This window comes from Thalassophryne amazonica, chromosome 16, assembly GCF_902500255.1.
Source record: "Thalassophryne amazonica chromosome 16, fThaAma1.1, whole genome shotgun sequence".
NCBI classification, from domain to species: domain Eukaryota; kingdom Metazoa; phylum Chordata; class Actinopteri; order Batrachoidiformes; family Batrachoididae; genus Thalassophryne; species Thalassophryne amazonica.
The window spans coordinates 39052622-39317671 of NC_047118.1; the positions used below are offsets into that span (position 1 = coordinate 39052622).

At 40.6% G+C, this 265050-nt stretch overlaps 10 protein-coding genes and 1 non-coding gene across 19 annotated transcripts; 5 read left to right on the top strand and 6 right to left on the bottom strand.

Moving 5' to 3' along the window:
* The first annotated feature begins 2282 nt into the window (after positions 1 to 2282).
* LOC117528565 (heme-binding protein 1-like) lies at positions 2283 to 25024 on the top strand. The gene is given in 5 exon segments (XM_034191201.1): positions 2283 to 2360; positions 17678 to 17816; positions 23332 to 23388; positions 23391 to 23511; positions 24550 to 25024. Coding segments are annotated over 5 exon segments (570 nt in total). The 3' UTR covers positions 24725 to 25024.
* A 1565-nt stretch (positions 25025 to 26589) lies between these two features.
* wbp2nl (WBP2 N-terminal like) lies at positions 26590 to 43547 on the bottom strand. Of its 2 annotated transcripts, none has more exons than XM_034190053.1 (8): positions 43392 to 43547; positions 38661 to 38769; positions 37439 to 37577; positions 35721 to 35813; positions 35212 to 35412; positions 30632 to 30754; positions 27851 to 27930; positions 26590 to 27762 (listed from the first exon to the last, which is right to left on the bottom strand). In XM_034190053.1, exons 1-8 carry the CDS (start codon positions 43448 to 43450, stop codon positions 27706 to 27708), a joined length of 861 nt encoding a protein of 286 aa, XP_034045944.1. In that variant the 5' UTR covers positions 43451 to 43547; the 3' UTR covers positions 26590 to 27705. The 2 variants fall into 2 exon arrangements, with proteins under 2 accessions (XP_034045944.1, XP_034045943.1); XM_034190052.1 differs by having other exon boundaries at positions 30632 to 30757.
* A 478-nt stretch (positions 43548 to 44025) lies between these two features.
* On the top strand, positions 44026 to 62510 carry LOC117528345 (zona pellucida sperm-binding protein 4-like). Its single transcript, XM_034190974.1, has 12 exons — positions 44026 to 44232; positions 44309 to 44433; positions 48696 to 48819; positions 49786 to 49920; positions 50013 to 50185; positions 52486 to 52565; positions 53689 to 53822; positions 54179 to 54362; positions 54473 to 54617; positions 61752 to 61821; positions 61885 to 62016; positions 62119 to 62510. Exons 1-12 carry the CDS (start codon positions 44055 to 44057, stop codon positions 62253 to 62255), a joined length of 1617 nt encoding a protein of 538 aa, XP_034046865.1. The 5' UTR covers positions 44026 to 44054; the 3' UTR covers positions 62256 to 62510.
* On the bottom strand, positions 62495 to 66547 carry rrp7a (ribosomal RNA processing 7 homolog A). The gene is made up of 7 exons (XM_034190973.1): positions 66473 to 66547; positions 66192 to 66334; positions 64772 to 64897; positions 63549 to 63672; positions 63250 to 63347; positions 62958 to 63165; positions 62495 to 62732 (listed from the first exon to the last, which is right to left on the bottom strand). The coding sequence occupies exons 1-7, from the start codon at positions 66537 to 66539 to the stop codon at positions 62647 to 62649; spliced, it is 852 nt and encodes a 283-aa protein (XP_034046864.1). The 5' UTR covers positions 66540 to 66547; the 3' UTR covers positions 62495 to 62646.
* A 2276-nt stretch (positions 66548 to 68823) lies between these two features.
* On the bottom strand, positions 68824 to 85678 carry poldip3 (polymerase (DNA-directed), delta interacting protein 3). Its single transcript, XM_034190214.1, has 10 exons — positions 85542 to 85678; positions 78968 to 79077; positions 76131 to 76558; positions 75903 to 75947; positions 75664 to 75741; positions 75301 to 75525; positions 74736 to 74813; positions 74489 to 74618; positions 70212 to 70278; positions 68824 to 69430 (listed from the first exon to the last, which is right to left on the bottom strand). The coding sequence occupies exons 1-10, from the start codon at positions 85607 to 85609 to the stop codon at positions 69205 to 69207; spliced, it is 1455 nt and encodes a 484-aa protein (XP_034046105.1). The 5' UTR covers positions 85610 to 85678; the 3' UTR covers positions 68824 to 69204.
* A 397-nt stretch (positions 85679 to 86075) lies between these two features.
* LOC117528816 lies at positions 86076 to 86229 on the top strand. The gene has a single exon (XR_004565876.1). It is a non-coding gene; the product is annotated as a U12 minor spliceosomal RNA (small nuclear RNA).
* Positions 86230 to 95531: 9302 nt separating this feature from the next.
* fam234b (family with sequence similarity 234 member B) lies at positions 95532 to 147035 on the top strand. Its single transcript, XM_034190156.1, has 13 exons — positions 95532 to 95648; positions 109395 to 109922; positions 110487 to 110612; positions 114207 to 114374; positions 114672 to 114787; positions 115644 to 115794; positions 117387 to 117522; positions 142170 to 142367; positions 142807 to 142885; positions 143012 to 143179; positions 144524 to 144644; positions 145110 to 145336; positions 146640 to 147035. Exons 1-13 carry the CDS (start codon positions 95612 to 95614, stop codon positions 146640 to 146642), a joined length of 2058 nt encoding a protein of 685 aa, XP_034046047.1. The 5' UTR covers positions 95532 to 95611; the 3' UTR covers positions 146643 to 147035.
* Positions 147036 to 157989: 10954 nt separating this feature from the next.
* Positions 157990 to 163618, top strand: LOC117528230 (essential MCU regulator, mitochondrial-like). 3 transcript variants are annotated; one of them, XM_034190827.1, is made up of 3 exons: positions 157990 to 158203; positions 158281 to 158470; positions 163275 to 163618. In XM_034190827.1, exons 1-2 carry the CDS (start codon positions 158057 to 158059, stop codon positions 158419 to 158421), a joined length of 288 nt encoding a protein of 95 aa, XP_034046718.1. In that variant the 5' UTR covers positions 157990 to 158056; the 3' UTR covers positions 158422 to 158470; positions 163275 to 163618. The 3 variants fall into 3 exon arrangements, with proteins under 3 accessions (XP_034046718.1, XP_034046719.1, XP_034046720.1); XM_034190828.1 differs by having other exon boundaries at positions 158281 to 158442; positions 163277 to 163618; XM_034190829.1 differs by having other exon boundaries at positions 157992 to 158203; positions 158284 to 158470.
* ndufa6 (NADH:ubiquinone oxidoreductase subunit A6) lies at positions 163591 to 175073 on the bottom strand. Its single transcript, XM_034190830.1, has 3 exons — positions 174897 to 175073; positions 165788 to 165903; positions 163591 to 163809 (listed from the first exon to the last, which is right to left on the bottom strand). The coding sequence occupies exons 1-3, from the start codon at positions 175033 to 175035 to the stop codon at positions 163678 to 163680; spliced, it is 387 nt and encodes a 128-aa protein (XP_034046721.1). The 5' UTR covers positions 175036 to 175073; the 3' UTR covers positions 163591 to 163677.
* Positions 175074 to 192122: 17049 nt separating this feature from the next.
* Positions 192123 to 245498, bottom strand: LOC117527479 (TRIO and F-actin-binding protein-like). Of its 6 annotated transcripts, none has more exons than XM_034189843.1 (18): positions 244609 to 245498; positions 237013 to 237152; positions 236581 to 236753; positions 234032 to 236147; positions 232791 to 232902; positions 230875 to 230946; positions 209920 to 209952; positions 209568 to 209636; positions 206215 to 206304; positions 205863 to 205972; positions 204019 to 204469; positions 202166 to 202391; positions 197634 to 197745; positions 195706 to 195865; positions 195252 to 195353; positions 194995 to 195081; positions 193977 to 194169; positions 192129 to 193079 (listed from the first exon to the last, which is right to left on the bottom strand). In XM_034189843.1, the coding sequence occupies exons 1-17, from the start codon at positions 244879 to 244881 to the stop codon at positions 194008 to 194010; spliced, it is 4488 nt and encodes a 1495-aa protein (XP_034045734.1). In that variant the 5' UTR covers positions 244882 to 245498; the 3' UTR covers positions 192129 to 193079; positions 193977 to 194007. The 6 variants fall into 6 exon arrangements, 5 of the variants coding, with proteins under 5 accessions (XP_034045736.1, XP_034045734.1, XP_034045732.1 ...); XM_034189841.1 differs by having other exon boundaries at positions 209920 to 209976; XM_034189842.1 differs by lacking the exon at positions 192129 to 193079 and adding an exon at positions 193137 to 193526 and having other exon boundaries at positions 209920 to 209976.
* Positions 245499 to 245635: 137 nt separating this feature from the next.
* Positions 245636 to 256798, bottom strand: nol12 (nucleolar protein 12). The gene is made up of 6 exons (XM_034189846.1): positions 256644 to 256798; positions 249578 to 249683; positions 249437 to 249485; positions 249039 to 249175; positions 248835 to 248938; positions 245636 to 246364 (listed from the first exon to the last, which is right to left on the bottom strand). The coding sequence occupies exons 1-6, from the start codon at positions 256751 to 256753 to the stop codon at positions 246169 to 246171; spliced, it is 702 nt and encodes a 233-aa protein (XP_034045737.1). The 5' UTR covers positions 256754 to 256798; the 3' UTR covers positions 245636 to 246168.
* Positions 256799 to 265050: the final 8252 nt, after the last annotated feature.

The window sequence follows — 265050 nt, forward strand, 5'->3', positions numbered from 1 at the left end:
AGGGAAATTGATGATACCCCATCAGCTTCCAGCTCTGTCTCTACTACAGAGGGTGCTCCAGTCTGATGCAGGCATTCCTGAAAGTACTCCTTCTAGCGCCCGATTACCTCCTCAGTTGAGGTCAACAAAGTCCCATCCTTACTGTATACTGCCTGGATGGTTCCCTGTTTTCCCTGTTTTCTTCTGAGGTGCCTCACAGTCCCTCCAGAAGCACCTTGGTGCCCACTGAAAGTCCTCCATGGTTGCTCTGAACCTCAGCCACTCTACCATACAGGCCTGATTGGTGGATTGCTGCAGAGATGGTTGTCCTTCTGGAAAGTTCTAATCTCTCCACAGAGGAATGCTGGAGCTCTGACAGAGTAACCATCGGGTTCTTGGTCACCTCCCTGACTAAGGCCCTTCTCCACTGATCACTCAGTTTAGACGGGCGGCCAGCTCTTGGAAGAGTCCTGGTGGATCTGAACTCCTTCCATTTACAGACGATGGAGGCCACTGTGTTCATTGGGACCTTCAAAGCAGCATAAATGTTTCTGTACCCTTCCCCAGATTTGTGCCTCCAGACATCCTCTCTCAGAGGTCTACAGACAATTCCTTTGACTTCATTCTTTCTGGATGCACTGTATATAGTGCCCCCTTTTTTTCTTTTTCTTTTTTTTTTTTTTTGCCCTTAAGTAACTGAACAATAATTGATTCATTTCATCTTCATTGAGGTACAGAGGGAAAATTGCAAACCAAAACCTTACATGAATAGAATAATAAAAATAAACAAATCTTCAATATATTCAGTGAAAACAGACATCTATGCAGGAGACCCTTACCAGCATCCATTTGAGGAATTAAAAACAAAAAAATACTCAAGTGTTTCTAGTTTATTCTTAACAGCTGACAGCAGTTGAAGAGCATCAGAAATGCTGCAAAAAGTGCTACAAAGGTGATCATGACATGTTCCTATTTCAAGAGTTTCAAATATCAAAAATATTCACACAAATAAAACTTAAATTCCAGCATGTTGAGTTCAGAGGTGTCTGAAGCTTGGTGAAGATTGCTATTTTTTTTTTTTTTTTTTTTTAAAGCAGGATATTTAAACAACTCTGTCAGGCTTTGTCCCCCTCCATTTTCATCAGTTTTTCCTTAAGAAAAAAATGAACCTCAATGAATTTTTTTTGTGTAAACAGTTTTCTACTGATCTCCAATAAGAAAAGCTAAATGAAGCAGAATACTGTTGTTTAATCCAAATGCATTTACTTTTTATTGACTGATTTCTTCATATTGAGATAACGTGTGTGAGTGAGAGAGAGAGAGAGAGAGAAGTAAAAAAAAAAGACTATCACATTGGATTTGTACTCCCAGCGGTCACCTGTAGGGGGCGCCTCCACTGTTTTACAGTCTAAAGTCAAGCTGATGGGGCTGTTTGCACGTTGGCGCATGAATGCGTTTTACTGAGTGTCCCTCTGGTTGTATCGGCCCCTCAGTGAGCTCCACAGCTTTGTGAGTTCTCCATGAGTCCGTGCAGCAGCAGCAGCATTATTTATCGCTGCACTTATTTCATTAAGTCTGCTGTTGTGCTTCCTGTGTGCTGACTAACGCTGCCTTCAGTGTGAATTTAAACAGACGAGCCCTGAAGCGCAGCCGCGCACAGTGACAGTCAGCCGTGGGTCCAAACAAGCTCACACAAAGCTCCAGGGAAAAAAAAAAACCCTCCACGAAACAGGCTTATGTCATGATTTTTTTTAAACAAGCTGAATATAAATTCATAAATTCTCTTCAAAGCAGCCAGCTGATTTAAACCTTTATGACGCATTAAATCCCTTTAATTTTTTATGCTGGTTGGGACTTTTGGACGAGGTTAGAGGAGAAGAGAGTTTCTTCAGAGCGCGTTCAGCGCATTAGTTATTCAAGACGATGCATTTTTAATGTGAGTGTAACCGGAGCTCACCTGGAGGCACCAAATTAGCGCCGCGCCGTCGACCTGACGCTGCGCTTTAACGTTTCTCCACCGAACGCCGGTGAGGGGGGGGCAGCCCGCCTCATCTGGATCTGCAGCAGCCGGAGTCAGCGCCTCCGATCACGACTAAAGTTCCGTGCGCACTGCACCAATCTTCTCCGGAGGTATATTTTTGGAGTATCTGGATACTCCGACAAGTCACGGCGCGGAGTTCTTTTTTTCTTTCTTTCTTTTTTTGGAAGTGTTCACCACCAGCTGTCAGCCGACAGAACTCGAGGTAACAAGTGAGCAAAGAGTGCTCCAGACGAGAGGGCAAAGGTCACCTGGCCGGAGCGACATGTTTGGCATGTTAAAGAACTCTCTCTTCGGAAACACCGAGGAGACGGAATATAAACTGCTGAGCAGCGAGACAAAGGTAGGAAGCACGTGGACATCTGGAGACAACCTGCGCGCTGTCCGCGGGGCTGAACGCGCGCGCGTCTGTCATTACGCACAGCTTACAATCAATCAATCAATCAATCAATCAATTTTTTTTATATAGCGCCAAATCACAACAAACAGTTGCCCCAAGGCGCTTTATATTGTAAGGCAAGGCCATACAATAATTATGTAAAACCCCAACGGTCAAAACGACCCCCTGTGAGCAAGCACTTGGCTACAGTGGGAAGGAAAAACTCCCTTTTAACAGGAAGAAACCTCCAGCAGAACCAGGCTCAGGGAGGGGCAGTCTTCTGCTGGGACTGGTTGGGGCTGAGGGAGAGAACCAGGAAAAAGACATGCTGTGGAGGGGAGCAGAGATCGATCACTAATGATTAAATGCAGAGTGGTGCATACAGAGCAAAAAGAAAAAGAAACAGTGCATCATGGGAACCCCCCAGCAGTCTACGTCTATAGCAGCATAACTAAGGGATGGTTCAGGGTCACCTGATCCAGCCCTAACTATAAGCTTTAGCAAAAAGGAAAGTTTTAAGCCTAATCTTAAAAGTAGAGAGGGTGTCTGTCTCCCTGATCTGAATTGGGAGCTGGTTCCACAGGAGAGGAGCCTGAAAGCTGAAGGCTCTGCCTCCCATTCTACTCTTACAAACCCTAGGAACTACAAGTAAGCCTGCAGTCTGAGAGCGAAGCGCTCTATTGGGGTAATATGGTACTACGAGGTCCCTAAGATAAGATGGGACCTGATTATTCAAAACCTTATAAGTAAGAAGAAGAATTTTAAATTCTATTCTAGAATTAACAGGAAGCCAATGAAGAGAGGCCAATATGGGTGAGATATGCTCTCTCCTTCTAGTCCCCGTCAGTACTCTAGCTGCAGCATTTTGAATTAACTGAAGGCTTTTTAGGGAACTTTTAGGACAACCTGATAATAATGAATTACAATAGTCCAGCCTAGAGGAAATAAATGCATGAATTAGTTTTTCAGCATCACTCTGAGACAAGACCTTTCTGATTTTAGAGATATTGCGTAAATGCAAAAAAGCAGTCCTACATATTTGTTTAATATGCACTTTGAATGACATATCCTGATCAAAAATGACTCCAAGATTTCTCACAGTATTACTAGAGGTCAGGGTAATGCCATCCAGAGTAAGGATCTGGTTAGACACCATGTTTCTAAGATTTGTGGGGCCAAGTACAATAACTTCAGTTTTATCTGAGTTTAAAAGCAGGAAATTAGAGGTCATCCATGTCTTTATGTCTGTAAGACAATCCTGCAGTTTAGCTAATTGGTGTGTGTCCTCTGGCTTCATGGATAGATAAAGCTGGGTATCATCTGCGTAACAATGAAAATTTAAGCAATACCGTCTAATAATACTGCCTAAGGGAAGCATGTATAAAGTGAATAAAATTGGTCCTAGCACAGAACCTTGTGGAACTCCATAATTAACTTTAGTCTGTGAAGAAGATTCCCCATTTACATGAACAAATTGTAATCTATTAGACAAATATGATTCAAACCACCGCAGCGCAGTGCCTTTAATACCTATGGCATGCTCTAATCTCTGTAATAAAATTTTATGGTCAACAGTATCAAAAGCAGCACTGAGATCTAACAGAACAAGCACAGAGATGAGTCCACTGTCCGAGGCCATAAGAAGATCATTTGTAACCAATAAATAAATAAAAATAAAAATAAATGTCCACAATAAAAATTATGTCCATTTAACGGTTGATGTAAACTTGTTATGGACTTTATTTGTCCCTCATTTTATATATATATATATATATATATATATTTTTTTTTTTTTTTTTTTTTTTTTTGCCTTATGAGCACAACATAAGGAACCCCCCAAAAATAAGTCGATTTTTACTGGTCATTAATATAATTATTTATTAATTTTTGATTTTTCAGATAGCATCTTACAATATACATTAAATGTCAGGACAAATATATCATTGTTTCTTTTGCTGTTACATTTTTATATAATGATCAGAGGGCTGACATACCCTGCACGTTCTGCACACAGATATATATATATATATATATATATATATATATATATATATATAGGTGTTTTGGTCTGTATGACTTCATCATATACCTTTTGTGTATCCTCATTATGAGGTCATTTACAAATATTTTGCTGATCAGTACATATTTTAGATCTTGCAGCTATGCTTCTTGCTTTTTTAATACAAAAAATGCCGTTTTCCTTGACCTTCGACCAAACTACTGCAAGATCTAATCACTTCTAGATATCTATCAAAGTAATATTCCCATTAAGTTCTATCCATTGAGGCTTCGTGGTTGCTGAGGTATACAAAACAGAGTTTTTCTGACCATGTTTTCCTTGACCTTTGACCAAATTACTCCAAAATCTAATCAACTCTACATATCTATCAAATTAATATTCCCACCAAGTTTTAAACAAATCCATGAAGCTGTTTTTGAGTTATTTTGTCCACACAGACACACACACCAGTAAAAACAATACTGCTCACTGCTATAATGATGCACAGGGTACTAAATAAATTTTCAACTGGGTCAATTAATTTCTTTTTATTTCTATGTTTCCAAATTACAACATAAGTTATGCCAAGGTGCTTGCCAAAGCTATGGTCTGACCTTACCCACCCCTGAGGATGCGCAGGCATTTTTGGATTGTAGGAAGAAACTTCAAGCATACCTCAAAAGGGGTGAACATCTGCTCCGGTCGTACTACTATAAACAACAAAAGTACAACAAAGAACTGTGAAAAATGCAAGGCAATAAAAGTTACAGCTAAGCACACAGTTACTCATGAAGTTTGCTGGTCGTATTTGCCAAACATCTAAACAGTCAAGCAGTAAAGAAGTTATTTACATAAGACATCCACAAAATCTGGCTGTATGAGCTTTACATATGTGAACAACATAACCCTGAGTTTAATTACATTTTTCTTAAGATGGGGAGGAAAAAGTAATCCGTTCCATAGCATCGTAATTTTTTTTTTTTTTTTTTGCGGAGGGGGGGTGTTCAGGAAGCAACCAACATGCTATTTCTGCAAGCAGATATCTGGATGCCAGACATGCATTCATCAGAATATCTTGCCTGAAAATCTGTGTGCATGTGCCACAGGCTGGCATTGTTCATGCCATTGTGTATTTTTGTGCACATGCATGCATGTCCTTTACTGTGCATGACCTTGCGCATATAAACACACCAGATCAAGAATGATACCAGAATTGGGTGTGTGCACACATCCACTGCAATTACCCAAAAATATTTTTAACTCAAGAAAATTGACTTATTTTTAGGGTTTCTTAGTTTTGTGCTCATCGGATAAAAGGATGTCAGGGAGGAACAAAAATTAAAGTCTACAAGTAGTTCACATCAGGCATTAAATAGACATAAGTTTATTCTAAGATGGAAAAAGCTGTGTGTGTGTGTGTGTGTGTGTGTGTGTGTGTGTGTGTGTGTGTGTGTGTGTGTGTGTGTGTGTGTGTGTGTGTGTGTGTGTGTGTGTGTGTGTGTAATCATAGCTGCACAAGCAGGATCACTCGAACCCCTTTCTTACAGGAACGTGGAGGTCAGAGCCTTCACGGTGAAATCACGTGCATCCTGAGACACTGACCAGCACTGACGTCACGGGTGTTAACAACACCGTGCTGCCCCTGCCCCTTATGTTTATTGTATGGGAAATGTAGTGCAAAAACGAAAAAAGAATCATTAGATTGTTGAAGTCATTTAAATGTCAAGCTTTCACCTGCTTAGACGTGAGGAACTGCTGCTTTGGTCTGTTTTATATCATTATGAATTAAACATCATTGCATTTTTGACTCTGGATTACACAAAGTGAGGAATTTGATATGGGAATTTTCTGCTATTTCAAAGGTTAATGATACAAATATTTGCTATTTGCAGCTGTGACTGATTCCAGATTGTCACTGATAGCTTAGACATTTCCAGGTTCTTCTCTCCCCTGTTTCTGCAGCCTGAATGTTCATGCAGGCATATAATGTCAGGTTTGTAAGTCAAGTAACAGTTGGACAGTGAGACAAAAGCAGACAGACATGAGAGAAAGACAGCTTCCAGGACAGCTGACCCGACAGTTGTACAATCAGATGACCCACACTGACACATTTACCCACATAGACACAGCACACTGAGTCCTGCAGTCTGAAGCACAGATCATATGACTCGCCTGTCTATATTTACAATTAAAGCTTTGATTATGGAGGTATTTTACTGCAGATCTTAGATTAACGAAAATATAATGTACCTGTTATCTACCGTTTATTTTCAAAGAGGTACGTCACGTACGTCACAGAAGCCCGTAACTCCTTCTTGCTCTGTGAGACACTCCCACTAAGCCAGTCTGTACTTTCTGCAATGCACTCACACAGTTTGTGGGAGAGGGGCAATAGATCATTTCCCTACAAGAAGAGGAAGGGGTGTGGCCATCACCACATCCTTTCCATTTAAAGCAACAGGGACAGAAACAGGTCCCTTGGTAGAGATATGAAAATAGCATTTTTCAGATGCATCAACTCAGTGTCTATGGACTTATTTTTGGAGACAACCCCAATATCTATTTAAATGACTGAGCCTAGGGTGCTGATAGAGGCCATAGTACTTCCAAATGAAGGCAACACTAGTAAATGCAAATACAAATGGAAAAAAACACACAAATACAAAAATAAATAACACATGCATCAATTCAACAACAGATAGTTGCATCAAAAATGTCTTAAAAAAACAACCAAAGTATTAACAACACGATTGAAGGATCTTAATTGATGGACTGTTCCACTCTTTATCTGTAACTGGTCAGCACAACTGAGTAATCTATCTATCTATCTATCTATACTGATGGTTTGACTCTTACACTAGCTATATTTTTATGTTTTATTAGTTTATTTGCACTGCACTGAACAGCGGACGTTAGACAAAGTCCTGTGGGCGGAAACCTTTTGTGTTGTTCGTACTTCTGTTGTGTTGTGGAGCTTTGCAAATCCTTTTGGGTTTGTGGAGACGTCTGAATTTGCAGCAGATAATGAATTTATGAGCCCGTTCACACTATGGCGTGAAGTGGCTGATACTGGCCGATGTAACAGATACTCAAAAATCTCTGCGAAACACCGGAGAAGGCTTGCTCCATTCACACTGTGACGATTCTCCTGGCATTTGCCAATGGAGAGTGAAAAATTGATTAACATCAACGAGCGCAGGAGTCTGCCAAACTCAAATAAGCTAAATCGGCATCAGTCAGGCAACGCTGATGTCTGGCAGGCCAGCGAAGGCGAACGGAGCAGTAATGGTGTACTAGCGGAGGTGACATAGTCGTCCAAATTGCCATAATCATCACAATGTGAGTGCACCCTTAATTGCTCCATGTGCTGCCATTCATATTTGTATTGTCTGTGCAGCATGTGTATATTTTTCCAATTTGCAAGACATTTTTTGATGCAACTAAATATTGTTGAGTTGATGAAGAGTTTTTGTTGTTGTTGCTGTTTTGTTTTTTAGGAAATGTTTAATGCATTTGCAAGTGTTGTCTTAATTTGGGCATGTTGTGGTCCCGCTCAGCCACCGTACCTATCAACTTGTATTTTCTTGCTACAAATGTGTAAAATGTGGCCCTTTAAAGTAAAGCGCTAATTGAGATGTATTAAAAAATATGGGATCATAGGTAGGAATAACCCTGTATATAACCAAACCCCAAGGGAAACTATTCTTTCCAGTCTTTCTCTTTGACAAGGTCGGAGGTCACGGTGAGTTGCAGCAGCCAAGCAGCAATTTTCAAGCCCATCAAATCTCTAAAAGCTGTCTGTAGGTATTGAAACTGAAGCTTGTCACCCAATCTGTGCAGTAGCCGCCTGACTGACACTCTACACTCTTAATTAAAGATGCCACAGAATGCAGAGGATCGGCCTCACAAACACGTGCATGCGCAATAAACAGGCAGAATAAATTTAGCCCAAGTTTGCTGCTCACTAATTATTTAAAAGGAGAATGAAATGACAGAACACTCACAGCACGTGATGGTGATAATACCTTGTAATAATTAACACTGGCTTCAGACTGCAGTTAAACCCACATGTGATCACAGCTGCATGACAGATGTTAATTGTACTGTTTAACCAAACTCTGCTTGCTTAATATGTCACCCACACACAGTATTAACGGTGATGCCACTGACAAGTTACACAGGATAAAAACACTTATAATTGCTATGTAGGAGCCTGGGGCCTGTCACAAGCGAAAGCTTCATACTAACGTAGCGTTATCTCGTACATGTGGGTGTGATTCCACAACCACCTCCCACAGTTTCAGATCCTACATAAGCACAAGAATGTGCAGTAAAAGCTGGTGTCATGCAGAAAAAATACAGAATATGCAAAAAAAAATAATGGACTGGATGTCGTGCAAGAGCAGCAGTAAACGTCTTTCTGATTGTTAAGAAAGTTTAATATAACTGTGTCGTATAAACGTTTCCCCGACGATTTAGATTAAGGGACTGTAAGGTGTCAGATGCACATGAAAATATATTTTAAGGCAAAGTTTTTACATTATATCTTTATTGATTGGAGAAAAAAGGTGTGTTCAGCTATTTATCTCTATAGAGTTGGTTGAATTCAGCCACACTGGAAGGTTATTAATCCTGAACTCGCAGCATCTCAGTGTGTTTCTCCTCATAAATTTGGCAAAGGCACCATAAAAAAGTTTAAAACTTCAAATCATGGACTGTTGACCTGAGATTCTGCTACAGAATTTTATGGTAGAGATCATAATTCTGATAATTGATTAGTGTCTGTGAGTTGTTTGTTCCAGCTGATTGATTTAAAATAGAATATAATAAAATAGAATAGTCTTTATTGTCATTGTATTGGGGGAGGGGAGGTGTACAACAAAATTAGGGGTGCTCCCGCAGAGCTACTGTACATCACAAAAAAGAAGAACAAGACATCTTATACACCACAAAAAATGTTTAAATATTAAATATGTACTGTGTATGTATGTGTGTGTGTGTATATAGTGTATATATGTATATATATATATATATATATATATATATATATATATATATATATATATATATACACGAGGTCTGTTAGAAAAGTATCTGACCTTTTTATTTTTTTCAAAAACCTGATGGATTTGAATCACGTGTGCTTGCATGAGCAAACCTTGAACCTTCTTGCGCATGCGTGATTTTTTTTCGGTTGCGTCATTTGCTTGTAAGCAGCCTTTGTGTGAGGATGGGTGTAGTCTCTTGTTTTTTCTTTGCAAGGAAATGGCAGAACGACTGGAGCAGCGCGACTGCATCAAATTTTGTTAGAAACTGTGCCACAGCCAGGTGGAAACCATTCGAATTATTCAGACGGCTTTCGGTGATGATTCTCTCAGCATCACACAGATTAAGGAGTGGTACAACCGGTTTAAAGACGGCCGCACAACGGTGGAGAGCGTGCCGTGCTCCGGTCGCCCATCAACATGCTGAAATGACCGGATCATTTCCAAAGTGAACGTTGTGGTGATGTGGGACTGTCGTGTGATTATCCAAGAAATTGTGGAAGAGGTGGACATCAGCACTTTTTCAGCACATTCCACTGTGAAAGAAGATTTTGCCATGAAAAGAGCGGCGGCGAAATTCATCGGCACGACGCTGGTGGCGCAGCAAAAGCAGCTCCGTGTTGAAGTCTCACAGGACATGCCCTGATATGCCCAGATCTTGCACCATTCGGAAGATTCAGAAGGCTTTCGGTGGCTTTTCAGTCGTGTGACTATCCGAGAAATTGTGGAGGAGGTGGACATGCCACAACATGTCCTGTGAGGCTTCATCACGGAGGCGCTGTTGCTGCACCATCAGCTTCGTGCCGATGAATTTCGCCGTCGCTCTTTTCATGGCAAAATCTTCTTTCACAGTGGAATATGCCGAAAAAGTGCTGATGTCCACCTCTTCCACAATTTCTCGGATAATCACACGACGGTCCCACATCACCACAACATTCACTTTGGAAATGATCCGGTCGTTTCAGTGTGTTGATGCCGCCCGGAGCATGGCGCGCTCTCCACCGTTGTGCGGCCGTCTTTAAAACGGTTGTACCGCTCCTTAATCTGTGTGATGCCGAGAGGATCGTCACCGAAAGCCGTCTGAATAATCCGAATGGTTTCCACCTGGCTGTGGCCCAGTTTCTAACAAAATTTGATGCAGTCGCGCTGCTCCAGTCGTTCTGCCATTTCCTTGCAAAGAAAAAACGATGAGAGACTACACCCATCCTCACACAAAGGCTGCTTACAAGCAAATGACGCAACCGACAGGCGTGAAAAAAATCACGCATGCAGACAAAGGTTCAAGGTTTGCTCATGCAAGCACACATGATTCAAATCCATCAGGTTTTTGAAAAAAATAAAAAGGTCCGATACTTTTCTAACAGATCTCGTACATATATATATATATATATATATATATATATATACACAACCCCTGGCAAAATTTATGGAATCACTGGCCTCGGAGGATGTTCATTCAGTTGTTTAATTTTGTAGAAAAAAAAGCATATCACAGACATGACACAAAACTAAAGTCATTTCAAATGGCAACTTTCTGGCTTTAAGAATCTCTATAAGAAATCAAGAAAAAAAGATTGTGGCAGTCAGTAACGGTTACTTTTTTAGACCAAGCAGAGGAAAAAAATATGGACTCACTCAATTCTGAGGAATAAATTATGGAATCACCCTGTAAATTTTCATCCCCAAAACTAACACCTGCATCAAATCACATCTGCTTGTTAGTCTGCATCTAAAAAGGAGTGATCACACCTCGGAGAGCTGTTGCACCAAGTGGACTGACATGAATCATGGCTCCAACACGAGAGATGTCAATTGAAACAAAGGAGAGGATTATCAAACTCTGAAAAGAGGGTAAATCATCATGCAATGTTGCAAAAGATGTTGGTTGTTCACAGTCAGCTGTGTCTAAACTCTGGACCAAATACAAACAACATGGGAAGGTTGTTAAAGGCAAACATACTGGTAGACCAAGGAAGACATCAAAGCGTCAAGACAGAAAACTTAAAGCAATATGTCTCAAAATCGAAAATGCACAACAAAACAAATGAGGAACGAATGGGAGGAAACTGGAGTCAACGTCTGTGACCGAACTGTAAGAAACCGCCTAAAGGAAATGGGATTTACATACAGAAAAGCTAAACGAAAGCCATCATTAACACCTAAACAGAAAAAAACAAGGTTACAATGGCTAAAGAAAAGCAATCGTGGACTGTGGATGACTGGATGAAAGTCATATTCAGTGATGAATCTCGAATCTGCATTGGGCAAGGTGATGATGCTGGAACTTTTGTTTGGTGCCGTTCCAATGAGATTTATAAAGATGACTGCCTGAAGAGAACATGTAAATTTCCACAGTCATTGATGATATGGGGCTGCATGTCAGGTAAAGGCACTGGGGAGATGGCTGTTATTACATCATCAATAAATGCACAAGTTTATGTTGATATTTTGGACAATTGAAAGGATGTTTGGGGATGATGAAATCATTTTTCAAGATGATAATGCATCTTGCCATAGAGCAAAAACTGCAAAAACATTCCTTGCAAAAAGACACATAGGGTCAATGTCATGGCATAGGGTCAATGTCAATGAGCAGATCTGATTTGATGCAGATGTTAATTTGGGGGATGAAAATTTACAGGGTGATTCCATCATTTTTTCCTCAGAATTGAGTGATTCCATATTTTTTTCCCTCTGCTTGGTCTAAAAAAGTAACTGTTACTGACTGCCACAATCTTTTTTTCTTGATTTCTTATAGTGTTTCTTAAAGCCAGAAAGTTGCCATTTGAAATGAGTTTAGTTTTGTGTCATGTCTGTGATCTGCTTTTTTTTCTACAAAATTAAACAACTGAATGAACATCCTCTGAGGCCGGTGATTCCATAATTTTTGCCAGGGGTTGTAGTCACCCTTTCTTGACTTCAATGAAAATAAATACTTGTTTTATAAAAAGTAAAATAAAGACCTCTTTCTTGACCTCATATTTAACTGTTGACAGCACTGTAACAGTAAAACGTGCAATTTCTAACCTACATTGTTTATAAATGTAACTATTAAATTCATTCTAACATTTAAATTCTCTCTAAACATTTTACTTGTCAAAATTATTATTATTTTAAGTAGTATTAGTAGTTGTAGTAAAAAAACAACTTCAAAACTGGACCTTTAATCTAGGGGTGTTGTGGGGGGGCACATCCCTGCCCCACGCCCCCATTCTATCTGGATTCGTCCCTGCATTGGCATTTGAGCACAAAGAATAGATAACATTTATTTATGCAGAAAACATGACCAGATTTACAGGTAAGAAAGTTTTATTGTGTTTTCACATCATGTGGTCCTCAGAAAGAGAGTTTAGGTGCATTTGAGTGGAAAATAATGTTAGTTGTTGACACGTCGCGGAGGATCAGCTGTTTTTAGCGAGCAGATACGGAGCAGCTCAGCTTAGAATTCTAAATAAAGGGGAAAATAAAGCATAAAAATGTGTTTGTAAAGCTCAGTGCATGTGTGCTGTTGTCACCGTGCTTTAAGAGGTGAGGATGAGTTGTAGCTGCTGCAAAAAAACACAGATGAAAAGCTCACAGTTCGCTTCAAGTGGACAGTTCAGTTGAACCCCGACCTCCTGCCCACGGACCAAGTTTAATGCTGCTATCGACCCACAATGTAAAAATAATAGTAATGCACAGTGACTTGGAGAAGTAACTTTAATCTGATTACTTATTTGGAAAGATTAATGCGTTAGATTACTCGTTACTAAAAAAAAGTGGTTAGATTAGAGTAATGCGTTACCGGCATCACTGGATATGATTAATAGCAGTTGTTTTAACATAAACATAAGAATATTGTAGAAATACTTAAAATTAAGACCAATCGTGCTTGCAGGTACTTCAGAACTTAATAAGTGCTTTTTGAACAAAAACAAACACCAAAAATAACTGAAAATGTCACAGTGCCCTGTCCAGAGAATGACTTTACTGCAGCTTCAGCAATAGCTTCATTTGTCCTCTTGTAGCTGTCCAGCTCATGCAGTACCTGCAGATCAATTTTGTGGAGCAGATGATGCACACGTGCATATGATCCAACCCTTGAGGTAGACATTTATCACAAATGTGTTGAAATGGCCAAGACACGAGAGTTCACGTGCAGAACTGGGAATGAAAAATGTATATCTTTAGAATCCATATGAGCATTGCCGTCATCTAGCTCGATGGAATGCCCCAGGGGCCTGAATGTGTAAATCACCATTGAAGTCAGCTCCGAGAAACAACAGTGATAAGTGCAGGAGCCCACGGTCATCATCTCTGGGATAGAGCTCTGTTAATGTTGCCGAATGAAGTGAATGATATCAGCCTTAACTGGCTCAACAGCTGACACTATGAACTGTACAGCTAGTCCACTTTCATAGCCTGATAGTACATGAGCCAGTCATGAATTTTGACCTAATCCATACCACTTAAGGGATAAAAAAAACAACACTTAGAATCCAGCCTCAGTGTATTATGGCCTACACAAAAATGTATGATAGGCATCCCAGGGTGGTAGATGTAACCAGGTAGGAGTCAATGAAGAATTACACAGAGGTCAAACTTTACAAATGCTCCAATCATGTTGAAAACTATATCATATTATTTGTCTGATTATAACAATTCCAAAAAGGTATAGTTTGGACTATCTATGATGGAATGTTCTGGAGTTATGGAGTAAAAACAGCAAAAATGGTGACAAAGGTCATTTTCAGTTTGTACAGGGGTCAAAAATTAAAGTTGCTCCAATTTCAGCAAAAAAAATGATGCACATTATTGGTTGAAATAAAAGGATCAATAAATGGAATAGTTTTGACTGTTGAATGATTTGTCTCCAAAGTAAAGGTCAAACAAGGTCAACATCCATTGAATTCTAAGACATGTGACATATGTTACCCTGTAACATGATAACTAAGCATGGCAGATGGTGCAAACTATTCCTTTTTAGAACCCTATTAACCCAAACAATAATTTGCATAATTTCTTTACTGAACAACTTTAATATTTGACCCTTGTACAAACTGAAATTGACCTTTGTCACCATTTTTTGCTGTTTTGACCCCATAACTCCAGAACATTCCGTCATAGATAGTCCAAACTATACCTTTTTGGAATCGCTATGATCAGACAAGTAATGTGATATAGTTTTCGACATGACTGGGGCATTTTTAAAGTTTGCCCTCTGTGTAATTCTTCATTGATTCCTACCTGGCTACAGCTACCACCCTGGGATGGCTATCATACATTTTTGTGTAGGCCATGATACACTGAGGCTGGATTCTACATGTCGTTTTTTCCCCTTAAGTGGTACCGAAAACCTGCTTGGCCCATGGACTAAGACTGGCCAATTATATAGGAAACACTAAAGTTCATTGAGCTACCAGTAAATATCCATACATGTGAATGAAACTTGTAGCAGTTAAAATGCTTCATAAAAGGAAAAAAAATAGGGGGTGGGACCTGGAAAAAGTTGAAAAAGATTTTGGGCCATATATATCCCAAAGACTGCTTTCAGTGATGCCGGTATTTGGTTAGACTCTTTCTCTCCGATTGTTCTGTCTGAGTTATTTTCATTAGTTACTTCATCCAAACCATCAACATGTCTGTTAGACCCCATTCCTACCAGGCTGCTCAAGGAAGTCCTACCATTATTTAATGCTTCGATCTTAAATATGATCAATCTATCTTTGTTAGTTGGCTATGTACCACAGGCTTTTAAGGTGGCAGTAATTAAACCATTACTTAAAAAGCCATCACTTGACCCAGCTACCTTAGCTAATTATAGGCCAATCTCCAACCTTCCTTTTCTCTCAAAAATTCTTGAAAGGGTAGTTGTAAAACAGCTAACTGATCATCTGCAGAGGAATGGTCTATTTGAAGAGTTTCAGTCAGGTTTTAGAATTCATCATAGTACAGAAACAGCATTAGTGAAGGTTACAAATGATCTTCTTATGGCCTCGGACAGTGGACTCATCTCTGTGCTTGTTCTGTTAGACCTCAGTGCTGCTTTTGATACTGTTGACCATAAAATTTTATTACAGAGATTAGAGCATGCCATAGGTATTAAAGGCACTGTGCTGCGGTGGTTTGAATCATATTTGTCTAATAGATTACAATTTGTTCATGTAAATGGGGAATCTTCTTCACAGACTAAGGTTAATTATGGAGTTCCACAAGGTTCTGTGCTAGGACCAATTTTATTCACTTTATACATGCTTCCCTTAGGCAGTATTATTAGATGGTAGTGCTTAAATTTTCATTGTTACGCAGATGATACCCAGCTTTATCTATCCATGAAGCCAGAGGACACACACCAATTAGCTAAACTGCAGGATTGTCTTACAGACATAAAGACATGGATGACCTCTAATTTCCTGCTTTTAAACTCAGATAAAACTGAAATTGTACTTGGCCCCACAAATCTAGAAACATGGTATCTAACCAGATCCTTACTCTGGATGGCATTACCCTGACCTCTAGTAATACTGTGAGAAATCTTGGAGTCATTTTGATCAGGATATGTCATTCAAAGCGCATATTAAACAAATATGTAGGACTGCTTTTTTGCATTTACGCAATATCTCTAAAATTAGAAAGGTCTTGTCTCAGAGTGATGCTGAAAAACTAATTCATGCATTTATTTCCTCTAGGCTGGACTATTGTAATTCATTATTATCAGGTTTGTCCTAAAAGTTCCCTAAAAAGCCTTCAGTAATTCAAAATGCTGCAGCTAGAGTACTAACGGGGACTAGAAGGAGAGAGCATATCTCACCCATATTGCCTCTCTTCATTGGCTTCCTGTTAATTCTAGAATAGAATTTAAAATTCTTCTTCTTACTTATAAGGTTTTGAATAATCATGTCCCATCTTATCTTAGGGACCTCGTAGTACCATATCACCCCAATAGAGCGCTTCGCTCTCAGACTGCAGGCTTACTTGTAGTTCCTATGGTTTGTAAGAGTAGAATGGGAGGCAGAGCCTTCAGCTTTCAGGCTCCTCGCCTGGGTAACCAGCTCCCAATTCAGATCAGGGAGACAGACACCCTCTCTACTTTTAAGATTAGGCTTAAAACTTTCCTTTTTGCTAAAGCTTATAGTTAGGGCTGGATCAGGTGACCCTGAACCATCCCTTAGTTATGCTGCTATAGACGTAGACTGCTGGGGGGTTCCCATGATGCACTGTTTTCTTTCTCTTTTTGCTCTGTATGCACCACTCTGCATTTAATCATTAGTGATCGATCTCTGCTCCCCTCCACAGCATGTCTTTTTCCTGGTTCTCTCCCTCAGCCCCAACCAGTCCCAGCAGAAGACTGCCCCTCCCTGAGCCTGGTTCTGCTGGAGGTTTCTTCCTGTTAAAAGGGAGTTTTTCCTTCCCACTGTAGCCAAGTGCTTGCTCACAGGGGGTCGTTTTGACCGTTGGGGTTTTACATAATTATTGTATGGCCTTGCCTTACAATATAAGCGCCTTGGGGCAACTGTTTGTTGTGATTTGGCGCTATATAAAAATTGATTGATTGATTGATTGATTGATTGAATATTGAGTGGCACCCTCGTAAACACTGTAGTGAATGGTGGAGATGCATTTGAAACATGCACTTCTGTCTCTGTTGTGACCAGATTCCTTAAAAAGAAAAGTATATATTAAAGTTACGGCTCAGCAGCCTTGAACGTACTTAATTATGCCACGAGTGTGTGTTGTGTGTGAGATTTCCCTGCCTGTGTTGTTATGTAAGAGCATGCCTCTCTTGCTCATTATTCTCTGTAGGCTGACTGAGCCCTGCAGAGCAGAAGAAATGAAATGAGTTTAAAAATGTTTCATCTGCATCTTGCTATCTGACTGCCCACTCTGGTTTCAAGCACGTGTTCCAGTCGTACACACTCAAACACTGAACCATCAGAGTGTAAACTTCAACACTCGGAGGCTTTCATCCTCCGGAGCAGAGAGTCCACGTCAGTGGCGTGTGTGCGTCAGAGGTGAATCATACGTTACCTCTGAGTTTAACCTAATCTTTCAACCCCAGGGAGAGAGAGAGAGTGTGTGTGTGTGTGTGTGTGTGTGTGTGTGTGTGTGTGTGTGTGTGTGTGTGTGTGTGTGTGTGTGTGTGGTGTGTGTGGTGTGTGTGTTTATACAAAAGCAATTGCATTTGTGCATGCTTCTATGTGCAGCTGTGCTTGCAATGCTGATGCCAAAAGTACCTCCTGTCTGCCTTTCTTTCCCAGGACGGAGTCAGCTTTGAGGTGCGGCGATACGATGCAGGTAGATACGCTGCTGTCTCCTCTGAGGGCCGAACATTTGACCAAGTGACGGGAGAACTGATAAGGAAGCTGCTCATGTACAACGGTGGCAGCAATGAACCAGGTAAAAGCCATTTACCTGCATATACACTGCTGTACAAAAATCTTAGTAATGTCTTATTTTAAAAATATTTGATTATATATACAGTGAGGAAAATAAGTATTTGAACACACCCTGCAATTTTGCAAGTTCTCCACTTAGAAATCATGGAGGGGTCTGAAATTTTCATCTTAGGTGCATGTCCACTGTGAGAGACATAATCTAAAAAAAAAAAAAAAAAAAAAAAAAATACCAGAAATCACAATGTATGCTTTTTTTATATAATTTATTTGTATGTTACTACTGGAAATAAGTATTTGAACACCTGTGAAAATCAATGTTAATATTTGGTACAGTAGCCTTTGTTTGCAATTACAGAGGTCAAACGTTTCCTGTAGTTTTTCACCAGGTTTGCACACACTGCAGCAGGGATTTTGGTCCACTCCTCCATACAGATTTCAGGTTTGGAGTTTCAGCTCCCTCCATAGATTTTTCTATTGAGTTCAGATCTGGAGACTGGCCAGGCCACTCCAAGACCTTGAAATACTTCTTACAGAGCCCCTCCTTAGTTGCCCTGGCTGTGTCTTTGGGGTCATTGTCATGCCGGAAGACCCAGCCATGATCCATCTTCAATGCTCTTACTGAGGGAAGGAGGTTGTTTGCCAAAATCTCTTAATACATGACCCCATCCATCCTCCCTTCAATACGGTGCAGTCGTCCTGTCCCCTATGCAGAAGAGCACCCCCAGAGTATGATGTTTCCACCCCATGCTTCGTGGTTGGGATGGTTTTCTTGGGGTTGTTCTCATCCTCTAAACATGGTAAGTGGAGTTGTTTCCAAAAAGCTCTATTCTGGTCTCATCTGACCACATGACCTTCTCCCATGCCTCCTTTGGATCATCCAGATGGTCAGTGGTGAACTTCAAACGGGCCTGGACATGTGCTGGCTTGAGCAGGGGGACCTTGCTGGCCTGCAGGATTTTAAACCATGACAGCATCATGTGTTACTAATGTAATCTTTGTGACTGTGGTCCCAGCTCTCTTCAGGTCATTGACCAGGTCCTTCTGTGTAGTTCTGAGCTTTCTCAGAATCATCCTTACCCCACAAAGTGAGATTTTGCATGGAATCCCAGACCGAGGGAGATTGACAGTCTCTTTGTGTGTAGAAAGTTCACTGTGGGTATGAGTCAGTGATCACGCAAGGTTTACCATTACTGTAATTTAATCCAACTGAAAATATGGCTGGCGCCAGATACATATAACAGAACAGAGCTGGGAGAGGAGCATTCCGATTGGGCCACGTAATAAAGTACGGTGGCCAATGGTAAACAAACAATGCATAGAATAATTTATGAAATGATCTACATTGTGTTTCTTCCACTTTCTAATAAATAATCATTACAGTTGTTGTCTTCTACCAAGCTGCTTACCTGTTGTCCTGTAGTCCATCCCAGCCTTGTGCAAGTCTGCAGCTTTGTCCCTGGTGTCCTTAGACAGCTCTTTGGTCTTGGCTATGGTGGACAGGTTGGAGTGTGATTGACAGGTGTCTTTTATACAGGAAACAAGTTCAAACAGGTGCAATTAATACAGGTAAAGAGTGCAGAATAAGAGGGCTTCTTAAAGAAAAATTAACAGGTCTGTGTGAGCCAGATTCTTGCTGGTTGGTAGGGGATCAAATACTTATTTGCAGCAGTAACATACAAATAATTATTAAAAAATCATACATTGTGATTTCCAGATTTTTTTTTTTTTTTTTAGATTACGAGGTTCTATTAGAAAAGAAACCGACCTTTTATTTTTTAAAAAAACTATAATGGATTTGAATCACGTGTGAGTACGTCAGACAAGCTTGAACCCTCGTGCACATCGTGAGTTTTTTCACGCCTGTCAGTTGCGTCAGTCGCCTGTGGGCAGGCTTTGAGTGAGCACTGGTCCAAATTGATCAACGATCAAAATTTTTTCAGAAACTGAGAGACACATCCAAGTGGACAACCATTTGAGAAATTCCAGACGGTTTTCGGTGAAAATTGTAACGCTGATGAGAGATTATGGAGTGTTACTGTCGCTTTAAGGACTGCCCACGGAGCTGGATGGCGCCCGCACCCCGAGCCGCCGTCGTCAGCCTGTTTCAAGCTGAAACTTCCAATTTAATGCCTCTGTTGACCCAGGACGTCCGTGAAGAACAGAGAAGTTTCAGAAGAGCTCGGATCAGCAGTTTATCCGGACATTCCACTGTTAAAGGAGATCTTGTAATGAAAGATGTGCGGACGGATTCGCGCGTCGGCACCCAGCCGCTCATGGCGCCACAGCAAAACACCTCCATGTTGATAACCATTCGTAAGATTCAGGCGGTTTTCGATGGCTTTCAGTCGAGTGAGTATCCGAGAAATTGTTTAACAGCTGGGCATGTGCAAACTTGTCCTGTAATGCTTCCAACGGAGGTGTTTTGCTGTGGCGCCGCGCCATGAGCGGCTGGGTTATAAGAGGTTATAAAGATAAGTCCTTCAGAGAGCAAAATTAAGAGGTTACACAGGTTTTATACAGAACAGAGGAGGAGTAAATTACCTGTATTTCTTTAAGTCTGAGCATCTTCATGTTATAGCTCATGAATCAACAGCTGCCTACTCATTTAAAATCACTGGGGAAACACATATACAGTAGTGTTCAGAATAATAGTAGTACTATGTGACTAGAAAGATTAATCCAGGTTTTGAGTATATTTCTTATTGTTACATGGGAAACGAGGTACCAGTAGATTCAGTAGATTCTCACAAATCCAACAAGACCAAGCATTCATGATATGCACGCTCTTAAGGCTATGAAATTGGGCTATTAGTAAAAAAAAGTAGAAAAGGGGGTGTTCACAATAATAGTAGCATCTGCTGTTGACGCTACAAACTCAAAACTATTATGTACAAACTGCTTTTTTAGCAATCCTGTGAATCACTAAACAAGTATTTAGTTGTACAGTATAACCACAGTTTTTCATGATTTCTTCACATCTGCAAGGCACGGAGTAAACCAACTTGTGGCACCTTTCAGCTGTTATTCCACTCCAAGATTCTTTAACAACATTCCACAATTCATTCACATTTCTTGGTTTTGCTTCAGAAACAGCTTTTTTTATGTCACCCCACAAGTTCTCAATTGGATTTAGGTCCAGGGATTGGGCAGGCCACTTCAAAACATTAATTTTGTTGGTTTGGAACCAAGATTTTGCTCATTTACTAGTGTGCTTGGCGTCATTGTCTTGTTGAAACACCATTTCAAGGGCATGTCCTCTTCAGCATAAGGCAACATGACCTCTTCAAGTATTTTGACATATCCAAACTGATCCATGATACCTGGTATGCGATATATAGGCCCAACACCATAGTAGAAGAAACATGCCCATATCATGATGCTTTCACCACCATGCTTCACTGTCTTCACTGTGAACTGTGGCTTGAACTCAGAGTTTGGGGGTCGTCTCATAAACTGTCTGCGGTCCTTGGACCCAAAAGAACAATTTTACTCTCATCAGTCCACAAAATATTCCTCCATTTCTCTTTAGGCCAGTTGATGTGTTTTTTGGCTAATTGTAACCTCTTCTGCACATGTCTTTTATTTAACAGAGGGGACTTTGCGGGGGATTTTTGCAAATAAATTAGCTTCACGCAGGCGTCTTTTAACTGTCACAGGTATCTCCAGACTGTCTTTGATCATCCTGGAGCTGATCAATGGGTGAGCCTTTACCATTCTGGTTATTCTTCTATCCATTTTGATGGTTTTCCGTTTTCTTCCATGCGTCTGTTTTTTTTTTTTTTTTTTTTGGCCATTTTAAAGCATTGGAGATCATTGTAGATGAACAGCCTATAATGTTTTGCACCTGCACATGAGTTTTCCCCTCTCCAATCAACTTTTAATCAAACTACACTGTTCTTCTGAACAGTGTCTTGAATGTCCCATTTTCCTCAGGCTTTCAAAGAGAAAAGCATGTTCAACAGGTGCTGTTTCATCCTTACATAGGGGACACCTGATTCACACCTGTTTGTTCCACAAAATTGATGAACTCACTGACTGAATGCAACACTACTATTATTGTGAACACCCCCCTTTTCTACTTTTTTTACTAATAGCCCAATTTCATAGCATTAAGAGTGTGCATATCATGTATGCTTGGTCTTGTTGGATTTGTGAGAATCTACTGAATCTACTAGTACCTAGTTTCCCATGTAACAATAAGAAATATACTCAAAACCTGGATTAATCTTTTTAGTCACATAGCACTACTATTATTCTGAACACTACTGTATAATCCCTCACATTCACCCCAATGTGAGGGTGTTGTCATGCAAGGCGCTCAATATACACTTGGGAGCAACTAGGGATTAAGGACCTTGCCCAAGGGCCCTTAGTGATTTTCCGGTCAGGCTGGGATTTGAACAGATGCCAGAACATGTCCCGTGAGGCTTCATCACAGCGTTGCTTTGCGCCATGCGGCACCGCCGCAACGCGCGGAATTCCTCCGCACGTCTGTCTCAAGGTGCCGAAAAAGTGCTGATGTCCACGTCTTTTCACAATTCCTGTGCTAGTCAGACGACGTCCTGGATAAAACACAGCGTCCAGTTTGGAAATGAACGGCACATTCCACTGTTACACGAGTTTTTTTTTCATGGAAAGAGGAGCGGAGGCTTCGCGCGTCGCGGCGGTGCCGCATGGCGCAAAGCAACGCCGTGATGAAGCCTCATGGGACATGTTCTGGCATGCCCAGGCACATCCACAATTTCTCGGATAATCACTCGATGGAAAAACCACCGACACCTGTCTGAACGCCATCTCAAAGCCGTCCTGTGAGACCAAAACGGAGGTGTTCCTTTGTCTCGCTCCAGTAGTGAATCCATCATGACGCGCGAAGCCTCCGCTCCGCTTTCCACGACAAAATCTCTTGTTAAAAGTGAAATCTGCCGGAAAATGGTTGATGTCCAGCTCTTGTGATAACCAGAGAAAGTGCACATGACGGTCCGGCTCCACAGAGCCATCCGTTTAGAAATGATCGATGGCGGCACGGAGTGCGGCGCGCTGAGCGTCCTTAAAGCCGTCCTTAAAGCTGTAGTAACAGTCCTTATTCTCTGTGAAGCCCGTAAAATTTTCACCGAAAGCCAGATAAATTTTTCGAATGGTTTCCAGCTGCCAGTCTAACAGTTTCTGAAAAAATTCTGATGGAAAAAAAGCCCAAATCATTCCGCCATTTCCTGACAATGAAAATCCGCCGAGGGGGCTGGACCACTCCTCACTCAAAGCCTGCTCACAGGAGAATGACGCAACCGACAGGCGTGGAAAAACTCACGCATGCGCACAAGGGTTCAGGCTTGTCTGACGCAATCACACGTGATTCACATCCATATGGTTTTTTGAAAAAAATAATAAGATCGGATACTTTTCTAATAGACCTCGTGTGTGTATATATATTATATATATATATATATATATATTATAAATCACAGTTTGTCTGCTTTGTCTTCTTTTTTCAAACTCTTTATTGTATACTTGTTCTGAAGATGAGGCTATGGGCACAGCAGCACCCATCATCATCACGGTGTACCCACGCAATGATGGTGTTTGACTCGCCGCTTGGTTGTTGGAATCCGCATCCCCACCATGTATCAGCAAAGCCCACCTGTTCCCACTGACAGTGCCATCAGGATCGAAGAGCGGCCCGGCATGACCGTCTACGCACTGTGAGTGCTTTGTCTTACATACAATTGAGAAAGTCTCTCCAGGAAGTTGATATTTCAGGATTTCAACAATTAGTTCAACAAATAACCAGTATATCTATATAGATGTATATTATTATCACATATCAATGAAATATAAACAGTGTGGGACTGTATCTTAAATCTGTCTGGAGGAGGCAGTTCTCAAAAACTGAGTGACTGTGCAAGAAGGAGACTAGTGAGGAAAGCCACCAAGACATCCAGACAACCCTCTATCAGTTTTCGGTATCTGTGGCAACAATTGAAAAAACTATGCAGTGCAACTTTTAACCATTGCATCACCAGTTACACAGCTTCTTGATGGACTGGCACAGAAGGATTTTCTTTTATACACACACTTAAATATTGTATATATAAAAGTATATAAGTTCCATACTGTGCGTAGAAGTGTTCATACACACAGTTTAAACACAAATCCATGTGTATGAATGATTAATACATGAGGTTCCAGCTGCTTCCTGTCTTACTGTATGGTCGTGGTACTTGGCTATCACTAGAATGACTTTGTGTGGTTACTTCAGGAGACTAAGATGAGTAACACGTGCGTTGTGCGGAAGTGTCAGGTGTGATATTTTGGTTGCATTTCTCTATGGACAATCCCGCACATTGGTGCCTCCGTGTTGAGGATCCCGGTGTCTGGAGAAGACCAAGAGGACACCCATGTTTCACCCACTGCAGCAGATAGATAGTTGTAGATGGATGCAGCAAAGCACAGCTCTAGTGCATGCTCCCAGACCTGACCTGATGATTCTCCACACGTGTTGCTTATTAAAGTAACTTGAATTTTCCTGCCTATTTTGAATTCTTATTACGTCCGCCAGGATGTAATAAATCATCAGTGTTTATTTGTTTGTCTGTTAGCAGGATTACACCAAAACTACTGCACAGATTTTTAACAGAATTCACCACCGATAGATATTAGGGCATGAAGACCACTGAATTTTGGAGGTGATCCAGATTGGTGGACAACAGAATTCTCGGTTTGCTCTTCTTTGTCTGCAGGCAGTTTGGTGGGTTTGCTGGGGAGAGCGAGTACCGAGCAGCGGCCTTGCGTTTGACACGCACCCTGGGTGAGACGGCTCCTTTTCAGCGCAAACAGTACTTCTGCTGCAGCTTTGACCCACTCAAGCCTTATGGACGCCGTAATGAGGTGTGGTTCCTCCAGGAGGAGCCATAGGCTGAATTATTCCAGCAGGTCCAATGAGTTCAACCTAAAATGCCCTGAAACCACTGACAGTCTTGTAGTTCTATCAGTATTCGATTAGTAAGAGCAATGAGGATGTATAGATGGGTCACATTGCCTTTACTAGTGTAGTCTCAGCTTCTCTGGATAGTCAGAAAACTTTCCATCAGCTCTACTGAAGTAATAACAGCTGGTCATGAGTCTATGAGCCACTTTCCGCAAACTTACAATTTGTCTTTATTGCATGTGGATGGTAGCAGATGTTTGTCAGGATTTGATGTAAAATTATATAAACCAAGTAAAATATGGTGTGAAAGTGTCTGCAGGGTGGACAACGAGACAACATGAAAAAAAAAGATATTTTGGAAAAATTACCCTCACATGTTTGGATTACAACTGCTTCTCGCTGGTAACAAACTCAAAATAATTAAAAAGCAAATTGTATTCAAAACCACCTTTCACTCCTGGTAGAATTACAGGTAGATTTATAAAGTGTACAGAGAGCTCAAAACTATTAAAAAAATGAAAGTTGGACTTTTACACATTTTCATCTCTCTGTAGTTAGGACTGCAAATATATTTATAGAATTAGCTGCACATTAAGCAAAGCACTTTCTTTCTACTAAGAACTGGAAATAAAAAGGATTTGAGCCATAAAGTATAGTTCATGATTTAATGGTTGGAAAGCTGTGATTGGATTCTACTTATCTGTTGATATATACGTAGTTGTAATTATAAACATTGTGTTGATCCAAAAGCATGTGCGTGTGGTGAATACTTTGTGATTTAGTGTGTTACAATGCCATCTGTATTTGGAGAGACTCCTGATAACTGTTACAGAATATATCATTGTGAAATAAATGTGTATGATAACATACAGTACTGTTCTGGTTTCATAACGTAATAAATGTCGTACAGTTAGAGTGTGAATAGTAATATTTTTATGCTGTCGAATGATAAGTATGAATAAAAACAGTTAAAACTGTAAAAGTTATTTCCTTGTAATATTCATATTTGAGTGTGATACTAGGATTTGGCAAAGCCTAGACATGTATCCTCTAAAATGCAATGAGTGAATAGATAGATAAGCAACCCCACATTCCCTCCAGGTTAACAAAAAAAAATCGGGTGGTATCAATGCAAAAAAACAAAAAAAAAACACTTTGCTTGTGTAATATCACAGACGTGTCTACCACCTAGTGGGTGGTTAGTGGATGCTTGATTGATGATGGATTAGGAGCAGGTGTGGTTGTATGTGAAAAGACAAGACTGCTTTCACAAAGAAATGTACTACATCAAAGATGTAAACTTACTTTCTCAGTGTTTCCTCAGCAGTTACATTCTAAAACTCAACTTTAACAGACCGCCGCATTACACTGCTGAGAGGATTTTATATGAATTTAGCAACAAATGAAAAGGAGCAAAGGAGATGACTGAGCAACAGCAGGTGTGGTTGTCAGTAAGACAGACCTTTTATGCACAAAAAAGTTACTAAATCAGAAAAATAAGTGATTACTTTTGTTTTAGTGGTTACATTTTGAAATGCAAATAGTCACATATCCACATAACCCTGCAGAAAGGATTTTGTATGAAATTTCAATGTGTGTGGTTTTGAAGCTACATGTAGCTTGAGTTTCTTTATTTTCAAAGCAGAAGCAATATATAGGATTTTAAAATGTGATTAAAATTACTGCAATAAGAGCAAAGGTGAATATCTCAATGAACAAATAATTGCAGACAAAATACAACCCTAAAATATTAGAACCACATTAGTGTAAGAACTGATTAATCACATAAAATTAAACAATTAGAATTTATAATACAACCTAGGAAAATGATACATTGGCTCAACACAAAAATTAATCAATTCCACATTTATTAGAATTTTTAAATTGACAGACACAAGGAATAAGAATTGCAAATTAGATATTAATATACACACATCTGATTAATTTAGGCAAACGAAAACACAGCCCACCCTTAAAAAAAAAAAACTGTCTACTTATGTGCAAGTGCTCTCTTACAGGTTTTATCTGATGCATGTGGCGGAATTTACAATTAGTTGTGCTGTTTGCTTCATTTTAATATAATTAGGTAAATGTTTGCAACAGCAGGCAAAACACTGACGGGCCTCAAGGTGTGTCCCTGTATCCACACACTAGTGTAATTACACAAAGTTGTGGTTTCAGCTTGGCTTTACATACATGGATACAGCAGAAGCAAGAGCAGAGAGGAAGGTTGCTCAGGTTGCAGCCTTGTTATTGCACGTTATTCTGTTACACAGGAACTATTTGATCCCGTTTCTCAAACACCGTGACTCAGAAAAGTAAAACTGTAACATGTAGATTGATTATTTTCATGTGTGTCCTACAGTGAATTAAATAACTCAGCGGACTTCGTGTGGTTTGGATTGCAATGGTCAATGAATAAAGAAAAAGAAAAAATACAAAAGCTCCACATTTTCCTAATGAGGCTGTGATAATATGTTAGACTAGTTAACCTAGTTTAATATTATGTTGTGGACAACAGTCCCTCAATGTAAAAACGCAGAGAACCACAGCGCTTTTCGGTGACGGTGCAAAAATATTGTTTATATAAGAAGTTGGTATTGTTACAAACTGCATGAACTGCAAACAATGCATTGCTAGAAAATGTTTTGGTAATAAATGCATTTTTTAAAAAATACATTCACTACATTCTTCTTCGTGGAATGCTTAACTGGTATAAAGATTATGCTCTTACTGAAGCACCACAAATTCAAACAGGTGTGTTGTCTGTTTATGACAAAAAAAAAAAAAAGAAAACTGTATATAACAAGTGGTTGATTTATAAGACATTTCACTATCCAAAGTATTAATTTATCCTCTATGAGTTATACATTTCTGTATTCCATGACTAAATAGTTATTCATGAGCAATACTCTTGCGTAGAATACGTATCAGATGGAGAAAAGTGTGACATCTTGGTGCCTGAGCCTCAGTTGTTTTTCTTATCAGTGGAATCTGGATGAGGTGCATACGGTGGAGGCCGCTCCTATATGAGAATGGAAAAAAACAAAAACAAATATTGTTTGGGTGCAAAGACCACTGTACCTGGTTAGAACACAAACAAAGCAGCTTACCATGGGCATGTAGATGTTGTGTGGATTGCTGGGATTGTAATACGCACTGCTGGCTGCTTCGGCTGCTTTGGCATTACCTCCTGTACACAGGGAAATGTGTGAGAGAAGGCTGTTATGAAAATCGCAACTGACGTGAGAGACATCGTACTGATGATATGAAGCACAACAATAAGCGCCAAATTCAGCGGCACATTTGAAAGATGCACAGAGTGGGGAAAACAGATTTACCACAAAAGAATCAAAAGAATCCAAGCAGTGCAATAATCTCACCCCAAGTGCCTGGAAAGGTTCAAATTCCAGCCTGACCGGAAAAATCACTAAGGGCCCTTAGGCAAGATCCTTAATCCCTTAGTTGCTCCCGGTGTGTAGTGAGCACCTTGTATGGCAGCAACCTGACATCAGGGTGAATGTGAGGCTTATTGTAAAGCGCTTTGAGCGTCTGATGCAGATGGAAAATGCAGACCATTTACCATATGATAAGACAGCAAGAGCACTTTCAGAGGAAACGTAGCTTTCAGAGCTAACCATAGATCTCGGTGTTCTTTGTGTAGGATCACCAGAGTTGGGACAAAGTCACTGTCAAGTCATTTTCAAGTCATCAATCTGCAAGTCCCAAGTCAAGTCTCAAGTCAGCTGTCAAACACTTGGTGGTCATTATGACTTGAGACTTCCTGATTCATGACTTGAAAGTGACTTGATGGTGACTTACGCCCACCTCTGAGGATCACCCAAACAGAACTTCTGCATTTTTGAGTTCTGATTCCTCTTCTATGCATTATTTGTAATGCTAATTTTGTTTAGCTTCATTCGTGATTTATCTCGGGGTGTAACGAATAACCATGACAAATTTAACATCAATAGTCAAGTCATCAATATTAGACTCTCATCCGCTTCGTTACACAATCCAGAAATTATCACTAGCACCAATGGTTCTCAGGACTTACAGCTGTGTTCAAAATAATAGCAGCATGTTTTAAAAAAGTGGATGAAGCTCAAAGTCCTTATAACAGCTTTTATTTCCATACATGGAAATGCATTGGGAACACCGCACATTCTATTCCAAATCAAGACATGAAGAAAAACATCAAATTTGTTATTACATTACAGAAAGTTGAAAAAAGTAATTAGGTTGTTCAAAAAATAGCAGTGTCTGCATTTTTCTTGACAAACAAACATTTACTCTATAAACTGAAATGTGCTTGAAGATTTATCTTTCCTGTGAAGCACTGAACTAAGTTGTATAACCACTGTTTCTGAGAACTGCTTCACATCTGTGTTGCATGGAGTCGACCAACTTCTGGCACCTGTGAACAGGTATTCCAGCCCAGAAAAATTGGACTACATTCCACAGTTCCTCTGCATTTCTTGGTTTTGCCTCAAACAGCATTTTTGATGTCACCCTACATGTTTTCTATTGGATTAAGGTCAACTCGGACAAGACCGAAATAATGGTTCTTGGTCCAGTGAGACATTGGTATCAGTTTGACCAGCTAACTCTTAACCTAGTTTTGTGTGTCATACATCAACACTGACAAATTGAGGAACCTTGGGGTGATTTTTGATCCCACGCTGTCTTCTGACCTACACATTAGAGATATTACGAGGACTGCTTTCTTCCACCTGCAAAACATAGCGGAGATTTGTCCCATCCTGTCTATGGCTGATGCTGAGACCCTGATCCATGCATTTGTCTCTTGTAGATTGGACTACTGCAATGTTTTATTTTCTGGTTTACCACAGTCCAGCATTAGGTGTCTCCAACTGGTTCAAAATGCTGCTGCCAGACTCTTGACTGGAAGAAGAAAGTTCAACCACATTACACCCATTTGGGTGTCTCTTCACTGGCTTCCTGTCTCTGTGAGGTTGGATTTTAAGGTTCTGCTATTAAGCTATAAAATTATTCACGAACTAGCACCTCCCTACTTAGCTGACTTAATTAAACCCTACATACCAGCCCGGGCTCTGCGTTCTCAGGGTGCAGGACTACTTTGTATCCCTAAGGTGAATAAAAAGTCTGTGGGTGACAGTCTGATTCTGTACAAACATTAAAGTCCAGACTTAATACGCATTTATTCTCCCTTTCGTATGGCTAGCATACTGGCATAGTATAGAACTATGCTTCCTATCCTTTTAAATTCATTTTATTAGCAAAAAAACAGGTCTCGGTCTCAACTTTATCTAAATTCTGAGTTTGTTAGTGAAGCTTAGGGCCAGCGGCCACGGAAACTAAACATCTACATAAAACAAAGAATTGTATCCGATTGCACAAAATCAAATCAAATCTCAAAAGAAATCACTCCATAGTAAAATTATCATTCCTGAATCCATTTCATGAGGGAGCATTGCCGACCCCCTACTATTTATGTTTCTATCCAAATATGAGCATATTCATGGAAAAATTACCAGTAAGTTACTTGTGGTCTTGTACCCATCACCTACATGAACGGGAATGAAACAAGTCCTTCCCTAAAAACTGTACTACTGGTGAAGTGAAAACCGGTTCAGTGGTTGGCCTGTCTTTGTTTTTATTTAAGCCTTATAAAGCAGCCTGGCACCTTATGACTGTATTCAATGAAACCCAGACAGGGTTACAAATAAGAGTGGACTGTGTTTATTTTCTAATTATGACGTGTAGCAGATGAGACAGCAGCACCATGTTTTTTGATGGAGTGCTTCAAAGTGATTCACTTTCGGATCGACAGATCAGATCTGATAAGTGCAGTGACAGAGACACTCAGCTTAAAAAAACAAACAAACAAACAAACAAACAAACAAACAAACCTGGGGCTGCTGGTGGGGCTGTTGCTGCTGCTGTCCAATTCTGAGGAGGTGAGGGCCAATTTGGGGGTGGCCCAGGGTAAGGTGGAGGTGGGGCCATGTAGTCAAAACCAGCAGGGTACATTCCTGGAACATAAATGACGTACAGAAAAGAAAGAGATGATGCTTCAAGGGAAAAGGGGGTTACAATGAGTGAATAAAAACACAGACTGCATACACGCACAGACAGACAGACACAGAGACACACACACACACCCAGAAAACAGCATAAAGGTAAGAAGCAATGACTATACACCAGAGATTAGATGCTAATATTTTTGAGCACTTGTCCCACATGGAATTTTACACAAATTCCTTCTTTGCTTAAATGTGACATTTCTACAAATGAAAAGTCATTAATCGAGTGAAAACTTGTAATACGTTTCAACTAACGATAATTCAAATATTTAAAAACACATATCTCAGTCTTCAAATTCAGTATTATAGTAGAACTGTGGTTATGTTTTCAAAACACACTGGCAGAATGACCATATTTACATTTTTTTTTAAAAGTTATTTAAAGTGAATTGTGAAGTGCAGCCACTCTGCTTTGTGTACACCAGATCTTGTCAGATAGCACAAGCTAAGCAGAGTAGGAAAACACATAGGAAGTAGGCATGTGGAAATTAATTTAATCGGTATCTAGATACAAACGTGATGCGAGTGCATCGATTCATTCAGTGTGCATCGATGCAATCGACGGGTTGAATCGTGTTGCATCGCTCGTTGCCTGCTTGCATCAATTTTTTCCGAGGCACACTGAATACACCGCAGACGGTTCGGGACACTGGAGCAGCCGTTGTTTATCGAGAAAATGATTATTTCTCTATGTTGACTGCAGACTGCAGCGGGTCTGTTTGAAGCTTGAAGCAACGAAGTAACGCTTCGGCCCACTGTTTGCTGGTTTTCAGAAGCGGCAAGTCCACTGACGTGAGCACCAGCCGGTGTGTAAACTGAAGTTGCCCACCTGGTAAAGGAAATAATAATAACAGTAATATCCTCTGTTTTGTAGGACTAAGTGCGCAGCTCCAAAGAGCCGTGAGATTTAGGTCGGAATGAATAACTTCAGAGCGAATCACTGTTTTAAATCAGATGACACCTCTCTACAAATGTTATAATACAATCAATAGACTACATCTGACCAAAACAATTTTTTTCCCAAGATGAGACATCCTGCGTTTTTTATGAATTACATCCTGACGTGTAGCAGCTGGCTGAAGAGCTCAGCTCAGGGTCTATGGAGTTACATTTATACTATTAATATCTGAAAGGAAATGCTTTTGACAAAAACCACAGATTGTTTATTTCTATTTACGAGGTCTATTAGAAAAGTATCCGACCTTATTATTTTTTTCAAAAACCATATGGATTTGAATCACATGTGATTACATCAGACATGCTTGAACCCTCGTGGGCATGCGAGAGTTTTTTCACGCCTGTCGGTTACGTCATTCGCCTGTGGGCAGTCTTTGAGTGAGGAGTCGTCCACCCGCTCGTCGATTTTTTTCATTGTTTAGGAATGGCTCAGAGACTGTTGCTTTGTTTGATAAAATTTTTTTCAAAACTGTAAGGCACAACTGAGTGGACACCATTCAATAAATTCAGCTGGTTTTCGGTAAAAATTTTAACGGCTGATGAGAGATTTTGGTCTGGTAGTGTCGCTTTAAGGACGGTCCACGGCGCCTGACGGCGATCTGCGCTTCGAGGCGGCAGCGTCTCGCCGTTTCAAGTTGAAAACTTCCACATTTCAGGCTCTGTTGATGCAGTAAGTCGTCAGAGAACAGAGAACTTTCAGAAGAAGTCGGCATGAGGAGTTTATTCGGACATTCCATTGTTAACGGTCATTTTGTAATGAAAGAACGTGCGGGCAGAGTCGCATGTCGGGCTGGACCCGACCGCGGGGGGTCGCGGCAGGAAAAACACCTCCGTTGGAAATCTTAACGGGCAAGTTGGAACATGCCCAAGCTGTTAAACAATTTCTCAGTTACTCACTTGTTGAAAGCCATTAAAAGCCGCCTGAATTCTACAAATGGTTTTCAACACGGAGGTGTTTTTCCTGTCGCGGCGCACACAGATTTGCCGAGTCGTCACGGAAACGACTCGGCGAATTTGCGCGTACGTCTTTCATTAAAAAAATGTCCTTAAACAGTGGAATGTCCGCATAAATTCCTCATGCCGGCCTCTTCTGAATCTTCTCTGTTCTCTCACGATGTCCTGGGTGAATTAAGCCTTAAATTAGGATGTTTTCAGCTCGAAACAGGCCGACGACGGCGCCTGGAAGCGCTGCAGGATGTCCCGCTCCGTGGGAAGTCCTTACACCGACAGAAACACCCCATAATCTCTCATCAGCCGTTAAACTTTTCACAGAAAACCAGCTTAATTTCTCGAATAGTGTCCACTCGGATATTCCTCACAGGTCCAGAAAAAATTTTGATAAAGCAACGCGCGCCGTCTCGAGCAGCGTGTGAAACAAAGGAATTCAGCCGAGAGGGCGGGACCACATCTCACTCAAGGCCTGCCCACAGGGAAATGACGTCACCGACACGTGTGAAAAAACTCACGCATGCGCACGAGGGTTCAAGCATGATTGGTGTAATCGCATGTCATTCAAATCCATATAGTAAAAAAAAAAAAATAAAAGGGTCGGTTTATTATCTAAGAGACCTCGTATGTCCAGAAATCAAGGATCCATCATATACATCAAGGATCCAGTGACCATGTACAGATTTTATTGATTTTTACTTATGTCCAGAGATCAATGATCCAGTATGTTTCTTTTTTTTTCTTTTCCTCATTTATATAGCACCAAATCACAACATAGTTGCCTCAAGGTGCTTCACACAAATAAGGTCTAACTTTACCAACCCACAGAGCAAGCACACAGGTGACGGTGGTCAGGAAAAAGTCCCTCTGATGACTTGAGGAAGAAACCTCAAGCAGACCAGACTCAAAGGGGTGACCCTCTGCTTGGACCATGCTATCGACACAATTTACAAAACTATTTACAGGAAATTTTGTCGGTGCACAGGAAAGAAGGGTTGCAGAAACAAACACCACACCCATCTCTGGATGGAGCCACACCTCAAACAGAGAGAAAATAATTAGCCAGCATTAAGCAACAAGAAAAAGAGAAGAAATACTAAGGTGACTGCCAGCCACGAGCCCTAAGCTTCACTAAAAGACCCAGAATTTAAATCAAGTTGAGGCCGCGGCCTGCTCCGTTTCCTAATAAAATGAATTTAAAAGAATAAAAAGCATAGTAACATACTATGCCAGTATACTAGCCATACGAAAGGGAAAATAAGTGCATCTTAAGTCTGGACTTGAAAGTTTCTACAGAATCTGACTGTTTAATTGATGTAGGGAGATCATTCCACAGAACAGGGGCACGATAAGAGAAAGCTCTGTGAGCTGCAGTCTTCTTGTTCACCCTAGGGACACAAAGTAGCCCTGCACCCTGAGAACGCAGAGCCTAGGCCGGTACGTAGGGTTTAATTAGGTCAGCTAAGTAGGGAGGTGTCAGTCCGTGAACAATTTTATAGGTTAGTTGTTGACATAGAAAAGCTGTAAAGCCTACTTTTAGTACACAGAAAATCCACAAGCAGCACTGATAAGTGAATCAATAAAGAATTGGCACGATAAGCGGAATTGATAGATAAAATCTTATCAATACCTATCATTAATCGTATTGCACCAAATCACATCCCAATGGGAGGAACTGAATCGCCATCAAATACATATCAACACGGGAACGGGGTGAATTGTATCACATCATCAGTATCGTCATGTATTGCTATATGTATCATATCGCTGGTAGTGTATCAAGGCACATATGGAATCGTTGTCATTGATGAGATTTGCGTCTAGTCGGAAGACATGGGGCTATGTGTGTTTCATCAGGTAAACTTGAAGTTGTGTCAGGATGGGCATCCAGCATAAAACTTATGCCAAATCCTGATACAGATTTGCTGTGGTGACGCTGAACTATTGGGGGCAGGCAAAAGCTAAGTGAACGGTGAAGAAAGTCCTTTGTAAACATGACAGATTCTCTCACGGTCTTTATCTCCCTCCTCCACCCCCAGCCTCACACACACAGTTTATTTTTACCTCTGTGTTAGCAGGTATGCAGTTTGAGAAGGCTTGGTAGACCTACTCTTAAGAACCCATATCTACTATAACTCCTCGATAGACGGTGACAAGTACTGAGCTCACACAGATTTGTTTACTAGCAGTAACGTGATTGTGTTGTTCAGTGTAGCAATCGGGATGTTTGTGTATCGTTAAGGGATGCAGCATTTGTGAAGGCTTGTAGCATGGTTGCCAAAAAGGTATTAATAAGGGATATTTGGGATATTTCTTAACCAAAGAGTACAACTTTTGTGGCTACAGGCCATTGCTAATGTCAAACCTTGCTCTATGCACACCATACAAGATACAGTGACTTGCTATAATCAATTTTTTTGACCATTCTAAAGGCACTACATCTCACTTCATGGGTATCTTCAGTGGAATATAACAATATTACAAACTGCTGATTCCTGTACCTGCAGCAGTCGGATAGGGGTAACCCATGTTGCCAGCAGCAGAAGGAGGAGGAGGACCTTGGTAGAATCCATTCTGCTGAGGAGGAGGTGCATAGGGGTAACCATGCGGAGCAGGTGGAGGAGGACCGTAACCATTCATCATTCCAGGTGAAGGATAGCCATAAGAAGTTGCTCCATTATGGGCAGGAGCAGCTCGGGAAGCTGGAATATGGCAAGAGAAAACTGTCTTTCAACAGATGAACTGAAATGAACGGAAGTGTCAACCCCCTCCAACAGCCACTGTCTCTCTTACACAAATTAATGAGGCAGCTCTATACAAGTTGACATTTGAGCTTTTGTATACGTCACTGCTCATACTTTAGTTTTGAATGCTAGAATTTTTATTTTGTACAGTTTTTAACCATTATACACTGATGAAGGTTTGAACAGATTTCAGCAGTTTCATATGCTGATGCTGAAATCAATATTTAACATAATATGTAGGACACTCTAGAAGCTAACATACAAACCATTTGTAGCCAGTTTGAAAAGATACTGTCCCAGCTCTATGGCGCCCCCACTAGGGAATGACATCTTGAAGTCGGCCTTTCCCTCCCAGCCACCTAATAAAAGAGCAAACTACATTCAGAACGGAAAGCTACATCTGAATTTTAAAAGCAAAGGCCAACAGAAGAAGGAGAAGAAAAAAAAAAAAAAAAAAAAACACTGGCTAAAATGTACTCATTTGATTCTGAAAATGTACTACATTTATAAACCTCAACAGTGACCACCTTTTTCAGGGCTACGGTTCTGGAAGTAAAAATCCCATTCACTTTCTCCACTGACATTTCAGAAAATCCTCATATAAAGCATTTTAGCCCTTGAACCAAGCCAATCAGTTACAAGATGAATCCTAATCATAAAAAGATTGGATTTGGACTTTTTTTTTTTAAGGGCAAAGGTACAAGACTGTATACATAATTATCTCTAATTGAAGAAACAATTCATTACCATAATGCATTGGAAATCAAACCTTCTCGATCTCCTTCTCAAACTTCTAATCCAGGGGTGGCCAAGTTCGGTCCTCGAGAGCCACCTTCCTGACACTCTTAGTTGTCTCCCTGCTCCAACACACCTGAATCCAATCCAATCTCGAGGACCGAACTTGGCCACCCCTGTAATCCTTTTCATTACCTTAGTGTTTATATCTCAACTTCAACTCAACTTTATTTATAAAGCATTTTCAAATGGCCAAAACTGAAACAAAGTGATGTACATGATGGTCATAAAAACAACAAAGCACCCCAACAAAAAAATAAGCAAAACAACTAAAACAGACCAAGTCTCATATTGTGTTAAAAGCCAGTGAATAAAAGTGGGTTTTATATGGCTAACAATTGTACATAATAATAGTTTTGTATACATTTTGTAGTTTATACGAGTATTGTGGCTATAGTAAAATATAGCCTAGTTATCATAGAGTACTTCATTCCTGACTGCAATCACAATTTGCGTTTACCTCACAGCAGCAACATCTGTCACCTGATTTGTCACGCACTCACAAACCAGTCGCAAATGCATTTCTGGTCATTGCAAAGTTACACACCACATCTCCTATGGCAAATATGATCATTTAGTGAGCAGTAAATTACAGCCACCCATGACAAAAGATGTCAAAACCAACAAACAGGAAAAAAAATCATTCCTGTCGAGCTGGATTTGAACTCAGCACAGAAAAGGATTTGCACGCACACCAAGTGCGCTACTCTGTAGGACGAGCCACGACACTGCTCACTTTGGCAGCATTTCCCACGTCATATTAACTGAAACATTTACCTGGCAAAAACAAAGTCCATAAATCAGTGACATCGCCATTAGGATTGTGGGTACTGTAGTTCTTTTCGGTGATGTAAATAAAAAATGTTTTTGTTAAAATCATGTTATTATCATGCAAACTTGTGGCTTGACATCGTTACACAATGTCACAGCTCTTAGCGAGTCTCTTCTGAATAGGTTCAACATTTTCACCAATATTCTAAATCTCTGGAGAATGAATGAATGAATGGACTTTTGCTTAAGCTCTATTACATTACGTTTTAAAGTGAATCCCAGCTACCATGTATGAAACACAGACCATATCTATTGATATAGACACAAAAGTCAAACAAAAATACAACAACATTGAAGAGTTGTTTTCTTCATTACATAAGCCAAGTCTACAATGGCAAATATAAAAGCTGTCACCTACCGCCAGGCTCTGCTGACACTGTCCCTTTAATGTAGTTAGCTCCAAAAACTGGCTGTTCAATGCTGCAGCCCTTCATCAGATAATAGGGGAACATGACTGAACCCAAACAGTCCTTGGTATTACTGGACACAAACACCAACTGAGACAGAAAGAAAGTGTGGACAGAGTTACAAGGTGTATAAGTAAAGGTTTCCAGTCAGATTCAGGACATCTCAGCCAGTGATGTATGGAACAGCCTTATTGTTATTTTTCATTATTATTTTTTTGTGATTACTAAAATAACTCCCCAGTCAAGAAAATATCAGAAAATTGGTAATAAAAAAAGGCCTTTTTATATTCTTACAGAAAAAATGACATCTTTGAATTATTTGTTTTAATGCACCCAACAGTGCCAACAAAACCAAATGTGTTCAATTTAAAAAGATTAAGGGTGCCAAGGGTTGACGAGAACTCAAAATAAAAGATATGTAATTCACATTGTGACGCGGACTTTACCTGGATCCGGATTCCACAACACAATGCAATAATTGCATACTGATCCAGAATGGTCCGACTGCTCAATATGTTGAAATCTGATATTTAATTCACAAACTAAAACAAAATAGTGTCTTTCTGATCTTGGTTGTACATCATGATGTTGTATGTTTCTGCTGCAGAACCTGCATATTGATCTGGATCACTCCCAACATCTAACACTAACAGGGTCTTCCTTTGTACAACAGCCACATGTAATTTAAATTTTTCCAAGACCCATCAAGCAGATTTGAGATGATCCTCGAAATGGTGAAATTTTAAGAAATTAAAATCAGGAACTTGATACCGATCCACTCCCAAATTTAATGGAGTCTTCTATGCCCTAATGTTTGTCTGTGGTGATAATTTGGTGAGAATTTGTGAAGTACTTTTGACTTAATCCTTCAAAGCAAATATAAAGTGAAATCTTGATCCAGAATCCGGATCCAGATCACCTCCGAAATTGAAAATTTCTTCAAAATCCATGCAGTAGTTTTGATGTAATCCTGCTAACACACAGACAAATAAAGAAATAAACGCTGATGATTTTATTATGTCCTTGGCAGACGTAATAAAAAAATTTTATTTTAGAAGCTATAACCTGTCCATTTACCTTGTATTCTTGTTGTAGGACATAATTAGATTTTTTCCCCCCAGAACAACTAATCAATTAATCATTTCAGTTCTATGAGAAGTATTTAGGCAGTACCCTGTATGGTGTGAGGTAAATAGTGCCCTTCTTGGTCCCCTTCAGCAAGTCTGTCTTGCAGCTGACATCACTGAATGAAAGCTCCACATTCTTACATTCCTTTACGATGCTAAAAAACAAAAACAGGTCAAAATAAAACATGTTTTATTAGCTATATGATAGATGCTATAAGTCAATTTGATTTATACAGGAAATAAAATTACAAAGTGCATGTAAAATAATATTTCCAAGATAATTTGTTTACAATATGGAATAAAAAAAACAGAAAAGAATTACAGTAATATATAAATAGAAACAATCACTGGCAAACAAAAATAAACAGACTAGAAACAATTTAAAAAGAAACACTGATTGTGGCAAAAATATACAAATATATGCTGTACAAAATGCATAATATTTCTTATAAACTTAAAATGCATCATACAACAAGATGACTAAAATTTGGAAAGTAAAATATCTCATCATAAAAGATGACATGTGATGGTGATGATGTGCAGCATCAGAGCTGTAAATTATACGCTCGAGCTAACTTGCTGGCGTGTAAAATTAATATGTGTACAGATTATTTTAAAATTGCTCTTTTCACAGCCTACTGCACTTCACTTTGTACAGACCAGTGGTGCAGGTACACTAATGTGAAGATGAAAAAAAAAACTTCAGGTGGTATATAATAATGCATTTAGAATCTGGCTTAAGCACCAACAATGGACAAGTGCAAGTCATGTTTGTTAGTAGCTCTCTTCCCATTTTCCTTGCTGTGCTGAGGAATTTGATGTATACATCTGGCGAATGATTGACTCAAAAAAAATGAAATTATTAGACTTTTACTTGATCCTACACTTAGTGACATAAGATATTGTTCTGGACTTTGAAAGCATTGGAGAAAATGTCTGTACATGTCCTGATCCTTGTGGATCTTGGTGTCATGACAGCTATGTCTTTATATATCTATAATGTCTACTTTTATTGTGCTGTATCTTGTTTGTTTGTTTTTATGATATGGACTCTGCCTTAAATAAACAATGAAGTAAAGTAAAAGACATCATCCGGTTGTTAAGCTCTGATGTAACGCATCACTTGATAAATCTGTTTCCGGGTCCAAAGACCTGCAAGTTTACAATTAAAGTTATGTCTGTATGATCCTTTTAAGGATCTACAGTTTAAGTTTAGTTTACAGTGTACGCAAACCTCTGTCCCTCCCTTCTCCTCCTCCGTTAACCGCATTCGTCTGTTTCTAAGGTAAGAACACTTAAAAAAAACTTTTTTCTTTTACTTATATATTTTATTACGCACAGGTAAAATATACATGTCTGTTTGTTACTAAATTTTTTTTTTACAATTTAGAGTGATTTGGGGATGTTTTACAAGGCTGGAACAGATTAAAATTATTTTAGTTATTTTTCAATGGGGGAAATTCGTTTGAAATGAGCAGATTGGCTTAGGAGCTTGGTCACAGAACAAATTTAAACTCGTAAATTAAGGTTCCACTGTACTACTAAAATCTAATTTTTTATGCTTTTCATCACATTAATAAGAGACCGCATCCATGAGACCCTGAAAACTTGCTAAAACAAATATTACCAATGATCCGTGTCTGCTACATTTAACCTGCATAGAATTTAATAAACGCAAACTGAATTTCAGACATCTTATATATATTACTCTGGAACAAAGAGGACAAAAAGTGTTGTAAAGGACAATAAACAGGACGTTAAAGTGCAAACTTCACTTTCCCTCCAAACGATTGCAGCTCACAGCAACTCTCATTGAAAAGAACGGAGAAACTACCTAAGCTTCTGGCATTTATACATAAAACAAATGCAATAACAATGTCTAAAAACCCAGTTAATATATCCAGGAGAGTTTTAAGCACAATATAGAAAGAGTTTTATGTTGCGATGTTAATGTTGTTGTCCATGTGCAACAGTTTAAGTGCAGCTTGATCAGAGCGTCTGAGTGCAGTTCTCCATGTTAATGACAGTGCACCTTTTTTGGTTGGACCCGGAAGTTGAAAATCACATGATGCGTTACATCACACTTAACCAGATATATAAAATTAACTTTACCATTTATTAAACGATGTGTATATTTTGCCGGTTACGGCAAACACGCACCTAGCGATATTTGACCGGATCTCCTCGCTGATTGGCTAGTTCAAATGATGTAATCCTAGAGTGTATGTTTTTCAATGTAAAATATGCCAATTTTCAATAATGAAAATCACTAATATTGAGCTACTATGAATGTGAAATAAGATCTTAAACTCCAATCGCCTTTAAGTTCCTGCCCGACCGCTCCATTCCGTCGTAAAAAAATTTAGACGGCCGGCAAAACAGTGCAACCCGCCATTTGCCGGTGCCGCGTACGGCGAAATATCATCCAGTTCAACTTTGCCGAGGGTGTTGTGTGGGCCGCTGAAGAGGAGGTACTGCTGGCCCACCACCACTAGAGGGCGCCCTGCCTGGAGTGCGGGCTCCAGGCACCGGAGGGCGCTGCCGCCTTACGGGAGCAGCCAGGATGACAGCTGTCATCTATCACTGGAGACAGCTGATCCCAATCACTGAGGAGGTATATCAGCAGAACGGCATCTCCACCTCATTTGCTGAGATATCGCTCTACCAAGGAGGTAACGAACTCAGCCAGCCCTTCATCATTTGTGAAAGGAACGTATTTGATAAGTATCCTAGTTACTAGACAGTGTTGTTTTCTGATTAGAGGTGGAGGTGGTGTTTTCCACCCCACGTGTTGTTGGGTGCAGCCGCACCCACGTCTGACTGTGTCTGTTCCTCGCCAGCAGTACCGGATCCGACGAGCGGAGGCAGAGACCACCTGGGAGTTCGGGACTTGCCGGTTCCGGTATTCCCGGGGTTTGGTGGCAGAGGAAATCGGGTGGTTCCGGTTCGTCTTGGACAGACGTCTCCTATCGTCGAGCCTGCCCACACGACACCATTGGAATTTAACTTGAGACCGAAATTGTGATTTGTTGTATTTGTTGTGCGTGTTCACAACAGTAAAGCCTTGTTATTTGACTTTCTTCATTGTCCGTTCATTTGCGCCCCCTGTTGTGGGTCCGTGTACTGACACTTTCCCAACAGAGGGCGCTGCCATGTTGAAATAAACTCTACGATAGAGGTGGGTGGATCGATCCTAATATCGATAATATCGATACCAACGCTGGTATTGATATTGAACAATCCTCGAATAAAAAGATCGATACTCAAGCTTTTTTCCCTCTCCCACACGCACTGACTGCTGCGCACGCAGATTCATCAAAGTCTACTCTCTGCAAAAGTAGCGCTGCGCTGTGTCACAAAAGACGGAGCAGCGCACCCTCCCCCCTCTGGTCTTTTGCTGTTGCGCCATCACATGGCTCAGTGGCGCCAGCCAACAGCCATGCAGGTATGCTCAGCCTGGCCTGCCCACTCAGCGCTCTCCTCGAGTCAACATGTGACACTGTGAACATGATACTGTTAAATAAAAACCTCTAATCCTTTGTTCTCAACAGGGGGACAGGGCCCAGTGTAGCTGTGGGCCCCTAATGTATTCTTTCTTTATTTATACTTTCTCTATTTAATTTTCACTTATTGTTTTTATTTTGTTTAAAGCCAGAAGTGCACTGATGGGAGGAAATTCCTTATTATTTGTATTATTTTCTTGTATTATTTGACTTGAAAAAAAGAACAAGTTTGAAACTGTTTACAATATTTGTTGTGGTGTGTTAGTTTTTCTCTATTGTGGTTTGTCAGCTCTCTAACCTCAGAAGATTGTTTTAATTTGCTTTAAGTTCTATTTTTTTTTTTTACACTCTTTATTTAAGAAACAACATAGAGTGAAGGGAAGAAATTCCTTATTTTTTGTATGCTTTTATTGTATTGTTCGACTTGAAAAACAGAATAAGTCTGAAACTGTTTACAGTATTTGCTGTGGTGTGTTAATTTTTTGCACTGTGGTTTGTCAGCCCTCTACCTCAGGAGAGTTTAAGTTGTGTTGAGAGATATTTTTTTAAACAAAAATGTTGACTGTGATAATAAAGTATTTTGTTGTCACGTACAATGTTTGGCGAAATTCTATCCTAGGTCTTTTGGATCCTTTGGATCTATGAAGCTTAATATGAAAAGTATCTGTATCAATATTGGCGATACTGGGCCTGTATTTATTTGGTATCATCAAAACCAAAATTCCAAGTATCGCCCACCTCTACTCTACGATGATGTCATTTGAACTAGCCAATCAGCGAGGAGATCCGGTCAAATATCACTAGGTGCGTGTTTGCTGTATCCAAATATAACCTCCCTTTATTAAAATCAAGCTTTTTTCCAAGGCTGCTAATGTTATCCATCATATGTCTATAGTATAGTCATTCAGTGTAGATACACACTATGATGAAACTGTGGCGTTACTAAGACGTCAACATCCTAAATATTACTACTGCTTCCTGTTTTGACAGTGAAGCTAACATTAGCCACAAGTTTGCCAACCTGCTTTGACAAAATGTCAACATACGCGGAAGCCATAAACTCTTCATTTAATATCAAAGTACTCCTAGCATGAAACAATAAATACTATGTAACATTTAAACTGTCCCCGTACGTATATAACATAGTTGCGGCCAGCTAGCGTCTAACACAGCTAAAGCTAACTACGCACTGAAAAACAGGTAAACAAGCCTACAAGTGGAGTGACGCCAAGCTAGCTCATAAAATAACTCCCTGCATGCTAATCTTCACATACCTTTCTCCATTATTTATCAAAACGCCACCGTTTTGGGAATGATTTCGATTCAAAGCCATGTTTAGGAGGCGTCTTGTGCTCTGCTGTTGTCAGTCTGTCAGGAATGTCCCGCAAACGTCACACGCGTTACATCACAAACCTGAAAACTCGTGATTTACGACACCGGGGCGACCGTAAACACAACACAACAATCACTCTTAATAATATGCGTTTAAACTTCTAAAATCAACACAAGGTGCCTTGTTTTCAATTCCTTATTTTTGTTATTTATGATATTTCAAAATACTGCTTATATCGACTCCTTTATGACGTTTTATTCACACTCTGTAGAGTAAGCTGAAGTTATTTTTTGTTTTTGAAATATTTGCATCTTTGAAAAATAAGGAAATAAGCTTCCATATTTTCAATATTTACATTATAGATAAGCACTTTTCACCTTTGAAATACTCCAGCAAGGTTACAAATTTGTAACAGAATTGGAGGGTTGAAAGGCCTTTGTGATGTCATTAATTAAAACACTCAAACAAGAATATTTGTGCATCCATCTGCTCGCACTGCTTCAAACTAATTAACGATAATTAATAAAGTCACGTGACCCACTGGGCGAGATTTGAATGTTAGAGTTGCACCACATCAGTCAGATCATTTGAATGTAAAAACGAAATGAGCGATCCCCGTGTGAAGCTGTGTTTGATTTCTGTCGTGTTGGTCTTCATGGTTCGGTTCTGTTGCGTACCGGCCGAACACGGGACGCGGCTGGTTCTGCCCGCTGTCATCTGCTCTGTCAGACGAATCCGCGCACGATTCGGCCCTCAGGTTAAAAGTAACATCCGTGTTAAAGGTAAGACTGAGTAATCCTCGCAGTGAGATGGAAACTACATCCTGCTGTTCTGATTGTGGTTTTCTCGCGGTGTCAGACTCGTCAGGGGTGTCGGTTCCCGTCCCGCAGTCTGAGGGGCCCTGCGGGGTCCGAAAGAGCAGAGATAAGAACCACAGCCTTTCTTTTATCAGCAGATATGACAGTTGCTTTGCTTATATTAAGGTAAATGTAGGTTTCAGAAGGAACAATGCAAACATACAGACGGATTCATACTGGGAAAATATTTTGTGTGCATTTTACAATGAAATAAAAAATATCCTCAACATCCCACAGTAATCTGTCAAAGTAGAAACTGTTCTGCTACCAGCTAAATTTAGACTTCCATGACATATGCCACAGAAGTCCTACTCCTATTTATCTCACATAATGTCATTGTAGTGCAAACTTGGACTGTTTGTTGGTCTCCCATATCTGACATTTAGAGTGCGGCACACTATCCACTATGCTTCACAGGAGTAAGGTCTAACCTTACGAAACCCCTGCCGAGCAAGCACGCAGGTGACAGTGGTAAGGAAAAACTACCTCTGAGGTTATTGAGGAAGAAACCTCAAGCAGACCAGACTCAGAGAGGTGATCCAATGCTTAGGTCGTTCTAACAGTTACAAGGTTTTTTTTGTTTTGTTTTTTTTTTTTATCAAATTTTTTTACAACCAGAAGACCAACAAAAACCGAGTCTGTTATTTAGATAGAACAGAGTCCATCGGTGCTTAGTCTCTGTCTCCAGGTCTTGAATAGGTGTGGCTTCCTGAGATCAGTCCGGCGTCCCAGGTTGCAGGGCCAGCGTTCACTAAAGGTCTCGTCTGTACCTTGGATAGAGAGAAACAGAGCAGAACCAGCAGTATATCAACAGGGAAGCAAAGAGATTGATTTATTTTTTTTATTTAGTTTCAGTTTTTCAGTTTATTTTCATTTATATAGTACTAAATCACAACAAAGTTGCCTCAAGGCGCTTCACACAAGTAAGGTATAACCTTACCAAACCCCAGAGCAAGGACACAGGTGACAGTGGTAAGGAAAAATTCCCTCTGATGATTTGAGGAAGAAACCTGAAGCAGACCAGACTCAAAGGGGTGACCCTCTGCTTGGGCCATGCTGCTGACACAATTTACAAAATAATTCACATGAATATACAGGAAATGTTGGTGCACAGGACAGGAGGACGTTTAATTTGTTTTGGTTTTTATTGTTGAGTTGTTTTATGTGAAGTGCCTTGAGACGGCGCTGTCGTGATTTGGTGCTCTATAAGTTGAATAAATTGAATTGAAAATTGAAATTGAATTGAGATTACTAAAGTGGTCAATAGGAGCTAGCCTTGTGCATCACTAACAGACCCAAAATTTAGATCACAGTCAGTGTCTTTATGAGTCTCCCTAAGGTGAAATTTGTCTTGGGCAGAGGGGTCTGGTCTACAAACAACACATACCACCCATGAAAATTCAGTCAGGTATGATCCATGCATCAAAAACAATTACATAATAAATAAAAATACAAATACATAATCAACAAACCATCTTAGTGCAAATTCAGCAACATATGACCTTAAACTATCTTTCCTGGCCACCCTAAGCTCATTCATGAGCTTCACTGACAACAGGATAAAGGAGTGTTTATATCGGTTATATTTACAGAGGAGCTCTGTACCTCCTTCCTGAGTTACGTAAAATATTTTCAGAGTGCACATGAGATGCATCCAATAAAATATTGTCTGCAAGTCTGAGGATTGTTTGTTCAAACAAATCTTGGGGAGTTACAGGTACCACCATACCAATGATTTTGCCAGCCATTTTCGTCAGATGTAGTATTTGAGTTTTTGATTTAACCGTTAGATTACCAAACCAGCTGATAATACCATACTGTAACACAGACTCAACAGCTGCTCTGTAGAAAGTCAACATAATATTCCTACATACACCAAGCAATCAGAGTCTATGGAGAAAGTGGATGCGCTGGTGGATTTGGGCATAAACGCGTGACACCTGCGTGTACCTGTTTAAGTTGTTATCAATGTAAACCACCAAATATTTGTATAAATCCACCTGCTCAATGTTACATCCATGTATGACTACTAAACCACGGTCCCCAATAGACCTGTGGTCCACCAACATCTCCACTGTTTTATTCATAATAATCTGCAATTGGTGGGCCTCACATATAGTCAGTCATATAGTCAACCTGTTTCGATGTTAAAAATATGAATTAAAAGAAGAGGAAACCTAATTCCACACTACACCAGTATGCTAGCCATATGAGAGGGAGAATAGATGCATCCATGCAAATTATTTTGTCTTAAATGGTTTTTGGTTAGATTCAGAATGAGGGTTAGGGTCTAATTGTTTGTGAAATACATCAAAACTGTGGAAATTTGAGCAATGGTTCTGATTCTGGACTGCAGCTTTGCACATTTCCAAGAGCCTTGTGCAGTAGCAGAATTCCAGTATGATCTAGGTCCGATTCCAGAATATTCGCAATTCACATGCTGTGTTGAGCACATGGCAAGGAGTGATATTTTGAACACTTACACTCTACCTTCCAAGTTTATGGGGATAAATTGGCATACATCTATGTCTTAGTCCCACTTGATCTCCTATATTGATTTTATCACAGGCAGAAACATGGCCAGAAATTTCAGACTTGGGTTTCCTCATCTTTTCATTCAAAACTTGCACAGACAGACAAAAATGAAGGCATATCAAGTTTCATAATCTCATGGAAAATCTTTTTATATCTTGCTTACCTTTCCACTTACATGCCTAGCCATGTTAACTTGGCAGGAATATTCATATCCAGTCTATACTGGAATGGTTGGGTCCAGAGGAACTCTGTTTGCTGGTTGGTGGAGCATCATGGGAAAAGATCAGTCCATCTGCTCTGGCGTAGGCTGTAAGGAATCTCCTACCTCAGTGAGTGATCTGGCATCAATACAGTCACAGACTCATCTGATCTGTTTCACTGGCGGCTATACCAAAATACCAAATGGACGAAATGTAACAAAATGGGAACTAAAAGTTACAAAATGGGTGTAAATAATCACAAAATGGGGACAATGAATGTTAATTTCATGAAATACATACCTTAATAGCCCACCCAATGCAAAATCGGATCAAATGTGTTGTCACCTTGTGACAATCACCAATAATCAGTGAAATGGGATGAAGTGTTGTTGGTATTGGCTTCTGAGATGGATTTTGGTTTCAATTATAAGTGAATCATATTTTATTATCTGAGTAAGCTAATGATATGAAGTTCATTATGTCAAAATTGAGTGCATGTAATGCAATGTACTCTAAATTTAGGCCCCATTTTGTTACATTTCATGTTTTAGTATGGTCCTTTCACTGGGACTTGAACCTACACAATCATATATATGGTTGTTTAACTATAAAGGTGCCCTTACACTTGCACGCACTTTGTTGTGAAGATCCCACCTGCTGTGTTCCCAGCTGGATCCCGTGCTTTGTTCCACTGGATGCCCCGCATTGTGTGCTGGATGCTGCATATATAAAATAATTATTTGGTAGCGGATTAATCGTTTTCTCTGAGTTAGCTGTTGAAAACGTCTCTAATTGCTTCTGGAATCATAGAGAACTGCTCCAGCTGCTGCTTTTCTCTCTCTCTCTCTCTGTCTCTCTCTTGTGCGCACTTAATGAGGTGGAGGACGCATTTGAAACAGTCTATAATGGTAATTATTTGTAATGTTTGTATTGTAATAGCTTGGTAAAACAGTTGCATGTTCTTTCCTTCTTGTGTGCAGCTGTAAAAGTATGTTTATGATAGATTTAACATCTCATTATAATCGTTCAGACAAGCTGCGCTGTGAAGCGGTGCACTGATGCAATCACTCACACGCAGTGTTTATGAATTGTTTCCAAAATGTTCACTTGAAGTTCACGTAATTAATGCATGATGGAGATTTTGAACATTTAAAAAAAAATTTGCGCATGTGCACAAAGCCACGCACAGTTTACAATATGTTTACAATGAGTTTTACTCTCCTGCACACCAGAGTGCGTGCAAGTGTCAGTGCACCTTAACGCTTCTGTCTGTGCATGTTCTCTCAATCTCATATCGCCTTTTCTTTTGTCTTGTTTGAATGGCCGTAGCAGATGGGCCTCCCGCTGAGTCTAGTCTGCTGGAGGTTTCTTTCTGTAAAATCCAAAAATCAGCTGATGATGTTTTTCTTTACTACTGTCACCCATGTGCATGGTCATAGGGTGGGTAAGGTCTTGACATTGCTCCTGTATAGTGCCTTGAGGTGACATTTGATCTAATTTGGTGCTGTATCATTTCATTTATTCATTCACTCGATGCATTTTATAGGGTACATGCTAATGTTTTAGAAAATACAGACCTGCAATATCAATGTTTTCAAGTAAAGAGTATGCACTTATTGATCACTCAATGCATGTGATGACTGTGATTCTCAGGACAGCACAGTGGTCATCCCTCTGCAGGTCCAGCTGAAAGGAGAGGATAGATGGTTTAGGGTTAATATCAGCTGTCCTCTTATAAAGAGATACAGCGAGAGAAGAACTCAGCATGTCTCCACACGTGAGTGACAGGTCTTGTTCATTTTTGCAGTGCTTCTTCTTCATTGGTTACTTGTCAACAGCAGAACCCTGTGATTAGCAGCTGGACTTCACCAGCAACTTGATAGTCCTCACCTGTATCTACCAGGACCCAAAATTTAACAGCTAAATATGCAGAAGTTCTGAAGGAAATTTTGTCAACCCATTGACTGACTCCATATAACATCTGCAGGAAACTCCTGTGGATGTTCTACCAGTCTGTAGTAGCCAGTGTCCTCTTTTACACCGTGGTGTGCTGGGGGGCAGGCAGCACATCCAAGAAGGACACATCCAGACTGGACAAACTGATCAAGCAGGCTGGCTCCATGGTTGGCATGAAGCTGGACTCTCTGGTGATGGGGGCAGAAGAGAGAACACTTGACAAACTGCTGGGCATTGTGGACGATGTCAGTCACCCTCTGCACACCGTCATCAGCAACCAGAGGAGCCTCTTCATCCACATACTGCTCCTTCCCAAGTGCAGGACCAACAGACTGAAAAACTCCTTTGTCCCTCAGGCCATCAGTCTGTACAACTCCTCACTCAGGGGGAGGAGGAGTAACAGGAAGACAGAGGTTGGGAATGAGAATGAGAGGAACAGTAGTAGCCAGTAAAGCCGCATTGATCAGTATGTCTGGTATTTATATTGCACATTCATATTTGCAAACTGGTTTTCTTTTTTTTTCCACTTGTAATACTCTGTGCTTCTTACCCTGTGTGCTGCTATACAATGTTACTGGAACCTCTATTTCCCTGAGGGAGTCTTCCCAAGGCATCAATAAAGTTCTATCTAATCTAATCACATGGCAAAATCAGTCCTGTAAGAGACTGAAATCTTAGAAGTAAATGTTGTGTAGGATCATGTTAAATATCATCTAAAATGATAAAAAAAATTAGGGAGACTTACACAGTGCAATTGCTTAGTTATTTTGTTGTTGTTTTCCTCCAGCATTCCCTGGGCCTTGTGGCACTGAAAGAGCTCTGCGATTGGTTTGTGGCCACCAAAGCATTTCTGCTGATGCTTGCTACAAACTGGGATGTTGCTATGATAATCAGGATTTAACCTGTTATTATAGACTCAATGGTAAAGTTAGTATTGTTTTTATCTTATACACGTAATGGGTTCATGTGAAAATGGCTGATTTATTTATTTTCTGTCTGCTGGCCATCCATCAGCCTGCTCCCTGGATGGACACTTTGTGTTCTTGGTACAAGCCACAGACACAGATCCGCCTCTCCGTCCCAGCAGCCTCACAGTCAAGGATCATCCACAGTGTTTACCTGTGATTGCTACCCGAGACAGTGCTGTCTTTAAGATTGGACTCAAAGACTGTGGTGCTAACATGAAGGTACTAATTAATTTTGACCGTAGGACCTTTGTGGTGAGATCGAACCCCAGACTACTCGCACTAAAGACCAGAACACTACCAGGTCAGACAAAGGGGAATTCCCCGTCAGCCAAGCTAGCGGGAACATCTTTTCAATCTAGATTTCATCTTCCTGCATATCTCCCCACTATTTTTGACTTAGTCCAGAAGTCACAGGTGCATTTAAGCATGTTCTGTGACTACCCACATCCTGCCGACAACACCAATTGTGACCGTAGGACCTTTGTGGCCAGGACGGCGGTGGGATCGAACTCCGGACTGCTCGCACTAAAGACCAGATCTCTACCAGGTCAGCCAAAGTGGAATTTCCCTTTGACTGACCTGGTAGAGTTCAGGTCAGCCAAAGGGGAATTCCCTGTTAGCTAAGATAGCGGGAACATCTTTTCAATCCGGACTTCATCTTGCTACATAATGAACAAGACTATTTTGCTTGGATCAAAACGTTTGGTAATGTTGCCAATTGGATACATTATAAATGATTACATCAAGGGTACTGCAAGGCTCTGTTCTAAATCCAAGTTTTTTTTTATCTTTGTTAACCTCTACAGATTAAATGTAGCCATTGGATTAACAGTCACTTGTTATGCTGACGATATTTAGCTTTCTGTCTGTCTATCTGAGGAGTTCAGATGCAAAACCCAGTCAGTCATTTTTTTAAATTGGGGGGGGGGGATTGCAGTTTTAAATGGGGAATTTACATTGATGCATTTAGAAAATGCAGATTTCCAAGAATGAAAATAGACTATTCACAGCGCTTCCCCTTTACCACATTTTATATTACAGCCTTATTTCAAAATGGAGTAAATTTAATTTATTCCCTCAAAAAATTCTACTCTCAACACTCCATAATGACAACATGAAGTTTTTATTTTTGCAAATGTATTAAAAAAAAAAAACTAAGAAATCACATGTACATAAGTATTTACACCTTTTGCTCAATACTTTGTTGATGCACTTTTAGCAGCAATTACAGCCTCAAGTCTTCTTGAATATGACACCAAGTTTGGCACAGGTCTGGGCTCTGGCTGGGCCACTCAAGGACATTCACAGAGTTGTCCTGAAACCACTCCTTTGATATCTCGCTGTGTGCTTAGGATCATTGTCCTGCTGAAAGATGAACTGTCGCCCTAGTCTGAGGTCAAGAGCGCTCTGGAGCAGGTTTTCATCCAGGATGTCTCTGTGTATTGCTGCATTCATCTTTCCCTCAATCCTGACTAGTCTCCCAGTTCCTACCGCTGAAAAACATCCCCACAGCATGATGCTGCCACCACCATGCTTCAGGGATGGTGCCTGGAATTCATACCAAAGAGTTCATTCGTTCTCATTAGACCAGAGAATGCTTTTTCTCATGGTCTGAGAGTCCTTCAGGTGCCTTTTGACAAACTCCAGGTGGGCTGCCATGTGCATTTTACTAAGGAGTGGCTTCTGTCTGGTCACTCTACCATACAGGCCTTATTGGTGGATTACTGCAGAAATGGCTGTCCTAGAAGGTTCTCTTCTCTCCACAAGGCAATGCTGGAGCTCTGACAGAGAGACCATCGTGTTCTTGGTCAGCTCTATGACTAAGGCCCTTCTCCTCCGATTGTTCAATTTAGACAGCCAGCTCTTGGAGGAGTCCTGGTGCAGCCAAACTTTTTCTATTTACAGATGATGGCGTCCACTGTGCTTATTGGGACCTTCAAAGCAGCACAAATGTTTCTGTACCCTTCACCAGATTTGTGCCTCAAGACAATCCTGTCTGAGATCTACAGACAATTCCTTTGACTTCATGCTTGGTTTGTGCTCTGACATGCACTGTCAACCTTGTATGTAGACAGGTGTGTGCCTTTACAAATCATGTTCGATCAACTGAACTGACCCAAGGTAGACTCCAATTAAGCTGTAGAAATACATCAAGGATGATCAGTGGAAACAGAATGCACCTGAGCTCAATTTTGAGCTTCATGGCAAAGGCTGTGAATACTTAGGTACACGTGATTTTCTTAGTATTTTTAATAATTTTGCAAAAAATAAACAAATTTCACATTGTCATTATGGGGTGTAGTGTGTGTGTGTGTGGAAAAAGCTGCAACATAACATAAAAATAAAGCACTGCAAATACTTTGAGCACCAGCGGGACTTACTTCAACATAAACAGTAGGAGTGGAGCTGTCTCACTGAAATGTTCCATAATTCCACCATTAATCATTTCATGCTTTGTTATAGCTTTCTAGGCTCAGTCTTTAAGTTATTTAGTTTGACTCTACTTGTTTGCTCTTTAGGTGGCTGGTGATGTGGTGATCTATGAGGTGGAGGTGGAGGAGCTAGACAGTAAAACTACTGCTGGACATTCTCCATTTAGGTAAATTATCACTTAAAAATTAAGTTTTAATATATTTTGTCCTGGATTTGCTAGGTGACAGTTTAGACGAGGGGTCTTGAAGGCTGGGAGCCAGATTGTTGCTCATTTTTTGCTTTTAACCAAATATGTGTTGTTTGAACAATGATTCTGTTGCTGTGAGCAAACTTTACATCTGAAACACACAACATTGTGCCTGAGGTGTGGAGGAATGGCTGTTATTAACAAATGAAGTTGACCACACAAAACATGAAATATCTTGGGTTTATACTCTCTGCAATGAAACTGAAGTCAAAGCAAATGTAAATTTAAAAAAAATTGGACAGACTGCAGTTTTTGTGTGGTATTTTCCATACAATTCTAGCCTTTTCTGATTTGATGTTATGTATATGTGTGTGTGTGTGTATGTATGTGTATATATATATATATATATATATATATATATATATATACTCACCTTCAGATTTTCTTTTGTTAGATTTTTTTTTTTATTTTTTATAATCCTGATCCTGTGTGTCATGGAGCTCTTTGACTTTGGCCGAGGAGCGTTCGAAAACGTGATGAACTGACTGTCACTTCTTATAACTGGACAGCAGTCATGTGACTGCAATGGATTTTTTTTTCCAAGTTATATTTATTGTTCATGTCTGACTTTTTTCCTCCATAGAAGCTGCAGTTAAAGATATTGATTTAATGTCACATCCCTTAGTTTTTGAGAACTGCTTGCTCCACACAGATTGACCATAGACTGTTTCTTCATAACTGATGTACTGAATAAAGTCCAAGACATAATTGCTGCCTTGTAAATGTTCATGTAGCCATCCCCTGACTTGTCTAAAGAAAACTGGATGTAAAAGTGATGGTTTATATCTGTTATACTAAAGGGCACACATACTTATTCACACCATCAATTTGGCTTTTAGATTTTTATTTCTTTTAATTTGATTACTTCTCACTGTGAATTTAAAGGGCACCGTTTTAGAAATTTTAAGATTAAAAAGCCAAATTTTTGTTTTGATGTTTTTTAATATCAAGCATGTAAAAGCTCAAGTGTGCACGAACGTGTTCACAGCACTGTATATGGTTGACAGCAATATAAATACTCTGTACTTTTGTTTCCTTCCAGCCTTCAGGTACAATGTGAATTTCAGGCAACAGATTTACTGCACACAGCAGATCTGCGAACCTTCTCTTCTATCGCAAACCCACCACCTGTTGTTGGACTTGGCAACATCAAAGTACAGATGAGAATTGCCACAGGTACAACTAGAACAACACTTGACAGACTACGACAATAATCCACTCTTCTGTTATGCACATTTAGTGTCCAACGTGCTACCACACAGTGTAAAAGTATTCCCACTAAAAAAAAAAACAAAAAACCTTTGTTTCACTCCATGTGAAACTATCTGGACTCACATTAAAGCCTCTATATTCAAAAATGCAACCCTACAGTACAATCCAGAATCCTACTAAAAGTCAAGCAAACTAACAAAAACACTATGGCCTTAGTAGCAGTGTTTTTATTTTTTAACTGTTATCACTTGAGTGTTCTGTACATCAGCTTTTTGGAAAAACTCCTTAATGACTGGAGGTCTGATCTTTGTTCTTTTTAGATGCATCCTTCTCATCCTTCTTTTCCAAGGACCAGCTTCCGGTGACCATACCCTTGCGTGAAGCTGCTTACGTTGAAGTTTCTCTTACTCAGCCATCCCCGGATCCTGCACTTACCCTGCGTGTACGGGACTGCTTTGCATACCCAGCATCCAGACACTCTGTGTGGACGCTTCTGTATGACGGGTTAGACAAGATCATGACAGCAGCATCCAAAGACGATACTGACATTGTTTAGAATATTATTTTGTGCAATGAGGAACTCTTGTCTTCTCTCCGTGTGTTGGTCCTGACAGGTGTCCCAACCCTCTGGACAATATGAAGAGTTCCGTCCCCGTGGACCACCAGGGTCAGACCACTTCCCACTCACGGGTCAGAAGGTTTGATGTCAAAGTCTTTGCCTTCATGGACCCTCGCATAGGCCAACCGAGCACAGAGGAAGTAAGATTTTAATAATCAGAACTTTACAATGAGGTAAAGGAACACCTTTACCCTTCAAACTGTGCAGCTTCTTGAGAACTCGGAAGGTTCATAGACAGCTTTTTATATAGTTACCAGGGCGTCATTTATAAAACTGTGTATATGCACAAAAGCAGAAATATACACATGCAAAGCTGCATGTACATATGGTTTTCAAAAATCTCACTGGTGGTCATGTAAGTGGCCATACGTGCTCCTGCACCTGAATGGACATATAGGCACCCCCACAAACTCATTTGCATATACAGCAAATATCCATCTGTCACACAAAAAGCAGATTTGCTCTATCACACAACATGGAAAAGAAAAACGTGCAGAAGAAGCAGGGGAGGTGACGGTCTAGTGGTTAAGCTTTGGGCTTGAGACCAGAGGATCCTCTGTTCAAATCCCAGCCTGACCGGAAAATCACTAAGGGCCCTTGGGCAAGGTCCTTAATCCCTAGTTGCTCCCAGTGTATATTGAGCGCCTTGCATGACAACACCCTCACATTGGGGTGAATGTGAGGGATTATACAGTAGTGTTCAGAATAATAGTAGTGCTATGTGACTAAAAAGATTAATCCAGGTTTTGAGTATATTTCTTATTGTTACATGGGAAACAAGGTAGCAGTAGATTCAGTAGATTCTCACAAACCCAACAAGACCAAGCATTCATGATATGCACACTCTTAATGCTATGAAATTGGGCTATTAGTAAAAAAAGTAGAAAAGGGGGTGTTCACAATAATAGTAGTGCAGCATTCAGTCAGTGAGTTCGTCAATTTTGTGGAACAAACAGGTGTGAATCAGGTGTCCCCTATGTAAGGATGAAACAGCACCTGTTGAACATGCTTTTCTGTTTGAAAGCCTGAGGAAAATGGGACATTCAAGACATTGTTTAGAAGAACAGTGTAGTTTGATTAAAAAGTTGATTGGAGAGGGGAAAACTCATGTGCAGGTGCAAAACATTATAGGCTGTTCATCTACAATGATCTTCAATGCTTTAAAATGGCCACAAAAAAAAAAAAAGACGCATGGAAGAAAACGGAAAACAACCATCAAAATGGATAGAAGACTCACCCATTGATCAGCTCCAGGATGATCAAAGACAGTCTGGAGTTACCTGTGACAGTTAAGACACCTGTGTAAAGCTAATTTATTTGCAAAAATCCCCCGCAAAGTCCCCTCTGTTAAACAAGACGTGCAGAAGAGGTTACAATTTGCCAAAGAACACATCAACTGGCCTAAAGAGAAATGGAGGAATAGTTTGTGGACTGATAAGAGTAAAACTGTTCCATTTGGGTCCAAGGGCTGCAGACAGTTTGTGAGACGACCCCCAAACTCTGAATTCAAGCTACAGTTCACAGTGAAGACAGTGAAGCATGGTGGTGCAAGCATCATGATATGGGCATGTTTCTCCTACTATGGTGTTGGGCCTATATATCGCATACCAGGTATCATGAATCAGTTTGGATATGTCAAAATACTTGAAGAGGTCATACCCTTGAAATAGGTGTTTCAACAAGACAATGACCCCAAGCACACTAGTAAAGGAGTAAAATCTTGGTTCCAAACCAACAAAATTAATGCCTCGCAGATGTGAAGAAATCATGAAAAACTCTGGTTATACAACTAAATACTAGTTTAGTGATTCACAGGATTGCTAAAAAAGCAGTTTGAACATAATAGTTTTGAGTTTGTAGCGTCAACAGCAGATGCAGATACAGCAGATACTATTATTGTGAACACCCCCTTTTCTACTTTTTTTTTTTTTACTAATAGCCCAATTTCATTGCCTTAAGAGTGTGCATATCATGAATGCTTGGTCTTGTTGGATTTGTGAGAATCTACTTAATCTACTGGTACCTTGTTTCCCATGTAACAATAAGAAATATACTCAAAACCTGGATGAATCTTTTTAGTCACATAGCACTACTATTCTGAACACTACTGTATGTAAAGCGCTGTGAGCATCTGATGCAGATGGAAAAGCACTATAAATGACAAATGATTTACCATTTAGGAAGCACGACACTGAATGTCAAATCAAACTATCCACAGAGAGGTGGAGAAAGTAAATGCATTTCATTGGGTGGTCTCAGTTCTGGAACCAGAAATGCAGGAAAAAAAATTAGTAAAACCGCACAGGTGCTCAGCTCGTGCATAGTGCCTGATTTATAAAAAAAAAAAAAAAAAAAAAAAAGTCAAGTAAAAAAATAAATCATGGGGTTAGTAACTTAGGAGACACCGTTATTTACATTGCAGTTTGAGAATGGTGAATAATATTATTGTACATGAACAAATATTTTAAGAAATGTAACTGACATTGGCTGCAAGTTAACTTGCAATTTTTTTTCTTTTCTTCATCAGGTTTGACTTGCTCAAAAAAATGACTGGTGTCTGTGTGAGTTGCATATTCTAACTGCACAACCTTCTTTTTTTACATTCCAATTCATGCACGAGGGGGAGGCATAGACAGTTTATAAATAAGGCATCTTAAAAAATTTGTAGCCAAAAACACTAAATGGACTGCATTTATATAGCGCTTTTCCATCTGCATCAGACGATCAAAGAGCTTTACACATCAATGCCTCACATTCACCCCAATGTCAGGCTGCTGCCATACAGGATGCCCACTACACACTGGGAGCAACTAGGGATTAAGGACCTTGCCCAAAGGCCCTTAGTGATTTTCTGGTCAGGCTGGGATTTAAACTGAGGATCCTCTGGTCTGAAGCCCAACACTTAACCACTAGACCATCATCTCCTCTATTGGCAAATGGAGGCAAGATTACAAAATTATTATTATTTTTTTTTAAACATTCACTTGGATCAGCTGCTCTAATTAGTATGACAGGCCTAACTGTATAATGAGGGAGAGAGTGGTTGACCAAAGGTTGGAGGCAAACATGTGAAAGACATCTCAGTTTTCCTCCTGACATAGAAACGTTAACTTAAATGAGTTTGTGGATGGAAAAAGTGCACATGGAAAAATAAATCAACATTTACAATTATTTTGTTTAAGGTGAATTAAGGAGTTTTTTCAGGAACATCTAGCGGTGAGGGCTCAGACTGTAACCAAACCCGACCCCTCCCTTTCCAAGTGTGTACGTGCGTGCACACACTCACGACCAAGTATTCCGTCTTTGCTGAAACATGCAATATACAAAAGACAAGGCTGACCAACCTATCTGTATGACATAATGTAAAGAAAACACAAGAGATAAAAGCTTGTCTATGGGAGCAGATTGGACAGACTCTAAATGTTGTTAGCAAGCGTTGTGCTATTATCAGTGTACTGTTGTAAGACTATTGTGTAATGTGATCGAAACAAAACTTGTTTTTTTATGAAAGCAGGCCCATGCTTTTCTGCCATGGAGAGGAAAAAAGGAAATCTACTAAAAATATAATTAAAAGCTATTTAGAGATGGATGCATTCGCTAGCAAGTAACACTGACATTAATAAGTATAGATCTTTAAGAAAGAACTGCTGTCTGTACTTATTTCTTTAAATTTGTGAGACTTTCAACAAAATGTTTGAAACCCCCCCCCCCCCCCCCCAAAAAAAAACCCTATAGTAATGTATCCATAAATAGTTGTTTTTTAAAATTTCTACTTAGCTGATGCTCAGCACTCCTTTTCCGAGCTGGCTTGTCAACAAATAAACATTATATGGCTACGATGGTATGCGTGCTCTGATTGGCTGATTTTTGGTCTGATATTTTCCCATCTCAGACCGTTACCATGACAGTTGGTCTGGATCGCATATCAGATTTGCAACTTTGACTTTTTCCCTCTCATTGAATTGGAGGAATTAACAGTGAACGAGCTCGAAGTGGGCATACAAAATGAAGCCCAACAAGATGAAAACAGCTCCTAACAGTCAAGAAAAGATTGAAAACTTTATTACAAACCAGAAAGCTAAAAACAATATTAGAAAAACCAAGTCGGACATGAAAATATTCCATAAATATCCAATTTTGTCGATGCAGCTAAAAAACAGCCATATAATAAACAATTTATTAACCTCACTTGTTCGTTTAATAATCCATTATTATTCTGTAATGTGCAGAGTTTACATGTTCAAGTATTTGAGATTGTGGAAGGAAGCACTGGTCAGGTTTGGTGCAAAGAACAACAATCTGCAAGAATTTATTAGCAAGAAAATATCATTTACACATCAGGAGTGTTGCACTTCAGCCTTCTGTGTTGATCTCCCCCTCCCCCCGGGTATGTGGACATTTTTCAATTTTAAGAAAATGGGGATGCAATTCAAAACTGACATAAAAAATCAACTCTTTTTTGCATCAAAATATTCAATGATAGCCTAGAAATGTTAATTTTTGTAGTATTTCAAAGGTTTAGGATTACTAAACGTGTAAAGGAACACAGCTTTTGGTGTATCAATCAATCAATCAATCAATCAATTTTTTTATATAGCGCCAAATCACAACAAACAGTTGCCCCAAGGCGCTTTATATTGTAAGGCAAGGCCATACAATAATTATGTAAAACCCCAACGGTCAAAACGACCCCCTGTGAGCAAGCACTTGGCTACAGTGGGAAGGAAAAACTCCCTTTTAACAGGAAGAAACCTCCAGCAGAACCAGGCTCAGGGAGGGGCAGTCTTCTGCTGGGACTGGTTGGGGCTGAGGGAGAGAACCAAGAAAAAGACATGCTGTGGAGGGGAGCAGAGATCGATCACTAATGATTAAATGCAGAGTGGTGCATACAGAGCAAAAAGAGAAAGAAACAGTGCATCATGGGAACCCCCCAGCAGTCTACGTCTATAGCAGCATAACTAAGGGATGGTTCAGGGTCACCTGATCCAGCCCTAACTATAAGCTTTAGCAAAAAGGAAAGTTTTAAGCCTAATCTTAAAAGTAGAGAGGGTGTCTGTCTCCCTGATCTGAATTGGGAGCTGGTTCCACAGGAGAGGAGCCTGAAAGCTGAAGGCTCTGCCTCCCATTCTACTCTTACAAACCCTAGGAACTACAAGTAAGCCTGCAGTCTGAGAGCGAAGCGCTCTATTGGGGTGATATGGTACTACGAGGTCCCTAAGATAAGATGGGACCTGATTATTCAAAACCTTATAAGTAAGAAGAAGAATTTTAAATTCTATTCTAGAATTAACAGGAAGCCAATGAAGAGAGGCCAATATGGGTGAGATATGCTCTCTCCTTCTAGTCCCCGTCAGTACTCTAGCTGCAGCATTTTGAATTAACTGAAGGCTTTTTAGGGAACTTTTAGGACAACCTGATAATAATGAATTACAATAGTCCAGCCTAGAGGAAATAAATGCATGAATTAGTTTTTCAGCATCACTCTGAGACAAGACCTTTCTGATTTTAGAGATATTGCGTAAATGCAAAAAAGCAGTCCTACATATTTGTTTAATATGCGCTTTGAATGACATATCCTGATCAAAAATGACTCCAAGATTTCTCACAGTATTACTAGAGGTCAGGGTAATGCCATCCAGAGTAAGGATCTGGTTAGACACCATGTTTCTAAGATTTGTGGGGCCAAGTACAATAACTTCAGTTTTATCTGAGTTTAAAAGCAGGAAATTAGAGGTCATCCATGTCTTTGTCTGTAAGACAATCCTGCAGTTTAGCTAATTGGTGTGTGTCCTCTGGCTTCATGGATAGATAAAGCTGGGTATCATCTGCGTAACAATGAAAATTTAAGCAATACCGTCTAATAATACTGCCTAAGGGAAGCATGTATAAAGTAAATAAAATTGGTCCTAGCACAGAACCTTGTGGAACTCCATAATTAACTTTAGTCTGTGAAGAAGATTCCCCATTTACATGAACAAATTGTAATCTATTAGACAAATATGATTCAAACCACCGCAGCGCAGTGCCTTTAATACCTATGGCATGCTCTAATCTCTGTAATAAAATTTTATGGTCAACAGTATCAAAAGCAGCACTGAGGTCTAACAGAACAAGCACAGAGATGAGTCCACTGTCCGAGGCCATAAGATCATTTGTAACCTTCACTAATGCTGTTTCTGTACTATGATGAATTCTAAAACCTGACTGAAACTCTTCAAATAGACCATTCCTCTGCAGATGATCAGTTAGCTGTTTTACAACTACCCTTTCAAGAATTTTTGAGAGAAAAGGAAGGTTGGAGATTGGCCTATAATTAGCTAAGATAGCTGGGTCAAGTGATGGCTTTTTAAGTAATGGTTTAATTACTGCCACCTTAAAAGCCTGTGGTACATAGCCAACTAACAAAGATAGATTGATCATATTTAAGATCGAAGCATTAAATAATGGTAGGGCTTCCTTGAGCAGCCTGGTAGGAATGGGGTCTAATAAACATGTTGATGGTTTGGATGAAGTAACTAATGAGAATAACTCAGACAGAACAATCGGAGAGAAAGAGTCTAACCAAATACCGGCATCACTGAAAGCAGCCAAAGATAACGATACGTCTTTGGGATGGTTATGAGTAATTTTTTCTCTAATAGTTAAAATTAGGCATTAATGGTCTCTGACTGATCCTAAAACTGTCATTTCTCTTTCCAGCATCATTCCCAGTATATCACTGCCTTTACTTTTAAAAATGACTGAAATGCTTTTGAATTCAGATGTGACTTGTCCCCACACTCCCATCACATTTCTTTCAGTAGTCTCATACTTTGCTTTAACAAGCACCTATTATTTTTTTTTCCACTTGTCACGCTGTTTAAATCCATAAATGACTAAACTTCAGTGTGACAGATTGCTGTTGAAATCAGCTGTTTTAACAAATGGAAGCAATGCATTGCTACGGTTTAATTTCTTTTCGATGCCTACTGAAATATTTAAAATCTTAAGTCACTAATGCTTTTAGTGGTCACAGCTACTGCAGTTCTGTCAGCGATTTGGTGACATGATTGATCTGTACATACAGAGGCAGTTGGCAAACACTTTAATTTATTGCAAAGATGCCTTTATTTTTGCATAAATTTGAAACTGAATATTCATGCTCAGTTGACTTTATTTTACACTAAACAAAAAAGAGAAAAAAAAAAGACATTTAACATAAAGCAACTGTCATTGAAACTGTTGACTGAAATGATAGATTCTACACCTTCAACCCCCCATAAACTCTTACACAGATGTACTTTTACTGCTGGGTGGAAATATGCACCAGAGATATGGACTGTGCTCAACGCTGCTCCATCATTTGTAAGTACACACTTAATTTTGTTACTTGTGCTCACTTCAGATCTAAGCAGTCTCTTCCCACAGCATCTGAAGGTGAGCGACAGAGAAGAAATGCCCCGTCTGACTCTAAGGTCCAGCTCATCTCTGTAGGACCTCTGCTGCTGGGACAGAACCTAACTGACCTGGAGGACAGTCCATATGTGAAACAGAACACAGGTGAGCTCTGCTCATCGCAAAACTACAGCCACCGCAATGTAATGGTGACCTTTCATATTGGATTTTAGAAGGGCACATATGTTTTGTTTGTTTGTTCCTCAGTGTTTCAGGTGATACTATATGTACTCTGTGGCATTGGAGCTGTTCTGCTGCTGATCCTGCCATTTACCGTCTGGTCAATCTGCAGGAAACGTCGTGAAGAAGCTGAACCAGCCTGTGACGCATGCCCCAAGAACTAACACTCAAAATGTTTATTTTGTAGTGATATGGATTTTTTTTTTATAGATTCTTGAAATTATATAATTTCAGATGAATTTTTATTTATACCTTTTTTTGTTTAAAATTATTTCACATTTGGTTAGAAGTTTCATGATGGTACTGATCAATGGGGATATCTGCACAGTCTGTGCTGAAAAGCTCTCTAAAAAAAAATAATAAAAAAAATCCTAAAAAGCAAAGTTTCTATCAGTTGTAGCTGCAATTAGTTACATTTACTGCTATACAAAAAAGGTGCTATCGTAATGAGTAAGAATTATGAGTTACATTTTTAATCATTTTCATATGGAAACATGTACCATCCATATGAACCATACAAAATAACTGATGTTGAGCTGAGAAAAAGTGGATCACTCAGTAAGGTCTGAACTTTCGCTGGGCCCTCAGCAAAGCTATTCTCTGTTTATCCTCCTCAAACTTTTTCCTTAGTTGAGCAATATCTGAGGGGGAAAACAAAGAAGCCAATTAAACTACAAGCACAGCAGCATTACTTTAAAGCAGTGTTCCACAATCCTGGTCCTCAGGACCCAACTAACTGCACATTTTTCCATTTATCCCTGAAGTAATCACATCAGCTCAGCCAGGTGTGCTCAGCTAAACAACAGTACATTGGGTCCAGAGGGTCAGGATTGGGGAAACACTGCTTTATTATATTGCTAACTTACGTTCTTTCTGTGTGTTTCTGTGCTGCCAGGTGTAGAAATTCATGAGCTCCTTCCTCTTCTTCTTCCTCATCTCTTTCTGTAGCGTCCTCTGGTTGGCTGCCTCGCTGTGGGGGCGGGCCTTGGTGCCTTTGTGTCCTCTCGTGACTTTGACCCAACCCTCTCCGTCCTCTTGTTGCTGCTCTGCCTCCTCCTTCTGCCGTTCTGCTTCCTGTGGCAAACATGAAAAACCTGAGTTAAGCTGTGTGATCGAAGCTGGCTGGGAACACAGCAGGAAGAGCTTCAGAGTTCTCACCTCCTCTTTGCGCTTGTCATAGTCGTTCATGAAGGAGTCGACTAACTGCTGGAGTTTTTCTGGCTGAATAAAAGATCTTTTGTACTGTTGGATCCACTCTGGTATAAGAAAACAACTTTTAGTCACCTTTTCTTTGGCTATATGCATCATAATCAGCCAAAGCTACATATCACAATCATAAAAACTAATTCATTCTGTCTGGCTATCAAACACACTGAAGCTCATATTTGATTTAACCTGGATGTATTCAGCTCTTGAAGAGAATACTTGTATTACTACTTTTTTTTTATTAAACTTACTCTGGACACCCGTCTTCACTGGTCGCTCCTCTGTGCAAACCATCAAAGGCACATTTTGAGGATGTGACTTAGCTGCTGTTATACTTGAGGGCTTTTTGAACACAATGTAGCCTACTTTGAACCCCTGTGAAAAAGAAATGTTATTTATAGATAACTTTTCATGATGTTTTAAAAGTAATTTCCATTACAGAGAGAGCACTGCATATCATAAGGCACTGGTTGGTTGACCACTGGTTTCAAAGTTGTCAAACTGCTAATGAGCCTAGATGTGGCTGGCTCATACAATCTGGGAGGCACACACCCAAGTGCAAAGTGGGCACTTTGAAAAAATGCCAAGTTTGGGGTAGGAGTTCTTCCTGCATTCTCTGGCACTGTTGAGTTGCACCTTGTAAGCTTCTTTGAAGTTCATGCAGGAGCTTTGAGTGGTTGCTCGCAAGCCAGTTTTCACTCACTCATCTTCAACCACTTACTCCAATTAAAGGTCACGGGGCAAGTCAAGTTTCCCTGAGCATAATTCAAGGTGAAATTATTTCATTTATTCCATCTCACAGAGATGGAATAATACCTCAAGTTGTCCTTAACAGTTTTGGATGATTTCTTGGGGCTTCTGGTCTGCCCATGACCTTGAGTATCATGTTTGTTTTTTAAATATTTCCTTTTTTTTTTTTCTTCCTGCACACTTGAGTGTTTTTTATGGATTTTCCTTTCTGAGCGCTTGGTGTTTTATGGATTTTGGGCCTCTGACAATGAAAGCCACCTTATGTTTTCCTGTCAAGCACTGTTTTGTATCAGGTGACTCATCTTCTGTGGTCTAGTGACACTCAACCTGCTTACAGAGGAATCAAAGTGCTTAATTTCTCAAAATGCTCAATAGCAAGGGAGCTGGACTGCCAATATACTAACCTGGGTAAGATTCCCAGCCATGCTACCTGTCTATCTATTGTCCTAGTCCACTCAGGTGTAAATGAGTACCAGCGTTGGCTGAGGAAGTAACCTATAATGAACTAGCATCCTGCCCTGAGTGCCTGCATCAGAGGATCATTTTTTAGCTATAACCAAGCTGTGCCATTTCCCATCATACCAAGTCTAGTACGCATACTATAATAGTACACGAGAATGCAAGCACCCCTTGGCTTAAACAGACACCAAAGAGAAAATAATGACCAGGGTAGACATTAAAAGTAGAAGGATGTTTTGATTATAGTGGTACAATGAACACTCACCTTTTTTTCAGCAGGTTTGAAGATCCAAGCCAGCTTGGGTCCAGAGTGTTGAAAGGAGCCTGGGTGGTCTCTCAGCTCCACTGACTCAATGGTACCAAACAGTGAGAACAAGTCTTTCATAACATTCTGAAAGCAGGTTAAACATAAACAGGTCACCCTGAAGATGAAGATCCACCATTTATTTTGTTGCAGAGACCCATAAAGGAAATAGAGATCATATCAAGAAATTATGCATACTTAATGTTTAACAATGTGTCATGCAGTCCTTTATCATGAGAAATCTTTTTGGTCAGTGTTACAAAATAAGAAACTATACCATATGTACCTTCCGTGTAAATATCTAAAGTGCTGGTGCTGGCAACTGCTGGTAAGAACTAAATTTGATTCATTTAAGTTATGCCACTTTTTCCATATATTTAAAATTGTATTTACTGTAATGTTTTAGATGCCAAAAAATGTAATTTAACATATACACCATACATTTTGAAAAAGTTATAATTTACTTAAATGTCAAAGGTCTGGACTAACACGTGTCAACTATTCTACTGGTTGTACATGAACAGTGGATCCAAAATGGGTCTGGACCTCCATCACAGAGTGGCCAGTCTTGCAGCACTTTGAGGACCAGATATGTGCTATTCTTCCAGCACTAACTGACAGCCCGCCCTAATAGTGACTCCCAAATACAGCTTAAACCTAGAAACACACAGGCAAAGAGCTACCTGGACAGATGGATGTCACAATTGTCATTACAATACAATGTTATGTTTAATCCTTTTACAACAATGCAATATTTCCAAGCATCACAAAGTCTGGTATGGTTCAATTCAAATTTGGGACCTGATATGAGGTGATGTCATATGTTCATATGCTGCCTGATGCTGAGTAGCACTGTTGGAATGGTCACAAATGATGATAGATGAGCATGGGAATTTCAAAATTAAGGCATAATGATATGGATCACTGCTTTTATGTTGCAACAATAACATTGGATCTTTGAATGTTGAATTGATTTACCATTCTGTCAATGTGGATACTTTCCTAATAGACACTTTGAAAATAAACTAAAAATGGTCTGCACAGGGTGCCTCTACCTAAAACACAAATTGTTGACTTTGACTCATTGCACTGACATTATTGGTAGTATGTCCAAAGCAGATGGTCACCTGCCTGTGTCTGGTCTGCTTGTGGTTTCGTCGTACAACCAACAAATGACAGAGTTGGGTAAGGTTAGACGTTTGCCCGGTGAAGCGCCTTGGGGCAACTTGTGATTTGGTAATAGTTTGTACAGTTACAAGTTCAAAGTGATCAAAACGAACTGCAAGCATCTGCTCTCTGAATCTTAAAAGTTCATGCTTACCTAAATGTAATTAATTGACAACTAATGATGAAATGATTGTAGACATGTCAGGCGGAGTACCTCTGAGCAATACGAAGGAACGTTGAGGACAAATAAAGTCCTGTCCAGAGGTCTGTGGGAACTCTTCTCTGCCCGCACTCTGTGCTCTTTGACATACAGTTTATGCCGTGACACGCTGTCAGAATTAAACTGTAGGGATAACTCTGCCAGGAGACAAAACACAACACCAATCTGAAGGCACACGTCGAGGCTAAACGTAAAGCTAACCATTCGGTCCACGTAAAATGACAACAACAGCTACAACGCACACAAACTGCGGTTGTCTGTATCGTCTTGTATACCTGTAAAACCTCCGGGAATAACACACGCCTGCTGACTCCCAGCGTGTTTCTTTTTGGGCGGCGCCATCTTGTATGACCGAGAAACCGGAAGTAAAACCAAAATAACTTCTTCTTCGGCGTTTACCGGCAGCCTTACTGATGCATTGCTGCCACCTGCTGTATCAGTCCATTATAGTTGTACTAAATCCTCTTGAGTCCAGTGCACTGAACTCTACAGTGGTCCAGTGTCTTTCAAGTATTTAAAAAAACACGACTTCCCCCTCCCACTTAAAAGAAACTCTGTCCAAACCTATCCTCCTAAATTCTGACAGAAGCTCTTGCCTTTCCCTGGAATATTTCTCACAATACATGAGGAAATGATACTACACTGTCTCCATCCAAATAAATAAATACAAAACGATCCCCACTGCAAAAAAAGAAAAGAAAAATACATAACCGAAACGGCTTATAAATAAAAATTATGTGTTAACTGACAACATCAAATCTCTTAAAATAAAATAGACACTATTCCTACATTATTTTCCATTTAAAACCATTATTTCACGTGTTTTCTTTATGACAAAACTATCCCCACTGCTTCTATTTTAAATAATACAAATATTTGTAATTATATATCAGCATGGTGGCTAAGTAGTTAGTCCGCTTGTTTCCACAGCAGAAGGTACCAGGTTCAAGACCCCCTGCCCTGCCTCCATGTAATGTGTAGCTTTGCCAGTGTCAGGGCATCCGGTGTAAAACTTGTGCCTAATCAACTACTGATCTGCTATGACAACTTCAAGAGGGGAAAACGGAAGCCAAAAGGACTTAAAGAGATAATCGTAATTTTACAGTATTTAGCCTACATTCATTATCATCTGTATTTATACCTGCAACATTTGTATTAACTTACAGATTTTGTGTATGTTATGCACTGCAGACTACCAGCTCTGGATATTCAGGTTCAAATAAGAACCTCTGTCCTGTACTGTGCTTATACTTGAAAACCAAAACAACCCATGAAACCAATATTTGCAAAAGGATATTTACATACATATTCGAAATACATTTTGCTTAGTGTACATGTTGGATTTTTTTTATCCCCTATTTGTAACATTTAAATATTTAAAATAAGCATAACTTACTGTATTTTAGTGTAATTGCTTTACAGTTTATAATGTTACAGTTCACTTAGATGCTGAATTGTAGTTAAAACATTTGAATCCCAAAGACCTTAGTGTGGGACTGACTTGAAGTTGAGTCAAAAAAGAAAACCTGGTTGGCCCATCTTTCACCTCTCACCCACACTGGTGCAGTGACTATAATGTGGCTATCATAGTGAATAATATACTGTAAAATATGCAAAACTGGATAAATAATAGCTATCGCTAGACAGACATGAAAGAAAACCACAGACGTGTGCAAATGCTAAATGTTTAATTGGATCATTTCAGACTTCTCACCTCTCTGTTTTCTTGCCAAGAATACAAAGAAAGCAACAAAGGAATTTACAAAATAACACACTAAAATAGCTTGAACACAAAACTGCACCCCCACCCCCCAAATGTCACCAAGATAGCACAGAAAAATAACCCCCCCCCCCCAAAAAAAAAAAAAAAAAATTGCATGAAATTTAACTGAAATTACATTTGCATTTCTTTCCTGCCCTGATTCATGTACACATAGATTTTGACTGAAACCTCTTTTTATAATGATGATGTGCTCGTGTTGCTCAAGACTGGCTAAAAAAAAACAAAAACAAAACACACGTCAAAGTTAGAAAAATACAACCCACTAAACTGGCCTATAAGGGGAACCTCCTAGAAGTCAAACTATGTTCTAGTAATGGGCTGTAGCACAACATTTACTCCATGTACACTAAAGATAAACTGTTCGTTAAAAATCCAATACATATTTATCCAGATAATACTGTACTTTGCATTAATGGGTACCAGCTTTGCCTGGGAAAGTAACCTGTGTGGGACTGGCATCCCATCCAGGGGGTCAGACTCGCATCTGCGTTATGCGCCAAATTCAGGCATAAGCATCAATGAGATCCAGGGTGTATGTAGTATGTATTTCTATTTCTAACCATAACTTCAAACATCAGCTGCTGTGGTCAAAAATGATACTTAACAGAAATCAGTGTTTTTTTTTTTGTTTGGTTTTTTTTTTGGGGGGGGGGGGGGTAAAAATCAGCATTCTAATTTATTTCTTACAGAGGACTATTTCTGATAACTGTAAGGAATAGCCTATGTTCTTAGACTGTGTGCTCATTTCTGTACTGTCTAAATTTCTATTTATACCCACTTTCTGCACAAACACACAATTATGAAAAAAGGTCCAGCCAACTTAACAGAACACAGGTGTGCTTTTGGGTGGAGCAGCTTTATTTTGGGGTAAATAATACAAGATAGAAAAAGCTCGACACATTCAATGAGACGTCATTGAAATAATGGGGGGGATAGGATGATATCAGCATCATGTATAAGCTTACATTTTCAGTCTGGCACACTTCATTAAAACACTTCCCCTCAAATCAGCCCCACTCAAGACTACAGGACTAACAATAACACAAAACCTCAAACAGGATGTTTATCATTATTTGGACAGTTAGTCATGTATCAAATGAGTATAAATCAGTTTCATACACAAGAAGGTGGGTTGTCAGATTGATAACCACAGTTTGTGTGCCAACACTAAGAATGCAGTAATATGGTAGTGAAATTACAATGAGTGTTTACACTGGACTTGTGCTAAATCTTGATACGAAAAGCAGTAGCCTGTGAGCTGGGGGGTTCAGCAGTGGTGGTGGTGGTGGAGGACTGTGTAGTGGACTTGAACAAAGCTTTCAGAATGGTCTGGGGGTCCACCTCTGGAGTGGGCTGAGATGAGGCTCGCTGACCAGTGGGACGAGACAGGGAAGCGGGCAGACCATCTTTCTTTCCGCCACTGCCTGCGCCTGGAGTGTCACTGAGCCTCCTGTTAGTCCATAGAGGGGAAAAAAGGGGTTTCAACATTTCCTTAACATGCCAGAGTACTTATGTAACTGTACATGCACATTTAATAAACAACAACAAAAACTTCTGGTCATGTTGCTTAATTCACATCCTCAGACTTTAGTACACAAACAAGCCCCAATTTTCTTCCCCAATGCAGAGCTTTCAACAGGTCCCTTGACAGCAGCCCAAGACTGTCACCCTAACTGACAGACTGTTCCAGGGCCTGTGCACATGAGCTGCCACACATTTGATCCTCTATGCCATTCTGCAGTGAAGAACCCCTCAGCACCACACTAGTCACCCCCCACCCCCAAGACAAAATTATTGATGCGATCTGGTGGTTTCTTCTTTAACAGGGATGATGACCTATATGGCTGTGCCCCTCCCCCTTCATAACATGTGCAGTCCTCTGTGGAAAGGGAACAGCAGAGTTTCTCCTGTGGAATGCAGAAACATAAACAAACCAACCCTTTTAGAGCATCAGCCTCTACAAAGGTTTGTGTGATGGCTGGAATGCCAATGCTGCCACCAACTCTGCAAGCTGGAGGACCACCTATAAGTCCTGGATGCAGTTTAATGTTGTGATCAGGACAAATCCGACTACATTAGACCGCGAGAATGAAAAAACCTGGACTGTAAGGCACCAAATAATTTTTAGCTAATGTGTAAACACTGGATTGCAAATACACACAACAACAAAGTATGAAACCAGTTATTTGCAGATAAAAATATCTGAAATAAAGCCCTGCACGATTACTTACAACAGAATGGGCTGATCAGAAGTGATGACATTTCCCTGAATATGAAGGTTACACTTCATGGGCTGGCCTAAGAGAGAACGAGGAGAAAAAGAAAAATATTTCAAAACAAAAGATTAACAGAAACAGTCCTGCTAATTGCTGATTACACTGGAAACAAGTGTTAGCATTTTCAGGTATTACCCACGATTCAAGAGAGTACATTTATATACTATTTTGTCTGTTTATTTTGTATATGACATCGGTCCTACCGTCAATTGAAATAAATTAAATTAAACTTGTGGCCTGAGTGATCCTGTGTAAATCTACTAGGGCTCTCTAACCAGGTTGTGTTTTTTGCACCTGATCAGACGCATTTCATATAGAGTGTCAGTCCATGGTATATGTTTGTCACTAACAGCTCTGCCATGCACAAAAAAAAAAAAAAAAAAAAAAAAAAACCCTCCAAAAACATTAAATCTAAGCTGCTTCTTAAGGCTTATATTCATTTATTTATTTAAGTAAGATTTTTTTACATCTCTTATCAATTCCACTTAGTGCAGAACTATAGTAGTAAAAATAGGAAACTCAGTGTAATGGTGACTGAATGACATTTTAGCTGTTGAAAATAAATTCATAATTATTGCTGTATGTTAAAAAAAAAGTGTCTGGCTATGCACCTGTGTAATGTCCCTGTAAACAGGAGTTAAACGTAGGAGGATGAGTAAAAACTAAATGTTGAGAATCGCGGCCTGATTGGGTGGGAAGATGGCCAACTGCATATAGGAAAGGGGGGGTAGATAAAAATACTCCCGGGTTCATCAGAACGGCAACGGCATTATGCAAATATAAACTTTATGGAACGCTCGCTTAGCAGTGTCTGGCTAATGTTCTTTATTGTTTCATTATTTTTAGTGTTTATTACTCTTACTTTCATATGTGTAAGCTCAAATTCTGTCTTTGTGAACGACCATGAAAATTTCAGGAAGATGGTCCCACAGCTGAAATTTTTTTTTTGGTAAATGAGGTGGGCAGTGACGTTTGTGGAGAAAGCCGCACAAGTTTATCCAATTTTGGAGAAGTGCAACTACAAAGAATCAGAGAGAAAATGATGGCGGGTGCAAATGGCAGACAGCTGCGTTCATGATCTCAACAGGAGAGCTGTGATGTGGACAGAATTTGACCGCACAGACAAATGAAAGTCTCTAGCAACACAATGTGACGGTGGCTATCGGATGTTTACTGAACGTCATGTAGAACTCGTAGAACTTGAAAGTATTAAAGGGTACAATAACTTTGTTTACATACGGAGCCATGTGAAACCGGTGTAGCGCCAGGCAGCAGAATGATATTCTACATAGCTGCTGTGTGCTAATATAGGCGGAGTAAAATCAGTGGGATGCGGGTGTGTTTCAGGGTATGAATTTATTACTACTTTGTTCGTGCTTATCCAATCTTAATTAGATGTACTTCATGTTTCTTTGTTTAAGAACAGCCAAAAACAAGAAATGGTATTTGCTGAAAAACATGAAATACATCTCACCGCTTAAGTTTTGTTCTTGTTGTCGGACATAAAACATAATCATATAACCACTACAGGGAAGCCTCACAAAAGTAAACCACAGCACTTACTGCCAAAAAATAAATGAATAAAAAAGAAAGAACTATAATGTCACCGTAAATGCAAAAATAAGCCAAAAGCATGTTTCATTACCTCAGTGCTAGCTTTCTTTTTTCAAACCAAGGGTTACAAAGGAGGCAGAGCCGGAAATGCATTTACCCGCAAACCTTGTAAAATTCAAGCAAAAATAAGACAAGCAGTAGATAACTATCTATATGTGGTTGGCCGAATTGCCACCCATCAGAAACAGAGGAGCTGTGTGTTTGAAGCAATGTCAAATGAGCATTTGAAACTCTCACCACAGCAGCTCTGAGTGCTGCCTGTTTTATCGCATTGCACTTATCAAACGGAGGGAGAGTGACACACCCTGCTGATCCCTGTGAATAAAAAAGCCTTGTTGCATATTTAAAGAGAGTATTAAACTGCTTTTAAAATGTGCACCATGGCTCTGTCAGGAAGCAGCAGCCAGGAGTCTGGTTGAAGCACAGACAGAGCTTCTAAAGCAAACTAGAGCACCAAGGGCCCTGTGGGTTATCGGTTCAATTAAATCCCAAGGCCAAATGGCCTCAAAAACAGGCCTGTGATACCAGAGATGATTCATAAAATAAGGATCACAGGTGAAACCAAGATCAAAGCCAGAGAAAACAACAACAAATATGAAAGCAATTGTCCACATCCACACTCAGTTATGGCATCAATAGACTTCCTAAAAAATTATCCTTTGTCATATTTTCAATGTTCAATGTTGCAGAAAACAGACACTTGTTGCCCCTGATGATGCCATTCCCGGCATCAAGCAGCAGTTGGGTGACATGGGCTCGTCAGTTAAGACAAGTCTGCGGAATCTCTGAGTCATGTTTGATGAAGTAATGTCTCTTTCTGAGCATTGTAATAAATTAATTAGAAATTGTTTTTTTCACTGGCGGAATATCGCCAAGCTGCGACTTGTGGTATCTTGCCATGAGCTGGAGACAATTATCCACGCCTTTATCTCCTCACGATTGGACTACTGTAACAGCCTGTTTACCTGCCTTAGTAGAAAAGACCTTAACCGGCTACAGTATGTCCAAAACTCTGCTGCGAGGCTGTTGACTAGTATAAATAGGAGAGCTCATATTATCCCTGTCCTAAAGTCTCTCCATTGGCTCCCAGTTGAGTCTAGACTCACTTTCAAAATGTTGGTCCTGACGTTCTGAGCCCTTCATGGTCAGGCTCCCGGATATATTAAAGATCTGATTCAGCCTTATACCTCTGCCAGTAGTCTCAGGTCTTCAGGTCAGAACCTGCTGATGGTTCCAAGAACCTGCTTTAAAACCCGAGGTGACAGATCTTTTAAAGCCACAGCTCCTCATCTCTGGAACAAATTGCCACTTTTCCTGCGTTCCCTGGAATGTGCTGAGACTTTTAAGAAGCATTTAAAGACTCTTCTCTTTAATAAGGCTTTTCAGAACTGACCAACTGTTAACCTTGTCCTTTGTTTTATGTATGTTTTATTTTTTATGGTATTTTAACCTGTGAAGCGCTTTGTGACCTATGTCTGTGAAAGGCGCTATATAAATAAAATTTACTTACTTACTTACATACGATCGTGTATAACAAAGTCATTGGACACACTGGGGGGGGAATATGTTCATTGACAGAATGTTCGTAAAACTGAAAAGGCTCCTGTTCGGTTAAAATGCTCTTGTAGGTTACTGGTGAAAACTTGACACAAACAAATCTATGCATTTCACCTATGGGTGGGGGCAATGTCATTGTACGGCCACGTCAAATTAAGAGAAAAATTATTTGATAGTGTTTGAGAAAACTGCCCTAAGATGCTCAAAATGGCTATTTTTGGCGAAAAAATTGGCACCATTTCTAAACAAATTAATCGATACAAATAATTTTGGGACAGGAACAATGTTAATGACAAGTATTGTATCCTTGTTAAATTAAAAGAAAAATTACCAGACAGTTTTTGAAAAAAATTGGGTCCAAATACCCACGTTGGCTGTTTTTGGCATAAAATAGCCGCCATTTCCAAACGAACAAATCTATGACTATAATTTTTTGACGTGAAGTATGTCAACAACCCATATTACGCCCTTGACAAATTAGAAAAAAATTAACAGACTGTTTTTGAGAACATTGCTTTTAAGTGCTCAAAATGGCTATTTCTGGCAAAAATAAATGGAATTCATTTCCAAAGAAAGGAATCTACGAATATGATTTTTAGACAGAAACAATGTAAATGACCCATAATATGCCCTTGCAAAATTAAAAAAAGAGTTAGTTTTTGAGATATTGTAATAAACAACGACGAATACTATGCCAGACGCCGCACGATGACATAAGGTTAGCAGCCTATAAGTCGGTAACACAAAAAGACAAAAAAAAAAAAAAGTTTCATCAGGTTTAATTAAAACAATACTGATCAATCAAAAAAAAAAAATGCCTTGATTGGGCAGATAACGATCAGATCCAATAAGACTGGGACATCACAAATTCACCATTACCTGAAATAAAAGAAACGCAATTTTTTTTATTATTATTATTATTAAGCAAACTTTGAGAAGTGCCCCACCCAGCAAAGAAAGTCATCACTGAATAATGTAGTGAGTGACCTGAATCAAAACCACAACCCAGAACTCATTTCACATAGCACAGTACAATGTGTGAGCTTGTCATGAGCTCTTACCATCCAGGCAACGATTATTGTACTTCCTGTAAGCACTGACAGCATCCTCTTTACGGACAAACACCACTTCAGCCACGCCCACCTTCACCAGCCGAGCACGTTTCAAAGCACCACAGACGCAGAACAGCTCCTAAGGACAAAGTCATACAAACCAAATGACTCATTGCCGGTAGAAGAGCATATGCTTATGACCTGAATCTTCATAGCAGAAACACAAGGACGTGAGCAAACGGAGACTATTACTCACTACGATGTCTTCCTCTGTGACACGGGGGTGCAGGTTGTTCACTGTAATTTTTGTCCCCTCCAATGGACTGAAAGCCGGCTATAAAATTGTAACACCATCACAAAAATCAAACATCTCCACTAAAACCACTGTGCATAAAAAAACTAAGGATAAATAAGAGACAATCAGCCCAAAAAGCAGAAGAGCAACTTGAACCCAACTTCAATACAATTCTACAAGCACACAGTAAATGCATGATTAAAACTTGATTTTTAAACTTACTTGTTATTTCAATTTAGAAATCAGCTAATAAGCAAATTTCAGTAACACTTCCAATAATGGCTATTTTAAAAACATACATCAACATTAAATGAAGTCCTGATTATTGTGCTTAAAAGTACTGAGAGTAAACATAAGGGTTTGCAAAACCAATCAATTACTTCTTGACTGGTTTCGCCCACTGAACCTTTACAAATATAGCATTAATTAAAAAACCGTACCTCATTGACCAATTCAAAATAAAGGCAAAAATTTACTATAAAAGAGGAAAGTAGTGCATATTGAACTGAAAATCCACACGGCTCACCTGAGGGGGATTAGGAGGTGGGGCTGTGCTCATTTCTGCCGTGCTTTGCTGCAGAGTCCTGGAGACTGGCTGTAAGGCTCCGACTGCAGGCCGAGAGGCAGCCATGCTGGTGTTTGGCCTGGTGGGGGCCACAGGGACAGAAGAACGTGGGGCTGTGTAAGCATCATTCTTAACCACCTTGGTGATTGGGGCCGACATTGAGAAAGGCGAGCCCCCCATACCAGACTGTAACAAATAAAGGAATGGAAATTAGGAATTTAATTTTGTGATGGCAGACAGACATGGCACTGCTGAAACATTTATGTCTGTGTTGAGTCCTACAGTAATATCAAATAATCCCAACATCAAGAAGCTCAGTCTTACCCGTGTTTGCAGAACATTGTTCGTAGTAGTGATCTTCATTTGTTTACTGAGGGTGCCATCATGTTCATCCAAGTCAGGCTAATAGATAAAATAGTCAATTTAGCACAAAACTTTCAAATTTTATGACCTTTTAGAAAATGAAAAGGACATTTTATGCTCTGATGTCCAAAATATTTTCCTCTACACCACAACTACTCAAAATTAGACATGTTAAATATGCTGAGGGGCAATAGTGTTACCTGTGTTGATGCATGTAATCCACTTGACATACCTAACGGATGTTGCTGTAAAAAGAAGTGTTATAAATCAGAGCACAGTCAGTCACATTTCTTAATGCTACCCACCCCACCATGATTTTTAAATAATTTTTATTGCATTAAATCATTTATCCAGACAAAACTCCATACTGTTAATGAAGACATTGCCACTGACATACTAATTACAGATTAAACATCTTTAAAACTCACCTGGATGGTTTTGGTTATTTTAAATGGTGCAGCAGCAGCAGTCTGTGTCCCCGCAATGCTCCTCTTGAGGCTCAAACGATCACGAGCGTCCATTACTCTGTTAATGTTACTCAGCTGTGCCGTTGTGCTGCCCCTCACATTCAGTCCTTGCACATTGGGGGTAAACTGTCTCATGTTCACACTAGAAAGACTACTGTTTTTGTTGTTAACTTGTATCTGGGGTACAACTGTCTGGTTCTGTAACTGCTGAGTAACAACTGTCTTCAGTGAGGTCTGTGAAGGGACATTAAACTGGATCTGCCCCTGTTTACGTGAGTTGATCATCTGACGTGCATCCTGCACCACTCCTCCTGCTCCTCCTCTGCCACGTATTTTAAAGCGAGCATCTTTCTGGACCAGTTTTTCTCTTGCATCTTTCATTTGAAAACCTGAGGGAAGAGAGAAAGAATAATGACAACTTCATTGGAATTAATTCCCCAAACTTTCGTTACAGGAAACCCCAAAGAAAGAAAAAAATTGTGTTCCTGCAAGTGTACTGAGCCCAGAGTTTACCACAAACTAGAACTGACACCGGCATGCTGTCCTCGCAAGGAATTCAATTAAAACACATATTGCTTCAGCTGACTGCTGCACCAGCGCATTGCAATACTGGCAAATATCATGCCATGCAGGAAATCACCCCACAGGACGCCCCCACGTTTTGTCAGTTATTACGCTTTTTTCACCATAATTAAAGATTTCTTTGTCTACATCATCTACTTTCTCTTTTTTTAAAATACGTTTATCTCCTTGTTGATTTTAGGCATTTTACGCTCATATGATAGGACAGCGATGGGAGTGCAGTGGTAAGGTTTCCGTCTGTTAATCAGAGCTTTTGTAAATTGCAGGTTGGAATCCCGCAGGTGGCATGTATTTTTTATTTCTCCATAGCAGCACACGATGTGGTTCCACACTTACCAGCTGGTTTTTTATGTTTTACTTTTTCCACAGCAGCTGTGCGATGTGGTTCCACATGCTCCAGATGCTTGCAGACAGACATGGCATTGCTGAAACATTTATTTCTGTGTTGAGTCCTACAGTAATATCAAATAATCCCATCATTAAGAAGCTCAGTCTTACCCGTGTTTGCAGAATATTGTTCGTAGTAGTGATCTTCATTTGTTTACTGGGGGTGCCATCATGTTCATCCAAGTCAGGCTAATAGATAAAATAATCAATTTAGCACAATTTAGTCCTCGCACGGAAGTCAATTAAAACACATATTGCTTCAGCTGACTGCTGCACCAGCGCATCGCAACGCTGCAAATATCGTGCCATGCAGGAAATCACCCCACGAGACGCACCCACATTTTGTCAGTTATTACGCTTTTTTCACCATAAGTAAAGATTTCTTGGTCTACATCGTCTACTTTCTTTTTTAAAATACATTTATCTCCTTGTTAATTTTAGGCATTTTACACTCATATGATAGGACAGCGATGGGAGTGCAGTGGTAAGGTTTCCGTCTGTTAATCAGAGCTTTTGTAAATTGCAGGTTGGAATCCCGCGGGTGGCATGTATTTTTTATTTTTTGTTTCTCCATAGCACGATGTGGTTCCACACGTACAAGCTTTTTTTTTATGTTTTACTTCTTCCACAGCAGCTGTGCGATGTGGTTCCACATGCTCCAGATGCTTGCACTGTGTTTGCGTACAAAACCCGTCGCTGGTGTGTCATGCACGCCTGTGAGACTGTGCGTCATGACAGCAGGTAGAATGTTTCATGGTTCCCCATTTCGTGTTTGGTTTGTGGATTTTCTTCTGGTTTCTGCGTCTTTCGTGCTATGTGTGAAGGGGCCCTAACCAAAAATTATTTTTTTACTTATACAGCAACTACATGAACGTCCATACTGCATATGCCCCTAATATACTGTCGTCCATTGTGCAGGAAAAGGACAGAGCTTCAGCACATGACGAGTTCATCAGACACCTCAATTTTGAAGGAGAGCAATCTGAGATTTCTGATGTCCGCCAATCCGGATCTGGATAATCTCCAAAATTCAATGGAGTCTTCCTTGCCCTAATATCTATCAGTGGTGCAAATCTGGTGAGAATCCATGAACAAGTGTTTGCTTTTTCTTTTTTTTTTACGTAATCCTTCAAAGCCTATATAAAGTGAAATTTTCATCCAGAATCTGGATCACCTCCAAAATTGAGTGGCGTGTTCCATGGCTTAATATCTATCTGTGGTGAAAATTTAGTCAAAATCCATGAAGTAGTTTTAATTTAATCCTGCTAACAGACTGAGAAATAAATGCAGATTTTATTACATCCTTGGCAGACGTAATAAAGAATTCCTCGTCTGTTAATATTCAAATGGAAGTATATAACTGAGGATTAAAAACTAAAAGTACTGATGAAAGTTCTTTTTATCTGCAGAGCAACACAACTGAGGCCACGTGTAACAGTCATGTAATTTTCTGTAGCAATATAAAATACCAAACAGTCTTTATTGAAATATCCAGCATAAATCTCCAGTGCAATATTAACAAAACTGTTGGGGAGTTGATGGACAAAACATTGAAACAGAGGAATCAAGACCACAGGATCCTTGGTTCAAATCCGTCACTCAGGGGAGGAAAAATAAATTAATCAGTAAGAACCCTTGGGGAAGGTCCTTAATCCCCAAATTGTTCCCGGTGTGCAGCACAGAGCCTTAAATACTTAAATGGCAGTACAATGACAGTGTGTGTGAGTGAATGGATGAATGTGAGACATAATTGTAAAGCACCTTCTCTTTACTGCTCTGTTTCAGATGGAAAACTGCTACAGATATACAGTCCATTTAATTGTTCTTACCTGTCCCTCCTCCAAGCCGTTGCCTGATATCACTGACCCCTATCTTCTGTCGAGCATCAAAGCCCCTCACTGCCGTCACTGCCGTTCCTGCAGCCCGTCCAAACGTAGGCCTAGGGGGGAAATAATCAGAAAGGAAAACATTAACAGGAGATTATCAGATGTGCTCCAAATCAGACAGCAAATGAGTCGAAGGAATGATTTTAAGTGCCTAATTTTCTTTCCAGCCTAGCACCCAAGGTAACTTTTATCATTATTGTAGACACTAGAAGAAGAAAACACCCTGATGTTCTATTAAGTTTTTTACTTTGTACTTTTCAATGACACTGCATAGCAAACTGTTCATACAGCTGAAAAAACAAAACAGGGGTTCTCTTACATTCGCAGACACTTGTACAAACAACTGCAACTGTAGGTGGTGCCACATACCTGTGAGATGAGTGTGCCCCTCAGGACAATATGAATATATTGACATGCTCATAAAGTAGCTCCTGTTGTCCCTCCACAATTTTGATTTCAGCAATGGTCCTACATTATTCTATTTTCACTGCCAAACTGCATTAGGAGAGATATTAATTTAATACAAAAAGCAACAGAATCACACCACATCGTGCACTTTATTACTTCAGCCTTTCTCCACCTGAGACCAGACTCTTTTCATCACAATACACCATCGCTTGAGCAATGTCGACTTCAAGAGTGGCAAACGGTGGAAATGAACCCTTCTACCTTCTGCTTTACTTTTGTAAAAGCCATTTGTGTAGCCCGGGGTGATACAACAAACACCCCAATTGCTTGCCTTCTGTTTGTGTAGCAAAGTTTTGCTTGCCATGTGGAATCTCGCCTGCATTCATCCCCAGCAGAGGAGATTCCAACCAGTGACGTCAACCGGAAGTGCCCTCCACTGACGATTTACATGTGAATTTAGCGGCAAATTTGATTTAAATAATATTATCTACACTGCGCTCATTCTACAAGTGTATGAATAACAATTTTTTACAAAGGAATGCACAAACAAATTCTCAAAAAGCATTTCTGTTCAACTTTAAGCTTCTGGTTTTAAGCAGAGCAATGTTTCCAGACTGGGCGATTTTGAATTTTACATTGCAGACCAAAGGCGGCTTTAGAATAGCCTTTGGACTGGAAATAATAAGATGTATCTGGCAACATTCCCGTGTTACATGATCTCTTGTTAGCGGTCTCTACCGCTGTCAAATAAAAGCCTAAATTAGCTGAGTTGCCTGCACAACACACTCACCAAACTGTATTTGATCAAAGTAATATTTGCGATTAATATCTCTGATGTTGTTACTTTAATACTTAAGATTTAAGGAAATAAATAAGAGCCACTTTCCTTAAACATTGTGCCTGTTAATGTCATTAGTAAGCAACAATTAATGCCTACTAGCACTAAGACTTAACAACCCAGTTTTGAAGACTATTGTCTAATTGTCATTATCATCAGTCACGCACCCAATTCTTCAGATTTTAAATCCAGACACCCTCTTAAGCAGAGGTCTCAAACTGAATCCAGAAAGTGCCAAAAGGGTGCAGGTTTTCTTTGCAACCACCCATTCCACCAGGTGATTTCACTGATTAGCATCACTCTGAGTAGAAGGAATCATTTAATCAGTGAAATAACCCACTCTTAAGCATGTCCACACCAAGTAAGACCTGGCCAAATGTGGCCCACAAATTAGCTGCCCACATTCATGCATGACACAACAGATTTTCCACTGCCATTAATAAAATATTTCTGGCCTGGTGGGGGATCTCATTGGTCTGGCACCCACCTGTAGGGGAAACACTGAAACTTGTGTTCATGAAAAAAAAAAAAAAAAATACACAAAAGTAACTTTATACCATTTCTTTCTTGCCTCAATTCTTAGCATTATGAGTAAGATTGGCAAGCCCACGAGCCCACCATAAGTGCAGTAGTCACACAAAAGTGCTAACAGTAACAATAACTGCAACCCCTGGCAAAAATTATGGAATCACCAGCCTCGGAGGATGTTCATTCAGTTGTTTAATTTTGTAGAAAAAAAAAGCAGATCACAGACATGACACAAAGCTAAAGTCATTTCAAATGGCAACTTTCTGGCTTTAAGAAACACTATAAGAAATCAGGAAAAAAAAATTGTGGCAGTCAGTAACGGTTACTTTTTTAGACCAAGCAGAGGGAAAAAAATATGGAATCACTCAATTCTGAGGAAAAAATTATGGAATCATGAAAAACAAAAGAGCGCTCCAACACATCACTAGTATTTTGTTGCACCACCTCTGGCTTTTATAACAGCTTGCAGTCTCTGAGGCATGGACTTAATGAGTGACAAACAGTACTCTTCATCAATCTGGCTCCAACTTTCTCTGATTGCTGTTAGCAGATCAGCTTTGCAGGTTGGAGCCTTGTCATGGACCATTTTCTTCAACTTCCACCAAAGATTTTCAATTGGATTAAGATCCGGACTATTTGCAGGCCATGACATTGACCCTATCTATTCTTTCTGCAAGGAATGTTTTCACAGTTTTTGCTCTATGGCAAGATGCATTATCATCTTGAAAAATGATTTCATCATCCCCAAACATCCTTTCAATTGATGGGATAAGAAAAGTGTCCAAAATATCAACGTACACTTGTGCATTTATTGATGATGTAATGACAGTCATCTCCCCAGTGCCTTTACCTGACATGCAGCTCCATATCATCAATGACTGTGGAAATTTACATGTTCTCTTCCGGCAGTCATCTTTATAAATCTCATTGGAACGGCACCAAACAAAAGTTCCAGCATCATCACCTTGCCCAATGCAGATTCGAGATTCATCACTGAATATGACTTTCATCCAGTCATCCACAGTCCACGATTGCTTTTCCTTAGCCCACTGTAACCTTGTTTTTTCTGTTTAGGTGTTAATGATGGCTTTCGTTTAGCTTTTCTGTATGTAAATCCCATTTCCTTTAGGCAGTTTCTTACAGTTCGGTCACAGACGTTGACTCCAGTTTCCTCCCATTCGTTCCTCATTTGTTTTGTTGTGCATTTTCGATTTTTGAGACACATTGCTTTAAGTTTTCTGTCTTGACGCTTTGATGTCTTCCTTGGTCTACCAGTATGTTTGCCTTTAACAACCTTCCCATGTTGTTTGTATTTGGTCCAGAGTTTAGACATAGCTGACTGAACAACCAACATCTTTTGCAACATTGCATGAACTACTCTTTTAAGAGTTTGATAATCCTCTTTGTTTCAATTGACATCTCTCGTGTTGGAGCCATGATTCATGTCAGTCCACTTGGTGCAACAGCTCTCCAAGGTGTGATCACTCCTTTTTAGATGCAGACTAACGAGCAGATCTGATTTGATACAGGTGTTAGTTTTGGGGATGAAAATTTACAGGGTGATTCCATAATTTTTTCCTCAGAATTGAGTGAGTCCATATTTTTTTCCCTCTGCTTGGTCTAAAAAAGTAACTGTTACTGACTGCCAAAATTTTTTTTCCTGATTTCTTATAGTGTTTCTTAAAGCCAGAAAGTTGCCATTTTAAATGACTTTAGTTTTGTGTCATGTCTGTGATCTGCTTTCTTTCTACAAAATTAAACAACTGGATGAACATCCTCCGAGGCCAGTGATTCCATAATTATAGCCAGGGGTTGTACTGTTTTCTGTTTTTATAGCATTTTGAACTAAAACACATGCATGTCTTTGCAAGTGTAGGACCTGGAATGTCTGTCTAACTTAAGCAAGGCTGTGTATGTGTACTATTACTGTAACCTACATTACAACAGATGTCAATGTTAACAGCTGTGGGTCAGATATACCATCTCTCCAAACTCAACCATCTATTTCACTTTACAGCAGCCATTTGAGATCAGCATAAGGTTGCAAAATTAGGATAGATAGCATCAAATCACAAAATTGCTGTTTGGAGGTATAAAAAGAACATTATGTATTCAGTTGCTGCAGGGGGCAAAATCTGACTAGTAATTTCCAACTAATTTGAATAGGCGCTCCATGATGGAACTAGGATGGTCTTTTCCTCATAGCAAAAAGGTCATGGGATCGATTCCCACCTGTGGTCTTTTTGTGTGGAGTTCTCCCCGTGTTTGCGTGGGCTTCCTCCGGGTGTTATGGTTGGCAAAAGCTATGTACACCACTGTCATGTAAATTAAGATTAATGAGGTTTTAGCTGAACATAATATTCTTGATAAATTCCAGTCTGGGTTCCGCCACTTGCACTCTACAGAAACTGCCCTTCTCAGAGTTTCAAATGATATTTTAATGCGCAGAGATGCAGGGGAATATTCTGTGCTTGTCCTTTTGGATCTCTCTGCAGCTTTTGACACGGTGGATCATGGAGTCTTAGTTGAGAGACTAAGGACTTGGGTGGGCATTTCTGGGTCTGCTCTGGACTGGTTTTTGTCTTATCTTTCACACAGGACTTTCGCTGTTGCTGCTGGTAAATTTATGTCCTCCTCTGCCATGCTATCCTGTGGTGTGCCTCAGGGTTCTGTTCTGGGACCTATATTGTTTGCTCTATATTTGCTGCCACTTGGTCATGTCTTGAGTAGTTTTAAAGATGTCTCCTACCACTGTTATGAGGATGACATCCAGCTGTACATCTCATTCACTCCTCAAACGGTCTCTAGGGTATCTGCTCTTCAGAACTGTGTTGAGGTTATTGGTGACTGGATGGCGGCCAACTATTTGTCCTTAAATATAGCAAAGACTGAGGTCCTTGTTTGTGCCCCTGACGAGTTTGTTCCCACTGTGGTTGGGAATCTTGGTTCTCTGGCCCCTTTTGTTCGCTCAGCAGTGAGGAACTTGGGTGTTACGTTCGATCACTCCCTCAATTTTGACGTGTATGTTACCCGCCTGGCACAGTCTTGTTTTTTCCATTTGCGCAATATTGCCCGTCTGCGCAGCATTGTGTCTCGGGCGGAGATGGAGATGATCATTCATGCATTTGTGTCATCACGTTTGGATTACTGTAACTCTCTATTTTTTAGCCTTAGCAAGTCCTCTTTGGACCGCTTACAAATGGTTCAGAATGCGGCTACGAGGCTGCTGACGAGGTCATCAAAGAGGTCACATATAACCCCAATCCTTTCCTCCTTGCACTGGCTCCCCATCCATTTCAGACTCCAATTTAAAATTCTAGTACTGACTTTTAGAGCTCTGCATGGTCAAATGCCATCTCATATCACCGAGCTATTACATCCATATGTGACAAGTAGGTCTCTGAGGTCTTCGGACCTGGGCCTATTGGTTGTGCCTAGGACAAAACTGAAGACCAGGGGAGACTGTGCTTTCGAGGTGGTGGCACCTAAAATGTGGAATGCATTGCCTTTGGACCTACGCTCCGTGGACTCTGTTGAAACATTTAAAGTGAAGCTAAAGACCCTTTTGTATAGGCTGGCTTTTACCTAGTTTTTATGGTTTTATGTTTCTGCTGTTTTTAATTTCTCTGTTCTTATGTGAAGCACTTTGTGATTTCTATCTTGAAAGGTGCTATATAAAGAAACCTTACTTACTTACTAAATGCAAGATGGCTTCCTCTACTCTTCCCAGGTCAAACTCGAAAAGCCTTCTGATAAAGTCAGACTTCACTGCTACATATCTGAGCCAAACTAGCAATATTTTGAAGTTTCCTACCACATAAACTGTCCACACCATCCCAAAATGCAATATGGCTGCCTCGGGTAGTGCACACTGCGCAATACGGATGAGTAATATACACCAGGTGGTGCAAATTACGCATTTGTATCGGGCAGTATGGTGTATATAGCCAGTCCGGTTACGGTTTCCTCCAACATTTAAAGACATGCAGGTTACTTGAACTGGAGACTTTATAATTGCCTAGGTCTCCCTTACAAAATAGCACTGGTTAAATAAAGGCTAAAACTAAATTAAATAAATAAAAAAAACTGATATTGAATACACAAAAGCACAATTTCTCAAGTGCAGCAGACAAAAAGATAAGAACTACGCTTCATCGAATCAAAATGTTAACCTAACTAAACTTATCATAATGCGAATGACATTTTGCTGTAAAACAAAATTTTGATCGATTGGTTCAGGCAATGAAATTGCAAGATCAAACATGCACAAAACTTACTTCCATTGTCGTCCGTAAAAAAAAAATAAAGACAAAAGGACTAATAGGACAACTGCCGACATTGGCAAACGCAAATACAGACGCATAACAACAAACTGAACATTGAACCAGAGAAGAAGCCTTCAGACAAAAACACTACAAAAATTAAGCTAAAAAATGAACGCGGCGTTTCCGGGTTTTGCTAAACTTCGTTTTCGAAAAGTGTGTTCAATTAAAAATAACAAGAGCAACTTGAAAAGGGGTGAGTAGACTAACATTTCACGGTACTTTCTCTACAGCCGACGAAGACACGTAAAGGCCTGTAGCTAACACTTGCTAGCAGGCTAATGTTAGCATTGCTGCGGATAGCACGAAGCCAGGCAACTGCAAATACTTCACATTTATCGCTGTACTTTCAGGAAAATGACTACAAGTCACCACGTACATAAGGAATACATATACCCAAGTAACATAATGGGCGTAATACCTTTTAATCACAGTTTTGGTGCCAATACCGCGTTGCCGTATCACCTCGTCCAAAGAAACGTCTGCCATTTTCTCAGACTACCTCAGTGCGCATGCGTGCAGAACAACTTCTAGCTACTACGACTCCCCAGTCATACCAAAAGACATAATAGCACGTGGGCAACATGATCGAACTGCATACTTTTGCCTAATATAGGTTCGAGAAACCATGCTCATGTTACAACTACAGCTCCAGTATATGAATGAGCACGCTCCTTTTACAACATTCAACATTTGTAATCGACTTTTTGCAAATGATATCCTGTAGTCTTACCCATAAGCCACTGCGCCTCTGTGTCACTTGACGTGCTCTGTTTAGAACGGTTTAAAATGGATTTTCAATTGATAATCAGTCAATTAACTATTTCCAATGCATGCTCTTATTGTATGGTGCTAAATCGGTAGATATTAACCGATAAGGGTAACTCGCTCTCAGTACCATAACAGTAAACAGCTAGACGCTGTCTCTTGAATGATCGTGAGGCGGAGCGATGTTATGCCTTAAACTGATGAGTAAGGAAAATAACGACGCGGGGTGACGCCCGTGTCCTCGTTTATATTGCGAGAAGAATTTTTGAAAGGGTACAGGTCTGCCTGCTGAGGTGACTCACCTACTTTGTGAGATGCCTCGTAGAACAAGGATCTGCCCTCCCCCCTGTTTTGTCAAGTAATAACTATCGATATGGTTGATGTTGTGCTGAAACACGTGTTTACAGACATAAACGACTTAAAATTATGCTACAGCTGGCTGACACCCCATACCAGAAGTAACATTCTTGATTGTTATTTTTGAAATATTTTGCCATTATATTGTGATGCAAGCAAAACAAGCACTCCGTGATCCTGGTGTGAATTCTCATTTCACAATTTAAAAAAAAAAAAAAATGGTTATATTAGTGAAAAATAACCAACGTGTAAAATAAAACACAAATGGGGTTCTGAATTATTATACAAATAACGAATGTTTATGAGTTCAATTGTATGGATATTTCATGATTGTGGAACATTTTGACATTGGAACAAATTGAACATTTGTGTGTTCCACACACACACACACACACACACACACACACACACACACACACACACACACACACACACACACACACACACACACACACACACACACACACACACACACACACAAACAAATCCACTACGCCATATTCATTACATTGAAAGAATGAAAAACATTAATTATTTATTTTATATAACAGCTAAAATAGATCCTTGTCATTTGATATTTAGTAATTTAATATGTATATGTCGCAGACCAGACAAGCGAAGCTCTTCAGCATGTCACCATGTCCTTCAGACTTTTTTTTTTTTTTTGAGTAAATGCTTCGGTGGAGCATGAACATGTCTAAAACCTTTCAGCTTCGCCCCCCAGACCGCCGTTTTAAGCATTTTTCTCTTTTTTTTTTGCCTACAATATGGCCAAATTATCATATCTCAATGTTGTCATATCAATATGACATACGATGTGACTATGATTTCACACAGTGCAGCAACAATAAAAAATTAAACATTCTTAAACAAAACAGTATAATACCACACTCATTTTGCACTCATCATAAGCTTAGGATACAGTGCCCTCCAAAAGTACTGGAACACTTGGTATTTCACACATATTATGTTAGAAAGATTAAAAAAGAAAATAAGATTATAAAATCAAACCTCTTGTGCCTTGTGATAGAATCACTACGATCACCGCTCCAAGATGGCGGCCGCATTTCTTGCGCCTCAGCAACTAATGCGTTGTCTACGCATTAGTATAAACCAGCAATGGCAGCATATTTGGAATACTGAAAACAAGGGAAGACACCTTCACCCACTATTGTTTCAACAATAGAGCAGGGTAATATATCACCACTGGGTGTCTCAGGACACGATGATTGTGAAGTTGGCAAGGCTTAGGCTGGCTCACTGTGGGTTAAACAGTGGGCTGTATGTGCAAGGGAAACATCAGTTGCTGTCATTTTTGCAGCGTCTCTGTATCTGTTCTTCATGTGTTCTTACAATGCCCTTTGTATGCAGACGATAGAAGGGTCATGTTTAGTGGATTGACAGATTTGGGTTATAGTACCTTTTCCTTGAGGACAATACTAGGGCGTGGAGCTTCCCCAAAGGAGAGAGCGAATTTGGTGGTCAGTTTTTTTGTGTGTGTGTGTGTGTGTTTTTTTTTTTTTTTGTGGCTTATATCGGAAAATACTCGTATAGGAGTGCTGTCTCTATCTCAATAAAGTTTAATAGGTGTTATATGTCTTATGACCTGAGGGGGGCAGCAATGCACTGAACGTGCCTAGCCTATCCAAGAAGAAGAAGGACGCGGCGTCTCCCCCCCCCCCCATCTTTTTTTTTTTTTACATTTTTTTTTTTTTTTTATTGATTGAAACGTTGCACAACACATACAGTGCATTTACATAACTGAACAAAAATTTGCCAGGGGGTAACAATAATCAAAATAAAATAAAATAAAATGACAAATTAGGTACAGTTCATACAGTGTGTCCATGCTGATAATGTTTTTACAGCCTTTGTATTTGTACAAGGTTCAGTACTGTTCATATAAATCTCAGATTCCTTATAAAAGATAGAGAATATGTTTTTGAGAATGTGTTTTTTTGAGAATTTACATTTGTGTCTGTAAAACTTTGCCATAATAATGAGTAGATTAATAATATAAACTTCATTTTCTATTGTATTGTCTTTTGCCAAAAAAAAAAAAAACGAAAATAATATGTTCATTAACCATTCTATAGTTTTAATAGAAGTGGGTTGTTATGAAATGGGTAATGTCCTTCCAAAAGTTCTTGGTAAATGAGTAATGCCAAAAAACATGCGTTGCAGTTTCTGGGAGAGAGGGGAACAAAACGAAATGCTTTGCAGGGTAGAATTTGTGAATAATTTTTAAAGAATTTTCTTTAGTTTTGTTTGTTATGAAATATTTATGAGGTAATGCCAAAAAATTTTCCAATTAACATTACAAGCAAATTGACTCCAGTAGGAAATGACATCAGGTTTCACAACAATTTTACGTTGAAAAAGAGATTGTATAGCTTATATATATAGTTATTTTTATATGTAGAAGAAAAAACATATTTTTCCACAGGACGTTTCACTTAATTTTGGGGGGGAAACCAGACTTTGATAGAAGAACCTCTGCATAGCATGTTAACACCATGAGGTGAATGCGGAAACTAGAAATGTCAAATCAAATCAAATCAATTTTATTTATGGGTGATTCTTAGACTACGGGCACTTATTATGTCCTTTGATCATATTGTATGAAAAACAGAAAAAAGGGGAAATTTCACACTTTTATAGTTATCTTTACAATGAAAGTGTGTTAAGAAATTTGTTCTAGTAGTCTATGATGACTTTTTCACCTTTTTTCAGCATCATTATATGCAAATATTGCCGTTTTGTGCTTGTCCTACACCCAGACTTTTGATCTTCAATGATAAAAATGAATGGTAAAGAAAGGTTTTTTGTAATGTTTTAAAATATCTCTGAATAAAATATCAGTAAAATAATCAAAACATAATTGGGGTATTCAATGTCATACAACTGTTGTGATTTTTTTAAACAAAATGTAGTTGTCCCACACTATTGCCATAATTTCCACCACAACACTGTAATGTCCCTTTAAACAGTTTGTATGAAAGATTGTTTGGGTAGTTTCTATGGAGATAAACAGTGACATCAGAGCACATGTATATAGCGCCAAATCACAACAAACAGTTGCCCCAAGGCGCTTTATATTCTAAAGCAATGGTGTGGTGGAAATTACATTTACGAGGCCAATAGTGCCCGTAGTTAAAGAATCACCCTTATATAGTGCCAAATCACAACAAACAGTTGCCCCAAGGCGCTTTATATTGTAAGGCAAAAGCCATACAATAATTACAGAAAAACCCCAACGGTCAAAATGACCCCCTGTGAGCAAGCACTTGGCGACAGTGGGAAGGAAAAACTCCCTTTTAACAGGAAGAAACCTCCAGCAGAACCTGGCTCAGGGAGGGGCAGTCTTCTGCTGGGACTGGTTGGGGCTGAGGGGAGAGAATCAGGAAAAAGACATGCAGTGGAAGAGAGCAGAGATCAATCACTAATGATTAAATGCAGAGTGGTGCATACAGAGCAAAAAGAGAAAGAAACACTCAGTGCATCATGGGAACCCCCCAGCAGTCTAAGTCTATAGCAGCATAACTAAGGGATGGTTCAGGGTCACCTGATCCAGCCCTAACTATAAGCTTTAGCAAAAAGGAAAGTTTTAAGACTAATCTTAAAAGTAGAGAGGGTGTCTGTCTCCCTGATCCGAATTGGGAGCTGGTTCCACAGGAGAGGAGCCTGAAAGCTGAAGGCTCTGCCTCCCATTCTACTCTTAAAAACCCTAGGAACTACAAGTAAGCCTGCAGTCTGAGAGCAAAGCGCTCTATTGGGGTGATATGGTACTATGAGGTCCCTAAGATAAGATAAGATAAGTAAGCTCCAGGACAAGCTTTCTCTGCTCCACGTGCCCAACTCCACCTGCAGGTGGATCACAGACTTCCTGACGGACCGGAGTCAGCGTGTGAGGCTGGGAAAAAATGTCTCGAACACTCGGACTCTCAGCACAGGATCTCCACAGGGCTGTGTCCTTTCCCCTCTGCTTTTCTCCCTCTACACTAACTGCTGCACCTCCAGCCACGACTCTGTAAAGCTCATCAAGTTTGCGGACGACACCACCCTCATCGGACTCATTTCGGATGGGGATGAGTCTGCCTACAGGAGGGAGGTGGACCGGCTGGTGACCTGGTGCAGCAGCAACAACTTGGAGCTCAACGCCCAGAAAACAGTGGAGATGATTGTGGACTTCAGGAAAGCCACAGCTCCCCCGCCCTCCCTCGCCCTCACCAACAGCCCCATCACCACTGTGGTCTGTCACCGCTTCCTCGGCACCACCATCACCCAGGACCTCAAGTGGGAGTCAACCATCAGCTCCCTCATCAAGAAGGCCCAGCAGAGGATGTACTTCCTGCGGCAGCTGAAGAAGGCCAAGCTGCCTGTCCAGCTGATGGTGCAGTTCTACACGGCCATCATCGAGTCCATCCTCTGCTCCTCCATCATGGTGTGGTACGTCGGGGCCACAGCCAGGGACAGACACAGACTGCAGCGCATTGTGGCCTCTGCTGAGAAGGTGATCGGCTGTAGCCTTCCATCTCTCCACGACCTGCACGTCTCCAGGACTCTGGGCCGAGCAGGTCGGATCACAGCTGACCCTTCTCACCCTGCCCACGGTCTATTCAAACCACTGCCCTCGGGCAGGAGGCTACGGTCCATCCGGACCAGAACCTCCCGCCATAAGAACAGTTTCTTCCCCTCTGCCGTTAGACTCATGAACACCTCATAACTCAGTCACCTTAAACTTAACTCTGTCACTTATCACGGGTCACTTTAGACAATGTACTTTGGTTTTTAATTGCACTCCTCCCACTGCAGTTTTTTCTGTTTCTCTGTTTTTCTGTTGCACACAACCTTTCATATTTCATATTTCTTTTTTTTTTATCTTATATTTTATCTTATTTTGACATATATGTTATATTTTATCTTAGCATTTTATGTCTTCTTAATGTTGCACCATTGTACTGAAGCAAATTCCAAGTCTGTGAATCCTGTTCACTGGCAATGGCAATAAACTTCTTCTGATTCTGATTCTGATATCCTGATCAAAAATGACTCCAAGATTTCTCACAGTATTACTAGAGGTCAGGGTAATGCCATCCAGAGTAAGGATCTGGTTAGACACCATGTTTCTAAGATTTGTGGGGCCAAGTACAATAACGTCAGTTTTATCTGAATTTAAAAGCAGGAAATCAGAGGTCATCCATGTCTTTATGTCTGTAAGACATTCCTGCAGTTTAACTAATTGGTGTGTGTCCTCTGGCTTCATGGATAGATAAAGCTGGGTATCATCTGCGTAACAATGAAAATTTAAGCAATGCTTTCTAATAATACTGCCTAAGGGAAGCATGTATAAAGTGAATAAAATTGGTCCTAGCACAGAACCTTGTGGAACTCCATAATTAACCTTAGTCTGTGAAGAAGACTCCCCATTTACATGAACAAATTGTAATCTGTTAGATAAATATGATTCAAACCACCGCAGCGCAGTGCCTTTAATACCTATGGCATGCTCTAATCTCTGTAATAAAATTTTATGGTCAACAGTATCAAAAGCAGCACTGAGGTCTAACAGGACAAGCACAGAGATGAGTCCACTGTCTGAGGCCATAAGAAGATCATTTGTAACCTTCACTAATGCTGTTTCTGTACTATGATGAATTCTGAAACCTGACTGAAACTCTTCAAATAGACCATTCCTCTGCAGATGATCAGTTAGCTGTTTTACAACTACTCTTTCAAGAATTTTTGAGAGAAAAGGAAGGTTGGAGATTGGCCTATAATTAGCTAAAATAGCTGGGTCAAGTGATGGCTTTTTAAGTAATAGTTTAATTACTGCCACCTTAAAAGCCTGTGATACATAGCCAACTAATAAAGATAGATTGATCATATTTAAGATCAAAGCATTAATTAATGGTAGGGCTTCCTTGAGCAGCCTGGTAGGAATGGGGTCTAATAGTCATGTTGATGGTTTGGAGGAAGTAACTAATGAAAATAACTCAGACAGAACAATCGGAGAGAAAGAGTCTAACCAAATACCAGCATTACTGAAAGCAGCCAAAGATAACAATATGTCTTTGGGATGGTTATGAGTAATTTTTTCTCTAATAGTTAAAATTTTATTAGCAAAGAAAGTCATGAAGTCATTACTAGTTAAAGTTAAAGTAATACTCGGCTCAGTAGAGCTCTGACTCTTTGTCAGCCTGGCTACAGTGCTGTAAAGAAACCTGGGGTTGTTCTTATTTTCTTCAATTAGTGATGAGTAGTAAGATGTCCTAGCTTTATGGAGGGCTTTTTTATAGAGCAACAGACTCTTTTTCCAGGCTAAGTGAAGATCTTCTAAATTAGTGAGACGCCATTTCCTCTCCAACTTACAGGTTATCTGCTTTAAGCTGCGAGTATGAGAGTTATACCACGGAGTCAGGCACTTCTGATTTAAGGCTCTCTTTTTCAGAGGAGCTACAGCATCCAAAGTTGTGCTCAATGAGGATGTAAAACTATTGACGAGATAATTTATCTCACTCACAGAGTTTAGGTAGCTACTCTGCACTGTGTTGGTATATGGCACTGGAGAACATAACAAAGAAGGAATCATATCCTTAAACCTAGTTACAGCGCTTTCCGAAAGACTTCTACTGTAATGAAACTTATTCCCCACTGCTGGGTAGTCCATTAAAGTAAATGTAAATGTTATTAAGAAATGATCAGACAGAAGGGGGTTTTCAGGGAATACTGTTAGGTCTTCAATTTCCATACCATAAGTCAGAATAAGATCTGAAGTATGGTTAAAGTGGTGGGTGGACTCATTTACATTTTGACCGAAATGTGAAACTAGAATGCAGCGTTTTGTCCGGTTTGTGGCTTTTCTCTGTGGACATTATATACGTTGACGCCCCATAACTTGCTGCAACATGCAACGTAATCCGGCGCCGCCGCCATATTGGCTGGGTCTCTTCACAATAGGCTCGCACCAGAGGCAATCGGAGACAATGGAGAGTGAACAAATATGTTGGTATTTTGTGCTGCTTACGGTTGCAATAACTGGCGAAACCAGATCATGTAGGATTACCTCTCACAAATAAGACTGACAATAATTTTGGTTATTTTACCATTTGTAATAATATGTCATTGTAACAAACAGTACTTATGTGTAACGCAGCTGGGTTTCCATCCAACAGTATCGCAACTCGGAAGAGTGCATTTGTGCACATTTCCATCCAATTGTTATGCGCTTTGTTTCACAATTCTTTGGAATTGAGAACCATCATTTCATGCTTTAGTCATTTGTGGTGTCTATATTTCACAAAGTAAGGTTGCACACATTACAAAATTAACTCCACTGGAGTTACAGAGTGCCACGCAAAGAAGCTGTGCAAACAGTTCTTTTTCAAGGGAGTTAACTCTCCAGCCCCAGTTGAAAGCCTAACAAGGTAGTTCATGACCCTGGAATGACCTGGAACTTTCTTTTCCTGGCCTTGAAAAAATGTTCATCTTTGTAACAAAACCTGGTGAGTGGAGCAGAGGAAATTAAAGTGATCTCCCCTGTGTGTATGTGTGAGAGAGAGAAATAAATTCAAATGAACAATCCAAGCTTGTTTCTTTACTAAATTATAAAATTAATTAATTTATACATGTATCTATTTGCCATAGCATATGTCATTTTTTTATTTTTTTATTTTTCGTTTATATAACGCCAAATCACAATAAAGTTGCCTCAAGATGCTTCACACAAGTCTAAAGAGCATAAAGCAAAGTCTTTCAGCATGAAAGTACGTATTTTGTAATGTGTGACAGCATCCTGTATCATAACCAAATCTCTGCTGTTTCTAACAAACCAAACCGTGGGAAAATTGGGTAAAAATTCGGAGAGTTACGGATTATTGTAGTTTGGTGATATGATACCTTCCTCAGTACAAATGCGCTGGGGGTGCAACAGGGACCCATCCAAGATGGCGGCCGGCTTGTACGTCAGCGGTAGTCCATGAGACGTCTACTTATAGAGGGTTTTCAATCACGTGACCGATTTGCTGCAGGACAGGTGCCGTCTCCATTCTGGATTACAAGGAGGGTGGCGTGTGATAGAAAAATGGAGAGAATGTACGGTTATTACGAGGCTTTAAATCCTGGAGGTAAAGCTATTTATCGTGATAGATGTGTAGCAGTTGGTTCAGTGGATCCATATCTTGTACCAGATAGTCAATTTAGTGGTGATGTAACGAACTGGCCGACAGTGTCACACTACGATACTGTGAACTAGGAAGCTGCCGACCAGGTCAGCCTCGCCGGTCTCCTGCAGAGCATCACAGTGGAGCTCTGAAAGCGGAGGTCGTCTTGAAGTCCTGAGCGATTTCTCTCACCAGGCGCTAGAAGGGCAGCTTGCGGATCAGCAGCTCGGTGCTCGAGGACCACAATGCAAATAAGCATCCGTATTGGAAGCGTTCTTGTGTTATCCTCGGCAGTATTTTTATGTATTCTTATATAATTTTATTGCCTAATAAAATAAGATAAAATTATGAGAAGAGTGGCTTTCTGGTAGAGGCGGATCTCTCTCAGCGCCACGGTGCCGTGAAACTTCTTCACACCGACATTGAAGCTTCTGCAAGTGTTCGCCAAATGCACGTAGCGTATCACAGCGGCCACCGCGTTGTAATCCAGAATGGCCGCGGGACACAAAATGACGTGACCGATACGTCACATGAAAACCCTCTATATAATGGCTACGTTTTTTTCACCCTGCTCAGAGTGCCGCTCTCATTGGACCGAAATCTCTGCTATTTTGGAATTGTGGGATAGCTCGCGTTATCCCATAATATCTCACAGCCAGGAATATATCACAATTATTTGGGAACTACTTTTTGCACAGGAATTCATCAAGCACGTCGGCCGCGGGCGCGTACTAACACCGAGTACCCAGAAACTGGACAGTTGTTCGGCCATAACGAGAGTGTCCACTTTAAGCTTGCAATAAGCTAAGCGAGTGGCGCTTGTGAGAGTGTGCGTTTTTCTCTACTGGGGGAGATTTTCTTGTGCCATTTCCGATTTGTGCCTCTGTCTACCATAGGTCGAGCTTAATGAAGTTAGGAGTCCAAACTTGTTCTCGGTCAACTTGGAAAAACAATTTCGCCTCTTTGAATAGAACATTCCAGCTTTCACCTCATGAAATATTCGTACGATTGAACTCATAAACATTCATTATTTGTATATTGTTTCACAAGCGCGTAAAATATATTTCGACAAGAAACGGCGTGAGTTGATGCGTTTGAGCCGATGACTACAAATCCCAGGATGCATTTGTACGGCCAAATCCCGACCTGGTTAGATGGTGGTTGGATGCGTGCTTGTGGTCTCATATCAGTCTGAAAAGCAGAAATGGCTGCAGCTCTGTCTCGAGCCCTCAAACTGCCCGGTAAGATGCGCATAAACAAAATTAAATATTTGAGTCGTTCTAAAAAAAAACAAAAAAAAAAACACCATGTTTACTGGCGGTGATTATTTTTTGCTACCCATTTATTGTTCCCTCACTTGTACCTTTTTTAAATGGGATGAACGGACATAACAGGCGTTTATGCCACATTGTATGAAATTAATCTATTTCTATGTATTTCTATGTATAAATCATGTTTCGTGAGATGTGTGTGTTGAATGTGCTGCTGTGTGCGTTGTCGGGTTGTCCGTTAGCTCATAGCAGCAGAACCTTCTGTGAAGTGTTCCTGGACCATTTCGGAATTCTGCTACTGCGGAAGACGTCTGCAAATGCTCAAACCAATGGGCCAAATTTCCAAACTTTTTGTTCATTACAGAAAAAAAAAATCCTAAACCTTAACCTAATACTAACCATAACCTTAAATGAAGTTGCAAGTTGCTAGAGAGGAGATATCGGGTTTAGAGTGAAGCGCGCTTAGAAAAGACAAGCAGTCGCTTTCGGAACCACAAATTATTCCGAGTTTGCCCACATTAACTTGTATTAAACACTAAGCTGATCCGTTTTTCTTTTAGAATATTATTGGCAGTCCCGAAGGCTGCTGTATTTGTCAGTATCTAGCATTGTTGTTGTTGTTGTAGTAGTAAATGGAAAACTGTATGGTATGACTGAGGTAGGGGTCAATTCAAATGCTCCGATTTTTGGCTCTTAAATACTCAGAGTAGTTTTTTAAAAAGTAATTCTTAGTTTGCTTAAAAGGACTATATTATACAGAATTGTTTTAATGTACATTTTGCATTTACATATGGCAAAGGGGTTCAAAAAAGTCCTACAACTGTGCAGTATTGTCCAAAGGTTTTAGACACACGACAATTTATTTTTATGTGTAGTGTTTTATTGTAGATGATGATGATGATCAAATTAAAAAAATATATATATATTTGTATGCTTGTTGCTCTGTAAATGACAACCTAGTCCACCAGCAACAAATATCAACAGCCCTCTCACATATGACAATAAACTGTGGTTGTGTGAGGTATATAAGCCCTAAATAATTACAAGTCACAAGCAGTAGTTAGTGGGCATTGGTGGTAGCGCCCTGGACTTCTTTAGGTCCTACTCAGCAGACAGGACTATGAGTGTTGGTCTTGGGGTTTGTGAATCCTGTCCCCCTGAGGAAAAGTGATGCCTTTTCTCTCAAACCCTTGCTGTCATGTCTTGAAGATGTTAAAGCCTGAAAAAAAAAAAAAAAAACAGAGGTGATTGTGTTTGGCCCTAGTGGCTCCTGTGTACCCTTCCCTGTTGATTTGGGTGCTTTGGCAGTTAATGCAAAGTCTACTGTTACTAATTTGGGTTTTAAGATGAACAGCGATTTTTAAATTTGACCGCCAAATTAGTGCAGTACTCAAGTCAAGTTTCTTTCACCCTCAGGCAGCTTGCTAAGGTGAAGCCTTTCCTTGCACATCAGCACTTTGAAACAGCAGTCCATGCCTTTATTACATCTCAACTGAATTACTGTAATGCACTTTATTTTGGAGTTAGCCAGTCCTCCCTTGCACATCTCCAGCTAGTTCAGAACGCTGCCGCTCGTCTGCTAACTGGAGTACGAAAGAGAGTGCACATTATGCCTATCCTGGCCTTCCTCCACTGGCTGCCTGTGCACTTTAGGGTTTATCTTAAGATTCTTTGATTTGTTTTAAAATCTTTAAATGGCTTGTCCCGCCTTACCTCTGGTCAACTGATTGGCTGCTGCATTGCGGTACTGAGGTCCAAGCGAATGCTCAGAGGGGGCCGAGCATTCTCTGTTGCTGCTCCTAAAATTTGAAATGATTTACCTGTGCACATTAGGCAGGCCTCCTTGGTGTCTGTTTTCAAAACCAACCTCAAAACCCATTTTTATTCACTGGCTTTTAACCTAGCCTGAGGTTTCACTCAGTTTTAGTTGCTTTTACCTGTTCTCTGCTGTTTTTGTTTGTTTTTTATTACCCCCATGTACAGCACTTTGTTTCAGTTTTGGCTGTTCCAAAGTGCTTTAAGTAAAGTTGAGTCATTTGTCACAGGTAATCTTTTACATTACAGTGATGTCATTGCGTTATCGACATCTTTAGACAAGTTAGAAAAAATGTTGATCTACAAAAATCATTCACTGGAATGGCCAAAACTATCAGTGTCTGTCAGTAGTAAAAGCAGACAGACACACAAAACAAAAAGGTAAAGTAAAATGTCACATTTATAATAACAAGAAATCAGAAACTGTTGCATTAACTAACTGGGATGATATAGCCATACCACTATCACTTGAATTATGTTTACTCAGCTATTGCATAATTTATGTTGCATAATTAATTTCTCATAAATTGCAGAACACTTCATAAAATAAATTGGGTAGTTTTGATCGCCTAAAAGAAATGTTTATTTTTAAAGATGAAAAGTGGTCCTTATTCATAGTCATTAGATTTTTAGCAGATTTTTTTTTTTTTTCAAATTTCACTGTCTTGCTTTTCGAAACTGTCCTTCAAATTTTAAAAATGGTTCACTTGAAATTATTGACATGCAATATTTCCTTGCAAATTATTGGGGATCCCACAAATTTTCAGCATGCCCCAGAGATTGAAAGAATGAATTAATTTATTTGGCACACACAGATCTAAAAACAAGAAACTTACAAAGAAAGAAAAGACAATAATCCAACAATGCACCATGCACCCGAAAGATTGTAGACAGAAGCAAAAACATGTACAACCCCAATTCCAATGAAGTTGGGATGTTGTGTAAAATGTAAATTAAAAACAGAATGCAATGATTTGCAAATCCTCTTCAACCTATATTCAATTGAATACACCACAAAGACAAGATATTTAATGTTCAAACTGATCAACTTTATTGTTTTTGTGCAAATATTTGCTCATTTTGAAATGAATGCCTGCAACACATTTCAAAAAAGCTGGGACAGTGGTATGTTTACCACTGTGTTACATCACGTTTCCTTCTAACAACACTCAATACATGGGGTGTGCAGCCAGTACATTCTGAGTGCCTGACCCAAGCCCGGAAAAATGAGGAGGGTTGCGTCAGGAAGGGCATCCGGCGTAAAACAAGCCAACCCAACTATGCAGACTAAGAATCGAATTCCCATACCGGATCGGTCGCGGCCCGGGTTAACAACGTCCGCCACCGGTGCTGTTGTCCAACAGGGTGCCAGTGGAAATTGGGCTACTGCTGGGCGAAGATGATGAAGAAGAGGAAGAAAACGTTGCCACAAACAGCGGGAGAAGAAGAAAATTAGAAGGGTGGAAATGAGAGTGGGGACTTTGAATGTTGGTAGTATGACTCGTAAAGGGAGAGAGCTGGCTGATATGATGGAGATGAGAAAGGTAGACATATTGTGTGTGCAAGAGACCAAGTGGAAAGGAAGTAAGAACAGGAGCATCGGCGGTGGGTACAAGTTGTTGTACCATGGTGGGGACAGGAAGAGAAATGGTGTTGGGGTCATTTTAAAGGAAGAGTATGTTAAAAGTGTGTTGGAGGTTGAGCGAGTGTCTGACAGAGTGATGAGTGTGAAGTTGGAAATTGAAGGGGTGATGATGAATATCATCGGTGCATATGCCCCACAGGTAGGTTGTGAGATGAAGGAGAAAGAAGATTTCTGGAGTGTGTTAGATGAGGTGGTGGAGAGTGTGCCCAAGCATGAAAGAGTGGTGATAGGAGCGGACTTCAATGGGCATGTTGGTGAAGGGAACAGAGGTGATGAGGAAGTAATGGGTAGATATGGTATCAAGGATAGGAATGGGGAAGGACAGATGGTAGTTGATTTTGCAAAAAGGATGGAAATGGCTGTGGTAAATACCTACTTTAAGAAAAAGGAGGAGCACAGGGTAACATATAAGAGTGGAGGAAGGTGCACACAGGTGGACTACATTCTTTATAGGAGATGCAAGCTAAAAGAAATCAGAGACTGTAAGGTGGTGGCAATAGAGATTGTCACTAGACAGCATAAGATGGTTGTTTGTAGGATGACTTTAGAGGTAAAGAAGAAGAAGAGAGTTTGAGCTCAACAAAGGATCAGATGGTGGAAGCTGAAGGATGAAGACTGTTGTGTGAAATTTAGCGAGCAGGTGAGAGAAGCACTAGTTGGAGGGGAAGCAATTTTGGACAACTGGAAAAGTACTGCAGGTGTGGTGAGGGAGACAGCTAGGACAGTACTGGGTATGACATCTGGACAGTGGAAGGAAGACAAGGAGACTTGGTGGTGGAATGAAGAGGTCCAGGAAAGCATAAGGAGAAAGAGGTTGGCGAAAAAGTTTTGGGATAGTCGGAGAGATGAAGAAAGTAGACAGAACTACAAGGAAATGCGGCGTAAGGCGAAAAGAGAAGTGGCAAAAGCAAAGGAAAAGGCATATTGCGAGCTGTACAAGATGTTGAATAGTAAGGAAGGAGAAAAGGACTTGTACCGATTGGCCAGACAAAGGGACAGAGCTGGAAAGGATGTGCAGCAGGTTAGGGTGGTAAAAGATGCACATGGTAATGTGCTGACAAGTGAGGAGTGTGTGCTGAGAAGGTGGAGGGAATATTTTGAAGAGCTGATGAATAAAGAAAATGAGCGAGAGAAAAGGCTGGATGATGTGGTGAGAGTAAATCAGGAAGTACAAGAGATTAGCAAGGAAGAAGTGAGGGCTGCTATGAAGAGGATGAAGAGTGGAAAGGCAGTTGGTCCAGATGACATTCCAGTGAAGGCATGGAAATGTCTAGGAGAGACGGCAGTAGAGTTTCTAACCAGATTGTTTAATAAAATCTTGGAAAGTGAGAGGATGCCTGAGGAGTGGAGACAAAGTGTGCTGGTTCCTATTTTCAAGAACAAGGGTGATGTGCAGAGCTGCAGTAACTACAGAGGCATAAAGCTGATCAGCCACAGCATGAAGTTATGGGAAAGCGTAGTAGAAGCTAGGCTTAGAAAACAGGTGAAGATCTGTGAGCAGCAATATGGTTTCATGCCGAGAAAGAGCACTACAGATGCAATGTTTGCTCTGAGAATACTGTTGGAGAAGTACAGAGAAGGACAGAAAGAGTTACATTGTGTGTTTGTGGACTTAGAAAAAGCTTATGATAGGGTGCCAAGAGAAGAGTTGTGGTATTGTATGAGGAAGTCTGGAGTGGCAGAGAAGTATGTTAGGGTAGTGCAGGACATGTACAAGAATAGTGTGACAGCGGTGAGATGCGCAGTTGGAATGACAGACTCATTCAAGGTGGAGGTGGGATTACACCAAGGATCAGCTCTGAGTCCTTTCTTGTTTGCAGTGGTGATGGACAGGTTGACGGATGAGATCAGACAGGAGTCCCCATGGACTATGATGTTTGCAGATGACATTGTGATCTGTAGTGAGAGTAGAGAGCAAGTTGAGTCTAGTCTGGAGAAGTGGAGATATGCTTTGGAGAGAAGGGGAATGAAAGTCAGTAGAAGCAAGACTGATTACGTGTGTGAATGGGAGGGAGCCCAGTGGAATAGTGCAGTTACAAGGAGTAGAAGTGGTGAAAAGGAGTAGAAGTGGTGAAAGTAGATGAGTTTAAATATTTAGGGTCAACTGTTCAAAGTAATGGAGAGTGTAGTAAAGAGGTGAAGAAGAGAGTGCAGGCAGGGTGGAGTGGGTGGAGAAAGGCAGTGATGGGCACACTTCCGATAATCCGATAACATAATTATCGAAGATAATGTTTTCATTATCGGATTATCTTTTTAGATAACTTTAAAACCATTATCGGACTAATTATCTTCCGATGAATTGTCCTCCGATAACTTTTAGACCGATAACGCAGTAAACCCAACTGAACAACAGCAAGAATTTTTAAAATATAAAATCAGTTGAGACCTACCTGGTAAAAGTTTCCTAACATTTATATAGTTCTACCCTCTGCAAACAGTAGAGAGATACTTCCATGAAAAACCACTCTACCTCTGCAGGCAAAGGAGAACTAGTCACAAAAAAACATTTCCTTTAACACCATACTGATGTGCTGGCAATATCACCCAAGTCATCCAGAGGCATACATTTTTAACTTATGGTTCAAATTTTAACAAAACTAATTTTGGACAAGTTATTTAAAATTACTGTCATGTCTGAAGTTTTATAAAGTGAAAATATCAGATATATGTTTTAGTTTTAAAATAATGTGCTAATTTTTAAGGTTTTGTGAGCACATGCTGAGCCCAGCAGTGCATTATGGGTAGGACAGGGTGTTCACGACAGGACAAATGCATTTCAGACACTCTGTTCAGGCTCCACGGACAGCAGCATTAAACTCTAGTGCCTAAAATTCTCGTGAATATATTCTCTGGGTTTATAGATGTTATTGTATTTGCATTTGTTAAATTCCACGCATCTTAAATGTAGCAGATGGATTATCTGGGATTTTGTTTTGGAAAGATTTCAAGGCCTCTACTGTTATCTACTGGCCAGTGGTGTTCATGGCAATATTTTTATTTTTATTTTTTTTACAAATTAAGTTTAAAAACAAAACAACAACAACAAAAACATTACAAGACAGCTCTGCGGTGTTTGCACAGGCACAGTGCGAGCGGTTGGACACTTGTAGCTCTGCAGCAGGATACCCTCACAATGGCCGACCAGAATAATATCAAACAGGTTTGATTTTCATTCGACCATACGATCGGCGATCAGGAGGTGGTCGTCAGATGTTAAAGGCAGCTTGTTACTCCATGTACACTACACGATGCAGGACGTGCAATTAACCTGAAACTCGGTCCAAAAAATTCTCTCACACAGTGTAAAGCCAACATTTATGTGTCAATATTGAGTGCACGTTTTACAACATCATAAAACGTGCGCACATTCTCTCCACATGTAAAACATTTTGCGATGACACTTCCAGGGCTCCGTAAAAATGCCTGTTTTTACAAATAAAAAATGGAATATTTTACAAAAGCACATTTATCTCAATTATCTGTAAACACCAACACACGACACACGTCACATTAACGTGTTGGTTTACATAATGAATGATTGAACCAATCATGTTTAGCAGAGGCACATTTTACCCAGAATCCTTTGCGATCTGTCTGTGTGTGTTACAAAACCTCAGAATTAGTGCATTATTCAACATTAAAAGATATATGTTATATTTTAACTTTGTACAAATGACAGAATTGACATTAATGGAGTTATTCTATCAGTATTCACACAAAACCATAAGTCAGGATGCCTTTATTTTTCAAGACCTCCGCCTGACCGGAGCATTGTGATTGGTAGAGAGCTGGCTTTGTGACTGCTCTCAGGGTGCTTCAGTGCTGTAGCCGTATAGCTTCTAGCGGGGGGCAGCATGTTCAAACAGAGAAATGCTGACTCATTGTTGGAGTCTTAGATCGCTTCCAAAAGCGATCGTGGTGTTAAAACTCAAATTCAGCTTGTTAGTAGCTGCAAATGTACCAGAGACAACACTGGAATTTATCGGTTATCTGTAACTTCTGATACATTTTTGGGTGGTTTATCAGTTTATCTTTATCAAAGATAACTTTTCAGTTATCTGTTTATCTGTTATCGAAGTTAATTTTTGGTTATCTGTGCCCACCACTGGAGAAAGGTGGCAGGAGTGATTTGTGACCGAAGAATATCAGCAAGAGTGAAGGGGAAAGTTTACAAAACAGTAGTGAGACCAGCTATGTTGTACAGTTTAGAGACGGTGGCACTAACAAAAAGGCAGGAGGCAGAGCTGGAGATGGCAGAGCTGAAGATGTTGAGATTCTCTTTGGGAGTGACAAGAATGGACAAGATTAGGAATGAACATATCAGAGGGACAGCTCAGGTGGGACAGTTTGGAGACAAAGTCAGAGAGGCGAGATTGAGATGGCTTGGACATGTGCAGAGGAAGGACCCAGGGTATATAGGGAGAAGGATGCTGAGGATGGAGCCACCAGGCAGGAGGAGAAGAGGGAGGCCAAAGAGAAAGTTCATGGATGTGCTGAGAGAGGACATGCAGGTGGATGGTGTGACAGAGGAAGATACAGAGGACAGGGTGAGATGGAAACGATTGATCTGCTGTGGCGACACCTAACGGGAACAGCCGAAAGACAAAGAAGAAGAACACTCAATAAGCATTTGGGAACTGAGGACACTAATTGTTGAAGCTTTGTAGGTTGAATACTTTCCCATTCTTCCTTGATGTACGACTTCAGTTGTTCAACAGTCCGTTGTCTCCATTGTCGTATTTTGCGCTTCATAATGCGCCACACATTTTCAATGGGCGACAGGTCTGGACTGCAGGCAGGCCAGTCTAGTACCTGCACTCTTTTACTATGAAGCCACGCTGTTGTAACGTGCAGAATGTGGCTTGGCATTGTCTTGCTGAAATAAGCAGGCGTTGCTTGGATGGCAGCATGTGTTGCTCCAGAACCTGGATGTACCTTTCGGCATTGATGGTGTCATCACAGATGTTGTTGTTGTAACCTTTATTTCACCAGGTTTGTCCCATTGAGATCAAAAGATCTCTATTTCAAGGGAGACCTGACCAAAAATGGCAGCAATACACAGTTTCAACAAACAGTCACACAGACTCGTGTAATAAAAAATCAGCTAAAACAATGACATTTAGAAAGTTTGCATTCCAGCCTTTTAACTGCAGATTTAAAAACAGTCAAATTCAGCCTGCAAATTATTCCATGCAGTGGGTGCAGACAACCTAAAGGCCTTCTTTCCCACTTCAGATCAAACTCTGGGAACAACAAACTGTACAAAGCTCGATAATCTCAGGTTGTGTAATCCATCCTTTAAAATCAGTAAGGAGGAAAGGTAGTGAAGAATGGCTTTGTAAATAAACACATACCAATGTCCTAGATGGTGTGTACTTAGAGATGTCCAACTAACTTTAGAGTATAAAGTACAGTGATGAGTTAAAAAACCATAAGGTATTATCTCAAAGCTCCATGGTACACACTATCCAACATTTGCAGACTCTGAGCGGAGGCATTCATATATAACACCGCCATAATCAAAGAAGGGTAAGATTGTAGACTCCACAAGTCTCTTTTTGACATTAAAAGAAAAACAAGACTTATTTCTATAATAAAAACCTAATAAAACTTTCAGCTTTCTAACAACATGCTGAATATGAGGTCTGTTAGAAAAGTATCCGACCTTATTATTTTTTTCAAAAACTATATGGATTTGAATCACGTGTGATTGTGTCAGACAAGTTTGAACCCTTGTGCGCATGCGTGAGTTTTTTCACGCCTGTCGGTTGCGTCATTCACCTGTGGGCAGGCTTTGAGTGAGCACTGGTCCACCCCTCCCGTCGGAATTCCTTTGTCTGAGAACTTCCTGAGAGACTGGCGCTTTGCTTGATCAAAATTTTTTCAGAAACTGTAAGGCACATCCAAGTGGACACCACTCGAGAAATTCAGACGGTTTTCGGTGAAAATTTTAACGGCTGATGAGAGATTAAGGAGTGTTACTATCGTTTTAAGGACAGCCCACGGCGCCCGACGCCGCGCCCCAAGCCGCCGTCGTCAGCCTGTTTCGAGCTGAAAACTTCCAAATTTAAGCCTCTGTTTACCCAGGACGTCGTGAGAGAGCAGAGAAGTTTCAGAAGAGGTCGGGATCAGCACTTTATCCGGACATTCCACTGTTAAAGGAGATTTTGTAATGAAAGACGTGCGGACGGATTCGCGCGTCGGCACGCAGCCGCTCATCGCACGGCGCCACAGAAAAACACCTTCGTGTTGATAACCATTCGTAAGATTCAGGCGGTTTTCGATGGCTTTCAGTCGAGTGAGTATCTGAGAAATTGTTTAACAGCTGGGCATGTTCAAACGTGTCCTGTGAGACTTCCAACGGAGGTGTTTTGCTGTGGCGCCACGCCATGAGTGGCTGGGTGCCGACGCGCGAATCCGTCCGCACGTCTTTCATTACAAAATCTTCTTTAACAGTGGAATGTCCGGATAAACTGCTGATCCCGACCTCTTTTGAAACTTCTCTGCTCTCTCACGACGTCCTGGGTCAACAGAGGCTTAAATTTGGAAGTTTTCAGCTCGAAACAGGCTGACGGCGTGGCTCGGGGCGCGGCGCGCTGTCTGGCACCGTGGGCTGTCCTTAAAGCGATAGAAACACTCCTTAATCTCTCATCAGCCGTTAACATTTTCACCGAAAACCATCTGAATTTCTCGAATGGTGTCCACTTGGATGTGCCTTACAGTTTCTGAAAAAATGTTGATCAAGCAAAGTGCCAATCTCTCAGGAAGTTCTCAGACAAAGGAATTCCGACGGGAGGGGTGGACCAGTGCTCACTCAAAGCCTGCCCACAGACGAATGACGCAACCGACAGGCGTGAAAAAACTCACGCATGTGCACGAGGGTTCAAGCTTGTCTGACGTAATCGCACGTGATTCAAATCCATATAGTTTTTGAAAAAAATAAAAAGGTCGGTTTCTTTTCTAATAGACCTCGTATGTCCTTTAAAAGATTTCATCCAATAAAAACCCCAGATACTTAAAAGAGGATACAAGCTCAATTTCATGCCTGTCGATATTCACAATTTTTCTAGACAATGTTCCTGTTGTAAGTTGCCCATGTTATGGGCACTAACACACCCCCATACCATCACAGATGCTGGCTTTTGAACTTGGCGCTGGTAACAATCTTTTTCCTCCTTTGTCCAGAGGACACGACATCCATGATTTTCAGAAACAGTTTGAAATGTGGGCTCATAAGACCACAGTGTTCCACTTGTCTATTTCAAATGAGCTCGGACCCAGAGAAGGCGGCGACGTTTCTTGATGTTGTTGATGTATGACTTTCGCTTTACATGGTAAAGTTTTAACTTGCACTTGTAGATGTAGTGATGAACTGTGTTAACTGACAATGGTTTTCTGAAGTGTTCCTGAGCCCACGCGGTAAGATCCTTTACACAATGATGTCAGTTTTTAATGCAGTGCCGCCTGAGCGATCGAAGGTCACGGGCATTCAGTGTTGGTTTTCAGCCTTGCCGCTTACATGTAGAAAGTTCTCCAGATTCTCTGAATTTTCTGATTATATTATGGACTGTAGATGAAGCAATTCTTAAATTCCTTGCAATTGAATGTTGAGAAACATTGTTCTTAAACTGGTGGACTATTTTTTCATGCAGTTGTTCACAAAGAGGTGATCTTCGCCCCATCTTGGCTTGTGAATGGCTGAGAGTTTTGGGGGATGGTCCTTTTATAAACAATCATGAGTGTCCTCAGTTCCCAAACACTTATTGAGTGTTGTTAGAAGAAAAGTTGATGCAACACAGTGGTAAACATACCACTATCCCAACTTTTTTGAAATGTGTTGCAGGCATCCATTTCAAAATGAGTAAATATTTGCACAAAAACAATAAAGTTAATCAGTTTGAACATTAAATATCTTGTCTTTGTGGTGTATTCAATTCAATATAGGTTGAAAGGGATTTGGAAATCATTGTATTCTGTTTTTATTTACATTTGACACAACGTCCCAACTTCAATGGAATTGGGGTTGTAAACGCCCACCCCTTTAACCAAAAAATAAAAATTATACATATGTATATAAAATTATACATATGCCCATGATAACTAATACAAAGTATAAATTAATCCCTGAACTAAAATTTCAAAAATGCAAACAGCAGTGCACCAAAAACAAAACAAAATCAATAAACCTAATTCATCATACTACAATATAACAGGTAATCAAATTTTTGTAGAGCCTTTTAAAGACAACCAAATTACAGAGTGATTTTGTGTTATCTGGACAGTTATTCCAAATCTTAACACTTGTTTTCCTCTGCAGGTCCCCTGTCTTGTATACCAGCATGGACTCCCAAAATTTCCTGTAGAAAGGGAGAACATTACACCTGTCCTGGCCTCCCTCCCTGTGTATTTTAGAGATTATTTTAAGATTCTTTTATTTGTTTTTAAATCTTTAAATGGCCTCACCCCACCCTACCTCTCTGAGCTGCTTCACCCCTACGCCCGTGCACGGTGCCTCTGGTCAGCTGATCATCTGCTCCTTGAGGTACCAAGGTCCAAGCGAACGCTCAGAGGGGATAGAGCTTTTTCTGTTGCAGCTCCAAAAATTTGGAATGATTTGCCCTTGCACATTAGGCAGGCCTCTTCACTGTCTGTTTTTAAAACCAATCTTAAAACCCACTTTTATTCACTGGCTTTTAATACAATATGAGACTTGGTCTGTTTTGAGTTGTTTTGCTTATTGATTGTTGTTTTTATTGTTGTTGGGGTGCTTTGTTGTTTTTATGACCATCATGTACAGCACTTTGTTTCAGTTTTGGCTGTTAGAAAGTGCTTTATGAATAAAGTTGAGTTGAGCATAATTTCCTGTATTGTCTATTGTGTCGGTAGCATGGGCAAAGCAGAGGGTCACCCCTTTGAGTCTGGTCTGCTTGAGGTTTCTTCCTCAGATCATCAGAGGGAGTTTTTCCCTTATCACTGTCGCCTTTGTGCTTGCTCTAGGGGTTTGTAAGGTTAGATCTTACTTGTGTGAAGCACCTTGAGGCAACTTTGTTGTGATTTGGCGCTATATAAATGAAAATAAATTGAAATTGAAAAAAAATTAACAAACACAATGACTTTTTACAGTAGTTCATATTTTTGATTTCTGAAATAATAATGTTCCTTGTTAATTATAACTAGAGTCCCTCATTTTAAACAGACCCTGGACATGTTGTGGTAAATGTTTATTTTTTTTACTTTAAACATAATTTGTTTAAAGTAAAATTTTAAATTATGCAAATAGACAAACAATGGATTTGTTGGCTCACAATATGGTTTCTTACTAATAATTCTTATAGCTTTCTTTTGAAGTAAAAATATAGGATTTGTATTAGTTTTGTAGGTGGTTCCCCAAACTTCAATACAGTAGATCATGTTTGGAACAGGTAATGAATGATATAAGGTAACTGAGTGTTGGGAGAGGAAATCTTGTGCTTTATACAAAATGGCAATGATCTTTGACATTTTAGATTTAACATAATTTATATGTTTTCCAACTTAGATTATCCTCAATAAAGACCCCAAGAAATTTAGTTTCATTTACAAGTTCAGTTAAAACATCATGTACTAGTACATTTCTACATACATTCCTGGGCTTATTTCCAAATATGATACATGTTGTTTTACCAAAGTGAAGTGACAATTTGTTTGAATAAAACCATTTTTTAAACTTCTGTAGTTCCTCTCCATCATGTCCAGAACCGGTCCCAAATGATCCCCACTACCAAACACATTTGTATAATCAGCAAATAAAATACAACTCACAAGCTTAGAAACTAAACATGTCGTTAATATATAAAAGAAACAACAAAAGCCCAAGGACTGAGCCCTGAGGCACCCCACAAGTGCACCTCAAAAATTCAGAATTTATCCCACCAATGTGTACACATTGATACCTATTGTACAAATAACTAGCTGTCCAGTCATGAGCTAATCCTAGATTAGCCCTGGTAACCAATCAACCACTGCAAAAACCAATATAGGCTGCAAAGAAGCACTGACAACATTTGCACTTGCATTCAGTGAGTACTCACAGAGCTATGATATGGTCCACAGTTGATTTCTTGGGTTTGAATCCAAACTGCTGAGGGGCAAGTAACGATTAAAATGGGTGAAAAAAAAATGATGATACATTTAACAATGTACCAGTACTGCAAGACTGGAGCTATATTAGTATTGAAAACACTTAAACAGCCTGATCAGCCTCCGTTTCTTTGCAGGGAAGAAAGGTTCAGAGTTAGGGGAGTACGACCCTCTCACTCAAGCAGACAGTGAGGATGAGAGCGAAGAGGATGACCTCGTGCTCAACTATCCTCGAAATGGCCTTGGCAGGGACAGCTGCCTTGGCTCGGGCTCCTCAGTGCTGCGGGGTGGCAGATCTGGACGACTTGTGGGGGCTGAAGATGATGCACAAGAGGAGGATGATGAAGAAGAAGAGGATGATTGGAGAGAGCAACTCCCCAGCAAATCCAAGCGGGACAGAGATGGTATGAAGTACTGGAGCCAAAGGGATCAAGCAGAGGAGGACCGAGGATGTCCGGGACCAATGGGGGCTGCTGGGTTGGGGATCAGTAGTTCTGATGCAGAAGAAAAGATGAGGATGACGCATGCTATACGAACTGCATTTTTCCTGGTGCCTTTGGTCTGTGCCACATTGCTTGTGTTGTTGTGTGCATTCCTGATTCCTTGTCAGAAGGGAGAACTGGAAATCAGACCGGAGTGGGAGAGAGCATTGGGAATTGCTGGAGGTGAAGTGAAAAACATTTATCACAAAGTAATCCAATCTACAGTCACCCAGTCAGGAGTTTGTAAACTGAGTGTTATAGCAAAAACATGCACTGCTGGTGATGCAAATTATGAAGACTTACTTAGTAGTTTGTTTGTCCAGATGTCTCTGACTCACCCTTTAATTAACCAGCTGTAATTGTAAGGGTAGACAGTATTGCTGTTCCACATGCTCACCATGCTATTAAAGTATTAGCACTGGAAAGTAGCCAAACAGTGTTGCTTATATTTGTTTCAAAAAGCACAAGAAGTTTATTCATGAAGATAATTATGTGTTCTGTTGCCTAGTCACACATTCCACAGAAACTGCTTAAGCATTGATGGCTTTAAGGTTTGCTTTATTGTGTGTGTGGGAATTGTTCTGCAGGTCAGAAAGGACTGTTGATTCTATATCCTGCACAGGGTGTGATCAACTTCACCCAAAGAATTTTGTGTCTGCTTTGGTCAGGATAGTTACTGGTAGATGCAAATAATGACTTCAGTTCACTAGTAGGCTGTTCATTTTTTTTTTTTCCTCTTCTCTTTAGGTGTCACTCCATCAGCACTGGCATTGTGGGACTTTGATGGTGATTCAGTAGAAGATGTCTTACTTGGTGTTACAGAACAGACCAATGACACCCAACCTGCACAGGGGAAAGTACAAAAGTACAAAAGTGAGTATTTTTGCCATTGTGTTATTAATAATGAACATTAAAAATGGAACTTTGCTAATTCCTCCCCCGCCACTTTTTCCCAATAACATACATAACTAGACGTGCCAACAGGTATACACAGGGTCCAAGCCCCCTATGCTGACTGCCTCTTGAACCCCTGCGAGGACCATGTCACTCGTAATGACAGCTGCAATACGTGGGCCTGATCGGCAGAGCCGCATGGGCGATGGTGCTGTCATGCCAACTTTGCCTTCAAGAGGACTAAATTTAACTCAGATGTCCGTATGGGTGATTTTTGGCGTATTTTTGAAATTTGGGGGGGGGGTGATATTTTTGAATGTAATTTGCATAATGAACCATGCCCACTTTATGCAATCATCACCAAATTGTAGGGTTCAACTCAGACATAATCCCCAATCATACCAGATGAATGCCATGCAATTCTGTGCACATTTTTTCAGATTATTCTTTTTGCACTTGTGGCACCCCCTAGTGACACTGTCCTTCTTTATCCTTGTGGTAAAGTTCATGTTTATAGGAGGAACTGGTTCAAAGATGTGTAACACCTTGTGTTGTGACTGCTCCCTGCCGTCTCTTCTTTATAAAGTTGGTATCTTTTGAGCTATCAACCTCCTTTTAATAAGTGTACGTGACACGATATGTAATGTTTTTTTTTGTTTTTTTTTGAGTATTTAAGACTAAAATCAAACAACAGTTTGAAATTGATCCTTTCCTGGTGTGCAGTTAGTGAAGAGATAAATATTCAGATTTTGAACTGAGCGCCACTAAAAACTAGGAACTTCCCGGTGAGTCCCGACATTGGAGAAGAAGGAGGAAGTGGCATCACTGGCGGCGCAGGCCCCTCCTGCTGCGGCCTTCACCCACTTTGCCTCAGTTCGGATGACGGACTGTTTCAAGTTTAGAGCACATAAACAATGTCAAATGTATATGTATTGTCTTTAATTTTGATGTGTGCCGTTATTATGGTAAACAAGTAATAATTGTGGATTAATTGCTGTATTTTGTGTGTAAACGTAATTGCCCTTTTAGGGATCAATAAAGTTACTTGAAACCTGAGATCCGAACTTCTTCCAATTCCAGATGATGGAGGCCACTGTGCTCATTGAGACCTTCAAAGCAGCAGAAATGTTTCTGTACCCTTCCCCAGATTTGTGCCTCAAGACAATATCTTGGAGGTCTACAGACAATTCCTTTGACTTCATGCTTGGTTTGTGCTCTGACATGCACTGTCAAATGTGAGACCTTATGTGTAGACAGGTGTGTGCCTTTCCAAATCAACTCAGTGTACCCCAGGTGGGCTCCAGTTAAGCTGTAGAAGCATCTCAAGCATGATCAGTGGAAACAGGATGCACTTGAGCTCAATTTTGTGCTTCATGGCAAAGGCTGTGAATACTCATGTACATGTGGTATCTTAAGCCGCTTTTCTACTACAAAGCTGCAGCACTACTCGGCTCTACTTGGTTTGGTTCCAAGAGCGTCTTTTTCTACTACAAATAGTACCTCTTCAACGTGGGCTGCGTCAGCAGAGCAAACTGCAGTGACGTTGTTTTATACGCGACATAAACATAAACAATGGTGGACTCTGTGTGTTTACTGCTCTGTGAGTTTTCTGTCAGAAGTTAATACTTTAAAGCGGCGCACAGAGTTAGCTAGCTTGCTAGTTAGCAGTCAGCTAGCTCACTGTGTCCGCATACATGAAACAACGATGTTACTTTAAGTTTAGATTAAAAATCTTCATTTGTTAAAGTGCGCTTCCCACCAATGGGATCAGTAACGTTAAACGGTGCTTTCAAGTAGACTACAGACAAAGTCACAAAAACACTTACCATCCGTCGCTTCCAACAAAGCCGAGTTGCGTTCATCCTGCCTCCGGGTGCTCACCGGTCGGTGTCCGTAAACAGCGTTCCTGCGGTCGAACCGTTTCCAACCCTTACGGTCCAACCTACTCCGGTCGTTGTGGTCCTGTAATCACTTTTAAGCTTTTTCAGCTGTTCTCTGCGTTGCTGTAATGTCCGGTACCCGTGAGCGACCAAAGACTAGGAGATTTTCTCATTTCGGGTCGCTTCATCCACCTCTGTATTCTCTCCTCCGCCACCAAACACAGAAACGTCCGCAGCTCATCCACGGACCACGGTGTGGTTTTGTGTGAGTAAATAAAACTCGCCGTGAAATGAAAGAAAAGGACGGTGACTATTTAAAAATGGCAGGTTTTGATTTTTGTCTCGGACGGCGCGCTCATAACTCATCCAGTGATGACATTCTCTGACCGATCAGTGGCCGGCAGCCTGTTGACGTCACATTTTAGTATTGGCTCGGCGTGCTTGGAACCTCTCCTGAGCAGGTGCTAAAAAAAAGCACCCGGTACCAGGTACTAACCCTAGTGGAAAAGCAAAAAGAGTAGAGTCGAGCCAAATAGTGCTACTTTTGTGAAGTAGAAAAGCGCCATTAGTTTCTTTTAATGATTTGCAAAAATCTCTCACTGTCATTATGGGGTGTTGTGTATAGAATTTGTGTATAGGTGAAAAATTAATTTACTCCATCTTGGAATAAGGCCGTAACATAACAAAATGTTGAAAAAGTGAAGCGCTGTATGTATTCATCTGTGTATTTTGTTTTAAAACTAATAAAGAAACAGAATAAAAAACAAACAAACCTCTGCTTGCAACCCCCTCCTTCATGTACCTGAGCACAAAAAAGGATCAGATAGGTGTGACTGATGTCCCAAGAAATGCACTCAGAATAAATATGACAATCGGAGACGAGGCTGTTAAAAATAGTCTCCTGCATAAGTTTGCACATGGATATGTGAGGTACTCTGGGCCGTCTTCACTCAAATAGAATTTTCTCCTGAAATTTTGCAGATAAACTTTTTTCATGTGCTAGATAAGAGCAGAGAAGCGCAGCGTCACTTCATAACACCTATCAATATCTTTCTCCTTCCTACTGTTCAAAGAAGGTGCCTGTGGATGAGCGCCCACAGCATAGAGTTGTGGAACAAGGTTGTCTTACCCCAGCTCTCTGCCCTAGAATGGATGGAAAATTTCGGAATGATTTTCCACTCATTTATGAAGTTGTGCTTTTTTAATAGAGTAATAATGTCTTTTTCCCCCATGGTATAGCCCGTGGACCAGATGTCACTGTCTGCAGGTGGGTGGGTGGTCATTTAATTCAAGTTTTGTAATAATGTGAGCACAAGAAGTTCTTTTTGAACTGCTGCTCAATGGTTACAAAATTTAGTATGTGTGTTAGACATGGTACCAGCCTTCTGCTGAAAAGTGTCACTTATCAGTGTTTACCCAGAGTGCAATGGTTAGTGCATACTATGTGCATGTTGTTTTTTAAATAGACAAATGTTTTCCTCAAATTTGGGTTCTTATCTCCATTATGGCCAAACTGTTGTTTATTTTCAGTATCAAATGAAAGAATGTCCAAATACTGTATCCCTTCTGATTGAAGCCTAAATTTACTCATTCTAGTTCTTCTTTCATCTTTCAAATTCTGTGGATGGTTTTCTTCAAATTTATGGATTGGCTGTCTTCCATCTTTCGCACTTGCTCATGTTCTTCCTCCCAGTTTACAGTGCGGTGGCGCTGTCTGCGGTGAGCGGTCAGGTACTGTGGAGGAGCATCATGAGGGAATCTGTGAAGTACATCCAGTGTGGTCTGCAGTACAGCGCCCAGCTGTCCCCCGTTTGCCTCCTCATTGGGAAATCTGTCGTCATGGCCATCAATGGCACCACAGGTTTGAAGATGAGCTGTTTGAGTTTATTGTCATACTGGGATCACTGTCATTATCTTGGTTTCTACAATAAAAAATATTCCCTTTGGATTTCAACATCCTGAAAAAGTCAGTTGAGTAATTCTATGGAAACACATTTACAATGACAGAATCTGCTCTTATTTTAGTTTGCCATTAAAACTTTTCTCTGATTGCAATTCTGTGACTATAAAATTCTGTCACAGAAATAGTTGTGTGTGTGTGTGTTGAGGTAACGATGCTCTCACAGAGGGTCAGTGAGGTCTTCTTTCACTTCCCCAGGGAAGAAGCTATGGTCAGTCCTGCTGAAGAACATCGATTCCCAGGCAGTGTCACTTCCAGACCTCCAGGGTGACTCAGTCCCAGACCTTCTGATAGCGACGCTGCCTGCAGATGTGGTATATATTGCATGTGTATTGAAGTACTAAGATACAAACATGTTACAAGATTTTGTTCCTATGATCTTTAATCCTAAATTAATAGTTTTGTTTGGTATAATATGATCAAAAAGACTAATGCCGCGTTCACACCGCACGCCACGTGATGCCACAAATTTGCATCCCTCGCCTGGTGATGGACGCGCCACCATCACCTGGTGTGTCGCTCTGCTTGAGCCGCGTTCACACCAGACGCCACGTGATGCCACAGATTCATCATTTGCTGCAGGAGCTGCGTCTGGATGACGGCCGCTTTCAGCGGTACTTCCGCCTGTCCAGGACCCAGTTTGAGGACCTACTCTTCCGTTCACGCGCACACATGTGAACAATTTAAAAAAAAAAAAAACTGGCTGCCGCTGCTGCAGTGCTGCTGCTCGCTCTCCCCTCAAACTCTGTCATAATTGTGAAATAAAGGACAAAAGGGACATAAGTCCTGCTCACAGGCCGGCTGCCAGAGACAGGACATGTCCACATCAAGTATAAACTCCAGACATCTATCTCCACGTCACTACATATCCAGTCCCTGATTGATCATCGCAGCGCAAGATGAAAAATTTCAGATTTTTCAACTTGGAGAGGAGGGCAACACGACGCGATATCGCGCCACAAAAGCGCCAATCGCTCAAAATCGCTTCATTCGCGTCCATCGTGTTGCATTGCATGGCTTAAACTTTTGTGGCGCCACAACGCATCCTTCCATAGGGATTACATGGCAACCTGTCCCTGCCATCGCTCGCGTGTCGTCCAGTGTGAACGCGGCATTACAGTTCATGTATTGATTCTTGCACTCACTAATTGTGATACTTTTTTTTTCCAGGGTCCGGATCTTTCACTGAATTTGATTTCTGGGCTGACCGGAGCGAAACTGGGTCATCCTATGCCTTTCAACCTCACAGGACAGGGAAAAGTGATCGGCCCTCTGCTGCACAAGACACAACATGGGGCATACTACATCCTGTTTGGACGAGGCAAAGGAATTATAAGCTGCATGCACAACTTCATTCTAGCGAAAGAAAATGTTTACATTTTGCAAAGATTTTGCATTCATTGTCATTGAGCAACGTTGGAAAAGTACTTACTGACACATGAGACATAACATTACAAACACAAAAATATACATCACTATAAAACAGGGGTTTTCAAAGTGTAGGAGAGTGAGCTCCCCCAGAGAACAAATGAATAGCTGCCCCCCCCGACACATCCACACGCTTTCAACTTTGTTTCTTTTTATTCTTTTACACATGGTAAACACATTTTAAATATATTTATGTGTTTTTAAGGAACTGTGTATGCATTTACCCTGCGACATACTAATGTCCTGTCCTGGGTGTACCCCGCCTCGCGCTGTATGACTGCTGGGATAGGCTCCAGCCCCCCGCGACCCTTAATTGGACTAAGCGGTAGAAGATGGATGGATGTATGCATTTACACATTTTACAGCCTTTGTAAACATTTTAAACATATTTTTAAAGAACTTTCTATTCTTCCACACATTTTACATGTTTTTCAAACATTTTAAATGTGTTTTTAAAAACTTTCTATTCTTCTATTTTTACCTTTTTGTCATATTTTAAACTTTTTTAACATTTAAACATCTGTGTATTTTTAAACATCTTTGACATAACTAACACATTTTAACATAAATAATATTAATTAAACTTTTATACATATTTATTAGTCAGTCTCATCTCTTGTTTTAGTGTGAGCAATGAGTCTGGGTCTTTGACGCGCACAGGTGGCGGATGCGGGGATGCACTGTGGAGAGGAGCAAACAAAGATCATCAAAATAAAACAACGTGCTCAAGATAAATTTATATATTTTTTCCTTTGATGACGACTCTTTGATATTGTAGGACAGCGCTGTAATTCATAAATTCTAGATGTAAAACAAGACTATTGGACAATGTTTAAATCATACTCGAATATTTAACATTTGAGATAAAACCAGAGTGGCACTCAAGAGAGTGTCAACTAATGCTGAATGACTGGTTTGTCTGTCTATGTAGTTATCATAATATAAGGGAACAGTAAAAGCAATACTGGTGTAAATAAACTGGTGATGTAAGTAAAGTCCAAGACATACTCACTGGCAGTTTTACCATCAGAGAGCTTCGTCCACAACTACCACAAAAGACTCAAAGCTGTCATTGATGTTAAAGCGGGCAATACACAGTATTAAGAACCTGGGGATGTAAACTTTTGATCAGGGTCATTTGGGTAGTTTCTGTTGTCATTATGATTACAAAAAGTAAACACAGTTGTTTGACAATAAATGGATTCACCCAACCACTAACCATGAGTGGGGGAAAAAAACATTTTTGTATTATCATTCATATTCTCTGAAAAATGGCCAAAAAACTGAAATTCTGCCAGGGTATGTAAACTTTTCAGCACAACTGTATGTAATATGTTGCCTGGCTGCATACTATAGCACCAGTTATGTTTCTTAAGTACAGTTTGTCAGTAATGCACCATATCTACATATCATCTGGTATAAATAGCAGTTTGGTTGTATTTAATGTAGTGTTAATGTACTTTGTGATTATGTCTGTTCCATCAGGTAATGTTGAGGCCATCTCTCTGCACGACATTTATGTCCGTGCTACTGGAAAAATGCCTCAGGCTGTCAGTCAAAAGGATCCAGTGTGGGAAGGACTCAAGAAAACAAGTAACTCATCATTCATCGACATTTACAGGTATGTATCAGGGTACTGTTAGGACCGGGGGTGTCACCTGAGCTCGCCCCACCCCCTTATCTTGTCCCCTGCGTCCGTTTGATTAAAAGAAGGATTTGACCAGGTATTTAAATTTGAACACAATTACTCTGGCAGATAGACCTCTACACAGAGATTTATTAAACAGAATTTAAATGTAACAGAATGAGTAGGGTGAGTTTACCATACACAAAGCTTTGCGGGCCTGTTCAGCAGCCTGTCTCTGAACTAGCCTTAGCAGGTCATCAGCAAGAGAATATCAGTTGAAGAGACCACTACCTTTTCCTGGACCCCATTTTCATAATAAGAATCAGCTCCTCCTATTCTTAGAACTGAAGGGTCTTCTTCCCCTCTGCTTTGGGGCATGGTCCTGCCCACTGCGCTGTCCTGTCTTCTTACTTCCTCTTTTTCCTGAAATGACACCTGTGCCTAAACTGATAAGAAATTGTTTTGGGCAAAAAAAAAAACAGCTAACCGAAGAACTGTCAGCAAGTCGTGATCGTGATCATACCACAGAAATATTTGTACATCTCAAAGTTGCACAACATTCTGACAGACAAGTCTAATCATACCCATGTAACAAGTTTAATCTCCTCATCTTGCTGACAGAAGTCCAGTACTGGCATCCTGTTCCATATGTTGTTTGCATATTTCTCAACATATCTTACTGGGCCTCAGCAAAAGAACACATCAAATTTACCACGCCTTGAAAATGATTATATGAGTAAAACATCTTAAAACAGCAAATTAACAAAATAAACATAGTTTTAGCAGAAGCAAATATAATCATAAACATAACAGGCCTTTAATTTGGCGTACACAATACACAGTTCAAAAGTATACAGACATACACAGTTCAAAAGTATTTGAACATATAGATATCATATAATTAACCTTAGCTATCTATTACATAATTAGTAAGCATTGATAAATGTCAATTACTATGCGCATATAAGTAATATAATATCCATCACATAATTAAGCACATTTAGGATATATATTCCTTCAATTCTGTTCCCTAAGTTTTTACGTGCTCCTTGAATTACAGCAAAACAATAGAAACAGTTCGTGATTCAATGTTTATTAGAGGAACGGATGAAAAAGAAATTACTGATATAGTTCACAAACTTAAAGGGAATTGGTTAAAAATATTATTGATTGCATTGTTAAGCCTTTAACATATATCTGTAATTTGTCATTAATGACTGGGAAATTTCCTTTCAAAATGAAAATAGCTAAAGTGATCACATTGTTCAAATCTGGTGACAAGCATGTCTTTTGCAATTATAGGCCAATCTCCCTCTTACCACAATTTTCCAAAATTCTGGAAAAGGTATTTGAAATTAGGTTAAATGATTTTTTAACTAAACATCATATCCTTAGTGAGCAGAAATACGGTTTTAGAAAGAATCGCACTACTTCGTTGGCTGTGATGGATTTCGTTGAACAAATTACCAACGCTGTAGGGTTTTTTTTTGTTGTTTGTTTGTTTGTTTTTACAGAAAGCATTTGATACTATAGATCATACCTTGCTATTGGACAAATTACAGAAGTATGGTATCAGGGGATTGGCACATGACTGGATAGCGAGCTACTTAGACAGTAGGTATCAGTGTGTCCACTTTGGTGGGACAAATTCTGAGTTTTTGAAGATTACTTGTGGGGTGCCCCAGGGTTCAGTCCTTGGGCCACTGTTGTTCCTTTTGTATGTTAATGATATATGTTTGGTTTCTAAGTATGTAAGTTGTATTTTATTTGTAGACGATACGACTGTGTTTTGTAGTGGGGATCATTTGGGACAGCTCCTGGACAAGATGGAGAACGAATTACATAAATTTAAAAAATGGTTTGATTTAAATAAATTATTGCTCCATTTTGGTAAAACTAAGTGTATGATATTTGGGAATAAGACCAGGAATTTAAGCAAAAAACTATTACTACATGATATTGAAATTGTAACAGATGCAAAATTTCTTGGTGTTCATATTGATGATAGATTAAGCTGGAAAACACATTAACTATGTTAAAACTAAAATGTCAAAAGCCATTACAATTCTGCACAAAGCCCAGGACTTCCTCACCCAACATCCATTGACCACTTTATTACATTCATTACTTGTTCCATATATGACATATTGTGTCGAGGTTTGGGGAAATACATACAGAACTGTTGCAAAAGAAAGCCATAAGAATTATCAGTAATAAAGCATATCGAGAGCCAACAAATTCGTTACTTGCTTGTCTGCAAATTTTAAAATTCTGGGAGTTGGTTAATATATTACAATACAGATTATGTATAAAGTTAAAAATAAGCTTTTGCCTCTACATGACCAGAATCTGTTTAAAATGAGAGACTCCAGCTACTGTTTGAGAGGAACATTATTATTTGAGAAATTGAAAATCCGTACTACTGTTAAAAGTCATTGTGTTTCCGTCAGGGGTGTTAATATTTGGAATAATTGTCCTGATAATATTAAAATACTTGGTACATTGGTTGGTTTTAAAAGGCTTTACAAAAAGAATATATATTGAAGGATTAGGTTTACATTTTGTCACTGTTCACTCTTACTTGTTGTGTTTTGAAATTTTGTGATTAAGTTAAATTGTTTATGCACTTTTTTCCTTTTTCTTTTCTCTCTGTTCTTGTATAGTTAATATGACCATATGTGTAGGTGTGTATGTATATATGTATGTATGTGTATATATGTATATGTGTGTATATGTATATATACATTCTTTATTTTTAATGGTATAAGGGGAGGGTGCTTATAAGCTTTGCTTCTGCCTTCACCCTTTCGGCCACATGGGTTTTCGTACGTTGTTTCTTTTATGTTTTATTGCTTTTGTTGTTGCTCAGTTGTGTGCCGGATAAATAAATAAATAAATTCAATTCAATTCCCCCTTTTGACCTTTGTCACCAGAGGTCAACACCTTAAGGCATGGTATCCAATTCAGGTTGATTTAATTTAATTAGCTTATAATGCGCCAAATCACAGCAAAAGCCGTCTCAAGGCGCCTTACATAAAACAAGTCAACATAAAATTGAATAAATAATCAAACATGAATAACAAAAAAAAATTCAAATACATAAATAAAAACAGAAGTAAAAGAATAAAACAAATAAAAATAAAAACTATCCACAAGAAAGAGAATAAAAATAGGTTTTGAGTCTTGACCTAAAAATGTCCATGGACTCAGACTGTCCCACGGTCAGGAAGACTGTTCCACAGGGTGGGTGCACGATACAAAAAGGCTCTTTGACCTGCTGACTTCTTCTTCTTCACCCTGGGAACACAGAGAAGTCCCGCATCTTGCGACCGCAAAGCCCAGGCCAGCACGTAGAGTTCCACCAGATCAGCCAAATAAGATGGCGCCAGTCCATGAACAACCCTATAAGTCAATAGCAAAACCTTAAAATCTGCTCTCACAGAGACAGGGAGCCAGTGCAAAGATGCCAAAATGGGTGTGATATGTTCAGACCTTCTGCTACGTGTCAGACGTCTGGCGGCAGCGTTCTGAACCAGCTGAAGACCCCTAATGCTGGACTGTGGTAACCCTGAAAATAGAACATTACAATAATCTAGTCTAAAAGAAACAAAAGCATGAATCAGGGTCTCAGCATCAGCTATGGACAGGATGGTGCGGATCCTCGCTATATTTCTCAGATGGAAAAAAGCAGTCCTAGTAACATCCCTGATGTGGAGGTCAAAAGACAACGTGGGATCAAAAATTACCCCTAATTATACCAGGGTTCCTCATTTTGTCCGTATGATGTATGACACACGAACCCAGGCTGAGTGCCAGCTGGTCAAACTAATACCGATGTCTCGCTGGACCAAGAACCATCATTTCAGTCTTATCAAAGTTTAAAAGTAGGAAGTTACTAGACATCCACCTTCTCACTGATAGAAGACAGTCCTCCAGGGATTTTATGGGAGTGAGATTTCCCGCAGTTATCGGCATGTACAACTGAGTAACAATGAAAGGCAATCCCAAAACTCCGCAGTATACGCCCAAGGGGTGCCACATACAGGAAGAAAAGCAAGGGGCCTAAAACAGATCCCTGTGGAACCCCAAATCTCATGTCAGCAAGGTAGTGCCATTATACAAGACACATTGAGAACGACAGGACAGATATGACGTCAACCAGGCAAGGGCACTTCCAGTAATCCCAAAAAAATTCTCCAACCTATTGAGCAAAATATGTTGATCCACGGTATCAAACGCAGCAGTGAGAGCTAACAACACCAAAACCGTAGTGGTGTCTGAGTCCATTGCTCGCAGAAGATCATTCACTACTTTAGTGAGAGCTGTCTCTGTGGAGTGATATTTCCTAAAAGCAGACTGCAGCGGCTCAAAAAGATCATTCTCAGTAAGGTGGTCTACGAGCTGCTGTGAAACCACCTTTTCTAAAATTTTGGAACAGAATGATAGATTTGATATCGGCCTGTAATTTTTCAATACACTAGGGTCAAGATTAGATTTCTTAAGTAATGGTTTAATCACTGCTGATTTAAAACATTTCGGAACAGATCCAGAGGTTAATGACAGATTAATAATTTCCAGCCCAAGAGTGGGCCACAGGTCCTTAAACAATTTTGTTAGTATGGGATCAAATAAACAGGTTGTGCTTTTTGTAGATGCCACAAGTTTCGTCAGCACGCCCAATGAAATACTATTAAATTCTGCCAATCTAGGTAACACCTCAATGGTAGCGCCCACCTCCATAGCAGGTTTTAATGGCTGGGCCGAGGCACGCTGAAATATGCTCAGCCTAATATCTTCTATTTTCTTCTCAAAATAATCCAAGAAATCCTGTGCTGAAAAGGGAGAACGACTAACAGGTGGCTGCCCGTGAATAAGAAATGCGAACGTGTCAAACAAAAACTTTGAGTTATGTTTGTTTTTACTGATCAAATCAGAGTAATAGGGCCGCTTCGTGGCCAGTAGTGCATGCTTATAATCTAAACTAGCATCCCGCCATACAAGGCGGAACACCTCTAATTTGGAGCAAGGCCATTTCCGTTCCAAACCTCTAGCCTTCTGCCTGAGGTCACGCAAATACTCATTGAACCAAGGTGACTGTGCCTTAGGAGGGTGTGACTTTAAAAGAGGAGGCACAGTCTTATCAAGTGTAGTTTTAAGCGTTAAATTTAGACTATCCGCGAGGCTGTCCACTGATTTAGCATTCTCCAGATTCATAACTAAAATATCAGGTAGTCTGGCCTCAAGTTCAGTCATAGTTGAGGGTTTAATACGACGCTGCAGTTGTAGACATGGTTGTTGTTCCACTAAACGTAAATGTAAACCTGATAAGTGAATGGTCAGAGAATATAGATGTGAGAGGCAAAATGTCAATATTTGTGACAGCAAACGTGCAAGAACCACATCCAGGGTATTTCCACTAATGTGTGTTGGGTCCTGAATGCATTGCTGGAATCCTAAAGCATCCACAATTTGCATAAATGATTTGCTAAGGGGATCAGAGGGCTTATTTATATGAATGTTAAAGTCACTAATAATCAAAATGTTATCTGCACTAGTTGGCAAACTAGAGATGAACGCACCAAATTCATCTAAGAATTCCGAATATGGGCCAGGGGGGCCTATAAACAGTGACAAAATAACATAGCTGAGCTCCAGTTTTATGACCTTGACAGTACTTAGGATCACGGGCATAACGGCGAGTCAGATGCTCAAAGGAATTATATTTGTGACCCCCAACAGCTAATAAAGAAAACCTAGATTTGTAAATAAAAGCCACACCCCCGCCTTGCTTCACACCACGAAACACGTGACTAAATGTGTATGCTGGTGGACAGGCCTCATTCAGAGGAAGGAGAGTTGTGGGTTTGAGCCAGGTTTTCTCAAGCCAATCATATCTAAATGATGAGCCATGATTAAATCATTAATCAACAATGATTTCGAGGACAGTGATCTGATGTTCAGGAGACCCAGGGTAAGGACCTCAGTGGGGATGACAGTCTCACTGTTCGGAACCCGGCGAAGCAAGCCCAGGTTCCGAGAGCGCCACTGGCGCACATCAATCTGGCGAAGACGTGGACGTCCGGGCCGACAGTCCTCAGAGCTGACCAGCAGCACCACACAGGCTTTAACTGGATCCACAAGGTGCCAGGGCAGCACAGATCCTGCCAGAATTCTGTGCACAGCTCGTCCGGAAGCCAAACAGCAGGCCAAACAGAGCTTCAGCTTCACCAGACGTCCACTTCATCTCCCGCGGCGACGATTGTGCTTTCGGCCGAAAGGCAGCGCAGCAGCACGGCACAGAAAAGCCGGCACCTCCGATAAAAATGGGGGCGGAAAGTTCTGTCTACCCGCCGATAACCACACCGCACCACGAACCGGGGGCTGGAGATCCAGAAGAGTTTGGCGATCATACATCCACAATGCCTCTGACTCAAAAAGAGCATAAATTAAAAACAATAAAATAACAAACAGACTGGAGAGCAGCAGACAAGCAGCCAGACACAACGGCGCCATCTTGGCACTCCAAAATCTAAATTTAATATGATTATTCAATTCCCAACAATGATCCAGTACTCGATTCAAACCAATACACTGCCAACATGTAGGCATATGGTCAAACATCAATTGACTACACTACAGTACCCCTGTGTTGTACCCTCAAAGCCAGTCTTAGTGAGTCAGAGTCCCACAGAGACAAGGTCAAGTAATCATGACTGGGCCTTGTCCCAGGGTTCAAGATGGGCTGTCCAGTCTTCAGCACCCATCTGAGAAAGGATACCAACTGGGCAGGGGTACCAAGGGGTGGGGAACAACCATGTGAGGTGTCCTATCCAAACAGTTTAAATTTTCACAGATCATGGGACTAAAAATAATGCTAATAGAAAATAATAAATATTAAAAAATAAAAATTGAACAAGGACAGGATCACATATATATCATTACCATTATGTTGACAGGATCTAAGGCCCCCATTCAGTTTAGCCCCAACCCTGCACCCTGATGGTGTGTAAGCAGTTGCTTAATCGCAGCACCTATATCAGTAACAAAAATGGTGTAAGCAGTCCTTCGTTGCCAGTGATGCATTTGAGAGACAAATGTCTTATACAATGGTACAACCGGTACAGTTATTACTACAGTCAGAGAAATTAGAATAGAAGCTACCAGTGCTTTCCGCTCGCCAAAATGTGCATAAAACCAGTCAATTATTGTTTTATTTATTGCAGAATTGTCAGCCACTTCCTCAAAGAGTGTTTGTAGTCCCGTCAGGGCTCTGGTTACAGAAAGGTTAAGTGCAATATTGTTTTGAGATAAAAGCACAGCACTCTGTGGCCAGACATGTGGCATACATCCCCCTTCAGCTATAACAAAGTCCCAGCCAATCTATTTTGGTAATCCATCAATGTAACTTTTAGTGGTTCATGTGGTCCAGTCATAGTGTCTCTGGTCAGATTATTCAATCTTTGCACATTGAAATGGATATAATTAAATCTATCTACATTTTTGTGTATCGTGCACCCCCAACAGATGGTTGACTCAGTCCCACTGCAATTTGATCCACCAATTTGCATTCATCAGCCACCCCTTGTTACCGTAGGAAATTATACTCATCACAAGGAATACTACAATAGCAAAGCACATACATTTGAAGGTAATTAATTAGACACAATCCAAGAATAATATCCATCCATCCATTTTCTTCCGCTTTATCCGGAGTTGGGTCACGGGGGCAGCAGCTCAAGCAAAGCCACCCAGACCTCCTGATCCACACACACCTCCCCCAGCTCCTCTGGGGAAACCCCAAGGCGTTCCCAAGCCAGCCGAGAGATGTAGTCCCTCCAGCGTGTCCTCGGTCTTCCCCAGGGCCTCCTCCCAATGGGATGTGCCCGGAACACCTCTCCAGCAAGGCGTCCAGGGGGCATCCGGAAAAGATGCCCAAGCCACCTCAACTGACTCCTTTCGATGTGGAGGAGCAGCGGCTCGACTCTGAGCTCCTCCCGAGTGACCAAGCTCCTCACCCTATCTCTAAGGGAGCGCCCAGCCACCCTGCGGAGGAAACTCATCTCGGCTGCTTGTACTCGCAATCTCATTTTTTCGGTCATGAGCCAAATCTCATGACCATAGGTGAGGATCGGAACGTAGATCAATCGGTAAATCGAGAGCTTTGCCCCCCTACTCAGGTCTCTCTTCCCCACGACGGTCCGATACAGCGACCGCATCACTGCAGATGCTGCATCGATCCGTCTATCGATCTCACACTCCATCCGTCCCTCACTCGTGAACAAGAATCCGAGATACTTAAACTCCTCCACTTGAGGCAAGGACACTCCACCAACCTGAAGAGGGCAAAGCATCTTTTTCCGGTCGAGAACCATGGCCTCGGATTTGGAGGTGCTGATCTTCATCCCGGATGCTTCACACTCGGCTGCAAACCGCCCCAGTGCACGCTGAAGGTCCTGATTTGACGAAGCCAACAGAACCACATCGTCCGCAAACAGCAGAGACGAGATTCTGTGGTTCCCAAACCAGACCCCCTCTACACCCTGGCTGCGCCTAGAAATTCTGTCCATAAAAATAATGAACAGAACCGGTGACAAAGGGCAGCCCTGGCGGAGGCCAATGTGCACTGGAAACAGGTTTGACTTACTACCGGCAATGCGAACCAAGCTCCTGCTGCGGTCGTACAGGGACCGGATAGCCCTTAGCAAAGGACCCCGGACCCCGTACTCCCGGAGCACCCCCCCCACAGGGTGCCCCGAGGTACACATCCGAACACCTTCTCCAGATCCACAAAACACATGTGGACTGGTTGGGCGAACTCCCATGAACCCTCGAGCACCCGATGGAGGGTGTAGAGCTGGTCCAGTGTGCCGCTACCAGGATGAAAACCACACTGCTCCTCCTGAATCCGAGGTTCGACCATCGGTTGAATTCTCCTCTCCAGTACTCTGGAATAGACCTTACCGGGGAGGCTGAGGAGTGTCATCCCCTATAGTTGGAACACACCCTCCGGTCCCCCTTCTTAAACAGAGGGACCACCACCCCGGTCTGCCAATCCAGAGGCACTGTCCCTGATCGCCACGCGATGTTGCAGAGGCGTGTCAGCCAAGACAGTCCCACAACATCCAGAGACTTAAGGTACTCGGGACGGACTTCATCCGCCCCAGCAGCCCTGCCACCGAGGAGCTTTCTAACCACCTCGGTGATTTCAGCCTGGGTAATGGATGAGTCCGCCTCTGAGTCCCCAGTCTCTGCTTCCTCTTCGGAAGACGTGATGATGGGATTGAGGAGATCCTCGAAGTACTCCTTCCACCGCCCGACAACATCCCCAGTCAGGGTCAACAGCTCGCCACCCGCACCGTAAACAGTGCTGGTGGAGAGCTGCTTCCGCCTCCTGAGGCGTCGGACGGTTTGCCAGAATCTCTTCGAGGCCGACCGATAGTCCTCCTCTATGGCCTCCCCAAACTCCTCCCAGACCCGGGTTTTTGCCTCTGCGACCGCATGGGCTGCGGCACGCTTGGCCTGCCGGTACCTGTCAGCTGCCTCCAGGGTCCCACCTACCAACAAAGATAAGTAGGACTCCTTCTTCAGCTTGACGGCATCCCTTACTTCCGGCGTCCACCACCGGGTTCGGGGACTGCTGCAGCGACAGGCACCAGAGACCTTGTGACCACAGCTACGAGTGGCCGCATCGACAATGGAGGTGGAGAACATGGTCCACTCGGACTCCATGTCTCCAACCTCCCCCGGGATCCGGGAGAAGCTCTCCCGGAGGTGGGAGTTGAAGACCTCGCTGACAGAGGGTTCCGCCAGTCGTTCGCAGCAGGCCCTCATGATACGTTTGAGCCTGCCAGGTCTGACCGGCTTCCTCCCCTCCCAGCGGATCCAGCTCACCACCAGGTGGTGATCAGTCGACAGCTCTGCCTCTCTCTTCACTCGAGTGCCCAAGACACGTGGCCGAAGGTCAGATGATACGACTGCAAAGTCGATCATCGACCTCCGACTCAGGGTGTCCTGGTGCCACGTGCGCTTATGGACACCCTTGTGCTCGAACATGGTGTTCGTGATGGACAAACTGTGACTAGCACAGTAGTCCAACAACTGAACACCACTCGGGTTCAGATCGGGGAGGCCGTGCTTCCCGATCATCCCCCTCCAGGTCTCACTGTCGCCGCCCACGTGGGCGTTGAAAACCCCAGGAGAACAATGGAGTCCCCAGTCGGAGCGCTATCTAGTACCCCTCCCAGGGACTCCAGGAAGGTCGGGTACTCTGCACTGCCGCTCGGCCCGTAGGCAGAGACAACGGTGAGAGACCTGTCCCCAACCCGAAGGCGTAGGGACGCGACCCTCTCGTTCACTGGAGTGAACTCCAACACATGGCGACTGAGCTGGGGAGCAACAAGCAGTGCGATCTCAGCTCTCCGCCTCTCCCGTGGGCAACGCCAGAAAAATGAAGCATCCAGCCCCTCCCCAGGAGTTGGGTACCAGAGCCCAAGCTGTGCGTGGAGGTGAGCCTGACTATCTCTAGTCGGTATCTCTCAACCTCCCGCACAAGCTCAGGCTCCTTCCCCCCCCAGCGAGGGTGACATTCCACGTCCCAACAGCCAGGGGCTGTAAGCATGGACCGGGCCACCCGCCCTCGACCGCCATCCAATCCTCTCTGCACCCAACCCCCATGGCCCCCTCTGCAGTTGGTGAACCCACTGGAGGGCGGGCACACGTTGCTCTTTCGGGCTGAGCCCGGCCGGGTCCCATGGGCTAAGGCCCGACCACCAGGCGCTCGCGCAAGCCCCAACCCCAGGCCTGGCTTCAGGGTGGGACCCCGGCTCCGCCATACCGGGCGACATCTCGGTCCTTGATTTTTTTATACTCGTCATAGAGGTTCTGAACTGCCCTTAGTCTGACCCGTCACCTAGTACCTGTTTGCCTTGGGAGACCCTACAAGGGGCACAAAACCCCCGACAACATAGCTCCTAGGATCATCCGGGTACGCAAACTCCCCCACCACGATAAGGTGGCAGCTAGAGGGGGAGCCAAGAATAATAATGAAGTTAATTTTCCATACTGTAAAGAGATATTTATTTTTACGAAGTCCTTTGAAGTCAGCTAGAAGAGTAGTTTGGGGACAGTTATTCCAAATGTTTACCTCTTTTACAGAGACACAGTGTTTTTTTTTATTATTATTATTGTTGTTATTATTTTTTGCAATCATTCAGTCTTTGTTTTACCAGATAATAATGTTCCTCTCAAGTTATAACTGGAGTCCTTCTTTCAACAGATTTAGAACATGTTGGAATACTGTAGGAGTTTGTTTTTGTTTTTTTGCTTTGTATTGTATAATGTAATCAGTTGAGTCCATGAATTTCAGAATGTTTCAGCAAATAAATAGTGAGTTAGTTGACTCAAGGTAAGGTTTATTACTGATGGCCTGCTTTTTCAACAGCAGTGTTCAATTCTAACAATGTTCAGTTACATGTATTTCCCCAAACTTCAATGCAGTATGTCATAGATGGAGCTATTAATGTATAACATAAAGTAATTAGTGAATATTAAGAGAAGAAAGGTTTCTCTTACATCTGTCAAAATCAGGATGATCAAAATATTGGCTCACATTTGTTACCTTTACATTGCTGTCAATTTACCCTCAACAATATTAATGTTTTCACCAGGAGCTCCATAAACACTTTATAATTGTCACCCCTTATTTACTTTCATCCACCTGCACTCATACCCTCGTGTAACCACACACTCTCCACCAACTCAAACATGCACTTCCAACTTTCACCTGCACGTACATTCTCTCCACATATCATGCACGGAAAATAACACACATAGTGCCGCATTTCTGTTCTGCCAACTGAAACCCATCAGAGTTGAGGGTCCAAAAACATTTTCATACCTTTCAGTCCCTGACTTGAGTATTTTAATAGTTTATTTTTCACCCGCTCAAATTGTTTTTTTTTTTTTTCGTGGAGTCAGTCTTTTGTGGAAACTCCTCTCAAATAAAATTAGAAAAAGAGGTTCACAGGTCAAAAAAATGACCTGGGGTCCCCATTACACTCGACATATTATTTACAAATGTATACACGTAGAACTCAAAGGGCTATTGGTTGCAGTGCCCTGATAGGAGACCTGCCCGCCAACCTTCTACCAGACTTTATAGGGGCTGGAGGACGGGAACTGGGTGTTAATTCAGTCTCACAATCAGTTTTAAATAGTCCACAGAGGATCTACCACAACCCACTCTATCTGCCCACACAGGCAATTCTGTCTGTTATTTCAGTCCAAAATAATTAGTTCATCAGTCAATTTTATTTATTTATTTTTTAGCAGTATTTAATATTTAATATGTAGACTGGGGAACTGATTCTTAGAAATGTTTTATAACACAAATTCTTTTATTGCCTAGATGAGCCTGTTTCTAAATGAGTTCATGAATACCCACTGGAACTTATTTCTAATTGGTCAGTTCCACAATAGCTCATGCCTGATTACTGAGGCAAAAATAAGCCAAATACTGCAGTGTTCAATTAAAACAGTCAATCTGAATTGTGCTCAAGACAGAAAAGAACCAGCCCGCACAAATTTCAATATCCCACAAGTATATTTACAGAGGACAAATACACAACCCAACACCACATAAAAATATTCACAATAATAAATCCAGTCATTAATTGTTTTACCGGTATGTAATTTTGATTACCTTATGCTTGAAATATATTAAATAGGCAAAACTGACCAGCTTTTCCACTAATCCGGTGTGCAAAAGTTAACCATATTTTAACCACTTTGTCCAAGTTATATGATAATTTGATATGGAAAGTAAGAAGGTGATGGTATTTATTTATTGTTTTTGAGTTATCATCTTAACAAGCTGAATAAATTTATTTAATAGGTTTATCTCTGAATTTTCCCCTTAAAGAATTTTTCTTTTCACCTTGGACACAGACTCGCACACATACAGAACACACAACAACAACAGACATCCGCACAATATCCATAGGGTCCCTGACCCCTAGACCAGGCAGAATCTTAATTCTTCCTCCTGTCTTTTACTTTCAACACAATAAAATCACACAATTATATTTACAGCAATTACACACAATTATATTTTGTTAAATTATAAGGTTTAGTAGTTTGCCTTTTTAATGTAATTCCTGTACAACACACACTCAGAGATTATGAACTTTTACCTTTTAATATATTCTAAAATCATGTATTTACACCTAGCGGGGCAGATTCTAAGTCTTCCTCCCCAATTTAGGAGGCTCTAACCTCAAAGGATTCGAAGTCCCTGACTTCATGGCCCCAGGCCGTGGTGTGATATTTTGCAGAATATCTTCAGGCTCCTTTTTTTATACCGGTATTTTTCTCTTCTCAAAATAGGAAAATATGATTTATGCATATAAACCCGCCGATTTACGCTATAAACTCTGCGGCCCCCAGACCGCAGTTGGAACTTCTAATAAGAACTCAGTACTCCTTTTTTGTCACTCTTTTATTCTTAAATTCCTTAAACTTCTCTTAATTTGTCACCCCACTCATTCTATTTTAATGCTGAGCCATTTGCCTCACTTTCAGACATCAGTTTCTTAGTATGTCCAAAATGCACAATTTTATTAAAATGGCTTGTGCTTGCCTTTTACAGATAGGCAGTCTGGAAGGATTCAATGTCTTTTCCCGTGGCTGAATTGCCATCGCTAAGTCTCTGTATTGATCTGTCAGAGGTCTCCTCACGAACCGGAAAAAGACAAAATTTCATTAAATAATGTTTCAAATGACACAGCGTTGATGACTCTGGCAAACGGCTTAACGACGATGACAGCCAAAAAATACAGTTGCGGCGAGATCTGCAAAAATGAGCGTGCCCTGAAGATTCATCAGGGTCGAATGAAATGCTTAGTGCAGGAGAGTGCGGCACAGTGCACAGGACCCAGTCCTGTGAGACCATGGAGGAGCCCGGCCAGGAGACACCTCACAGAGCCCAGAACCTCCAAGTGACAAGCTCTCCAGCCCCCAGCAAAGTAGTTCAACAGCCACGCATCAAATGGCCGGCAGCGAGTCAGCACAAAGTGTGGCACCAATTCTATGTGGACCCAGCCAGAATCATTGAAGCAACAGCAAAAGGGGATGCTGACAGGCGGCTCCAGACCATGACAACCATCATTGTCACCTTTGGAACAGAGAGGTCTGGTGTGGAGGAGTGCAAGTCTAATAGACCTGACTACATTAAAACCGAAGGGCTGCAAAGATCCACCATCTGCAGAAAGAGCTGTGGGCCTGGCTAGGCAGTACATGGTAGCACAGAGGAGGAGAAACCACCACTAGCTGAGCTCCGGAACATCATCAGGAAGAAACTCATGGACCCGAAGAAGCCGATGGCACAGGAGATGGAGGAGAAGATCCAGGAAGCGAAGTGCATTCATAGCTGATCCATTCAGATTCACCAAACAGCTGTTGGGGCAGAAGCGCAGTGGGCGGCTAGTTTGCTCCAAGGAAGAGGTAGACCAGTTCCTGGAAAGCAACCTGAGCGACCCTGAAAGAGAGCATGAGCTAGGGCCTCAAAGTGCCTTGTTGGACATGCCATCTCCCACTGTGATTTCATCACCTCTGAGCCCACCTGAAGGAAATCCAAGCGGTATTGACTGCAGCCGGAGCAAGATCAGCTCCAGGACCCAGTGGAGTACCCTACAAGGTGTACAAACACTGCCCAGAGCTTCTTGGAATCACTCTGGAAGATCCTGCGTTGTGATTCATGGTGCAGAGGAGGTGTTGTGGACCAGTGGAGGCAGGCGGAGGGTGTCTTGATATCCAAGGAGGAAAATTCCACCAAGCTAGAGCAGTTCAGAACAATCTCGCTCCTTGGGCCGGGTTCACACGGCAGGATAATTAGGCCGATATCGGACCCGATCTTTCCCTTCCGACAATCTTAAGGATGCCCTGATAATCGTGATGACGCTAAAGATAATCTTATCAGATATTCTTGCCGTGTGTGGTGTATTAAGAGTGCTCTGATCTGCTCGGAAGGGCGTCAGGAGCACTCCGATCGCAAATCGGGGATATTCAACATATTGGATTTTTTTTGCCCGATATTGCAGCGTGTGTTGTGTCTTCCGACCACAAACGAGCATGCAGCCTGCTGAATGTGATGTGCAGCCAATCAGAAAGCAAGGTGACAAACGTACGGAGCGGAAAATAAAATCAAAACAGCTGTTCTGACTTACCAGAAAGTCCGGTGGTCGCGCTGTCCCCACGCCTTTAAAGAACCACGACCAAACCTGTTAGATCCATGATTTTTTATCTTCACGTGTGTGGTCTCTCAGGTTTGGAAACCTAAGATAATTTTAAAATCCTGTCGTGTGAACCAGGCTTTAGTGTGGCGGGGAAGATTTTCTTCAGCATCCTTTCCAGAAGGTTGACAGACTTTCCTCCTTAAGAATAGTTACATTGACACTTCGGTCCAGAAAGGTGGGATTCCAGGTGTGTCAGGATGCCTTGAACACACCGGGGTTGTCACCAGCTGATTAGGGAAGCATGGGAGGTTACGGGAGACCTTGTGGTACTTTGGCTTGACCTGGCCAATGCCCAGGGTCAGACTGGGAACAATTCGGCCCTGGCATTTTCCTCTGGACCAGCCACTATTGGCCCGACGAATCCACCCCCAAACACGCACACCACCCGTCCATACCGAACCCCCAATGAACAAATACTATACACCTAAACACCATGAACACACACCTAAACACACACTTTCACTGTCATTTCACCTTGATCATAGTACAAAACGCGGACCCGGCACCACGAGGGGGCGTCCTGATAACATTAAAGGCAATTACATATTTTGACGAAATTACAAGTTTAAATGACATATATAATCATGAGGTTTATGTCACAGAAATCCTACTTTGCAATCACACTGCAGTCATTGTTAAATTATTTCCTTTTGCATTTATAATAAACACTTGTATTTATTTAGTGTTTGTTTTTCTGGTTGAAATAAGATATAAATAATCTACCAGACTTCAAAAAATATACAAGTTTCCATGTTATTTTATTTGTCTAAAAATAAATGTCTGAGGTTCCTTATGTTAAACAAGAAATTATCTAATCTGAAATAACAGGTGGTTTTAATACAGATGACAGGTGTTCTAAACTTTTTTTAACAGTAATCAGAAATTTTGAGGTGGGGGGGTAACAACAACAAAAAACTTTTCCAATGATTTTTCTTCAGAAAACTGCTCTATAAATGAGCAGTCCTGTCACACGTTAATGTTTTGTACAGATCAGTGGTTTCTGCACCAATCGGATTGGTCCAATCAATTTTGTAGAGATCAGTGGTTTCTGCCACGAGTCTTCCGTGTTTTGGCCCGACGTGTTGTTCCTATTGGACAATGCCAAGGTACATCACAGCTCAGAGTGTCGAAAGTTAGCACACATCTCGACAGAACACCGGCTCTGTGGTATGCAGGAGATCACTTGACCGAGTGTCTTATACATTCAAATAATAATTTTTAAAAATACTGTCAATCACTCTTCACTCTTAGTCAGTCTCTTACAACGGTGCAGCGTAATACACGAGCTTTCCAGGAGCGCACGTCTCCTCCGGTGCGCACTTTTTTTGGGGGGGGGACCCCGCCCCTGTGGTGAACTCATCGCCCCCTTAATATTTTTTTTTTCTGGCGCCGGGGCTGACAAAACGGAAGCAAATGCACACAAGCGGAAAAAAAGTTTGTGTCTCCAAAGTGTGTGTGTGTGAGTGAGTGAGAGAGAGAGAGTGAGAGAGAGATGTGTAACCACTGCTAGGATTCACACAGCAGCTAATTAAGGAGCTGAAGTAACAAAAGTAAAGCACAGTTAATTAAGATAAAAGAAACGATTCCAACCTTGTATCAGTAGAAGAGCGGAGAGAAGTCCAGGCGCCGAGGACTCAATCCATTCACAGGGGCAGGAGCAGCCGCCTGCTCTTCCTGCAATCTGATTGGCCACCCTGTATGCTTCTCCATTGTCATTGGCTGTTGGTCATGTCAATCGTGCTCGATGTAAATCTCCGTTGTGTGAGCAAACGGAAACAAAACTGAAACCTACAATAAGACTGCGCTGTGTATGAAACACTACAGAACTTTTATTTTGACACAAATTCAGGAAGTGGCTCTGCAGCTGCGCCGATTAAATGCTGTAGCTTCACCGATCACGGTGAAGCTACTTGACGAGGAGTTCAGGGTCTCTCGCACAAGAGAGGCTTTGCTCTATCGGGACTCCAAGGACTCAAGAGTGGCAGCAGCAGGCATTGTGGTACGAACGGACAGGAAGTGGAGGGCTCAGGAGAGTTTGGAGGCAGCAGAGTCTCGGTTGAGGCACAGGTCTCTGGTGGGAATGTGGGAATGTACAGGACTAGGAACATTTCCTCGGCCACTCTATGAGAAGGTACACGGCAAGGACAAACACCAGCTAGTCCTGAAGGAGGTGCGCTCAGGGGTCGAGGAGGAATGGGCCACTAGGATGGTGTGCATGCAGCAGCAAGAGCATGTAGAAGGTGGGAGGGCGTGCTGGAGAGGAAGGTTTCCTGGCCGGAGATCTGGCGGGCAGAACCCCACCGCATCACCTTCATGGTTCAAGCCACTTTTGATGTCCTGCCCAGCCCATCCAGTCTCCACCTGTGGGGCATGGGTGACTCTCCGGCTTGTGCGCTGTGATCCAGGAGAGGCTCTCTGGAACACATTCTGAGCAGCTGTTGGATAGCCTTGGGAGAGGGCCCATACCGGTGGCGGCACAACCAGGTGCTGAAGTCTGTTGCAGAGACTCTCTCTAAAGCAGTGGATAAAAACAACAGCACCAAGCAACAACTGGGCAAAAGGAGCATCACCTTCATCAGGGCTGGAGAGCAGCCACAGTCACACCCCAACTTGCAGCTGGCCTTATCACCTCAGCTGTGGAATGGGATCTACGAGTGGATTTGGACAAACAGCTCAAGTTCCCAGACCATGTCGCAACAACTGCTTTAAGGCCAGACATCGTGCTCTCGTCAGTTTCCTCAAGGCAGGTGCTATTGATTGAGCTGACAGTTCCCTGGGAGGTTCACATAGAGGAGGCAAATGAGCGTAAGTGATCAAAGTACCAGGAGCTGGTCGAGCAATGCCAAAGAAGAGGCTGGAAAGCATGCTGCAAGCCTATTGAAGTGGGGTGTAGGGGTTTTGCTGGCCGCTCACTGTGCAAGGTGTACTTGCTGCTTGAAATCAAAGGGGCTGCAAAACGGAAAGTCATCAAGTCCACCATGGAGGCAGCAGAGAGAGCCTCCAGGTGGCTTTGGATCAGGAGGAGCGATCTGTGGGCAAATGCTACTGGGACACAAACCAGGGTCTGATCAACCCTAGCTGGGTCGCCGGAGGGAGGGTGTATGATGTTGAAAGACCCAAAACGTCTGATGAGCTCCGAAACATCACGGAAAATGTGTCCCAGTGCATCTCAGGATGTATCTTTTAGTTATCAAATTAGTTTATATCATTACCTTCTTTTAGTCACGTCGGGGTCACCATTTGTTAGGACCGGGGTGTCTCCTGACCTCACCCCACCCCGTTATCTTGTCCCGCACGTCCATTTGATTAAAAGAAGGTTTTGACCAGGTATTTAAATTTGAACACAATTACTCTGGCAAATAAACCTCTACACGGAGATTTATTAAACAGAATTTAAATGTAACAGAATGAGTTGGGTGAGTTTACCATACACAAAGCTTTGCGGATCCATAGAGCAGTCTGTCCCTGAAGTAGCCTTAGCAGGTCATCAGCGAGAGAATATCATCCGAAGAGACAACTACCTTTCCCTGGGCCCCATTTTTATAATAAGAATCAGCTCCTCCTATTCTTAGAAACGAAGGGTCTTCTTCCCCTCTGCTTTGGGGCATGGTCCTGCCCACTGCGCTGTGCTGTCTTCTTACTTACTTTTTTCCCTGAAATGACACCTGTGCTTAAACTGATAAGAAATTGTTTTGGGCAAAAAACTTCTAACTGAAGGACTGTCAGCAAGTCTTATCACAGCAGTTATACAACAGAAATATTTGCACATCTCAAAGTTGCACAACATTCTGAGAAACAAGTCTAAGCATACCCACGTAACAAGTTTAATCTCATCTTGCTGACAGAAGTCCAGTACTGGCATTCTGTTCCATATGTTGTTTGCATATTTCTCAACATATCTTACTGGGCCTCAGCAATAGAAAACATCAAGTTTACGCTTTGAAAATGATTATATGAGTAAAAAACATCTTAAAACAGCATAATCAGAAAATAAACCAACAGTTTTAGCAGAAGCAAATATAATCATAAACATAACAGGCCTTTAATTTGGTGTACACAATACACAGTTCAAAAGTATACAGACATACACAGTTCAAAAGTATTTGAACATATACGAGGTCTGTTAGAAAAGTATCCGACCTTATTATTTTTTTTTTTTAAACCATATGGATTTGAATCGTGTGATTGCATCAGACAAGCTTGAACCCTCGTGCGCATGCGTGTTTTTTTATGCCTGTCGGTTGCGTCATTCGCCTGTGAGCAGGCTTTGAGTGAGGTGTGGTCCACCCCTCTCGTCTATTTTTTTATTGCGAATAAATGTCTCAACAATTTGGAGCTTTACTGCATAAATTTTTTTCCAGAAACTGTGAGAGACCTCCAGGTGGACACCGTTCGAAAAATTAATATGGCTTTCAGGGACGATTTTATGGGGATTAAACAGATTACGGGGTGTTACTGCCGCTTTAAGGATGGCCCACAACTGCTGAGAGCGCGGCGCGCTCCCAGCCCCCATCGACAGGCTGACACCCCGCTGGAACAACCAGATCATTTCCAACGTGAAAGCTTTGTTGATCCGGGACCTCGTCTGACTTTCACAAAAAGGCAGAAGATGTGGACATCAGCACTTTTTCCGGCACATTCCACCGTTACGGGAGTTTTTTTCATGGAAAGAAAAGCGGAGGGACGCGCCACGGCTCCGTTCATTACGTGGGACAAAACCACCTTGGTGTGGTCTCTCAGGACAGCTTCAGGTGGATTTCAGACGGATTCCGGTTGCTTTCCAGTCGTGTGAATATCCGATTGTGATTGTGCATGAGCTGGACATGCCAGAACATGTCCCGTGAGGCTTCATCACGGCGTTGCTTTGCGCCGAGCGGCTGCACCGCGACGCGCAGTGGAGCAGCTTCTCTTTTCCATGACAAAAACTCCTATAACAGTGAAATGTGCCGTTCATTTTTAAACTGGAGGCTGTCTTGATCCGGTATGTCATCTGACTAGCACAGGAATTGTGAAAAGACGTGGACATCAGCACTTTTTCCGGCACTTTAAGACAGACGTGCGGAGGAGCTCCGCACATCGCGATGCAGCCGCTCGGCGCAAAGCAACCCCGTGATGAAGCCTCACGGGACATGTTCTGGCATGTCCAGCTCATGCACATCACAATCGGATATTCACATGACTGGAAAGCAACCGGAATCCGTCTGAATCCACCTGAAAGCTGTCCTGAGAGACCACACCGAGGGTGGTTTTGTCCCGCGTAATGAACGGCGCCATGGCACGTCCCTCCGCTTTTCTTTCCATGGAAAAAAAACTCCTGTAACGGTGGAATGTGCCGGAAAAGGTGCTGATGTCTATGTCTTTTCACAATTCCTGTGCTAGTCAGATGACATACCGGATCAAGACAGCGTCCAGTTGAAAAATGAACGGCACATTTCACTGTTACAGGAGTTTTTGTCATGGAAAGAGAAGCTGCTCCACCGCGCGTCGCGGTGCAGCCGCTCGGCGCAAAGCAACGCAGTGATGAAGCCTCACGGGACATGTTCTGGCATGTCCAGCTCATGCACAATCACAGTCGGATATTCACACGACTGGAAAGCAACCGGAATCCGTCTGAAATCCACCTGAAAGCTGTCCTGAGAGACCAACACCAAGGTGGTTTTGTCCTGCGTAATGAACGGAGCCGTGGCGCGTCCCTCCGCTTTTCTTTCCATGAAAAAAACTCCTGTAACGGTGGAATGTGCCGGAAAAAGTGCTGATGTCCACATCTTCTGCCTTTTTGTGAAAGTCAGATGAGGTCCCGGATCAACAAAGCTTTCACGTTGGAAATGATCTGGTTGTTCCAGCGGGGTGTCAGCCTGTCGATGGGGGCTGGGAGCACGCCGCGCTCTCAGCAGTTGTGGGCCATCCTTAAAGCGGCAGTAACACCCCGTAATCTGTTTAATCCACATAAAATCATCCCTGAAAGCCATATTAATTTTTCGAACGGTGTCCACCTGGAGGTCTCTCACAGTTTCTGGAAAAAAATTGATGCAGCAAAGCTCCAAATCGTTAAGACATTTATTCGCAATAAAAAATAGATGAGAGGGGTGGACCACACCTCACTCAAAGCCTGCTCACAGGCGAATGATGCAACCGACAGGCATGAAAAAACACACGCATGCGCACGAGGGTTCAAGCTTGTCTGACGCAATCACACGTGATTCAAATCCATATGGTTTTTTAAAAAAATAAAAAGGTCGGATACTTTTCTAACAGACCTCGTAGATATCACGTAATTAACCTTAACTGTCGATCACATAATTAATAAGCATTGATAAATGTCAATTACTATGCGCATATAAGTAATATATCCTTCACATAATTAAGCACATTTAGGATATCTATGCCTTCAATTCTTCCTTTTGACCTCTGTCACCAGAGGTCAACACCTTAAGGCCATTAAGGCCAGTTAACACCAATTCAGGTCGATTTAATATAATTCAATTCCCGACAATGATCCAATATTCCAATCAAACCAATACACTGCCAACATGTAGGCATAAGGGCAAACATCAGTTGACCCCACTACAGTGCCCCTGCGCCGTACCCTCAGAGCCAGTCTTAGTGAGTCAGAGTCCCACAGAGACAAGGTCAAGTAATCGTGACTGGGCCTGCCTTAGGTTGTCCCAGGGTTCAAGATGGGATCTTACCCGTCATGGGCTGTCCAGTCTCCAACACCCATCTGAGAAAGGATACCAACTGGGCAGGGGTACCAAGGGGTGGGGGAACAACCATGTAAGGTGTCATATCCAACAGTTTAAAATTTTCACAGATCATCAAATTTGTAGGATTATTGAAAGTGAATTGAAGTAGCTTTTAGTAATTTATCTCAGAAAAGATCTGTTGGATTAATCAATGCTTAAACAATACATGACAATAGTATTAAAAATAATACTACAAGGTTGAGTAATCATGACTGTCTGCCTTAGGTTGTCCCAGGGTTCAAGATGGGATCTTACCCATCATGGGCTATCCAGTCTTCAACACCTTCCTGAGAAAGGATACCAACTAGCTAGCTATTGATACGTAATTAGTAAGCATTGATAAATGTCAGTTACTAGGCGCATATAAGTAATATATCCTTCACATAATTAAGCACATTTAGGATATATATTCCTTCGCAGCCGGTCTGCTCTGTGTCAGCCTGATCCCGTCAGATCTCAGACGCTAAGCAGAGCAGGATCTGGTTTAGGGCTGCAGCTATCGATTATTTTACTAATTGAGTATTCTATCGATTATTCTGGCGATTAATCAAGTAATCGGATAAAAAGTACTTCTGCATTTTTAAACATCAATAGTCCAGGGCTCTCCCTAAGCAATGGCACAATGCCACTGTGCCAAAGTGTTGACATTTTGCTGAAATGGCAATGGGATGTGGCTTTCTGTTTTGTTTTCTCCAACTTGTAAAATGTAACCATTTTTAAGGTTTTTTTTTTTTTTAATAAAGGTTGATGGACTGGTCCCTGATGATTTTTTTTTTTTTAATCCCTTTTTCTCAGCAATTCAGCAGATGCATTTCAGCTGGAGGTTGAACATGCAAGCCTCAGTCAGTTTTTTTTTTATTATTATTTTATTTAAGTTACTGTGTTTGTGAAGTGTTGTGTGTTGCCCAAAAAAGCAAAAATTAAAAAGTCAAACACAGTGTGAGTCTGAGGGAAACACAGAAGAAAGAGTGGACTTCTGCTGTTTTGTCAATGTAGCCGGGGACAGAGCTGTGACTCGCCTGGTCTGAGAGCCCCTCACACTGGGTAGAGAGAGACAGCAGCTGGCCACCGAGCCCGTGTGTTTTTAAAAAATACACAAATGCACAGGAAGTCTATTTCAGATGATCAGCGTGGACCATATTTCTCTTAAAAGGCTTTATTTTACTCTGTCACGTTGGAAAGCGGTAGCTATCGTTGCTATTTGATTAGCTGTTATGCTCCAGTCTTCTTGTTTTTTTTTTTTTCCTGCGGCCGTTGCAGCGCCACACACAGGCCTGGCATATGTACTACAACGTTAAACGAAGCTTCGAGGCACAGAATTTGCCTCGAACTTTTTGTGTAATCGAATTATTCGAGTTCCTCGAGTAATCGTTTCAGCCCTAATCTGGTTAGTGCTTGGATGGGAGACCTCTTTGGAACACCAGCGGCTGTGTGTGTTTCTCCAGGTAAAACTGGAGTTGTGTCAGGAAGGGCATCCGGTGTAAAACTTGGGCCAGTTACCAATGCGGATCTGGTTGTATCCGCTGTGGCAACCCCGAACGAAACCGGGAGCAGCCGAATGAACAACAGGATATATATTCCTTCATTACACACTGGCTCATGGTTCCAAACGCTTCTTTGTCTGTTGTACAGTAGACCTGTAATCTGTGTGTATAGATGACCTGCCAAACCTGATACTTATAGCATTACTTAAAGCTATAATGTTTATTACCAGAAGTGGTATATATCATTTATTACCGTCTGGACGTTAGTTTTATACAACACCTAAATGTAGATCCTTGTCATTTGATTGGTGGATTGTATGTCACATGGCTTTGATCATTTGTACCATAATTGTATTGACAAATAATTTATTGTATGCTTTGCATAATTTGTTGTAAATGGACTGCATTTATATAGCGCTTTTCCATCTGCATCAGACGCTCAAAGCGCTTCACAATTATGCCTCACATTCAGGGTGCTGCCATACAAGGCGCTCACTACACACCGGGAGCAATAGGGGATTAATGGCCTTGCCCAAGGGCCCTGAGTGATTTTCCAGTCAGGCGGGGATTTGAACCCATGATCTTCTGGACTTAAGCCCAACACCTTAACCACTAGACCATCACTGTTTTTTGTTTTCATCCCATATGTTTTGCTCTGTTGAGCAACTCCACTACCTTCTTGTAGAAAGTATGTCCATTACATGAGGAATGTAAATCTAATACGCTGTAAGCTGATTAGAAGCTTACGCAGTGTTGTCAGGGACAGCTCTAGAGGACATAGAAGTGCTGTTAGATGACAAATTGAGAAGTTCCTATCACTATTTATTTATTTGGTGGATTGTGGAAAGTAGACATAAGTACTTTTCCACCTGTCTAATTGTAAGTAAAATATGAAATGACAAAGATCTATTTAGGCATCATGTAAAACAAATAGCGTTTACAGATGATAATTATTAGTCAGTGGATTTTATTATTCCTTTATGCATTAATGGACAGTGGAAATTAGTGGGAAAATGTCCCTTGTCCTTTGTTGCATGTATGACATTCATTTTTACAAACACTGTGAGTTACTGGAAAATGACACCTAAAACAATCAAAAGCATATCTGTTTATGATTTTTGCAGAGGCACTGAGCGTGTGGAGTTCCTTGCTCCCTCTTTGTGTCTGGCTTTGGTAACATCCACAACAGTTTGGATGCAGTTTCAAAACCTGAACACTACCAGGAGTGACTGGGTGTTGGTGTATGGATCCAGCACGGTGTCCAGTGCTCAGAGAGAAGGACGCACACAAAAGTGGACATTCAGCTCACCTCCCATTCACAGGTACAGTTCTCCCTCTGCAGAGAGAAGGGGTTGGCTTCTGAACTGGTCCTTTCTGTTTGGGGATTGTATGTTCTCCCCATGTTTGCACGAGTTCCTCCCACTTCCAAAGACATGCAGGTTAGGAGAATTGGCAGCTCTACATTGATTGTAGGTGAGTGAGAGTGTGAATGTGTTCATTTATAGTTGTTTGCCCTGCAATGGACCAGCGGCCTATTCAGGCTGTACCCTGCCTTTTGCTCATTGACCACTGCTGGGATGGGCTCCAGTCCCCATCACTGTGACCCTTCAAATGGAATGAGTGGGGATAGAAATGAATGAATGAATTCCTTGTCCTACCATTATAACTGCTGCATTTATTATTTGTAGCAATAATCGCAAAATGAAGACTTTGTTGAACCGCCTGAACAATGTTGGCAAAATACTTCTTTTTTCATCATAGTCAACCAGTCCCAGGACATTACAATGATGATGGGGTTCTTGATCTTTTTGTCCAGCATTCAGCAAATGGCTCGATGACGGTAACAACACATTCGTTCTTAAAACGTTTGCTGATTTAACATATATATGTTTGGTTTGTTATATAAAAGCAGTTTGATATTCTTGAGACATATTCTACTTGTTTTCTCTCTTGTACTGTCTCTCAGGCACAAGTTATTGATGGGGCGACTGGTCGTCCTCTCTGGACAGCAGAATTTGTCTGCCCTGGTCTGGATATCGACGCTTCAGCAGTCTCCACCACAAATGGTTTCTCAGCGTTCTTGTTCTGGGCGAGTGAACCAATTATAGCACAGAAAAATGGCGCCAAGACAACAGTGAGTCTGAACTTATTTTACTTAATTACCTCCCCTAGGGAAGTTATAGTATCACAAGAGAAGGCAAGGGAGCATGAATCCTCATCGACATAGAAGTGAAAATATGAAGGAAACAAAATCATGACCATATCAGGTTCTGTAACCAGAAATGGCTGGACATAAATGCTGAACACAGACACTAGGGTTTGACGTTCAAAAAGCTTTAGTGAAAAATCGTGCAGAGGTCAGTGCACAAAAAGGCAGTCCAAAATCAGCAACAGTAAAAAAAAAAAAAAACATCAGGCAGTAAGTGAGGTCGAGAAAACAGGCAGGATGTTCACAAAACACAGCAGGGCAACCAGAACAATGACTCAGAAGAAAGACTGGAAGCGAAGGCGGTAAAGCGATCTGGTGTGAAAGGGTGACAAAGGCAAAGCTTAAATACAGAGAGAAGTGAGCAGGTGATGAGCATCAGATGTGCAGGAAAGATCCAGAGCAGGGCGTGGAAAGTCAAAGAGAAATGCCCACCACCAAGTGCCCAAGTGACAGACAAGAGAAAGCAGTGAAAAGAAAACCAAGCAGAAAAAAAAAAATCACACAGAAAGAATAGATCACAAATCCCAATCCTGACAGACGAGTGATGGTGCAGTGCAATTTACAATCTAACCACTAGATGACACGAAATCATACACATTGTAGCTTTAAAAACCTTTTTAATACTGCAAGCTATGTCAATTTATTAATGATTGAAATAGATTTTTCTTAAATTTGCAATAGTGACATCATATGATGAGTCACTTCATGGCCATTTCACTAAACACACGGGTCCACCGTAGTTGAATGTAAGTTAGACAAATGGAAAAAACTACACACACGCTTGAAGTTATGAAGAATGCAAAGCCAAGTGGAACACCCACCTGTATACAAAACTACCATTGACCAAGTTCAAAACGAAAGACCAATTCAATGGCCACAAGAAAGATATAGAGGACTTTTGCTTCACTTGAGGGGATCATCAGTTATTTACCATGGGACTGTTCCAGGAATTTAAAAAATAAATAAAAACAATACAGTTACTCAACCATGCTTCCAAAAGCAGTACTGATCATGTACTTGTGGTCATTGCCATGGAACTTTTCAAAGATTTGTATTAAAAAGTTGCTTTTAGGATAAGTGTCTTATACTATACACACACACACACACAAACACACACACTTTGGGAAAAGGTTTAGCCTGAGCAGTATTAATTATTATTATTATTATTATTGTGTTTTGGGGCCTTGCTCGAGGCACACATAGCGAGTGCCCCTCTAGTTTTTGACCTGGCTTCATTAATAACATTTTAAACTCTTGTTGAGTCTGTAGGTTGCACCAGGTGTTGTTGCAGCAGAGCCGCTCATCAGAAAATTATTCCTACTGCATCCAACATATCCCGCAATCCTCCTGCAGCTCGCGAGCACGACCGACACGGCCGTCACATCTGCAGGTAAAAGTCACCACAGTGATGAAATGTGTTGTGGCTGCACAAAACTTTAATGGATCATAGCGGTTTTATAAGAATCACTGCCGATGTTCACATTTGCATTCAGCGAGTACTTGCAGAGCTCAGATGCTGTCGGTGTGCGACTTCTTGAGCCTGAAATCGGGTTGTTCCATTCACTGATCAGCAAGTAACTGAGACTAAACCATAACAATAACTTTTACCAGCACTGTGACACCCCAGCAGCTGTTGTAATTCAGGCGATAATCTTTTCCAGAAAGGGACAAAGTACATGATTTTCAGGTTTTTTGCTTATTTTCTGAGACTATTTAAAAAATAAAAAAAATCAAACAGTCATGGCAACAATAAATGGGAATTTTACTTGTTCTTGCAAACGTCAAAACAAGCCTCTTCTAATTTCACAATAATGTAACATGAATGTTCTGTCATCTCCAATGTCCCCTCTGGTAGTGAGTTACCAGGAGCACCAGAAAGACGCTTCCTACATCACCGTATCCTCTCCCCCCACACCACATTCGGACCCTGGGGCTCGATTAATCAAGAACATGAGCCTGAGAGCTGCAATCGCCAAAGCTCAAGTCGTCAGGCTGCAGGAAAGCAAGAAAACTGGAGGACCCATCAAATCCAGTGTGTTTGAGGTCAACAAATTCTTCAGACATCTCTCCTTTAAACGTCAGGTGAGAAGATGAGACCATCAGGTGGCCATTGTTGATAACGATCCTCATGGATGTGAACATTGTGTTCATGAAGCGTGAAACATCATCGTTTTATTATTTTGGTCCCGTGCATTTAGCATCCAGTAATATTTTCATGTTTTGTATTGAGTGACAGCAGTAAAATATGAATTGGACAACTGTTATAATTTAAGTCTACTAAAATTTATGATGTTAAAAAGATTCATACTGCAAAATGGAGCTGCAACTAAAAATGGTTTTTTAATCAATCTATTGATTGTTAAAATCAATAAATTAAGATTTTTTAAAATCCCAATAAATGTGTTTTTATTAGTCTACTAATTATTTTCTGATTAGATGATTATCTTTTGAGTAATTTACCAGTATATCATAACTATAAATTCTACCAATAACATTAATTTTAAAGTTAAAAGTTTAACATTAAAAAGGCCATTTAGGGGGAATTTTATTTATTTATTTATTTTTGGGAAGTGGGGGAAGAAAACCTTGCAAACAGTTCTACCTCTTCCCAAGATGCAGGATTATTATTATTATTTATTTATTTATTTTATCTAAACATACATGCATCAAGCTACAACTGACAATTATTTTCATTATGAGTTAATCTGATGCTTATTTTCTGGTTTAATCCATTAGTTGTTTGGTCCATAAATTGTCAGAAAATGGTGAAATTATTGATCAGTGTTTCCAAAAGTGCAAGATGGCTTCATCAAATGTCTCGTTTTGTCCATGTTATGCTTAGTGTCAAGGATGGGACAGAAAAGAAGGAAAAAGGAAAGAAACCAGAAAACATTCATATTTAAGAAGATGAAATTAGAGGATTTGGATAGTTAAATAAAAAAAAAAAAAAAAAAAAGACTCAGAATGATTACACAGTGATCAAAATACTTGGTGGTTAATTGATTAATACTGTTGAAACTCTCTTGCAAACTAACATTCAGTTTCCCAGTTTGACAGGTTTTTCACAGGGGAGACACGGAATCATTCAGTATTTGCCTTCAGATGCTGATGTAGACAGCCTTGTGGTGTTTCTGTACGTGTGTCTAATAGTGCCTTTGAAAAATTTTAAGAATAAATAACAAAATACACAGATATTAGAGATTGTTATGATCCTCCTTAATATTATTAAAATTTGACAGAAATTGAATAGTTTTATTGGGATAACATTTTGACTTCTAGGTTTACTGCAGTAAAGTGTTACAAATAATCATAGTTTTAAAATCATTTCTTGTGGTTGTACAGCTGACTATTTTTTTGCTGTTGTGGTTTTTAAAATTTTGTTTAGTGATGAAGCGATGACTGCAGCTGCTGTCTGTCACTGGATGAAGAGGAGGAACGTTTGCACCAACACAAAACTGACAATTCATTTGAAGCTGTTTACATGATTGTTTTACCAAGTATAACTTTAATTTATTTTTCATGACATGACAAATCCTCATTGTGAAGGATTATTTATGAGTCATAGTTTTATCTTTTATTTATTTTTCAGTTCTTCTATGTCATTTTGACACAGTGAGACTGTTTGTTGAAATTATTTAACTTGCATTCAAGGTGGTATTTCAAATCATTAGAGTGTTTCTAATTGTTTGGCACTGATGGCAACAGAATAATTTTTATTTTTGAAAGTGAAGCACAATAATGCAGGTGAAAGAACAAAAGTGTGGTAAATCTACTGAGGTCAGTATGTTTGTTATGTCAGCACTTTTTTAATGTAAGTTATCATGGAGTTTCTAACCTCATCCTCGCTGCTCAATACCACGTTATACAAGTCTGCCAGTGAAAGGAAAATAGTCACAGACAATAAGGGACATGTAATTACTTTTTAAAGTAATCACCACAATTGGTCACAATGATGAAGTAAAAGATGAAGCTGATCATTTTATATTGTGTATAATCAGTTTTATTTTTGTTTGTTTTTAATGGTTTTTCATAAAATGTCAGAAAAATAACCCAAGAAGATTGTAGAGAAGCTTGAATCTTCGACTGGACTGGGTTGCTTGACGCAAGGATGTTTTGCTTCAAATCGCAGAAGCTTCCTCAGCTAAAATTCTTGCTCTGGTAGTCTGACGTCTGTCTTGACTCTTGTAGAGAAGAATAAACAGAAGCCACAAAAGCTGGAGTTTTAAACCTAACCAGACCCCTCCTACCAAGAGGCAGACTGCTATAGGCTAGTGACTAAACAATAGCTCTAATTAGAAACTATTGTGCTCTAGTTAGCACCCTCCTAATGACAGGGCAGCTGTCCCTCCTAATGATGGGACTGACGCCTCTGCTGATGGCTCCCTTGACGACTCTCCTGATGACGTGAATGACTCATTACCATGAACAAAAGACTGAAACTGCTTTGACCTGAGTACCCCTTTGTAAACAGGGGACAAAGCGTGTCTCAGATCCCCTCCCTGGTTAAGGCTGGGTTTCAACAGTTTCAATAGAATGCCTCCTTGACCCCTCTCTCGAACCATTTCTTCTTCATATACCAGCACCACAGAGAGGGTGCCAGTGGACCTCAGTCTGCAGTTCATCTTCACCTTAAAGACACTAACCACACGTTTGAGGACAAGGAAGTTACAAGAGTCAAGACAGACGTCAGACTACCAGAGCAAGAATTTTAGCTGAGGAAGCTTCTGCGATTTGAAGCGAAATGTCCTCGCGTCAAGCAACCCAGTCCAGTCGAAGATTCAAGCTTCTCTACTATGGAAACCACCTGGACAACTGAGAGCCTACGCACAAAACCCAAGATGATAAAAAAAGAAACTCAACCAACTGTGCAAAACCCATATTTGCAGTGATTCTGCTTGGGACTCCAGCTGGACTCTCTCCTCTATCTCTGCTCCAACCTTCAGAGTCCCTACTTCACCGGACTGTGAATTCTTCAAATTATATTGGATTGACCATAGAATTGATTAGATGGTCTCTGAACGCGATTGACACCATTTTTTTCAACAAGGAAATCAGGGCTGGGGGACCCTACTTGCCCAGATGGAACCTGCGGGCTATGTTCTCGACGCCTGGGTGAACATGGCGTGTCACATGCTTGGTGCACTCTCTGTGGAGGACGTTGAAGATTTATTTATATTTGGTTTTATTGTAGGAGGGCTGGTACTTATTGGTTTACGTGCTGCCCTGACCTACCGGAGAATTGGCAAAACGGCTGCCACCAGAACCACGACCCCTCACCTGTCCGTCATGATTAATGAGTTGGGCAAGGCATTCTCAGACTGCGTTAACCCTTGATCTCAGACGTAAGTTGGATAACATCTCGGAGCAAATGCACGCCTTGCAAAGGAAGATGTCGGAGACCAGGGAATACTCATGAATTGGATTTGGTTGTTCATGAGAGCTGCAAATGTGTTTTCATTGCTCAGCCCTAAACATGGCAGGCTTATCAGCCTCTGAAGGTCAAAACGCCCCATTGTTTTCCTCCAAAAGAATTTCTACGGCCTTGGTGAACCATTTGGCTGCCTTCTTATCTTTTGCACACACATACAGAAAGTGACAAACTTAACTCATCTGCCACTCACACATGGACAGTGACTGATACGCATGCTCCCACCCCATCCCGGCCCCCGCTCAAGCCACTCCTTTCCCCCTCCGGGTCGCAGCTTTAGCTGCGGCAGCTCCCCATTCCCCCCCAACACTCACATTTCCTGAATTTGGATGATGGACTGTTTCAAAGTTTAGCATACATAAACAATCAAATATATATGTGCGGTTATTTTAATTCTGATATGGGCCATTATTACGTTCAACTAGTAATAATTGTGGATTAATTGCTGTATATTTGTCTGAGGTAATTGGGTGTGAAATGAATTGCCCTTTTAGGGATCAATAAATTTGTCTGAATCTGAATCTGACATAAAATGAAATAAAAAACTATACATGTGTTATTATGCCTTTTTAAATTAATAATTTATCAAATTGCTTAACAATTATTCTTCTATTAATTTATCAAATATCAACCATTTGAACACTTATCATTTTAGTTCTCATGTATATTTTTGACTTGACAAATTGACTTTTTTTTTAAAAAAAACCTTCCTGTTAATTCTGACTTGTAGTGTTCAAATATACGAGGTCTCTTAGATAATAAACCGACCCTTTTATTTTTTTTTAACTATATGGATTTGAATGACATGCGATTACACCAATCATGCTTGAACCCTCGTGCGCATGCGTGAGTTTTTTCGCGTGTCGGTGACGTCATTTCCCTGTGGGCAGGCCTTGAGTGAGATGTGGTCCCGCCCTCTCGGCTGAATTCCTTTGTTTCACACGCTGCTCGAGACGGCGCGCGTTGCTTTATCAAAATTTTTTCTGGACCTGTGAGGAATATCCGAGTGGACACTATTCGAGAAATTAAGCTGGTTTTCTGTGAAAAGTTTAACGGCTGATGAGAGATTATGGGGTGTTTCTGTCGGTGTAAGGACTTCCCACAGAGCGGGACGTCCTGCAGCGCTTCCAGGCGCTGTCGTCGGCCTGTTTCGACCTTAAAACATCCTAATTTAAGGCTTAATTCACCCAGGACATCGTGAGAGAACAGAGAAGATTCAGAAGAGGCCGGCATGAGGAATTTATGCGGACATTCCACTGTTTAAGGACATTTTTTTAATGAAAGACGTACGCGCAAATTCGCCGAGTCGTTTCCGTGATGACTCGGCGAATCTGTGTGCGCCGCGACAGGAAAAACACCTCCGTGTTGAAAACCATTTGTAGAATTCAGGCGGCTTTTAATGGCTTTCAACAAGTGAGTAACTGAGAAATTGTGTAACAGCTTGGGCATGTTCCAACTTGCCCGTTAAGATTTCCAACGGAGGTGTTTTTCCTGCCGCAACCCCCCGCGGTCGGGTCCGGCCCGACATGCGACTCTGCCCGCACGTTCTTTCATTACAAAATGACCGTTAACAATGGAATGTCCGAATAAACTCCTCATGCCGACTTCTTCTGAAAGTTCTCTGTTCTCTGACGACTTACTGCGTCAACAGAGCCTGAAATGTGGAAGTTTTCAACTTGAAACGGCGAGACGCTGCCGCCTCGAAGCGCAGATCGCCGTCAGGCGCCGTGGACCGTCCTTAAAGCGACACTACCAGACCAAAATCTCTCATCAGCCGTTAAAATTTTTACCGAAAACCAGCTGAATTTATTGAATGGTGTCCACTCAGTTGTGCCTTACAGTTTTGAAAAAAATTTTATCAAACAAAGCAACAGTCTCTGAGCCATTCCTAAACAATGAAAAAAATCGACGAGCGGGTGGACGACTCCTCACTCAAAGACTGCCCACAGGCGAATGACGTAACCGACAGGCGTGAAAAAACTCTTGCATGCCCACGAGGGTTCAAGCATGTCTGATGTAATCACACGTGATTCAAATCCATATGGTTTTTGAAAAAAATAATAAGGTCGGATACTTTTCTAATAGACCTCGTATGATTAAGTATATTTGATGGAAGCGTAATCATGATGATAATGGCACACACTTTGACTGTGTGTGTGTGTGTGTGTGTGTGTGTGTGTGTGTGTGTGTGTGTGTGTGTGTGTGTGTGTGTGTGTGTGTGTGTGTGTGTGTGTGTGTGTGTGTGTGTGTAAAAAAAGTGTATTTGATCCACTCTTGATTTTACAAGTTTTCCCACCTACAAAGAATGGAGAGGTCTTCAACTGTGAGAGACAGAATAAATAAAATAAAATTCAGAAAATCTCATCGCATGATTTTTAAATAATTAATTTGCATTTTATTGCATGAAATAAGTATTTGATCCATTAGAAAAACAGACCTTAATATTTGGTGCAGAAACTTTTATTTGCAATTACAAAGTTCAGATGTTTCCTGTAGTTTTGACCAAGTTTGCACACACTGCAGCAGGGATTTTGTTCCACTCCTCCATACAGATCTTCACCAGATGTTTCAGGTTTCAACTTTCAGCTCCCTTTCTATTGAGTTCAGGTCTGGAGACCGGCCAGGCCACTCCAGGACCTTGAAATGCTTCTTACAGATCCTTAGTTGCCCGGGCTGTGTGTTTTGGGTCATTGTCATGCTGGAAGACCCAGCCACGACCCATCTTCAATGATCTTACTGAGGGAAGATCAAAATCTCACAATACATGACCCCATCTATCCTCCCTTCAATATGGTGCAGTCGTCCTGTACCCCTTGCAGAAAAACACTCCCAAAATGACGTTTCCACCCCCATGCTTTACGGTTGAGATGGTTTTCTTGGGGTTTTTCTCATCCAAACATGGCACGTGGAGTTGATACCAAAAAGCTCTATTTTGGTCTCATCTGACCACATGACCTTCTCCCATGCCTCCTCTGGATCATCACTGGCAAACTTCAAACGGGCGTGGACATGTGCTGGCATGAGCAGGGGGACCTTGCATATTACTAATGTAATCTTTGCCACTGTGGTCCCAGCTCTCCTCAGGTCGTTGACCAGGTCCTTATATAACAGCCTTGTGCAGGTCTACAATTTTGTCCCTGGTGTCCTTATTCAGCTCTTTGGTCTTGGCTATGGTGGACAGGTTGGAGTGTGATTGATTGTGTGAACAGGTGTCTTTTACACAGGTAACAAGTTCAAGCAGGTGCAATTAATACAGGTAAAGAGTGCAGAATAAGAGGGCTTCTTAAAGCCAGATAGAGTGAGTGAGAGACAGAATTCTTGTTGGTTGGTCGGTGACCAAATACTTATTTCCTGCAAATTAATATTTAAAAACCATGCAATGTGATTTTCTGTTTTTTGTTGTTGTTTTTGTTTGTTTGTTTTTTCCTGTCTCTCATAGTCTAAATGTAGCTACGGTAAAAATTACAGACCTTGCCATTCTTTGTAGGTGGGAAAAGATGCAAAATCGACAGTGGATCAATATACAAATAATGAATGTTTATGAGTTCAATGGTACGAATATTTCATGAGGTGAAAGCTGGAACAAACCATTCAATGAGGCGAAGTCAAGTTGAATGGTTTGTTCCAACTTTCATCAAATGAAATATTCGCCCCATTGAAAGAACGTTAAAACATTCATTATTTATTTTATATAACAGCTAAAATAGTGTCATTTGACATTTTATTAATTTATAAACAACAGAAAAGGGACTTACATTTTGGTGTTCCACTGCTGCTAAAGTCCAAATTGTAATGTGTAGTCCAGTGATGCTGTGCACTGACTTCAGACTTCCATAAAAAAAAAAGACGTGTAGTTCCTCAGTCCAGCCTCATGTCAGCTTTTCACCTGAACAGCTCTTCATGGATCCAAACAGCTTACAGCAGAGTGGATTTTGTGTGTGTGTTACAAGAATTAGCAGCATCACTTAGCTCAATCAAATCATCGTGCCATTGTCCCCCACGTGTGCAAACACACAACCGGGTCGGCGCTTGTGCACGTGTGTACTACCAAAAAAAAACTGTACATCCTCAGTTCGGGGGGGGATCACATCTGAAATTACTCCAGCTTTTCATTATTTCTTCCTGCTAACAGCCTCCAGACAATGCAGTTGATTTGTTTTGTGTGTGTGTGTGTGTTACAGGAATTAGCAGCGTCAGTTAGCTCAATCAAATCATGTCTCGGTAGTCATCCCCGTGCGCGTGCACACGCAGCCTGGTCGGTGCTTGTGCGTGCGTGTACTACCCAAAAAAAATTTTTTTAAATGGCTGTGTACATCCTCAGTGCATGGGGGGAAAACATCAGAAATTAGTCCAGCTTTTCATTCCAACTTCTTGCCAACAGCCTCCAGACAGCACAGTGGATGTATTTTGTGTGCGTGCACATGCATGTGTGGGCAAGCATACACGAGTATGTGTACAGTAGTGTTCAGAATAATAGTAGTGCTGTGTGACGAAAAAAATGAATCCAGGTTTTGAGTATATTTCTTGTTGTTACATGGAAAACAAGGTACCAGTAGATTCTCACAAATCCAACAAGACCAAGCATTCATGATATGCACACTCTTAAGGCTATGAAATTGGGCTATTAGTAAAAAAAAAAAGTAGAAAAGGGGGTGTTCACAATAATAGTAGTGTGGCATTCAATCAGTGAGTTCGTCAATTTTGTGGAACAAACAGGTGTGAATCAGGTGTCCCCTATTTAAGGATGAAGCCAGCACCTGTTGAACATGGTTTTCTCTTTGAAAGCCTGAGGAAAATGGGACGTTCAAGACATTGTTCAGAAGAACAGCGTAGTTTGATTAAAAAGTTGATTGTAGAGGGGAAAACATATACGCAGGTGCAAAAAATTATAGGCTGTTCATCTACAATGATCTCCAATGCTTTAAAATGGACAAAAAAAAACAGAGACGTGTGGAAGAAAACAGAAAACAACCATCAAAATGGATAGAAGAATAACCAGAATGGCAAAGGCTCACCCACTGATCAGCTCCAGGATGATCAAAGACAGTCTGGAGTTACCTGTAAGTACTGTGACAGTTAGAAGACGCCTGTGTGAAGCTAATTTATTTGCAAGAATCCCCCGCAAAGTCCCTCTGTTAAATAAAAGAAGAGGTTACAATTTGCCAAAGAACACATCAACTGGCCTAAAGAGAAATGGAGGAATATTTTGTGGACTGATGAGAGCAAAATTGTTCTTTTTGGGTCCAAGGGCCGCAGACAGTTTGTGAGACGACCCCCAAACTCTGAATTCAAGCCGCAGTTCACAGTGAAGCATGGTGGTGCAAGCATCATGATATGGGCATGTTTCTTCTACTATGGTGTTGGGCCTATATATCGCATACCAGGTATCATGGATCAGTTTGGATATGTCAAAACAGTTGAAGAGGTCATGTTGCCTTATGCTGAAGAGGACATGCCCTTGAAATGGGTGTTTCAACAAGACAATGACCCCAAGCACACTAATAAACAGGCAAAATCTTGGTTCCAAACCAACAACATTAATGTTTTGGAGTGGCCTGCCCAATCCCCGGACCTAAATCCAATTGAGAACTTATGGGGTGACATCAAAAAAGCTGTTTCTGAAGCAAAACCAAGAAATGTGAATGAATTGTGGAATGTTAAAGAATCTTGGAGTGGAATAACAGCTGAAAGGTGCCACAAATTGGTTGACTCCGTGCCTTGCAGATGTGAAGATATCATGAAAAACTGTGGTTATACAACTAAATACTAGTTTAGTGATTCACAGGATTGCTTAAAAAAAGCAGTTTGAACATAATAGTCTTGAGTTTGTAACGTCAACAGCAGATTCTACTATTATTGTGAACACCCCCTTTTTTTTTTTTACTAATAGCCCAATTTCATAGCCTTAAGAGTGTGCATATCATGAATGCTTGGTCTTGTTGGATTTGAATCTACTGGTACTTTGTTTCCCATGTAACAATAAGAAATATACTCAAAACCTGGATTAACCTTTTTAGTCACATAGCACTACTATTATTCTGAACACTACTGTACATGCGCAAGCGTGTGCATCTGTGCGTGTGTGTGTGCCAAGAGTATGGAACCAAATTTGTACTCTAAATGCAATGCAACATAAATGGGATGAATTAATCCATGTCATGTGACATTAAAAGCACCAATCAAATGACAAGGATCCACTCAGCCGTTCTATAAATATTTATTTGCCTCACTGTGTGTGTGTGTATATATATATATATGTATATATATATATATATAGTAAGGAAAATAAGTATTTGAACGCCCTGCGATTTTGCAAGTTCTCCCACTTAGAAATCATGGAGGGGTCTGAAATTTTAATCTTAGGTGCATGTCCACTGTGAGAGACAATCTTAAAAAAAAAAAAAAAAATCACAATGGAAATCACAATGTATGATTTTTTTTTTTTTTTTAATTTGTTTGTATGTTACTACTGGAAATAATTATTTGAACACCTGTGAAAATCAATGTTAATATTTGGTACAGTAGCCTTTGTTTGCAATTACAGAGGTCCAACGTTTCCTGTAGTTTTTCACCAGGTTTGCACACACTGCAGCAGGGATTTTGGTCCACTCCTCCATACAGATCTTCTCCAAATCTTTCAGGTTTGGAATTTCAGCTCCCTCCAAAGATTTTCTATTGAGTTCAGGCCTGGAAGCTGGCCAGACCACTCCAGGACCTTGAAATGCTTCTTACGGAGCCCCTCCTTAGTTGCCCTGGCTGTGTCTTTGGGGTCATTGTCATGCTGGAAGACCCAGCCATGACCCATCTTCAATGCTCTTACTGAGGGAAGGAGGTTGTTTGCCAGAATCTCACAATACATGACCCCATCCATCCTCCCTTCAATACGGTGCAGTCGTCCTGTCCCCTTTGCAGAAGAGCACCCCCAGAGTATGATGTTTCCACCCCCATGCTTCGCGGTTGGGATGGTTTTCTTGGGGTTGTTCTCATCCTTTAAACGTGGTAAGTGGAGTTGATTCCAAAAAGCTGTATTCTGGTCTCATCTCACCACATGACCTTCTCCCATGCCTCCTTTGGACCATCCAGATGGTCACTGATGAACTTCAAATGGGCTTGGACATGTGCTGGTTTGAGCAGGGGGACCTTGCTGCCCTGCAGGATTTTAAACCATGACAGCATCATGTGTTACTAATGTAATCTTTGTGAATGTGGTCCCAGCTCTCTTCAGGTCATTGACCAGGTCCTCCTGTGTAGTTCTGAGCTTTTTCAGAATCATTCTTACCCCACAAAGTGAGATCTTGCATGGAATCCAATACCGAGGGAGATTGACAGTCATCTTGTGTTTCTTCTTTTTAATAAATAATCATAACAGTTGTTGTCTTCTACCAAGCTGCTTGCCTGTTGTCCTGTAGTCCATCCCAGCCTTGTGCAGTTTTGTCCTTGGTGTCCTTAGACAGCTCTTTGGTCTTGGCTATGGTGGACAGGCTGGAGTGTGATTTATTGAGTGTGTGAACAGGTGTCTTTTACACAGGTAACAAGCTCAAACAGGTGCAATTAATACAGGTAAAGAGTGCAGAATAAGAGGGCTTCTTAAAGAAACATTAACAGGTCTGTGTGAGCCAGAATTCTTGCTGGTTGGTAGGTGTTCAAATACTTATTTGCAGCAGTAACATACAAATAAATTATTTAAAAAAAAATCATACACTGTGATTTCCGGATTTTTTTTTTTTTTTTTTTTTAGATTGTCTCTCACAGTGGACATGCACCTAAGATGAAAATTTCAGACCCCTCCATGATTTCTAAGTGGGAGAACTTGCAATATATATATATATATATATAGTGCCCTCCAAAAGTATTGGAACTCTTGGTATTTCACACATTTTAATTTGTTTATACCATTTCAAATACAAAACAATAAAAATTTCTGAAATTATCTTCCTAAAACTCAAACTGAAAGTAAATCTCTACAACATATAAATTAATTAAAAGTATAAAAACCAAGAAGAGGGGTTGCATAAGTAATCAGACAAGTCAGGGGATGGATACATGAACATTTTTAAGTCACTGAATGTCTTGGACTTTATTTACAGCAGTTATAAACAAATACAATGGCACTCTATGGCAAATCCGTGTGGAGTTCTTAAAAACTGAGTGACTGTGCAAGAAGAAGAGTGAGTAAAGACACCCAGACAACTCAAAAGAAGCTGTATACTTCTCTGGCTGTGATTGGAGAAATTGTGCATAATGCATATTTTGCATTTTGTATCACCAGTTATACAGCTTCAGAATGAAGTGGTATAGAGGAAGATTTTTGCATTTGAAATGGCATAAACAAATTACAATGTGAGGGGAGGTGATGGTCTAGTGGATAAGCGTTGAGCTCGAGACCAGAGCCCTCTGTTCAAATCCCATCCTGACTGGAAAGTCATTAGGGGCCCTTGGGCGAGGTCATTAATCCCCTAGGTGCTCCCAGTGTGTAATGAGTACCTTGTATGGCAGCACCCTTACAATGGGGTGAATGTGAGTCATTATTGTAAAGCACTTTGAGCATCTGATGCAGATGGAAAACTGCCATATAAATGTAGTCCATTTAAAATGTGTGAAATACCAAATGTTCCAGTATTTTTGGAGAGCACCGTGTGTGTGTGTGTATATATATATCATTTGATGAAGCATAACTTTTACTGTGGAGTAACTATTTTTATTTTCCTGGCAGAACTTGTCTTTAAAATATTACCTGTATCTTGTAAATATTTTACTGTACAGTATTTATTAAACATATAGATTGGTTTAGTTTAAGTGGTTAATTTTTGTCATTTTTTTTAAACATTGTTTTGTTTACCAATGTCTGCAAATGATGCTTGTGTAACCTGCAGCTGCACCGGTAATGTCGCATATCGGAATAGAATAGAATAGAGCCTTTATTGTCATTGAACACACATAAAATGAAATGTGTCCTCTGCATTTAACCCATCGCAGTTACAGTTAAACACAATCCAAAGACTCGGAGCAGTGGGCAGCCACAGCCCCGGGTCACGGACCAACTCCAGATGTAGAGACTGCCTTGGTCAGGGGCAGAGAAAGGAGCAGACCCCAAATAATAAACATGTTTGATTGAATGACATTTGATTGAATTGAATGAAAAAGAAATAAGATTCTTACTGCAGCATGTTATTTACTGAACATACAGATAATAATGTAATGTACTGCCTTCTCACACCTTGTTAGTTATTAATGGGCCCCACCGTGACCCTTGATGTGCTGCTATGCTGTTGGATCACCGGCTGAGGTCGCTGTTGCGGCTCCACACTCCAATCTTCGTGCTTTGTTTTTTTTTTTGTTTTTTTCTTTCCCGCATTGCTGCCGCAGCTCTGAACATGTCGCGGGCCCTCGGTCGTGTGGCCCGGCTGTCGGTGCTCACAAACACCCGGTGGACCCCCTGCTGCAACCCGGGATGGACCGTGACACCGAACCGGACCGCCGTGTGCACGCAGTCCGGCGCCATCCTGCCCAAACCCAACAAGGTGAGTGAGAGTTGTGGGAGGAGCCTGCTGCAGCTGTGACGTGATCTGACTGCTCTTTGTGATGTGCGGCTGAAAAGCAGACCCCCTTTGGACTGGTCCGGATCGCTCTGGTCGTGGTCCCGTTTCTGTACGTGGGGACTCAGATCAGCAAGAACTTTGCTGCTCTGCTGGAGGAACACGACATCTTCGTCCCTGAGGATGACGATGATGATGACTGAGGGGACTTCCTTGCTTTAAAGGTACCACTTAAAGGGGACATATTGTACAAAATCAGTTTTTAATTTTGGTACTTAAAACCGGTTGGAGTTCGTAGAATCGTGCACGTAGAAATGTTCCTGTTCTAAAGTTTAGGCCTGAAACACTTCATTTTAGAGTTCTGTGATAATGTCACTGCATCCATGTCCCACACAGTATGCAAAAGTGGAGGATTGGTGAATTAAACCTGGGCCATATCGCAATTCTGCTCCTGCACAATACATAGGGACATATTACCAAAAATTTTAATGTATTTTAGATAAGATAAAGTCAACTGTGGTTTTATTATCAGAAGTCCTTCCATCTGTTTTTATGCCCCCCCCAATTCTAATTAAGCTTCTAAAATGTCAAACATCTCACAGCACAGCAAGGGACCCTACAGACATAAACGTGCATGTTTACGCCACTAAATATAAAAGTTAAAATTACCATTTATATACAGTATAGCCGCTTACCTTGGCCTGCAGTGGATTAGGTGACGCTGCTTTCCAGTCTTTACAAGTCCATTGCCAATTCGTTTGCCTACACTGATGTCACCTACCCACAATTACTTGCACAACACATGCACTCCACATTGAAAAAGGTGGCAACAGTCAGAGTTGTCTCGGAAATGCTTTACACACTGAAAGGGGATGTTCAATCTTGATGTTAAAATTTATGGGCCGCTATTGCACTGGGATGTCATGGACACAGTAATGCTAGAACTTAAGTGTTTGTTGTGTGGTGTGTTTTGGATTTGCTAGGGCACAAGTGATTGACGGACTTCCTGCTGATAACTTATTTACTTAAATGTAGACTTGTCTCCATACAAGCGTTTTTTCCGACGCAACTAGAAACTATCTGCCGATAAGTTAGTGGTTTATGGGTGATTCTTTAACTACGGGCACTATTGGCCTTGTAAATGTGATTTCCACCACACCATTGCCTTACAATATAAAGCGCCTTGGGGCAACTGTTTGTTGTGATTTGGCGCTATATACATGGGTGATTCTTAGACTACGGGCACTTATGTCCTTTGATCATATTGTATGATAAACAGAAAAAAGGGGAAATTTCACACTTTTATAGTTATCTTTACAATGAAAGTGTGTTAAGAAATTTGTTCTAGTAGTCTATGATGACTCTTTCACCTTTTTTCAGCATCATTATATGCAAATATTGCCTTTTTGTGCTTGTCCCACACCCAGACTTTTGATCTTCAATGATAAAAATGAATGGTAAAGAAACGTTTTTTCTAATGTTTTAAAATATCTCTGAATAAAATATCAGTAAAATAATCAAAACATAATTGGGGTATTCAATGTCATACAACTGTTGTGATTTTTTAAACAAAATGTAGTTGTCCCACACTACTGCCGTAATTTCCACCACAACACTGTAATGTCCCTTTAAACAGTTTGTATGAAAGATTGTTTGGGTAGTTTCTATGGCGATAAACAGTGACATCAGAGCACATCTATATAGCGCCAAATCACAAACAGTTGCCCCAAGGCGCTTTATATTGTAAGGCAATGGTGTGGTAGAAATTACATTTACAAGGCCAATAGTGCCCGTAGTTAAAGAATCACCCACATGTGCTCTCATGTCACTGTTTATCTCCATTGAAACTACCCAAACAATCTTTCATACAAACTGTTTAAAGGGACATTACAGTGTTGTGGTGGAAATTACGGCAATAGTGTGGGACAACTACATTTTGTTTAAAAAAAATCACAACAGTTGTATGACATTAAATACCCCAATTATGTTTTGATTATTTTACTGATATTTTATTCAGAGATATTTTAAAACATTAGAAAAAAACGTTTCTTTACCATTCATTTTTATCATTGAAGATCATAAGTCTGGGTGTGGGACAAGCACAAAACGGCAATATTTGCATATGATGCTGAAAAAAGGTAAAAAGTCATCAGAGACTACTAGAACAAATTTCTTAACACACTTTCATTGTAAAGATGACTATAAAAGTGTGAAATTTCCCCTTTTTTCTGTTTTTCATACAATATGATCAAAGGACATAATAAGTGCCGTAGTCTAAGAATCACCCTTATATCAATTGTCCATCCAGGACAATAGTAAATTGTACTTACAGTGGACCAACATGGCATTAGCGGAGCCGATAACATGGCTATTTGCAACCATATAACCAGCATGAACATCCACAAATCATCAGACACAACAGGGTTATTCCCATTCTCATCCAATTCCATCGTTTGCACAGTTTATTTTTCTGTAAGTAATTTGGTCGGCAAATCGTTGTGAAAGGGTGTGGTCGGCTCCTCAAAGCTTACCGTAGCAACAGCATCTTCATGCCAAACTGGAAATTCTGTGAGCAGACCCACAGATTTCTCCATCTCGTCAGCTGCATTGAGTTAAATCCAATCAATCAATCCAGTTAAATCCATTAATTCCACGCATTTTGACATTGTCGACACTGCACTAGTTTTTGTTCAGCTGACAGCGCCATTAGTGACACCTGCGCAGCAACGCAGTCAGGGGGAAGAGTAACACATCAAATGTGAAACTGTTTTAATATTTTGCCACTGTCCACACAGTATTTTAGGGTCTGAAATCTCACACGATTAACCAGATTTGCAGAAAAAATGTAACTGGATTAGAATTAATTTTTGCCCTGATGAAGAATTACCCCCAAAACTATCATGTTCAAATACACCTGGCATTGCAGTGGGACCCAGCGTAGTACCATCTCAGCTCACCCACCTGCTTCTGCAGCCTTGCACCACTGTTGGGGACCCTGATGTGTTAAAAGGATGCAGGGACACACACAACCCCATTACGTCTACAAAGAACATACTGGAGCTACGGGCATAGTTCCACCCTCAACTACTACATGTAACCTAGGCTGAGTTTGCCTTCTAACTCTAAGCTGAACCCCCCACTCCCCCCCAAAAATTAAGAAAGTAACTTGCAGGTTGCTAATCAGTTGAGGCATCAGCGCAGAACCTCCTTCTGCAACTAGAAACATGCAACACATTTCTAAAAACGGCAGCCAGTTTCTTCGAAGATTTTCCATCACCACTATGTAGAACATCCATGTCTGTCCAGATCAATGCACCATAACAGTCCATATACATTTGCCTAATGAGGCACATCCATTGGGCCAGTCTGCACTGTGATACAAGCCTGTGTTCCCCCTCCAAAGGGAGAATGGCATGGAAAGCAGTGGCATGTCACCATTTAAAGGAAAAAGCACAGATAAATGTTATTTTTCCATGTTCTTAAAAAATTTTCTTCATGCTTGTAGTGCATTTTTGACAAAAAATTTTGATATTTGTTGCAACTTCTTAACTTTCTGAAAAACATATTTTGGCGATTGCAGAGTTGAGGGATTGCGACTGTCAGATGCGCCTGACTGCCAGCGCACTCTGAGATGTAGGCAAACTTGTCCTATGGTCAGATCAAAGTGTTGCTCAATGGACAGAACTACACCAACCTAGCTAATTATTAACAGGAAGATTTGCACTGTTGTATGATGCTAAATGTTTAACCAACAACTTATGACATTAGGTCAGGTCCAAATGATACCATGTTGGTGGTCCAGGGAATCCACTGATGCTGCAGTCTAGTCTTGCTTTGGGCACAATCAAGACTAATAAAATACTGTATATGTGCCTTGATAACCAGGTCTTCATGATTAGATAAGTTGTCAACTGGATGTCTTAGATACTATATCTTTTGGATGATCATTGAGTACTGATGGAATTACTTTGTCAGTTACTTAGGGAGACTCAGATGATGAGTGTTATTGTGAGGGAACATCAGCTGACATTTTGGCCATGTGTCTCAGTGCTGAGGACCCCAGCAACCAGAAAAGACCAAACGGTTGCCCACGTTTCACCTAGTTGCATCAGAAAAATGGCTACTTTTGTGAGGCTGCGATGGACTGTTATTTGTCTGAGTGGTTGCCATCCAGGATCTTGAGGGCTCCGTAGTGTGGTGGATGTGGCAACATGGTGTGCCTCCTGACCTGGAAGTTAGCTGGCTAAACCTGTAGTTCCAATTCTCCATCCATTATTCCTCATTTCTGACTTTGCAGCAGTCATTCAATTAATCAGTTGCTCCACACAAAAATAGACTTTTTTTTTCCTGTGTCATAATGAATATTCTTTAGGTAACATCTGGACAAAATGTCCAATCTAACAATGTAACCTTTGGGGTCTTGGCGGAAAAAATTTTGCACGACACCATTTATCCGTTTGCATGTTTACATAGCAATTATACCATATTGCATATTCTTTATTTTTCTCTGACATTAAACTGAACACCTTTGGGCTGTGGATAAAAAAAAAAAAAGAAAAAAAAAGAGACATTTGAAAGCATCACCTTACGCTCTGAAAAACATCAATCGACAGTGTTCACCATTTTCTGAACCAAACAACTTGTTGATGAATCTGTAGTTATTTTCTTGATTGACAGATTATGAAAATAATTGTTGATTGCAGCCCGAGTCACCACTCAGACTAGAGGGCAGCATTGTGGCTTTTATTGAACTTTCCATTTGAACCACTTGAACATTTTTCCTGACTGAGAAAGTCCTGTTTTGACACTGATGAATCTCATGTCAGCAATTTTACATTTTCATTCATAAACTAAGAATGTAAAGAGTCACAGCATCTTTATGTCCTGAAAACTGAAAGACTTTTGCAGATTTAATCAAATTCTGAGCTACAACAAGGAAAGTGTTGCTTTCATGGCCGTAGAATTGTACAACTTGTTCTATCATCTTCAGCTGCTCCATAAACGTGCACGTGTGGCACGCTAACCTTTCTGTGTTTTTTTTTTTCTTGTCCTCTGCAGATGTTGTGTTGTCAAAACCACTGAGGTGTCTGTGAGCGTTTGAGATAAGTCAGTAATTTGCCATCCCAGAGTTCCTTCTACTGTTCTGAAGTGGCGTTTCCTGCACTGGATTTGGGGTATACTGTTACCAACCCAGAGACACGGGGCTGTCCCACTGCTGCTCGTGTTGTACTGTGTGTGCATGTGCTAATAAATTGTTATTAAGGAGAGAATCACAGTGTTTGGTTGAATTCTGTGCAGATTTGTGGCACCGCACAACTAATGTGTAACGACAGAAACTCTGACTCTGAAAAACAGAAGCATAACGATCAGCCTTCATTAAATGAGTGTATTTACAGCGAGGAAACATCTGCCTCACAATATTTATGCACAGAGGTGTCAAAGGTCAGCAAACACACAGTTCATGGATCATGACCCTGGTAGAATTTGGTCATGAAGTCGTTAGGACGAGGTGCCTCCGTCTCGTGGAAATAACGCATAATGTGAGTCTTCTGCTTCCAAATGTTGATGGTCTCCTGCAGCTCCATTTTCCCCTGGAACACAAAAACAGCGCACGGAGAGCACGTGTCAACGCAGCCTCACAACATGTTCCTGCCCTTTGTGATGACGGCCTGACTCTCACTCACTCATCTTCACCCGCTTACTCCAATTAATGGTCAAGGGAGGCTGGAGCCTACTGCAGCAGTCATGGGGAGTGAGGTGGGGTACAACCTGGACAGGATGCCAGTCTGTCTCAGGGCCACATATAGACAGTGGTGGGCACAGTTCCGATAATCAGAGAACTGATAATTATCGAAGATAACGCTTTCATTATCAGATTATCTTTTCAGATAACTTTGAAAACCATTATCGGACTAATTATCTTCCAATAAATTTTAGACCGTTAACGTGGTAAACAAAACTAAACAGCTACAAACACTTATAAAATACAAACTCAGTTGAACACCTACCTGTTAAATATTTTGTAGTAGATGTGTAGTTCTACTCTCTGCAAACAGAGAAGAGCTGCTTCTAGAAGAAACCGCTTTATCCTCTGCAGGCAAAGGAGAACTGGTCACAAAAAGAAAAAAAAAAAAACACAAACATTTCTTTTAACTCCATACTGATATGTGGGCAATATCACCCAAGTCATTCAGAGGCATACATTTTTAACTTATGGTTCAAATTTTAACCAAACTAATTTTGGACAAGTTATTTACATTAACGTCATGTCTGAAGTTTTATAAAGTGAAAATATCAGATATATGTTTTAGTTTTAAAGTAATGCGCTAATTTTTAAGGTTTTAGTGTGGAGATGCTGTGTCCAGGTGCATTATGGGTATAGGGTAATCTCAGTACGTTCACGACATGAGAAATGCATTTGAGACACTGATCAGGCTCCACGGACAACAGCATTAAACTCAAGTGCCTAAAACTCGTGAATATATTCTCCAGGTTTATAGATGATGTTATTGTGTTTATTAAATTCCACGCAACTTAAACGTAGCAGAGTAGCAGACAAAGATTATCTGGAATTTTGTTTTGGCAAGATTTCAAGGTCTCTACTGCCATCTATTGGCCAGTAGTCTTCATGGCAGTATTCACCCCAGAGGCACATTTTACCCAGAATGCCATCCGTCTGTGTTTGCTACAAAACTTCAGAATTAGTGTATTATTCAACATAAAAAGATATATGTTATATCTTAACTTTGCACAAATGACAATTGACATTAATGGAGTTATTCTATCAGTATTCATTTTATTTACACCAAACCATAAGTCAGCACTGCTTTATTTTCCAAGACCTCCGCCTGATGGCAGCATTGTGACTGAGTAGAGGGTTGAGCTTTGCGGCTCCTCTCAGCTGCGTTTGTGCTGGAAGATTTGTGGTAAACTGCAGCTTCCAGCAGGGGGCAGAACACTCAAAGACAGAAGTGCTGACTCATTGATTGGGTCTGTCATTGCCTTTGATGCTTTCAGAAGCGATCATGGTGTTAAACTCAAAATCAGCTTGTTAGTAGTTGCAAGTGTACCGGAGACAATACTGTAATTTATCAGTTATCTGTAACGTCTGATACATTTGTAGGTGGTTTATCGTTTTAACTTTATCAAAGATAACTTATCAGTTATCCGATTATCTGTTATCAAAGTTAATTTTTTTGGTTATCTGTGCCCACCACTGCATATAGACAAACACATTCACACCCGCACGCACACCCACGGTGAATTTAAAGTTTCTAATCCACCTAACCTGCATGTCTTTGGATGTGGGAGGAAGCCGGCACACCTGGAGGGAACCCACACAAACACGGGAGAACATGCAAACTCCACACAGAAAGGCCACAGGTGGGAATCAATCCCATGACCTTCTTGCTGTGAGGTAACAGTGCTAACTACTAATCCACTGCTTCCCAGCCTGAATCTATTAATAAAAAAGGGGAATTTTTGGAGCAGCACAAGTCGAATGTGGGTCAGAAATATAAAGATTTACAGCTGATGTAGTTGTGGAATTTGTGAAGAGTTAGTTCGTACCTTAATGACGAGCATGTCGATCACACGGGGGTCAGTCACGTATTTATTTTTGTTGAACATCTCCCTCACTTTGGCTCGTGCCTGGTGTATTGTGATGTCCAGCTGAAACGAAGTCACTGTAGAGACAGATGCAGACAAACTTTCATAAAGGTAAGAGCAGTCGGACCGAGTCATTAGCGGGCTGTTAAAACTGGTTCAGCTGCACATTAAGTTCAGGACTATTGCTGTGACAAACAAAGCTAAACTGCTGTTAATAGAATACACAGTTTAAAAACAAAGTCAGGTTAACCCAAAGAACAACACTGCTACTACTTTTTCTAGACAATCGGAAATACTTCATTAAGCTCAATGGGAAATTCTTTTGTTGTTGCAATAACTCACTAAAAATATAACTAGAAATAGAAGAAAAATACATATAGACTAAACTATTATAAAGAATGAGGGGGGAGAGGAGCTAAAATATGAGTAAAAAGTATGTAGTACGTGTGTATACACACACTGACTGTGTGTGTTATACAAGGCTGGCCATGTGTGTTCACTATGCACAGCCACTGTAATTAAGCAATTGACACCAAACTTGCAATGGTGACTGGGGGCACCAAGGGGGAGGTCACTGGGGCCCTTAGGTTGAAAGCGTATGTGCGCTCTAATTACAATCACGACCCGGTAACTGGAGCTCAAACAGTCATACTCCAAACTCAACCATGGCCAAGACCAAAGATTTTCTTTTCCTCATTTTGTCTCTCATAGTTAAAGTGTACCTATGATGAAAATTACAGACCTCTCTCATCTTTCTAAGTAGGAGAACTTGCACAATCAGGGACTGACTAAATACTTTTTGCCCCCACTGTGACGGGAGTACATACAAAGTATCCCACTACACTGGTGGGGAGTAGCTCTTTGTTGTCATGGTAAATTTCAGTAATTTGCAAAGAAATTTACCGGCATTTTTTTTTTTTGGGGGGGGGGGGGGGGGGGTATGCTTTCATCAATGTCACAATATCAATATGCAGTGCATAGAAAGGCTTCATAAACATACTAACAATTATTTCAGTGAACAGGTTTTCCAACAAGAGAAACGCCCCTGCTCGTATGTTATTATAGTAGAGGTGATAATAAAGTCTGGAAATTGTATATAGCCAGAGACTGCAGCATGGTAATTTGTATGTAATGTACTCACCCCCATTTTCAAGATCAAATAGTTTCCATCAGACAATGTGTTCCTTAATTATTGTGTGGAAAAGCAAATAAAAATGGCAACTGTAGCAGCCATACGGATGACAGCGATTTTCAAAAGGAGCCTTCCTCCAGCATCCCCCAATACACCAACGTGAAGAAGAAACTTTATTTATATAGCACCTTTCAGATTTAAGGCAGATTTGAAGTATGGGGTTAAAATTGTCTCATTAATATTTGTAAATGCACGCAGGGTGATCTACAAATAATCATTGATTTGCAAATGTGTTCACATATCCACAAATGCAAATTTCATATTTGTAACTTGTAAATTGGTCTTTGCAAATAATGTTGTATTTGCAAATATAAAACTTAATTTGTAAAAAAAAAAAAAAAAATTACATTTGTAAAACTGGAAATTGTATTTGTGAATTGAGTTTCAGCATTTGTGGATCACCAATTACACGCATTCATTGCTTTCTTCTGCGACGTAATTTTGAGACATTCTTTTCGCGAAATCCACACAGATCCACAAACAAATGCCTACTGATTCGCAAATACACACTCACGCACACTGGATATCCACTAGATGGCAGTGTGGTTCCATTCATTGATGTGGCTGAAACTATATGCTCCCGGATGAGAGAAGACCGACATTTCAGAATAAATCATTTCACATTACCGTAATGGAGGTGTCTGATGGATGGGTATGTATGTGGTGATATTGTCTGCAAGGTTAATTATTTTTTTAAATTATGTGTCCGCGGATTTCATCATGGGGAGGGGGGTAGGGGTGTTAGTGTTGTACTCTTTAACGCAGTGGTTCAAATAAGCGTATTAAAGAGCATTGCGCCTGTGCGTGCTCCGTGACACAGACATGCTGCAAAATTCTTCTTTTAAAAACTTGAAAGTTCTAAAAGTTTGCGATGTCCACATGCTACATTTAGCTAAGCTTCGCACAGGAACTACAGTGTCACCGCAGCAACCAACCAGTCCCGCTTTACGACTGTTACTGTCGTAACAGCCAGGCTTTGAGTGGCATTTATTCTCCTCGAAACTCCGTGGATCCGAGGAAACTGATTTGTATCTGTAACACACAGATCAGTGTCCGCGGACTTATAAAACTTGCATGATGTCATAAAAAAAAAAAAAAAAAAAAAGCTTTGCGATAAGCATTTTAAAAACTCAGTAACGATCACGATTAAAGAGTCATCTGGGAGCATATAGTTTCAGCCACGTCAATGAATGGAACCACACTGCCATCTAGTGGATATGCAGTGTGCGCGAATGTGTATTTGTGAATCAGTTGGCATTTGTTTGTGGATCTGTGCGGATTTCACAAAAAGAATGTCTCAAAATTACGTTGCAGAGGAAAGCGATGAATGCGTGTAATTGGTGATCTACAAATGCTGAAACTCAATTCACAAATACGAGACCAATTTAAAAATTACGAAAATTACGAGACCAATCGTACAATTTCTAGTTTTACAAATGTAATTTTTTTTTTTTTTTTTTTACAAATTATGTTTTATATTTGCAAATACAACATTATTTGCAAAGACCAATTTGCAAGTTACAAATATGAAATTTGCATTTGTGGATATGTGAACACATTTGCAAATCAATGATTATTTGTAGATCACCCTGTGTGCATTTACAAATATTAATGAGACAATTTTAACCCCATATTGAAGTGGTTTCAAACAGACAAGGTGTTCTTTAGTTATTGTGTGGAAACTAAATGTTTACAGATAGATGCCAGCTTGCCTTTACAGGGTGAAAACATAGTGCCCCCCCCCAACTTCATTGAGCAGCAGCATAAAAACACTGGGTATAACAAAGTGCTTTCCACAGACACACATCATGTGTGGTTCAGATTCAGCAGACTTCGCTCCAGTAATGAAAATGGGTCTTGAAACCAGGGCAGTCTTGTCCTGCTAGGTCAGCACGTGAACATGTTGCTTTTCTGAGAATGTTGACAAACTTCTTGGAGTGTGAAGTTAAAAAAAAAACAAAAAAACACACGCAATGTGAAGAGAAAAAAAAGCTTTCATCTGTTTTTTTTTATGAGACTTTCAAGTCCTATTTTCTATCAAAAACATGGAGAATAAAAACAGTCTTTACATCTAGTAGCAGAATACAGTTTGAGACAGGTTTAGGGTTTATTTTTGTATCTGTGTTGCAACATCCTAAAATTCCATGTTTAATTTACAGTCTCACATTTTACTTTCTCAATCCTGCTCTGTGTGTGTGTGTGTGTGTGTGTGTGTCAGCCAATCTGCTCTGTGTAAGCCTGATCCCGTCAGATCTCAGAAGCTGAGCAGGATCTGGTTAGTACTTGGATGGGAGACCTCTTTGGAACACCAGCAGCTGTGTGTGTTTCTCCAGGTAAAACTGGAGTTGCATCAGGAAGGGCATCCGGCATAAAACTTGTGCCAATTACCGATGCGGATCTGGCTGTATCCGCTGTGGCAACCCCGAACAAAACCTGGAGAAGCGGAATGAACACCACCACCACACACACATACATACATACAAATATCCATCCATTTTCTTCCACTTTATCCTGAGTCGGGTCGCGGGGGCAGCAGCTCAAGCAAAGCCGCCCAGACCTCCCGATCCACACACACCGATCCCCAGCTCCTCCGGGGGAACCCCAAGGCGTTCCCAAGCCAGTCAAGAGATGTAGTCCCTCCAGCATGTCCTGGGTCTTCCCCGGGGAAGCGCCCAGCCACCCTGCGGAGGAAACTCATCTCGGCCGCTTGTACTCGCGATCTCGTTCTTTCGGTCATGAGCCAAATCTCATGACCATAGGTGAGGGTCGGAACGTAGATCGATAGGTAAATTGAGAGCTCTGCCCCCGTACTCAGCTCTCTCTTCACCACGACGGTCCGATACAGCGACTGCATCACTGCAGATGCTGCACCGATCCGTCTATCGATCTCACGCTCCATCCATCCCTCACTCATGAACAAGACCCCGAGATACTTTATATATATTATACACACACAGTAGTGTTCAGAATAATAGTAGTGCTATGTGACTAAAAAGATTAATCCAGGTTTTGAGTATTTCTTATTGTTACATGGGAAACAAGGTACCAGTAGATTCAGTAGATTCTCACAAATCTAACAAGACCAAGTATTCATGATATGCACACTCTTAAGGCTATGAAACTGGGCTATTAGTAAAAAAAAAAGTAGAAAAGGGGTGTTCACAATAATAGTAGCATCTGCTGTTGATGCTACAAACTCAAAACTATTATGTTCAAACTGCTTTTTTAGCAATCCTGTGAATCACTAGTATTTAGTTGTATAACCAGTTTTTCATGATTTTTTCACATCTGCGAGGCATTAATCTTGCTCTGACCTGGTAGAGCCTGGTCTCAAGTACAAGCGATCTGGTGTTCGAACCCCACCACGGTCACAAAGATATGTCGTCCGGTGACGCAGACCGAATAGTCTGCCCCTAAAAATCGGTCCGCATTTTGCATTTGCGCATGTGTCATTTTGAACCACAGCAGCACATCTGAGACGGAGTCTCTTCACACAAAGCAATCAAATGGATTAATGGGATTATTAACCATCAGATGATAAAGGCAAAACCTCTTAAATCATTCTAAAGTCAGTTTTAAGCAGAAACAAGGCCGTTTTAAGCATAAACTCAACAAAATTCCGCGATGCTTTGTAATGACTGACGTGCAGTGAACGCATCAGCTAGCAGCTCATTTATATATATATATATATATATATATATATATATATAAAGAAAACTGAATATTCTAACATTAATTTGAGCGATGCTCTTCCCAGATTGTGGATCAAGTTTACAGTTACATGGCGGGTCAGGGTCAGATGCGGGATGCCGTGTGTCCCTGCATTCACTATACTACTGAACCACCCTGGGTTCTAGGTAACAACCATCCTGCCAGACCAGTAGCCATCTATATGGAAACGTCAGGTAAAATGTGGGCATCACTTTGTCCTTTTTGCTTTGCTGAAGTCCCCAAACACAGGCCTCTGCATTCTGGATTATGTCCAGAGAAATGCACCACATGGATAAAACATTATAGCCAACAAACCATCACAATTCAAGTGATTATTCACATCTGAGTGTCTCTAAATAACAGTGTGTTTGATATAAATTCTTTCCAGCAGTACCCAAGGATTCCCTGAAGGGACAGAATACCAAAGAGTAGCGCCCATATCTCACAACCATACAGTAAGGCCGGGTTCACACGGCAGGATAGTTAGGCCGATATCGGACCCGATCTTCCCTTTCTGACTATCTTAAGGACAACCCAACAATTGTGATGACGCTAAAGATAATCTTATCAGATATTCCTGTCGTCTGTGGTGTGTTAAGAGCGCTCTGCTCTGCTCGGAAGGGCGTCAGGAACGCGACGATCGCAAATCGAGGATATTCAACATGTTGGATTTTTTTGGCCCGATATCACAGCGTGTGTGGTGTCCTCCAATCACAAACGAGCATGCAGCCTGCTGAATGTGACGTGCAGCCAATCAGAAAGCGAGGTGACGGACGTACGGAGCGGAAAATAAAATCAAAACAGCTGTTCTGACTTACCAGAAAGTCCGGTGGTCGCGCTGTCTCCACTCCTTTAAAAAACACCTTTTCTTTTTCTTTTTGTATCGTTTTTTTTCCTTCTGTTGTAAATAGTCCACAAAGTATCTCCGTTTGTTTACTCTGAAGTCACGTTTAATCGAGAGATTTTGCGAGATTTCCTGTCTGAACTGTAAATGTTTGTGTGTGAAATCTGTTCGTGTGTGGTGATGTTGTCCTTACCGTGTGGCTGCACACCACACACTATACAACCAAACCTGTTAGATCCATGATTTTTATCTTCATGTGTGTGGTCTCAGGTTTTAGAAACCTACAGATAATTTTAAAATCCTGTCGTGTGAACCAGGCTTAAGAAAGGACACACCAGGACCCTAAAGACTGGGACTTTTAACCTCCTGGTGGGTTAAGGGGCGTCAGGACTTCCCAGGTGTCTCTGGACCGAAAGGTCAGGACGAGGACCCAGAGACATTAATGTCACTGCAGAGATAAGTGAATCTACAGCTTTGGCACTGTCACCACATTGATAAACTTATGACGGAAGTTCGTGAAAGTCTGGATCTTACTGTTGATCCAGAACAATCGCAAACCCAGACACCCAAACTCTTCACTCAGCTTCAAGTGCTGCGACCAGGGCAAAGATCACAGCATATGAACACAATCACTGTTCTCCATCACAACTCAGCACCCAGTCCATCCAAAGTACTGACCACAGCAGGTATTGTACCGGCGTAAAGTTAGACAGTAAACAGTAGTTCATTATTCAGACAGTAATTCGCGATGAAGTAGTTCTGGTTGTATTATGGGCAAAAAAACTGTTTTTAAAATGGAAATAAACGTGCCCTGTTGAATTATACCTTTAAAAAATCCAAAATAAAACAATGATTTGGTTTTGATGCTTAAACCAAAAATACAACAACAGAATATGGAAAGCGTAAACAGACATATACTCATTTATTAGGCTTGTGCTTTGAATGAAATCTGTTAACTCCTTACACCTCACTCCAGTCTCAACTTTAGTTAAAAAAAAAAGTGCTGCAAAAACAATTATGAAAAGAACTGACAGTTACACATCAAAAAACAACTAGAAATAAAAGAATGACAAATTTAAAAAAAAACTCAAGATGACAAGTGACTACTGTACAAATAATATTTCGAAAATTCTGATTTTCTACGCTGAATAAATGTCCACATTTAAGCAGTAATAGCTTTTACATGAGCAAGTGCATTTTGGCGCCACCTGCCCAGATATGTCAAGTGCCCCTGCCCCATGCCCACCAACCTCCATTTCACCCACTCCCACCCCTCAATTTTACTGTATTTAATGATATGATGAACTACTGTCTGGAATTTGAATCACTGTCCAGAATCTGAATAAATGTCCACACTTAAGCAGTAAAAGCTTTTACATGGGCAAGTGCATTTTGGCGCCACCTGCCCAGATATGTCAAGTGCCCTTGCCTCATGCCCACCAACCTCCATTTCACCCCCTCCCATCCCTCAATTTCACTGTATTTAATGATATGGCAAACTACTGTCTGGAATTTGAATCACTGTCCAGAATCTGAATAACTGTCCACACTTAAGCAGTAATAGCTTTTACATGAGCAAGTGCATTTTGGCACCACCTGCCCAGATATGTCACGTGCCCTTGCCCCATGCCCACTGTGGGCATGGGGTAAGGGCACGCAACATATATGGGCATGTAAAAGCTATTACTGCTTAAATGTGGACAGTTATTCAGAGCAGAAAATCAGAAATTTCGAAATACTATTTGTACAGTAGTCACTTGTCATCTTGACTATTGTTTTAAATTTTTAAATTGTTTTTGTCATTCTTTTATTTCTAGTTGTTTTTTGATGTGTAACTGTCAGTTCTTTTCATAATTGTTTTTGCAGCACTTTTTTTTAACTAAAGTTGTGACTAGAGTGACGTGTAAGGAGTTGACAGATTTCATTCAAAGCACAAGCCTAATAAATGAGTATATGTCTGTTTACGCTTTCCATAATCTGTCGTCGTATTTTTGGTTTAAGCATCAAAACCAAATCATTGTTTTATTTTGGATTTTTTAAAGGTAGAATTCAACAGGGCACATTTATTTCCATTTTAAAGACATTTTTTGCCCATAATACAACCAGAACTGCTTCATTGTGAATAGACTGATTCGAAGTTCTGAGTTCGCATGACGTGAATCCACTTCCGGTCACCGCTATCGTTACAAACAAACCCATGTACGCGCATGTCAGGCACTGCTTACTGTTGCATCAGGCTTTGTTTACATCAGCGATTCATGCTTATCTCACTCTCAACACATGGACTTCAATGATACACAGCTCCCAGACCAGCAGCAGATGTTCAACTGGTAGTAGAGGCAAGATGGGCGGATATGTGCAGTGAAAGACTGTGGGAATAGCACATAATCTACTGAGAGATGGAAGCAGAGAGTGTGGTACACGACTGCAGGTTTGCCTCTGGGGATTGTGATTGCCCAAGGCCATTTCAGCTATTCCCATTCCCAACTGAGCCAGCCAGGAGAGCAGAATGGCCAAAGTTAGTGAACAGAAAGCAGCAGCTGGAGTCCAGCTGTGTAAAGAACTGGACACCCAACAAGCATTCTCGTGTCTGCAGTGTACACTTTACTGATGGGAAACGCACAGAACTGCACCCAAACCTAACACTTCAACTTGGCTATGAGCTAAAGCAGGTGTGTGATAATAAAGCTTATTTCTTCATGATTTTTCTACCTGTTTTAGTGCTTGTTGATCCCTCCTCCACTACAGGGAGTGACATTAAGCTTTTTCATGCGCCTGTTTTCGTGCAGGCTGGTGACCATTTTACCTGCCTGAAGAAGTTTTCCACTTGCTCACTTTTTCATTTCCTACCAGAAAACATGTATTCTTCATAACTTAGGTGCAAAATGTCCTTGAAGGGCGCGCACTCATGAGCGATATTGAAGTGTTTTGCCGAAGCGCGTGCGGCACGGGTTTGTTTGTAACACTGGCATCCCATCAACCCCTGCGCGCGCGGAACTCCGATACGGTCTATTACTGTCTGAATAATGAACTACTTACTGTCTAACTTCACGCCGGTAGAGATTGTGGCCCCGCGCCTCCTTACAGACACTTCAGTCAAAACACGGACAAAGTGAAAACGAGCATACAGCTCAGATTTTACTCCCAGCCATTATGTCAAATAAAACAAACATGCATAGGAGCTTAAGTAACGATATTTAAAGTACATATATTTGTTGGAGAAGCTTCAGATGGTAGCAGATTGAACAGTCGCGACCTTGGCGCTGCTTTGAAGTGTTTTTTTTTTTCTTTACACTTTTTTCTTTTACGCTGGATCCACGTACCTGTATTCGGAACCTCTCGGTACCAGGCCCGGTACAGTTCCCGAACTCTGCGCTTAGCTTCATCTAAATCTCGACTCAAAATCGGTTTAACGACTTTGACAGCACCAGTGACTGTTCGGGTCGCCGCTGTGGACGCCATGACCGCTTCTGACGCAACTTCCTGTCAAACTAATGCGACTAAAACGCTCTACCGCCACCTATAGGCCAGCTGGCTCCTCTTGTACGGGATAGCGTTACTGCCAATAAATCAATCAATCTTCGGAATTTATCCGTTTTAACTGTAAGTTTGTCGTTGCACAATAGCAATTAGGGGTCTAACAATATCTTGACAAGTTTTGACACAAAAATGTGACATACGTTATCATGGAGCTGCCAATTATGATAAAAGTTAAAAGATAAAGTAAAATAAGCACATAGCCTGCAAAGTTACGACACCCTGTGCATGCATCAGTAAGTTTGTAAGTCCACAAGTGGCACTTTCCTGCAGCAAGCTTTTACTCTCTTCTTCCATCACAATCTGATATGCTACTGCCACTGCTTAGGACAGGTGCAGACTGCAGCGTAGCATTGATGCAGCAGAAAAGGTGATCAACTATAGTCTGCCATCCCTACAGGACCTGTAACCTCCAGGGCCCTGAGGTGAGCAAGGAAGATTGTAACTGATCCCTCCCACCCAGGACACAAACCTTTTGTCACCCTCCCCGCTGGCAGGAGGCTGAGGTCCATCAGGACCAAAACCTCAAGAACAAAAACAGCTTCTTTCCATTTGCAGCTAGACTCAAACAACGCCAGAGACCCCAACTTACTCTGCCTCCCTTCCCCACTACCATAAAGCAGACTGGTCATCGCTGCACTGAAAGGTACTGTACATATATGCTCTATCACCTGTTTTTGCACCAGCCCATTTAATTTTATTTAACAGTGAATATGGTTTTGTCTATTCAACTCGCTTTACTTCTTATAGAAGTGTTTTTCTTTTCCTATTGTTCCTGCACCAATAATACCAGATCAAATTCATTGTATGTTTGAATTTACTTGCCAATCAATTTGAGTCTATATTAAACTCAAAACTATTATGTTCGAACTGCTTTTTTAGCAATCCTGTGAATCACTAAACTACTATTTAGTTGTATAACCACAGTTTTTCATGATTTCTTTACATCTGCGAGGCATTAATTTTGTTGGTTTGGAACCAAGATTTTGCTCGTTTACTAGTGTGCTTGGGGTCATTGTCTTGTTGAAACACCCATTTCAAGGGCATATCCTGTTCAGCATAAGGCAACATGACCTCTTCAAGTATTTTGACATATCCAAACTGATCCATGATACCTGGTATGCGATATATTAGGCCCAACACCATAGTAGGAGAAACATGCCCAACCGCCAACCCGTTCACATTTCTAACCATTTTTCCCCACTCGGCGACACACCCACCGAGGATCAAACTCTGGTTATTGGCGACTCTGTTTTGAGAAATGTGAAGTTAGCGACACCAGCAACCATAGTCAATTGTCTTCCGGGGGCCAGAGCAGTCGACATTGAAGGAAATTTGAAACTGCTGGCTAAGGCTAAGCGTAAATTTGGTAAGATTGTAATTCACGTCGGCAGTAATGACACCCGGTTACGCCAATCGGAGGTCACTAAAATTAACACTGAATCGGTGTGTAACTTTGCAAAAACAATGTCGGACTCTGTAGTTTTCTCTGGGCCCCTCCCCAATCGGACCGGGAGTGACATGTTTAGCCGCATGTTCTCCTTGAATTGCTGGCTGTCTGAGTGGTGTCCAAAAAATGAGGTGGGCTTCATAGATAATTGGCAAAGCTTCTGGGGAAAACCTGGTCTTGTTAGGAGAGACGGCATCCATCCCACTTTGGATGGAGCAGCTCTCATTTCTAGAAATCTGGCCAATTTTCTTAAATCCTCCAAACCGTGACTATCCAGGGTTGGGACCAGGAAGCAGAGCTGTAGTCTTACACACCTCTCTGCAGCTTCTCTCCCCCTGCCATCCCCTCATTACCCCATCCCCGTAGAGACGGTGCCTGCTCCCAGACCACCAATAACCAGTAAAAATCTATTTAAGCATAAAAATTCAAAGAGAAAAAAATAATATAGCACCTTCAACTGCACCACAGACTAAAACAGTTAAATGTGGTCTATTAAACATTAGGTCTCTCTCTTCTAAGTCCCTGTTAGTAAATGATATGATAGGTTTCTTCCTGTTAAAAGGGAGTTTTTCCTTCCCACTGTTGCCAAGTGCTTGCTCATAGGGGGTCGTTTTGACCGTTGGGGTTTTTCATAATTATTGTATGGCCTTGCCTTACAATATGGAGTGCCTTGGGACAACTGTTTGTTGTGATTTGGCGCTATATAAGAAAAAAGTTGATTGATTGAGTTGATATTGATTTATTCTGCCTTACAGAAACCTGGTTACAGCAGGATGAATATGTTAGTTTAAATGAGTCAACACCCCCGTGTCACACTAACTGCCAGAATGCTTGTAGCACGGGCCGAGGCGGAGGATTAGCAGCAATCTTCCATTCCAGCTTATTAATTAATCAAAAACCCAGACAGAGCTTTAATTCATTTGAAAGCTTGACTCTTAGTCTTGTCCATCCAAATTGGAAGTCCCAAAAACCAGTTTTATTTGTTATTATCTATCGTCCACCTGGTCGTTACTGTGAGTTTCTCTGTGAATTTTCAGACCTTTTGTCTGACTTAGTGCTTAGCTCAGATAATTATAGTGGGCGATTTTAACATCCACACAGATGCTGAGAATGACAGCCTCAACACTGCATTTAATCTATTATTAGACTCAATTGGCTTTGCTCAAAATGTAATTGAGTCCACCCACCACTTTAATCATATCTTAGATCTTGTTCTGACTTATGGTATGGAAATTGAAGACTTAACAGTATTCCCTGAAAACTCCCTTCTGTCTGATCATTTCTTAGTAACATTTACCTTTACTCTGATGGATTACCCAGCAGTGGGGAATAAGTTTCATTACACTAGAAGTCTTTCAGAAAGCGCTGTAACTAGGTTTAAGGATATGATTCCTTCTTTATGTTCTCTAATGCCATATACCAACACAGTGCAGAATAGCTACCTAAACTCTGTAAGTGAGATAGAGTATCTTGTCAGTAGTTTTACATCCTCATTGAAGACAACTTTGGATGCTGTAGCTCCTCTGAAAAAGAGAGCTTTAAATCAGAAGTGCCTGACTCCGTGGTATAACTCACAAACTCGCAGCTTAAAGCAGATAACCCGTAAGTTGGAGAGGAAATGGCGTCTCACTAATTTAGAAGATCTTCACTTAGCCTGGAAAGAGAGTCTGTTGCTCTATAAAAAAGCCCTCCGTAAAGCTAGGACATCTTACTACTCATCACTAATTGAAGAAAATAAGAACAACCCCAGGTTTCTTTTCAGCACTGTAGCCAGGCTGACAAAGAGTCAGAGCTCTATTGAGCCGAGTATTCCTTTAACTAGTAATGACTTCATGACTTTCTTTGCTAATAAAATTTTAACTATTAGAGAAAAAATTACTCATAACCATCCCAAAGACGTATCGTTATCTTTGGCTGCTTTCAGTGATGCCGGTATTTGGTTAGACTCGTTCTCTCTGATTGTTCTGAGTTATTTTCATTAGTTACTTCCTCCAAACCATCAACATGTCTATTAGACTCCATTCCTACCAGGCTGCTCAAGGAAGCCCTACCATTAATTAATGCTTCGATCTTAAATATGATCACTCTATCTTTATTAGTTGGCTATGTACCACAGGCTTTTAAGGTGGCAGTAATTAAACCATTACTTAAAAAGCCATCACTTGACCCAGCTATCTTAGCTAATTATAGGCCAATCTCCAACCTTCCTTTTCTCTCAAAAATTCTTGAAAGGGTAGTTGTAAAACAGCTAACTGATCATCTGCAGAGGAATGGTCTATTTGAAGAGTTTCAGTCAGGTTTTAGAATTCATCATAGTACAGAAACAGCATTAGTGAAGGTTACAAATGATCTTGTCGTGTGTTACCTGTGCTGCTCCACAGCCTGTCCAGTGGATTTTTATTTTATTTTTTAGCACTGTTGTCGTGTGTTACCTGTGCTGCTCCACAGCCTGTCCAGTGGATTTTTATTTTATTTTAGCACTGTTGTCGTGTGTTACCTGTGCTGCTCCACAGCCTGTCTAGTGGATTTTTATTTTATTTTAGCGCTGTTATCGTGTGTTACCTGTGCTGCTCCACAGCCTGTCTAGTGGATTTTTATTTTATTTTAGCGCTGTTGTCGTGCGTTACCTGTGCTGCTCCACAGCCTGCCTAGTGGATTTTTATTTTATTTTAGCATTGTTGTCGTGTGTTACCTGTGCTGCTCCACAGCCTGTCTAGTGGATTTTTATTTTATTTTAGCGCTGTTATCGTGTGTTACCTGTGCTGCTCCACAGCCTGTCTAGTGGATTTTTATTTTATTTTAGCGCTGTTGTCGTGCGTTACCTGTGCTGCTCCACAGCCTGTCCAGTGGATTTTTATTTTATTTTTTAGCACTGTTGTCGTGCGTTACCTGTGCTGCTCCACAGCCTGTCCAGTGGATTTTTATTTTATTTTTTAGCACTGTTGTCGTGCGTTACCTGTGCTGCTCCACAGCCTGTTCAGTGGATTTTTATTTTATTTTTTAGCACTGTTGTCGTGCATTACCTGTGCTGCTCCACAGCCTGCCTAGTGGATTTTTATTTTATTTTAGCACTGTTGTCGTGTGTTACCTGTGCTGCTCCACAGCCTGTTCAGTGGATTTTTATTTTATTTTAGCACTGTTATCGTGCGTTACCTGTGCTGCTCCACAGCCTGTTCAGTGGATTTTTATTTTATTTTTTAGCACTGTTGTCGTGTGTTACCTGTGCTGCTCCACAGCCTGTCCAGTGGATTTTTATTTTATTTTTTAGCACTGTTGTCGTGTGTTATCTGTGCTGCTCCACAGCCTGTTCAGTGGATTTTTATTTTATTTTAGCACTGTTGTCGTGTGTTACCTGTGCTGCTCCACAGCCTGTCCAGTGGATTTTTATTTAATTTTTTAGCACTGTTGTCGTGCGTTATCTGTGCTGCTCCACAGCCTGTTCAGTGGATTTTTATTTTATTTTTTAGCACTGTTGTCGTGCGTTACCTGTGCTGCTCCACAGCCTGTCCAGTGGATTTTTATTTTATTTTTTAGCACTGTTGTCGTGCGTTGCCTGTGCTGCTCCACAGCCTGTTCAGTGGATTTTTATTTTATTTTAGCACTGTTGTCGTGCGTTACCTGTGCTGCTCCACAGCCTGTTCAGTGGATTTTTATTTTATTTTAGCACTGTTGTCGTGTGTTACCTGTGCTGCTCCACAGCCTGTTCAGTGGATTTTTATTTTATTTTAGCACTGTTGTCGTGTGTTACCTGTGCTGCTCCACAGCCTGTTCAGTGGATTTTTTAGCACTGTTGTCGTGCGTTACCTGTGCTGCTCCACAGCCTGTCTAGTGGATTTTTATTTTATTTTAGCACTGTTGTCGTGCGTTACCTGTGCTGCTCCACAGCCTGTCTAGTGGATTTTTATTTTATTTTTTACCACTGTTGTCGTGTGTTACCTGTGCTGCTCCACAGCCTGTCTAGTGGATTTTTATTTTATTTTTTACCACTGTTGTCGTGTGTTACCTGTGCTGCTCCACAGCCTGTCCAGTGGATTTTTATTTTATTTTTTACCACTGTTGTCGTGTGTTACCTGTGCTGCTCCACAGCCTGTCTAGTGGATTTTTATTTTATTTTTTACCACTGTTGTCGTGTGTTACCTGTGCTGCTCCACAGCCTGTCCAGTGGATTTTTATTTTATTTTTTACCACTGTTGTCGTGTGTTACCTGTGCTGCTCCACAGCCTGTCCAGTGGATTTTTATTTTATTTTTAACCACTGTTGTCGTGTGTTATCTGTGCTGCTCCACAGCCTGTCCAGTGGATTTTTATTTTATTTTTACCACTGTTGTCGTGCGTTACCTGTGCTGCTCCACAGCCTGTCCAGTGGATTTTTATTTTATTTTTTACCACTGTTGTCGTGTGTTACCTGTGCTGCTCCACAGCCTGTCTAGTGGATTTTTATTTTATTTTTTACCACTGTTGTCGTGTGTTACCTGTGCTGCTCCACAGCCTGTCCAGTGGATTTTTATTTTATTTTTTACCACTGTTGTCGTGTGTTACCTGTGCTGCTCCACAGCCTGTCTAGTGGATTTTTATTTTATTTTTTACCACTGTTGTCGTGTGTTACCTGTGCTGCTCCACAGCCTGTCCAGTGGATTTTTATTTTATTTTTTACCACTGTTGTCGTGTGTTACCTGTGCTGCTCCACAGCCTGTCCAGTGGATTTTTATTTTATTTTTAACCACTGTTGTCGTGTGTTATCTGTGCTGCTCCACAGCCTGTCCAGTGGATTTTTATTTTATTTTTACCACTGTTGTCGTGCGTTACCTGTGCTGCTCCACAGCCTGTCCAGTGGATTTTTATTTTATTTTTTTTAGCACTGTTGTCGTGTGTTACCTGTGCTGCTCCACAGCCTGTCCAGTGGATTTTTATTTTATTTTTTAGCACTGTTGTCGTGTGTTATCTGTGCTGCTCCACAGCCTGTCCAGTGGATTTTTATTTTATTTTTACCACTGTTGTCGTGCGTTACCTGTGCTGCTCCACAGCCTGTCCAGTGGATTTTTATTTTATTTTTTACCACTGTTGTCGTGCGTTACCTGTGCTGCTCCACAGCCTGTCCAGTGGATTTTTATTTTATTTTTTACCACTGTTGTCGTGCGTTACCTGTGCTGCTCCACAGCCTGTCCAGTGGATTTTTATTTTATTTATTTTTTTTACCACTGTTGTCGTGTGTTACCTGTGCTGCTCCACAGCCTGTCCAGTGGATTTTTATTTTATTTTTACCACTGTTGTCGTGTGTTACCTGTGCTGCTCCACAGCCTGTCCAGTGGATTTTTATTTTATTTTTTAGCACTGTTGTCGTGTGTTACCTGTGCTGCTCCACAGCCTGTCCAGTGGATTTTTATTTTATTTTTACCACTGTTGTCGTGTGTTACCTGTGCTGCTCCACAGCCTGTCCAGTGGATTTTTATTTTATTTTTACCACTGTTGTCGTGTGTTACCTGTGCTGCTCCACAGCCTGTCTAGTGGATTTTTATTTTATTTTTACCACTGTTGTCGTGTGTTACCTGTGCTGCTCCACAGCCTGTCCAGTGGATTTTTATTTTATTTTTACCACTGTTGTCGTGTGTTACCTGTGCTGCTCCACAGCCTGTCCAGTGGATTTTTATTTTATTTTTACCACTGTTGTCGTGCGTTACCTGTGCTGCTCCACAGCCTGTCCAGTGGATTTTTATTTTATTTTTTACCACTGTTGTCGTGTGTTACCTGTGCTGCTCCACAGCCTGTCCAGTGGATTTCTATTTTATTTTTTACCACTGTTGTCGTGCGTTACTTGTGTTGCTTCATGGCCTGTCTGGTGCCTTAACTAAAGCACTCCTTCTGCTGAATCACCTCTAAATTATTTATACATTATTCACTTTGCGTGTTTTTAGGAATCCGCTAGCTTAGCGTAGCTACTAGCTCTTAGCCGATTTAGCATGGCGGCTTCTCCTGTCTCTCCCGCACTTTTCTGCTCTGGTTGTGAAATGTTTAGTTATTCCTCGGCCTCCTTTAGCAGTAATGGTACTTGTAATAAGTGCAGCTTATTCGTAGCTTTGGAGGCCAGGCTGGGCGAATTGGAGACTCGGCTCCGCACCGTGGAAAATTCTACAGTTAGCCAGGCCCCTGTAGTCGGTGCGGACCAAGGTAGCTTAGCCGCCGTTAGTTCCCCCCTGGCAGATCCCGTGCAGTCGGGAAAGCAGGCTGACTGGGTGACTGTGAGGAGGAAGCGTAGCCCTAAACAGAAGCCCCGTGTACACCGTCAACCCGTTCACATCTCTAACCGTTTTTCCCCACTCGACGATACACTCGCCGAGGATCAAACTCTGGTTATTGGCGACTCTATTTTGAGAAATGTGAAGTTAGCGACACCAGCAACCATAGTCAATTGTCTTCCGGGGGCCAGAGCAGGCGACATTGAAGGAAATTTGAAACTGCTGGCTAAGGCTAAGCGTAAATTTGGTAAGATTGTAATTCACGTCGGCAGTAATGACACTCGGTTACGCCAATCGGAGGTCACTAAAATTAACATTAAATCGGTGTGTAACTTTGCAAAAACAATGTCGGACTCTGTTGTTTTCTCTGGGCCCCTCCCCAATCAGACCGGGAGTGACATGTTTAGCCGCATGTTCTCCTTGAATTGCTGGCTGTCTGAGTGGTGTCCAAAAAATGAGGTGGGCTTCATAGATAATTGGCAAAGCTTCTGGGGAAAACCTGGTCTTGTTAGGAGAGACGGCATCCATCCCACTTTAGATGGAGCAGCTCTCATTTCTAGAAATCTGGCCAATTTTCTTGGATCCTCTAAACTGTGACTGTCTAGCGTTGGGACCAGGAGGCAGAGCTGTGGTCTTACACACCTCTCTGCAGCTTCTCTCCCCCTGCCATCCCCTCATTACCCCATCCCCGTAGAGACGGTGCCTGCTCCCAGACCACCAATAACCAACAAAAATCTATTTAAGCAAAAAAATTCAAAAAGAAAAAATAATATAGCACCTTCAACTGCACCACAGACTAAAACAGTTAAATGTGGTCTATTAAACATTAGGTCTCTCTCTTCTAAGTCCCTGTTGGTAAATATAATAATTGATCAACGTATAGATTTATTCTGCCTTACAGAAACCTGGTTACAGCAGGATGAATATGTTAGTTTAAATGAGTCAACACCCCCGAGTCACACTAACTGTCAGAATGCTCGTAGCACGGGCCGGGGCGGAGGATTAGCAGCAATCTTCCATTCCAGCTTATTAATTAATCAAAAACCTAGACAGAGCTTTAATTCATTTGAAAGCTTGTCTCTTAGTCTTTTCCATCCAAATTGGAAGTCCCAAAAACCAGTTTATTTGTTATTATCTATCGTCCACCTGGTCGTTACTGTGAGTTTCTCTGTGAATTTTCAGACCTTCTGTCTGACTTAGTGCTTAGCTCAGATAAGATACTTATAGTGGGCGATTTTAACATCCACACAGATGCTGAGAATGACAGCCTCAACACTGCATTTAATCTATTATTAGACTCTATTGGCTTTGCTCAAAAGTAAATGAGTCCACCCACCACTTTAATCATATCTTAGATCTTGTTTTGACTTATGGTATGGAAATAGAAGACTTAACAGTATTCCCTGAAAACTCCCTTCTGTCTGATCATTTTTTAATAACATTTACATTTACCCTGATGGACTACCCTGCAGTGGGGAATAAGTTTCATTACACTAGAAGTCTTTCAGAAAGCGCTGTAACTAGGTTTAAAGATATGATTCCTTCTTTATGTTCTCTAATGTCATATACCAACACAGAGCAGAGTAGCTACCTAAACTCTGTAAGGGAGTTAGAGTATCTCATCAATAGTTTTACATCCTCATTGAAGACAACTTTGGATGCTGTAGCTCCTCTGAAAAAGAGAGCTTTAAATCAGAAGTGTCTGACTCCGTGGTATAACTCACAAACTCGTAGCTTAAAGCAGATAACCCGTAAGTTGGAGAGGAAATGGCGTCTCACTAATTTAGAAGATCTTCACTTAGCCTGGAAAAAGAGTTTGTTGCTCTATAAAAAAGCCCTCCGTAAAGCTAGGACATCTTTCTACTCATCACTAATTGAAGAAAATAAGAACAACCCCAGGTTTCTCTTCAGCACTGTAGCCAGGCTGACAAAGAGTCAGAGCTCTATTGAGCTGAGTATTCCATTAACTTTAACTAGTAATGACTTCATGACTTTCTTTGCTAACAAAATTTTGACTATTAGAGAAAAAATTACTCATAATCATCCCAAAGATGTATCGTTATCTTTGGCTGCTTTCAGTGATGCCGGTATTTGGTTAGACTCTTTCTCTCCGATTGTTCTGTCTGAGTTATTTTCATTAGTTACTTCATCCAAACCATCAACATGTTTATTAGACCCCATTCCTGCCAGGCTGCTCAAGGAAGTCCTACCATTATTTAATGCTTCAATCTTAAATATGATCAACTTATCTTGTTAGTTGGCTATGTACCACAGGCTTTTAAGGTGGCAGTAATTAAACCATTACTTAAAAAGCCATCACTTGACCCAGCTATCTTAGCTAATTATAGGCCAATCTCCAACCTTCCTTTTCTCTCAAAGATTCTTGAGAGGGTAGTTGTAAAACAGCTAACTGATCACCTGCAGAGGAATGGTCTATTTGAAGAGGTTCAGTCAGGTTTTAGAATTCATCATAGTACAGAAACAGCATTAGTGAAGGTTACAAATGATCTTCTTATGGCTTCGGACAGTGGACTTATCTCTGTGCTTGTTCTGTTGGACCTCAGTGCTGCTTTTGATACTGTTGACCATAAAATTCTATTACAGAGATTAGAGCATGTCATAGGTATTAAGGGCACTGCGCTGCGGTGGTTTGAATCATATTTGTCTAATAGATTACAGTTTGTTCATGTAAATGGGGAATCTTCTTCACGGACTAAAGTTAATTATGGAATTCCACAAGGTTCTGTGCTAGGACCAATTTTATTCACTTTATACATGCTTCCCTTAGGCAGTATTATTAGACGGTATTGCTTAAATTTTCATTGTTACGCAGATGATACCCAGCTTTATCTATCCATGAAACCAGAGGACACACACCAATTAGCTAAACTGCACGATTGTCTTACAGACATAAAGACATGGATGACCTCTAATTTCCTGCTTTTAAACTCAGATAAAACTGAAGTTATTGTACTTGGCCCCACAAATCTTAGAAGCATGGTCTCTAACCAGATCTTTACTCTGGATGGCATTTCCCTGACCTCTAGTAATACTGTGAGAAATCTTGGAGTCATTTTTGATCAGGATATGTCATTCAAAGCGCATATTAAACAAATATGTAGGACTGCCTTTTTGCATTTACGCAATATCTCTAAAATCAGAAAGGTCTTGTCTCAGAGTGATGCTGAAAAACTAATTCATGCATTTATTTCCTCTAGGCTGGACTATTGTAATTCATTATTATCAGGTTGTCCTAAAAGTTCCCTAAAAAGCCTTCAGTTGATTCAGAATGCTGCAGCTAGAGTACTGACGGGGACTAGCAGGAGAGGGCATATCTCACCCGTGTTGGCCTCTCTTCATTGGCTTCCTGTTAATTCTAGAATAGAATTTAAAATTCTTCTTCTTACTTATAAAGTTTTGAATAATCAGGTCCCATCTTATCTTAGGGACCTCGTAGTACCATATTACCCCATTAGAGCGCTTCGCTGTCAGACTGCAGGCTTACTTGTAGTTCCTAGGGTTTGTAAGAGTAGAATGGGAGGCAGAGCCTTCAGCTTTCAGGCTCCTCTCCTGTGGAACCAGCTCCCAATTCAGATCAGGGAGACAGATACCCTCTCTACTTTTAAGATTAGGCTTAAAACTTTCCTTTTCGCTAAGGCTTATAGTTAGGGCTGGATCAGGTGACCCTGGACTATCCCTTGGTTATGCTGCTTTAGACGTAGACTGTGGGGGGGTTCCCATGATGCACTGTTTCTTTCTCTTTTTGCTCTGTATGCATCACTCCGCATTTAATCATTAGTGATCGATCTCTGCCCCCTTCCACAGCATGTCTTTTTCCTGGTTCTTTCCCTCGGCCCCAGCCAGTCTCAGCAGAAGACTGCCCCTCCCTGAGCCTGGTTCTGCTGGAGGTTTCTTCCTGTTAAAAGGGAGTTTTTCCTTCCCACTGTAGCCAGGTGCTTGCTCACAGGGGGTCGTTTTGACCGTTGGGGTTTTTCATAATTATTGTGTGGCCTTGCCTTACAATATAAAGCGCCTTGGGGCAACTGTTTGTTGTGATTTGGCGCTATATAAAAAAAGGTTGATTGATTGATTGATTGATCTTCTTATGGCCTCAGACAGTGGACTCATCTCTGTGTTTGTTCTGTTAGACCTCAGTGCTGCTTTTGATACTGTTGACCATATAATTTTATTACAGAGATTAGAGCATGCCATAGGTATTAAAGGCACTGCGCTGCAGTGGTTTGAATCATATTTATCTAATAGATTACAATTTGTTCATGTAAATGGGGAATCTTCTTCACAGACTAAGGTTAATTATGGAGTTCCACAAGGTTCTGTGCTAGGACCAATTTGATTCACTTTATACACGTTTCCCTTAGGCAGTATTATTAGACGGCATTGCTTAAATTTTCATTGTTACGCAGATGATACCCAGCTTTATCTATCCATGAAGCCAGAGGACACACCAATTAGCTAAACTGCAGGACTGTCTTACAGACATAAAGACATGGATGACCTCTAATTTCCTGCTTTTAAACTCAGATAAAACTGAAGTTATTGTACTTGGCCCCACAAATCTTAGAAACATGGTGTCTAACCAGATCCTTACTCTGGATGGCATTACCCTGACCTCTAGTAATACTGTGAGAAATCTTGGAGTCATTTTTGATCAGGATATGTCATTCAATGTGCATATTAAACAAATATGTAGGACTGCTTTTTTGCATTTGCGCAGTATCTCTAAAATTAGAAAGGTCTTGTCTCAGAGTGATGCTGAAAAACTCATGCATTTATTTCCTCTAGGCTGGACTATTGTAATTCATTATTATCAGGTTGTCCTAAAAGTTCCCTGAAAAGCCTTCAGTTAATTCAAAATGCTGCAGCTAGAGTGCTAACAGGGACTAGAAGGAGAGAGCATATCTCACCCATATTGGCCTCTCTTCATTGGCTTCCTGTTAATTCTAGAATAGAATTTAAAATTCTTCTTCTTATAAGGTTTTGAATAATCAGGTCCCATCTTATCTTAGGGACCTCATAGTACCATATCACCCCAATAGAGCGCTTTGCTCTCAGACTGCAAGCTTACTTGTAGTTCCTAGGGTTTTTAAGAGTAGAATGGGAGGCAGAGCCTTCAGCTTTCAGGCTCCTCTCCTGTGGAACCAGCTCCCAATTCAGATCAGGGAGACAGACACCCTCTCTACTTTTAAGATTAGGCTTAAAACTTTCCTTTTTGCTAAAGCTTATAGTTAGGGCTGGATCAGGTGACCCTGAACCATCCCTTAGTTATGCTGCTATAGACTTAGACTGCTGGGGGGTTCCCATGATGCACCGAGTGTTTCTTTCTCTTTTTGCTCTGTATGCACCACTCTGCATTTAATCATTAGTGATTGATCTCTGCTCCCCTCCACAGCATGTCTTTTTCCTGATTCTCTCCCCTCAGCCCCAACCAGTCCCAGCAGAAGACTGCCCCTCCCTGAGCCTGATTCTGCTGGAGATTTCTTCCTGTTAAAAGGGAGTTTTTCCTTCCCACTGTTGCCAAGTGCTTGCTCACAGGGGGTCGTTTTGACCGTTGGGGTTTTTCCGTAATTATTGTATGGCCTTGCCTTACAATATAAAGCTCCTTGGGGCAACTGTTTGTTGTGATTTGGCGCTATATAAATAAAATTGATTTATCATGATGCTTGCACCACCATGCTTCACTGTAAACTGTGGCTTGAATTCAGAGTTTGGGGGTCGTCTCACAAACTGTCTGCGGTCCTTGGACCCAAAAAGAACAATATCACTCTCATCAGTCCACAAAATATTCCTCCATTTCTCTTTAGGCTGGTTGATGTGTTCTTTGGCAAATTGTAACATCTTCTGCACGTCTTTTATTTAACAGAGGGACTTTGCAGGGGATTCTTGCAAATAAATTAGCTTCACACAGGCGTCTTCTGTCACAACACTTACAGGTAACTCCAGACTGTCTTTGATCATCCTGGAGCTGATCAATGGGTGAGCCTTTGCCATTCTGGTTATTCTTCTATCCATTTTGATGGTTGTTTTCCGTTTTCTTCCACACGTCTCTGGTTTTTTGTCCATTTTAAAGCATTGGAGATCATTGTAGATGAACAGCCTATAATTTTTTGCACCTGCGTGTAAGTTTTCCCCTCTCCAATCAACTTTGTACATCAAATTACACTGTTCTTCTGAACAATGTCTTGAACATCGCATTTTCCTCAGGCTTTCAAAGAGAAAAGCATGTTCAACAGATGCCGGCTTCATCCTTAAATAGGGGACACCTGATTCACACCTGTTTGTTCCACAAAATTGACGAACTCACTGACTGAATGCCATACTACTATTATTCTTATTATTTCATAGCCTTTAAAGTGTGCATATCATGAATGCTTGGTGTTGGATTTGTGAGAATCTACTGAATCTGCTGGTACTTTGTTTCCCATGTGACAATAAATATACTCAAAACCTGGTTTAATCTTTTTAGTCACATAGCACTAGTATTATTCTGAACACTACTATATCACACCACCCCAATTGATTGAGACATTGTGTGAAACGTAAATAAAAACAGAATGCTTTGCAAATCCTCTTCAAACTATATTCAATTGAATAAACTACAAAGACAAGATATTTAATGTTCAAACTGATAGACTTTTTTGTTTGCTCATTTTGAAATTGATGCCTGCAACACATTTCAAAAAAGTTGGGACAGGGGCAGCAAAAGACTGGGAAAGCTGATGAATGCTCAAAGAACACCTGTTTGGAACATTCCACAGGTGAACAGGTTAATTGGAAACAGGTGAGTCATGATTGGGTATAAAAGGAGCATCCCCAAAAGGGTCAGCTGTTCACAAGCAAAGATCAGGTGAGGATCACTTTGTGAACAACTGCGTGAAAAAAAAAAAAAAGTCCAACAGTTTAACAATGTTTCTCAATGTTCAATTGCAAGGAATTTCATCTACAGTCCACAACATAATCTGAAGATTCAGAGAAGCTGGAGAACTTTCTACATGTAAGCGGCGAGTCCGAAAACCAACACTGAATGCTCGTGACCTTCGATCCCTCAGGCGGCACTGCATTAAAAACCGACATCATTGTGTAAAGGATCTTACCGCGTGGGCTCAGGAACACTTGAGAAAACCATTGTCAGTTAACACAGTTCATCGCTATATGTACAAGTGCAAGTTAAAACTTGACCATGCAAAGTGAAAGCCATACATCAACAACATCCAGAAACGCCGCCACCTTACCTGGGCCCAAGCTCATTTGAAATGAACAGACGCAAAGTGGAATAGTGTGCTGTGGTCTGAGTCCACATTTCAAATTGTTTTTGGAAATCATGGAAGTCGTGTCCTCCAGACAAAAGAGTGAAAAACACCATCCAGATTGTTACCAGAGTAAAGTTCAAAAGCCAGCATCTCTGATGGTATGGGGATGTGTTAATAACCATGGCATGGGCAACTTACACATCTGTGATGGCCAGTGTTGCCAGTTACTTTGAAAAAGTAATCCAATTACAGATTACTCCTTGAAAAAGTAACTTAGTTACTTTACTGATTACTCAATTGTAAAAGTAACTTAGTAACTTAGTCCAAAACTAGTTACTTTTTAGTTACTTTCCCCAGCTGCCGACAACAACCCTCTGCTACCTCAACATGACAATACTTTTGTCAAAACTCACTTTATAGTCACCCTTTCTTGACTTCAATGAAAATAAATGCTTGTTTTATAAAAAGTAAAATAAAGACCTCTTTCTTGACCTCATATTTAACTGTTGACAGCACTGTGACAGTAAAACTTGAAATTTCTAACCTACATTGTTTATAAATGTAACTTAAATTCTTTCACATTTAAATTCTCTGAACATTTTACTTGTAAAAATTATTATTGTAAGTAGTATTAGTAGTTGTAGTAAAAAAAAAAAAAAAAGGCTTCAAAATTGGACCTTTAATCTAGGGGTGTTGTGGGGGGGCATCCTTGCCCCACGCCCCCATTCCATCTGGATTCGCCCCTGCTTTGGCGTTTGAGCACAAAGAATGGATAACATTTATTTATGCAGAAAACATGACCAGATTTACAGGTAAGAAAGTTTCATTGCGTTTTCACATCATGTGGTCCTCAGAAAAAGAGTTTAGGTGCATTTGAGTGGAAAATGGTGTTAGTTGCTGACGTGTTGGAGGATCAGCTGTTTTTAGCGAGCAGATACGGAGCGGCTCAGCTCAGAATTCTAAATAAAGGAGAAAAAAAAAAAAAAAAGCAAAGATGTCTTTGTAAAGCTCAGTGCAGGTGTGCTATTGTCACCGCTCTAAGAGGTGAGGACGAGTCGTAGCTGCGCCAGAAAACCACGGATGAAAAGCTCACAGCTTGCTTAAAGTGGGCAGTGCAGTCGAACCCCGACCTCCTGCCCACGGACCAAGTTTAATGCTGCTATCGACCCACAATGCAAAAATAATAGTAACGCACAGTGACTTGGAGAAGTAACTTTTATCTGATTACTTATTTGGAAAGATTAACGCGTTAGATTGCTCGTTACTAAAAAAAAGTGGTTAGATTAGAGTAACGCATTACTAAGTAACGTGTTACCGGCATCACTGGTGATGGCACCATCAATGTTGAAAGGTACATCCAGGTTTTGGAGCAACACATGCTGCCATCCAAGCAACGTCTTTTTCAGAAACGTCCCTGCTTTCAGCAAGACGATGCCAAGCCACATTCTGCATGTGTTACAACAGCGTGGCTTCGTAGTAAAAGAGTGCAGGTACTAGACTGGCCTGCCTGCAGTCCAGACCTGTCACCCACTGAAAATATGTGGCACATTATGAAGCGCAAAATACGACAGAGACCCCGGACTGTTCAACAACTGAAGTTGTACATCTAGCAAGAATGGGAAAGAATTCAACCTACAAAGCTTCAACAATTAGTATCCTCAGTTCCCAAACGCTTATTGAGTGTTGTTAGAAGGAAAGGTGATGTTAACAGTTGTAAACATACCACTGTCCCAACTTTTTTGAAATATGTTGCAGGTATCCATTTCAAAATGAGCAAATATTTGCACAAAAACAATAAAGTTTATCAGTTTGAACATTAAATATCTTGTGTTTGTGGCGTATTCAATTGAATATAGGTTGAAGAGGATTTGCAAATCATTGTATTCTGTTTTTATTTACATTTTACACAACGTCCCAATGGAATTGGGGCTGCACATATGCATTTACAGTTTCAAACATATAAGGAATCACATTTAAAATATTTAGTTCCCACTGAAGTGTTTGTCCATGTTTTCATGATATAAGAATTGATTCCAAAGCCAATGCAAATCTCTGAACTGCATCATACAGAAACAGCTCAACATTTTATTGACTGCAAAAATATGGAGAATTTACAAAGATGATACACGCTCTACAGTACATTAAATATGAAAATGCTTTCAAAAAGGCAGGTAGCTAAATTAATGTATCACAATATACAAGATCTATTAAAAAATATTGGCTCATTGATGCAACATATGTCGTGTTGTATTGACAGCAAATGAATACCAAGTAAATGCGAAGAGAGAGACCCGATCTGCATAGTTGTCATTTTTCAGGCAGGATTATTTTAAAATAAATTTGGTGCAAGACAACATTCATTCAACAGCTTTACAAGCATTTCCACAATGAACTGTTTATATGCAAACACACAGATTAGCTCCCTATTCACCGTGCCAGGAATTATAAACATGCTGCACATTTATGTAATCCAAAAGCAGTTTTCTCCCCCATAATGTTATTCACAAAGATATTCTACAGAAAGCACAAATGTTACATAAAAAACAGCAAATTATCAAACCATTTCTACAGAAATGGGTGCCATTTACAGAGTAAATATAACTCAAATGCTGTCAAAAAACAAAAAACCTGCAATAACTCCACTTCTCAAAGTTTTAACTGCTGGTGCCTCAGGTGGCAGACAATTACAGGTTTATCCGAAAAGCATTTAGAGGCAGAATGAAGTCTCAGCTGTTCCTTTAATCAAACATCCTCACAAAAAAAGATAAAATAATCCAGTTTTCAGACAAAATGCACTCACACATGCGTGTATTCACAGAAGCAAATGCTAAAGTAAAAAATGAAAAGTGCAGTTTTATATGTGGCCCAGTGTGATTAAAGAATGTAAGAGCTGCTGTGTGCTGCTTATTGGCAGAATGATTGAAAGCTAAGGCACCATCGTGGCCCCGACAGCCAGAATTTTACAAGTCCAATAGCCTTTTCTGCATTTGTGCCTCATCATTTCAGTCACTAGAAAAACCTGGAGGGGGGGGGGGGGGGAGAAAAAAAAAAAAAAAAAAAAAAAAAAAAAAGAGTCATGACAGCAGACAAAAAGTTCAGCAACAATTAATACAACATGAGACCTTCTACTGATTTTAGGTAAATATTTATTTCCAGCCATTTATTTTCACAGATGAGTCCTAATTAACTGTGTTGGTGTGGATGCCAAATCACAGTGTGGATGGGAGAAGAAATGGAGCTTGAGGAATACTGAAGGAAGAGATTAAATGACTTTGGAGGTGATAAAGAGAAAGATGGTGAGAGCTGAACCAAGAATCAGATGGCAGACGCTGAGGGAGGGAGACTGTCGTGAAATTCAGGGAGGAGATGAACTGGGCACTGGGTGGCGGTGAAGAGCATCCAGATGAGTGGATACCTACTGCAGACTTGGAGAGGAAGACAGCTAGAAAGGTACCTGGTGTGACATCTGGACAGGCAAAGGAAGACAAGGAGACTTGGTGACAGAATGAGGAAGTAGAGGAAAGTACAAGAACGAAGGTGACGCAATAAATAAAATAAAGTGAATGGGAGATGCACATGAACTTGAATAACAGGAGAATTTCTCTTCTTATCAGACAGAGGGATCAAGCTTACAAGAAGGTAGCCATGCTGTATGATTTGGAGGTGATGGTGTTGATAAACAAAAAAAAAAGGAGGCAGGGCTGATGATGCTGAGAGACATGATGCATAACAAATTGACAGTGTCTGGATGTAGTGATGGGTGGACACACAGATGATCAGTGTGACAGACAAAGACACAGGGGACAGTGAGACAGATGATCTGATGTGGTGAGCCATAACAGGAAGTTATGTGGATACCAGACAGTTGTGACTTTTGTCATTTGAGTTTCCCCGTCTGTTTTGCATTTGTTCACACCTGTTGCAGTGGTAGAACCAGCCGCAGACTCTCAGTGGTCCAGACTGTTGCCCAGCATTTGGCCTTCCTGCAAAGCAGCCATGGCTAGCCTCAAATGCTCCTTCAGACTCTGGATCTCCCGCTCACTCCGGCCCTTCATCCCATTCAGCTCCTCGTTCACCTCTGAATATCGCTCACAGGCCAGCCGTTTCTCCTAGAGAGTAGAGGAGGTCGTGTTTAACGCCTGGATGCTACAGACTCCCATGTTTGTTTTTTTCCTAACACTCACTTATCCCCACAATCTACTGTTTAAGATGAAATGCAGACATTACAAATTTAGGTTTTTAAATCCTCCAAATAACCCCACAGACCTCTTTACAGAGGAGATCTATGACACTTTTAATGATAAAAATTTTTATTTCCTGACAAAGTTACTAATTTTAGATTAGATAAGTACAAAGACATAAATGGTAAATGGACTGCGTATATAGCGCTTTTCCATCTGCATCAGACGCTCAAAGTGCTTTACAGTTATGCCTCACATTCACCCTGATGTCAGTGTGCTGCCATACAAGGCACTCACTACACACCGGGAGCAACTAGGGGATTAAAGGCCTTGCCCAAGAGCCCTTAGTGATTTTCCAGTCAGGCGGGGATTTGAACCCATGATCTTCTGGACTCAAGTCCAACACCTTAACCACTAGACCATCACCTCCCCTACTTATACATAAAAGGCTTTTTGTTACCCATAAAAAAATCAACTTTGGCTCATTATTTTTCTATAAGCCAGGAGAGCTTTGGAATTTGTAGCAATTTTTTGAATGCTTCAAGGCAATAAGCAAGTTAATCAAATCCTTGTTCAAAGATGTGAGGGTTAAAATTCAGTGTTGCTCATACAAGTTGAGGGTTTAAGGAAAAACAAAAAAGCACATTCTTGCACAAACATATGAACAAACGAATGCGCGCGCGCGCGCGCGCACACACACACACACACACACACACACACACACACACACACACACACACACACACACAGTACCGAGCTTAGGAACTGTAGTTCGTTTCTTAGACAGCTGATCTCCTTATGCAAGTACTCGATCTCATTTTCTTTTACTCTGAGGAGAACCTGACAGACAAATGACAATATTTAAGTTCAGTACCCATATAATTATTTGGCCTCAAACAAAAGTGTTTCACTGCTTTATTACAAACTCAACATTTTGCTTGGTCCGCCATCAGTTTCTTTACTTGTAAAGAAACTGATGGTGTAACTTTACAGGCCTTCAGTAACTTTACCTGTAATTCACAGGTGTTTTTATTTCGGTTGTCATCTGTCCCCTGATCTGTGATGGTGGAGCGCATGCGGCTCATCTCAGCCATCAAACGGTTCTTCAAGTCCTGAAGAGAAAACTACTTTAAGGGTTACTCACACAAATTGGAATTGTGACGACCAAGCAGTGAAGAACTATTTTTGTGAATGCATACGGATCACATCCAGGCTCCCAAAAAAAAGAACAGTCAAAGAAATGTTGTACAACAGATATTCATGACTGCTTGAGATCAAATTCAATGACAATTTTGTGAATGCTTATGTTAGCCATCATCACAAGTCTACAAAAATACAAAAACAATCAGCCGTCTTTGTACAGGTAGCAAACATCTTACTGCCTCCAGTGTTCATTTAGACAACACTGGAAGTTTAACTTTTTATTCCGAGCATGTTAGAACACTGTGAGAACCTTGAGCAAACCTGGTTTTCTTTCCTCAGCTGCTCCATATCTCTCTCCTTGCGGCTGATCTCTCTCTCCCGCTCGGCGTTGTTCTGCTCAGCTCTGTTTAGCTCCAGACATTTCTGAGAGTAGCGCTCAGACAGTCCGGCCAGCTCTCTTTGCAGGGTCTGCGTTTCAGCCCTGAAGAAAGCGCATGAGAACAACAGTGTAAATATTCATCTCACAAATTTGATCCTGCCTAAACCACAGACAGACAGCAGGAACACTGCAGAGTAAAACCTGGTTTATGACACACTGTGTCCACTGTCAAACACACACTTAAGTACAAAAATTCAGAAGTATACAAGCAACAACAACAATACCACTTGTGGGTCATAAGCTTTGATAAGAATAAGTGCACAAACAACCAAAGCAAATGGAAACATTTAACAGGATGTTGGATCCTTCAGAGTCTTGCTTTATTCAAAATGCTTTAAAGTGCTTTTCCAGACTGAATTTTACTGTCCCTGCTTTCTGTTCGCTTTACAGTAACATCACAAACAACAAAATGTTGTAAAAAGCACAGAGCAAGAAAACAACAAAATGTTAGTCCAATTTCATGAGGAAATAATTTCCGACTGTGGTTTCAAACCAGTTTTACTTCCACATGACAAATAACCACAAAAACCAACAAGAGCTTTGCAGAGTGAGTCGTACAATAGGTGGCCCAGATAAGCCTTAAAATGGGGGTTCCAGTAGCAGCCACTGCAACAACACAGAGCCAGCAGTTCTGACAAACTCACAAAAGGAAAAGTGAACCATGACCAAATCAGTCTACATTCCAAAAGTGCTAAACAGAAGCCAGTGACCACTGTGGTAACAGTTCTGCTTGGACAAGGAACCCTAGATTGTTTTGGAATCTACAATTTGTGTAACCGAGGCAATGTATAAGTCCTATACAGACCCTGAAGCAGATGAGAGTCTATAACTTACCCTAGACAGGACGCCAGTCCAAAACTGGCTACTTCCCCAGCCAAGGCCGGTACCCATTTACGGATGGGTGGACTGAGACACGTGCATGCTCATCTTCAACTGCTTTTACAAGATCAGGTCAAAGGGGGGCTGGAGCCTACCCCAGCAGTCATAGAGCGTGAGGCGGGGTACACACTGGACAGGACACTAGTCTGTCACAGGGCCAAAAATAGACACATTCACACCCGCATGCACACCTACGGACAATTTAGAGTTTCCTATCTATCTAACCTGCATGTCTTTGGATGCAGGAGGAAGCCAGAGTACTCGGAGAGAACCCACACAAACACAAGGAGAACATACAAATTCCATCCAGAAAGGCCACAGGTGGGAATCAACCCCATGAATTTCTCGCTGTGAGTCAACAGTGCTAACCACTAAGCCACCATGCTGAGACTATACAGAATAACTGTATTGTTCAAGGACACAGACAGGTGGCATGAGCGGGATTTCAACCGAGGTCTACATGTTGGCAGGGTAGGTCCTTATCCACTTATCCACCTGCACCACTGCATACTGCTTACAAAGAATCATAAAATATTGTTTGAAAAGCTTTACACAGACAATAAAAAGTGCAAATTTGCATATTAATCAGAAAATATGTTTGTTAAAAGCAGAGCCTACATTTGTTTGAGGATGAGTTTGTGAATTCATGTAAAGCAAAGCAAGGAGCAAAGCAAAAGGAAAGCAAGCAGTTTTTTTTTTTGAATGAATAACACCCACAAAGCTACTAACAAAAAAAACCCCACCTCTGCCGAACAGAAAAAAAACAAGATTTTTCGATGAATGAAACAAGAATACATTTAATACACATGACCATACATAAAACAAAAAAAAGACTAATGGCATTGTCTGCCAGTTTTCTATACCAAGGTACCTACAGTTGGCATTCAACTGTGCCTCTCTAGTTAATGAGCAAAAACCGATTGTTACTTACTGTTGATGAGTTCGCATGGTGTGAGAGTCCATTATCCCACTGCTTAACCTCTTGACCTTCTCAACCTCTCTCTCCAGCTCCTCTTTGTGGGCCGTCTTCAATGCCTCCATCACTAAAACACAAACATCACCAACCTGCATAGTGTTATTGCCTCAACAAACACTGTGGAATACATGTGTGTGAGTAATAAATTTAATAACAGCTTGTAAACAGTGTATCCAAAAGGTATTCACAGTGCTGCACTTTTTCCACATTTTTTGCTGCAGGCTTATTCCAAAATGGATGAAACTCATTATTTCCTCAAAATTCTACACATAATACCCCATAATGACAATGTAAAAAATGTTTTTTTTGCTAATTTATTAAAAACAAACAAACAAAAAACTATGAAATCCCATGTGCATAATTATTCACAGCCTTTGCCATGAAGCTCAAAATTGAGCTCAGATGCATCCTGTTTCCACTGATCATCCTTGAGATGTTTCTGCAGCTTAACTGGAGTCCACCTGGGGTAAATTCAGTTGATTGGACATAATTTGGACACACCTGTCTACATATAAGGTCTCACAGTTGACAGTTCATGTCAGAGTACAAACCCAGCATGAAGTCAAATGAATTGTCTATAGACCTCTGTGACATGATTGTCTTGAGGAACAAACATGAGGAAGGGTACAGAAACATTTCTGCTGCTTTGAAGGTCCCAACGAGCACAGGGGCTTCCATCATTCGCAAGTCGAAGAAGTTCGGATCCACCAGGACTCTTCCTAGAGCTGGCCGCCCATCTAAACTAAGTGATCAGGGGAGAATGGCCTTAGTCAGGGAGGTGACCAAGAACCTGATGGTCACTCTGTCAGAGCTCCAGCATTTCTCTGTGGAGAGAGGAAAACCTTCCAGAAGGACAAACATCTCTATAGCAAACCACCAATCAGGCCTGTATGGTAGAGTGGCCAGACAGAAGCCACTCCTGAGGAAAAAGGCACATGGCAGCCCGCCTGGAGTTTGCCAAAAGGCACATGAAGGACTCTCAAGATTGAACTCTTTGGTGTGAATGCCAGGTGTCATGTTTGGAGGAAACCAGGCACCATCCCTACAGTGAAGCATGGTGGTGGCAGCATCATGGAGATGTTTTTCAGTGGCAGGAACTGGAAGACTAGTCAGGATTGAGGGAAAGATGAATGCAGCAATGTACAGAGACATCCTGGATGAAAACCTGCTCCAGAATGCTCTTGACCTCAGACCGGGGTGACGGTTCATCTTTCAACAGGACAATGTCCTTGAGTGGCCCAGCCAGAGTCCAGACCCGAATCCAATTGAACATCTCTGGAGAGATCTGAAAATGGCTTTGCACCGATGCTCCCCATCCAACCTGATGGAGTTTGAGAGGTGGTGCAAAGAGGACTGGACAAAACTGCTGAAAGATAGGTGCACCAAGCTTGCAGAATCATATTCAAGAAGACTTCAAATCCCAGCCTGACCGGAAAATCACTAAGGACCCGTGGGCAAGGTCCTTAATCCCCTAGCTGCTCCTGGTGTGCATCTTGTATGGCAGCAGCCTGACATCGGGGTGAATGTGAAGCATTGACGTGTAAAGCACTTTGAGCGTCTGCTGCAGATGGAAAGCGCTATATAATTGCAGTCCATTTACCATTTAAGACTTGAGGCTGTAATTGCTGCCAAAGGTGCATCAACTAAGTACTGAGCAAAGGGTGTGAATACTTATGTATATATTATGTCTCAGTTTTTTGTTTTTATAATAAATTTGCAAAAAAAAAGAAAAAAAAAAAAAGAAAAAGTTTCTTCATGTCATTATGGGGTGTTGAATAGAATTTTGACAGAAAAAAAATGAATGTACTTCATTTCAACCTGATGGTGGCACATTAATAACCACATTAACCTTTTGGCTAAGAACTCTGAACTGAGGTGCAGATTCAGCATTCTGGTTTTGGTTTTTGTTTTTTTAAGAGCCGTTGGGTGCTTCTGCATCTAATCACAAAGGCCACACATTTTCACCTTAATTTTTCAGCTATTTTTAACTTTTTTCAAAGTGTTTTTTTCCCCTACCCCTAAAATTTTTTGCTGAGTCTTCACAAAATGTGGCATATAAAATGTCTGAACTAAGCCAAGTCAAGTCTGGAAGCATATGCTGGTGCCACATTTCATCGTACCTGAGACACCACGGAATTGCCTTGGGTCCTGGATGTCAACCACCCAGGTAAACAACGTGTCCATCCCCACATCTCTTAAATAACCATATATCTGCTGCATAATCTCCCTTTGGTATTCTCCAGCTACTGGAGTCCTCAACTTTCAGGCACCTGCGTGCTGGACCATGAACAGAGAAATGAGCCACATGGTCAAAATGCTGAAGCTGATGCTCCCTCAAAATGCAAGTGATACTCCTCATCTTAGTCATTCTAAGTAACCACATATTTGATATAGAGTCTCACAACTATACAGCAAGACGGGCAGCACCAGGACCCTAAAGACGTGGACCTTCATTCTGCTGCAAAGACATCAGCATCACCATACATCTCTGCTCAGCAACCTCATGACTCCATAAGCTCTTCCCAGGCACCTCTCGATCTCAAAGGCTGAGGACCCAGAGACATATACAACATCACTGCCAAGATAAGTGAATGTTTCTACTAGTTCATCACTTTCACCACATACAGATACACTTCTAATGGCTAAGTCTAGAATTCAGTGCAACAGAAAACCCAGACAGTTAAGATTCCTCACCCAGTTTCTCAAGCGCTCCAATTAGAGTATCAATTCTGCATTATAATTCTGCAAAGATCATAGTATCGTCTGTAAAGTCAAAGTCAGTCAAACTTTCCTCACCAACAAAAGCACCTTAGTCACTCATGTCAATAAACCTGCCCAACACACAGTCCATGCAAGTAAGGAACAGTGTTGGGGCCAGAACACATCCTTGATGAATGCCAGTTTTCACTGAGAAAATGCAGTCTCTCCGTCCACTCCACACAGCGCACTAACAGTATCTGTGTACAGGCTAGCTATGATGTCCAGTAGCTTCTTGTGGATCCCATGAAATCTCAGAGTAGTCCAATCAACTGAATCAAACACGTTTGCAAAAAAAAAAAAATCCACATAGGCTGCAAAGGAGCACTACCGATATTCACAGTTGCATTCTGAGTACTTGCAGGTCAACAAGGCGGTCGATAATTCACTTCTTGGGAGTGAAGCCAACCTGTTCTGGTTGCTGAGCAGCAAGCAGCTGGAACTGAATCTTATTAAAAATAATCCTTGCAAGCACCTTCCCCGGCACAGAGAGTGTGTCATAACCTTAAAGTTGTTACAATCCAAATGATCAGACTTTCCTTTCCATTTTGGGACAAGTCCTTGCCTATAATGTGTAGTGCTGACTGTCTCTCAGATTGATATAAAGACAGTTTACAAAATCAAGAGAACAGCTTCTCCACCCGCCTAGAGGAGCCCAGCTCAAATGCCACAGATACCTGGAACTTTCCCACCCACAACTGTTTACAGCCTTTGCGATCTCACCAAGACTTGAAGGTTCACAATTGGCTAGAGAATCAGCTATAAGAACCCTTGCGTACGATATGACCAACATCCCAGCCTCATACAAATGCTCAAAGTAGCCAGCCCAACATGATAGTACAGCAGAGGCATCCAGAGGTGCAGCTTATTTCACCAAACCTGCTCTACTAGCTCACAATCAACATGGACGTATGCAAAAACTGACACATGAACCCACCTGATGGGGGTGCTATAAACACCACAGGATTCTTTTGGCAATAACATCTGAACCCCAAGGCCTGAAATAATTTTATTTTAAATTGAATTCCATGGAAAGTTCAGCATCTAACCATAAAAGCCAAGCCCAGTTCAGCCTTGAAAAACTGTTGTCCACTTTGCATTTTTTAAAGTTTGTTTTTGCTATTCCTCCTACAATTAATCCTTAAACTTCCACAAAGTGGCACATATAATATTTAAACCAATCTAAATAAGTGTTTTTTTTATGTTTTTCCCTGTTTTGATACAATTGCCTGCCAAGTTGAGTGGGCGTGGCTTATATAACCATCTGTTATAGCTCTCGAATTAATTACTGAAATCAATCTTTCTGGACTTGAGCACTAGCCTTATGCAAACTGACACATGAAATGACCCAATAGGGCTGTTATAGCCACCATATTTTGATGAAATGGCATTCAGTCAAGAGGTTGGTCATGCTTTATTGTTGTTCATTGTGTATTTTGAAAAATAAAACGATACAACTCAGGTGCATATCAACAACAAACATTTACAATACTCCAAACTGATATAAATACTAAACCCTGTTTAACCTCTAACACAAACAAATTGACAGCAATTACTAATGCAAAAGCTCTGGTAATTTTAAAGAACTTCAAAAGGCATGATCATACTGGCAAAAATAAGTATGACTTTCTCATATTTCAAAGACAGAATTCTCTTCTACAATTAGTTATTTTTATTACTTCATCCCAAATGAATCCAATAAAATAGGGTTTTAAAATTATTCTCCTGACCTTGGGTGGTGGCCCGGGTCTCCTCCAGCAGCAGCCTGTCCCTCTCCGTCTCCAGCTCCTTCATCTCACGCTCGTGCTGCTTCTGCAGCTCCTCCAGTGCCTGTCTGTAGGCGCGTTCCATTGCCACCAGGCTGCGGCCGCAGGAGGTATCAGGGCCACAGCCAATCCCCATACCTCCACCTCCTCCTTGTTTCAATTGTTCCAGTTGCTGCCTCAGTGACGCCACCTAAGAAAAGAAAACAAAGATAGAGGTAAAGCTCACTGAGGAACAGCAGCAAGTGGGGGAAAAAAAGCAAAGCAAGCAAGCAAAAAAAACAAAACAAAAAAAAACAAATGTGATTGGCATGTTTTCACGAGTATCAGTCAGAATATGAAGAAAAAAGATGGCCTACAAGGAGATGTTACCATGGTTACTACACAACTGCAAAACAGTGAACTCAGAAGGCACTACAGTCTTCTGTGGTTGCGATTGGAGAAACTGGGCAACTTTGTTTAATCTCCAAGCCTAGTTTCACGGTGGAGTGAAACAGAGGAAATTTTTTAAAGAAGAAACCCAATCAAATATCTGCTCATATCTTCCATGTGTTTCAAACTGAATTTGAAATTTCATGTCTTCTTTTCATGAAATCCTCTGCTCCACTCCACCATGAAGCTGCGTAACTGGTAATTCAAAAGACAGAAGCTGCACTAAACACAATTTTGCCAATAATGGCCACAGAAGCCTGCAATAGCTTCAGAGTTGTCTAGGTGTCTTCACTCGTCTCCTTGCTCAGGACCTGACTAATGAAAAGAGGCTGTAAAAGTGAAGATCTGTTTTGACAATAATACTTAGTTTGTCCAATTATTTATGACCCCTGAAAAAATAAATTGTAATTCCAAAATAGTTAATGCCATATTTTCTTAACATCAACACTACACACATACATATGTCTTGTTTCATTTTATAAACATTGTTGTGGTGTACAGAGGCAAAACTACAAAAACCATCAGTCCATACACTTATGGACCCAACTGCATATCATTTACACTCACTAACTTGAGAGCAGAAAATAAATGAGCACCTAATCAATAAAATGATTTCCGCGTCCCACTGCCAACATGTCTAAGCGCATTGTGGTAACTGACAAAGAACAATGGCAGTGACATCACTGCAATGATGCAAAGGATACTCTGAATCACCTGGAATTTCTCCATTACTTTAACCCCGGTCAATGTGACCTCTTCAAAAGTATACCTAACTGAACAGATACGTCTATATGTCCAGTTATTTTACACACAGGCTTTTTTTTTTTTTTACATAAATTTACTTTAGGCAGACAACAACACGTGTACTATAACCTGTATGCAACTATCCAAATACTGCAGTACAGCTCAATCTTCCCATCATGCAAAGCAACTTTAAAGTATGTCCAGATGTCCAAAAAAATGCAAACAGAAAGACAAGCAAAAAATTAAAGGAGAAAAGCAGCAATACCTCCAGAACACCATAGCATATGAATCATATTTGTTTCTCTTTTTGGGGGTTCAAACTACACCTCACACACTTCAGCACACAGAGACAAAAATGTTTCAGCAGTATTTCCCCACATCACATTCTGCATTGTTTTTTATTTATTGCATTAAAGTTTTTTTTTTAATTATGTCATGTAAATGTCTTTAATAATAAATAACCAAACTCTGCAGTGAATTTATAATGGGAAAATAGTACTGAAGAGCCAAACATAAATCCCCAAAATACAGTGGCTCTGGTGTTAACAGGCAGAAGCAGAGAGTGTTCATTTCATCTGTACAGATGAATGATTAATTTGCATTTTCTTTTATTTGCAAATTGGAAAATCATCTCCACACACTACCTCCCTCTGCAGCGCCTCATTGGCTGACTGGGTGGAAGACTGTGATCCCATTGGTGGCAAAGATCTCATCTGTTTTAACGGCATGCGTTCCAATTCAGCCCACTTTCTCTCTATTTCATCCTCCACATGTAGTCTTTGGTTTGATCCTACGCCAGGGCCTTTCCTGGACAGCAAGGCTTCCCATTGGCTGCTTGTGACATCACCGCTCCTCTCCTCCTGCCATTGGCTGTGCTCCCTCCCCTGCCCCTCTGCTGCTTCTCTTTGACTGGCTGGGAGAGGGTTGGAGGAGGAAGGAATGGGAGACAACTCAACATAGTCAAACCTACGCTGAGTGAAAGGCACAGAGTCTGGAACATCTGGCTGGATGTCACTGTGACGTGATGACGGACGACGGGAAGACAGCACAGAGCGAGAATGGGAGTTTTCCTTGTCACTGCTGCTGTCAGGCAGTCTAGAAAAATTCACAGATGAAGAAATTGTTACTATGGATAAATTCATTTCATAACTGCATACCAGGGCTACAAAAATCTGCTCTATGTAGACCTGATGCTTTCAGCTCTCAGTGATAAGCAGAGTACATCCTGATTAGTACTTGGCTGGGAGACCACTTAGAAAAACCAGGGAGTACATGTGTGTTTCTTCAGGATGAACTGGAGTTGAATTGGGAAAGGCATCCAGTGTAAACCTGTGCCAAATATCAATGCTGGTATGTACTAGATCTACTGTAACTATCCCGTACAAAATGGAGGCAGCTGAAAGAAAAGCATACTAGGGCTGCAAAAAATAGTCGGAGCACTGTCACTGTGATATATACACAATAGTCATTTACCAAGGCATATTAAACTCAGACAGTTGTCATCTTTCATCTACAAGACATTTGTGAAGACAGGCTTTTTTTTTTTTTACTGCCTCCATCTACATCCAAAGATAAGGCTGCAAAAATAGAACCACTGTCAATTGTACGGACTATTTTATGTACAGAAATGACGATGATGATGACCAAAAACAGGCACTTTGATAGTGCCTTGCACTACAAAAAAAAACAAAAAAAACAATCAACCAAGTAATTCTGGAATGATTCATTCTTTCTCAGAGCTAGTTATCTAAAGTTATCTGATGAAGATTCATGTGTCAAAATGTCATCCTCCACCCACCCCAATATCATGCGGCCTGATCACACAGTGACGTCACTGACTAACGCATCTGAAATTCATGAAACATGAAGCAAAAGTCTCAAAGCATATGTTAAAGGCACAGCTGGTGGTGATTCACTATCAAAAAGTGCTTAGTAGCACCACCTCAATAAAATTTTAAAGTCAAAATCTGCATTACTGTAGGAACTGTCCAAATATTTTTGGTACATGTAACAAATTCTCTTATCAAATTGGATTCATGTAAGGCTGAATTGTACTATTCTCTAGTTTACTGGATTACTGCACCTGCTTAACACTTGTACGAAAAATTTCCTTCAACTAATTACATTTTTTGCTGTTTTCTGAAAGCAGCAAAACATATCTGATAGGCCTGCAGCTTTCAAGATGAGAAGCACTCTGTTCTATGGCAGCACTATGACAAAGAGCTGTCCACTGTAACCACTTCACCAGGCTGCTAAAAAACTCAGGTGGGGGGGAGAGGGAAGAAAAAACAAAATTGCAAACACTGACAACTTTTATGGGACATAAGATGGGAGTGGTTCTGTGTATTCACATATTGCCATTGTGCACCATCTATCTTACATACTGTAGGAAAAAGCAACAATCAATTGTGTGAATCACTTTCTACAAAGTATTTTATATGAAGAATTATGATTCTGGAGCATTATCAAGATGATGGTAACTACTTACTGTGTGAGGTCTGGAGAAGTACTGGGTCGAACACACTTTTTTAAAACCTCTATCCAGTTCCGTCTTATCCCAGCTGTCATGGCAGACAGTGTGAATACTGCGTCCAGTGTCTAGAAAACAAAAGGGAAAAACAGGTTAAAGAGATTAAAAAAAAAAAGACATGAAAGAATAGAGAACAAATGAAGAGAGGAGGGTGGAAGGAGTACTGTTAGAGATGAGTCATGACAATACAATAAGAGAAGACACCCAAACTGAGCAAGTGTGGTTAGTGCTTAAAAAAACAAGAAAAAGGAACAAACAAAAGAAGTCACAAACTCTTAGGCAAACAGAACAATTTTTCTGAGAGAGCTACCTGTATCTGAAACCCGTAATTCTTCTCCACGTCAAACTCTGACACCTTCACACAGGATTTCAGGTCAATCTCCCCGTCCAGATCATCTTTCTGTTCAGAACATAGTAACATACAACTACTGAAGACATGGTATGTTTTTCTCCACCACCTGGTTATTCACATCAGCATGATGCTGATGTTTTTGTCTCTGCTTCAGAGAATGGTTCCAAAACAAAGCTATATATTAATAACCAAGTGGCCTCTGTGTGTGTGTGTGTGTGTACGGCTTTGATCACAGAGAAACTGGGGAGAGCTGACATTTGCTGTTTGGCATGTTTATGTATTTTGGGTCAAGGATGAACGCTGTGAAAACTAAAGTTGATAGGACTAATATTTTTGGAGAAATTATGGATATTATCTAACAGTGAACAATGGATGTTGTGCTGCAATGCACCATGGGAGTCCAGGGTTTTAAATGTTATTGTGTTTCATGTTAGTTTAACAGTGCTGTTAGCATTACTGATTTATTGTTTTTGTACTTCAATTGGTTTAGTTTGTTTAGTTGACTGTCATGTTGCTGTTACCGTGAGTGAGAATTGTAGTGCGTTTGATGTCTTCCACTACTGTCTGTTTGTGGGTGTGTAAAAATAAAAGCACCTGTTTGGGGCTGAATGTAGAAAAGACAAAAAGCTCTGGCTTGGTCTTTGTTCTTCCGCACAGCTCACATCCACTCAGAAACTGTGGACAGCTCACATTTGACGTTTGGTATGCTTATGTATTTTGGGTCAAGGATGAATGCTGCCAAAACAGAACATTGGTAGGACAAATTTTTTTGGAGAAGCTACAGATATTAGCTAACAACACTGAACAATGGGCACTGATTACATTCTGGACTCAAGCCATTCCAACAAGGGGCAGAAAATCATTTATATATTAAAAGCGAAGTGGTGTCTGTGTACCTGTGCATCAATTTATTTAGTAAGTTCAATGTATGCACATAATGTAATTGTAAATACATTTTAAAAAATACATGGATGACACAAGAAAGTGAAAACACTTTTCCATTATGGTCCACTTAAAAATCTAATGACATGAAAGAAGCAATAAAAATAATAATAATACTGATGATGATAATAGTGTTATATGATGACAAGAAAAACAATTATAAATACCTCAAGACAGTAAATTAACTTTTAAAAAATTATGTAATTAACAGGAAATAAGAGTTGAGTTCTTCCTCTAAAACTGCTGAGGTCTAAGGTTCTAAAACATTCTGGACTCACACACCATTCCAACTCATTACAGAACCTTTGCATAATTTATTACCACCCTTGAAAAATGTCAGCTACCTATTTTATAAACACTACCCTATCTAGAGCCCGTGGATCCCCATGGGTAAGCAGTAGTAACATATTAACTTTGACACAGATTTTCTCACAACCCACTAAATTTTAGGGAATATATGACTATGGATTCAGGAGTTAACTCTCACTTTTCCCCCTCAACACTGCAAAAGAATGAATGTTTCTGTATTATTATTATTACTGTTATTTTGTTTGTTTGATGAATATTATGCTAGTCTATCTATATCTATATACACTCAACAAAAATATAAATGCAACACTTTTGTTTTGCTCCCATTTTGTATGAGATGAACTCAAAGATCTAAAACTTTTTCCACATACACAATATCACCATTTCCCTCAAATATTGTTCACAAACCAGTCTGAATCTGTGATAGTGAGCACTTCTCCTTTGCTGAGATAATCCATCCCACCTCACAGGTGTGCCATATCAAGATGCTGATTAGACACCATGATTAGTGCACAGGTGTGCCTTAGACTGCCCACAATAAAAGGCCACTCTGAAAGGTGCAGTTTTATCACACAGCACAATGCCACAGATGTCGCAAGATTTAAGGGAGCGTGCAATTGGCATGCTGACAGCAGGAATGTCAACCAGAGCTGTTGCTCGTGTATTGAATGTTCATTTCTCTACCATAAGCCGTCTCCAAAGGCGTTTCAGAAAATTTGGCAGTACATCCAACCAACCTCACAACCGCAGACCACATGTAACCACACCAGCCCAGGACCTCCACATCCAGCATGTTCACCTCCAAGATCGTCTGAGACAAGCCACTCGGACAGCTGCTGAAACAATCGGTTTGCATAGCCAAAGAATTTCTGCACAAACTGTCAGAAACCGTCTCATGGAAGCTCATCTGCATGCTCGTCGTCCTCATCGGGGTCTCGACCTGACTCCAGTTCGTCGTCGTAACCGACTTGAGTGGGCAAATGCTCACATTCAATGGCGTTTGCCACGTTGGAGAGGTGTTCTCTTCACGGATGAATCCCGGTTCACATTGTTCAGGGCAGATGGCAGACAGGGTGTGTGGCGTTGTGTGGGTGAGCGGTTTTCTGATGTCAATGTTGTGGATCGAGTGGCCCATGGTGGCGGTGGGGTTATGGACAGGCGTCTGTTATGGACAAAGAACACAGGTGCATTTTATTGATGGCATTTTGAATGCACAGAGATACCGTGACGAGATCCTGAGGCCCATTGTTGTGCCATCCAAGAACATCACCTCATGTTGCAGCAGGATAATGCACGGCCCCATGTTGCAAGGATCTGTACACAATTCCTGGAAGCTGAAAATGTCCCAGTTCTTGCATGGTCGGCATACTCACCGGACATGTCACCCATTGAGCATGTTTGGGATGCTCTGGACCGGCGTATACGACAGCGTGTACCAGTTCCTGCCAATATCCAGCAACTTCGCACAGCCATTGAAGAGGAGTGGACCAACATTCCACAGGCCACAATTGACAACCTGATCAACTCTATGCGAAGGAGATGTGTTGCACTGCATGAGGCAAAGGTGGTCACACCAGATACTGACTGGTATCCCCCCCCCCAATAAAACAAAACTGCACCTTTCAGAGTGGCCTTTTATTGTGGGCAGTCTAAGGCACACCTGTGCACTAATCATGGTGTCTAATCAGCATCTTGATATGGCACACCTGTGAGGTGGGATGGATTATCTCAGCAGAGGAGAAGTGCTCACTATCACAGATTTAGACTGGTTTGTGAACAATATTTGAGGGAAATGGTGATATTGTGTATGTGGAAAAAGTTTTAGATCTTTGAGTTCATCTCATACAAAATGGGAGCAAAACCAAAAGTGTTGCATTTATATTTTTGTTCTCTCTCTCTCACTCTCTCTCTCTCTCTCTCTCCCTCCCTCCCTCCCTCCCTCCCTCCATGTGCTTCAACATGTTACAAAGTTAGAAATTGCTGCAAAATACTTTATAACAGCAGTATATTGTACACGGAAAAAGGTAATTATCGACAATGAATTATCAACAAGACTGTACCTCCTCTGCACCGGAGTCTCTGTAGTACTTCAGGCCTGCATCAGTCAAAACAAACCAATGCTTTTTCCACTGAACACAGAAGACAAATTTATCAGCAAGTTATTTTACAACTTTTAAAACAATGCCATGAGAATATCTGAAAGAACAAATGAAGGTGTAACATTTGTTTAATTAGTGCAAGAAAGTAATACAAAAAAAGAAAAACATGAAACGAGTGATGCAGGAAGACAACCCTGTCATAAACTGCATGCAGCTGCATGTCGCTGCACACTTGCAGCATAAGCACATACACATTTCCCATAAATGAGGGCTAACAGACAAGAGCAGTGAAGAGGAACGAGAATTTGACTACCTCTCCACTTTCATCCAGTTTTGACATCCATCCCTTTTTGAAGTTCAGGAGATCCGGCTGTGAGATACAGAACATGCATTTTAATTTCCACACACCTTAATCTGAGTATTTCACTGAAATGCTCCACATATGAAATTTGAGCAGCACTGCATTTGGGATGGATCGCTTTCTGGTTGTTGAAGAGACAACCAGAAAGAGAAAAAAAAATGCAATTAGACAGACCTACTCAAAACGACAGCAACACAACTTAAAATATCGATCCAGAGATTTCTAAGACCAGCAATGGCATGTTTAAAGATCAAAATGCTGAATAAGTTACACTTGGTTAACACATTTAGAATTTTTGCAACAAACCTAAAAATAAATAAATTACATACAATTTAATCAAAAATAACACAGACCTTTCGGCTGTACAGACCATGCATCTCCCCGTCCCCCCCCAAAATTGGGTACCGCAGTCTTGTTTCAGAGCCGGCGCTAAAGGGGTAAAATATGACGCATATGATGTAATTTTTCTACGTCTGAGAGAAAAAAAAACAACGCATTTTCTCTGAGTTTTTGGGCAAATTACATGCAAAGTGAAAATGCAAAGAAAAAGTGATGATGCGGCGGGAAAGTGGACATGTGTTGTGGTTTGTTAATGACCCGGAGCACAAACATGTCGAAGCGGTTTTGCAGGCGAGAGAACACAGTTACTCTGGTTAGCTGTGTAGGCCAACACAACAACCTCGTCTTCCCTTCTCCACTGGGAACAGAGGAAAAAATAAATAAATAAATAAAAAATAAATCACTTTCGCGACTGCTTCGGTGATTGCAGCCAAAAACAAAACCGTACACCATTTTTCCATGTGAATTTATGCTGTGTATATATTGCACAATGGGACCGGCTGTCCCTGTAAGTGGTCAAATCCCGCGATATCACACATGGTTCAAACAAGACTGCAGTGCCCTATTCAGGGTGATTAAGTAATATGGGCATATGTATTTGGTAGTTGATCTGGTCTGATGCTTTTAAAATCAGTCGATCAATATTTGAACACATTACCCAATACATACTGTATTGATCAAATGTTAAAATCACATTATCTGGTACAATTGTGGTCAGAGGTTTACATACACTCATTGTGGGCATGAATGTCATGAGAATTTCTGGGCCTTTAAGGATGTCTTTGAACTGTTCTTTTGCCAGGGTGGAATGATTGTACAGAATGCATCATTAATGACTTTAAAATACAAGAACTAGGAGCACAGGTTTGAATTCATTTAGGATATTCTCTAATCCAGACAGGGTCAAAATTATACATACAGGTTCAAATATATACATGCCCCCCCAAAACTAATATTTGGTTAAGCAAGCTGTACCTCAACCAGACATTTTTAGTAGCCATCAACAAGTTTCTAACATAATTCTGGCTGGATATTTGACCAGTCTTCTTGGCAAAATTGGGAGTTCATTTAAATTGGTTGGATTCCTGGCACAGGCGTAGTCCTTAAAGTGTTGAAGTCTGTGCTTTGGGAAGGCCAGCTTTATCTAAGCCTGCTTTATCCAGCCCACTACCAGTATTGATGTTTGCTTGTGATCATTGTCCTATTGGAACACCCAATTGTGACCAAGTTTCAACAGTCTTGGTGTTGATTTGAGGTGACTTTGAAGTTTCTGACTCACTGATTTTGCTCTTTTTCCTCTCTGTCTGAGGTACCATGGCATCGCACAGGACTGGCAGCTGCAGACTATAGGATGCTGGACTGGCAGCGAGATGCCACATCATGAAGCTGGTGCAGTACACTGAAATCTGCATTTGGAATACATGCTGTGTGACAGGCCCATTGACGGCATGATGACTGAATACTGGCCCTGCACCCCAGGGTGTTGGATGACCTCCCCCCACCTGTGACGTAACTTGCTTGCATGTCATCTCCCCAACTGCACCTAGTTTTTCATGTTGTTGATTTCCTGTTTTCTGTTTCTTCAGCTTTGTAAAACTTTCTAAAAACTTTGTGACTGTTAGAATGGCCTAAGCAGTGGGTCACCCCTCCAAGTCTGGTCTGCTTGAGGTTTATTCCTTAATATCACCTGAGGGAGTTTTTTCCCTTACCACTGTCACCTGTGTGCTTGCCCTAAGGGATAGAAATGTTAAACATTACTCATGTGAAGCACCTTGAGGCAGCTGTGTTGTGATTTGGCACTAAATAAAATGAAATAAACCCTGGAAGTTCAAAATCATCACTAAAAGCCCCAAATTACCATGACATTCATGCTCATAATGAGTATGTAAACTTCCAACAACAACTGTAAATAGCAACACACGACACATTCTTAACTGTGGCGTTATGCCTGAAAGAATGTGGATACACTCGCTGGCCCACTCCTATTACTGGCATACAAACTATGCTGGACACATGCAATAGTAGTAGTGAAAGTTTTGGACTAAGTTTTATGAGGCATGTTCTGGGACTGAGAAAAAAAAATAATTCAATTGAACAAAAAAAATGTGAAGACGTTTCCCCCCATGCTTTCTTTAGTTTGTAACATGAAACATCTTGTGCTATTGTATGAGTATTATTTTAACAAGTACCCTTCTTGTATTTGAGATAATTTTGGATGCAATAATTATGCTGCACACAGCTCAGTGCAACTAGATACTGTGTAAATGTTGCTTATAAAACAAAGGATTATGTTGTTAGTGTAGTAATCCATAGGTCATTATACAGCATACACTAAACAAAAAAGTTGTAATACAAAGAAAACTCATGAGGTGTGAAAATAAGTATAAAAAGTTGAGAGAGTGCAGAAGAATAACACTTGGAGTAGCCTATCTGAAACTAATTGCACATGACAGAGGAAAAATGTGGAAATTTGCATTGGAAACAGGACTGCTGGTATGACCACATCTTCTGTTGATAACACAAAACCTAATGCTATACAAAAAAAACAAAACAAAAAAACAAGGTTATGCAGAGGAAAACAAGTTCTGCTAGGTGCAACAGGAGGTGATCCCAGATGGAGATTAGAGAACTTTCCTCACTTTATCTTTTGAGCATTTTCCACACTTTTAAATCTTTCTGCATTCAGCTTCCCAATTCCAGCCCTCATTACCTCTGCCATGTTTATGTTGTCACCCTTTGGCAGTTGCTGTTTGTAAGCAGGATAAGTCAAAAGATTAGCAATCAATTTTCATGAGACTTTGTGTAGCAATGTGGCATGAGCCAATTAAGAGCCCATTAAATTCTGCTGCAGATCAAGGAAATTATTTTTTTTTTTACAAGGTTAACGCACATACAACAACCAGGAAAAGGACTAATGTGTGGCCAAACCAAGCAGCAAATTATGTTTGGACTTGTTTCCTGCTAAATTATGGACGTGGATTAGTTGGAGTTATTATATGATTGAAGGCATTGTTGTGTCTTGAAGGAAGTTGTACTCTTTGTCTTCTTAGTTCTGGATTTCTACTTATGTTCACCTCTTCTTCACACTAATTTCTTGAGACTGCACTGTGTAATAGGCATCATGTAAAGCATTAACACTGCACCTGCGACTTACTGACTTAAGCACACCTTATTGTATTATTTACATTATCTTTAATCCTGAAAGATGTCATGTGACTGATTTAAATATGTGGAATTTTGGAATTCACATATTTACAAGTACCCACATGCATACAAATCCTGTTGAGGCCTAAAAACTGGATTGTCATTGAAACTGTCAGTTTAAAGATACAAAGGCAAATAACTTTTCGAGCCACACAGCTGCTGCAAACTAAAATTTGTTTAAGATTAGAGAATGCATACTTTTTTATCTTTATTCCCCCTCCCCCTTCAAACTGTGTGTATGAGAATGGCTGTTTAAACCACCTGTGGAAAACACCATTGATGACATTTTAGTGCATGCAATTTACATATGATGCTTACTGAGATGTATCATATGTAGTCCAAAAAGAACTCGCACTGGGAATGGCAAAAAAGGGTTTTAGTTATTTATTTGACAACTGGCAGGTTATAAACACCCCTAAAGCACCTGTGCTTCTAGCCTTGTGCTCCTGTATCAGGCTCTTTGGTTGAAAGGTCAAACAGAGGTAAAGGGGTCAACAATGTCTGTGGTTTCTCATTACTAATGTAGCATATTATCTGGTGAGCCGTGTCCTCAACCTAGCACACCTTGCACAGTTCTCTTCATTTTCCATCATGAATGACTTGGGTTTTCTTTAGATGCATTACTTGAACTGTTATCACTAGTTGGTGAAAACTGTGTGATTGATCTGGATACCGCTGCAAAACATTTCTTATTCAATTAATTTATATAGCACCAAATCACAAAATAACATGTTAACGACATGGATAAGGAAAAACCCCCTCACTGGAAGAAACTCAATCAGAAGAGACTCGGCATGGCGGCCATCTGCTATGGCCATAAACCCACCAAAGTGTTCTTCTGTTGTTACAATTACCACTTTGCTTAAGTGTTTTTTGTTAATTTGGTTTTTTGAACACTGGAGTGGGTGATATGGTTGAAACCATTATGATTAGAGCCATATTTTTAAAGTTCAGGCAGATTTAAATTAGGGTGTGATTCAAGCCGACTCGGATTTCAACGAAACTTGGCTCAGATATGGAACCTACCAAGAAACTTTCCCCCAAATTTCTCGACCGAAAACCAAACAGTGATACGCAAAAAAATAAAAAATACGCAACAACTGATATTTCATTGAATTCCCATTTTTCAAGTGATGTAACATTCAGTGCCATCAAGTCCCCAAGCCAGGCTAACATTCAAATGACATAGGGAGGCAAACATCTTATACATGGGCGCAATATGGTGGGGATAGGGGGGACATGTCCCCCCCACCTTCCCCCACCACAGAATATGGTATGTCCCCCCCCACCTTCTGACATATATGTGTGTACTTGAAACATGCTATGCCAGTCTTATGTGCAAACCAGGTCAGTCTCACAGTAGTGTTCAGAATAATAGTAGTGCTATGTGACTAAAAAGATTAATCCAGGTTATGAGTATATTACTTATTGTTACATGGGAAACAAGGTACCAGTACATTCTCACAAATCCAACAAGACCAAGCATTCATGATACGCACACTCTTAAGGCTATGAAATTGGGCTATTAGTAAAAACAACAAAAAAAAAAAAAAAATAGAAAAGGGGGTGTTCACAATAATAGCAGCATCTGCTGTTGACGCTACAAACTCAAAACTATTATGTTCAAACTGCTTTTTAGCAATCCTGTGAATCACTAAACTACTATTTAGTTGTATAACCACAGTTCTTCATGATTTCTTCACATCTGCGAGGCATTAATTTTGTTGGTTTGGAACCAACATTTTGCTTCTTTACTAGTGTGCTTGGGGTCATTGTCTTGTTGAAACACCCATTTCAAGGGCATGCCCTCTTCAGCATAAGGCAACATGACCTCTTCAAATATTTTGACATATCCAAACTGATCCATGATACCTGGTATGCGATATATAGGCCCAACACCATAATAGGAGAAACATGCCCATATCATGATGCTTGCACCACCATGCTTCACTGTCTTCACTGTGAACTGTGGCTTGAATTCAGAGTTTGGGGTCATCTCACAAACTGTCTGCGGCCCTTGGACCCAAAAAGAACAATTTTGCTCTCATCAGTCCCCAAAATATTCCTCCATTTCTCTTTAGGCCAGTTGATGTGTTCTTTGGCAAATTGTAACCTCTTCTGCACGTCTTTTATTTAACAGAAGGACTTTGCGGGGGATTCTTGCAAATAAATTAGCTTCACACAGGCGTCTTCTAACTGTCACAGCACTTACAGGTAACTCCAGACTGTGTTTGATCATCCTGGAGCTGATCAGTAGGTGAGCCTTTGCCATTCTGGTTATTCTTCTATCCATTTTGATGGTTGTTTTCCGTTTTCTTCCACGCGCCTCTGGTTTTTTTGGTACATTTTAAAGCATTGGAGATCATTGTAGATGAACAGCCTATATTTTTTTTGCACCTGCGTATAAGTTTTCCCCTCTTCAATCAACTTTTTAATCAAACTACGCTGTTCTTCTGAACAATGTCTTGAACATCCCATTTTCCTCAGGCTTTCAAAGATAAAAGCATGTTCAACAGGTGCTGGCTTCATCCTTAAATAGGGGACACCAGATTCACACCTGTTTGTTCCACAAAATCGACGAACTCACTGACTGAATGCCACACTACTATTATTGTGAACACCCCCTTTTCTACTTTTTTTTTACTAATAGCCCAACTTCATAGCCATAAGAGTGTGCATATCATGAATGCTTGGTCTTGTTGGATTTGTGAGAATCTACTGAATCTACTGGTTACTTGTTTCCCGTGTAACAATAAGAAATATACTCAAAACCTGGATTAATCTTTTTAGTCACATAGCACTACTATTATTCTGAACACTACTGTGTGTGCAAAACCATGTCAGAATAGTATCTTTGTTTCTGCAAGTTTGTATTTTTAGCAGCACTGACCTGTTTACAACACCTGTTTCTTGTTTGTCACATTCGGAATTTTCTGGGACTCCATTTGCCCAGATTTGAAACCAAAAATAGTTGCCTCTAGGGACTAGTGTCTACACATAAGTATCAATGGACCATATGCTAATTTGCTAAATTCTGAAAGTTGGAAAAAGCTATCTCAGACCTCAGAAAGCCCATCAGCAATTATTGCTTGATCTCCAAAATCAGTCTATGCAAGTGAAATTATGTTCAGTATGAGTGTTGTCATTAGTGCCACTTTGAAAATTAAATTCATGATAAGTAATTTATCCTAAACTTATGATCTGTTGTTTTTTCAAACTTATGCAAAAACAAATCTTGAGAAAAAAATACAGTATGCGATAGTTAATAATTATTAAGAGCCTGTTCTTTCATATTTATGAATACATTTTACCACATTGCAGTTTTTTTTAATGAAAACTCAACCTATCATTCTTTTTGAGTTCTACACATGTGGTGATACCTTATTTACACCAGGATGTTAATAAAATCAATGCTGGCTATTCTCAGAATAAAGTACTTATATCCACAGTTTCAAACTGCATAAGTCAAATGGTGTCCACTTTATGGTCTTCTCAAAACATTAAAATTACTGTTCTAGATGCTCAGAATGCATCTGAGCTTATCTAGAAGCCATTGGCTGGGGGTCTGAAGGCCGCTTTAGGCCCCCAGACCCCCAGAATTTTGGGGACTCCTCTTATATTGATTTGATAACCCTTTAAAATCAGGTCATTGGTCAAACATTTGTCTCTCGTTCTGCATCATCTGCAGTACAAGAGTTCATGCATGTCTTACTTGGATATGCCTCAAATTGCCTTTTCCCTTGGCAGACTTGAGGATTTAGGTATGAAAAAATAACTTCAGGAAAATTCTTATGTTCTACTGAACAGGACATGTTCACAAGCTTGTTGCCATAGCAACTGATACCAATACACATGGACTGAATTGACTGCAGATAAGAGAAGGAGAAACAAAAGAAAATATCATTAGATCATACATGCATTCATGTGGTAATTTATGCAATTGGGTTATCGAGCATGTGTTCAATGACCTGATGGCGCTGAATGTTACACCATTTGAAAGATGGGAATTTAATGAAATACTAGTTTTTGTGTATTTTTGCCTTGAACTTTGATGACCCCGGCAAGGTCACCATTTAGTTTTTGGTCGAGAAATTTTAGGAAAGTTTGTTTCTTGGTAGGTTCCATCACTGAGTCATGTTTCATTGAAATACGAGTCGGCTTGAATCACAGCCCACCTGATCCTTAAAAAAAATTGTCTCTTAATAAATATCACAATAAGGCAAATGCATTAAAAATAACATTTCTAATATATAACTACTGTATTCCATTGTTATGTATTCCACAACAGCAATGTTTGACTATGTGCAAAACTAAAACTTCTAATCTGTTTTTAATAATTACTAGTATCACTCAAGTGGACAGCATAAGCCAATACTCGGGTGAGGTCCCCTGCCTATGCCTATATGTACATGTGATGCATACGTGTAGGTGTTAGCAATAATTGTGGGCACTGAAAACATGTTTCTATTGAATGATATGCCAGACAAGAGGCAATTTCAGTGAAGAGTACAAATCACTGCTGAAACTGAAGTGCATGTGTACTGTCATTTTGGTTTGAAGTGTAATTATCACTTCAGACCAAAATGTGTGCATAAAAGTGAAATTAACCTTTTCTGGGGTCAGGTGGTGTCTTTTTTCACTAATTGTTATGTTTGACCTTGAGGTCCAGGGTCAAGTGCAGTCAAATCAAGGGAGTCAGGATGTAGGATTTCCTAAGCTGAAGCAGTGATATTTTGAGAAACAAAGTGACAATCTGGGGTCACGTAGTGAGGGTCTGTCGGCCATTATCTTGGATGACCTTGAAAATCTGGGCCAAGGTCATATGCCTGGATGTCACACTTGTGTTTGTGTCCAATTTCTTATGTGTATGTACTAGGGTTGGGTATCAAAAAACGGTTCTTTCTGAGAATCATTAAGAAATGATTCGATCCACTGACATCAATAGTCTTTTTGCTTAACGCACCACAGTTGGTCAACTTGATAGTGATTCAGCCGACAGAATGAGAATGTGCCAAGATCATATTGCAAAACAAGTCTGCTAAAAGCTAAGATAATGATAATAATAGTGAGCAGGTGTGCCGCAGAGCAGCAAACCCACAAATGGAATCTGTGTTGGACCTGGTTGAATAGTGAAATATGATCAAAACTTCAACAGTGATTTAATTTATTAATTAATCACGATTATTCACAACGTCATAAATAAAACATCATCTACATTTACTATTTTACTAATGATTATGCTTTTTGTTGGACATGGTCAAAATATACACAGTCACCATACAGTAACTTAAAACATGTTGCTATTGCAGATGAGATGATACTGACCAAGGAGGAATTATCTGCACTATTAATGTAGGGCTTGGAGAGCAAGAAGAGTGGGTGAGTGAGTTGGTCCGTCCCAACCAGCTTGTGTAGATAACACAAAAACAATAAATGTAGTCATTTTGTTATTATGCACAAAAAACAAACAAACCCTATTATATCTGGTGAACTATGATGGACCAGATTGATAGATGAAGTTTATTTTGCTCATTTAATATCACATTGATGTCCTGCCACCTGCTGGATGCTTAGTTCAGGCACTTGCTTTGACAAGTGTCAGTTACGGATGGTTAGTAGATGCTGGACAAATTGCAGAAAATGACCACTTACATGTGACACCTAGGCTAATCCTAACTCTAATAGCCAAATAACCCAAATCTCCCAGGGGTACATGAATCAAAAGAATAACTGAAAGAAGTTATGTTGGTTGATATGAAGGGAGTGTGTGTGTTTGGGGTGCTTAATATGTCACCAAATGTTTCAAAACAAACATTTTAGTTGCTTTGGCACTGAAACATTAAAATGTGAGCCTGAGCTATGATCTCACTTTGTTTTTTTGAATTTCATATTTAAAGGCTACAGTAAGCATAGCATCTGTTGATTTTTAAACATTTAAATTCAAGAACACACCATATTACTTCTTGTGAGTGTAAAAATGAGCTCTCTAAAATTCACATTTTACACCTAATGTTTTCTTTGATTTCTACACTCATTGCATAAAAGCAAGAAGGAAGAGGTTATTCATACGTAGCCGTATTAATAATTCCAAATTCTATTCGTACATAACGCAGCCTTGTTATGGTTAGGGGTCTATACATCAATAGCAAATATGTGTACATGCACATAGCCTCAAGATCAGGTGACCTACACTGACCAATAAGAGAGGTGCTAGATACCAACAGTAGTTCAATATACGAATATGGTGTCACAGACTGAGGTTACCCCTTGTCAGATTCATATTTTCACTATCTGTGCATGTGCGAAGAAACAGGGAATTCGATCTGTACAGAGTTTACCCTTTCTGTGTGCGGACCAAATTCAAGTTTACAGGTGGGTTATTTTTCCACACACAGAAAGGGTCAAATCAGCACAAACTCCCCGTTTTTTGCGCATGCGCAGATAGCAAATATACAAATCTTTTATGGGGGTCATCTCAGTACATGACAAAAGATACGTACAGATAGCCACTGGCAAACAAAAGCAGAAGTCGCTACTCATACAAAGCCGTACTAATAATTCCAAATTCTATTCGTACATAGCGCAGCTGTGTTATGTTTACGATTAAGGTCAAGGGTTATGGTTGGGATTAGAGCCCGACTGATATAAGCCCTTTTCAAAGTACTCACTATCGGCCGAAATTTTGCCGACAGAACAATAATTTCTCATAAACAGAAGCGTTACTGAAATAATGTTTGTGTCAGCAATGTAAAATGTCCTTGCACCGTTTGTCCAGTAGATGGAGCTCTGACTCCATTCAACTGAGAGCTGCTTATGGCCCAGTCACACGGCACTTAATGAAGGGTGACGAAGCCCTGACAAAACAAGAAATCTGGACTTTCATTGACATCGTTTAACCTTCGCGCAGCTTCGTTCCTGCAGCGGGTGCTTCGTCAGGATTTTTAAACTGTTGAAAAATTTGAACGAAAGGCAACGAAAACCTCAGTTCGTCTGTGTTTTGTTTTGCTATCGTTCTTGACTTTTTTTTAATTGTTTGTGTAGTTTTTGTAACATTTATGTTTAATTTGACTTCGTTGGAGCAGCTGAACATTTTCACACAGTGCAGAAGCCGGTTTGTGAGCACTGAGGCTGTTGCTGCGTTCATGTACCGTCGGAAATTACAGGGCAAACTCAGCCTGCTTGCTTGGATTTTTTTTATCTGTGTGGGGGGGGGGGCAGCTTCAATGGGCTCAGGCACCTTACATAGGCCAGAATTAATCTTTTGTGTGGATATAATTAATTATTTTGCCACAAGCAACGGTTGAATTTGAAACAACGAAAAAGTTGTGTAATTTCCGACGGTACTTGAATGCAGCATCAGCGGCAGCAGGAGCTCCTGCGTGCGCTGATTATTTTGTATTAAATATAACAATATGAGTGTAGGAATGATAATCCAGTCCTTCTGTACATGTGGCAACAGGCAGATGAATCAAAATGATGATATAAAGAGCTGTTCTGGAAGGAAGAATTCACGTTGTGGATCAGTGATCAGCTGGTGGAAATAACCGCACGAGTCAATGCGTTCACACGCACCGATTAATTTACTGCTCTGATATATTCAATCATCTTTACACTTATATTTATTCTCCCTTTTGACAGTTTTCTGTTATAAATCAATATATATGTCTTAGAACATAATACAGTGATACAGCAGTGACCACGAAACACTTTTTTTTTTTTTTTTTTAAATTGGAGCACGACGGAGCACGCATCGTGTCAACAGACAGTGTGGATTCTGATGATGATGGAGATGATCCCTCTTTTGTTCTGGACAAGGAACTAGAGCAGGTGGTCCATCGACGCACACAGATCTCCACAGATTCTGTTTGCAGTTTCTCCAGGACTCAGGCGCTATGAGCTCCGTCCCAGCGCCGAGTGCTGGAGCAGACACGCTCTGCTCCAGCTGTGGCTCCGGGCGCGTTTCGTTGAGATCGTGAGCTTCGGTTTTGTTAAGTTCCTCTTTCGTCCCTTTTGCGCTCTTGCTTCGCAGACTTTTCGGTGATAAAAGCTCTTCGTCCACCTTTTCTCAACATTTTTTACTTTTTCCCTTCGTTCAGGAATCGTCATGTGCCGTGTGACTGGGCCATTACACCCCTGCTTAAATGTGTTCATCACCGCCCCGTAGTTCACGGTCACACTGCACTAATCGGCTGACAAAAGCATACAAGTAAGTTTATAAGGATGTTGTTTGTAATAACTTTGCGATTACATTCACCCCACATTTCTCCCGTTTCAGTTCAACTCAGTTTGATTAACTCAGTTTATGTAGTAATGTGTCAAATGTGCTTCATTGCGTCGGTCACGCTTTTTATTAAGCCCACATTGTGCAGACCTTATTTCTAGCATGAAAAACTTTCGTTTACTGCTAAGCGGTTGAAACTTTCAGATTCACTGGTCGTCCGGAAGGGTTCTGGGAATTACTGCCGTTCGCCATTAACCCTCTGGGGCCGATGCTGTCGTATACGACGGCTGGGACCAAGCTTTACTAAATTGTAAATAACTTTTTAATGATATGAGATAGAAACTTACTCTCTTGGTACTCCTCATAGAAGATGTGTGATGACGTGTGCAGTGTGTGTCCAATCGTAATTGGTTCTCCGTCACATGGTTTTCCAAAATCCAATCGTAGGACAGAATTACCTCACGTGATATGGCAAAGATCATTTACAGGAGTGATATCTTACTAGTTGGCCTGTTTGAATAGGCCCCTAACTGCTCCAATTGCATTTTTTTGAACTTGAAAATTCTTCTCTGTTATAAAGTTAATCAATATGAGGTCAAAGCTTCAGCTTTTAGCTCATACCTTTTTTGTTAAGGGTCCAAAAAAGAACATTTTATTCATTTAAAAAATAATAATATCGGCTGATTTATTGGCTATCGGAAAATCAGCCGATTTATCGATTATCTGCATTTTTTTCATCCAAATATCGTTATCGGCCTCAAAAAAAAAATCCATATCGGTCAGGTTCTAGTTAGGATAAGCGGCTGTAGTTAGCAGAGGTGGGATGAAGTCACTGAAGTCATCAATCTGCAAGTCCTAAGTCAGCTTGCAAACAACTGGTGGTCAATATGACTTGAGACTTGACTTGGGACTTGCCGATTTATGACTTCAGAGTGACTTGATTGTGACTTTGTCCTACCTCTGGTGGTTAGCAGTTTAGGAATCTATGTATCAATAGCTAATACAAGTACACAGCTTCATGATCACATGACCTATGTTGACTAATGAGAGAGAAGCCAGGCACAGATATAGCCTCTGCCAACAAAACAAAACGATGAGACTGAAAACCAAACTTGTGGGAGCGCTGTTCATGGATCAAGGAGCATTTTCTAAGTTTCAGAAACAACTTACCACTTACAGAACTACATCTGGTTTACACACACACACACACATATATATACATACATACATACATACAACCCCTGGCAAAAATTATGGAATCACCGGCCTCGGAGGATGGTCATTCAGTTGTTTAATTTTGTAGAAAAAAAAAAAAAGCAGATCACAGACATGACACAAAACTAGTCATTTCAAATGGCAACTTTCTGGCTTTAAGAAACACTATAAGAAATCAGGGAAAAAAAATTGTGGCAGTCAGTAACGGTTACTTTTTTAGACTAAGCAGAGGGAAAAAAAATGGAATCACTCAATTCTGAGGAAAAAATTATGGAATCATGAAAAACAAAAGAACGCTCCAACACATCACTAGTATTTTGTTGCACCACCTCTGGCTTTTATAACAGCTTGCAGTCTCTGAGGCATGGACTTAATGAGTGACAAACAGTACTCTTCATCAATCTGGCCCCAACTTTCTCTGACTGCTGTTGCCAGATGAGCTTTGCAGGTTGGAGCCTTGTCATGGACCATTTTCTTCAACTTCCACCAAAGATTTTCAATTGGATTAAGATCCAGACTATTCGCAGGCCATGACATTGACCCTATGTGTCTTTTTGCAAGGAATGTTTTCACAGTTTTTGCTCTATGGCAAGATGCATTATCATCTTGAAACATGATTTCATCATCCCCAAACATCCTTTCAATGATGTAATGACAGCCATCTTCCCAGTGCCTTTACCTGACATGCAGCCCCATATGATCACTGACTGTGGAAATTTACATGTTCTCTTCAGGCAGTCATCTTTATAAATCTCATTGGAACGGCACCAAACAAAAGTTCCAGCATCATCACCTTGCCCAATGCAGATTCGAGATTCATCACTGAATATGACTTTCATCTAGTCATCCACAGTCCACGATTGCTTTCCTTAGCCCATTGTAACCTTGTTTTTTTCTGTTTAGGTGTTAATGATGGCTTTCGTTTAGCTTTTCTGTATGTAAATCCCATTTCCTTTAGGCGGTTTCTTACAGTTCGGTCACAGACATTGACTCCAGTTTCCTCCCATTCGTTCCTCATTTGTTTTGTTGTGCATTTTCGATTTTTGAGACATATTGCTTTAAGTTTTCTGTCTTGATGCTTTGATGTCTTCCTTGGTCTACAGTATGTTTGCCTTTAACAACCTTCCCATGTTGTTTGTATTTGGTCCAGAGTTTAGACACAGCTGACTGTGAACAACCAACATCTTTTGCAACATTGCGTGATGATTTACCCTCTTTTAAGAGTTTGATAAACCTCTCCTTTGTTTCAATTGACATCTCTCGTGTTGGAGCCATGATTCATGTCAGTCCACTTGGTGCAACAGCTCTCCAAGGTGTGATCACTCCTTTTTAGATGCAGACTAATGACCAGATCTGATTTGATGCAGGTGTTAGTTTTGGGGATGAAAATTTACAGGGCTATTCCATAATTTATTCCTCAGAATTGAGTGATTCCATATTTTTTTCCTCTGCTTGGTCTAAAAAAAGTAACCGTTACTGACTGCCACAATCTTTTTTTCTTGATTTCTTATAGTGTTTCTTAAAGCCAGAAAGTTGCCATTTGAAGTGATTTTAGTTTTGTGTCATGTCTGTGATCTGCTTTTTTTCTACAAAATTAAACAACTGAATGAACATCCTCCGAGGCCAGTGATTCCATAATTATTGCCAGGGGTTGTATGTGTACACATACACCATTCATTAAGTCCTGATGATTTGTCAACGACTGATATTTAGTGTAAATTAACAGCATCTGTGGTTCTGTCGTCATGCTAGCTAACAGCTCAAGAGATAAACAGATTAAACTCCAACACACCTGAAAACCAGAGTAGACAGAAGCTGCCAAGCCGTATGTCCATAGAGAACATAATATAATGTAGCTATTTAAGTTTATTTTGAAACATTTATACCTACTTTAATGGGGCGCTCCGCCCTCTTCTTTTTCAGAGTAGTTAGCGTCAGGAAGAAATGACAGAAGGAAAAAAAATGTACAACTTACCGTCATGGTGAATAAATCCAGAGGCCAAGGTAAAGACAGGATAAAAGTAGTTATCTTACGGGAATAAGACTTTTTGCTCTAAAAAGTTCGACGCTGGTCAGCTAACACTCTCGGCAAAAACTTTAGTTCGTCGCACTTTAGCCGAAAAAAGATAAAACCCCTCCATTTATCCCCATGTTAACTTTACCGAGCAACTCGCCCTAAAGCCGATTGATTATCTTTCACGTTTGTACCCAAAGTACATTTTTGTCCGGCTAAACCACGGAGAAAGAGACAAGACTACTGCCGTTTAAGATGAATTTCAGCACTCTGCACTGCGGTTCTTTGGTGCCTTGTCACTTCCTGGGCGGATCCGCCAACAGCGTTACAGAAAACAAGCGCACCCTGCTGCCCAGTGCCCAGTAACAGACGGTTGCCCAGTTCCGGATCACCTTTATTAAAGTCCGCTATACGGAGCCATAATGCAACTGAATGTCCTTTATTGTGTATTGTTGTATTGGGTATTTGGATGTTATTTAGCTGAAAAAGTCTGGGTGGTGTAGCCCTTCTACTTAAAGTGTGAAGCCACATTATGTGTGGCGCAAACATTTGCCAGAAATGGATCACTTTTGTCAGTTCCGGATCACGACACAGTGTCACTTTGGGGTCATTCCTGGCATCTGGCTGGAGCCCTTCTAATGCAGAATGATACACACTGTGCCTGAGAATGTGTTTTGAACACAAAATGATATAAATTATACTTATTAAATGAGAATTTACTTAGTTTCGAAAGGCGCCGTTATACGTTTTTACGAGCAAAAACTGAAGTGTGGAGGTGAGATTTCTCCCGAATTAAAAAGTAAAAGCCCCCACATTCATGCCCATTCGGCAGTGGGTTCTTAGCTAACATTAGTTAGCTTACCTAAACCTATGTAAGCAACTGTTAGCTCTAGGTAGCTAATGTTAGTTAAATTTTAACTTAAACCAAAAGGTTTAATCTAGTGAATGTACAGTCGGATTTAAAAACACCTGAATGTAAAATGTATTAATCAAGCCAGACAACTACCTTCTGGGGTCAAGGGCATTTTATTTAATTTTCCATACCTTAATTTTTACCATACCGGATACTAAAATGCAAAATGGGGCCTAAAATTACAGTACATTTCGCTACATGCACTCAATTATGACAAAACAAACTTTATACCATAGATTACTCACATAAAATATGTTAAATGCAAAATTGATGCCACAATCCTACTCAGAAGCCAATACCAACATTTCATCCAATTTTGCCGATTATTGGTTATTGTCACTAGGTGGCAGCACATTTGATCCCACTTTGCATGTTATAGCAAGTCATCACATAAAAAAAAAAAAAAAAAAAAAAAAATTGTGGACCACCTAACTGCCCCAAATATCCAAAAACAATACATCTGTTTACCACTCCAAGAGTATATTACGATCTATTAGACCTTGGAGTTGTTTTTAAATAGTTTGAGTTAGAATGCTTTTAAGTGAGAATATTAGTTTAAAATGTAATATTTTACCAATATACTCACAGACCACTAAGGGTCAATCACAAACTGTCAGTGGTCTGCAAACCACTCTGAGAAAAGGTAGTTGAGAACACCGTGTTGAGACATGATTTACCTCTAAACTTGAAAATACGAAAATTAGGTTTTTCAAAATTCTTCAGATCCTTAGTTAAAAATACTCATGTGGATAAACTGTTTCCGTGTTCTGAATTGGTTTACCAAAGTCTTTGGGTAAAAAAAGTAGTGTAATACATGGAAGGAAAAAAAAATCTGATCAGTGTATAAGAAACATTCAAAATGAGAATATGTAATCTTGTGTATTGATTGAAAATGTCACTGTACATTACCAAATTTTTGAGTGATTTAGATAAAATCACACTAACTAAAGACTGCATCCTACATATCAAGCTTCATTCATTCCATTTATACTATACGTTTTTGTAGAGACTCCTTATCCATCACTGTTGTTCACTTTCATACCATGAAATAAATAATGGACAAGGATTTGTGATCATTTTGAAATAGTAAGACTAACGTATAGTCACTTTTGTCAAACACAGAAACAAGCACTGGTAAACAGATCTACTGCACCATGTAGCACAAGTATAGATAGTACCTTTAAATCATTACCCATAATGCAATATATTATTATCCAACAAATCATGCAACAGTGCATGTGTGCAAAATTGTTGGAAGTGTTCCAGTTCTACATTGTGCTCTTAATTATTTGTCTTCTTTTCTTGCGTATTTAAGCAAAAATTCACTGTAGAAAAGTTAATAACAGTTGTAGTCTGCCTTGCTGACAGGCTCTGAAGCTTTGGTGATCTTAGTATAACCATATTTCTGAAAGATCTGAAGTGTTAGCATTGAAAATGTGGATCCACACAGATATAAACACAAACCAGAACACTTCAAACTATTTTCTGCACATGCACTGTAGTGGAGCAATTGTAATGATGGGAGTGAGGCAGGCAAACAAGGGGTTCTACTAATGTTAAGAAATGGTATCATCCACTTTAAGTGTATCTGGTCATAAAGACACAAATATTCTCTGTTATAATAATAATAAATTTCTACATCACCACTGGGGGCAGTGTAACATACGAGGTCTATTAGAAAAGTATCCGACCTAATTATTTTTTTCCAAAAACCATATGGATTTGAATCACGTGTGATTACATCAAACATGCTTGAACCCTCGTGGGCATGCAAGAGTTTTTTCACGCCTGTCGGTTACGTCATTCGCCTGTGGGCAGTCTTTGAGTGAGGAGTGGCCCACCCTTTCGTCGATTTTTTTCATTGTGTAGGAATGGCTCAGAGACTGCTGCTTTGTTTGATCAAAATTTTTTCAAAACTGTAAGGCACAATTGAGTGGACACCATTCGATAAATTCAGCTGGTTTTCGGTAAAAATTTTAACAGCTGATGAGAGATTTTGGTCTGGTAGTGTCACCGTAAGGACGGCCCACGGCGCCTGACGGCGATCTGCGCTTCGAGGCGGCAGCGTCTCGCCATTTCAAGTTGAAATCTTCCACATTTCAGGCTCTGTTGACACAGGAAGTCGTCAGAGAACAGAGAACTTTCAGAAGAAGTCGGCATGAGGAGTTTATTCGGACATTCCATTGTTAACGGACATTTTGTAATGAAAGAACGTGCGGGCAGAGTCGCATGTCGGGCCGGACCCGACCGCGGGGGGGTCCGCGACAGGAAAAACACCCCCGTTGGAAACCTTAACGGGCAAGTTGGAACATGTCCAAGCTGTTAAACAATTTCTCAGTTACTCACTTGTTGAAAGCCATCAAAAGCCGCCTGAATTTTACAAATGGTTTTCAACACGGAGGTGTTTTTCATGTCGCGGCGCACACAGATTCACCGAGTCGTCACGGAAACGACTCGGCGAATTTGCGCGCACATCTTTCATTAAAAAATGTCCTTAAACAGTGGGAATGTCCGCATAAGTCCTCATGCCGGCCTCTTCTGATCTTCTCCTTCTCTCACAACGTCCTGGGTGAATTAAGCCTTAAATTAGGATGTTTTCAGGTTGAAACAGGCCGACGACGGCGCCTGGAAGCGCTGCACGACGTCCTGCTCCGTGGGAAGTCCTGCAGCGACAGAAACACCCCATAATCTCTCATCAGCCGTTAAACTTTTCACCGAAAACCAGCTTAATTTCTCGAACATGTCCACTCGGATATTCCTCACAGGTCCAGAAAAAATTTTGATAAAGCAACGCGCGCTGTCTCGAGCAGCGTGTGAAACAAAGGAATGCAGCCGAGAGGGCGGGACCACATCTCACTCAAGACCTGCCCACAGGGAAATGATGTCACCGACACGCGTGAAAAAAACTCACGCATGCGCACGAGGGTTCCAGCATGATTGGTGTAATCGCATGTCATTCAAATCCATATAGTTTACAAAAAAATAAAAGGGTCGGTTTATTATCTAAGAGACCTCGTACCTGCACCAGAAAACATAAAAGAAGCCTGGAGTGGAAACTGTTGCACTTTATTAGCGTGTGATCTCTCCTGGAACAGTTACGTCAAATTAAAGACGGCAATTACCTGGATTTCCTTTGCACTAAAATGCGGCTGCATTTCTTAATGTAAACATTAAGCATTCTCATCTACTCCGTTATTTTGTTATCTGACTGTAGCAGTAAATTCAACCAATCAACTTCTTTCTTTAACCAATAGAGAGCATGAACTGTTGGGACTTGTCAAGGATGCAAGTCAAAAATTCTCTGCGTTGTTGAAATACCCATAATTCTCTTCTCTGTATTGGTCAGAAAAAACACAGACATGCCGCAGAGTAAAAGAAAACACCAACCATAAGAGAGTGTTCACATTTGTAGTTCATTTTATCATTGGAGTCTGGTTCTACACTAGACTCCAACGATAAAGTTTTATGTCTCTCTTTGCTGATTACTCCACATATTGCAATATATTTTTGTGCATTTTGCCAAGATGTGAACATATGTGGCCATATGATCAAATTTTATTAAGCATTTCTCATTATTGTGCTTCATGTCAACCCACAACTTCTCTAGTGTCCTTTGATTTAATAGCAAAAGACACAACACTGTGGTTCAATGTGTGGAATTCACGTTAGATATTTTGGTCGGCTTATGTTCGCATCATGAATTGGAACCAGATTTAAGGTGGACTGTGGTTCACTTGATTTTTTGTCAACAGAGTTTGAGTGACTGTTCCCATTTCCCTAAATTAAATGAATTATCAGAATAAACATACCACTGTCTGACTGAGGAAAAAATTCAATTAAGACAGATTTTGAAATTTTGTCCAAAGTTCTCAGTAAGCTTCAATGCAAAAATATCTGTTACCAAAAGTTACAATGAAATGAAAAATCCCAGAAATCCAGTAATTTTCAGAAAACTTTCATACCTGCTTATTAAATTAGTGATCAGCTGAGGAAATGACTTAAATGATTAAAAGCAATATTTAGTATTATAATACAGAAGAGAAGAAAAAGTTAGTCCACACCTATACAAACCCTGACGCCCATTGGACCAGTGTTTTATTTCTGGATACACTACAGTGAAGCAGATGAGAGTCTACCACTGGATGGGACTCCAGTCCATTGCAGGTTAACTTCCCTAGGCACGGGTTAGGGTTAGTACCCATTTAAAGCTGGATGGAATGGGAAAATTCAGATGACGTCTTTTGTCCAAGAACACAGACTGGTTGCATGGAAGTAAACCCCTGTCTACATATTGGTAGTCCAACTCTTATCCCACATAACTATGTATCTGCTCTGCACTATTACATATATTTTTCAGATGTGCACAGGATGTTAATCCAATTGATCACAGGATCCACCACCACGCTGAGAAAATCAAGGCTTTGCCCATGAAAATGTCTATTTAATAAAAGCTCACCTTCTCAATTTGCTCTGGGACAAAATATATCTAAAACTGAGTGGGATCACTGACATGGAGAGGTTAGGAAATACTTATCCCAACTAAAAATACCAAACTAATTCACTCATTAAATTTTTCCCTGACTGAAATTATTGTGGGTTGGCCAACAGAGCAGCAAAACTCCCCCATAAAACCTTCTCTGAGTAGCTATTGGTTTCTGTTCAGGAATTTCAACACGTCCCAGCAGACCACAACTGACGAGGCTTAGTCAGTCTTATGAAATACCTTTGGGGTGTAGGCAATGTCTGTAGACACATGACATACTTACAGAAATTTCAGATGGTAAATTGATTAAAATAAATCTTTGCATATTCATGATTTGAATCTGTGCAAATTAGAACCATGTTGTCAGAAAGAAACATTACAGATAGATTTGGAATAAACTTCCACTTACTGAAACATGTACAAATCAAGTTTATTACAAGCATTTGCATAGAGATGGTCCATTAATACACATACAGAAAAAGCTTTGCTGTGAACTTTGAAGAAATGATATCACATACCTGCATTTGTACCAGTCTGTGATGATTACCTTTCCAAGATGTGCCCTCCTCTATTGTGGGACTACCGGACCTCTAGAAGAAACAGCTTGACGTTACGAAGATAATGTTTGACTAAGAGAATATTGAAACCTTCTGAGTTTCACATTCACATACTTTTTAATATCTGCTGTATGGCAGGTAGACGAAGTGGTTAAACATTAGCATAATCTGCAGGTGAAAGCCTGCCCCACTGCACTATGTTTTTATATTGTGCAATGTGAAAGGAGATAAAGTCTTGCTACTTCGTAGTGTATACTGCTGACATCCAATTCCAAGCTCAAGCTATCATGTCTCTGCTGCTACTAACACTTAAAAAATGTCAAAAACCAATAAAGATCTTGATCAGTGGTTTCGCTACCTTGCAAAAATTGACAGGCAAAGTTCAACTAATCAGCTCACAGCTAGTTAGCAGTGCTAACTTTTTGTTAGAGAATTAGCTAATGATTAGATTAGATTTTAGGGTTTCCAGATGGTTTTGACAGTTAAAATATGATTCAAAAAAGTTAGCTGAGTTAAAGTTAGCTGAGTTAAAGTTAGCAGAACTAAACTGAGTGTAAGATAACTGGTCCTCTAATGATTTTCAAAGTTAGCCTATCTGAAAAACTGAGCCACTTATGAAAAATTAAGCTTTGGTAATTAGCTGTTAGCTGATTAGCTTTTCAGATAACTTTGAAAACCATTAGCGACCCAATTAGCTTCAATCAATTTAGTTCTGTGAAGTTTCAATCGGCTAACATTTTTTTTTTTTATAAAGTTTAAAGGTCAAAAACATGTCAACCCTAAAATGGTAAACATTTGTTCTTGTTGGAGTTTATACATTAACCCAATAAACAAAACGGGCACAACATGTAAAGAAAACAAGCATTTCTGTGAGAAGATGGCGGAGCAGCAGGTCGAGCCAAATTGAATGCACAATTACATTCTTAAAATTATTTTCTATGTGTATTTTAATTTCTTAATATTTCTTATTTATTTATAATTTCTGTACTGTGAATAATGGAAACTACTGCTTAATATCATTTATTTATTTACATTTTTAATAACCATCATCTGATCTTTTGGGACTCTCCATGTTTATGCTACATGTTAAAAGTTCTGCTCTTTTCAGGGTTTCAGCTAAATGTTTTAGTGGTTTATCATTTTAGCGTTATCACAGTTAACTTTTCTGTTAGCTGATTAGTGCTTATCAAAGGAAACGTTTAGGTTAGCTATGCCCACCACTGTTAAAATTAAGATTCTCCCAGTCATCCAGTGGCTTCACATTTCCATAAATGCACCATAATTTTCCCCACAATGCACTACGATTTGTGGCATGAAAACGGGTGCACATCAGTTTCTGGTAAAGCCGAGAGCAGTGATGGGGCACAGAAGTAAAAAGTTCCTCCCTTCAGCTGCTCCCTTGTTTTCACACGGGGTTGCCACAGCAGATCCAAATTGAATCTGCATGTTGATTTGGCACAGGTTTTATGCCGGATGCTCTACCTGACACAACTCCACATTACATGGAGAACTGTGGCAGGGGTGGGGTTTGAACCGGGAACCCTCCGCACTGGATAAGGAAAGATAAGGTGCTTGGGATCAAGAGATCAAACTATAGATTCCCAATTCCCAAAAGCACCGCAAAGGTTATAATTCTCTGAACAAACGGAACGTGTCCCTCACAGATCTCAGATGAAATCGCACACTTGAGATGCCGCCATATTTCGAGATGCAAAGCCGCTGTTTTCCTTTACCCCACTTAACATAAAAAAAGGACACATAATGAAGAAATAAAGCAGCAAAAACCGACAACAACAAACAAGGTCATTCCCAAATGAATGTAACGTTTCTCTTCTGACTTTAATACTTGGCATTACTTTCCCACCAAATACATTTACCTGCAATGAGGTGGAGGACTGAGCTCGAGATAAACCACCACTGTGCCATCCTGTATAGTCAGAGTCTCCTGCATTTTCCCACTCTCTGTAGGGATGTTTACTCAGGGAGTGGCTGAAACAAGAAGTTATCGACAGCATCTAATGTGTCCAATCTGATGGCGTAAACATCAAGAAACACCAAGATCAATGTAACAATATTTCTTTTTGAAATGAAAAACTGTCTCACGGAATAGAGGAGTATCTTTTACCAGGGGCACTTCAGCTTTATTAATTTTTTTGTTGTTGTTTGTTTTTTTCTTTGCGGCTGTTCCGGGCACTTTATTATCACAATCTAAACTTTTCAGAAGCCGCTATGTCATTTCTCACTGCAACTCCAGGGCAGAGCAGAATGTGCACGGCACTCTGAAGTGACTAGTGACAAATCTGCTGACTTTTATTCCACACAAACCAGTTAGTTTGTAAATAGTTTTGAGAGGAGCATGTGTGTCAGGTGAGTGGATGAGAGACAGAGGGAAAGAGACAGAGAGAGAGGGAGGGAGATTTACAAGTGACACTCAATACATCAGGGACTGTGAGGAGAAAGAAATGTGTGGCCAGTATTGAAAGGAGTAAATGTGCTGTTTAACATAGTCATCAGTCAAACCACAATTGCTGGAGCCCACCACAAACAACCATTCAAGGAACTGCTAGATACCCCAAACGGACAAAGGTTGGGACTTGTGGATAAATAAATAACGACAAGTGTGCTACCATTATGAAAAACTAGTCTACTAGTAAAAATTAGTCATTGTGAAATCCATAGAAGCCAGTCCACTGAGTTTGTGGCAAAACCTTTTACGGTACATTGTTTGCACATTGTTCTGGTTTTTAATGCATATGATAATTTATAGTCAGAAAGTAGAACTGAAGTGACATTCATTACAAGGTGATTTGTTAAAAGATTTGAAAATGCACATGCATTGTTTTGCATTTTGAGACTATTAGTTAAACAAAAAGGCCATTTCCCTATCATTATTACTGAAGTTTTTTTTTTTTAAAATAGTGTTAAAATGCTGTTTCATCTCTTTACTTAATATCATGTATCATCTAGAATAATGAGCTGAGTGTATTGTCACACCCCAAATAACTAACTTTGGCATTCTTCAAATATTTTAGCAGCACTAGTTTTTCCATTTTTGCCCAATAACCGTTCTTGAAACTCTTGTAGTTTTACCTATATATTGCTGAAAGAAAACACTGACCTCGCTGGTTTGAAGAGTTCTTGTTTCCGTGAGGGCTGGCAGTGCTGAGGATGTCCCATGTAGTCCGATTCCTCCTCCTGATGGATGATTTTGACCTTTGGGAGGTCAGCCATTATGGTGTACTCCTCTCTGTTGCGCCTTGTTGATCCTAAAGACACCTGACCAGACTCTGAGGACTCCAAAGAGCTCTGAGAGGAAGTGTGCCTCCGCATCTGAATGTGTGGTGAAGGAGAAGCACTCCGTGCCCGATGGGAAGACCTGTTGTCCTTCGGGGATGAACGGCAATTCGCAAAGCCTTCACTGCCACGAACAGGTCTCATGGTGCTGGGGCTCCGGGATGTTTCCAAGGTGATAAAACCTATTCTGCCATTTGTAGGCTGTCGAGGTGGCGAAGTGGCACGAGATAATGAGGAACTGCAGAGAGAATACTTGGACTCTCGCCAAGAGGACAGTGAGTGATTCAAGTCAGACCTTGACTCATTATTAGTGTTTTTTCTCTGGAATGAACTGCTGGGGTCTCGATTAGCAGCATTCCTGAGGACAGAGTAACCGGGTGGGTCACTGGTACCTTTCCTAGAGGGAGAGAAGGTGTCGCTGTTGTAGTTTTTGCTGTTCACTAACCTGCTGGAATCAGCCTTCCACAGCGAACTCTGACCAACTGACTCACAGCCTTTTCTTGAAGGCAAAGAACTGTGGCCATCATAACTTCTGACACAACTGTACGTTTGAGACTTTTGTAGCAAGGCTTGACTAGGAGTACCATGACTTTTCCTTGATGGAGATGAATTACAGCTTTTTCGGCTACTACTATTTAATGAACTGCTATTGTTTGTTTTCCGAAGTTGATGCTGACTAACAGTATCATTACCTCTCCTGCCAGGAGAGGTGCAGCGGCTACCCTGACCTCGACTGTTACCTACATTTGCTTCAGACTTTGGGAGCACAGGTTGAGTTGATGTACTGTAATATTTTCTGGTTGGAGACACAGAGCGGCTTTCATATTCTTCGTCATTCCTAGTCACTTGGGTCTTTGGGTTACGGTGCAGAGCCTGATTTTCAATGTCATAGCCTTCTCTAATTGGTGAGCCACAGCGACCGTGGTGATGACAGCCATTCAGAGATGTAACTGAGTCAAACCTGTGAAGATGGGACTGGCTAAATGAGTTGCAACTTCTCTTTGGTGATGAAGAGCTGTGGCTATCATGTACACTATCATAAGTTCTAGATGGGGAGGAATGGCGACTATCATGCTGACGTTCAAGAGGTGATCTACTTTTGGCTTCAGTTTTGTGGAGCGTTGTTTGCCCTACAGGGTCATAGTCTCTCCTCAATGGAGATGAGCTTCTACTGCCTCTGCCTCGACCATGTAAAGGCCCATCTACATGATCTGTTTTGTGCAAGACACTCTTAAAATCGGATATAGGGCTGGATTGGGTTTTGAGTGAAGTAGCAAATGATTTGAAGTTTCTAGGGAGAGTTCCTGACTCAGCACGGTGTATATGTGCACCTGGGAAGGGGGTTCTAGATCCTGGCTCCACTCTTTGTGACCACGCACCACTACCATCACCACCACCGTGAATGTTAGGCCTACTGAGGGAAACAGCAGACTCACTGCTCCTGAATGGTACATTTCCACGTGAGGGAGAAGAAGAGCGAGATTGTAAAGCAGAGCCTTGCCTTGAGGAATCAAAACGTCCTGGTTGTTGACGGGAAGTGACATGAGAAGCTGAGTTTCCCCGGCCATAACTGGTGAACCCTTTTCTGCCAGTAGAAGCCAGTGACTCTGCTATCTTAAAAGGAGTTGGACTTGGAGATCGTGGGCCGACTTGTGCCTCAACCTCAATGGCAACTTCATATGGATCAGGAGGAGGGATCTCCACTGGTAGGTCCTCATTCAGAACCTCTGGTATTGGTCTGTCAGATGCCACACCAAGATTTGGGTTTCTGAATGGAACAATGTCTTTAGGTTCAATGTTTCTTGTGCTGAAGAGAGGATGACCTCTCTCAAAGTGACGGAAAGGGGCAGGTGGACTGTGGTCACGGAGCGAACGGGCTCCTGCTGCCCTCCCTAAGGAAAAGTAGCCACTTGCATGCTTTTCCCTCTCATCTTTTAACCCTGGAAGCAGATGACATTAACAGAATTACAATCAAAGGTTTCCTGACACATCCTAAGCTATATTGTATTACTGATAATTGCCCTGGCATGCCTCGACTAGTGACACGAAACAGCTTTGCCAAAGTAAGCAACACCTTTGGCTGTAACTGGATCTGGATTGGTCAAGTTCACCAAGTTAGGTTAATGAAGGTTCAGCCTGCTAGAGTTGACGCTACATATTTTCAAACATTTGATTTTTTTTTCTTCTCTTTATCATGCTATCCATCTATTCGAATATATAGACATCTGTACATCATAGGTTCTGTTAATCTACTTAGATCTTTACTTGCGACTTCTCATTTACTGTATAAGGAGGAAATATGTCAGTGACTATAATGACTGGCAGACAGAATAATATACAAGGTTTCTAAGTTTCATACACACAAGGGCTTACTGAATTGGCCTCTGTTCTGGGCTTCATCCATCCAGGCTCGAGGACTGGGGCGGTGAGGCGGAGGGTCAAGTCGGGTCATGCCGAGCTGGATCGAACGGTGGTAGATTGGCAAGTATTCATCTTCTGTGCTGCCACAACCACTGAGCTCTTGGTAGTCACTCTGATCAAGACAGCTGTAAGATTATCAGAAGAATAACAACAAGAGTCAAGCGATGGAAAAGAGAGCTCAAGAAAGAGTTGGGGAGCAATAGAGGATGAGAGAAAAGAACAGAAGTGAACATTTAAATGAGGTTAACTCACATTATATCATGCATCATAAGCTTACTCTTACTACCAGAACAGAATGTAGTTTTTTTTTTCTTACATTAATCCAGCATACCTGAGCAGTACAATTATGTTTAATCAATGATTCTGCATTATCCTGTTCCATACCTGTCTGTGCTGTCGTCGTCTTCACAAATGTAAAGCTCACAGTCGGGGCTCAGGATGCACAGCGAGCTTGCGTCGTAACCCAGACATCCTCCGCTGACATCATAGTTGCTGCTCACCACCGACAGGCCATCAGAATCCTCCTGATAGGATGAAAAGTTAAAACACTGCCCAAGCAAAAGTCTCCGTAGTTCCCAGACGTATAATGCGTTTTACAGAGGAAGACACAGTGATGTTGCTCTTAATATTAACTACAGCTGGAAGTAAAAGACATTTTAGAATTAGATCACTCAAAATATACAAAGTGACTTTAAATGAAGGAATGCACATATAAGCTGAAGTGTCCTCTCTGACTCACATGTTCAGTCTGCCATTCGATTAGGGTTACACCTTTGCAACTTGACCTGCCTTCTGGTTCTCCTCATTAATATTTAAGCAGTTTTTTTTTCTTGACATAAAACCTTCTCTTGGAATAGGTTGTCTTAAAAAGGATCTAAAACTGTTAACATCACTGAAAGTGTGATTGGCAACTCCTCCAGGAATCACTTTCCAGGAAAATATCAGTACGCTATAATGAGATCTGCACTATCACCTTGTGGTACCATCGATGAGTTTCTGAAACAGTCATCAGACAAGGGGCATATACCTACACAGTAAATTTTGGAGACTAAAATATACTCTGCCAGGATAACATTTGGTCCCAGTCCAAATAGAGTTAAATACACTATTATAGAGTGAAATCAGGTCTACCGTCTTGTCAAATCACATTTTTCAACCCCAATAACAGTCATTCACAGCATTATAGAGTTGATTTTACCCTGTGATAGAACTGATTAAGCACTGTGATAGAGTATATTTTACTCTGCTAAATTTAAGCATTATTAATACATGCAGTGCATCCGGACTGCATTTATATATAGCGCTTTTCCATCTGCAACAGAAGCTCAAAGTGCTTTACACATCAATGCCTCACATTCACCCTATAAGGAAAGTATTCACAGCGCTTCACTTTTTCCAGACATTTTTATGTTACAGCTTTTCCCCAAATTGGATGAAATTCATTTTTTCCCCTCAAAATTCTACACAGAATACCCCATAATGACAATGTGAAAAAGGTTTGGGGTTTTTGAAATTTTTGAAAATGTATTAAAAATTTAAATAAACTAGTCTGTCTGTATACCCTGCAACAGACTGGCATCCTGTCTAGGGTGTACCCCACGTCGCGCTCTATGTCTGCTGGGATAGGCTCCAGCTGTGATGTACTTATGTACATCACATGTACGTAAGTATTCATAGTCTTTTTTTTATTTTTGACTTTTTTATATTTGAATGCTTAGAAAATGTGGTTAAATCATGTATTTTCTTTTAAGTATATATGTTTTGAGCATTTCAGTCCTTATGATCATGACAGTGGAGACAGACAAGGTCAAAGACATGCAGCAAAAACTTCAACCTAGTTGGGATTCAAACCGGGGATGCTGCAAACAGCACACTGCAGCATGTGGTACGCATCCTAACCACTCAACCATGGGCGTCCCTGCTAAATTGTATTTTCTCTTTAGCCAAAGTTAGTTTCCTTGAGCCAAACGTTGCAACAGTAAATGATGCCAAAAGCATTCATAACTCGCATAGCAAAGGCTTCATCAAAGACAGAAAAGACACCTTATAATTGCACCTGGTGTGTAATTTATATGAGCTATGTACAGTAGTGTTCAGAATAATAGTAGTGCTATGTGACTAAAAAGATTAATCCAGGTTTTGAGTATATTTCTTACTGTTACATGGGAAACAAGGTACCAGTAGATTCAGTAAATTCTCACAAATCCAACAAGACCAAGCATTCATGATATGCACATTCTTAAGGCTATGAAATTGTGCTATTAGTAAAAAAAAAAGTAGAAAAAGGGGTGTTCACAATACTAGTAGTGTGGCATTCAGTCAGTGAGTCTGTCAGTTTTGTGGAACAAACAGGTGTGAATCAGGTGTCCCCTATTTAAAGATGAAGCCAGCACCTGTTGAACATGCTTTTCTCTTTGAAAGCCTGAGGAAAATGGGACGTTCAAGACATTGTTCAGAAGAACAGCGTCGTTTGATTAAAAAGTTGATTGGAGAGGGGAAACTTATATGCAGGTGCAAAAAATTATAGGCTGTTCATCTACAATGATCTCCAATGCTTTAAAATGGACAACAACAAAAAAAAAAAACAACAGAGACGCGTGGAAGAAAACGGAAAACAACCATCAAAATGGATAGAAGAATAACCAGAATGGCAAAGGCTCACCCACTGATCAGCTCCAGGATGATCAAAGACAGTCTGGAGTTACCTGTAAGTGCTGTGACAGAAGACGCCTGTGTGAAGCTAATTTATTTGCAAGAATCCCCCGCAAAGTCCCTCTGTTAAATAAAAGACATGTGCAGAAGAGGTCACAATTTGCCAAAGAACACATCAACTGGCCTAAAGAGAAATGGAGGAATATTTTGTGGGCTGATGAGAGTAAAATTGTTCTTTTTGGGTTCAAGGGCCGCAGACAGTTTGTGAGACGACCCCCAAACTCTGAATTCAAGCCACAGTTCACAGTGAAGACAGTGAAGCATGATGGTGCAAGCATCATGATATGGGCATGTTTCTCCTACTATGGTGTTGGGCCTATATATCGCATACCAGGTATCATGGATCAGTTTGGATATGTCATAATACTTGAAGAGGTCATGTTGCCTTATGCTGAAGAGGACATGCCCTTGAAATGGGTGTTTCAACAAGACAATGACCCCAAGCACACTAGTAAACGAGCAAAACCTTGGTTCCAAACCAACAAAATGAATACCTCGCAGATGTGAAGAAATCATAAAAAACTGTGGTTATACAACTAAATACTAGTTTAGTGATTCACAGGATTGCTAAAAAAGCAGTTTGAACATAATAGTTTTGAGTTTGTAGCATCAACAGCAGATGCTACTCTTATTGTGAACACCCCATTTTCTACGTTTTTTTTTTTTTTTTTTTTTTACTAATAGCCCAATTTCATAGCCTTAAGAGTGTGCGTATCGAGAACCGGTTCCTTTCGGGTATCGTTAAGAAATGATTCGATCCACCGACATCAATAGGCTTTGTGCTTAACGATTCTGTTATCGGTCCTTTAGAGTGGCCGTTGTTTTGGCGGGTGTTTGTCAGGAAAATGATAATTTCTCTACATTGATTACAGACCCTGCAGCGGGTCCTTAATCAACTTTTCTGCAGCGCGGCTTTGCTTTGAACCTTGAACCAATCGAAGCGTGGTTCGCAGATTGAAGCAATGCTTCGGTCGATTGCTTCGTTTATTTCTTTCGCTTAATTTTCCCCCGCTAAAACCCTAAAGAGCATACGCCTGTGAGTATTATTTACCTTTTCTATAGTAAACCGACCTGTTATGGTCTTCTGAAACAGTTGATAGATGTATTTTATAACTTAAAAACGGGAGCGATGCTAACGCGTTAGCATGTCTGTGGCATTTTCAATGTTAAAAGTTAGCATTTAGCAATTGTAGCCGTCATCACGTTCGGGTGCATTTATTTTCAAATTGTAATATTCCTTAAATTTATTTTTGCTTATATATTATTAATAATCTGATTATTATATACAATTTTAGCGAAAGAGACAAAAAGAACCTGAATAGAAACACAACAGAAAATATATACTATCAACTAACATAAATAAATAAATACATACAGAAATAAATGTTTCCTGTGAACACCTAGTGACTCTTAACACCGCCATTTCATCCCTGTCTTATTTAAGTTGAATGACAGTTTGTTTCGGTCAAACCATATTTTCAGTTTGTTAATTTCTTCAGTGATTTCCTCCAGAACTTTCTGCCAAACTAGAAAACTGCTGCATCCTTGTAAGAGCAGAATACTACTGGAATGAATTTGAATACGGAAAGTTGTATTTTTGTTTTCTCACCTAAATGGATGCTGCACTCACTCCAGTTTATTGTCTGGAATAGTCCCAGATTGTATTTCAGAGCTTCTAGAATTCAAACATTTTCGTGCAGGTGGTGTTGGGGGGTAATTTTGGGTTTCAGATTTTTTGTTTTTCACCACTTTCATCCCTGAATATGAGTCGTGATTCACTTTTGTGCGGATTAAAGTTACTAACTGGGACTCCTGTCTTGTTGCGAGAAAGAAACGAGAATCGTCCTCCGTTCTGTTCACACAGCTCCAAATGTTGCGCGGCTCTCTGACAAGTCAAGATAGAACAATAGAATCCAGGCTGAATTAATAACTTCAAAGCGAAACACAGTTTTGTTTATTTTTATTTATGTCCAGAGATCAAGGATACAGTGACTAATTTCATATTTATTTACTTTAAGACTCAAGGAAATACATAGAAAACCTGTAAAGCTTACTTTTAGTACAAAATTCACGAGGTATTGATAAGGGAATCGATAAGGAATCGGATCGATAAGCAGAATCGATAATGGCATCGATATCGATAAAACCTTATTAATACCCATCCCTAATAATGAATGCTTGGTCTTGTTGGATTTGTGAGAATCTACTGAATCTACTGGTACCTTCTTTCCCATGTAACAATAAGAAATATACTCAAAACCTGGATTAATCTTTTTAGTCACATAGCACTACTATTATTCTGAACACTACTGTATGACCATGAAAAGTGTTGCTAAAAGCAGCCAAATTCTTTTAGTCACATTATGTTTCTCTTAGCATTTGGGTATAGGGCTAACAGGTAGTGCTAACCCAGTATGAGTTATGGCTACAATGAGGTTGTGATTGTGATCAACTTTCAGCAAACTCTCTGAGCTCACAGAGGTCACAAGGGTAATGGCGCTTGTGTATGAAGATGTCCAAGATTTTAATCCAAAAAGCATGTGTATTTACCTGGAAGTGTTGAGTTATCACAGCAATGTGGCTTTGACTTTGACCTTTTAAATAGGTCACAAGGGTTACAGAGCATTCATGTGCAAACACGCCCAAGATTCTTGTCGAGAGAACGTGTATCTAATATAAAAGCACCTGCTATGCAGATGATTTTGATCTTTTTGGAGCAAACAAAAAAACTCTTTACCAAAGCTGATGATGTAATTTGCACAGTATGGTCACTCAGGTTATAAAGTAAACATAGGTAAGGCACAACTGCAACCTTAGAAGTGACAAAAGAAATGGGGGATGGGGTCTACCCTCTCAGAGATTATTAGTGGGCAGCACAATTGAGGCAATAATATGTGATATGGTAATATACAAACTGCAACACATGCCCACTTTCCCACCGCGTCGCCACTTTTTCTTTGCATTTTCACTTTGTTTGTGTGTAATTTGCCCAAAAACCCATCAAAAATGCTATGGTTTGTCCCTCGGAAGTAGAAAAATTCTGTCATATTTTATTCCTTTAGTGCCCACCCTCAAACGAGACTGCCATGCCAAATTCCTTTGACTTCATGCTTGTTTTGTTCTCTGACATGTTCTGTCAAATGTAGGACCTTATATGTAGACAGGTGTATGCCTTTCCCAATTATGTCCAGTCAACTGAATTTACTCCAGGTGGACTTCAATTAAGCTGTAGAAACATGTCAAGGATGATCAGTGGAAACAGGATGCACCTGAGCTCAATTTTGAGCTTCATGCTAAAGGCTGTGAATACTTATGTACAAATGATTTCTTAGTTTTTAATACATTTTCCAAAACCTCCCAAAAACAAAACACTTTTTTTTCACATTGTCATTATGGGGCATTACATGTAGAATTTTGACAAAAAACAAAAACAAACAAAAAAATCATACATTTTGCAATAACATCTATTTTGTAATAATGCTTTAACATAACAGAATGTGGAAAAAGTGAAGTGCTGTGAATACTTTCTGGATGCACTGTGAAAGCATACAATTCAAATAAGGGTAAGGGTTATATCAGGGTTGCATAAAGGACTCTTAAACCTAAAAAGTCATATGACAACGATTTGGAAAGAACAATGGAAATGTACCAACTGGAGTTAAATTGGAAGAGTATAATTAGATATTTTATTACACCCTTCTAGAAATCACATTATGATAACTCCTAAAGCTGTTGAGAAAATACAGGATTACAGCAAATCATCATATTTTTTCAGCTTGTTCTAAGGTTTTCTGTAAGTGCATCATAAGATGTTTTCAGGTGTCAACTGCCCCTGGAAAGTAACACTGTTTTTTAGTGTTTTTTTTTACAGGTTTTTACAGTGTTTTTTTACTGTTTTTTCCGGGGGGGGGGGGACTAATGCCCCAAGGATGGCCAAAAAGAGACATATCTATTAAACACTCTGCTGGTGGTAGGGAAGAAGGCCCTCACAAGAAAGTGGCTATCACAGGAGAGCCCAACTTTAAATATTGTACATGGATGAACATCACAATGGACATTTACAAAATGGAGAAGATAACAGCATACATCAATTACAAAAAGGACCTGTTTGTTACACTCTGGGAAAAACTGATTTCTTATGTGACACCTCACAGGCCAGATTTCTGTTTTGAAAACCTGATATGAAACATATTTAAGGGAGGTAAAAAAAAACAAAAAACAAAAACCCTTCAACTCTCCCTATGTACGTATAACAGTTTATTTATTTTTAATGTTTGTTTTTCCTTAAAAAAATAAATAAGAGGGCATTCAAGGCAGACAACTTGATTATGTGCAACTGCTGAGACGTATATATGGACAGATTGCTGCTGGATGTCAATAAAAAGTAAATAATTATATACATATAACCGATGGCTGAAAATTTTAATACATATCAGGGTGACGAGGTTTTGACAGTCATCTACTTTTCAGTAGATCACAGGTGACACAGGAGTCACAAAGCACTCATGTGAACTCATCCAAGATTTTTATATTGTGTATCCAATCTGAATGGGATACCTGGAAGCACAGACGAGTTACCATGACAACAAACGCTGCATTGGATGCAGCTCATTTTACTATACCCCTTCGGGTGGGAAGGAGACAAAAATTGCCGTATCCCACAGACGAGGTGTGTTGTCCGCTTTAATACTACATGTGCACATCCTTTTGGTGCGATGCCCTGCTGTCTAATATTACATGTGATTCCCACGTGGGCCGTAAGTGATCCAGCTTCATTCATTTGTAATAGGAGCGAAGGCTACCACCCTGCTCCTCATCGTTACCGCTCATTTTCTCTCCCACCTTTTACTGATATGTTTAAAAGCAGCAAAGGCATACATGATTAAACCACAGATGTTATAAATATTAAATTAGTAAGTGCTGTTACAGTTTTACGCAACCAACAAAAACACAAACTTTGTAGTTGGAGAAAGTCTAATATCTACCCTTATAGATTTTTTGTAACAGTTGTGTCATTAAACTGAAGAATATTTTCTATCTATAACTATGCTGGTGTAAGAAAATGACACCGCCCATTGATTAGTTTGGTTCACAGATTAAGTATTGACTTCTCAACCCGTTATATCCTGTCCTTAAATACACATTTTGCTCTCACACCACACCTTTCGCTACCTTCTTTTTTTTCTGTCTTACCTTGCATAGGTTCCAGCTCCCTGTGACCATTAACTGGAGTAAGCGGGCATAGAAAATGGATGGATGATGCCCTACCTTGCTGCTGGTGTCCCTTTCCTCTGCCTGGGATGGGACCGGCGTCAACAGCACTCCTTTGACTGATCCAGACCCAGCTCCTGTCCCAGTCTCAACCCCAGTTTTCACTGCAGTCCCGGCGTCCGCTGACGATTTGTGCTGTAGTTCTGAGGCTGTGCGTTCCCCCGCGCCGGCGTGCAGATGCCTCTGGCGCAGACAGTCGTGGCAGCGGGAGGGGTCGAAGATGTTGGGCTGGAACTTGGGGCAGATGAACTTGTCGCCGGACAGGGGCATGGTGTGTCCTGTGTGGGATTCTGCACACTCATCGCATTTCACTGGAGGGAAAGAAAAGAAATGAGAAAACTGACAAAGAAAGCAGTATCACAACTGAAAACAAAATAAGAAATTTCTGTTGCACTTATGAACTCTTTACAGGATGTTTTTCTGTCCGGCATGCTGTCAAATATGTATTTTAAAATAATTTTTACATAAATAAATATTGCCAGTGACAGCAGGCTGTTCAGAGAGAATGCACCAGCTGATTTTTAATTTTATGCAAAATCTTGAGAAGCAATATGTAGATCGGTAACTACTAATCACTCTCAACGGTCAGTGAAATACAATCAGTCTGATACGAGTGAAAACGCACCGCAGAATAAAATTACTAACCACAAAGTGCAATAACTTAATTTCACACCTTTAACAAGCAACACGGCTTCCAATAACAGAAATATCAATAAAACAATGGAAGTGGGGAAAATGGTTGATAAAAATATTACATACCTGACAGACATGAGCTTGTACTACCTGATAGAGGAGACTCCTGTTATTACGTCTCTTAAAAATATGTCAGTCCAGGTCTGAATGGCCCAGAAGACCTCCAGTCAAGCATATGGTTCTTCTCCATGTTCACCATCCTCTCAAACTGCCAAATCCACCGAAAGAGACTGATTGGACGATGAGCGAAACTAACGCACCCACAACCTCCATGACGACTCTCAGTTAACACAGCAGGGGCGCTGAAGCACAGATGGACCTGATGCCAAAATGACACGCCAGTTGCTTTATTGTGGGCTTGTATTAAATATCACAGGCTTTAGAAAGCGAAATGAAATGCTCATGCTAGTGACAGCTGGCACACGCTGGCTCAGGTTAACGTAAATAAATAAACAAGGATGATGCGTGGGTTTAAACACACACTGAAGCCATTGGCTGTGCAGAAGGCCCTTCTTCGCATTTTAAAAGGAATTAAGGGACTGTAGTTGTTCTCGAGCAGATCTCACACAGGTTACGCCAGCAATGAGGAAACAGCTGAGTGCAGATGATGACGACAAAGTCAAGTTAAGCAGGAAGAAGACATTTTTGGAATGCAACAGAAGGTCACATGAGAATGATTCAGTTTTCTTTTAATAAAAGTTGCAACAAAATATTACAAAAAAATGATCTGTTTTGACAAAGTGTAAAAATTCTACAAGATGTGATGTCAGCTGCACCCCCTCCCCTTCAAAAAAAAAAAAAAAAAAAAGTCCAGTCACATCACAGTTCTTAATACAATCCCTGCATTATATTTATTCCAGATTCTCAGTCCTGATGGTGCACCTTATTCCCCATTCGTCGGCGTCTCTGTTGCTTTGTCGTCCTCCTGGTTCTGCTCTTGAACTCAGAGACAGCAGTGTTCTTGTCTGTGAAACGGCCTCGTTGTCCCCGGCCTTCCTGCTTCCCCTTCCTCTTCCGCTTGTGGGTGAAAGTGCTGAGAGAAGCTCTGAGGGAGCGAATCCTGTGGCAGCAGAGGAGAGAAAACACGGCAGGTGAACTGAGAGGTTGCTAAAGAGCAACAAGTAAATGTACAGAAGAGGACAGATGTCACATCATCACTTGGACATGGGAACATAATAAATCTGCTCTTTTTAAGTGTGTGTGTGTGGGGGGGGGGGGGTCTTCCCAACACTCAGTTACTTTATATCACTCATTACTTGTTCCATACATGACCTCCTGTATTGACGTTTGGGGAACCACCTACAAATCTAACACAAATCCTATATTTTTACTTCAAAAGAAAGCTGTAAGAATTATTAGTAAGAAACCTTATCGTGAGCCAACTAATCCCTTCGCTCACTGGATTCTGTGGATGTTTTTAGACAGCAACTATAGACACATTTTTTTTAAACTGGCATTTTAGTTTCAATTTATTTTATTGTTTTATATTTGTATGTGTTGTTTTGTGACCTTGGTCTGTGAAAAGTGCTAAAAAATAAAGCTTACTTACTTACATTGCTTGTTTGTCCGTTTGCATATTTTGAAATTTTGGGACTTGACTGATTACATCATAATACACATTATATTAAAAGTGAAAAATGAACTGCCACAACACGTCCAGGACCTGTTTGGAATGAGGGACTCCATTAAAAATTTACGAGGAACATTATTATTACAGAAATCAAAGAGTCGAACTACTCGTATTTCTGTTAAAGGTGTAAATATTTGGAATAATTGCCCAGATAATATAAAATCACTCAGTACTTTGGTTGTTTTAAAAGGCTCTATAAAAATTATTTGATTATTTGTTATGGCATGTTAAATTGGTTTATTGATTCTGTTTTTGATTCTGATATGATTTTGATTCTGTTTTCTGCACTGCTGCTTGCATGTTTGTGTTTTTTTTTTTATTCAAATTCATGGATCAATGTATACTTTGTAGTAATTATGATGGGTATATGTATAATTTTTTTATTTTTGGTTAAAGGGGTAGGCATTTACAAGCTTTGGCTTCTGCCTACACCCATTTGGGCACATGGGTGCATTGGTGGACTCTTTTCTTTCTCTCTTTCATTGTAAGTTTTTTGTTGCTCTGGACCTGTGTGTGCCAAATAAATGCATTCATTCATTCATTCATCTCTGTATGTACTATAACTGTACACATTAAAATTACTCAGCATAGTCTACACGACTATATACTATATAGTTCCCACAGACACGGGATCAATTTTAGACCAAACTAAAAGGGGGTATTTCTACATGCAAGTCATACATCAAAGGAAAGATTGTGACAAATACTCCTTCCTCCCAAGAACCGCAGACAAATGGAACTTGTTGGCCAGCAATGTTAGGAATTCCACATCACTGAAGCTTTCAAGTCCAAAATTAACAACACCCATCTGTCTGCCTGCAACTAGTTAATATCCCAGCTATATAGTCTGTTATCGTACACAGCAGAAGCAGAAGTGCAGCTCAATAATGCTGCATGCCGAAAATATTTTCTCCACCATTGACATTTATTTCGTACAATTAAAATCGGTAATTTATTGACAAACTGATGTGGCAGCATCTCTATTTCTAGCTGAAGCAAACACAGATACTTAAAGTTGCTCTAAGAATCTGCTCTGATGCCCATTACCAGAGGAGGTGGTTTTATCGCAAACCGAGGGCACTGCGATCAATCTGTAACAGTGCAGTTTTTGAAAAGCAAAATGGAAACAGACACCAAAGTTAACAGACTTTATCAGCTCCTTGAATCATTACCTAATGAGGCAATGTCTTTAACGGCATTTGTCTGTTTGTCTGTTAGCATGACAACTCAAACAGTAATGAGCAAATTTCAATGAAATTAGATGAGCAAATAGATAACACTGTGGAAAATAAGTGATTCAGTTTTAGATGTGATCCAGAAAACATTCCGGAACTCAGATCCAGAAGAATGCTTGGTACATAGCAATATTTAACTTAAAATGTTGTGAGAGGATGTTGATGAAATTTGGTGAGCAGATTGATAATGTCCTACAAAATGAGGGATTTTATTCTTAATTTGATCCTAAAGATATTTTGGGTTTGGGATCCAGAAGATGTGCTAAACATTCACAAACATTTAATTAAAACATTTATTATTAATGAATGTGGGTAACATTTTGTGAGCAAATGAATAGCATCCTAGTACATAATTCATGTAATTTTTGAGTCAATGTGGAACATATTTTGGATAAGGGATTTGGAAGAATGTCAGAGCTATAGCAACGTTGAACTCAAAAAGTTATTCATGGATCTTGATGAAATTTTGTGAGCAAATAAATGAATTCTTGGAAAACAAGGTTTGATGTTAAATGCAAGTAAAAGTGGATATTTTGGTGGCATGAAACATCAGACCTTGGCAGTGACATGCGACCTCTGAGTGCCTTCTAGTTTTAGGAATGCATTTGTTAATGTAAACAAAAGTCATGTTTGTGTTTGTACATGTAGCTTGATGACCCGCCTACTTTTTGTTAGTCATGTGATTTCCTGCTTTCTTTGGCACTGGTATTGTTTTCTCCTCCTCTTCGCCTCCCTTCTCCTCATTCTCATCCTCACCATCTCCATTTACCTGGAAAGCAAAGACAATCTGTGTTTACTACCCATTATTCCACCTTCAACAACTAAAGAAGCATGTATCCTGTTATGAAAGCCAACACTTAAATGTTTACCAGATTTTCTGCAGGTACCAGGTGAGACCTTGTAAGGTCAAGATCACTGATGGTCGTCACGGTGACAGTGTGGTTGGGGTGGTCATACTGCACAGATTCTGTTGTACCAGTTATCATGTCTTCAAGTTCATCTTCCTCTGTGAAGTGGAATAAAAAGTGTCACAAAAGAATCATGAAGCACAAATTCTCTAAAGCCCCGTTCTCACATTCATGGAACACAAGCCCACAGCACAATGAACAAAGATCCTTTTTCACTGCCGACACTCTCCCACACCCTTAAGATTTTCCAAGATAACGACAAGGTTTCAAACTGCGAGCTTCTGGGATAGATGTCTGAATGCGAGAAGGAGACTTAGATCACATAAATGAATCGCAGCAGCATTTTCATTTGAACCCACCGAGAGCTTCTCTCCTCTCCTTCAGCATCTTCATGTACTCTTTATGCCTCTGAAAACAAACATTAACTTTACTGGCTCTCGGCTCTGCAAACTCACAGCAGCAAATGTGTGCTGACACAAAGAATTTAACTCTCCACTTACCTCTTCTCGCAGTCTGTTTTGCTCTTCCTTGATTTTCTTTCGGATTTCTGACAAAGCTGCTTTCCTCCTTTCAACCTTTCGCTTGTGGAAGCCAGTGAGAAACTCCCTGAGAGGAGATAAAGAAGCAGCAATTAAACGGCAGAATGGATTAGTAGTTAGACTTCCCTTACTTGTAAATAGTGATGTTAAGCTCGAGTCAGTCTGCTCGACACAGCATTGAGCTTTCTGAACCAGAAGTGTCAGTGAGCAGCGTTTCGAGCACGTCCCATCACGTGACCACTGCGAGCGAGGCCTCGTTACGTCACACCACGTCGAGCTTCGCGGAAAATTCAAATAATCTGGGCGTTTCAACACAACCCGCCAAGTATTTAAATGAGATCTGAATCGCAGCTCAAACCGTGGGTTTTTGAGAGGAGATTGCTAGCGACTGTTATTGCCAATTACCACGTAAATCTGAGCCAAGGAAAGCATTAGTTTATATTTAGGTCTAGTTTAGAGTTCATTTAATATAGTTATTTATTCACAAAGTACATCAACATAGGTTATAGGTCAGACTATATATTATACAACCCCTGGCAATAATTATGGAATCACCAGCTTCGGAGGATGTTCATTCAGTTGTTTAATTTTGTAGAAAAAAAGCAGATCATAGACATGACACAAAACTAAAGTCATTTCAAATGGCAACTTTCTGGCTTTAAGAAACACTATAAGAAATCAGGAAAAATAATTGTGCCAGTCAGTAACGGTTACTTTTTTAGACCAAGCAGAGGGAAAAAAATATGGACTCACTCAATTCTGAGGAATAAATTATGGAATCACCCTGTAAATTTTCATCCCCAAAACTAACACCTGCATCAAATCAGATCTGCTCGTTAGTCTGCATCTAAAAAGGAGTGATCACACCTTGGAGAGCTGTTGCACCAAGTGGACTGACATGAATCATGGCTCCAACACGAGAGATGTCAATTGAAACAAAGGAGATGATTATCAAACTCTTAAAAGAGGGTAAATCATCATGCAATGTTGCAAAAGATGTTGGTTGTTCACAGTCAGCTGTGTCTAAACTCTGGACCAAATACAAACAACATGGGAAGGTTGTTAAAGGCAAACATACTGGTAGACCAAGGAAGACATCAAAGCATCAAGACGGAAAACTTAAAGCAATATGTCTCAAAAACTGAAAATGCACAACAAAACAAATAAGGAACGAATGGGAGGAAACTGGAGTCAATGTCTGTGACCGAACTGTAAGAAACCGCCTAAAGGAAATGGGATTTACATACAGAAAAGCTAAACGAAAGCCATCATTAACACCTAAACAGAAAAAAACAAGGTTACAATGGGCTAAGGAAAAGTAATCATGGACTGTGGATGACTGGATGAAAGTCATATTCAGTGATGAATCTCGAATCTGCATTGGGCAAGGTGATGATGCTGGAACTTTTGTTTGGTGCCGTTCCAATGAGATTTATAAAGATGACTGCCTGAAGAGAACATGTAAATTTCCACAGTCATTGATGATATGGGGCTGCATGTCAGCTAAAGGCATTGGGGAGATGGCTGTCATTACATCATCAATAAATGCACAAGTTTACGTTGATATTTTGGACACTTTTCTTATCCCATCAATTGAAAGGATGTTTGGGGATGATGAAATCATTTTTCAAGATTGCCATAGAGCAAAAACTGTGAAAACATTCCTTGCAAAAAGACACATAGGGTCAATGTCATGGCCTGCAAATAGTCCGGATCTTAATCCAATTGAAAATCTTTGGGGGAAGTTGAAGAAAATGGTCCATGACAAGGCTCCAACCTGTAAAGCTGATCTGGCAACAGCAATCAGAGAAAGTTGGAGCCAGATTGATGAAGAGTACTGTTTGTCACTCATTAAGTCCATCCCTCAGAGACTGCAAGGCAAGTTGTTATAAAAGCCAGAGGTGGTGCAACAAAATACTAGTGATGTGTTGGAGCGTTCTTTTGTTTTTCATGATTCCATAATTTTTTCCTCAGAATTGAGTGATTCCATATTTTTTTTCCCTCTGCTTGGTCTAAAAAAGTAACCGTTACTGACTGCCACAATTTTTTTTCCTGATTTCTTATAGTGTTTCTTAAAGCCAGAAAGTTGCCATTTGAAATGACTTTAGTTTTGTGTCATGTCTGTGATCTGCTTTTTTTCTACAAAATTAAACAACTGAAAGAACATCCTCCGAGGCCGGTGATTCCATAATTTTTGCCAGGGGTTGTAGGTAGATCAGAGACTGAGCTGAGTGACTGAAGAGCTGTGATTTTGTTGAAGTGAAAGGTGTGAGAAAGGTGAGTGTGTGTGTGAGAGAGTGAGTAGTGGTGAGGAAGGTACATGGAGGAGCCAGTGCCATAAAGAACACGATCAATTGCTTGGGAGCACTTTGATCTAATAAGCCCCAAAAAGGTCAAGTGCTTGATTTGTGCTCAAGAGCTGAGGTACAATAACAATACGTCTTCAATGCTGTGACACCCGAGGTCCAAACATCCCAAGACATCAATAGCTGCTGCTTCTGTTGCTGCTCCTGGAGCAGGAATCAGGCCATGTAACCTGTATTTTATTCTTTATCTAAGATTAAAACATACTCATAAACAAAAATAGCTAAGCATGTCATACTGTATTTCCATTAAAGGCAGACAAGCTGATTTGGATGAGGCACTGGTGGACTATGTTGTGGAAGATGCGCAACCATTCAAAATAGTGGAGAGCAAAGCCTTCAGGGCTTTACTACAAAGGTTTGACCCAACATATGCCTACCTCCAGAGGAGAAGACCGGCTCAAATACTTGGCGACACGAGTCGCAGTCTATCCCAATTTACAGAGAATGGCAAAAAAATATTTGTCAATGCCAGCAACATCAGAGCCTTGCGAGCAGATCTTCTCCAAAGCTGGAGAGGTGGTGAGGCAGAAGAGGAGCCGATTAAAGTCCAGCACCGTTGAAATTATTCTTTTTTTGAATAAAAATTGTTGAAAGTTGCACAATCACCGTCTCCTATCCCCTCTATTCTAATTTACAAATTACAGCAACATAAGAATCAGTTGCAGAAGCACATGTCTTTCTCACTTTCCCCATCACATTTTATCCAAATATAGTTTGAGGAATGATAACACAAATCTACATATAGTCTACAATAAAGGCTTTCATAACCATTATGTGTGCATCTGTAGGGACTATTTATTACATTAAAAAAGACATAATAATACATATGACATTTTTTTATTATTATTTTTCAAGAACAAACCACATCAGTCATTAATTAATGCAAACATTTGTCAGGGCACTCGCTCAAGGTAATTCTCAAAGCAATCCAGCAGATGTCATCCTTGAAACTGTATCAAACGTGTCGAAGCAGTGTGTCGATTTTCAGCCAGTCGTGTTGCAGTGGCTCATTGGTTCATGAGGCTTTGAAATTGCCATCACTACTTGTAAATTGTGTCTTTTTTGTAGGAAGCCCTGTATATGTCTTGAGTCTAAAATGGGACGCTATTCAGTCACAGGGTACCCTGCTTTTGTCTCACGTTGTGCTGCAAATGTTATGCCCAAGTTGTCATACTAAGATCGCAAATGTTTCTCTCATATTTCTCGCATTTCTTTTGTATTAATAAGCATAGTTTTTTCATTAAAATATTTCATCTAGTTATTTGCTACTGAAGTGCATTTTATGCAAAACATTATCGGATGTGTTGATTGGATTTGTCAGGCTGAGTTGGATACATTGAGCTCATTTCTCAGTTGCAATTAGTCAATCTCAGGACAGAAGTGATGGATATTCGTTTTCCAGTGGTGCACATGCACAATTAGCCATATCAGAGTCTCGGTGTAGCACTGCATTGTGGGAGAGGTCAGAGTTCACTCGTACTAAACACAGCCAACATGTGTGAGCGGCCATTTAAATCCAAGTAATTTCTCTCCCTATCGGTATTTTGTGTCTGACTGGTGCCAGCAGCTGTGGTAATTCCAGCTCCAGTAGTGCATTCTAATGTTGGTGCAGTTAAAAAACTTTTGGGATCGAGCTGCCGTATGTCCCAGCCCCTGCCTCTGGGTGGCCCCTCAATGCTCTTAGCTGGGTGTCCTGTGGGGTCTGAAGCATTTACGTAAAAAAATTAGTGTTCAAACCAGGCCTGGTCACCCGAATACCTTAGCTAGGAATAGTGGAATAGGACTCTGGTTCTATTTTGTGGGTTTTCTTCTCTGAACTGGGGCCATGATTAAGAGGAATGGCCGGGGGCATTCGTATTGTGCTGCTAGAGGTGAAATTCTTGGACTGGCACAAGACGAAAGATAGCGAAAACATTTGCCAAAAATGTTTTCATTAATCAAGAACAAAAGTCGGAGGCTCGAAGATGATCAGATACCGCCGTAGTACCGACCATAAATGATGCCAACTAGCAATCCAGCAGCGTTATTTCCATAACCCGCCAGGCAGAGTCCGGGAAGCCAAAGTCTTTGGGTTCCAGTAGGGGAGTATGGTTGCAAAGCTGAAATTTAAAGGAATTGATGGAAGGGCACCACCAGGAGTGGAGACAGTGGCTTAATTTAACTCAACACAGGAAACCTCAACTGGACAGAAAGGATGGCAGATATCGCTTTCTCAATTTTGTGGGTGGTGGTGCATGGCCGTTCTCAGTTGGTGGATTGATTTGTCTGGTTAATTCCGATAACAAATGAGGCTCCAGCATGATAACTAGCTACGCGGCCCCATGCATTCAGTGTCAATGTCTTAAAGGGACAAGTGGTGTTCAGTCCCGCGACACTGAGAAATAACAGCAATTGTGACAATAATGAATAAGAAAGCAGTCATGCAAACTCCACCCATATTGTTTAAGCATGCAGCAAACCATGTTTGGTACTCGTGACCATTGACCCAGAAGTGCTGTAGACCTTCCCAGACATGCACACTCGTAACAGGGTGATTCTTAGACTACAGGCACTTATTATGTCCTTTGATCATATTGTATGAAAAACAGAAAAAAGTGGAAATTTCACACTTTTATAGTTATCTTTACAATGAAAGTGTGTTAAGAAATTTGTTCTAATAGTCTATGATGACTTTTTCACCTTTTTTCAGCATTATTATATGCAAATATTGCCATTTTGTACTTGTCCCACACCCAGACTTTTGATCTTCAATGATAAAAATGAATGGTAAAGAAACGTTTTTTCTAATGTTTTAAAATGTCTCTGAATAAAATATCAGTAAAATAATCAAAACATAATTGGGGTATTCAATGTCATACAACTGTTGTGATTTTTTAAAACAAAATGTAGTTGTCCCACACTATTGCCGTAATTTCCACCACAACACTGTAATGTCCCTTTAAACAGTTTGTATGAAAGATTGTTTGGGTAGTTTCTGTGGAGATAAACAGTGACATCAGAGCACATGTATATAGCGCCAAATCACAACAAACAGTTGCCCCAAGGTGTTTTATATTGTAAGGCAATGGTGTGGTGGAAATTACATTTACAAGGCCAATAGTGCCCGTACTTAAAGAATCACCCAACAGCGAGATGGCTAATTTCATGTTTTCCGGCAGTGATACTTATTTGGACTGTTTTGTCTGTAAAAATGTCAATCATAAGTTGTTTTTTTTTTAGGTTTAGTCCAGACAACAAAATATGCAGTTCAGTGATAAATAATAATAAATTCTCATACTTGAGGTACTGGAACCAATCACATACGACATGTTTACCTGTGAATTATCTAAAAGATGAAGCACTTTTCTATAAATAAACGAACATTTAGGAAATGCAACGCTAAAATAACGTTTAAAAATAAAAAAATATATATACTCAACAAAAATATAAATGCAACACTTTTGGTTTTGCTCCCATTTTGTATGAGATGAACTCAAAGATCTAAAACTTTTTCCACATACACAATATCACCATTTCCCGCAAATATTGTTCACAAACCAGTGTAAATCTGTGATAGTGAGCACTTCTCCTTTGCTGAGATAATCCATCCCACCTCACAGGTGTGCCATATCAAGATGCTGATTAGACACCATGATTAGTGCACAGGTGTGCCTTAGACTGCCCACAATAAAAGGCCACTCTGAAAGGTGCAGTTTTGTTTCATGGGGGGGGGATACCAGTCAGTATCTGGTGTGACCACCATTTGCCTCATGCAGTGCAACACATCTCCTTTGCATCATCCGTGAAGAGAACACCTCTCCAACGTGCCAAACGCCAGCGAATGTGAGCATTAGCCCACTCAAGTCGGTTACGATGACGAACTGGAGTCAGGTCGAGACCCCGATGAGGACGACGAGCATGCAGATGAGCTTCCCTGAGACGGTTTCTGACAGTTTGTGCAGAAATTCTTTGGTTATGCAAACCGATTGTTTCAGCAGCTGTCCGAGTGGCTGGTCTCAGACGATCTTGGAGGTGAACATGCTGGATGTGGAGGTCCTGGGCTGGTGTGGTTACACGTGGTCTGCGGTTGTGAGGCTGGTTGGATGTACTGCCAAATTCTCTGAAACACCTTTGGAGACGGCTTATGGTAGAGAAATGAACATTCAATACACGAGCAACAGCTCTGGTTGACATTCCTGCTGTCAGCATGCCAATTGCACGCTCCCTCAAATCTTGCGACATCTGTGGCATTGTGCTGTGTGATAAAACTGCACCTTTCAGAGTGGCCTTTTATTGTGGACAGTCTAAGGCACACCTGTGCACTAATCATGGTGTCTAATCAGCATCTTGATATGGCACACCTGTGAGGTGGGATGGATTATCTCAGCAAAGGAGAAGTGCTCACTATCACAGATTTAGACTGGTTTGTGAACAATATTTGAGGAAAATGGTGATATTGTGTATGTGGAAAAAGTTTTAGATCTTTGAATTCATCTCATACAAAATGGGAGCAAAACCAAAAGTGTTGCATTTATATTTTTGTTGAGTATATTTTTAAAATTTCGTAAAACACGGCGTCTTCTCTGAGTGCATATTTTATGAAAAACAAATTGGAGCAAATGCTAACCTGACGCTCTCAGGTAACACACTTTAAAATAAATGTTGTCGACGTTTGAACTTACTGTCTGTCTTTGTCGTCAAACGTTACGATACATTTATTTTCTCTTTTCTTGGTTCCAGGCTTGAATTTAGCCTTTTTCGAGAAATTATTCGGCTTATTTACGTTCTCCATGTTGCACACGTTAAGTGCACTTCTTTCTACAAGAATGTACGTTTGTAAAATGTGTCCGTCTGGAAACATGGTTGCAGTCAGGACAATTCCGCGATCGGCACGAGTCAGACAGTTTTTGTTTATTTTTTGTGTGTGTGTTTCAAATTACAATTATATGTAATTTTTTCTTTAGAGAGGTTGAAATCTGCTGGCCTTAAAATTCTTTAAACCTTCTATCTATGGGTGATTCTTAGACTACAGGCACTTATTATGTCCTTTGATCATATTGTATGAAAAACAGAAAAAAGGGGAAAATTCACACTTTTATAGTTATCTTTACAATGAAAGTGTTTTAAGAAATTTGTTCTAGTAGTCTATGATGACTTTTTCACCTTTTTTCAGCATCATTATATGCAAATATTGCCGTTTTGTGCTTGTCCCACACCCAGACTTTTGATCTTCAATGATAAAAATGAATGGTGAAAAAACGTTTTTTCTAATGTTTTAAAATATCTCTGAATAAAATATCAGTAAAATAATCAAAACATAATCGGGGTATTCAATGTCATACAACTGTTGTGATTTTTTTTTTAAACAAAATGTAGTTGTCCCACACTATTGCAGTAAATTCCACCACAACACTGTAACGTCCCTTTAAACAGTTTGTATGAAAGATTGTTTGGGTAGTTTCTATGGAGATAAACAGTGACATCAGAGCACATCTATATAGCGCCAAATCACAGAGCACATGTACACTCAACAAAAATATAAACGCAACACTTTTGGTTTTGCTCCCATTTTGTATGAGATGAACTCAGATCTAAATCTTTTTCCACATACACAATATCACCATTTCCCTCAAATATTGTTCACAAACCAGTCTAAATCTGTGATAGTGAGCACTTCTCCTTTGCTGAGATAATCCATCCCACCTCACAGGTGTGCCATATCAAGATGCTGATTAGACACCATGATTAGTGCACAGGTGTGCCTTAGACTGCCCACAATAAAAGGCCACTCTGAAAGGTGCAGTTTTGTTTTATTGGGGGGGGGGGGATACCAGTCAGTATCTGGTGTGACCACCATTTGCCTCATGCAGTGCAACAAGAGTTGCTAAAGTTGTCAATTGTGGCCTGTGGAATGTTGGTCCACTCCTCTTCAATGGCTGTGCGAAGTTGCTGGATATTGGCAGGAACTGGTACACGCTGTCGTATAACGCCGGTCCAGAGCATCCCAAACATGCTCAATGGGTGACATGTCCGGTGAGTATGCCGGCCATGCAAGAACTGGGACATTTTCAGCTTCCAAGAATTGTGTACAGATCCTTGCAACATGGGGCTGTGCATTATCCTGCTGCAACATGAGGTGATGTTCTTGGATGGCACAACAATGGGCCTCAGGATCTCGTCACGGTATCTCTGTGCATTCAAAATGCCATCAATAAAATGCACCTGTGTTCTTCGTCCATAACAGACGCCTACCCATACCATAACCCCACCGCCACCATGGGCCACTCGATCCACAACACTGACATCAGAAAACTGCTCACCCACACAACGCCACACACGCTGTCTGCCATCTGCCCTGAACAGTGTGAACCGGGATTCATCCGTGAAGAGAACACCTCTCCAACGTGCCAAACGCCAGCGAATGTGAGCATTTGAGCACTCAAGTCGGTTATGACGACGAACTGTCAGGTCGAGACCTCGATGAGGACAACGAGCATGCAGATGAGCTTCCCTGAGACGGTTTCTGACAGTTTGTGCAGAAATTCTTTGGTTATGCAAACCGATTGTTTCAGCAGCTGTCCGAGTGGCTGGTCTCAGACGATCTTGGAGGTGAACATGCTGCATGTGGAGGTCCTGGGCTGGTGTGGTTACACGTAGTCTGCGGTTGTGAGGCTGGTTGGATGTACTGCCAAATTCTCTGAAACGCCTTTGGACACGGCTTACGGTAGAGAAATTAACATTCAATACACAAGCAACAGCTCTGGTTGACATTCCTGCTGTCAGCATGCCAATTGCACGCTCCCTCAAATCTTGCGACATCTGTGGCATTGTGCTGTGTGATAAAACTGCACCTTTCAGAGTGGCCTTTTATTGTGGGCAGTCTAAGGCATGACTGCCTGGTACGGCAATCTTTCTGTACAATTTAAAACGAAACTTAACAGACAAATTGATGATGCAATGAAGATAATCGGAAAGAAACAATATCAGTCCCTCAATTCACTCTATGAAGAGTCTGTTTTGAAAGCAGCTCAGAGGATACTGATGGATTCAGTTCATGTTCTTCATGCAGAGTACACTCTCCTTCCTTCTGGGAGAAGGTACAGAGTTCCTCGGAGTAGACTGAATAGATTTAAAAATTCATTCGTCCCCATGTCTATTAAATTGTTAAACAATAATGTTTAAAATTGGAATTATGCAATATTTATGGTGTTTCTCCTGACTCCTGTCATGTTAATTTGTTATGGATGTGGTTGTGTTTTTATCTGTATTGTTTGTTTTCTCTTTTCTTGTAAGGCACCTAGCATGAGTCCAAGACAAATTTCCCTGAGGGGACAATAAAGTGTATCGTATCGTATCGTAACACCTTCCAGCTGAGCCGCAATCATGAGCCAGGCGTTGTGTCGACATGTTCCTCGCCACAGAGGGTTTTCCAAGAAGCGATGAAGGAAGGCAACACCAAGGATGTGCACTCATTGCTCCAGAACTTGACAAACTGCAAATTCAACGTCAACTCCTTCGGCCCAGAAGGACGGCCAACACTCCATCAGTCCGTCATTGATGGGATCCTGGAGCTGGTAAAACTGCTGGTGACATTTGGCGCAGATGGCCCAGTGGCCAACAGCGAACACTGGAGAACAGTCATTTATAGCTACACAGTTGTGCCACATTTAAGGGGAAAAACCCAGACTTTGCAAGCATCACCACCACCAATCACTGCAAAGCAACCAAACGCAGCTCTCTTCCAAAATGCTGTGCTGCTTTTCCACAGCACTTCTCCTAAAATTTTTTTAAATAAAATAAATAAAACGAAACAGCCACATCAGCCAGTTTTGTTGGTATTGAAGTTTTCCCTTAAATGTGTTAATTCAGATTGTGTGCTCCACTCCAGCGGGAGCAGATCTGTGTATGTGTGTATGCGTGTTTGGAGTCCAGAGCATAGATGGCCCCCAATTTTTACCCTCCAGAGTCTCCTCTTCTGGACGCATATTCAACCTGTCATCTTTCATTTTCTTGTCTTTTCAACTTGTTTTATGTCACAGTCAAACAAGCCACGTGATGCTCAGCATCACCGTGACAGCCCAGTCAGCCGGCTCTGAGACGCAGACTCGCTGACGCAGCGTCTGTGCTCCTGGTATAATGTTCAGAATGAGCAGGTAATCACACATCCATTGTCAGTCCAAATCATGTGTCAGAGGATTCCTCTGTATTATCATGTTATCATGGCTATTAGACCCCGTCCACACGACCACACTGTGACTCGCTGTGACACACGTGTATTCAGTGTGATTCCTCACTGTTCATGTCACATGATGATTGCACAGACTTTGCACATTACAATATTTCCTTTCTGCACCTGAACAAGATGCAGTACGACAGTAGTGTGCCTGTTCTATACATTTGTGCTGGCCATGCCAATTCGGCATGTTTTCCTAAGTGCCACATGAATGCTGTTCGAGGAATTTGAATGCAGTGCGACTGCGGGTCGAACTGCACGACTGACGTTCGAACGTCCATTCCTACAGCAGTAAGAATGTGGGATGACTGACTCCACCATCATTCAGGTGTTTTCCAGCACAAGCGACACAGGAATGTGCTGACTGCTATAGGAATGCTGTATGAGGTGTTTGAGTGCAGTTTGAATATGGCACAAATTGCACGAATGTCATTTGAATGCAATTCGTGCTCTAGTGTAACAATAACGTTTATGTGAAAATGAGGACATTGGCCAGTTACAGTATGGCATTATTGTTTTGTATTGATTAATGCAGCCTGTTAGGATTTTAAGTGGAAAAAGGTAATTTTGTTTAAGATTTAAAACCTGCATTATATATATATATATATAAATAGTAAAACAGATTAAGCTTTCATTCCATCATCTTTTTGTGTGTATTTAAATTATAAGTGAACACACAAATATACAATCAGAAATATTTTTAAGCCAATGCAAGCTGCCTGTTTGGTAGGTCTTTTGTTGGTAGCATGTTTTATTTTAATGTCGGTGCTGACCTTTTATGAATACAAGCGTAAATCCGTAGACTGTAGCTGCAGCTAAAATCATACTCATTTAATGTTTTGTTGTTTAAGGCAGGTTGATGAGTTAAAAGTATATATAAAAGTAAGACCTCACTCACTCATCATCAACCGCCTGATCCGGAACCAGGTCGCAGGTAAAAGTAATATCTATCTTGCGATGTTAAAGCCACAGGTTGTAGCTCTCCAACTGGTTCAAAATGCTGCAGCCAGACTTTTGACACGAAGCAGAAAGTTTGAACACATTACACCCATTTTGGCATCTCTTCACTGGCTTCCTGTCCCAGTGAGATCAGATTTTAAGGTTCTGCTACTAGTCTAAAAATTTGTTCATGTTTGTTCACCTTACGCACTGGTCCGGGTTTTGTGTTCTCAGGGTGCAGGACTACTTCGTGTCCCTAGGGTGAATAAGAAGGCTGCAGGTCATAGAGCTTTCTCTTATCGTGCCCCTTTTCTGTGGAATGTTTTTCTTGTTAATGCTGGCAAATTATACTGTATTTCTTGTCTTTCTGATGCCTGATTCTGTTTTTGTCTCTGTTTAAAGTGCTGCTCCATCCAGAGATGGGAGTTGTATTTGTGCTGGTGACCCTCCTGTCCTGTGCACCAACAGCATTTCATGTATATTCATTTTGTGAATTGTTCTGTAATTTATGTCTGTAGCATGGCCCAAGCAGAGGGTCACCCCTTTGAGTCTGGTCTGCTTGAGGTTTTTTCCTCAAAGGGAGTTTTTCCTTACCACTGTTGCGCTGGGGGTTAGTAAGGTTAGACCTTACTTGTGTAAAGCACCTTGAGGCAACTCTGTTGTGATTTGGCGCTATATAAATGAAAATAAATTGAAATTGAAAAATAAGAGTCATCCTGCTCTAGCAACCAGTAGACAGCATATAGGAGAGCAACCACTGATGATTCTTCTTTCTTCTGACCATGGTACAAAATCAGAAAGAGTAAAGTATGGACCTTTTTTGGCTACTGTATCAACATGGTCGCCTTCTCCCCTGTAGATATGAAGGATTCAAGCTAATCATATGAATTGACACTGATTCACTGGTGCAGGTAAATTATACAGTAACGAACAGATCCTGTGAAATTTTATCAAATTTTCTTTTGAAGAATCTCTTTCCAGTCAGACAAGCTGACAGTGAAAAATGGTGATACCCCATGGAACCGGTTTGGGTCCTGGATTACAACCGCTCCATTCCCACAGCTCTGCACGGCAGCACCCAGGTCCAAAACCAAGGCAGCTGATGGAGGTGAGCACACCTGGTACAGTAGTGTTCAGAATAATAGTAGTGCTATGTGACTAAAAAGATTAATCCAGGTTGTGAGTATATTTCGTATTGTTACATGGGACAAGGTACCAGTAAATTCAGTAGATTCTCACAAATCCAACAAGACCAAGCATTCATGATATGCACACTCTTAAGGCAATGAAACTGGGCTATTAGTAAAAAAAAGTAGAAAAGGGGTGTTCACAATACTAGTAGTGTGGCATTCAGTCAGTGAGTTTGTCAACTTTGTGGAACAAACAGGTGTGAATCAGGTGTCCCCTATGTAAGGATGAAGCCAGCACCTGTTGAACATGCTTTTCTCTTTGAAAGCCTGAGGAAAATGGGACGTTCAAGACATCGTTCAGAAGAACAGCGTCGTTTGATTAAAAAGTTGATTGGAGAGGGGAAAACGTATACGCAGGTGCAAAAAATTATAGGCTGTTCATCTACAATGATCTCCAATGCTTTAAAATGGACAAAAAAACCCAGAGACGTGGACGAAAATGGTATTTAGCCTATATATCGCATACCAGGTATCATGGATCAGTTTGGATATGTCAAAATACTTGAAGAGGTCATGTTGCCTTATGCTGAAGAGGACATTTCAACAAGACAATGACCCCAAGCACACTAGTAAACGAGCAAAATCTTGGTTCCAAACCAACAAAATTAATGCCTCGCAGATGTGAAGAAATCATGAAAAACTGTGGTTATACAACCCCTGGCAAAAATTATGGAATCACCAGCCTCAGAGGATGTTCATTCAGTTGTTTAATTTGTAGAAAAAAAAGCAGATCACAGACATGACACAAAACTAAAGTCATTTCAAATGGCAACTTTCTGGCTTTAAGAAACACTGTAAGAAATCAAGAAAAAAAGATTGTGGCAGTCAGTAACGGTTACTTTTTTAGACCAAGCAGAGGAAAAAAATATGGAATCACTCAATTCTGAGGAAAAAATTATGGAATGACCCTGTAAATTTTCATCCCCCAAATTAACACCTGCATCAAATCAGATTTGCTCATTGACATTGACCCTATGTGTCTTTTTGCAAGGAATGTTTTTGCAGTTTTTGCTCTATGACAAGATGCATTATCATCTTGAAAAATGATGTCATCATCCCCAAACATCCTTTTAATTGTCCAAAATATCAACATAAACTTGTGCATTTATTGATGATGTAATGACAGCCATCTCCCCAGTGCCTTTACCTGACATGCAGCCCCATATCATCAATGACTGTGGAAATTTACATGTTCTCTTCAGGCAGTCATCTTTATAAATCTCATTGGAAAGGCACCAAACAAAAGTTCCAGCATCATCACCTTGCCCAATGCAGATTCGAGATTCATCACTGACTGAATATGACTTTCATCCAGTCATCCACAGTCCACGATTGCTTTTCCTTAGCCCATTGTAACCTTGTTTTTTTCTGTTTAGGTGTTAATGATGCCTTTCGTTTAGCTTTTCTGTATGTAAATCCCATTTCCTTTAGGTGGTTTCTTACGGTTCGGTCACAGACGTTGACTCCAGTTTCCTCCCATTTGTTCATTTGTTTTGTTGTACATTTTTTCAATTTTTGATACATATTGCTTTAAGTTTTCTGTCTTGACGCTTTGATGTCTTCCTTGGTCTACCAGTATGTTTGCCTTTAACAACCTTCCCATGTTGTTTGTATTTGGTCCAGAGTTTAGACACAGCTGACTGTGAACAACCAACATCTTTTGCAACATTGCGTGATGATTTACTCTCTTAAGAGTTTGATAATCCTCTCCTTTGTTTCAATTGACATCTCTCGTGTTGGAGCCATGATTCATGTCAGTCCACTTGGTGCAACAGCTCTCCAAGGTGTGTTCACTCCTTTTTAGATGCAGACTAACGAGCAGATCTGATATGATGCAGGTGTTAGTTTTGGGGATGAAAATTTACAGAGTGATTCCATAATTTTTTCCTCAGAATTGAGTGATTCCATATTTTTTTCCTCTGCTTGGTCTAAAAAAGTAACCGTTACTGACTGCCACAATCTTTTTTTCTTGATTTCTTATAGTGTTTCTTAAAGCCAGAAAGTTGCCATTTGAAATGACTTTAGTTTTGTGTCATGTCTGTGATCTGCTTTTTTTCTACAAAATTAAACAACTGAATGAACATCCTCCGAGGCCGGTGATTCCATAATTTTTGCCAGGGGTTGTACAACTAAATACTAGTTTAGTGATTCACAGGATTGCCAAAAAAGCAGTTTGAACATAATAGTTTTGAGTTTGCAGCATCAACAGCAGATGCTACTATTATTGTGAACACCCCCTTTTCTCCTTTTTTTTTTTTTTTTTTTTTTTTTACTAATAGCCCAATTTCATAGCCTTAAGAGTGTGCATATCATGAATGCTTGGTCTCGTTGGATTTGTGAGAATCTACTGAATTTACTGGTACCTTGTTTCCCATGTAACAATAAGAAATATACTCACAACCTGGATTAATCTTTTTAGTCACATAGCACTACTATTATTCTGAACACTACTGTACATCTGTAAGCCAGAGGTGCACATTATTTCCTTTGAAGGCCATAAATCAACCTGGATGGATGGACATACGAGTACATTCAATTACAGGACAGAAAATTATCATTCTAAATATAAAAGTAAAACACTGTTCTTTAGGCATCTAAATGTATTTGTCAATTACCAGGGAGGACCAAAACAACGTAAGTGGGGGCCAAATGTGTCATACGGCCACAAAATTGGGAGCTGCAAGATAAAGTGTCTGTTATATCATATATATATTAGATGGAAATGGG

Coding starts and splice junctions, on each gene's coding strand:
- wbp2nl (XM_034190052.1), bottom strand. CDS start 43,450: ATGGCTTTGAATCGAAATCATTCCCAAAACGGTGGCGTTTTGATAAAT. Junction 30,758..35,211: donor CCCCTATCCGACTGCTGCAG/GTACAGGAATCA, acceptor TCATTTATGTTC/CAGGAATGTACCCTGCTGGT. Junction 27,763..27,850: donor ACAACATCTACATGCCCATG/GTAAGCTGCTTT, acceptor ATTCTCATATAG/GAGCGGCCTCCACCGTATGC.
- LOC117528345 (XM_034190974.1), top strand. CDS start 44,055: ATGAGCGATCCCCGTGTGAAGCTGTGTTTGATTTCTGTCGTGTTGGTC. Junction 48,820..49,785: donor AACTCAGCATGTCTCCACAC/GTGAGTGACAGG, acceptor GTTTTCCTCCAG/CATTCCCTGGGCCTTGTGGC. Junction 50,186..52,485: donor ACTGTGGTGCTAACATGAAG/GTACTAATTAAT, acceptor TTTGCTCTTTAG/GTGGCTGGTGATGTGGTGAT.
- rrp7a (XM_034190973.1), bottom strand. CDS start 66,539: ATGGCGCCGCCCAAAAAGAAACACGCTGGGAGTCAGCAGGCGTGTGTT. Junction 66,335..66,472: donor TATTCCCGGAGGTTTTACAG/GTATACAAGACG, acceptor GTCTCCTGGCAG/AGTTATCCCTACAGTTTAAT. Junction 62,733..62,957: donor CAGAAACACACAGAAAGAAC/GTAAGTTAGCAA, acceptor TTTCCCCCTCAG/ATATTGCTCAACTAAGGAAA.
- poldip3 (XM_034190214.1), bottom strand. CDS start 85,609: ATGGCAGACGTTTCTTTGGACGAGGTGATACGGCAACGCGGTATTGGC. Junction 70,279..74,488: donor CAATAATCGTTGCCTGGATG/GTAAGAGCTCAT, acceptor GTTCTCTCTTAG/GCCAGCCCATGAAGTGTAAC. Junction 69,431..70,211: donor TCTGATCAGCCCATTCTGTT/GTAAGTAATCGT, acceptor ATGGACTAACAG/GAGGCTCAGTGACACTCCAG.
- fam234b (XM_034190156.1), top strand. CDS start 95,612: ATGGCTGCAGCTCTGTCTCGAGCCCTCAAACTGCCCG. Junction 114,788..115,643: donor CGACGCTGCCTGCAGATGTG/GTATATATTGCA, acceptor TTTTTTTTCCAG/GGTCCGGATCTTTCACTGAA. Junction 117,523..142,169: donor TCATTCATCGACATTTACAG/GTATGTATCAGG, acceptor TGATTTTTGCAG/AGGCACTGAGCGTGTGGAGT.
- LOC117528230 (XM_034190827.1), top strand. CDS start 158,057: ATGTCGCGGGCCCTCGGTCGTGTGGCCCGGCTGTCGGTGCTCACAAAC. Junction 158,204..158,280: donor TCCTGCCCAAACCCAACAAG/GTGAGTGAGAGT, acceptor GCGGCTGAAAAG/CAGACCCCCTTTGGACTGGT.
- ndufa6 (XM_034190830.1), bottom strand. CDS start 175,035: ATGGCGTCCACAGCGGCGACCCGAACAGTCACTGGTGCTGTCAAAGTC. Junction 165,904..174,896: donor CCGAGAGGTTCCGAATACAG/GTACGTGGATCC, acceptor CTGTCTCTACAG/TGACTTCGTTTCAGCTGGAC. Junction 163,810..165,787: donor TCGACATGCTCGTCATTAAG/GTACGAACTAAC, acceptor TTTGTGTTCCAG/GGGAAAATGGAGCTGCAGGA.
- LOC117527479 (XM_034189841.1), bottom strand. CDS start 244,881: ATGCCCCTGTCCGGCGACAAGTTCATCTGCCCCAAGTTCCAGCCCAAC. Junction 230,947..232,790: donor AGTCCTCCACCTCATTGCAG/GTAAATGTATTT, acceptor TGTTTCTTCTAG/AGGTCCGGTAGTCCCACAAT. Junction 209,977..230,874: donor ACAGACTGGTACAAATGCAG/GTATGTGATATC, acceptor TGTATCTCACAG/CCGGATCTCCTGAACTTCAA.
- nol12 (XM_034189846.1), bottom strand. CDS start 256,753: ATGGAGAACGTAAATAAGCCGAATAATTTCTCGAAAAAGGCTAAATTC. Junction 249,684..256,643: donor TTTGACGACAAAGACAGACA/GTAAGTTCAAAC, acceptor ATCTCCTCTCAG/GGAGTTTCTCACTGGCTTCC. Junction 248,939..249,038: donor TGGTACCTGCAGAAAATCTG/GTAAACATTTAA, acceptor TTTGCTTTCCAG/GTAAATGGAGATGGTGAGGA.